Source organism: Desmodus rotundus, chromosome 12 (genome assembly GCF_022682495.2).
Source record: "Desmodus rotundus isolate HL8 chromosome 12, HLdesRot8A.1, whole genome shotgun sequence".
In the NCBI taxonomy this organism is placed as follows: Eukaryota; Metazoa; Chordata; class Mammalia; order Chiroptera; family Phyllostomidae; genus Desmodus; species Desmodus rotundus.
The window spans coordinates 12,788,619-13,076,976 of record NC_071398.1 but is presented as its reverse complement, the minus strand read 5'-3'; the positions used below and the strand labels follow the sequence as shown (position 1 = coordinate 13,076,976).

At 45.6% G+C, this 288,358-nt stretch overlaps 1 protein-coding gene and 1 pseudogene across 1 annotated transcript; both read left to right on the top strand.

Moving 5' to 3' along the window:
* The first annotated feature begins 77,980 nt into the window (after positions 1-77,980).
* On the top strand, positions 77,981-214,921 carry CDH11 (cadherin 11). The gene is made up of 13 exons (XM_045188344.2): positions 77,981-78,177; positions 131,551-131,675; positions 169,318-169,704; positions 173,314-173,608; positions 176,442-176,561; positions 178,755-178,922; positions 183,423-183,610; positions 189,235-189,488; positions 195,091-195,227; positions 196,013-196,146; positions 196,392-196,509; positions 211,006-211,257; positions 213,595-214,921. The coding sequence occupies exons 3-13, from the start codon at positions 169,477-169,479 to the stop codon at positions 214,089-214,091; spliced, it is 2,391 nt and encodes a 796-aa protein (XP_045044279.2). The 5' UTR covers positions 77,981-78,177; positions 131,551-131,675; positions 169,318-169,476; the 3' UTR covers positions 214,092-214,921.
* A 2,927-nt stretch (positions 214,922-217,848) lies between these two features.
* On the top strand, positions 217,849-218,335 carry LOC112296710 (large ribosomal subunit protein eL31-like; annotated as a pseudogene).
* The last annotated feature ends 70,023 nt before the right edge of the window (positions 218,336-288,358 follow it).

The following is a 288,358-nucleotide window of genomic DNA, read 5'->3' as shown; positions in this document are numbered from 1 at the left end:
GAGTGGAATTAGTTAATTATCTTAGAGAAATGATGCTTGGATTTTTCTTTTTTCAGGAAGGACATTTTTCTCCCCAATGGGGGTGATTTTGATGGGTGGCTGAACTTTCAGTGTGCACTAACTAAAGATTTAGTGTGCACTAAAATCTAATTTTATTTCCTGCTGTTGGGGTAACGTAAGCTCCATTTCCCTGCACTGAGGATAGAAGGCGTCAGCGTGGCGACCTGGCCAATTTCCCATTGATCCCATCCGCATCAATGGGACGGAATGGGGAGGGAGAACTGACCTATGGAAACCTTTGGCTCGGTGCCCTCAGAAGTCAGGGTGTAAGTTTTCAGACTCTGCCAGACACCATGGCCAAGGCCAAGGGTGCTCTGTCAAATCTATCCATTTCAGTTAAAGGCTAGAGAGTGGAGAAGTAAAATAATCAATTTTGCAAACTGAACTCAATCATCCTGTCGACACTCCGTCTTTGGTCCGGATATACTTGTGCAGGATGTGTTGAAAGTGACTCTCACGGCATTACTCACCAATGACACTTCTGGTTAGAAATTGATCAAGGCTACTTTGTAAAAGTTATCAAGCTAAGGGAAAGTGGCAAAGATTTTATATGCGTGTGTGTGTGTGTGTGTGTGTGTGTGGTGTATAAAACTTCTTTATGCCAAAGAACTATTTGTCATTGAAAGATCTCATGACCAAATGCCAAGCGCTATTGACAAATCAGCTAAATGGTTTCTTAATGCATATTCAATTAAATTTCTTGATTACCATCTCTTTCACATACCCCATAAATATATGACTTTTATGAATGCCCTGTCCTTCAGCAATGATGCTTTCAATAATTTACTACCTCTCAATGCAATGTTTTGGTCGCTTATTGAGTAACTATGGCATGGCAGGCTTGGAGGTGTCCATACATTATCTGGCTTGATCCTTAAATCTTTAGAATAGACATAAATTCCAATAGATAATTTTGCTCAACTTATTACCTATCTATCTAGATATCTGTCTATCGACCCTTCCCACTCTATTGTCATTACTTTTTATATGGTGCTCACTGAGAGGTGATCAATTCATTGAAGGCAAGAACTGGGTCTCTCTTTACTTTTCTCTCTTTAGTATCTAGTAGTGTGTGTGAGTGACCAGTCAATGTTTTGAGGAAATTCATGAATTAGAATAACATTATTACCCCATTATATGAGTCAATTACCTGATGTTTAATCAGTTCAAGTAATTTGACCACATGTCACACAACCTGTAAGTGTCAGAGCTCAGATTTGAATCTGGATGGTGTGACTCCTTCTCTCCTCTGTCTAAGACCATCACTGATTAAGATCTCCAGAATGAATCTATACGAATAGGATCCATACTTTAGATTAGAGTTGTTTTCTGCCCCTCTGAACATATGTCTTCAGATGATTCACTCTCAAGAAAAACTGAGGCTCTGCCAATCAGGAAGAATGGAGATAAAGAAAAATGGCCATGGATAGACCGTCCAAAGTGTTCACCACCAAAAAGGAATAAGGACGTAGTTTGTGGGAGCTACAGGGTGAGGGGTGTTATGTAGTGTATGGCCTCACCTACCACTGTAACACTAGGGACCCTGAAACCTTACTTCTAATTAATGCATTTCTCCCTCTCCATAAGTATCCAATGGATATTCCACACTAGAGTTTTCCACAGGCTGTTCAACTCAATAAGCCCCAAATTGAATTAATCATCTTCTCCACAATATTTGTTCCCTATCCTGTGGTCCCTCTTCTCTTGGCCCTGACATCACATCTATCAGTTCATCTATAGCTTAAACCTAAATGGGTTCTTATTAATTAATTAATTTCAGAGAGAGGGGAAGGGAGAGAGAAAGAGAGTAAGAGAAAGATCAGTGTGTGAGAGAAACATTGGTCAGTTGCCTCTTGCATTCCCCCAACTGGGGGCCTGGCCCATAACCCAGGCATGTGCCCTGATAGGGAATCGAACCAGCGACCTTTAAGTTTGTAGGATGACACCCAACCCACTGAGCCACACCAGCCAGGGCCTAAATGGCTTTCCTAAAACATTTCTCCACCCCAACTACTACCTGCCACTCAAACACATGTATTATGGCATGGATTATCATTCTGAGATTCAAATCTCTCTTACATTTGTCCACTCTATGGTTACCATCATTATCTAGGCTTCTATCCAGACAGCATTTTATCTGGACTATTTCTACAATATGTGAAGAAAGCCATACAACTGCCCAGTGTTTACTACCTGTAGGGTTTCCAGGCCACAGTGGGGGCAATGGGGGATTAAACAGAGCCTCAGCCTCCCTTAGTGCAGAGGACAGAATTAAGAGTTTGAGGAGTCCAAGACAGCTAGAACTCACAGGGTAGTACTCAAGAGCACTACAGAGATGAATGCAGAGAGGAGAAAGCTGCACAAAAAGAGCCCTGGAGACATGCAGAGAGTCCTCCTCAAGTCTCCATGTGGGTACTGATCAGTGCTGGCATGGAAGGAAACTGCCAGCGGCTGGTGAAAAAAATAACACATGAAAGAAACAGTTGGAACAATCACTGGAGTTCACACAAGGCCAGAAATAATCTGTGCTTCCACCAGCCAGAGTAAAAAAATAGAAAAGAAGTAAAACCATGAGAATATATGTGGTATCCGGTAAAGAACCCAGAAAAGGCACTGCCTCCATAGCGGGGTAAAGTTAGCCCCATGGTCTCAACACTGCTCTGAACCTACTTAACAAAGCAACCTTGAAAGTATAAAACTGTTTTTAAGTGAAGTATATCAGAAGAAAACTCAAATCTATTTAAAGGAATACAAAAATATCCAATAGCCACAAAGGTAAAATTCAGTGTCATCAAAAAAGTACTAGGTGTGCAAAGAAGCAAACAAATATTGCCCAATATAAAGAGCAAAATCAATTAATAAGAACAGACCTAGGAATTAAACAGATGGCAGAAATAACAGATAAGGTCATTAAAACAGGCATAATAAATGGACTTCATGTGCTTAAGAAGCTGGAAGAGAGTATGAACATGTTAAGGAAAGATGTTGTAAAAGGTACAAAAAGAAGACTCAAATCAAATTCCTAGCGGTAAAAATATTTATAGTAGTTGAGATTAAAGATACACTGAATGACATTAAGAGATTAGGCCCTGATTAAGAGAGTAGTGAACTTGAATACATAACAATAGCTACTGCAGACAACTGTAATTGAACAACAATAAAGTACTTAAAAAAAAAGAAAAAAAAAACCAAAATGAAATGGAAAGAGAAAAAAAAATGGCCATAACAGGAAAAATAACAGCACTGTAGGAGAACTTTAAATGGCACAGAACACATATAATTGGAGTCTCTGAAGAGGGAGGAAGGCTATACTTAAAGAAATAATAGCTAAAATTTTTCCAAATTTAAAAAATACCTTTAAACTACAGATTTAAAAATCTCAAAAGAACTACAAGTAAAAGAATCAGGAAGAACATTACACCAAAGCGCCTTATAATCAAATTGCTTAAAGATAAAGAAAAAAATCTTAAAGCATTCAGAGAGGGGAAAAGGGCACCATAACCAGGGAGCAACAAAGATAAGAGTGACGTTAGACGTTACACAGAGCGCAAGCTGGAAGACAGTGGCTCGACCTTGTTAAGTTACTTGCTAGGGGGCAGAGGATGTCAACCAAGAACACTATACCCAGTGACTGTGTCTTTCAACAATGGAGGAAAAATGAAGCCTTTTTTGGGGCAGACAAAATCTGAAATAATCCATCACCCATGGGTCTGCATTATGTGAAATGTTAAAAGAAATTCCTTTAAATTCAAGATACCAGATGGAAAAGGAAATCTACACAAAGGAATGAAAAAGCTCCTGAAATGATGACTTTATGAGTTAATATAGAAGATTGATTTCCTATTTCTAAAAATCACAAAAAACTTTTTGTTTTCTTTTTAAAAAATTTTCATCTTCACCCAAGGACATTTTTCATTGCTTTTGAGAGAGAGGAAAGGAGAAAAGAGAGAGAGAGAGAGAGAGAGAGAGAGAGAGAGAGAGAGAGAGAGACATCGATGTGAGAGAAACATTAATTGGCTGCCTTTTGTACACACACTGACTATGCCCCAACTGGGGATCAAACCCACAACCTGAGTAGGTGTCCTGACCAGGAATTGAACCCATGGGCACTTGGTCTATTCGACGATGCCCCAACCAACTAAGCCAAACTGCTCAGGGCTAGAACAAATTTTTAAAAAGTCATTATGTAGTTTTTAAATGTACAGAAGTATAATGTATGACAACAACAGCACAAAGGCCACAGAAGGGAAGATGAAAGAACTGTTTTATAAAGTAAAAGATAACTTTAACACACACCAAACCACTGAAAAGAAAATAAAAAGTACTATTACCAATAAGCAAATAAAAGAGATCATTTAAATTTTTTTTTAAAAATCCAAGAACACACGGTGTTCTCCCTGTTCTTCCTGTTTTCGTGCCTATTAATACACATTGCCTCTATTTCTACTCCAGCGTATCTGGTAAACATCTGCTCATCTCTCCAGAATCAGACCAACTAACACCCACTCTGGAGACCTCCTACAATGCTCACAGTCACGCGCACCTTTAGAAAACAATTATGTTATGACCTTATTACTGTTTGCTTCCATAGCTGACTCCTCACTAGATTTTAAGTTCTTAAGATCAGAAGTGAATATATCCTCATCTCTCTAAATTCAGCAAAATAGCGTAACCCTGCCCCATACATAGTAGGTCCTTAGTAAATATTTATTGAATGAATAAAGAGTCTATATTCAATGTTTTTATTAACTCTAATTACCCTTTGGGTCTTACCATCCAAAGCAAATTTGCCTAGCGAGTACCTGCTGACCTCCTTGATTCTAAAACAATCTGTTGGAAGACTAAAAACTCATCCTTATTGCTCCTGAGATCATCAAGACCAAATATTTCCATGAAAACAGTAAGACTAGCTCCAAGCAGAGTTCATGGTACGATCTTGCTCCAAGACGAATCCAGTGTATCTTTGAGAATTTCTATCCACTAACATACATGATCAATGACATCTGTTCCTGTCAATACACTGCCAGGTTCCCCTCAAATGGTTCCTTTTCATAAAGTCTTCCCAGTGTCCCCAAATAGAAATAATCTTTTACCTCTTCTGAACCCCCCAGTCCTTTCAATACCCAATTGGTTATTAGGTACAATATGTTTGGATATAAAGCGATTCTGTGTGCTCCTCTCTCTACCTAGAATATGAGCTCCCCTAACTGTACTCAGTGTTCATCCTTCCCTGGAGCATATTGCCAGATTTAGTATAAGTTCAATTACTGTCTTAAAAAATGAGTAAAGAACGCCAAATACAACATATGCAATTTTGATAAAGTTTGTTCCAACTATGTGGACCTGTGGGGAACCACTGAAGTAAGATTTACATGGGGAGAAACTGAGGCTTAGGAGATGCAGCAACAAAATGTCTTTGCAAACTGTGTTTTTTACCAATTGTCTGTAAATTCCCATAGACAGGGAATGTCTATGTTATAAAATTTTACAAGGATATGTTTTACTTGAGACTTTTCAATAATAAGAGGCCAAGATACTACTTTTACTTTTTATTTTCTTCTTGAAAAAACACTTTTTGAAATCTTATTAGATATCCATAACCTTTATCAACCTACAAGTAATTCCGTTATTCATTCATTCTTTTATTCTTTCAACGATTCATTGTGGGCTATCGATGGGCAAGGCCTGCTAATACCAAAGGATGATGATACTAATACAATGTCTTCCCTAATTAGGCTTCTAGTGATGACAAGGACTGACCTGAACAAATCGTTAGTGATTCATGATAACTGAAAGGTAAAGGAATGCACCAAAAAGGGGCATTTATGCAGAAAAAGTGATGGGGGCAGAAGGAGCATCCTGGATGACATACTACCTAAAATGAAACCTGCCAAATAGAACATGGAGGTCAAAGTCGGGGTGAGCGTGGAGGAGAGCAGAGTATAGAACAAGTCCAACAGGAGAGCCTCAAGACTTCTGCAAAAGGAAGTACAGGGAAAATACCAGAGACTCTTGTGTGCATAGCAACAAAATTCAACTTGATTCTGAAGACAGAAAATCACTGAAGTGTTTTAGGTGAGTGACATGTTTGTATTTGCATTAAAGAGAATTAGTGTGTTCCATGAAGAACATCTTGGAGGGAGTAGGATTCCAGTGCAAACGTCAAGGAGCTTGCACCGGGACCCACTTTCTTCATTCGGAGAGTGAGAGAAAAGCAATAGATGATCACCACCGCTAACACTCTCCTGCTTTCTAAACGAGGCCGCTCTTCTTGGACATTGTTGAAGGGATTTCAGGCATGGCACTTTCCTTCTCAGAGCCTCTAAATTTCATCATCTCTAAAACGAGAGATTTGGGCAAGGGGATCTCTGAGGTTTCCTTTCACGCAAGCCACCCCTGGTCCTAAGATCATTTTCTTTCTCTCAGGTAATAACAGAAGTGCCAGACTGTGTAAAACAATGTCCAATAGTTTTACAATGAAAAATTTACAGGAATATTGCACTCAGATGTGCAGTCATCTCTAGCAATGAGAAACTAATTATACTGCAAGATTTTACAAAGTTCCCCCCAAATTGATGGCTCAGCAAAAATTAATTGAAACTAAAAATAAACATGTAACCCTCTATGCGTTCCCCCCTCCTCCTATACCCTAGTGCGCTATCCCCAGTGAGCCCCTCCCCGCCGTAGCAAGTGAGAAAGTACGCAACGGCCCTTACATTATTGATTCTTTATTAGAATCATGCATCTTGTTTGAACAGAAGACTGCGGGTGACTGAGGGCTCCTAGTGCCCACTGGGTAATTAAGCTTGGGATGATGAAAGTGGGAATTGCTCATTCCTGCCCTTGAACTCCTGGAAGACCAGTGCAGCTGACCCTTAAATGCAAGTGGTATATACATCATTTGGCAATGAGAAAGAATACATAAATTGGAAATCTCCGAAGTCTAAGCTACCTGGGTTTGAGTCCAAATTCACAAGTACGATCATGGGAAAACTCACAGACCTGTATAAAACTTAAACCACTAGTCTAAAAAAATAGGAATAATTATAATGCCTATATCATTTGGTCTACAGAAAATAAAGCACTTACCTGCTTATTTAATACTACAACCTACCCCCTTCTGTAGTTCAGCACCTTATTCAGCTCATCTTTTTCTTTTTCCTGTGATACTCGTTACTTTTACTATACTATAGAGTGCACTCATTTGTTCTTTTTATGCTAATTTATTTCTCCACTACCACAAAGCATATGAAATCCATCAAAGCAAGGCACTTTGCTTTATCCCATGATTATTCCAAATGCCTAAAATGTTTCCTGGAAAATAGTAGGCACTCAATAAACAGTTGCTGAATAAATAGTGCATTTAAAATCGGCTATTAGGCTCTGGCCAGGAGGCTCAGTTGGTAGCTCAGTTGGCTAGAGCCTAATGGCCAATACACCAAGGTTGCAGGTCCAAGCCTCGATCAGGGTACCTACAAGACTCAACCAGTGGATGCATAAATAAATGGAACAACAAATCAATGTTTCTCTCTCCCTTCCTCTCTCTCTTTCTCTCTCAAATCAATTAATTAAAAAATAAAGTTTAAAAAACAAAATTGGCTATTAGCATTCAATAAATATTAAATTGTCATTGATATCAATATCATTGAATTCGATGTAATTTGGTGTTTTTTATATTTATATATTTATGCCTTATTGACTCGTATTTTATTTTTCTACCAGTGATAGCATCCGAGGTTACATTTGCAAGCGAGAGATAAGGAAGTCAGGTTTGGCTTAGTTTTGATTGGACACAGGCTGGTTGATTGCCTGCTCTGGCCTGCACTCTGCCGCATGGTGGGGAAACCCCAGCCTTAGAAGCTCACAAACAGGTACTGATTATTATCTTGCAATTAATGACCTGAATCGGAGGCCTCTAATGAATTTATTCCTTATCTAATTATATCGCCTGTGATCCTCTCACACTCAGAGATAAATGGTCGTTTGCTCTCTTGCTTCCATACCCCAACTCAGGAACTTCAAGCCCATGGCTTGGATAGCAGGAATAAACAAGGGCCATGCCAACCCCCTGGGGATCTTCTAAAATAGGGAAGGCCTTGGCCCAAGAAATTCTGGCTTGCTCGGTCTAAGGCAGTGCCCAGGAATATGCATTTTAACAAGTTCCCCATACCAGTTTAGAGGGTGCGTTCCATGTGAGAAACGGTTATGGGGCATGCGATGGCTTAGGGTTCTGTATACAGAGCTAGGAATCACGAGCAGTGCTTACCAAGGGACAACAGGCTGAAATAAGTCAGTGGGTTATCCTGTTTGTTTTTGGTGGATGCCATGGCTGACGGAATGACCAAGAGAAAAATAAGAGAGAAGCCTGGAAGATACAGCTCAGAACAAGTGAAGACAACCAAACAGACGCTACAGTGGTCAAGAGGCCAGATCGGAAATATTTATTTTACTTGGTCTGTTCCGTCTAACGACAAAACTAACTTAGGCCCCATTTTAAGCTCTGCTTTTCACTCTTTTTCTGTCACCCTTTAGATGGATGGCACGGTACAGCTCTGCCCTTTGCCTCTTCACTGCCATGCCCCACCTCATTCTTGCCACTTTAAAATTTCCTCACGGGGCTCTCTGCTCTCCTCACTTCTGCCGTCGTGCACGCCCACTAAGCTGGCAGAGGAGAGTGGGGTTCTCAGCACATGGGCAATCATCCTAAGTCAGCCAGCTTGCCCTGAGTACTGACTCTGGAGCAGTGGGCTCGCTGTAGAGAACCCCCAACTTCAAGGGCATGCAGCCCCTGCCCTCACTCAGGGCTTCCTAAGAGGCGGAGACGTGGAATGGGAAACACCAAGACACCAGCTGCTCGGTGGAATGGTTTTCCGTTTCTCTCATTTTGTTTTCAGTCTCTCTCATTTTCTCCTTTTTAAAAAATCTAACTGTTTGAGGAGCTGAGAGCAAAAGGGGGCTTTCAGAGATAGACACTGATGAGAATGAGGCAGACTTTCCTTCCCCCCAAAAACGATGTATGAAAATAATATAGATAGTATGTCCTGGAAGTCTTGGCCACGGAGGCCACAATGTACTAATGGGAAACAAGCCCAGGGGGTGGGGAGATAGCCCCTATTTCTAGCCGGTGGTCGTAGAGCCCTGTCTTCTAACGAGTCCCTTGGATTTTTTTCTTCCTCACAGATCACAAAGAAGAACATCCTAAAACAGCATTTTAGAACATGAAACTATCAGTGGCAGGCTAGCAAATGAACATTTCGATCCTTTCACATGTAAAAAAGATTCAGGTTTCAACGTGAACTTACAATTTTACAAAAACAAAACAAAACACAAGGCTGAAGAGAAGCTCAAGTAAAAATATCTACTTGTCAGAGCCTCTTTGGTCCACATCTAAAAGGAAATGCTCCCATTCCGACCAGCAGAAGGCAACTATTGACAGATTTATTTCCAATTGTCACAATTAATGATGTCATTTCCAAAATGCACAAATTAAAATACCAAATACATCATTAAATATGCATGGGCAGTGATAAAATACTTAAATTCTCAGTGTGGTGACAACACAAAAACGTTCATATCCAACCACTTATTTATGGGTTAAATGTTTATTGAGTGCCTACTATGAAGCACTCAGTGATAAGCTCTGAGGGTACAATCTTCAACCAGAAGATACACACTGTTTTCAAGGACCTTCGTTCCATTGAGGGCCGGGATAATACTGACTGGCTCCACGTGATGACGAGGGCAAGGAAGCAGCTAAGGTAAGGGAACTCGGGAGTGAACAGGTTCTACTCCGTGAAGAGGTGTGAGGAAGGACCCTTGGACGAGCTGGTGGCTATGAACAGAGTCAAATGCAGGGAGGCAAGAATGAGTGGGAGACTATTGAGGCAGATTTCACAGCAATCTATGCGAGTCCGTGGCAGCTTGGAATAAAGTGGTGGAAGGGAGGTGGTAAGAACCAGACAAAAAAGCGATGCACTTTGCAGGCAGAGCTCATCAGGGCTTGCTAATAAACTGAATGAGAGGGTGTGAAAGGGAGGATTCGTGAATGACCCACAGATTTCTGGGCAGAGCAATTGGGTAGATGGCAGTTCATTTACTGCACTGAGAAATGTGGGGAGGGAGATTTAAGAATTGTATTTTATATTGTTAATAATAATGTACACATAAGTACATTACATTTATTTTGCAGACTTATAGTCCAGACTGATTTAAAACTGATTAGATTCCACTTAGCTATTCACTTTTAAAGGATAAGTGTTATGGTATATTAATTATATCTTAATTTAAAAACTTGGTTAGAATCTCAGTATTCTCACCTAACTTTTTAAAAAGGAGAGAGGAGTGTGTGAGAGAGACTGATCCTTGTGATTATTAAAAAAGGTTAGTACCACAGGGGGCCAGGAATTCAGTGCTCACTGGGCAGAGAAGCAATGGGGACGGAGCTTGTTGAAACAGCACACGGCTCCCTCACGGGACACCAGGCAGGGGAACCCTGGGCCCAGAGCACTAAACCTGGAGTCTCAGAGTCCCGCTTCAAACCTATGTCTGCTGTTAGCACACTGCATGCTCCTGGGGACATCTGTCTTTCATCCTATCGAAGTCTTTCTCTGCTCCATCTTCGCAGGTCGAGTCCTGGAGGAGGCCATTGGGCTGTGCCCGTCTCATGTGATTACAGTGTTTTGCTAACATGAGGAAACACTGTGTAGGAGAGCTCTCTGTGTGACACAGAGAACAGAGACAACTCCAGGTGTTCACATGAAGTTCAGATGTTCCATTTCTGAAAAGCTGTCACACTCTCCACAGCCTGCCAGAATCCGGGCTTGCTCACAGCTGTACGATGGTTTCATTGACTGTTTCCCACTCTCTCCTCACCCTCCCCAACCCACCCCAGGCCATCAAGGAAGGCCTCTTGCCATAACTTCCCTTGTGCACAAATTTAAAACTTGATGGGTCAAATGCCATTTAGGGCCATGTCGCCTTTCTCAGGAAAGAGAAGGAAGTGCTGCTTCCATCTGCAATGATAACAGTTTTCGGCTGACCCGAATGTGGTAATTGTACAGGGAGCAGCCACTTTTGCAGCATTTCCCATGTGACATCCACCGCGGTTGGCAATTCTCATTTCTCACAACGACTCAGTGGCACAGTGATTTTTGTGGAGGTATTAAGGAGACGTTTTGTGAAATCGGTACAAACCACACTGGGCTCTTACCTCTGTGAGGCAAGGGCACAGGCTGACTTGTCCAGACAGGTATTTCCTCGTTCCACTGGCGCTCAGGTCAGATCAGGATCGGGTATAGCTGTTTCACTTCTACCACAGGTCATCACTGTTCTCTTTTGTCTTAAAATAGTTTGCCTTTCCCTTTCCTGTTTGATACGCAGAAGCTATCCAACTAAAATAATGGTGTGTTCAATTGATGCTGGCTAGCTGGAAGCCCGCGGAACAATAGGGAGTCAAGCACCATTGTCCGTGGGGTCAAGGTATCAGGTATGGCAGAATTCATCTGAAAGTGCTTCAGTGCCTGTGGGCCAGTGACTTGTATGTACTATCTGTCACGAGATCACTAAGGATTGCGATTTCCAGATTATACACGAAGGCTGCATTGTATCTCTCCTCATCTCAGGAATGGTCCAACTTCTTGGCACAAAACTGGGACTGGTATGTGTTGGAAGACAGCCAAAATCAGAGAAATGTTATACAAATTTTGCATTGGGGAAAAAAGGATTTTGGACCTTAGAAAAATGTGTTCTTTTGTTCCAGGGTTAGGGTCTCACGTGGCCTGCTTCTGTGTCATCAGTGGGCATTTGTATGACTAAGAACTATGTGTGAGATTCTATGAGCCAAAGACATCCCTGTTTCAGAACCAAAACTATGTTTATTATTCTTACTGGTGTCTTTAATGATGTCAGAAATACTATGGGTGACATAAAAAAATAAATCCACTAGAGTGATAAATGCTTGTACGATGCTAAATAACACACCTAATACACAAGAGGCTTATGATAAATCTGGATCTGAACATGCTCCGTAATGACACCGGAGACGGGCTACCGTGGGAAACAGCAACACAGCAATCTGGCTCAGCCTGTCCTCTCTCTCTGATGAATGGGGGGCTTATGGGAAAACTTCCGTTAATACTCAAAGAGGGCAGGTAACATCCATCATATCTGTCCCTCAGAGGAAATATTCAAATATAACAATTTCCAAGTAGAAATATTTGTATTTATAAAAACAATATTTTTTAAAATAATATGATACTTTGCTGGAGTGGCAGTGGCCAGTGTCAATTCTGAGTTGATTCTCTCAGTGTTGGACATGCAGAAACCCGAGAGAATCAAACTAATTTTATGTTGAATCAAGATGAATAAGCTATAGAAATGTAGGGGTTAGCTCAGTCATAGGCTAGTGTCTTGAGGTGGTGGCTGATTAAGGAATAAAAATGTTGCTGATGAGAAAATAGATAGCGTCTTTTATTTATGAAACAGCTCAGCTCTTCCCTCAGGACTCATGCTGCATCTGATTTGCCATTTTAGCTTTATGCAAACATGACGTAGCTATAGTGGCGTTTGGAGTAGTGGAGATAGCAGCAGCAGCAAGAGTGGTAGTAACAGCAATAATGGCCGCAGTGGCAGTCATGTTAGTCATAACAACAGGAGCGGTGGTAACAATACAAGTAGCAGCTTACGTTACAGAAACGGAGCTGAGAAGACCGGGCAGGTACCTTCCAGCTCTCCCCTCCCATGGTACAGATAGAAAGCTAAAGTGAAGGGAGAACAGAGGCTTCATATAATGTCTTGCAGTAAGTAAACAGAACACCCAGGAAGAGAATTCAAATCTATAAATAGAATACAAATCTGTAAATCTGCGATTCAACAAGCTGTTCAAGAGGTCGAAACTCTGGAACTCTTGGCAGCCTTTGTAGAACATCAAGACATATTACCGTGGTTTTGCCCTCATGTAAACCAAGAATAGTCCCAGAAACACACACACACACACACACACACACACACACACACACAATGGTGCTCTTTACCTACAAAGCATTCATTACAGGGGGAGCATGATAAAGTAAGCCTAATTAACAGCTTCTGAATCTTTATATTAACATTTGTTTCCTTAATGTGCACGTATTTGGATATTTTTAGGAACTCACAGGACGATGGGTTGTGGAATACATAAAGAAGAACATCTTGAGAGGCTGCGGTTGGAAGGGTTTTCTATGTGTCAAAAGAAATCTCATGTGTCCATACGTGTGTCCAATAGAAGACACATTTCAGCCTGGATCCAATTTTAAAATTACTTTTTACGTTGAAGTTTTGGCGCTGTCCCTGGAAGGACCCAGAGACCAGAGAATCCAGAGTTCTCCGATGGGAGAAAGACATCTTTAAGATTGAGAGAAGAGAGAACAGCCATTTCCCAAGATGAGTGGATGGCAACAACCTCGTCTGCAGAGGGAAGCAGAGTCCCCTCAGCAACGCGATGAATAAAGAGGGGTTTTAAATGAGCTCTGAAACTGGGCTTAAATATAACACTTGACTGAAGAAGTCAACCCCTGCAGCCCAACAGATGTGGGCTAAGATTTACCTGGAATATAAGGGAGGGAATCCTCAGAAGGTGAAAAGACTGAGATCAATCTTCAGACTTCCGTTTTAAGCAGTTCCACGGTAAAGAAGGGGTAGAAATTAGTGCTGGAAGCCCCCAGGGTACCACCTGTAACATGTTGCGTGCACTTATACTTCAGTTAACCGTGCGTTACATATTGTCTGGGTCTCATTCCAGAGTGTGCCTTGATTATTCTCAGCTAATCCTGTTGTCTCTAGGAAGTCTTGAATTAAAGAATTCCTCCAGAGATAATTATAGACAGGGAGTTAAGCCAAATGAACCCTAACTGACCATGAAGGTCAAGAGTCACATGCAGACTGTAAGCCCCATGCTGACAAAATCTTCAGCAGTTCCTTCCGAGATGTGTGATAACACAACACAGTACTTGCCAGTAGATAAGCAATGATAGATGCAAACATTTAAGGGGGAAAAAAGGAGAAAACAAGAAAATAAATTTACTATTTCCCCTTGTCATTTCTGCAGGGGGAAAAAAATCACTATGAGTCTCTCTATATTAATTCTCAGGTCCTGAATGTTATGTGACAATTGGAGACAACTCTCTAGATTATCCAAATGCCTCTCTCCTCCCCTCACACTGTGGCTCCCTCGCTCGCCCCTCCGATGCTCCCTTGCCCCCCACTCCTTTCCACTTCCTCACCTTCCACTCGCTGCGTGGTCTTCTGCTTCTAGCTTATGTTGCTCACCCGATCACCACGGCCCATTCCCCCAGCAAGAGTCAGGCTGCCCTAGAACAACAGTGTTGCTCTCCTGCTTTTGAAAAAAGCCCCAGTGTACCCATACCCTTTAAAGACAAGGCCTGCATTCAAGCGTATGCATAGAGATTCCATTTGGAGTATTGCCAAATGAGGAGCGGCCACTTTGCACCTTGTTTCCTTTCTTTTTTCTTTTTCATTTTTTTAGGTGATAGAACAATTTTTTTATTTTTTTCAACCTTTTTTTATTGTTGTTCAAGTACAGTTTTCTGCCACCCCTCCCCATCACCCCAGCCCTCTCCACCTCCCTCCCTTGTTTCCACACCCCCCTTGTTATTGTCCATGTGTCCTTTATAATTGTTTTAATGAGCAGAGCAGTTGGATAGAGGAGAGTGGCTGCCACTGCAAAGTGTGCTGGGGCCGTCCACAAAGGCTGGATCGGTCACCTTTCGTGGCCCGCAAACAATGATGTTGGAGCCAATTTGGGGACTGTAATTCTGCCCCCGGCGCTGTAGGAGACTGCGGTAGAAGCCTCATGCTCAGAGCAAAAGCCACTATTTGGCCTCAGGAAAAGTTTCTCCAGCCAAGCTTAACCCCCTGGAGACTCGGGGTGTATTATTTAAGCACTAATATAAGCTAAGGGGAAAGCGACAATACCAGTGCTCCCATAATGGAAAGATCATTATTTTTAGGTTTGTATAGAAAGCAGAGCTGGCAGCTGTGAGGGAAAATGTACCCTTTGAAAAGAACCTACCATTGTTATATTTAAACTGTTGGGATACAGCTTTTGACTCAGAGGCAATTGTCATAGGCACAGAATTACCCCATGAACAGTCATAGGCTTAATGATTTTGAAAGTAGCAATATACAAACAAAGAAAGGTGAGGGGCCAGAGCTGAGACATGTTCTATGACCCATTATTTCTTCTGCCTGCTAAAGAATTTGTAACCGTATTCAGAGCTGATGGAATATGATAATGCTGCCTTTTTAATTTAATTTAATTTTTTTGCTCATAAATATTTACCTGTGTTTCTTTAGGTAGGATAATGGAGGTCAAGTACTTGGTCAAACAGACTTCATTTAAAATACTAGGTCTGCTACTTACTGCGTAGCTCTGGGTAAGCTACTAACCTCTCTCAGTTTCCAGTTATTTACCCAATAGTTGTTAAGATGGAGATAAAAACAGCATCCGTGTCAGGGAGATGGTGAATAATGTTTCAGTCACTCTACACATACACACTGGCAGCTCTTCTGCATCTGGCAGTGGGTTAGGTGGTGCAGATACCACAGAGAACAAGACAGACACAAGATCCCTGCCCTGTTAGAACCTTAACATCAGGTGAACCAGGAAAGACGACACAATGTAGGGTGACAAGCAGGTAGTCAATGAACGTTAGCCTTGATTCGATGGTAACATCCCAGCGTATGCACCACTGGGCGTGGGTGAAGGGGAGCCAAACCTGTCATCCCCAAATACGTCTCTTGCTCATTAAGATTATACTGAACTGGTTGTTTTTAAGAAACAGCAGACATAGAAGCAGCTCTGAAAATGGAGCAGAAGTTACCCTTTTGTAAGAGACATCTCTATGTATATGGGAAATCTCCACTTGTACCGTATTCCAGTACCAGAAAAAGGAGGATAACTAAGTTCTGGAAGTTCTTATCAGTGGAGAAGGCAAGAACGTGGATCTGCAGACCACCACTATCACTGTTCACCAGGCTTTTCCTGGCGACCTCCCATAACTGGCCTCCCTCTCCTCCCAACATTTTTCTCTCATCTTTAGCTGATGAAGGCATTCAGTGTGGTGACTTGGCCCATTTCAGGGAGTTGCTCAGTTTCCCTGCGTATCTCCCATATATGCAGGAGGAATGCAACTTTTAAACTTCTGTTTATTTTCTCCTGTTAATCTGTCTTTTCATTATGGGGTCTCAGACAAGGACCTACAAGGGTAGAGGGGTAATTATTTTTCCTCCCCTTCAGGAGTTAGGTTGACTAGTCTTGATATCTGTTCCACCATGAATGAATGACCTAGACGGGGGTAAGGTGTTTTCAACATCTCAGAATTTGTTTCCTCACCTGCAAATCAGGGACAGTAATAACATTTCCCTCCCAGGGTTGGAGTAAAGATGAAATGAGATAATGTACAGTTCTTGGATTCAGGAGAAGAGTGTGAATCAGAAACCCATCAGACAAATTGCTAATGACCAGAGAGGACTGGAAAACTGAGTCTAGAAGCCAATGAAAACAGCTGTCCAATTCTGGCCTCAGTCTCATTTGATTATCCTTTATTAACACCTTCAATGTCAGGTGTCACACTGGGGGTTGTGGAGGGACAGAAGGGAAAAGCATAATTTCCCAGTCGAAGGGCTGGGGGCAGACGTAGTCTCACGAGAAAGACAGAGGTAAGATGCCAATTCGAAGGGTGGGAGAATTCAGTGAGTGCCGGGGGACAAGCGAAGAGCTGGGAGGGTGCTGTGGGAATGCAATCAGGGCCGATTCCCAGGGAGGGTAACCACCTTGGGGGTTGACCGGTCCCTGGGTACACTGTAAGCATAAGGCTTTGTCATTCCGCAATCATGGATGTCTACCTGGGAAGACACCTGGTAAACATGCCACATATTTACTGCTACACACTAAACAAGGGAGTGGACGAGAAAAATAACATCTAGGAAATCCACTAGGGACCAGGCACAGGGCCAGGTGCATTCAACATTATCTCCCTTGGGCCTTCCCAAGGATATGGAAAGGAGATGCCTTTGCATTCCATTCCAAAAGTGAGAAAACTAAGACTTAGAAGGTCTGATTAACTTAAGTGAGATCATACAGTCAGTAACAGACAACACAGTGTGTGAACCCCCAGGGCGCACTGGCTCGAATGTTCTGTTCCCCACTGTACCATGAGGCTTTTCACTAGTCAATGCAGATCACGGTTTTCCTTTGGCGGGTAGGGAGTAAGTTAAGGAGGGCAGAAGCAGGTCAATAAATGGATTCAAAGTGCCATCCAAGTCCAATGCATTATTATTGTCAAAGGACCAAAAGAAACACTGGATCTATCCAGGAAAAGTAATTTTCCAAAGAAAGCGAGGTCCATGTCAGGGCTGGTATTCAAGTTATTTTTGTCTGTTGATTTTTGCCTTATCCCTTCCTAGGACATAATCTACTGTGGCCATATGCAGTAGATTTCTAAAGGGCATGAGTGTACACCATGACACTGAGTGCGGACCCAGAACATGGTCTTGGAGTAATTATGGTGGTGAATGAGCCTATTAAAATGGTCATGTTTTCTAGAACTATCAGTGAGCTGAAATATACTTGGGTCAGTTGGTAGACATTATAAGGAAATATCGATTCAGGGAAAGATTCAAGGTAATTAAGCAAAGTGCAGTCAAGGGTCAGGGTCCTAGACGAGGGGGCTGCATTGTCCTTTGAGAGGTCAACCTACAAAACCCACGAGGTTAGTCACCTGGAGCAGTTTTCTTTATGGACCAGATTTAACCCATTTCAAAGGCAAGAATAGATGTGCTTAGCAATTCAGTCAACGCTTGGCAGCATGTTTAAAAACCTGGTAGCCTGGTCAATGGTGTTACTAAATCTAATAAAAGAGTATGTTTTTTTTAAAAGTGGGACTTCTGCATCCAAGGAAAATAATGGTAGAACAACACTTTACCAGTGTTGATCCCGAACTCCCCAGGGAAACAGATACTAAGTATAGCATGTAGCCATACTCTGGACACTACCCAGAGTTCGACAGGTATCTCCACTTCCAGAGCGTATACTTCTCAACATAACTCATTGCTTTTTTCTCTGATTCCTATTCACCACGGAATAATCAAAACGTCCTATGTGGGTTACTTAGAATTACATATGTATATATTCTGATCACTTGCAAGGTATAACTTGCAAATACATAATTGTAAATTAATATGCTGGCCTCTGAATTCTACACTGATCTCTTGTGATTTGGGTCATGGTGAGTCAGTCCCAGGTGGCCGCTTATTTCTGAGTGCTCTGACACTGTTTCTGAACTCATGCTGCTGAGTCAAGACCCTGAGCCATGAAGATTACATCAGGCCTAGAGCCCAGAGACACCTAGACTGAACACCTGGTCAGCACGGCTGGTATGAAGACTCTAGTTCAGCACCTGGTAAGTGTTGAAACGACACATTTTTTTAATGTAGAAAGTTATTCCCTGGGCCTTACACTGGAAGACAAGGGGTATAGCTCTTTGTTCGACCCTGTTTGAGTGACTCTTGCTATGTGACAAACAGCCATCACTGCCTTCAGCATGTTAGCAGGTGCAGAAGTGGGTACGACGGCAGCATTGCCCACCAGGTAGTAAACCAGGCGCGTTTGCCAAAACCAAGAGAACTTCGCAGCACAGAGTGAACCTTAATGTATGTACATGTTTAAACTATCATTTCGGAGTTGGGGGGATCCCAGAATGAAAAGCCTAGTGTGATAAAATAATCTAATCATTTTACAAATATGCAAAATAACCTCACTGAGAGGGGTGGAGGAGAAGGATGGTAACCTAACTTTGGAAATGAGTGGAGTCTGTAAGATGAAGGCAAAAAGGGATGCACATAAGCTCTGTACTCTCATCAGTGAAGCTGTTTCTCACGGGGGAGGGGTTATTAGTTCTCATACCGCTACACATGTGCCCTGGAAATAAACAATTAAGTACGTGGTGCTGAGGGTGGCGGCAAGGTTCTCATGTTGCATGAAGGTTACACAGGAGGAAGGGGAAGACGCTAGAATGATCAGCGTGGTAGCGGATTAGTAGTTAAAGGTAGTATAAATTCATGTTTAGTTTAATATAGATATAGATGGTAATATACAGACATATTTATAGATACATATGCATAAGCATATGAAGTCTGTCCAGAAGGTATCCAGCCATATACTATGAAAAATAGAGACATTTACTGAAGAAGATACGAGAAACATTGTACATAGGATAATGACACCTCGGTCCCCTTCAAAGTAGGCACCTTGGGACCTCACACAGTTCTCTCAGTTGCCATCAGCTGCCCCATCACATTTTCCTGAATCTCACTGACAGTCTGAAATCTCTTCCCTTTCAAAGGTGATTTTATTTTGGGGAAAAGCCAGAAGTCACAGGGAGCCAAATCAGGGATGTAGGGAATCTGAGTCACCTGGGTGATTTGATGTTTCACCCAAACACTCTGTATAAGGAACACTCTGAGACGTGATGCATGAGTGGGTGCACTGCCGTGATGAAGCTTCCCATCACCAGTGGCCCACAGCTGCAGCCTTCTGCCTCATCCGAATAGCTTCCATGGAGGAAGGTTCAAGCGTAACACAAAATCTGATGCAGATTCGTTGCTCTACTTGCTCAGTCATTTTGAATGCGACAGCCACACCAGACACATGCTCACTCACCAGCATCTCCCACCCCTACTGACTAATAGAGTGAAGTCATCATTGTTCACACATGCGCATGCCAGCCCACTCTCTTTGGATTCCAGGTTACATCAATGTCACACAAAATGTTCTCATTATATTAACAATAGCTGGACTTTTTCTGGACAGGCCTCATATATTCCCCTGCTCGCTCTGTCAGCTGAGAGGGCCTAGAAGCAATGCCACCCCGTGACAATGAGCATACCTAGCTCCCAGATCTTGGTGTCTAACACCATTCACCTATAAAAGGGGGAAAAAAGATTACCTGGCAAATGGATTATTCTAGGACTGGAGCAGAAAATACACGAGATGAGCGTGGGAAAATAATTGGGGTATGTCAAAGGGATACGGGAGCCGACTGAAAGAGCTTCCAATAACCAAAGCTGGAACAACTTGAGCAACAAAGTAATGGAGTATTGGATTAATATTCTTAGAAGAAAGCAAACAACAATGGGTGCATACGGATACAAATAAATCATTAAGTGGATACATCAGTGTGGGAGAACAGACAAATCTCCCATGCAAAAGTGTTACAATTAATTTGTGTAGATATTCCGCATACAGGAAGAGGAGCATCACACCCCCCTCCTTTAGAGTGGGCTGTGCACAGCGGCTTCCCTCCGAAGACTGCAGGATGCAAAGGAGGGCACAAAGGACAACCTCACAGCACAGAAAGCGGACAGACGCTATCTCAGCCAGGTGCCTAAGGGAAGAGCAACACTGACAAGTCACCCGGAGATCATGCAGCCCTGAGACCATGGGATGTGAAAATACTACTTTACTTCTCTAGTCTTCCTCCTCCAAATACATACCTGCTGTCTAATCACGAGAAAAACAGCATCTAATTTGCACCTGAGGGACATTGGACAAAGCATCTGAACAGTGCGTTTCAAAAGTGTTAAGATCATCAGAAACAAAGAAATTCTGAGAAACTGTCACAGCCAAGAGGAGCCTGAAGAGCAACAAAAACTAGCTATGTTTTGGTATCCTTAGTAACCCTGGGACACATAAAAGACACAAGGTGAAAAACAGGGACTCTGAATAAAATGTACAGTTTAGCTAATGGTAACATACCAATGTTGCTTTGTTAGTCGTCACAAATGTACTGGGCAGATGCAGGCATCCACGTTAAAGGAAAGTGGGTGAGGGCACACTGGAACTCCGAACACTGTCTTCACACATTTTGGGTGAGTTTAAAACTGTTCTAGAGTGAAAAGTTTATTTAAAAAAAAAAAAGACAATGCCTGAAATTATTTCACATTTCCCTAAAATGTTTTCCTATTTATTTCACATACACTTTGATTTATGTTATATGTACATATTATATAATGTTTTCTCAACTATTTTAGGTACATGTATTTCCACTTGTTCAAAACCTCTTATTTAACACATTGCAAAAGCAGCAAAAATTACAAACAAAGGTAACAATTTACTCACTCTCTATTACGGTACATTCAAAGTATTCTAAAAACATCTCTATTTATAAAGCTATTTCTTAAGGATGGGGTAAAGGTGGTGTTTCCCCCCCCTCACTTATTTTCAAGGACGAGTATCAGTGATGTGGTCATTTCAAGGGCAGGGCAGGGCGTAGGAAACAGTAGCATATGCCAAACACAATGCTTCTCATATTTTCACATGTGTGAGGCTGCCCAGTAAATCGGGGTAGTTCACAGGCAGACTCTGATTCAGCGGATGTGGAGTAGGGTCAGAGATTCTCATTTCCCACAACCGCCCAGGTGATGCAGCTGCGGCTGGACCACGGACCACACTTTGAACGCCCAGGCTGTAACGAGCACCGTGCCTGGGTTCAGGTGAGCTGCACTGTTCCACCGTTTCTCTCATGCGACCTTCAAAAACCACATGCCATGTGCATACATGTGCCCCCCCACGCTCTACCTCCCTGCCCTGGCTGTTGCGAATTAGATCCTGAAAGTGAAAGCTGTCTGTGAACTATGAAATGCCTCGTGCAAGTGTGAGCTCGCTCTTTCTCTCTCCCTCTTATTGGAAAGCTCACTGCAGTAAAGCCCTCGGTATTCCATCTTTTGCAAAAGTGTCTCAATCAAAAAAATGGCAACATTAGCAACTAAGACATGCATGAAATGGCTGCAGCACCATTAAGGGTCTTACGGTCCTCCTTGCCAGGAGTTAGACCGTTTAATCCTCATTAGGGCCGATATCATCAACGGGAAGGAGTTAGGAGATATAAGTGGCAATAAAACCAGAGCCTTGTTTTCAAGGAAATTGACATTCTTAGCAGAGCTGGGCAGGGTACGGGTCGTTAGGAATGGTGGACTCATCATTAAGCAAGAGCAAGTCAATCACACTGAGGACGCCAGGTGCAACTCATGCTTCCCCAGAAGCTGGACGCTCTCAGCAGCACATTCCCATCAGGAGCCCGGGCAACACACTTGGCAAAGTAAACCAGCACGTTGAGGTCCAAGGGACAGAGATTTTATGCCGATATGTCCATCATAATCTCACAATAAGGAAAACCCACTTTGTTTCATTTATTTAATTGACTGGAAATTAACTATGATTTTATCTTATTATGAAGGCTTTGCCGGCACTGATGGGTAGATGGAAGGATGGATGGATAAATGGGTTAATAAATAAGTGAAAAAATAACTGAATGAATAAGTAAGGCAGTGAGTGAATAAGGGTTTGACACACCAAATCACTCAGGACTTGGTGACTAATGTGATTACATTTTTAACATGGCAGAAACCCCATTAGACCTAAGGTGCTAACTAATACAGGAAGAACATTAAAGCTACTGGAAGGTAGGAAAGTCAAAGGCACTTACCTGCAAGTTGTGCAATTGGGGAAGGAGTGAGAGAAATGACAAAGGACTAGATTGAAAAAACCTGGGAGGGCAGGACTCACACCTATCTACCCATCACTACGTATATGTCCAGCACCAAGCACAGTTCCTAACACACAGTGAAGGCTTCATAAATCCCGTTGAATGGATGAAGGAGCAGGCGATCGCAGCAGTTGTGCAAAGAGCTTAAACTGTATGAAAATCAGTTGTGGAGCACACGCGAAGGCTCCATTCCCGGAAAGTTTGATTCTGTAGGTCTAGGGTAAGTCCAAGATATTTACTTCTTCTTCAATTTAGACGACTCGGGTCCAGGTAAGCCTCAGTATTTCCGGGTGGCCCCGATGAGGCACTAGACGTGCCACCTGATACCCTGATGTGGACAGTGTAATAGCTCAATACCGGAACCACGTCTTTGGTTTCAGGGCCCCACTTCTGGAAGCCTAATTTCCCAGGTCATGGGCTGAGCAGACAAATCTGTAAACTACAAGTTACATCTCCAAATAGACTGTATGTGCAAAGACTTCTGGGTCCTGTCCTTCCCCAAGATATCAGTCAGTAAGATGTTCTTAACCTTGGATCAGCACCAGAATCACCTGGCTGAGGGGCGTTAAGACGACCACTAAGATTGTATATTCACTGGCAAGGAAGCCGATTGTCCATAAATATGATAACCATCTCTGATCCTTAAGCTGGGGTGGAAGTTGAGAGTGACCCCAAATCCTGGTCCACCCAAACGAACAAAACATGCACTGATATCATCCCAAGTGCAAAACCAGGAATCAGGGTCTTGGGTCCTGCCCTTCTCTCAGTTCCCGGGTTGGCCCAGAGGAGCATGTCCAGAACATGGTGTGGTGGTGACGGGAGGACAGGTTGTGACGATCTGCAGGTGCACTGCTGATGGCCGACGGTTGGGCTGAACCCGGAGTGCATTGACAGCTCCCAGAGGAACTGATGGATTCTATATATGCCAGGCCATATTCCGAGAATACTGTTTTTCTCGGCCAAACCTTTGAAAAATATTGGACATCGTCAGTGTGTTTAAGGTCTTACTCCTTGGTGAGTCACTGGAGGGTAGTTTGGGTGGGTTCCATCTAAGAACGAAACCTTATGCTTTATAAGCCAGCCCAAATGAGAAAGCTGAGCCTCGGGTAAGCTGCCCGGGGCCTCCTGGGACAGCCAGGGTTACATCTACGATCATTTGAATTCTCACATTCTGATCTCCCCGATCTGCAAGCTGAAAGCTTTCAGACTCCCAATTTGTTATAGGAAACCATAATGGAAGCACAGAGATTGGTGTAGTCGGGGGATGAGGGTTGAGCCTGGGTCAGAGTGACCAGGGTTCAAACCCCGCCTGTGCCACCGGCCAGCTGCATGCCCTTGACTAAGCTATGCAAACCCTCTCTAACCACCAGTATCCTCAGCTGGGAAGGTTTAAATGCATTTTTTAAAAATCAGGGATACATAAGATAATGTATATAAAATGTTTAACTTATAAAGCACAATAAGCGCTACTTTTGTTGTCTTCGATGACTCATGAGTCTAATCAGCTATGACTTGAAGAAACGCGAAGCCTGACATACAAAGTAATGTCACAGGAATTTTCATTTGTGAAGCAAAGCAGATTTGAAGCCAGGCCAAGCCTGCCTACCAGCCTTTGTTCTTGTTCCCTCTAATGCCTTCAGAAAAACCCAACGGACACTTAAAAAAAAAAAAAAACCAAAAAAGCTAAAATAGAAAAAAGTGATCCCCCAGGGCCTAGTGGATGACAGGGCTTAAAAGAACTAGGCTGCCTACTGCTCTCCGTCAGGGGGCGGCTGGGCAGGCACCTAGTCCCACCTCAGAAACTTCTGTTCACAGCTGAGTCCTGCAAAGAAGGGTGCTCACGAACACCTTGGGGTGCAGGTGCTAACCTGGCTTGCTCAGCTCCCGGAGCCTCCCCCAGTGGTTTCTGCAAACAGTTTTAAGTTTGTCAGCTCATTTTTCACTTGCAGCATCTAACTCTGGAAATGGCAAATGGTCTTGGCTGCCCCCGACTCTGGTTAACACACACAGCGTTTTTACACAGACTCCCATTTTTAAGATTGCTTTGAGTGCCAGAGTCAAAAGTACTCAGTGAGCACCAACAGCCACTGTTTGGACCCGACTCTGCCTCTGAAGGGGAGGCGATGGCGTGTGCGTAGCTGCAGGGTGAACCAGAGGACCAGGGGTGTCGAAAGCATTTGGAAATTCACTGGAGCTGGAGCCTTGAGAGTTCAAGGGCTGGTGATGGAGAATACGGTCAGGCAAGTGTTGGAAAGAGGCATTAAAGGGCTTCTCTCGTTCCAGGGTTCTTCTGACTCTCAGAAGCCACAAGAGACTGGCACAGGATGGACGTGCTGGCAGTCAGATGATGTTTGTGAAACGCCACTCTCACCCTTGCTGGCTTTATGAAGGGTGGCGAGATGGGAACATAGACACGAGTAAACAAAACACCAGTTAAATTCCCTGAAGTAGTGTTTGAAGCAATCCAGATTTTAAATTTGTATATATGTAATATATAATAAATATGATATTATATATAATATATAAAATCTACATTTATAAGATAGCAAATGTAATATAATGACACATGATATACAAAATATAATTACAAATGATTGTACATAAGTATAATCTATAATTACATATATAATTAAAATTAGATATAAGTACATATTATCTGACAAATATAAACATTTTTGCCATATGTGAACATCTTAACCACTGCCTAGCCATGCATACACGTGTGTGTGTGCACACGGCTTAAACAGAGAAATCACAGTGAGGATGGAGAATGGTCCTTAAATTGAGGAGGCGAGACTAAGAAAAAATCAATGGGATGTGGGATGAAATGGGGAAAAGAGCAGGTTTTTCATTTACTGGCTTAGTATGTCTGAGTGGGTAAAGAAATTATCACAAAGGACGCTTTAAACAAATGCCCTTCCTGCAGCGTCTTCACTTTGCCGTTTGTAAGATTAGTGGATTGGAAAGCAGGACTGTACTGGGATAGAAGGAGAACGTGCGGCCTCTGTGGCAACCACAACAACCTCCGAGGTGGCCTTCTGGTCAGCAAGCAGCAGCGGCATTTTTGGAAGGAAGTTGGTGAATTCAATTTTCAGCACGAAGCTCTACGTGCAAATATTTAAAAGCCAGAGTTACTACTTCAGATCTTGTTGCATCTTTGAAGACTAGGATGAGACCATTTAATAACTCCGTAACCTGGAATGATAAGTCTGGCTTCTCAGTGTGCCTAGGCTATTTAAATGGAAATTCAACCAAAGACGCTATTTCCCAAGATGTTGAGTTCTCTGCAACATGAATCCATGAACTGATTCTATGTCCTTAGATAATTTACGTAAATTGTCTCAGCCTTCATTTCCTGAACTCTAAATGGGGTTATTAATACTAATCTCATCAGGCTTTAGCAAGGAGAGAATGACAAAGAGTGAGAAAAAATGACCGCCATACTGTTTAATAGAGAGAGAGACTGACTTGAAATTACCCCTTCCATTCTTCTGTTTAGATGCAGCCTCCTGCCATTAAATATATGATCATTTGGAGTCACAAAGGACTGGAGCTTATCTTATAAACTTGAGTATTTTAAGTTCCCTGACCCTCAATGTTCTCATCTGCAAAACAGAGCCAAGAGTAGCTACCTCACACGGTTGGTGAAGAATATGTAGGCAATAATCTGTTTTCATCTACCCTTGTTCAACACAGTCTCAGTAAATGGTGTCAGCTTCTACCCAATGCCCTTCAACAGGAAGCACAGCATGGTAATAGCTAATCCAGGAGAGGAAAAAAAAAAATACGAACATTCTCCTTTTAACCAAGTCAAATGGTGATGAATATGTGTGTGTATGAATGATGAATATGTAGGAAAGACAGAGGCCTAAGCTCTAAATCATTGGGAAAGAAAAGATATCCAAATATTTTTCTTGTGTAACAAAATTATAATAATTCCATTAACAGCACACGATTTATTGCAGCATTGATCAAATACTATGTGGCAGACACAGTACTAGGCTTTGAAAGAAATAGGAGAAGAAGAAAATACCAGCTTTTGCCTGCTTTCCCCAAAAAGTAACCTGCAAGCAAATAAGAACAGGGAGTGGAATCACTCTTCCAAGTGAGGGGAAGCACACGTGTGGCGATGCACAGAACTGATTTCTTAGCTTTCTTTTCCTTATGTGACTGATACTTGCCTTTGCAAGGAGTTAACTCCTCAGGTAGGAAGAGCCCAGTCGTCTTTACTGTTTCGAAGAAGAACTAAATCACAGAAGTAAGAAAAGACTGTGTTCTTCAGGAGAGGTTCACACAGAGACCCAAAAAGACCCTGAACATCTTTAAAACATGGGCCTCTATCGAGGGAAGCAAAACGCATTTTCCATTTCTACCCAAACTTTAATATTTTTCATCTGGAGTTATTTCTATACTGTCAGCAGAAAAAAATCTTTGCATGTGGCTGTGTATTTATGAGTGAGTTTTATCTCTAAACAGATTTGTAACTAAAAACAGAAATATCTTTTTATGGGAGACAGCTGGTTGGGAGATTAAAGATATACATTGGGGGAGGGGGGAGGGGGGCTCACATTAACAAACATTCCTAGACATAGAATGTCTGTGAGTATTAGGAATCTTTTAACTTCTGACCTAAAAAATATCTAACCCCCACCAGTTTCCCAGGGTATATTTCAGCCTATTTGACATTTAAAAGAGAAGGGGAAAAAAATCTTGGAAAGCCTAGTTACAGAGCTGTAACTCTTTAAAATCTTAAGGAATTATAGATAACCTATAAATACTACATGTGAACATAGAATTCCTAAATGCACAGTTCCATTTATGGCATTTAGAAAAAATAAATAAATAACCAGTCAAACCAGGCCAGTTCTGGGCTTACTTTCTCTCTCTGGACACACACAAAAGATGCGCTTCTGGAATTTTGGATTTGATCTCCAAGTTTCGAGCATCTGCCACATGTTTGCGCTGGGCATGTGCTGTCGTGGCAATGAGGCTGTTCTTGGGTTCACTTTCCAAAGGGCCCTGGCAAACCTGAACGTTCCAACCTGTTTATTGAGGCTGAGTGAAACCCTTCAGTTTGGTAAACCCGTCTCCAAACTGGACTTAGGGCCCCGGTGATCACACCATCCCCAGGTATTTTCTTCCTAGTCCCGGAATGGATTGTCAAATACAAGGTCAGAACTCAGGCTGGCTTCCTCTGAGGCTGCGGCCACTGCCAGCAGGACATGGGTGGGAGAGGGTTCGAGGACAATCACTTTTGTGTGGTAAGCTCCATGCCCCAACTCAGGAGTCACATGTGTTTTAAGCTGACTTCATTTTGGGACTCATCTGAATTAGACCAAGGCACAGAACTGGCTATACTCAATGATCTTAACAGCAAAACCAAAGTTGCAATCATCAGCGTTGGCAGATGCCAGGGAGATTGATGAATCATTGCGAAGTCCATTTCCCACACCTCCCCCCTTTTAGTTGGGTGTTCCCCAGAATCCTGTTATTAAAAAATGACTTACCTCTCTTAATTTGAAAAGAGAATGTATGTCTCTTTCAAATTCAGAAACCCAATTATTAATTGCCACAAGTAAAAGGTTATAAAAAATAAATACAATAAAAAATGGAACAAACAAAACTTCGCTGGATATTATTGCTCCCTGAAGACTCTCAGCCTTCTGCCTACTCTTTTGTGGTTGTCATTGTGTAAAGTGGGGCTGGCAAGTTTGAACAGATATTAGAGACAGACACGTTACCAATGAAGTCACTGAATGAACTGATCGATTGTGGAACTAGTTACACTTTTACACCTTGTAATATTCACTGCCGCTGTGCTCATACCACTGTGAACAAGCACCCCTCAGGAGTCTGCATTCTATGCTTTGGAAAATCCTGCTCCACTGGGTCGCTGCTGCTACTATGCAGAACCCACATCAGAAAGTCGATAGGGCACTTTCCAGAGCTCATCAGTCGTTAGCACCCAGGCAGGGAGGAAGCTTAGATTCGTCCATACCTCTTTTCTGCCTATCGACCCTGCCTGCCTCATCCTCTTTATTCTAGAATGAAAAGAGGACACAGGGACCTCCTTTGCCCTCGTTTCTCTCCACCCTTTTACAGACATTGCTTCTACAACCTAGAAAATTCTCCTCCTCGAGGAAGTTCTTACTCCCACAAACATGCCTTTGTCCACTTAGATGACTTCCACGGAGACTCAAGAACCTTTGCATTGTTGGTGGGAATGCAGACTGGTGCAGCCGCTGTGGAAAGCAGTATGGAGATATCTCAAAAAATTTAAAAATGGAGCTGCCTTTGACCCAGCGTTTCCACTTCTGGGAATTTAACCCTATGAATGATAATGCCTTAGAGAATCCTTTTAAATTTTAGGCTGCGTTGTAATTCTCAAAGAATGTACCTCAAATTGCCAACCTGATTTACCTTGGAAGGGCAGCGGATTCACAAGGGTTATCTGTGCACCCCCAACAGAGGACACGGGGCTTGTTCTCATTGCCTAGTTGGCTGATGCCAGTAAGCCCTATTTAGAGGGAGGAGATATGAGAGAGCACATTTCTATTAATGCTCTGGGTCCAGTTCTGGGCTCCTCATGTTACTCTGTGAGCCCCCATGTCCAGGGTAAAGACCTAGGGACTCAGCCCTGCAGGACTGGGTTTTCACAGCCACAGCCCTCAGATCTCACCTGGGCCAGCCAGCCGCCAGTCATGACTCCTCACCCCTTCCCACCTCCTTGACCTTCTCGGTCTGGCAGTTCTTGTACCTAGCTCGCCTAGCTGTGTTTCGTTTTTACCTCTTCTAAGTTTGGGGTTCTTCTTAAGGCTTCCTGAGTATCGGAGCTCCTTTTCATGGCGGGGACAATTTTATTTCTGGAGTAAGGCTGAGCATGAGGTGCAGCTACAGCACTCAAGGTAGCATGGGGAGGACTGAAGGTGAGCTCATGGTTTTCCTCTTTGGATCCCATCTGTTTCTTCAAAGTAAAGCACAGAGATGTACAGGGTCCAGCAGAAGTAACGCCATTGAATGTGGTTGGTAGGGTATGTGAACGTCTCGCACGAGATGGAGCAATTTGAAAATTTCGCCTAAAATGTCCTATGGTATGCTTGAGTGTGATGTTGTTACGCTACAGAATTACATGCTCATGATTTTGTAGTAAAAGACTTGGTATAGATTACCAGCTCATACAACAGGGGCGTTATTTGTGCCGGACACTGTATTCCGGGGAGCTGTTGAGGAAATCACTGAGGCAGGGGCTGGCTTATTTTTAAGTACATCATAATGACTGCTGGCAAATCTTTTTGATAATCTTTCTTTGAAAATGAAAGCCTTGGGTGGTATGACAAGTATCCTGAAGTAGCATCTTCCTACTGAAAACAACATAATTATTATTACAGTTGTTATTATTCCACAGAGTTTTATTTGCAAATTTAAATGGCATGTGTTTTTATCTGGTTTCCTGCCAGACACCAGGTGTCCCTTTCTCTGTCGAGGCTGATGAATATCAATTGGAAAGAAGCCTGCCCTCCTGTGTGCATCTCCACAGTACAAAATGGCAAAGGTGACTGAACACCGGGGGTGAGGAGGGGGGGTGAACTAGGGCAGCGGGACCAGCATTCCTGCTGGATCTGAGGATACGGGGCAGACACTATTATGTTCTTCATATGCAGACTCTCTCGTCTTCTCAGGAAAACATCAGGGGAAACATTTCCCATTTCAGGGACTGGGGTATTGAGACGCCATGTGATTTGACCAAGGTCATCAGTAAGAGGCAGAACCATGATTCATATGCACAGCCTTCCTGACCTAAACCCCCAACATGTTGTCTAATTCCAGCTTCCAAGGCCAAGCCACAGAGTTATTTGGTAACCTCCCATCTTTGAAAAGGGTTCCTTTAACAAATTAGAACACTGAGAAAATCCCTGGGTTGTGGCCACCATGAAGGGGTAGGGAGAGCCAATGGGTGGGAGCTGGCTTTTCTCCTTCCTAATGACAGCTATGCAGTCTGGATGCCCCCAAACCTCACCACTGTGCTGCATCAGCACACAGCTGCGGGATGTCCTCCAGAGATGTTCATTTTCACTGACCCTTCCTCTCCCACGCTTCAGTTTTATTATTATTATTTTTTATGGGCTTAAGTGTGAACAATCACCATCCACATGAAATCTTCCAGCTGCTTCTGGAGTTATTTGGAGACCACGGTCTGAAAGCCAGTCCTCCTTGAAAGCCAAACCTCCTGCACTACTGGAGGTGCTCTCTGAGGGAGGGGCCCTATGAGCAGAGGTGAGGCTGGGAGGGAGCAGATGGCAGGGCAAACCCACGCCACAGATGCCTCTGGATCCGCAGGGGCTGAGTAATGATCAGCAGACATACAGAGTACTTGTATCTCTGCCCCTGTTTATTTCCCTACTAGTCCTCTGTGGCGTTTAGGACTGACTTTCTATCAGGAGCTGCAACTTTTAACCTGATGAGAAGGTAAAGAGACCTATTAGGTACATTCCAACTGTGCTGTATTGAATACAATACTTAAATTTTTTTTTCTTTTGAGCTACAAGTCTTATAACGTGAACTTTGCCATTTTAACCATTTGAAAGCTTACAATACAGTGGTTTCGTTTTCAGAACACTCAACTATTGTGAAACCATCACCACTATCTAGTTTCAGAATATTTCCTTCACATCATCTCACTGAATCCCGTAAGTAACACACTTTAGAGAGGAGAAACTGGAGTCTCAAGGACCCGAAGTGACAACAGTCACAAAGGTGTGGAATGGCAGAACAGGGATTCACACGCCAGAGGACCTCACTTCAACACTCAGCTGAGCCTGTTGACCGGAGGGTTGCTCATCATAAGGTCTGCTGATACATGGGGATATTTAAGTGCCACTAAAAGCTGTGGTTTACTTCTCATTAGAAACCCAGAAATTAAGATGGAGAAGAAACAGGTTGGTGGCATTGAGCTTACAAATAAATCTATCAGGAAAAAATTAGAGAGGAACCCGGAGACTGCAATCTGTAACTTAGGATGGGGGTTAGGGGGTTTGACTTTGATATAAATGGAGCAGAGCGTATAAATCAAACACATGCACACACACACACAACAGTACAAGAATGAGTTCCCACCAGAAAGGCTACCACGTAGACTCTACATGCCTGTCAGATTGGTATCTCACTATCTGCATCTCACTCGTGTCTCTGCCGAACTCTTCAGTACGCTACCATGGTGGATGCGTGTAGTCTAGACTCTGAGCTAGGTATCGGTAGTTTAGCCAACAAACTAAGCAGCTTGTGCAGGGCAAAGGTCAGGTGAGTCTAGTTGGAAACTATTAGGAAGGATGGTACAAGAATAAGAAAAGCACCTGGGCCGGTATGGCTCAGCTGGTTGGAGCGTCATCCCATAACCAAAAGATCATGGGTTCGATTCCTGGTCAGGGCACATACCTAGGCTGAAGGTTGATTCTTGATCCCTGGTCCCCAGTCTGACACAGACAGGTATGGGAGGCAGCAATTGATGCTTCTTTCTCACATCAATGTTTCTCTCCCTTCCTCTCTGCCTACCTCTCTCTAAAAGCAATGAAAAAATTCCTCAAATGAGAATTAAAAAAAAAAATGAATGAGAAGTGGTCATGCCAGACATGTGATCACCAGTATTAGGGGAGATGAACTCAGACGGGAAAGACAGTAGGTTGAGACCCAAAGATGGAGGGTTCTGATCTCTTGAGGCAGAGAGGGCTAGGGGCAGGATTTCAGAAGAGAAGGAATATTGAGCAGCTTCTGAGGTGACACCCAAAGCTCTAACTCCTTGAGCAGGAACCGTCCCCGACACCTCCCCTTTCTCTCTGTAGAGTCTGGACCACAGGGGCCCCAGGTAAATCCCATGTCCTCTTCTCACTGGGTTGGAAGTGAGAACTGAATGTGGTCTTCCAGGTAGGGTTACATCTTCCTTTGAATCTAGAAAACTGGCTTCAATGTCAGAAGTATGGCTTCTTCCTTCTCACCATGGGTCAATTAATGCCCTGGGGGTCCCTTTCTCCCAGTTTATGTTGGTTTTAGGGTCTTGGGTTTGCAGTTAAGCCCTTCCATTTGAGCTCTCATCCTTGACTCTGTTTCCTCAATGGCCCTGCTTCAATTACATATACCCCTCTGTAATCCCTTATTTTCCTGAATCCTCCCATTCAAAAGAAAATATATAAACTCATTGCCTTGAAGAATCAACAGAGTAAAAATGTGAATTCTCCCCACATCGATCTATAGGTTTAATGCAATTCCTACCAAAATCTCAGCAAGATGCTTTTTTGAAGACATAGACAAACTTATTCTAAAATTTACAGGGAAAGACAAAAGGACTTAGAACAGGTAAACCAATTTTGAGAAAGAAGAATAAAGGAGTCACTCCACCTGATTTAAGGGTTAGTATAGCCACAGTAATCGAGGCTGTGCGGTATCTATTGGCAGAAAGGGACAGACACGGAATAATGGGATATAACAGAGACTCCAGATACAGGCTCATGGAAATATACCCAACTGAGAAAATGACAACCTTTCCAAAAGATGGTATTGGAGCAATTGGATGCCCACAGGCTACACACACACACACACACACACACACACACACACACACACACACACCACCTTGACCTAGAGCTCATAACTTGGACAAAAAATAACTAAAAGCATATCACAATTTTAAGTGAAAAGTATAAAACTATAAAACTTAAAAAAAAACAGAATAAAAACATCAGGATTTAGGGCTATACAAAAATACTTAGATTTGATGCTAAAAGCATGAACCATAAAAGGAAAATACTTTAAATTGGACCTCATAAGATTTTTAAATTTGCTCTGTGGAAGACCCTGATAAGAGGATAAAAAGACAAGCTTCAGGCTGGGAGAAAATATTTGCAAACCACATATCTGGCAAAGGATTAATTTCTAGAATATAAGGAGAACTCTTGAAACTCAAGAGGGAAAAAAATAACAAAACATTTCAATTAGAAAACGCACAAAAATCATGAAGAGCTATTTCACCGAAGAGAATATATTGATGCTGAATGAGTACATGAAAAGATACTCAATGTCATTAGCTATTAGGGAAATGCAAATTAAAACCACAATGAGATATCATTACAACCTATCAAAATGACTAAAATAAAAAATGGAAAAAATACCAAATTCTGGCAACAATGAAAAGCAGCAGAACCAGGCATGCATTGCTGGTGGGAATGTAAAACAGTACCACCCCTCTGAGAAACGGTTTGGCCATTTCTTCTAAAAGTAAGTACGCAGCTATTACCTAACTCAACAATCACACTTGGGCACTTAGCCGAGAGAAACGAACACTTGCGTTTGCACACAGACCTGTGCCTGAACGTTCACAGAAGCTTTTATTCACAATGGGCTAAACTTATAAGCAACCCAAACGGTCTTCAACAGGTGAATGATTAAGCAAACTGTAATACACGATGCCATTAAATACTATGTAGCAACGAAAAAGACGAACTATTAATGCACATAAAAGGTTGGATGGATCTTAGGGGAATTCCAGTGAGTGAAAAAAGCCAATCTCAAACCATGATATATAACATTCTTGCAGTAACACAATTACAGTGATGGAGGAGAGACTAGAGTTGACAGGCCTTAGGACTGGGGTGGGGGTGGGTGGGTGTGGCTATAAAGGGATAATGCCTGATGAGAACGGACAGTTCTGTACTTCGACTTAATTATGGTGGTGGTTACACAAAAGCTACACCTATGACAAAAGGGTATAGAACTATATGCACGCACAGAGGAGTATACATCAGACCTTCCCATATATTAAACTTCTTGTGAGTCCATGATTATTTCAAAATAAAAAGTTAAAAATAAAAATTCCCTTGAGCATAGTATCTCTACAAATGATCCCTTGTTTTCTTTCCGCCTATGAAAAAGAGCCTACATTTGCCTTCCAGGCTTCTCTCTCTTTCATTCTGTCACTTACAATCTCCTTTCCCTCCGACCAGTTCATTCTAATTATTTTCCTCCAGGTTTCTGGCAACGCTTTGGTCTCGTCTCAGTCTTCTCTGGATTTGATCATGTGATGAATGTTCTCCAAAGTCTGTCCTGAAGAACACTAATTACATTAAAGATATTTGCATAGGAAAGATGGTAGCTGAGTCTGATATCCAAATACATTTCTACAATGTCAAGGAAACAACTCACTTTGCAGCAAAATTTCTGAGAGCCCTACAGAAGGTGTTTTATCCTAAGTCTGTAAGAATCTATCATAACTTAGAGAAATCCCCTAAGTATCTTTCCACAGGAGCTTTCTCTCAGGGAGCTAATTCTCGGGACTGGTGTTCCACATGAGAGCACTTTTGGAAGTTTTGCTGTGTGGTATGTAGCCCCCACACCTCTATACACCCACACACACTTACACATCATTCTTTTTATGTCTTCCTTCTGACCTCCGAGTCTTTTCATGACTCATGTTATGTGTTCTATTAATGTCTCCCTAAAGACTCATTGCATGTCTTCCTTGCAACCTCCCATCCTGCCTCCAAAACTACAATCCTATTGTTTCACGAGATTCAGTATTCAGGACGCACCTCTTTTTATTCCACTTGCCCTCTCTTGATGTCGATTTTCATGGTTTCATCTGTCTCTATGGGGCATCTTCTAAATTTGTCTCAGTCAGATGCTGCCTCTCAAATTGGCATGTATCCAGCCAACAACTGGGAGTTTCCATTGGGTGTTGTGAAAGCCACTCCAAACCAACGTTTCCGAAGGTGAACTGAATTCAAAGATGAATTCTCCAATTCTCAATTCACCTTCTGGCCAGAACACAGTATTTTCACTCCCTTCTAAACTAGGGATCCTTTGTTCTTTTGGATACTTAAAATAGGTAGCTGTGTCTGACATCCAAACCCATTTCTAAATCACACCAGGTCAACTTAATGGGGAAACAGGTTGAGAAAATAAATGAGGACAACAGATGAATTTCTGAGTCAGTGGATGGGCGTATTTGATGGAAAACAGAACCCTCTATCTGGTAATCTTGAATCCTTCCCCCTGTTCCTTCTGTTGCAGTATCCAGGAGAAATAATGAGGTTTAAACTGTACCTTCGGTTGGAAAGAGGAAGGAAAGTAAAACAAAGTGCACCAGCGCAAAGGGGACCGACCTTGCTGATCACAGACGCACCAGGCTCAGGTGTATCTCTGTCCCGTGCAAGTGTAGCTCTCCCCGTCTGTGATTTCTTAGCGGCCAGTCTGGTTTCATCCAAATCCCATCCATCCCTCTTGATGCAAAAGAATTCCCCTAGATTACTCTGTCTTCGACAATCTATGTTGTTCTAAACCAATTTAAAACTCACTGATTGAATAACAGAACTCAAGGTAAGAAAAAGTCATTGTTCACATATTTTGTGTGGGGTGTGTTGTTACAACTTCAAGATTAAAGAAAAATGGCCCAAACTCAGTTCTTCTCTTAGGAATTTTGTTTTCCTTTTTAAGACACTTCACGGCAGTACCATATGGTAGTTATTACCACAGAAGATACAAGATGTGGTGAGAGCACTACATTTTTTAAAAAATAAACAAATAAGTAAATAAAGAGGTTTGCATTTTAGCAATCCGTTCAGGATGGACGGGTAATGTCCTGATGCAGGAAGCCCAGGTAGAGGTGGGTGCCTAACATGAGATCCTGAACTAGGGTAGTGGCAGGGAAGTCAGAGAGTTACCTGGACAGTCAAGGACACAGTGCCCCCCTTGGGGACACGCACAGCCCCTCTCAGGGGTCTGTCATCACAGCATGCTGGGCCGAAGAATGAACAATGGCAGGCCTGCACCCTGTCTCGTCCAAAGTAGTAAACCCACAAATTCAAGCAGAGTTTATTTTCTTTTCCTTATTATTTTAAATCTTCCTCTTGAATTTTCTTTCCCCCCAATTTGGAGCAAATGCATTTACACTTCTATTTAAGTAATGAAGCATTTTACATAGTGATAGTTTCACATTTACAATAATCACTCAATTGTTTTCCCCAGACACGTTTATAGTAAGACATTTGGGGAGCAAATTTTTCGTCTGCCAGATATCAACATATAGTAAAGCTTAATCTGAGCAGTTTACCAATGAAATAAAAGAGACTGAAATCTGAGTTGTCAGCGAGCATTTTTGGTTCAGGAACGACCAAATGAGGAAGCAAAGGCTTTCTGTTAAGCTCAGTGCTGTAGTGTTAAGCATCTCATTTATTGCTGATTTAAGATATGTCTCCTGCCCATCCCCCAGCCACACATGCACACTCTCACTGGGCTCAAGATATAAAAGACAACCCATTTTGTCCCTAAACACTGTGTTTTTTCATTCTTTGTGCTTTGGTTCATGGGTTTCTTCATGGTAGATGTTTTCTGTAACACTTCTTTCCCTGTTCCTTAACTCCCAGATTTCCACTGTAAGAATCAGCCACTGTCTTCTCTGTCTAGCATACATCATATTAATGTGTTATTAATGTCCGGCACAAAGGGTGTGTTTGGTAAACCTCTAAGTATGCAGGGGCCCCAGGAGAAAATAAAAGGCCAGCAAAGAAATGCATATGCAAAATCCCCATAGATACATACTTCAGATTTTCATATATAAATTCTCACATGGAAGATAAATAGTGTGAATACATATTAAGCTCTGGCTAACAGTACATGCTGAGGTAGTTGGGGGAGTGGCACAGGTGTGTACCATTTACTTGGAAATATGTAGAAAACAGATGGGCCGGTGACAGAGGGATGGATAAATGGATAGATATGCAATGACCAAAACAAGTAAAACGTTTGTGGTGGAAACTAGGTGGTAGGTATGCGGGTACCGACTGTAAAAGTCCTTCATCTTGGCTGTGTATCTGAAAAACTCTATAAGAAAATGTTGGGGAGAAAATACAAGGTGGAAGGGAAAGATTAACCGAAGAATGTATAAATGCAAACAAAGCAATCAGTATAATCCCTCCTGACTCTGATATCGGGATTAACTCAATTTTTTCCATTACCTTATTTTTAAGTATCCACTATGCTTCACATAACAATGTTTTGCTACAAGAGAGGTAGAAAAGAACCTTTGTAAAATATTTCCATGTGAGAAAGAAAGCAGTAAAGGTCAACCACGTGGTCTCTCTCTTTATGTACACTTACCCAAATATTTATGCATCAAGCTGAGATAATACCACAACTCATAAATTGAGAGATTAATGATGGTTTATGTGTGTTTTTTGAGGAATGGGCAGGGACGTTTCATGGAAACAACCAACTCAAGATTTGTGGCAGGATTACAGGGAGCTCTGGCCTGAAGCCGTGACATCATTCAAATACAGTATTTTATTTATTTGGATTTCAAGGAAATAAATTAAGGACACATTTTAGGGGTGAGAGTGAAGTGTTGGAAATCACATATATCCGTCTTCAGACGTTAGAGTTTAGAGCATACTCATAAATAAAGGGCTGGGTTGGTCAGATTTAAGGGAGGTGGAGAAAGCAGACAGGAGGACCCAGGTTTAAGGCCAGAGTCAGCTAGTCCCTTGGGGAAAAGCACCTAACTTACAAGCTGATTCACATTCTGTATGACCTACGTCTACTATAAACGCTCCGTAAATTAATCTCCCCGTCTGTAAAATGGATCGATGGGCTCTACCTGGAACTGCTGTGAGAGACTTCCTGCTGGACGTGACCATGGCAGGTTGGACACACCAGTTTGTCTCTGATCCCTCCCAGTGGCCCATTACAGTGCCGGCAGAAGGCTGAAAGAGGCACAAGCCTAAAAGGGAAAGAAGAACAAAGGATGAAATCAAAGAAGAAATGTAAACACAGGTTTGGAAGCCAGAAAGCAGATGGAAGAGTGAAAACTGACTCGGTGGAGAGGAAATAGCTGGGGAACCAGCAAAAGCCAGCCACCCCGTCTGCGGACTAGCGAAAGGCTCTGCAACTGGGCACTCCAGCTGTCTCAGAAGGCAGAGTGAGCTGCAAGAATGGCCTCAGGAGGTTCCTTCCATGTCTTTATGAGGTTGCTCCTATCTCCTGTCACATCCTCCAGACTGTGGGGCCAGGGAAGCACCACTTCCCCACTTCAGCGGACTGGGAATTTAATACCTAGAGAAAGTGAACCCAAAACTCCCGGCCTTGAGGCCAGAAGGCACATATGAGGGTTTAAGTAAGTAAACGCATAAAAAAGAAAGAGGTTAAGTGAGTGTCTACAGACTGAAAGGTGACACTCCACCTCAAACCCCCTTTCCTTGTTTGGCTCCTGTAGTTGTGGTAAGACAGACGTCTTAGAAGTACAGGAAATGGGAGGGTTCTTTACCAAGGAAACTGACCAGCTGGACAGAAAGGGAAACAATAGATTCATAGATTAATGGAATGCTGGAGAGACAGAGACAGTCAGAGAGAGAAACAGACAGAGAGACACACACAGAGGGAAAGAAACACTGTGTGAAGCTTTTCGGGAACGTGGGGAGAGGGAGAGGGAGATGAAATGTTTGACAAGGGGAAGTGGCCATAAAAAGTACTGAATCTCATCCTCATGCCAGGAAGTCAATAGAGGGCATCTAAAAATGAAAAAATACAATGTGAGTATGAGCACGTATTTAGAAATACGAAGGTATATATAGTCGGTGAAAACAGCCAAGAGATTTGACAGTAGTTGTTAGAAACATGAGGGGAGGGGAGGGTTTGAGCTTGGAACTGTTGATTTTGTTGCCTACATTACAGAATGATGTGTTTTTTAAAAAAATTAGGCACGAATTTTGCTTTTACATATGCAGCAGGGCTTATGAATACCATGGGTTCCTGCGCTGGAGCAGTGAGTGCTGGTGGGTAAGGCGTCAGCTCTGAGCTGGGGCGTCTGGGTTCTTAGTCTGGCTCAGCCTCTTACCAGCTCTGTGGCTCTGGGCCACTTATTTACACTCATTGTGGTAATCCTCCCATTTGTAAAGTGAAGACAATTTCAAAATAAAACAAAGGACTTATTTCATAGCTTTGTTGTGGAGATTAAAGAATTAGTAAATTTCAGGGGCTTAGGACAGTTTCCAGCAAGTAGGACGTGTTCCTTATGTGCAGAATCATTACTATGCAGAGCCACTGAAGAATGATGTTCATATGCAAACATACATAGTAAATAATAACAGGATACTAAGGTCTATATTGAGAAGCCAGCTACATATATATATGCACGTATATATACACACACATTTTTTAATAGGAAAATCCTGGAAATACAGCAAAATAAAAGAGTTTTTCTCTTAGTTGTGAAGTTTTCTGTACTTTACATTTTTCTATAATGAACATATCTCACTTTTAAAATCAGAAATAAAATCATAATTTTTAAATGCAAATGAACGCTGGAAGATAAATCTGGCTGTCATCGGGAGACATTATATGAAGGCTAAATGAGAAATGGTAACATCTGGCCCATCCCGACAAGATATTGGCTTTGTGCAAAGGTAGTGTTCTGAAAGCGAGGTGACTTAACTAGTTTTGTCCAGTCTGGGCTCCAGCTGTGACCTGGGGTCCTGGCAACACAAATATCTATCTTCACCAGCATTTTAACGAATTCCTTGACTCGTATGCATATACAACAAGGATAAGTCGTTTAGCCAGAAGTGACTTGTACCATTAGTCCTGTGATTTTCGACGGTTTTCATCTCACGACACACATAAACTAATGAACGGAAAGTCTGCAGCACACCAAAAGTGTGTTTTCTGCTGATCTGACCCCAAAAGTAGGTATTATTTTGATTCGTTCACAACAGACGGCTATTGTTGTGTTGGTTGTTGTCATTTTTTTACTGGACAGTCTAAGGGAAAGGAGGTCAGTGCCCCCGACTAAACAGCCAGGTACTGTGTGTTTTACAGGCTCCTGCCACTCGCCAGCTGGAAGTCCCTGCGTCAGTCCCGAGCACTGCCACATACCGGGGTCTGGTGGGTAGTGCACGATGTAAAACTATCGACTGATGGAGCTGATAGAGAAACTGGGCTGAGAAGTACACACAATTTACTATACCATTATCTCAAGTGTATCCACATAAGACAACCCACATGAGCTACTGATGGTGCTTCTCATAGAAGCTTTCAATTCCTCATTCCTTAGGGAACTATTCAACACCACCAACCACCACTATCATGGGGCAACTGTATCTGTTTTGCAGTTTCTTTTGGGCTTCTTTCCTTGTGCAGCCCGAGGCCTGCGGACTCGCTTCTGTTTACTCCTCTCTGTGCCTTTTCACACTGCGCACACATCGCTCTTTCTCGGAGTCTTTGATGGGCTCCGCGTAGTCCCTAGCTTTTGCCATTGTTCTCATTAGTGTTCACTTACGTAACTTGTAATGTCTTATTTAATGTTGTAACACTGCCTCTCACGTAGCGGGTGTTCCATGACTATCGGCCGAGGAGATAAATTACTGTAGATGGTAGCCACTGTTCATCATCTTTCAAAAGGAAGGGCTGGGCGAGGTGGTTACCAAGCCCCCATGTGGCTCAGACGTGCTCTCGTTACGTGTCTCGTGGACTTTTTCATAAGAATGTTGGCCTCTCTGGGCTTTCCTTGAATGCGCTTTTAACTATTTCAAAGAAAATATATCAAACAATAAATCAATGGCCTTAAAATCAAATACTATGGACCAAAGGTGTGAAAGAATGAGCACAGGCCCTGGCGTCAGACAAGGGGGGTGCTGCCAGTTACTGTTAGTGAAATGGGGACAAAACAGACCCATTCTCGGGGCCACAACTTTTATCATCTCCAAAAGACAAAGAGCAGCGTGCACATACCATACAGATGGCATTTAATACGCATTTTTGAAGGAACTCTACAGAAAATGAAATAACACAACCCGTCTATATGTTGCCTGACAGAACTGTTCAGGTATTCACTTTCTTCTTCCACACATGCTACAATGAAATACAAGTAAACAGAATGATAGCCGAATGATGATTCCTTCCACTAAAAAAAATGCGTTACATCATGTTTTACAGGAATAAAACTGCACGACTTTTCTACTTTCTACCAAATTTAAAGAGAAAAGAACAAGTGAGATGATACAAGCAATTCAGTAATTCATTTCACAATGGGCTCCTGTTACATTATCCTTAAGGTCTTTTAACAAACAAAATTAATTTCTAGGCACATAAGTGGTTGGCACATTGATAGACTCCTTAATTACAGGGTCTTTGGTTTAGAAAATAATGATTGATTATTTTAGACTGTATTTCACTTAGTTATGGATGAGACCCTGAATATTTGCACAGAGGAATTATTTTGAAGTTATTATGATTAATAAGTGTTATAGACAGGGTGTCTGAGTTACTGCAAAATCTGAGACAATGAAAAGGGTTGTTCTGAGGAAACTGGGAAAATAAATTGTGCTTCTGTTTATTTAATCCACCAATATTTACTCGATGCTTTCCCAATGCCAAGCCCTGTGTTAGACATTAGAGATATAAAGTTGGATGAGGCACGATTCCGGCCCCAAGAAAATCACGATGTAATGGAGGAAACCCAATGTTACACAGACGATGCAATGTGGTGGCAGAGGTGCCGCGACAGAGTTCAGAGGGGTCTCCAATGTGCAGTCTCAGCTGACGTGCCGCACACACACACACACACACACACACACACACACGCTACCTCACAGATGAGAGGACACGAGCCGAAGTTAGAGCGATAAGGAGAGGCCTCCTGGGTGGGCAAGGGCAGGGAAGACACGCCAGACTGCTGACATAAGAGGAGCAAGGGCGGCCTTAGGGTTAGAGGCCCCTTCCCCAGGGCTTGGCTGTGGGATGGAGGGTACCAATGGGTGAATGACAAGGATGAGGGACAACCTCCAGGTTTCCACTGGAGGATGGCAAACAGGCAAGGAAAGAAATAGTCATGTTTTAAAGAGGCCATTCTGGTGTCCACAGAGAGGCCTAAGATGACCCCAGGAGGCTCTTTGAGAAATTATGTGGGTGAAGAGGAAGGGTCAATGCTGGGGTCCACAGTGGCAGTGGGAGGCAGTAAAGGTAAGCTGACCCTCGGGTTTCTGACGAGGGCACTGCTACGCGGCACGGAGCGAGGTCATTCACCGAGGCATGGAACTTGGGTGAAGATATAGCTTTGGTGGCTTGGAGAGATTTCAAAGAAAGAAACAAACAAACAGAAAGAACACACAGATCTAAACTTATAAACTTTTGTTCACTAGAGATATGGTTTTAACCAGATGTGATAAAGTATTTGACAGAGACAAAACTTGGTTTTTAAAGTAGGGTGCCAGGCTTTTTCCACCTTCATGCCATACACCATGGCCATGCTGATGGAATATATGGGGAAATCGATTCCCAGTAATTGCTGTGGTGGCTGTTTCCGCTTTGGGAGTCATCACATGTTGTACAAAGGGACAGAGACTCCTACTCTGGGTGAGGATTTAGAAGACGGTCTGCCCAAAGGTTGAGAGAAGTATAGAAACACATAGCTTCTCTTAAGGCGGGTTCCCAGTTCGTGTGTGTGTGTTTAATTACGTAGGAATAAAAAGCATAGGAGAGTGAAATCTAATCTCAGGGCGAAGTGATGTGACTTCCATCTTCTCCTCATACGTAATCCTTGCTGTGTGGTTGTGCACACATTTTGTCTGTCCCTTCTTTGTTCCACCCGCATCAAATGCCTCGGCAGGAGAGTTCAAGGGGGCAGCAGTGATAACCGAGATGTCCCTGGATGGCCAGGTAGGGTGCACCAGGAACGACAAACTGAAAACAAGTTTAACCTCAATGTGCACAGACAGTGTGAAATGGGATTGTTTCGGGAATGGTCAAAAAGCACATTTTCAGAGAAGGGGATGGAAAGCCCTGGATAGGCAGCCTTGTGTACTGGGACCCCACCAAAATGGGCCGGAACTCTGGCTCAGCCACTTGCTACCTACATGACCTGGGGACAAATGCTCAATTTCTCTGATGTCTATTCACTTACACACTCGTTCACTCATGAAGGCAGGGTGACACAATCGTCACGCATTGGGCGGTGGTTAAATGAAAGTGTGAATTCACATTTTACAGGTGAGAAAACCAATGTGCAAAGAAGTTAAAGGGGGTACACAGTCAAGCCTACAGCTGACCCCAAGTCTCCCGATAGCGACCATAAGAACTTTCTATAGGAGACGGTAAAGGAGGACATTCTTCTGCTTCAGAGAAGAATGGGACTATCAACTTGATTTGGGTTCTCTGGAATCACATCAGCATTTTCCCTCTGTCCTCAGATCTATTTAGGGTTGTGGGGCTTCAAGGGCAACTTGGGCAAGAATATTTGAGTAATTTATCAACCCTCTACTTTGCTTAGGCTGCTCAGCTCTGGCCTGAGGGAGTCAAACCAGGAGCCTTGCTCACCAATGAAGCCCATCAATCATTCAATCCATCCTTGTCCCCAGCCCACAGAGAAGAAGAGCTGGAGTAGCTAAAGGGACATGTGCTATTATTTAGGGAGCAGCCAGTACATAAATATGGCCGTTTAAGACGCATGCCTTTTTAAAAAGAAATTGTTTTGCAATAAAGAGGAGTAATGATTATCAGGGCAAGAACCATGAAATAGCAGGTTGAAAATAAAATATGCTTTTATTAAGTCTCCATTTCTATGTGGCAAAAAGGGAAATAAATAACAGAATGCAGAGCTAGTGGCTGAGAAAATATTGCTAAGGGTGGAGTCTAATGACTTGACTTTGAAACAAAGACCCGGCTTTGGGGAGAGTTAAATACACTGGTGAGATGGGAACAAGTTTTCAAGTTCTCCTCTGACTCTACATGCAATGCTTCTTTATTTCCTGAAGTTTGAGCTCAAGATGGACCCTTTAATTTTTTTTTCTTGTGTCTTACTCCTCTTGATTTCATTTTAAGAAGTACTTAGCCATTGTTAAGTTCAAATAAATCCTCTGCTTCATTAGGATTCATTGAAATGTTATAATACGGTGTTTAAAATAATACCATAATTAACATTCTTTATACTCTGTGTTTTTATTCTCTGATAATCTCTCTTTTGTCTCACCTCTGTGTGCTGCCTTGAAGCTATTGCGTGTGTGTGTGTGTGTGTGTGCGTGTGTAGCATGTATGGAATTTTGCTGGCAGGCTGTCTAGGCTGGATTCTGACTGCTTCTACTGCGTAGGTCACTGCAATGTCATATTCCTATTCAGTCAACTGTGCTTTGTGCCAAGAAAAAAGTAGAAACATGTTAATTTTCCTCCTTTCCAATCCTTACAAAAATTCTCATTTTTAGTATCTTGATGAATTTATAAATCAGGCTTTAAGGTTTTATTAAGTTTCAGGTAAGGGTAAATTAAAATCTCATTCACAAATGCTTCATTTATTTCGTTTGTTACCAATAAATGCATCTGCATTCCTCAATACATTTGAATGTGTCCTATACATATATAGTAATGATGAATTCCCAGCAAGAAATGTGACACATTGTTGTGCAAAGCATATTATAATGACAAGTATTTTTAAAGTATGTTTTTAATACATAATTCAAATTATCAAAATGTGGGAGTACAAAACACAGCAGAGTTTAGAAAGGAACTTTTCAAATTTGTATATGTAAATTTCTAGCAAGAACCTTTCTATTTTTCTTATGAATGTGTGGGTTGGGACAATTACTTGATAGGCACCCACACCTATTAATGGTTTCCGAGCATGTCACAATTAATCTGTCCCCCTAAATGTAACGCAAAGGTGCTTTTTCTTTAAATTACTTCCCCTGTTCCAGTAAATGTGCCACAGCTTGTGTTTACCTTAGAGAAGATCCTAATTCTGTATCTGGTTTTCCTCTTGGTTCAATGAGCAGTTCAAATACTGGATAGGTGGGGTCGTTATTTTTGTTTTTTTGTGACTCAGACTGAGAGCTAAAGAATGTGGAATTTAGACTAAAGAATAAAAGAACCAGGAACATCCAAGCCCATCTTCTCTCCCTGGATGCTGCAGCCTCAAATATTTATCCTGAGTGTGTCAAAAATAAGGAGTGGGGCTGACACTGCCTCTCATATCAGTAGATGGTATTAACTTGGTCTGGTCACAGATTCAACGTGAACCTGTGAGTAAGTAGGTGCAACCAGCCCAACTTTACAAAGAATGCCTGACCACTGACCAACCCAAGGTGTCCTACCATGAAGGAGGCAGCCTGAGAGGCAGTGAGTTCCCCGTTACTGAAACTATTCATGCAAAGGCAAGAAAACCCCTTGACAGGGAAGGCAGTTTCCCCTCAATGACCATCAGTGATTCCTTCAGCTCGTCATTTTATGATGTCCTCCCTAGGCCAAAGCTTCCTGAGGGAGAACAGTAGCTCTTGTGGGTTCTCCACGCAGCAGGCCAAGTATTTTTTGGTCACCCAGGTTGGTTTAATTCTCTGTGAAATTAATTTAGAGTCTGGTATCCATTTAGATCTTAGAGTCTTGAAGCTCAGGGTGATTCTACACATTTTCTGACAAAACAGCAAGTTAAAGAAATGGGTGTTGTAGGACAGAGAGTAAATATAATTTAATTTTAGTTAGACAGTAAATTAAGTTAGGCCTTGTAATGGGTTGGGTGCCTTGTATCCCCAGAAATTCGTATGTTGAAGTCCTCACCATCAGTACATCAGAATGTGACCTTATTTGGAAATAGGGCCCTTGTAGGTATAATTAGTTAAGATGCAGTCATCAGGGTGAGCCCTAATCCAACATGATGGATGTGCTTATAAACAAAAAAGGCAGGGGATTTCAGACACAGACACAGAGGTGCACCCTGGGAGAATTCCACGTGAAGACGGCATGCTGCCACGACCCAGGGAACTACCAGGAGCCAGGAGAGGGGCCCGGAGCAGCTTCTTCCCTGGAACCTTCAGCGAGATCATGACCTCGCCAACACCTTGATTTCAGACTAGTGGCGAGACCACTCTTTAGAACATGCCCAATTCACCCCCAAGTCTGAAGACTGATCGTGGAAGGTCAGACTTCCTTTACATCTAAAATGATATTGTCTTTTAAACATTGGGACATCTCCTCGAAAGCAATCCTGTAAATTAAAACTCTTCCAAGATACCAAGGATGAAGCAAATCTTTACTTCCTGTCTTGCTCCGTGTCGCAGACATTGCCAGGGTACAGCACGGTGGGTCTTCCTGTCTAGAACCACCCCTGATCCGCGAGGCGAGTAGACAGGGGCGTCTGACGCCTGGATCCCACTGGGCTTTTGTTTACGGGGTTTTGTTTGATTTGCAAAACACTTTCACACTTTCATGCCTAATCCCTTCCTATTATCAATTCCAGAAGGTAGGCAAAGAGTCTAGTATTTCTATTATAAATAAAATATCGCCTCATTTGTAGAAAGATGAAGTAGACTGCTTAAGATCACACAGAAAATTAACGACAGAGTAGGGACCAGTGTGTTGGTATTTGGTGCCAAGCGGTTTTGTCTAGTAGGTGTCTGGATGTGCTTTAATTCTCTCCTCTAATGCTTGCGTTGACATGGGACCCTTAAATACCCTCTGTGTGTGTCTTGGCAAGGGTTAGCTCTTTTGGCTCCATCGTCTTTTGGGTTGGGTATGTGACTTGCATAGTGGATAAAATGTGAGTGGAGATGACATATTTATGTTTATATCCAAGTCACGGTGTGGCCCCAAATGCACAATCCCTCTGGCGTAAGACTGGCTATATTCCCAACAGAAATCCTCTCTCAGCGCGAGTTCTGACATACAAGTGGCGCGGTGCACACTACATCCAACACATCACGGTCATGTAGCGTGCATGGGAATAACACCTGGCTGGAAACTACTGAGGTCTGAGGGCCCTTCCTTAGTACAGAATGAGGTAAGGTACCTAATGCAGACTGCAAGGAAGTTATCTTCTCTATCCTGCCTCTGGAGGGACTGTTTTAGTGTTATTAAAAAATCAATATAGTGGAAAGAGATATTGAATGTATTATGCAGACTTTTAGTTTATTATGTACTCTATTATTTTATTACAGATAAATACTTATGTGTGATACCTACGTGTGATAAGACCTAAAACTTATTGAATATCTACAGTGGGTTTTTTGGGGCACTTTATACCTCATTTTCTCTAACTCTCTCATATCAACCCTGACATGTGGTGTGGTGGATTACAGAAACGTGACAAATTCTTCCCCTTCCCACACCGTGACTTGACAATGTAACACAGCAGGTCCTCCATGTAATGTAAGAGCTAGGAGATATTTTTTAAAAACATGTTTCCTTCTTTTTAAAATGTGAACACTAAACCTCAAAGAAAGCAAGAGGCATATTGAGTATTTCTTAGCTGAGGTTTTTGGAAGAGGCGGTCAGGAACCCAGTATTCTGTGTATCAGAGCTGGTGTAACTGCCTGCCCGAGAAGAAAGCGTTCTGGAGGGAAGTGCTAGGCTTGGGTTACTTCCTCTCATGTGCAACTGCATTCACCTGAGTTTCTCCTGGTCTAGAATGTTGCATTGCTTCTACTTTGCACAAAAAGTTTTACAGAAATTTAACTTTGAGCCATTTTCATGCCTGGGATCATCAGGGCTTAAATTACAGACCTATTTTATGACATGAAGACAAGAAGGGACCTGGTATCTTAAAGCAACATTTCCTAGATAATTGTTGTTAAGTGAAATAACATGTGTAGTTTTCTTCCTTTGACACAAGTTGCATGTTATCTGAAAAAACAAATTACCATGGCAGCTCATAGCTTTGAACACCAATGTTCTTTGTGCACCTACTCTGTGCGAATCAAAGTCTAATAATCTACATATTGCACATGTACAGTTAAGCAGAAGAACTCACTGTATTTTCTACTTTGAAAGCAAAGAAAACATTAAGATGATACAGAAATATTGATATTATAGAAATTGCCTACATAATGTCATTACATAGGCAAATTCCTTATATTTGATTACATAATATTATACTTAATTTGCACTATAACTCTTGACCTTCATTGTTTTTGCACACTTGCGTGTGAAACAAGCGGAAAATTGTTGTGAAAAACAAATCAAAATGTATTTCATTGGGTACACCCCCACTTACTAGTGTTTAAGCACCTGGGAAGTGATTCTATTCCTAAATCAGTCACTCCAATGTTAACATGAATTGATTATCAGAGACAAAGAAGAATAATGGTGTGTCTCTCTATGCTAAAAAGTTTGAAGGAACTAAAAACTTAACAGTCACCCTTTTTAAAATGATGAATGAACTTGTACAAAGAACTCAGTGTTTAGGCTCATCTCCTCTTTGCTTTTCTGAACTTCCCAGGCAGAGTTCATCGGTACCCTCACTGAATCTAGTTCTTTTTATTTGTAATAAAATTGTATGTGTGTCGAACATACAATTTTGTCAGGTGCAACGTAAAGTGTTTTATAGAGATTATCTAACTCCTCAAATATCCACTCACTGAGGGAGGGACTGAGGGTTAGAGAGCGTAAGAAACTTTCCTAAACATACCAGGCTGAACTGGTGGAGCTGGAGCTGGATCTCAGCCAGCTTAACTCTGCGCAGCGTTCTTACGTCTCACGCTGAGAGTACAGCAGGACCCATTTGGTGGGTGGCTGCATTACTGCTGGGCTGGTCAGCTGGTTGGTTAGTTGGTTGGTTGGTGGGTTGATTAATTGGTTTACATGCCTTTTTCAATAGATTAGGAGCCTCTTAGAAGCAAAGATTATAATTTATTCACTTTTTATGGAAGCAATGACTATCTATTAAACACTACACACTGTTCTGAGTAATTGGGGTATAATAAGGAATACAATAGGAAAAAAAACCCCATCAAAACCTACTGGAACTTACTTTCTGCAGTGAGAAGAAAGACAAATACAACTTTACAAATAAGTAGATGGTGTCCCTGGTGCTATACACTGCTATACACTATAGCTATACACCGTAGCTATACACTGTAGCTATACACTGCTTGGAGAAAACAACCCAGGAAACAGAATAGAGAATGCTAGTGGTTGGAAGGAGGGGGAACTGCTTTACAAATGGTGGTCAAGGAAGGCTTTATAATAAGGTGATATAATTCCAGGCAGAGGATCGGTTATCGCACAGGCCAGGAAGCATGACTATATGAAGTATGTAAAAGGAAAACCAGGTGGCAGCAGGTGAGGTCAGAGGAGCAGCAAGACGAGGGAGATGCCCATCAGATAGAGCCTGAAGGCTACATTAAAACCTTTGGTTTATGTATACTTCCCATTCAGTAGGTTTTATTTTTTTCCAAAAAAAAAAAAAAACTTGACTTAGATAGGTCGCCCCTCGTCTCACTGACACAGACTCATTATCGGGTAAACAATGGGGCCGGTAAGGGACTCCTTGAGCTCTGCAACCTGTATGTGCGTTTCTTATGCAGACTCAGGCTAGTGTAAAAATCTATTCTTTAATGACTTGATAAAATAATTAATTTTCAACCAAGATCAATAAAGTCCTAAGAGAGAGGTAACCTGAGACTAGCCCTAGACGGACTATACTATGCTCAGCACTATGGTTTATGGGGTAATTTAAGATGTTTTATGAGGCATTGTTTAACTAATTGGCATGGGCTACTAGAACACTCAGCAAAAGTGTGTGTGTGTGTGTGTGTGAGAGACAGAGAGAGGAGAGAGAGAAAAAAGAGAAGAGAGAGGAGAGAGAAAAAAGAGAGAAGGAAAAAAGGAGAAAAAAAGAGAGAGGGAAGAGGAGAAGGAGGAGGAGGAGATATCAAGTATCTGGGTTCAAATCCCAGCCCCTCCACTTAGATACGAGATGACTGGCTGCCTACTTGCAGACACTCCTGTTTCCCTTCTTTGCTCCTCTTGATGTTGTCTTCAACATTCTCTCAATGGCCATGTCCCCAAGAGAGACTGAATCCACCGCAACTTCCTGATCCAAATTGTTATCTAAGACCACACTGCGGTAGTCTCACTTATCTTGCCAATCGAACGGCTGAGGTGTGTGTAGGTACAAAATCCAGGTGCATCTACAATCAGGATCTGGGAGAGCTTCTAGGAAAACTTTCCTTGATCTTAAACACAAGTCAGTAACATTCCCTAGGACCAGCCTCTAGGTCAGAGAGCCAGCTGCATGTGCCAGGCTGACCTATTTGGATAAGTTGCAAGTGAAGGGTGGCAAAGTGTGAAGCTGGCAGGAACCTGGTCCCCTGGGATGCCTTTGAGTCACTGAATTAAACTCTCTTGGACTTGGAAGGGCATTCATATCATTTAAACCACTTTCAGATGGGTTTTCTGTTTATTGCAACTGAAAGCTAACTAAGTAATGAAAGACACAAGATAAGTAAGTGACCTCTTTTCACCCACAAAATACTTAGTGAACCCTATCAGCTCTGCTAGAAGTGCAGGGTACAATGGTGATACAGTTTCTTAATTCTGCTTTAACTTAAGAATTTGCAAAGTGGCGCTACTACCACTGACCTCAAAATCCTGCTATGGAGATTAGGTTATTATTATTATTATTAATCTTCAGCTTTGGAAACTTTAGGAAATCAGTGAAGAGATTACTGTTGGGTAAGTAGGCAAGTTCAGTGGATGCCTCTGGCCAGGAAAAGTGGTTCCAATTCAAGCTTTGGTAATTGAATGATGACCCCCCTTCGGAATATTAACAATATTAACAGTATTCTGAAGAGAATAGGTGAGAACGTCTAAAATGTAGATAGGTTTTCATTTTCACCCTGAAGAAGGTTAGGCTACCGTTGTGGTGTCAGGAAGAGAACATAGTTTGGGATCTGGAATCTAGACAGCTCTGTGATTTATTGCTGTGTGACTTGGGAAAAGAACATCATTTCTCTTGATTTGCTGAGAAAATAGAAGCTATATCAGAAGAGAAATCCCACCTGTGTCCATCACCAAATATACCAAAGTCCCTGCATCTATAGCCACAAGGGTGTGTCTTTGTTCTTATTATGACGTGTGAACTCAGCTTCCTTCACAGGCCAACTTCTCTTCTCAGCCTGCCCTGGGCCCGCTCTCACCTCGCCGAGGACACCTCTTTTGCTGTGATCTTCTTTCTCCCTCGCAATAATGAGTTTCCCTTATTTACTCTATCACTCCCATCATGGCACAAAAACACTGTAACATTCTCCTTCTCACCAAAAGCTCTCCCTTTATCCCATAACCTCCCTAAACCTCTCTGTCCACTGTCTCGGTTTCCCTTCACAGTGAACTCCCTGAACGAGAGGTACATTCAATGTCTTGACTGGTCCTCATCCCATTTCCCCTGGTACCAACTCCAGTGCGGCTTTGAATCTCACCCCTCCCCTGGAACCACTCCCATCAATTATTTCTGTTTGCCAAATACTGCGGTCATTTATTGGTCTTCATCGCTCGAATCAAATCAGCAACAATTGACACAAACCCCCTTCATCTTTCAAAACTCCCTTGGCTTCTAGGAAAACACCCCCAGTTCCCATCCTGTGTCACAGGCCATCACTTGTCCATTTCCTTTTCCTTATTTTCCCTCTCATTCTCCAGATCTAAATAAGGGGACTGGTTCTTGGAACTCTTACTTCCCTATACTTAATCCCCATGTTATCTCATTCAGCCCTTTGAATGTTGAACTCTTGTGTTCATCTGCCTCTCTGACTGAACATCTCAAAATAAATCCATGCCAAACCAAACTCCCGATTCCCTCCACCCTACCTTCCAGCTGGCTCCACCTACAATCTTCCCTCAGCATCTAACAGTTTCTCACAGTTCCTCCGTGCACCAGCCTGGCCAAACATCCCTCACGTTCCCGCTGGTACTGCTATCTCCAACTCCAACCCACTGATTTCTCACCTGATTCTGTCTTGCCTACCCTGCCCGCAATCTACTCCCTTCAGAGTAGCCAGGATGGCCCTTTTAAGAGAGATCATGCCACACCTGAGTTCAGAGTCCTGCAAGAGTTTTTATCTCTTTCACGAAAAATAAATAAATAGAAAGTCAGATAGGAAGGAAGGACGGGAGGAAGGAAGGAAGGAAGCCAGAGAACTGAAAATTGTCTCCAAGGCTCACATGAGTCGCCCTGCCACCAACCTCCACCCTCCACCCTCCTCTCCCTTTACTTTCCATCCCTCACATCCTTCAAGTCACACTTGCCTCCTTTCTTCTAGAGGATGCCAAATACTCCCAGGGCCTTTGCCTCTGGTGTTCTCTTTGCCTGAATGTTTGTCTCTAGTTACCTACCCGGATACCTGCCCCACTTCGCCAGGCCTCTACCGAATATCTTTCTTTTCTAATACATATAAAAGAATCCCTCACCAATAGCACTCTCTTCCCTTACCCAATTTAACTGTTTCCAAAGGCATTTCATCAACTAATGTACTACAGGGGTGAGCAAAAGGAGGTGTACAGTTGTTCTTAAGGAAAAACACATAATACAAGAATAAATAATAGCCCTGGCTGGTGTAGCTCAGTGGATTGAGCATGGGCCTGTGACCCAAAAGGTTACCAGTTCGACTCCCAGTCAGGGCACATGCCTGGTTCCCCAGTAGGGGGCACGTAAGAGGCAACCACGCGTTGGTGTTTCTCTCCCCCTCTTTCTCCTTCCCTTCCCCTCTCTCTAAAAATAAATAAAATCCTTAAACAATGAATAAATAATTATACAAGAACAAAGTCTGTGTTTCACATATACATAACTGTAAACCTACTTTTGCCCGCCCCTATATATATGATTATTTGTTTCCTTTGGGTATTTGTTTCTCAGATGCCCTCCCCCCATTATACTGTAAGCAGCACAAGATAGCAGTGTGGTTGGTTTTATTCGCGGCCCTGCCTAGAACTCTGCCAACAGTGGTGACACCTCTCCATACATGCCTATTGGAAGAAGAAATGAGTGTAATCATCATCTCCGCTCGCGAAGACTATGCACACCAGTGCCAACACCACATACGAGTACATTCAGCATCTGTGTACATTTCCTTCTTACCTTTTCCTCCGTATGCACATACCTCTGTTTGCTTTTCTATTCATTTATCTTAGACAGGGAGGATCTTATATACTATTTTATATTCTAATTGTTTCACTTAACATGAAAGCCAAGTCATCTTCACACATTATTCTGAACTGAGTCAAAAATGAGTCTCTCAACAGTAGGGTGACCTTTCTCCAGCAGAGGATTCGGAGTTTTACTTGCCCACCTGTCCACTCCCAGACATCTAGGCTACTTCCATTTTTCATTCTCATTTGAACAACATTAAGCATTTGTACCAAACTTTTTTTGTACTAAATAATGTCCTTAGAACTGCGTAAAAACAGAAGGGGGAGGTGAGTTCTCTGCGTGAGATTTTAAAGCTGGTTTATGCGGCCTTCCAGAAAGGTTAAACCTGCCTGTGCTCTGGCACGGGGTCCCTGGGAGGGCCTCTGACTTCACACTGCATGCCTCGGTCAACGCTTTTCCTGTCTTGTTAGTGAATTTATTCTTCTTAATGCTCCACTTCTGGTCATTTCTAACAATACGTGTTTTAAGTCCTATTTCCAACGCTCCAGAAACATGGTGATTTTTAAGAAACATTTTTCTTGAAGGACCCTGATCACCTTATTTTGACGGCCAGTAAGGCTCATGGTTTTTTGTTGTTTTGTTTTTTTCATGTGGCAAATGCATGATGTGAAGTAACCTTGCTATTTTCAGCACCTTTCTGCTTCTAGAACTTACCCATTTCCTTCCATGTTTATTATGCTGTGCTTTCCCTCTGCCTACTCCATTCATCTGAGGGCTGCATTATTGAAAAGCGGTTTTCACAATAGGGTTGTGAGCTTCACTTTGTCCACCCGTGAGCGTGGGGGGCACTGTGTTGTCTCGGGAAGAGCATGGACTTGGCGTCTGTCGGGCATTGGCTCATTCCCCAGCTCTAACACCTACTGACTCTGTGACCTTAGGCGGGTTGCCGAGTGAGCCCACACTCAGCTTCCTCACCTATAAGAAAAGTAAAAGGAACAGTATGTATTTCATCAGCTTGGGGTCAAGACTGAATGACAACCGGATGAGAACAGTTTATAAAGTTCTTTGAAAACTGTAGAGATGTTTGCTCTCTTTCCCTTTGTTCAACCACTGGTGGGTTATTCCACTTGGCCAGTTACTCCAGTTAGCTGTCGTTGTTGCAGGGGCCACCCCTAAAAGAACAGCAAACCTGCCCTGTTGAACCCTGAGGACCACGTGAACCGCTTTTGCCAATAAAATGTGAACAGAGTGACGACTCACTTCCAAGCAGAAGCAGCTGGGTCAATCATGCCTTGTTGCACTCTGGGTCAGGACCACCAAAGGAAGACTTCTCCACAGTGTGGGTCCCAGAGTGAAGACGACAGAGGACAGAGCCGCAGACGACCGTCCGTGGACATGCAGTAAATGAGAGAGCAATAAACCCCCATTTTTGAGTCACTAGAATCAGGGGACACATTATTATAGTTTAATCTAGCCTGCCCTGAGTACCCAATCCCCCCAAAAGAAACACCTAGAGTGTGTCTAGGGGAAAAATGCAAACCATACAAACAAAAACACCAAGCTTAATTACAATCTAAGTATGACCATGGCTCTTTGTGAGTTATTAAAATTATTTATAGATGCTATTTGCCCTCAAAGAGATCACAGTCCGTTATTTCAGCATTTGTTGTTATAAACGATCTCTTTTCCACGCACACTAGGGAAGGTGGTCTCTCACCTGGAAACATTAAAGAGATACCAAAAAATGTCCTTCTGCCAAGAGGGTGTGGAGCGAAGAGAGATCGTTCGCATTGTAGCCACATCATGTTCTGCACATACCCCATAGTGACTAGCTTACCGCAGGCTCTGATATTGTAGAAAGACAAAAAGCAATCCCACAAGCTATTTTAGTTTTCCTAATGGAAAAACTAGATGCTGCAGATGAAAGAGTTATTAGAAAAATAAGTCTTAGCTTTTCTGTGAAAGCATCCAAAATGCGCTGTACATTTTGGCTCGTCCATCAGCACTGTGAAGGTATATGTTAACAGACAGGATTTCTAATAAAAAATATATTTTATATGTGTGTGTATAGATATATATCTCTCTATATAAATATAAATATTTTTTCCCCTAGAAAGTAAGCAAAGAAGAGCCAGAAAAGACACCTGAGGTTGAATAACTGCGTTTCAGACCCACTGCTGACATATCGTGCTTCCAATGACAGACAGAAGCACTGGTATTTACCCACGCCACTCACCAACCCGTTTTCTCTCCTCCCTTTGTTGGCACTATGGTTCCTTATCACCGCTCTCAATTCCTGCTTTTGATGGTGTGCTTCTCTGTCCCTGGTCCTTGCCTTTTCTTCTTCTTGTATTTAAAGTTTTAATTGTGATAAGCTACACGCAATATAAAATTTACCATATCAACCGTTCCTAAGTGTACAGTTCAGTAGTGTTAAGTATGATTGTGCATTCATGTTGTATAACCAATCTCCAGGACTTTTTTATCTTGACAAACTGAAACTCTGAGCCCATTAAATAGCAACTTCCCACTTCCCTCGCCCCATCCCTGGCAATCTCCATTCCTACTTTCCCTTTCTACGAGTTTGACTGCTCTTGATGATAAGCTATGGATCAGACCAAGCAATGGCTCCTGTATTATTACCTTTCTAAACCTGAGAAGCAGGCCAAATTCCATAGCTTAAGTTATCATCAGCCCTGCCTATACTCCCGCCAAATATATCATTGTTTGAAACAATCTTTCTTGTGAAAATAAATTTTGCATGGCCAAACCAGTTTTGCAAGTCATCAATTGATCACAGCTAAGCAGATACTATTTGAGAATGTCTAGGAACACAGGCTGGACATGCTAATGTATGTCGATGTGTCAATACGTATTATGAATCTCCGCGGGAGGCAGAGCCCACAGCACCTTCATACCTAAACAAGAAAGCACCTTCTCAAGGACAGTCTAACTCGGACACCCAGGGAAATGCCTAGATAACCTGAGGGCACACATCTCAACAGACTCTCTTGTGGAAAAGTAGTAACAGGCATGCCGACACAACCTACAAAATAGCGTCACGACAGAGAATAGGAAATAGCTCACTTGCCAGTCTGGGGGAAAGTAAGTGTATGGCCCACGATTGAACACACACCTGGTGTTAGATAACATGGAGCTCCACGTAGGCTAGAGTAGGAGAGCTGGGAGTTATGGTTCACGGCCCTTTCGTAGCTGGTGGACTTTCAGTGACAGAGAAGCACCATTCTGCTCATTTCGTTCTAACTTTCGTAAAATCATCGTTTAGCCCGGGCTGGTGTGGCGCGGTGGACTGGGTGCTGGCCTGCAGATGGGAAGGTCACTGGTTCAGTTCCTCGTCTGGGCATGTGCCTGGCTTGCAGGCCAGGTCCCCAGCTGTGGGGGTTCAAGAGGCTATCGATTGAAGTTTCTCTCACATGTTGATGTTTCTCTCCCCGTATTTCTCCCTCCCTTCCCCTCTCTCTAAAAAATAAAATCTTTTAAAAAATAAAATCATCATTTAGAGTTGGAAAATAGGGTCGAAGCTGGCTTTATAAGAAGGTGGGGGAATGAATTGAAATTGATTAACATGAAAGCATGAGAAAAGGGTTTTCTGTCAGCATTAGATGGTGAAACCCTTTTCTGTGGGTGAGGCAATAAAGAGGACTTTCTTCATACTCTGTCTCGGCAGATTAGCTATCGTAAAGACATCCTGTCATAAAGAATAGACAAAGTTTATTGGCTACTCTCCATATGCCAGACCCCGTGCTAAGCTCTTATGTGAATTATCATTGTTAATATAATGTGACGGTCCCATGAGGAGGAAACTATAATTACCCCCATTTTGCTCAGGAGGAAATCAGGTTCAGAGAGGTTAACTCACTTAGCAAACTCACCTGCCCAGTAAATAATGGAGCTCGGGTGAGCAGTTGGACTCGAGTTGGCTCATAATCACTTGAGGCCAGACACTTGAAACCTCTGCCTTGTTCCTATCAGCAGGCATGAAGCTGGCGCCCGGCTGGAAGCAAGTTCAGGTGGGAACGCAAACGGGGCAGGCGAGCACCAGCTTTAACAATGCCGTCTCCACGGAATCAGAGCACCGCCGACAGAATGGTGGCAGGACCATCAGCATGGATGGGAGAGAGCTGTGCTTTTTGTGCGTGTGACAGCCACAGGAGGAGGGAAGACAAGGAAAAGCACCCTGTGACACAGCGCAGCCCTCCCTGCGAGTGCTTTACTTCCCAGGACAACAGAAGATTAAATCTATCCACACCACAGCATGTCCACAAACTCCCAAAGAAGGAAAGGCACTTAGAGGTGAACGATGCTCGCAACCTGCCTGCAGCAAAGACACTCGCTCTACTTCCAAAACCCAGGTCCCGCTCCATGTGGCTCAGCTGCCTTCCAAGAGGGCCATGTGGGAAGTTCCGACCATTTAAAGGCGAGTATATGACCCATTAGCTACGCTCTTTTTGTCCTGCAAGGACTTAAACATTTCAAGGGTAGATTTGAAGACAGAGTATCTTGAGTTGTTACTGCAAAGAGGACATCTTCTGAATAATATCCCATTGTATGTATACACTGTATCTTCTTTATCCACTCGTCTACTGATGGACACTTAGTTTGTTTCCATATCCTGACTATTGTGAATTATGCTGCAGCGAATGTGGGCGTGCAGGCACATCTTCAAGGTCCTGTTCTAATCTCCTTTGGATCTACACTCAGAAGTGGGGTTGTTGGATCACATGGTAGGTATTTAGTTTTTACTTATTTTTTTAAGGAACCGCCACACTGTTTTTTATAGTGGCCACAGCAAGTTACATTCCCAGCAACAGTGCACTAGGGTTCCCTTTTCTCCACATCCTTGTGGAATCTAGCCAGCCAGCCTCACAGGAGCAGAGGGTAGGATGGTGGCTGGCAGGGGTTGTGGGCGGGGTGAATGGGGAGATGCTGGTCAAAGCCTACCAACTCCCAGTTATAAGGTGAATAAATTCTGGAGCTGTATTGTACATGGTGATTATACTTAATACTACTGTATTAGGCACTCAAGAGTTGCCAAGAGAGTAGCTCTTACATGTTCTCTCTCCACACAAAAAAAGAAATGGTAATTATATGAAGTGATGGGGGTGCTCGCTAACCTATGGTGAGCACACAATATAATTGCATCACAATATATAAGTGCTTCAAATCAACATGTCGCACGCCTTGAACTGACACAATGTTACACGTCAATTATATTTCCATAACGCTGGGGAAAAAAAAGACGTCTTCCTTATAGAGTCACCCATGCAGTGTACTTGTAAGAATAAACTCTAATGCGACAAGTTTCTGAAATTCATGGCTAATTTGTTACCACTGCATTGCACAGTCTATCCTGATAAGTACCTGGTACCAGGGTCACCTAGGAAGCCTACAAAAAATACAGAGTATATGCCCACACCTTAGTCTACTACATCAAACTTCTAAAAATGGAGCACGAATCTCTCTGTCCTTACAAAGCTAAGATATTCTAATAACCAGCAGTTCTGAAAAACGCTGTTAGACACTGTTAGCTAGTCTCACTCAGCCTTGTTTCCTCTCCAAACCCTATCATTATAGACATAAAAAAAAAAAGAAAGAAAATCCACAAGTGTTGAAGCTAAACCTTGGGTGCCCTACATAGCATGCCAAGAACATGGGCTGGACTACCAGCTTTGTTATTTACCCTGTATGGAACTAGGAACATTATTTACCTCTTCTGAGCCTACTTTTCTTCATCTGGAAATCAGAGCTAAAAAAATAGCATCTACTTCTAGGGTGATGGAAATGTTATCTTTTTTTTTTAAGATTTTATTAAATATTTTTTTTTAGACAGAGGGGAAGGGAGGGAGAGAAACATCGATGTGAGAGAGAAACATCAATTGGTTGCTTCTCATACGCTCCAGACCAGGGACCAAACCTGCAACCCAAGCATGTGCCCTGACCAGGCATCAAACTGGCGACCTTTTACTTTGCAGGAGGGCGCCCAACCGAGCCACACTGGTCAGAGGGGAAATGTTATCTTCTTTAGTGGAGTGCCAGGGCAAATGTATACATTTACCAAAACTTAGGAAATGATATAGCTAAGATACGTGCATCTCATTGAATGTAAGTTTTACAGTGATAATAATAATAACAATAATGGAAATAGTACCTACTTGGCAGAGGTGTTGTGAATATAAAACCAGAGAGAATACTTAGCATGGAATCTGGCATCTTTTGGATGTCTGCCTACTATTAGAAAACAGTAACTATTATTATGTTTCCATTATGTGTTATGTATTACTTACTATGTATCATTATCAGGATATCTTCCAAAGTTAAACATACCTAAAGCCATGGTAGATTTGGAAGCTGGGGTGAGAACTCCGACTATTTTGGACTGGGAATTGTGTTCTCAATGTGTATTTCTTCATGTTTTAAGTGCATAAATTCTCTTTACCAAAAAGACATCAAAAAGCAAATTTCATACTTACTCTGCAAGTTTCTTTCAGAATGTTTTGCATTCATACCTCAGCTTATCCATGACTTACAATTTTGCAAATGGTGCGTGCTCCAACACACAATATATATTTTGTTATGCCTCTGTTATAATTAATCAAGCAAAAAATGAGTATTATATTTCCTAATGACAACTTTGTGCCTGCAAAGAAAAACGCTGCCACAGTGTTAATATATCTATATGGTTGCCTACATCAAAATTCACAATCCTTAATTCTAATTTCAAGCTTTAATTGCTATAGGCCACAATAATAATGAGTTTCTTAAAAAAGAAAAAAAAAACTTTCCATAGGTATTCTCTTTAAGAAATGCAACATAGTATAATGATATATGACACACAGAGAATGACAGGATAAAGAAAACCCAGCATTACAAATGTGTTTTCAGAGAGCCAGATTAATTTGTTACAAATTTTAATTTACCAAAACCCTAGAAAATGCACTTAACAATAACAGATTTTAGACTTCTGGCCTCAATGGAGGTGTAGGGAGATACACTTTGCCTACTCGCACAACCAAAAGAAGGACAACAGATTTAAAAACAAAAAATAACCAGAACTGCCAGAAAATCGAACTGGATGGAAGTCCGACAACCAAGGAGTTAAAGAAGAAACCTTCATCCAAACTGGCAGGAGGGGCGGAGATGGGCAGCCAGGGTGGAGAGGACTCACAAAGCAGTAGCTGGAGGACCAGGGCAGGCAAGGTGGAGGCTTGCAAGCAGGCAGTCCCACATTTGCATGAAGATAAACAGGGAAGATGAACTGGGATGCAAGACAGACCGCACAACCCAGGGTTCCAGGGCAGGGAAATAAAGCCTCAAAACCTCTTGACTCAAAAAACCTGTGGGGGTTGGGGCAGCAGCGGGAGAAACTCCCAGCCTCACAGGAGAGTTTGTTAGAGAGACCCACAGGGTCCTAGAATGTACACAAGCTCACCCACCCAGGAATCAGCCCAGAAGGGCCCAATTTGCTTGTGGGTAGCAGAGGATGTGACTGAAAGCCGGTGGAGAGCTGAGCAAGCAGCACTGTTCCCTCTTGCACCCCTCCCCCATATAATGGTTGCCCACCCTGGCGAATACCTAAGGCTCCACCCCTTACTACATAACAGGCATGCTGAGACAAAGAAATACTACCCAAATGAACGAACAGATCAAAGCTCCAGAAAAACTACAACTAAGTGATGAAGGGATAGCCAACATATCAGATGCAGAGTTCAAACCACTGGTAATCAGGGTGCTCACAGAAATGGTTGACTATGGTCACAAAATACAGGAAAAAGTGAAGGCTCTGCTAAGTGAAATAAAGGAAAATGTACAGGGAACCAATAGTGAAGGGAAGCAAACGGGGACTCAAATAAATGGTTTGGACCAGAAGGAAGAAATAAACATTCAACAGGAACAGAATGAACAAACAAGAATTCAAAAAAATGAGGAGAGGCTTAGGAACCTCTGGGACAACTTTAAACGTTCCAACATCTGAATCATAGGAGTGCCAGAAGGAGAAGAAGAAGAGCAAGAAATTGAAAATTTATTTGAAAACATAATGAGGGAGAACTTCCCTAATCTGGCAAAGGAAATAGACTTCCAGGAAGTCCAGGAAACTCAGAGAGTCCCAAAGAAGCTGGACTCAAGGAGGAACACACCAAGGCACATCATAATTACACTACCCAAGATTAAAGATAAGGAGAGAATCTTAGAAGTAGCAAGAGAAAAGGAAACAGTTACATACAAAGTCTTATGAGTTCTCATAAGACTCAGTTGACTTCTCAAAAGAGACCTTACAGGCAAGAAGGGGCTGGAGAGAAGTATTCAAAGTCATGAAAGGCAAGGACCTACATCCAAGATTGCTCTATCCAGGAAAGCTTTCATTTAGAATGGAAGGGCAGATAAAGTGCTTCTCAGATAAGGTCAAGTTATAGGAGTTCATCATCACCAAGCCCTTATTATATGAAATGTTAAAGGGACTTACCTAAGAAAAAGAAGGTGATCAAAAATATGAACAGTAAAATAACAACAAACTCACTATCAACAACCAAACCTAAAAAAACCAAAACCAAAAACAAACTAAGTGAATGACTAGAACAGGAACAGAATCACGGAAATGGAGATCACATGGAGGGATATTAGTGGGGAAGGGGATTGGAGAGAATGGGGGAAAAGGTACAGGGAATAAGTAGCATAAATGGTAGGTACAAATTAGACAGGGGGAGGGTAAGAATAGTATGGGAAATGGAGAAGCCAAACAACTTATATGTATGACCCATAGACATGAACTAAGGTGGGGGAATGCTGGTGGGAGGAGGGTATGGGGAAGAGGGGAATAAAGGGGAAAAAAATGGGACAACTGTAACAGCATAATCAATAAAATATATTTTAAAAAAACAACAGACTTTATAAATAAGGCAGAAGTTTTTGTTGTAAGAAGTGTGTGAAGTGTAACACTGTAGACTCTTCCATCGAGAGGATCCCGGGACATATCTATGGAGCTTCTATCCCGTGCCGTGTTCTGTGCTAGAGACTCTGGGGATGCAGACAACGGGAAGAGCAAGGCTCCCTTCCTCAGGAATGCACGCTTCACACTGGGGATGTTGCCTGTAGTAGTCGGGCTTTGATAAACTGCCAGTCTCCCGTCTCCAGAACTCAGAACAACAGCAACAGTAACAACAAGCTCTGAGGCTAAAAACCTTAAAATAAAATGATAGATATGATCATCACAAAGAGATAAATGACTCCTGGTGACGGAAAGATCTGGCTGTAGCAAAACCGCTTACATTAACATAGTTGAAGAAAAGCGTGGCTATCAAAAGGAGGAGGAGCAGGAGATGAAGGAGATTCACGATGTGTCCCAGCGAGGCACAGGGGGACAGAGAGGCCAGACGCGCCCCTGCGGCCTCTCTCCCCTCTGACAGGGCTGCTCCTTTTGCAGGGATGGCACCCAGGCTGTAGGTCTGCGGCCACTAATGACTTGGATCATTCCTGAGCTCTCCGTCTTCATGAGTGAGGCTCCCCCAAATCTGTCATTGTCACAGGTCTGTTCCGACAGTTCCCCGCACATGCTCATGTACTTAGACTAATCATTGTTACCAGCTTCATTAACATGTTTGGTTTCGTATACGAAGTTCACAGAAGCTGGCTTTCTCATAAGAAGGCGGTAAATGTGAAGTATCAGCTATTTCCATACAGTTTATATTTTCTGTTTAATCTTTTAAAAAAGATATCTTTATTGATTTTACGAAGAGAGGAAGGGAGAGAGAGAGTGAGGAAACATTGATGTGAGAAACATTGACTAGTTGCCTCCCATATGCGCCCCAAACCAGAACCGAACCCCCAACCTTTTGGTGTACAGGACAATGCCCTAACCAATGGAGCCACTGTGGCCAGAGCTGTTTAATCTTAACAGCCCCCAAAGCAGGATATCCTTATCCCATACTTACGTGCAACCCAAACATCCTTTCCCCCTTGAGTTTATAAGCTGCGGAGAAAGAACTGTTTCACCAATGGCAACCCAGATTCTTAACTCACCCCCCCGCCAAAAAAAAACAATCCAGTGTCATAAAAGCATTATCGAATAGGATAAAACTGACTGAACATATTTGACAGGAAAAACAGAGGACTTACATAGTGTCTTTATGAAAAAAATACCCATTAGACATTGCTCTTCCCCACAGTCACCTCCTCAATTTGATGCCAGTGGTACCACCTGAAGTTGTGTGACGTCACAGCCTTGTGTAATGTAGACTTATAAAATAAATAAGTCATGGGAATATAACATACAGCACAGAGAATACCATCAATAATATCATAAAAACTTTATATGGTGAAAGATGGTTACTGGATCTATTGTGGTGATCACAGGATAAGGTCTGTAAATGTAGAATTGCTGTGTTGTACTTCGGAAGCTACAGTAATATCACATGCCAACTGTATTTTGATTTGAAAATAAAGTGAAGAAAAAAATCTACCTTGACTCTGACTGCCAATGTTTCATTCATCAACCAATCAAGGTGCTCCGTCACATGAAAAACCCTCCTGGAGCTCTCCAGTCCCCGAAAAGGCAACCTGAGAGCCATTTTTGTCCGCTCGAGTGTTTCCTTGCTGCTCACCATCCATCCCGCATATTATTTATTTCTTCAAAACACACACGGGGCTTCTCTTAGGAGAAATTCTGGTGAATGAAGTTGTCTACATTGTCTTACAAGTAGTTGGATTGCATGTTTCTGTTTTGCCCAGATTTCCTCCACTTAACATTAAGATACCTCAAGTGTTAGGGAAGTAGGATTGACGCTCTCATCACTCATCCTTTCTGGGACTCAGACAAGACTGAATTCTTGGACTTGCAAAGCTGAGGGTTCAGGGTATTCTCCCAAGGTAGATTAGCCTGTAAAGTTACCTGAAGGCCTACAGTGGGCATTTCTACTGATGAGGCAACTGGCCATGTACAGTTTTTCCACTTGCGTGGGAAAAGAGCAGATACGAAAGAAAAAAAAATCCACTAATAATGCAAGACAGCATATGATTCTGTATCTAATTTTGCGATGCAGGAGATAACTTCTACAGGACCTTGAGAGAGAACCCAGGAATCAGAGAAGTGAAGGAAGACTTCAGAGCGTTAGGTCTTGAAAGATGGCTGGAGAATGTATGAACGACACATGAAAAGGACACTGTATGTGAAAAACCAGGCACAGGCGCGATTTATATGCCTTCCATGCACTTACTCCAGTGAGGCTGGCTTGGTGGTCAGAAGCAGCTCGGGCGTGAAGATGCCATCCCCAAATCTTCCTGCTCCCCTTGGTCTCCCAGTGCCTACTCAAGCTATTCTACTTATCATGCCTAAGTCCCCCTCGATCTTTTTGAGATGTTCTGTATTTTGCTGTGTATAATGCACAAGTTTTTGCCCAAATTTTTGAGGGAAAAATAAGCATGCACATTACACATGGGTAGTACTAATTCCATACCGATACAAATGTTTTTAATTCTTTTATTTATGCTTATGTGTTAAAAGTGTAACTCTAGAAAGCAAGAACAATATCCGTATGCAAAATAATGCCCTGGAATATGATACTCAGTTTTATATATAAATAAAAAATTGAATTAAAAAATTAAAACAAAAGATTTTTTCCCAAAAAGTTTGGGCCCAAAATGTGGGTGAGCATTATACACAGTGAAATACGGTACATGAACCATACACATACACTGATCTGTTCCCATGCAACCATGAGGTGGTCTAACTGTGAGGTGGTCTTCCCGTGAAGGGTGCGGTAACCACAGAATTAAATGGATTAATCAGAGAAAGAATGAACCAAATGACTGTGTCATTGATAATTTCACTCTATACAACAAGCAATGTATACGCTTGTGTTATGTTATGCTTCTCCTTCGATTTCCTCTCCTCTCTTTCTTTCCTCTTTTCTTGTCCCCCACCGTCTCTGTAAAACAGAGAGAACTGATTTGTAATCAGGCACAGACAGGCTTGAGTTACTATCTGGATGACAATGAGCAGATTACTTCACCTACGAGAGTCTCAGTTCCCTAAAACGGGGAAACAGAGTGGATAACATCAACCACTCAGGATTGCCAGTGCAGGTTAAATAACATAATGTATGCAAAAGGCAAAATGCCTACCAGAGGGAATAGTATCTTTTAGACAGTAGCTCCCCTGCAAATGGTACCTATTACATGACTATTAATGATAGTTGTTTCTGTAGTGGTAGGAGTGATAGTAGCTTTAACATTAGTAGAAAGAACATTAGCTGTCCAACACATGTGCTATTCCAACCAGACTGGTTACAATTTCCATTACAATTTCTACTTCGAGGAGATCATGGTGGTCCTGTAATACACTGTCCTACCCACAGCAGAAGTCCCCTGTGAAACTGGACAAAACCTGTGTGATGGACATACAGTCTGAATTCCTACGCCGGAAGTGACCCCAAACTGTTCATTGTGCGGAGCACAGGGGAAACGGCAGAGACCTTTCTGGCCAGATAGCCTACTGACCTAGCAGCACTCTCTCCCCTCCCTTGATTCCACCCATTAGTCCTAGTCCTGTGCCCACTGGGGCCAAGCAAAATGAATCGAATCACCCTTCTTCGGGACAGCCCTTCAGATATTTGAAGAAAGTGACCATGACCTACCCCTGCCGCCCAGAGCATTCTCAAAACTATGCACCCTCAAATCACTTCTCTAGGTGGCTCCCACTCCAAGCCCTTCCATGTCCTGAAGGCCCAGGACGGAAAACTCTGGCACAGTCCGTGGCAGAACACAGAGCAAAAATAAATAAATAAATAAAAATAAAAATAATTAAAAAAATCAAAAAAGAAAGAACACAGGGCAGAGAGCCACCTATGACCTGCACTGGGCGTGTCAACGCAGCTAAACAAGTTCCCAGTCTCTTTGTGTTGGAACTTCTCAAGTGTATCTATCATTAAGTAAAACATCCAGATCTATGGTGTGTGTGTGTGTGTGTGTGTGTGTTTGCACAGGTAACCGGTACATACATTTGTGCACACACTTCCCCTTCTCCCTCCCACCTCCCCTCCCTCTCTCCTGCTAGAAAAGATCCTTGTGAACAGCTTCAATCTCTCGTGTATATTATGAGAATTAAACGAATCTACACACGAAGTCTTAGGATGGTGCCCGACCCATGCGAGCATTAAATGAATGCTGGTTATTATTATGTTCCCCTCACACGCATTGGTACAGCCCATTTGCTGTACCAAGGGCCGTGTGATAGGTTCTGGGGATACACATAATGTATAAAATATGGCCCTTACCCTTAAAGCAATAAGTGCCCTGGAAGAAAAAAAAAAGCTTTTAAATAACAGGTCAGGTACCATATTAGAATCAGGCGCATGGCGAGGTGCACATAATGCAAAGGAAGGAGGTTAAGTTCATACGGGCTGCAGAGAGTCAGGAGGGCAAGGATATATCGGGAAAATATTTCCGGAGGATAGGACATCTGAGCGTAGAATTTTCAAAGAATAAATTGGAATTAGCCAGAGCATGAAGGGGAGAGCTTATTCTTAGCAGGGAAAAGTGTATGCAAAGATAATGAGGCTAAGGGCATTTGGAGGCGGACGGAGTTTGATAGGCTCCCATGGATTTGGCTTCAGGATACAGATGCATTATAAGATGTTAAATGTACAGTGTACAGGAAGTCATCATCCCATCACACTGAACGCCTGTCAGTGTGCATCTGAGCAATACCAGGCATGCGTGTAGACACCCAAGCTCCCTGAGGCCTGAGCAGAAGGAGCCCGGGCACACAGCTTATCCCCCAGCACTGTTGTGTCTTCACAGCCAAATGGATGTAACCATACTGAGCAGAGATGCAGGCAAGGCAGCTCCCTTCCAGTTACTGGTTAGGACGCTGCTGCAGCTCCTGCTGCTGATTTCCATAAGTAACGGGATATTTAAGGCAGACGTTGGCCAAACAAAACATATAAGTATTCTGGAAGGCACGTTGTTAACAAAAAGAAAGTAAAAGATGTTTATCATGGAAAAGCAATTACTGGCTGCTAGGCATGCGGGTGAGAAATAGGGTTAGGAGAAAGGGGATGGAAAGGACTGGCTGCTATTTTTGGCTGCCTTTGAAACCCTACCTCCATTTAAGTGATGGCCTGGCTAAAGCTCTCTACTTTTTCTACCAGAATCTTTTGTAAATATACCAACTTTTGGCTGAAAAAAAAAATGGTCTTACTTTATTTTATCCATCTGCCCCATCCAAAACAGTTTTATCAGATGATTGATTATTTTGTAGAACATCCTCCTATGTTTGCTTCTCTGCTTCATCTGACTTAAAGAAATTAAGACTGTCTGGCTGCATTTTCCCTCTTCCATTGATGTAAGCAAAGCTGTAGGAAGAGAGCACTTCAGACTGTAAACACGTGGTAAATTTTGCCTCTTTTGATAAACATTTCTTAGTCAATCAAGAATCGCTTGTGCTAAAGACTAAATGATGACTATATGTCACATAGCAGAGAGCTGTTAATGCAGTTTGGGCTACCTAATGGATTCTGATTTTACTCCATTTTTCCTTCAGATTCTATACCAAAATCTTTCTTCAGGATCTGACATAGCACACGAGATTTCTTTTCCTTCTCTTCTGCCCTGATTACCTCTTTCAGAATTCCTTCTCCCAACCTCCTCATTGGCAATAAAGGGTGGCACATATTTATTAAACACCTATTGTATGCCTGTACACTTGAGATACAGTGATGAGGTATCAATAATTATTGGTCTCTAGATATCTCTTGCAGAGTCACAGAGGTGAGACAGAGAAGCACATGGAATGACGTACACTGTGATGAGATGAAATTATGAACAAGACTCTCTGTGGGAAGGGAAAGGTCAGGGGAATATTTTGAAGAAGTTTGATCCCTTAGTTCTGAAATGATAATGAAGAGTGGTGGGGAGGAGAGAGACGAGCAGAGGAACAAAAACATTTACTGATTATTTATTATATTCTGGGCACTGTGAATTGCCACCTTTCTAACTTACAATAATTCTCTCAAGTAGCACAAACGCTGTTACCATTTTACAGATGTGGAAACTGAGGCTCACAGAACTAAAGGGTTTGCCCACAGCAAATGAGGGCCACAACCAGAATTGCACCTTGAGCAGCTCCATTTCCAAGCCCATTCCCTGTGTCATGGAGTTCTGCTCCCTCCCCTGACAGGAGCCGAGGAGAAAATGGGGATGACCAATGGTGTGGACGTGGTAGGTAGGAATGAGAACAGGAGAAAATCCTAGCATGCCATGTACAGCAACAAATTGTTGACAAATGGTCCTGAACGGCAGACCTAGGGGACCTGGCTGACCTTTGCCCTGAACTCTGCAGTGACCATCACCACTGCCCCATGTCCTATTTCACCTGTGTCTCAGGACAGGACCCCAACTGACACAGGATCAACATAAGTGACGTGGTTTTGGAAAAGCGTGTCTGCAGTGATGGAAATCCACAGTCAGGGCTTTTAGAGGGAACCGGGAACATAGAACTCCTCATTTTAGAGAAGAAGAAGTGGCTCAGGGGCAAGTGAGTATTTGTCCTAAGTCAGAATCCGGAACCCAGACCTCTTGCTCAGAGTGAAGTGATTTCTATTTTTAATTAATTAGACATGAGACAAAACCGCCTTCCAGACCCACGGGGATATTTGTGAACACAGGAAAGCAAAGTAGCCTGTGAAAATGGCTCAAAATAAAACTGCAGGTTAGGAACTTTAGCTCCCATACCTGGTCATTTCCCAGCCTTGTCCTGGTTAATAATAAGCACCCACATCCACCCCGTTGCTGGAGTTCTTGACATTGAGAATGATCCTTGACATCTTTCTCCCTCTCACCTGCCATCACCAATTTAACATAAAATCCTGCTTATGTTTCCAAAACACACCTGGAACATGCCCCTGCTGCTTGCTGCCACTGCCTTAGTCCATGGCAGCAGCCCGTCTCCCGGTCTTCAGGCATCCATCCTGCTCTCCTTAGCTCAGGGCCATAATGCGTTTTGTCAACAAACGCAATCACACCACTCCTTTGAAAAACAAGAAGTCCACCACTGCCTCCTGCATTTGAGGTGCCATTCAGGATTGCTTTCTTGTCCTGCGACACAAAGCCCCAGATTACTTGTCTCTGTACCTCCGGGAACTCAATGAGCATCCGCCTTCTGGATCTTTGTTGGGTTCTCAAATACTCCAAACCCCATCCTGCCTCAATGCCCTTACAGACTCTGTTCCTTCTATGGAGCGTTCTCTCCCTACACCTATCCTAGCTAACTCTTTTGCATATTTTAAATCTCAGCTTAAAAAGCATACCTTTAATGGGGCTTCCACTTACCTCTTATTACCACCTCTCCCATATAAATTAGCCTCCCAGTTACAGTCCCTTGTAGACTCTGAGCAATTAAATCACATTTAATAATTTAATTAGTAGTAAGCTGTTCAATGCTCTGAGCTGTCCCAACTTCAACCTATAAAGTGGGCATAAGAATATTTGCTCTGTAGGAGAGTTGTAAGGTTTAGAATTAAAGCACTTAACAGTCATTCCATGAAAACATTAAAAGTGTTATTCTTTAATTCTATCCATGCCCAGAACAATTCTCTGTGCAAGGAGGAACCAATCATGGCTTAGGACCAGAACTAAGGTCAATCTGTCCATCAGAATAGAGAGCCTGTTCTGGAATATTGTTTCCCAGACCAAAGCTCTTGAGCTACCTGTGCACAGTATGGCATTCCGTTTTGCCCGACCTGTGCTCTGGGGAAACATCACTGTTAGTTCTTAGCCACTGAGAAGGCAACCGAACAGGGAGCAGAAACACACAACAAGGAGACAAACCACTGAATTACTCACAGCTGTGTAAACTCATCTATCTAAAGCTGAGGACACCAAAGGGAGATTTTTTTAAAAACCTTCCTTCTTCGGGTAAGGATGACTTCCACCTTCCCACTCTCAGCACTAAGAGTCAACGTTTCAACGTTTATGAAACCTGGAACTCAGAGCTCTCTTTAGTCCTGTGGTTCCAATCGCAGACTATTTGCAAAGCAAGCCACTACCCATCTTAAACAACATCCCCAATGGTTCTCCGGGAGTGCAAACACATTTAAATGTGTCTATTCACAAGTTTAAAAAAGAATGTAAATATATGCACATACGAATATTGAAATAGCCTTCTGTGAAGCGTTTTAATAAGTGGACCCCTCAGTCCAGACAACAAACAAACTAGAATCAGAAATCAGAAGCACAGCAGTCATTAGGCATACCTGTAATTCATTTTAGGAAATGGGTATGTTCTAGAAAAGTTGTTTGCATACCACAATTTTGTAAATTGGATTGTATTTTTAAAAGGATGATAGAAGATGTCTATTTTAACTAGCTTTCAAATGAAATATTTGGAAGGTGAACAATCATTTTTTGATGTGAATAAGTGGCATCATTAAATTCACTTTGTAAACAAGGGACACTGTACCATGTTTGGATTCAAGCAGATGATCCATCTGCTTTTGGTTTTAGGATTCATTCATTCAGTTCGCATTTTTTGTGCATTTACTATTCATGTATTCACTACACAAATATTTACTGAGTACTTACCATATGCCTGGCTCTGTATTAGATGCTCAAGATCCAGCAGTGAACAGAAGAGATGATGTACTTTGCTCTCGCTCTCCTGAAACTGGTACCCTAGTGGAGCAAGATGACCAGTAAAAATAGGGAAGTGAAAATATGCAATACAACTTCAAGTAGATATTCAGGGGTGGGCAAATGGGGGTTAATAATATGAATAAGTAACACAATAATTAATAAAAATAATACAAGAAAAAACTGCTTTGCATACTCACAACTGTAAACCTGCTTTTGTCCACCCGTGTGTGTCTTAGGAACCTGAATGTAGACGTCTAAGGGGATAGAAAGTGACGGGAGAAGGAGGAAGTCCTGGTTAGATAAGCAAAAGGAGGGAACAAGCCTTAAGAAAGACTAGGGGCAGGCTGCTTCAGGCAGAGGAAAAAGCCAAATGCAAAGGCTTTGAAGCTGAGGCACCCTTGTGTTTGAACAATAGCAAGAAGGTAAGTGTGGCGTGGAGGCCTACCCGGGCCAACTGCTCTTAGCACCAGGAGGGGCAGGGAATGCACGACCCTCAGAATCCAGAGATCTCTGCTCAGCACAGAAAGGGATGGTTTATCCAAGGAGATCAACATTGCTTATATGTTCTCTATTATATTGTCCTTCCTTTCTTACCTTCTCTGCTTCCAGTGACCTTCTCTCCCTCTCTCCCTTCCTTCCTTCCTTCCTTTCACCCTTTCATCTTTTACCCTTCCACAAGTATACATTGTGTACCTATTGCTTTCCGGGCACTGTGCCTAGAGATCTGATAGATGCCCTGTCTTGGGTGCAGAGAAAAGCATTCTTCCTTTCTCATGCTCCCACCCAGCCCCCATTATATCAAGATTAGAATGTGTTGTGTGAGCTTCTCCACTGAAAAGCAGGCTAGTGGGGCAACTTGTGAAATAGGTTGGAATCCCAGCTCTAACACTCACCAATTGAATTATATTGCAGAGTGCACGCAATTTGCTTGTTGTCTCAATGTTCTCATCTGTAAAACAGAAACAATAATACGTACTTTGAAGGCATGTTTTGATAATCCCTAGCTTTATATATAAGCTGGTGATTGACATTATTACTTCATTATTTCTTCCTGCTTTCCTCCTTTCCAACTGGAGCCTCGAAGTAAAGGAAGGGCATACTCATACTGGTCTAGTATGAGACTGAGACTGCCTGCTGGTTCTCTGTCTCCTCTAATGTTCCAGAACATTGTATCCATGATTATAGGACATAACCCGTAGGGCCTGACAGCCCAAGGCGACCCAGAGAACGGAGGCATGACGGAAAACTTTCTGCCTGTGGAGAGTGCATTAATGGCGGCAATTCTTTACTCTTCTTCCCTGTATTCACACCCTTTCCCATGCAACTCTAAAGTATTTTTCACCAAACAAGCAAAAAGAAAACCCGATTATATTTCTCTACTCCTTAACTTTCAATCTGGCCAATTGGTGTGCTTAGGCCAACAAAATAAGTTAAGAAGCTTCCAGTTCTAAACCTACACCTCGAGAGGCTGTGTTTATTTCTGCCTGATATCATGTGCAGTTAACACTGTCGTGAGAATATGCCCAAGGTGGTCCCAGGAAGAGGATGAGGCATTCAGGAAGGTGAGCTGAGTTGGCCCGGCCCAGCCCCATCTAGACCAGGCAGCCTCAGCAACCCACAGATATACGAGAGTAAATAATTGCTATTTTAAGCCACTTAGTGCTGGGGTCATTCCTAACCTAATATTATTGTGGTGATATTTGACTGATATACTGACCTTAACTTAATCAAAACATTTATTACTTAACATTATCAATTAAATATACTTATTGGCCTTCTGTGTTTAGCACACCAGGTACTGGGGGGCCAGATGTACGTAAACCAGATGGGTATCACTGTTGTCCTTGGGGAACTGACAGTCTAGGTGAAAGGGCAAGACAAAGAACTGCTACAGATGGAGTTGAAAAGCATGTATTTCACAGACTGGATGCAGGGAGTCGGGGCCGGGCTTGAGATGATTGACTGACTGCTCCAAGTGGCGGAAAGGAGAATTGCATCTATGTGATGCTTTCGTTTCAATGAAGAGTAGCACATAAAAACTCCAGAATTTAGGCTCTGGAAGGATCCTCCCCAGAACTTATCTTAGGTAAACTTTCACTTACAGCGAGGACACCTGAAGCTCAGAGAAAGAAATCAAGTTATCCAAGGTGACTCTATAGGCCCCCATTTGACCTTGAACAGGCCTTACACTTTGAACTGCTATAATACTCCTGACCATAGGTTTTACTACTAACACCAGTTAAGATAAGATTAATCTCCATCATTATTATCATTCATAATTGTAACATGACTCCTTTCTTGCTGAGATCATTCAAGGTGTGATAATAATCAGACCTCATAATTAACGACAGCAATTAATAAATTTCACTTACTGAGCCACCACTCGAAGCACTGGGCGTATTGCTTTAGGTATGTGAGCACATTTATTCCTTGCAACAGTGCAGGCACATATACTAATCCCCATTTTCCAGAACTGGAAACTGAATTTCCTGGAGATAAAGCCTTTGCCCAAGTCACACAGCTACGAAGTGGCAGAGCCAGGAATGGGACACAGATCAAAGGCCTGTGATCCTCCCACTTTTCTCTACAGACCCAGCGGTGGGAAGCTCTATCTCGAATGTCTGGTTCAAAAATGACATCCCCGTCCTGTCATTCTCAACGTTCTCTGCATTGTGATACAACCATCTCCCGGCTTGGATCCTGCCTCTCTTTTTACGCCAACTACCAAAGGAGGCCCCCAGAGCCGGGCGCTTTCAGAAGAAGGCCTGAAGGATCCTGGAGCTTCTAAGTGGCAACAAGGAACTGACTCAGCAGGCTCTGGCTATCTTCAGGGTCTGGGGACAGGCCCTTCAAAGGGTTGAGAGCCTGATACCTTTGATGAAGGAACCAACAGGAAATTATCAGCTTAGTGCCGACAAGGACAACAACAAGAAAAAGCCCATTTTGGCCTCATCTCTGTCTGCGTTGGAACCAGCAGGAAGCAGAAGGGACTGTTTAATCCTGACTCCAGAGCAACCTTGAGCCCAGGCTTCCTCCTCCTGGGAAGAAGAAGGTGAAGGAAAGGTGAGGCAAGTTAAGAGAAACACCCAAACTTTTGGCTGCCTGGATGAACTGAATCTTTTAATTGAAGCTGTCAGTGGGTTCTTTTTTTTTTCTCCTCTTTTCCTTTTTTAATCTAAACTATAATCACACAATACTCCACCCAAGTGCTTGATATGGATTTCTAAGACAGATCCTAACATAGTCATAAAAAAATCCCCTCTGACATGTGCACTTTGTACTGTGTCGATGTGTAGGTGTGTTTGAAATGTCACGAACTGGAACACCTAAGTCTAGTTCCCAGGAATTAATCAGTTAGAAGACTGAAAGGGGGAAATTAACTTGCTTTAACACTTGCGAGACTCTCCAAAACAGTCATCAAGATAGAACTTGCTGAATAGAAGTAGAGTTATCTTTCCAAAAGAACTAGAACTCTTTTTTTTTTTTTTAATATTTTTCTCCCTCTAAAACTGCCTTGCAAGAAGTTTTCCCCCTGTGGCTCAGCTATAGGTCACAGATAACCTGGGAATAAAGGTGTAAAAGGATATTCTTTCTGCCTTTTTTTTTTTGCTATTTCATAAATTTTAGTACATGTATAGATTTGTCAACTGTCACCCTTTTAAAATATTTTAGAACATTTTCATCACCCAACAAAGTTCCTACATGCCTCTTTGTAATCAATTCCTGTTCATACCCATAGCCAGGACAACCAGTGATCTGCTTTATGTCTCTATAATCTTGCCTTTTCTGGACATTTTAAATAAGTGGAATCATGCAACATGTGGTTTTGCACCTGGTGTTTTAACATATTATTTTAAGGTTCATTCATTATTACCACACATAAGCATCTTCCTTTTTAATGCTGAATACTATTCCATTACATGGATGTACCACATTCTGTTTCTCCATTCACTGGTTGATAGACATTTGGCTTGTTTCCAGATTTTGGCTATTATAAATAATGATGCTATGAACATTTACCGTATTTTTCAGACTACAAGACACACTCCACCTCTCAATTTGGGAGGAAAATGGGGGTGCGTCTTAGAGTCCGAATGTAGCTTGCATTTACATTGGTGAAATATTATGTTATTTATGTTCTTAAATACTTTGCCACATTTTTTGCTTCAAAAATTTTTTCCCTACTTTCCTCTAAAACCTAGGTGTGTCTTATGGTCCGAAAAATACGGTAGGTACCTGTCTTGGCGTGGATACACGTTTTCAGTTTTCTTGAGTAGAACCCTAGGCTCCGAATTGCTGGGCTGTGCAAAGGAACGCTGACTACTGCTGTTCACTGGGGTCCATCTGATTCCCACGTGCAATGTCAATGGAAACCTACCCAGCAATCAAAACAAAACAAAACGAAAACCCAACCAACAAAAACAACTGCTGTCATTGGATGAACTCTGAAAAGATAACCATATAATAAAGAACAAATTGCAGCCAGTGTCAGATTACACAGGCTCATCCTGGAACCAGCTTCCGGAACGGAATTCCCGAAACTTCCTTACGGGCTGTGAGCAAAGTCCTAACCTTCACAGATCCCGCACACCTGTGCGCATGTGCAACTAGATTGACCACGGCTGCACGTTCCCTTTACGCCCACGTGGAAAGGATGAGAAAATCCACACAACAGTTAGTAGCCAAACAAGGGCAAAAATCCACATATCTCTGGGAGAACGTGGGGCCCTCCCTCCGGTGTCACTTCATTTCGAAGGGGAGATGGCGGTCACAGCTCCCCAGTCCCACCGCTAGGCTCCGTCAGAGTGGGCGTGGAGACTTTTGGCGGTGGCCCAGGACAGCTTGAGGTTTAGAGCTTGGAGTAGACGGGCACGGCAGATGAAAAGATAATGCCAAAGAGGTAGAGGGGCAGCTCGGGGCAGCTCGGGAGGGGTCAGGTCAGGGACCAACCTGCGGGGGTAGAAGGGGCAGGCGCCGCTCCCCACTCACCGCGCTCTCGGGAAAAGGGCGCGGCCTCGTCCGCCTGGACAGTCCCTCGCACCCGTGTGTGCTGCGGAGGTGCGAGGTACGTGGACCTGGTGCCCAGGGGCCTGTCACCTTGAGGCCTTTGCTTGTGGGGACAGCAGCACAGGAGCAAGAGAACTGGGACGCCGGAAACGTAGCGGCCCCTCCCCAGCCGCCGAACGCGTTGTTTAAAGACCGCGGCCCCGCGGAGGGCGTGGGGCGCGTCCGCTCGGCGTAGGACGCAGGCTCCGCAGCGCTCGCGGCGCCCCCGGGATCCCGGCGGGGCGGGGAAGCGCGGGCGCGCCGCGGGGGCGGGGTTGGGCGGGGTGCGGTACCCGGATAGCCCCGCCCCCCGCGGGCACCGGCCGCGCCGCTTGCAAACCCGGGAAGCCCCGGGGGCACGCGGACTCGCGGGGCGTGGCCCCCCAGCCAGACGCTTGCGCTCGGACACCCCCTGCTTTCCCCGCGCGCAGTCCGAGGCTTTCTCTTCCTTCTTCGCCTTTTCCGTTAACTCCTCGGTTCCTCTCCCTTCTCCGCTCATCCCTGCACGCCCTCCTACCCGTTCTTCGCGGGCCGGCAACTCCTTCCCCTCCTTGCCCATCCTCATCCCAGAGCCCCTAGCCCTCGAGATTCCATTTTCGCTGTTACCACTTGCTTTTCACCTTCGCCCCTCCTCTTTTTTTCCTCCACCCCACCCTAGAAACTTGTTCGAACCTGGGGTTCCCCACCAGGTCGCGGTCGTTGCTCTCCATGACCGCGGAATGTGCCCTCCCAACTCCGCTCCCTGAACATCGAGCGCCCCGCCCAAACCCCCGCGGGATTCTGAAGCCCCGGCCCCGCCAGCCTTTCTTCCCTGCGCCTCCGCTAAGGCAGGAAGCGGGCCCTGGGCGCCCACCCTCCAGAGGTCCTTCTGGAGGGGTAAAGAGGAGGATGGAGGGAGAATACGGGAACGGCGCCCTCAGGCCCGCTCTCCTGCAGAACCTCACTCTCCAGCCCTGGCGAGTGTGCAACTGGGGGGCCTGAGGCAACAAGTGACTCCACTGGTGGGGGGGGCCAAGGCACCCTTTTGGGGCGCAGTGGTGGCAAGCCCCAGGCCGACCAGACCAAACGATTGCCCACACCCAGATTCGCACGCGAGGCAGTGGAGGCGGGGGTAGCGGGGGCGGAGAACAGAGAGAACAGAGACGTGGCTCTTCCTAAATCCAAAATCTTCCTCCCCAGGTTTCACCGCCCGCGCCCCAAGCACAATTTGCCGGGGATAGGGGACGGAGGCTGGGCAAAAGCGGCCGACGTGGAGGGGTTGACCAAAGGTGGGGTGGCACAATTCCCGATTGCCTCCCCCACTTGGTCGATGCTTTCCCCCAACCCACCATCCAGGCCTCCCGGGCAAGAGCCCAGCCTGGCCAGCTGGAGCGGATTTGGGCAAAGGAGGAAAAGGGGCTCCCACCCCCTCCCCAGCTTCTCTCTGCCGCCCTCCCTGATTGGCTGTGCGTCCCTGGAGCCCAACTTCAGTCGCTCCAGACTCTGTCTGAGCCCCAAAGGAGCCGGAGTGCAACGACACCGGGCGGGAGGGGCGGCCACGAATCCAGGGGTTGGCATCTCTGGGGCCCCTAGGGGGAGGGGCGCGGACCGGGGCTGGCCCCTGCAGCCTCCGCGAGGCCCAGCTCTCCGCGTCTCCCGGCCTCGGCTCCTCTCCGCCCCCCGCCCTTTCCTTTCCTCTGAGCAGCGGCCTCCCTCCTCCTCCGTCCCCCCACCCCCACCCCGCCCGCCACCTCCCCTTGGTTTCTCATTCCTGCCACTAGCGCGCTCCGCGGCTCATTCCGCGGCCGCCGCCAGCCGAAGGGAGAGTCGCTCACAGACGCCGCGGGGGCCGCTCGCAGCAGCCGCCGACTTGTGAATGGGACCCGGACTAGGACCGGGGCTGACACCGCTGCGCTCGCCCTGCGCTAGGGACTGACGGCTCGAGCTCGCGCCCACCCTCCAGGGCCCCAGGTGAGGCGCGCCGCTGTGCCTTCCTCTTGCTTCTTGCAGGAGGGGTGTGTGTGTGTGGAGAGGGGGTGCTCTGGCTGAGAATGTGATAAGGATCAGGTCTGACCAGAGAAGGTTTCACTAATGCCAAGGAAATGGGGGGGGGGGAGCAGAGATAAGTGAAGATTTGTTTAAAAATAAAAAAGGGAGAAGGGAGCCAGCTGTGGGCGCGGGCAGCGCAGGGGGCACAGGCACCAGATGTGCGCTCCAACCTCCCTCCCCTGCTCCGGCCTCCTCCGAACTCTGCGCCGAGGCCGCGGGAGAGAGGGTTTATCCCCAGCTGGGGCAAGGAGCTGCAGAGCTGTGCCCCGGGCCCGCCGACTGCCCCCGGTCGGGTCCCTGGGGAAAGTCACCCACGGGCAGTGCCCTCCGGTCCGCCCGCCCGCGCTGCGCCTCTTTCCGAAAGCGGCGACGAGCCCCTGCTCTGCAGGGTTCCTACCCCTTTCCCCGGATCCCCGCTGAACGCTCCCGAAGGCTCAGCCCTCCATTCTAGACTGCCCGGGAGGCCCCAGAAAACCGAAGGAACCCAGCTCGCGCCGGCGATTCCCCCGCACTTTAATAGCTTGGGTTTGGGTCCGCTGACTGCGGCTCCGGCTGCCGATGCGGCGCGCGCTCTAGCCCTCAAGCCGGACTCTCTTGGGGAGCCCCAGGGGCCGTTCATCAGCTCCCGACAGCCCAAGAGGCGATCCGTGAGCGGTTCAGACTCGGACTCTGGCTTGGGGTTGGCGAATCCTGCCAGGGTCAACGTTAACTTTGCAAACCAAGCCTTCCCCGAAGCCTGCGCCTCCTTCCGGAGCGCGCCAAGCCCCTCCAGCCCGCTCGGCCTCCCTCAGCTTTGTCGGGTAACTGGGGGCTGAGGGTGGGAAGCGCGCCGTGGCCGGTAGGATGGGCAGGGCGGCTAGGAGAGCACCCCTTCACCCCTCCACCCGGCAGAGCTGGAGGAGAGCTCGCCTCGCGTTATAAAGAAGAGAGTCCCCAGGGAAAGTGGGGTCCGGGAGGCCCCTGAGTCGCTTTTCCTTATCCCTTTCTTGCCCAGGCCCTGCTTTCACCGGGGCATGGGGGGCGCCGCACGCCTCCCTTTCCCGGGTGAAAGGTTTTCTAGATGCTAGAAAAAGCCCTGTTGCTTTTGCTGATAATGCAGCAGGAATTTCACGGGCCGTTGCACTGCTATTAAGAAATTGCATCTTTTAATTATTTAATAATGCCATCCCTACTCGATGACGGGGCGTCCCTAAGGGGTGGGGGGTGGAGGGCGGTTCTGAAACCTTGCGGCAGGAGGGAATGCTGATCTGCCTGGCGTCTGCCCTCCCGTTTCCCCCCCAAGGAAATCTTGTTCGGGTGGCTCTGAAATCTTCCCTTGTTTTCCTTTTCTGATCATTCCTATTGGTTTCAAATGAGGCAGGGAGTAAGTTTCCAGTTTAATCACAGAGAAGCCAGGATAATTAATCTGGCAAGAGGCTGGATCAATTGCTTTATCACTTAACGCTTGCAGCAGACTGTCGATGGTGTTGTGGGGTGTCTGGATTTTCCGGGGATGAGGATGAGGACTGTTCCTAGGAAGGAGGGCCCCCCCAGCATCGTGTCAGCACCTGGGCCGGGCTGGGTTTTGAGTGCTAGGAGAGGAGAAGAGAATGGGGCTGACCTTCATTTCATTAGTCCTGGGATTATTTTTTCTACAAATACCACAGAGACATCAGAAGCCAGAAGTAGCCAATGCCCAACCCCAGCTGCAGGGGGCCTGGTCTTCCCTCAGTAGAACAAAGGAATAAAAGTTGGGAAACAAAGGGACCCCAAGCTCTGGGTCACTGAAGTTGGTTAATGGTGAGATCCGATCCGAAGTTTTAGAGTTGGCCGGTGGGCCCTGGAACCCAGACCTCTGAAACCCTGCCTCGTACAAAGGAATGTGAGGAGCTTTCGACTGTAGACCAGGGAAAGGCATCTGGCTGGCAGGGGAACTTCGCTGGAGTGAGAATTATCTTACATCTTGCTTTGGAAGCATTGCAAATGAATGCATTGAACACGTCTGGCAGCCACACTTCATTATTAATAATTATTTCTATTACTATTTACATTGTTATTTTAGAGCCTGCATAAGCTGGCCATTTTCTTACATTGCTGGAAAAAAGAAATCACCCCTTCCCTCCCCATCCATTGGAAGGACAGTCGACAGAAGAATCTGTTGAGGCCCAGACATGGAGATTTACTCAAACTGGGCTTCTTGCGGACTAGAAAAATAGGCTTCTGAAACAGTTTGAATTGAAGCAGTGGACCATCCAGATAGCACTTCAGAACTTCCCTTATGTTCAACATTCTTATCAGAACGCCAGGCAGCAAAATTACTAGAAACCTAAATTGTATTTTCAATTAAGATGCAATCTTGTGTTAAAAAAAAAAAAAGTTATGGCTCCTTTTTTTTTCTATGACCCAGAATTCATATTTTCTCTGTGTGGTGGTGGCGATGGACGTGTACGCTTAATTGTTTATTTGCGGGAGGAGGAAGGGCAGGGTTGGGGAGATGCTCCATGATTTGGGGGAATACAGATCGAGTTCATGCTCCTTTAATGCTCTTGTTTTCATAATTCATGATGTTTTTCCCACTCGGAATAGAATGACATGGCTGCTCTGTAAAGATTCTGGTTTGGGGACCCTCGGATGGGGACCTCAGGGATGAATTTACAGTGCCAGCTCGTAGCGTGTCTCCAATCCGTGCCCGTGACCGTCTGTGACTTAGGACGTTGCCAGTTGACGTAAACTTTGACCTGTGATACTCAGATCTGTTTTCAGAACCATCTAAACAGACGTGCAGATCTGACTTCAGTCTTCCCTCACTTTCAATCCTTGGGCAGGGGTGGGCGACAGTAGGTTTACAGTCGTTCGCCTGGAAAAGAGATGTGTAGGTTATGATTGTTAAGGTAGCTTTATTAACGGCGTTTTGCATATTCGTGGCTGTCTACCTACTTTTGCCCACCCCTGTATGTAGACAGATGCTCAGGAAGCATAATCATTTCATTTATTGTCAATATTGATTTTTTCACTTTGATCGGAGGCATACTTAATAAATAATAATGATAATGATAATAATAATAATAATAGAAGAACAGGGGCTGATAGAGTTTAAAGTAGGTAGCAAACCTTTTTTTTTAGTTGTCGAGTTTGCAGAATGACTGGATTCATAGGTTTTTCTCCCTAGAAAATCTGAGCAGTGTGTAAATGCCACAAGCCAGTGGTTGGAGAGATTGAAATGTGTTTGGGATGTTTTTCCTCCTTATGAAATTGGTGGTCGTTTCACAGAAAGTTACCTAATTTGTCAAGAAGCCTCATTCTAGATTTACCAAGCGGTGTGAGTTGTCGGCCTTTCCAAGGCGAAGTTATTGCCCCTGAAATACGTACAGATCGCTGGTCTCTATAAATGTGTCGTTTAATTGACTGGAGGGAGAACATCAACAGGTCTGTTAAAAAGAGAAAAAAACAAAACAAAACAGCTGGAGAAAGTTGGACGAGTTCTGGTGCTCCAGTCGGAGCAGGAATCAGCTATTCCGTCCGGATTACTGTGATAGCCATCCACAGCCTCCTCAATGGGCAGGAAGGACTAAAGAGAACACTCAAGCAGCATAATTAGACATCTTTCTGCTATAATTTTACCCTGACATTGAGAGCCTTGTGCGGCTCTGGAAATGCGCTCCTGCGCGGAAGATTGCACTTCTGGCCACTAGAGGGCAATGGCGCCCTTCTCCAACCTTCTGCATGGGGCCCATCTGCTTTTGAGGGCACCATGAAAAGCCGCTTTGTTACCACCAGCCTTGCCGGGCCCTCTCAGGAGAGACCGAATTCAATCTAGTGGTGGTTCAGGCTACTGCTCGAGCAGTTCGTCAGGATTAACGTCTTTCTAGTCGGTGGGTCCCGTTACCTTCAGCAGCTTCTTCCCACCTTGGAGTTTACCAGAAAGTTGGAAAATCTTGTTAACTTGAGATTGAGCAGAAGATGGGTGGGGGCTGGGCTGTATGATAAACAAGGTCAGCTCTCACTGAGGCAGGGATCTGGGAGGATTTTCTGGCTGCTGGTTTTTGTTTTTTTGTTTGTGTGTGTGTGTGTGTGTGTGTGCTAGAAAGAGCATCATTTCAGACTCCAAGGGGAAGAAAATGGATAAGGAGGAGACACATTAGTGACATGGCTGTGATATCATTGCCTATATTTTCAAGAGGTTTTGAAGACATCTGAAAGCCATTTCTAATTTGCAAAGAAGAGTAAGAGTTTGATCTTTGGTAAACAGTTTGGGGCAAGGTGTTTTAATGTAACAGTAAATGATTTCCTATTATTTTTAAACCATTCTTGACACTGGAGTACAAAACCTAACTTGAGCAGAGAATAAAATTTAATTCAAGAGTGGTCCTCATGCACTGGAGTTTCATCATTTGACTTTTTTTTTCCCCTCCTCAGTGATATGGAAATTACTGCTTATGATTAAATTGCATAGTTCAGGCTGCACAAATTTATATTTGTTACTGTTTGATAGTGTCATTATAAAAGTTCAGAAGAGGCATGAAAAAAAAGCTGTATTATAATTAAGGGGGAAGCTCTATTTTAAAAATAAGTACTGTTGTAAGTGGATTCTTTTTTTTTTTTTTCTTTCCCAACTGAGAGCAGCTGCCTCCCCCATGAATCAGCAGAGGAGTCCTTTGCAGCTCGGAGTGTGCTGGAATGCCCAGGTGGTTGATAAAGCAGGAATCAATGCAAATGGATTGAGGGAGGGAGTATTCAGGAACTCAGGGGGAAGTAAGACAGTGTTTCCTAAACCAGTGCTCACTTACCACCAGAGAGTCCGTTTCACTTTAAATCTTCTCATTGTTATATGGTTTAATTGGGTGCCGGCTGCAGAGCTGTAAAGTTTGGGATTCTTATGGAGATGAAGCACTGTTCTCAGAGCCTCTGTGGCCAGGGCTTCTGCTCAGGCAGAACGTCTGGCACCCTGGGACGTTCTGTGAGATAGGTGTACAAGAGAGAAGAAGAGAGGGGAGGAGGAAGGGAAGGGGAAAAAGAGTGAGACCTAATGATGATGCTGTTTCCCATGGCAGGTCAAATACTGGTCTCTCCTGCTCTGTCTGTCTGTCTGTCTCTCTCATTTAGACCATGCGAGGCGCTGGATCCAGAAAGTTTGCGTAAGCAGCTTCGCAGGCCCCCGTCAGTGGTGGCCAGGGTCTTATTCTATTGCCTTCTGGCACAATATCCTCAAAGGATGCTGTGAATAAACACTGCCTTTTTCTCCATTTTTCCTGGCTGTTGCAGGTGGAGAAAAGTCTTCATTCACTTGGTCCACGATCTCCCTTATTTGTCAAAAACCCTCCGGGCGTGGTCCTTTGCCCTGGCGTGATAGCGCAAGTTAAGGTTACCTCTGTCCTTGCCTTAAAGGAGATGGCTTCAGGCTCAGCTTCTTCCCTGACGTGATGATCACCTAACACCGCAGCAGCAGTGGTGGCAGCTCCTGCTTGATTTCAGTTTAAGATGCATGGAGATCCCTCTCCAGCCTTCACTAGGCTCCGTCAGTGAGAGCACACAGAGAATGCAGAGTAGCGTGCCTGTCATCGATGCATGGATGAAGCACAGACACACCAGACCTAATTCCTGCGCGCCAGCCCGCCATAGGCCTCTGGGGACGGGATTCCCATGATCCTATCATCCCTGAGGCCTGGACCAGCTATTTAGACCTGGAGGCAGCATTGCCAACTGGCAGAGCCAGGATTAGGGTGAGGAGAGTGAGACCAGCAAGTACAAGTGTAGAGTTAGATCCTGTCTTTCTTTAAAATGTTGATATTTTACCCCCCTTGGATTTTCTTCCATTCAGCATGATTTTCAAAATGGGGCATGACAATATTATTCATCTTGATTACTGAGGTTTGTTTCTTTTTTCTTTCTTCTTCTTCTTCTTCTTCCTCTTCTTCTTTTTTTTTTTGGTATTTCCTTATATTTTGTGCTTACCTGACTCCCCCGGTTCCAGTCCAGTCCAGTTCCATTTTGAACCTTCTCAATTCCAGCCCACTACATAGTGTATGATCAAGAATAAGCAGCATAACTTCTCTCAGATTCCGTGCCTCACCTGAAAAAATGGAGCTGATAATAATACCTATGTGCTAGGATTGTTGTAAAGGTAGAATGAGAAGTGAGCGTGATGCCTGGTCCATGATAAGCACCCAACACATGCTCTGGCCTCTGGGATTCCGTTTTATAGCCCAGTGCTGGCAGGTAGCAGTTCTTCCTCAGAATTACTAGGCTGAAATCCGGCACGAGTATTTGCTTTTAGATCGCGGCTTCTCCCAATTAGGATGAATGGTTTATTAGTGCCTGCCCTTTTAAAAATTATTTTATAAGTGTGAGTGATCTATCCCTCTTCCATTTAAAATATTCAAGAGGCAGTTGAGATTTTAGAGATAATTACGGCTTTTGAAAAGGGTCTGGTTCCTACCTTTGCATTTCCTCCCTGTTCAGCTTTACATATGGGTTTCTGTGACGCGTCGCCTGGAAGTACGGTCTTACTGGGAAAGTGGGCTGAGCAAGTGATGTTGAGATATTCATCACAAGGTTTGCTTTCGTTGAAAAGGGACTCATCACTATTCCAGACCAGCTTAAATGATAATTAGTCTCTCGATAAATCATCACCATTTCAAGTCTCTACCTGTTTGTTTTTCAGGTAAATGTAGTTTGAGACTATAAGGGGGTTGAGCGATGAGTTTTGGCTCCTGAAGATACTTGAGTGGAAGAAGTAAGGGCTTGCCGTGTCTGTGGTCTTCCTCAGGCCCCTGCAGAGCGACACTGCGACTTGGCAGTGTTGAAAATAACAGCAACCCGCAGCCCCACGCAGCCCTCCGCGGCCTTCCACCTGTTTTCACACCCTCATAATCGCAGTCAGGCCGGGCTGTCTAAGGCTCCTGGACCTTCCAGGTTGTCCTGCTGTGTCCCATCTGCAGACGCCCTGTGTCATCTGAGCACACGTTGCAGTGACAGGAAGTTATCTGCCTGTGTTTGTCTGGAACAAGGGAGAGGAGAGAGCCAACTTTCTGAGGTGCTGCGCTGTGCTGGTTGCTGTACTTGACACCTCATTTATCCTGTGCAGTCACCTGGTGATGAAGGGGCTGTCATCTCCGTTTTACAAGTGGGGAAACTGACACTGCTCTAAGCTCATAGGAGGTTGGAGGAGGCCAGGCCTGTGACTCCACCCATTTTCTCCTAAGTGTCATGCCCTTCGCAAGCCCAGGCTTCCCCAGCTTTCCAGAGAAGAGCAGCCAGTCAGAGCTGAGCGACTGCTCCACCTCGTGCCCCTGCGAGATCTCAGATCTCATCCACATAAGGAGCTTCCGGGATCTCTGGTCTGACTCTCCCCTCAACAGGTTTCCTGTTTTCGGGTCATCCTTCTGCATCTTAAATGTCCTGAGGGCAGCCTGGGCACTGCTGCCCCTCAGGGAACCCAGGACACTGGAGGGTACAGTGAACTCCATTCACTGAACTCCCCATTGAAGCAGGAGCTGACAGACCCCTTTTGTAACGTTCTCCTACTAGTTGCACTTTGTCACTGCTCCCCATCACTTTTTCAGACATACACGTATTTGAAAACTGGTGTCAGATTAGAGTGAAAACCCAGCATTTGTGGAGCACTGAGCTAGTCTCAGGCACTGTGCTGAGAACATTCTGTGTCACATGAGATTTATTCACAGTGACCCTGTGAGCTGTAAGATTATGGCTAGCATCATACAGAAGAAAGAAAAGAAAAACAACAACAAAAACCAAACATTCCCAGGTTCCACAGCAAAAGTGGGATTCCAGGTCAGGCATCTGGAACCAAACTTAACCATGGTCTCAGGATGCCCTGGCATTCAGTGCTTTGGCGAAGCTGGTGGCTACCGTTCCAGACCTCTCGCCATCCTCATCTCTCCTGTCTGCTTCCACTCCCTTTTGTCATTGTCCCCTCTAACGTGCGGCTTCTTAAATCAGGCCCCCTGTTGCAGACAGTGACCGCTGCATGGCAGTTGCACATACTGCTTCCCGTAACGAGGGCTGGGCGCTCTACGTGGCCAGGTAGCATTCTTAGGAGTCAGAGGTCTGAAGTCGTTAACTGGAATGATGAGCTATTCCAATCAGCCTTCGTTTAGAGATGAGGTTCCAGGGACACAGGAACCACGACTTGCCTACAATCACGTGACAATTTAGGGGCAGATGGAATAAGAACGGGACAGTCTTGGCTCTTAACTCAGTCTCCAGCCAACCACTATGTACATGCAACAGGTGTCTGCATATGCCTGTGGACTGCTTTTTACTGGAACATATTAGCTCAAGTGTGCGTGTATGTGCATGTGGGTAAAGGTGTGCCCTGTGTGTCACTGAGCAGTTACATCGTGAGACCTGAATGTGGGATTTTGCATGAGTCTCTCTTTGGAACTAATGGTCAGCAAATCCAGTGTCGTTTGATACACCATTTGATAACATTTTGCAGAGGGTACCATTGAACCCTGGTCTTCAGCTCTGTCCTCCTTAACAGTCACCTACCCTTTGACTTCTCCATTCCTGGTTCCATTGATAATGGTGTAAGAATTGTGTCCTCACCTGGCCACACCCGAGTGTTGACAGGGTCTTGGGGTAGCTTTGGGTGGAACTCACTTTCAGGCCCCTTTCTCTGTCATCTGCTTGAATGAAGGGCCCTGTGCCGGGCACACGGGATGGTCAGGTTACAGGGCTTTCCCTCAGGAAGCTGGCAGTATCAACAGCACAGAACATACCAGGTCTGTCTGTATCCAGGCTGCCCCAAGAAGTGAGCCAAGAGAGGTGTAAACAAATGGGGCCACAGGAAGGACAAGTCCCATCCAGTCCAGTGGCCAAGGAGGCTTTGGGGAAGGGATGACAGAATAGCACTCCTGCATGGTAAGTAGGGTCCCTAGAGGCCACGCAGACCCATGCATTCTGCATCCTGGTGCTCCAGTTGTGGCTGCCGCGTGCTGGGGATGGCTGCAGCATCGCTAACCGTCGAGGCATTGGGCGCTTCAACTATTAGAAATGCTTGCTTAGACTGAGCCGAAGCCTGTCTCCCCAAAGGTCGTATTCTTTGATACAAGCCTCTGATGTCGTGCAGAATAGAGGTAATTCTTCCTCCACAGTGCCATTACTCAGTGTTTAAGCTTTCTGGTCTTACCACCTCCAGAATGAACACCCCATTTATTTTCTGCTCCAGCCCTCCTCGGAAGGACTGCAGACAGAAATCTAGTCAGCTAGACTAGACTATCAACTCCATTCTACACACTTCTTTTATTGCAGCCCCAGGCTACATTACATTAGCTTTTATTGCCAGCCATATCACCCAGAGGACTTATGCTCCACATTTTATTTGTTTATTTGTTTTTCCTCATGTGCTGCTGCTAAGTCACATTTCCCCACCTGTCCCTGTGCACATAGGGCATGATGAGGCACCTTCAGTGGCCCCGAAGCCTGGCCTGCCCCTGTCCAGCTGCACAGCCCATTTCATCTCTCTCTCTCTCTCTCTCTCTCTCTCTCTCTGTTTCCCTGTACCACTGCACCTGCCTTGCAAGGTGGCTCTGATACTAAACAACGCTGATATATACAAATGCTTAAAAGTGCACAAAATGGGCTGGTTGTTACTATCATCCCCGTTGTATATCATATCGCTAGCTTCGGTCCATGGGCCCAGTCTCCCAAAGCATTTGGAGGTGTGAACCTTTGGTCTGTTATCTGGAATACCTGCCGTAACTCCCATTCTCGTGCTACGGGTCGGTGTGCTCGGTCACCAACCTTGCGTGGTGAAAACAAACGAAAGCGACAGCCGGAACCAGAATATCTGCGTAGAATCAGGGGCAGAAGCTGGTTCGACCACACCGGACACTCCTTTCTGTGTGACTCCACACTCTGGAACACAGTGTCCTACGTGGTACTGGTGGTGCTTATTTGTCATTCTGTTGTTGTTGTTTGTTTGGCTGCATAGCATGGGGACCCTCTTCCCGTGTTGGGCGAATCCCCCACCATAAGATTCTCTATAGAAAGAAGAGCCTGCCTTCTCCTCGAGAGGCCGGAAGGGCGAGAAAACCGCTTCTGCCCTCTCCTGGGAGCTAGAACACCAGCTCAGCGCCCTGTTCCAGGGGGTTTCACTTGGATTAGTTCCTAACACGCATGGGAACACCCGCAGTCATGGGCCCGTGGGACCCCCCTGGCTCTGTGGCAGGGCCTGGTGTGTGGTTCCGATGGCCCAGGTGTCTCACTTTCCTGCTTCTCTAGTCTTCCTGCGAGAACTGTGCTACCCACCGTCTGTTTCTGTTGCTTTGAACTAGGAAACCCAAAAGACTTCAGTCCCCAGCATATCCGTGCAAGGCTGTGGTGAGAAACCTCACTCACTGTGATACCGTGTGGCTGTGTCCCTTCGAGCTCCTCTCAAGTGCTGAACAGAATGATGACAGACAGATAGATGTTGGGGTGTGAGTTAAAGCAGAGGGGAGCCTTCAGGAAACATTGACTAGTCCACTTGGGGCTGAGCAGGAATTGGGCAGGATGTAGGACCCAGGCCAAAGCCTAGGGCTCCAGCTCAGTACATGAGGTGGGGTTTCCATGGTCAACTATGGCAGATGACATAGCAGCTAGGTGAGTGATGGGCAAAGGGTTTCTTGGAAGGCACAGGGCAGGTTGTGTGGGAAAGGGGCCCATGGATACTGGCTGCGAAGCCAATGCAAAATTCCAAAAAATGTCCAGAGGAAGCTAAGGCCAGATGCAGGGACCAGAGTCCAAATTGGATCCTGGTCCAAGGGTAACCAACTAGAAAGGAGTATTCTGAGCCAAACATCTTGGAGAAGCCAGGTTGGCACGCACAGGAGCTCTCCAGGCATTGATGAAAGATGCCTCCCTAGGAATGGGCAGATGGCCCCCAGTCACATCCCAGTGTTTGGACGGGACAGCTCCAGTCCCTGGCAGCGTGGCCTCTCTGGGTTGGCCCAGGGACAGGATGATCAGGTGAGAGCTGGCAGTGCTGACAGCTGGGCGAGCTGGGGCGGCAAGGACAGATAGGGACCTCCGCAGCAGGTCCCGTACAGTCCCAGGACAGCTTTACTGACCACCTTTGAAAGGAAGCAGCCCCACCCTTCCAGTGAGTGAAGCCTTGGGGGAAGCTCGGGGTTTCAGAACTTCTGAGACTCAGTGGTCTGTGTAAGAGGCCAGGTAGTGGAACCGTAGAATGGCTTTGATTTTGTGGTCGATGGAGCCTCTTACGCAGACCCGACCCAGTCATCGTCCAGGGGCCCGGAACTCTCGAAGCTGTGCGTTCTAATGTCTAAGTGATGTTCTCCGGTGGGTCACAGTGGACACAAATCCGGACCACAAGCCAAGGATGACCACCCAAACATGGGTGAGGCGGGCTGAGCGGCTGGATTGGTAGTTACCTACTTTCCATTGTCTGCTTATTAAAGCATGCATATTTAAAGGTTTTAAATATTTAACAACATATTTAAAGGTTTTATAAAATATTTCATCAACGGTATCAGCAAAACTGTATTTAAATTCCAAACCCAAATTGAAAATCAGGGTTCATTTATGCAAACAATTGCAGGCCACAGCACTTTGCCCTAAAATATCTCAGTAGTCACAGAGGTCACTCTTGAACTGCCTCTCTCTGGTCTGTGCTTTATCCATAGACATAGCTGTAGTATAATATCTACATTTTCCCTTTTACTATTATTCTTGGAACCTAAGAAGCACTACATCAATGGACTGTCACTATTAGTATTATTATCTCAGAGGAAAAAATTGCAATTTAGCAGTTAGAGCCGGGCACACGGGCCTTCAAAGTAATGCATTGGTGATTCTTGTATTTTATTCATCACCGTTCCCACTGCAAACATCGCAGAGAATCTTCAACTTCAGCAAATCCCGGCAGTGCATTTGGGAGCATTCGTTAGGAGACTAATGCAGCCAGCGGGACGGGTCTGGGGAAATCATTTCAGCTGCCTGCTCCCCGTCAACCCCATTCCTACCGTGCCCTGCATGGTGAGCCAGAGAGAGGCTTGCCTTGTGTTCTTGCCTTAGGAGGTGCCTAACTTCCGTCTCATTGCTCACGCAAGGAGAAGGATCACCTGTCAGCAAGTCTGTGGCCAACTGCTGACAAATTTTCCTTAATAGGCCGCCCTGTGTTTCCCTCCCTCTAGGCAGACCAGCCTGACACTGCTGATAAATAGCCGAGTGGCCTTGGGCACACCAATTAACCTCAGTTTCCTCATCTGTAAAGTGGCCTTTTGGGTCCTTTCCAGCTCTGAAATGGTCTGGCTCTCAGGTCTGCTTCCACAAATCACTTGGCTTGGTCCTTTCTGACCATCCCATCTCAGCACTCTAGAGAGGAATGCAGACAAAATCCTCGGTCAGTGAATGTACAGATTTGGTTTCCCCAAACAGAATGTGCCTGTCTGTGATACTGAGCAAAATATGCCTGCAGGGTGGTAAGTTTGTGCCTCTGTGGAGTATGCCGAATGCCAAATCCAGGGCTTTGAACTTCATTCCCTAGGTCCTAGGCAGCCTTTGCGGAGCCTGGACAGGGGATTGATGTGTTTAGTACTTAATGGAATGATTTCTGGGTCGGCGTGGAGAAAAACCGATAGAAAGGGGCGGAGACTTTGAACAGGGAAATCAGCAGGGAGGGTAGAGATGCTGAAGCTGGGACGAGGGTGGTATCATTATTATAATAGCTTATGTATACTGAGCATTTATTGTACAATGCGCACACACTGAGCTCAGCACTTTCCACAAATTATCTCAATTCATCCCTACAACCTCAATGAGGTAGAAGCTGCATAATTATCCCCATTCATGAAACACGCAAACCAAGATTCAGGGTAGTTACACAGCCTTCCCTGGTGTTACGCAGTGAACAAAGGGACCAGCGGGGATTTGAACAGAGGGATTCCCTGTTCTTCACGGCTGTGCATGGGGAGACAGATTATAGAGGCATCGAAGGGGAGGTTCGTGAAACACACTACTGACCGTGGAAGAGGAAATGAGGATGGATGTGTTGTGAAGTGTTTATGGAATGCCCAGGATAGAGCTTTCCAGAGACCATCTCCTTGCCCAGAAAGAGGGGCTCCAAAACCACATGGTTGGACAGTTGCAAAGGATTTGAACTCAGGCCCTGAAAGACCCAGAAAGCTTTGCATCCAAGATTCATGGGGTTTAGCTTTCTCTTCACCTAAGAGGATGTAAAGATGACATCGAGTCTTATGTTTTCTCTAGTGTGCAGCCACGACTTCAACTTTACAAAGACGTGTTAGGCAGAAAAGCAGTTGTGTTTCCAAGATCGGTGTTCTTCCTTGAAATTTTGGTTCCTATCTGGTCCTGGCATAGATGAATTGAAGATGTCACCAAGAGTGTCACATCAGAATGTTTATTTTGCACCCTGGGTTTATGGTGTATTCCTAGGGCGTGTTGAGAGAAGATCTTTGTCTATCAGTGGGTGCTGTCTACCTGTACGGCCCCACGGCCTTGTACAACGTATGGAAAAGGTGGAAGGAGAGTCACCCTGCAGCTCTGGTGCATATTAATAAGGACCCAGGCTTCTGAGATATAAGAGAGCCATCTACATTGGATTTTAAGAGGACCTTAGGAGGATCAGATTCGTCACTTGAAGCTAGGACTTCCAGACAAATATAACTGCGAACACCAGCTTGGCAAGGTCTCGTTCAAAGAGACAAAGGCCACAAGGCCTGTGTGCTTTGTATTTCTCTGCTCTAATATTCTTGGAGCATTTTCATCTGCGCATCACTTGATCCATCCTTCTGCCCATCCCTTTGTTGTGAACTGGCCCACTGGGGGACGAGGGGGAACTTGCGTCTCTCTGGGTTCAAGTTTCTTCTTTTGTAGAAGAAGGTTAGAATGGAAACTTGCTTCCCCACAGGAGGGCTCTGGGAGAGCAGCTGAGCTCTGTTTAAAAAGTCCAAAAAGAAGTTCTGATCACCCTGCTTGACCCGGAGAATACATGTATTATTCTCCTCTCAACATCTCCCCCGGGGTTCAGATTTTTATTTGGACGATAAAAACAAAGTTGACGGTAGTCTCTCAGGAACTCAGAACTTAAGTCGCAGTTCTGGCAAAGAGCCTCCCTAACCTGTCTCCTGGCTCATTTAAATTACCAGTTGTAAAAACAAAGCAAGCGAGAAAAGCTTTGTGGGTAAGAACGTGAATTGATTAAATTCACGGAAATAGCATCACCCTTCAAGGATTGCTTACCTTTGCTTACTGTTGAAAATACTGATGCTATCTCTAGTATTGTTTCCCTTGTTTCCACATTTGCATGGGAAACTATTCAATTAGCATCTTCCCCGCCCCCCCCCCCAAATGGTTTCCTTCTGTGGAGTCTACTGGCTTGGCACATCAAGCGTGCCTTCCCGTGCGGGGCTGACTGGGATGAACAACGGAGCTAGTGGGGAAACGGTACCTTTCCCTGCACTCTTGTTCCTCCTGGTCAGGCTCAGCAGGGTTTGCTGTGGGAGAGCATGGAGGAGGCCACTCCACTGGGCGGAACTGCGCCAATACAACTTTAATTTTCATACTGAAATGAACAAGAAATGAGTTTGTGGGAAACAATCATGTCTAGTGCTGAGGTGCTGGATTGGATCATTACTGAGATGGGACTGCTGCTCTGTGAGGTGACCTTGTGTTGTGGGGATGTGCAGATGGAGGTCATCCAGGCTGCTGGACCCAGTGCCACCCCCTGGGGAGCTCCCAGGGGCCGTTCCTGGCAGCAGCTCACCCCGGCTGGGCATATTCCCTCCTCTCCTGCTGTAGCTGGCTCAGCCTCTGCCTCATTCTCTGTGCCCTACTGGAACCCTTTCAAAGCCAAACCAAATTAAAAAAAAAGCTTTATGTATAGTTCATTCTCTATGAAATTTACACTTACATTAAATAAAAAAATATAGTGTCTGCAAAGCTGGGTCTGGAAATCCAACGTGGTTTGGGAAAGAACTGAGAAGACCGTAGTCACTGATTACGGTGAATGTGTACACAGTGATCTGAACCTGTTATCTGTGAGGCCAGAATTCTTTTGGCCTCATATTTCATAGGTTAACTTTGGAATACATTTCCCCCAAACACTCAACAATTCTTACAAGATCCGGAATACCACTAATACATTGAGTTTCCAAAGTCATCTTAGGTGTCTCCTCATCTTTCAGGGCCTTTTTTTTTTTTTTTTTTTTAAGGTAATGGGAAACAAAGTGATTTAAACCCTGTCTTTCCCCAATGCTCTGTTGTGCTTTTGCAACAATGCTAAACATACGTGCCCTTCCTCACTGACCTTGGCATGTGCCTCAAGTTCATTGCCTCCTTCAGTTCTCCTGATGACAGGGAAATGCTGACGGGAGTGTGGAGCAGAGACTGACAGCTCAAGTGATACAGGGGTTCAGACTGCAAGGGTTCAGATCCCACTGCCACCCCGTTTCAGCTGGGTGGCCAGCTTTTGTGTTTCAGTTTCTTCATCTGCCCACGGGGACCTACAAAGATCCAAGCGAGTACTTGGCGAGTTGGAGGTATATTATCAATATTATTTCAGTTCTGCACTGAGGAAATAGAGGTGCAGTGAACTTGTACATCTTACTCTGGGTTACACAGCTAGTGAGTGACAGCGTGGAATTCGTATCCAAGTTCAAGGACTCCAACACCATTTGTTCCTTTTCATTCCCCCTGCTAAAATTTACTAAGCCGTTGTTTCTTTCTTCCACACCAAAGCCTCACCTGGATGTGATGGGGACTAGCTTTCCATTGCTCATGAAGCTTTCCTGCTTCACTTTTAAAGAAGCTGACATACTTAATGCTTCCGTGCTCAGCATGAGTTATATTTGCATAGCTCTGAGGATGTTAAGAACTCAATTTTCCCCACCAAATCCTTTGTTTTTGAGCTTCTGTATGGTTCTAATTGAAATTGCAGCACGATAGCTCTCTAAGCCAGTGCTGTTCAGTAGACACATTATATAACACGGGCCACACATGTGAGCTGCGCATGTGATTTAAAATATTCCAGTACAATTAGAAAATGAAAAAGGAATCCGGGGACATTACTTGTGATAATGCAGCTTCCATTAAAACTGGGTTTTCTCCCTTGAGAGGACGTGTTTGCTCTAGTGGAAGGGGGTGGAATTGTTTCCTTCAAGGGCATTAAACACAGCGACTGCCCATCCACCTTGCGTATCACTAGGAAGTGCCTTTCCCAGGCGAGAGTCCCCTGGTTGCCCTCTCCCTCCAACTTCCTTAAAGTCGCTGTCTCTTAGTTGTTCCGAAGATACTTTTCTTTCTCAGAAGAGAGAAACTGTTTCTTAGTTTCCTTCGTTGGCCACTTATCTCAGCTTGTTCTCTTAAATATTGGAGAGTTTTCATGCCTTCTTCCAGGCATCTCTCCTCCTGTTACACTTGTTCCCGAGGATGATTCAGAAACTTAATAGCATCATCTACCATCTTAATTAACACTGCTACCTCTCGGCCTGCATTCCAAACTTACCTTAGCAAACCTTGAAATATGATCCTTCTCCTGCATCCCATAGTTCAGTGATGTCATCACTGTCCACCAAGTTATCCAGAGGCAAATGAGCCAAGAAACGCACACCCCGGGGGCCCCGTCTTTGAACCCTCATATCTAGTCCACTGCCTGTTACTGTGGGTTTTATTTCTGACTTTGCCTTCACAGTATGTCCATTTTCCTAATTTTGCTTTTGTCTCAGTTTTGTCACTTGTCATTTCTCTTCTGAGATTGAAGATTCATCCTTATTCTCCTAATTTCTCTTCCTGCTCCCTTCCTTGGATCACAGCCCTCTGATCATCAGCTCCAGCACTGGTTATCAGAAAGTATCATGAGCCCTATCTGGTGTGGCTCAGTTTGTTGGAGCATCGTCCCATAAACCAGAGGGTGGCAGGTTCAATTCCCAGTCAGGGCACATGCCTAGGCTGTGGGTTTGGTCCCTGGTCCAGGCACATACGAGAAGCAACGGATCGATGTTTCTCACATTGATGTTTCCTTCCCTCTCTCTCTCCCTGCTCCCTTCCTCTCTCTCTAAAATCAAGAAGCATATGCTCAGGTAAGGATAAAAAATGTACGAGTATTAGGTAACGTAGAACCCACTATTTCTCTTCAAAGTGTAAGAATATGCTTGGCCATACCCAGCTCTCCAGATCATGTCAGTTCTCTGTGTTTGGGGACATTCTGTACACAACTAGCAATTGTGACTCTGCACTGAGACTCGCTGTGAGGCCACACTGAGCAGCAGTCCGGCGGGCGGGAGAGAGCCAGGGCTGGGGGCTGACCTGTACGCGAAGCCTGACTCTGCCCTGTGACGCCGTGTGACTGGGCCTCCGACGCACCTGCGCTGGAGATGGTAACTCACGGACGGCCTCCTGGGTTTGGTGGGGTTCTCTTGAGAGACCTCTGTGCAGTGAACAGCAGTACAGATACATGCATACACAGATATATGTGTTTATATGTCACAAACACGCATGCATACAGTAGTTATTTTAGCGAGCACCCACGTATCCAACAAACTCCTATTTCCTGTGCCGCAGTGCTAGGTACGAGGCATGCAGACATAAAACTGTCATCGTCCTTACCCTCCAGGTGCTAACAGTCAGTCTGGGGGAGGAGAATACAATTAAACAGACGGTTTCCCTTATGTTCTGATAGGTGCTGTGATGCCCGCATCCATTTAGAACCCTGCAGCCTCTTCAATGTTGAATAACTGAAAGCAAAGATAGTTACCTAGACATCTCGTTCTGCGGATACACGCTGCGTGGATGGACAGTGGGACAAACTCTGCCTTCACAAAGAATTTACTGTGTGTTAGGGTTCGGCTGGAGCTCCGGGCAGGCTGCCAGGAGAAAGGTGATTGGGTTCGCAGTGGTCGGCCATGGAAAGGGTTCCCACAGTGTGGCCTATTTACTTGTCCATTTATTTATTGGCCTTTCCTGTCCTTAAGAGGAGTTGAAGTGGCCTTCAGAAATACCAGCAGTGCGCTAAGATTTCAACAAAGGAAGTGTTAAAGAAATTAGGGTGATGGACGGTAAGAGGAAAGCTGAAAGACGTAGGAAAGGGCTTCCCTGAAAAGTGCACTGTAATTTATGACATAGAGCATCACTTCCTAGTGACCCGGGCACCTGGAGAAACTCCAGGAGCTGTGCGACCACCACCGAATGGAACCATGTCTGTGTCCAGGTGAGACAGAACATCCCCGGCACTGAGGCCAGTAGAATGTCTCCCAAAGAACCTGATAAAGAGACAAGAGCCTTCAGCAGTTACCTGAACGTGAACAGAAAACTAGACGCGGTATATCTGTATTTCTGTACAGATACATGGATGTGGTCTCTCTATAGATGCAGCTCTAGGGTTGCGGGACTCAAGTAAAGGCCCAAGCGTGTCAGTCCAGCTCAGTAATCAAGATTCTTAGATTGTGACGTTCCTGGAATTGAGAGGGTCCTGTCTCAGCCCAGCCCCTCTCCTGCCGACTTCTCTGTGTCCCTTTGACACGGGAGCCAAGATGACATGAATGAGGGATAGAGGGATGTTATCAGGTGAACCAGAGCTGCTGGTTGGGCTCACAGCCACCGAAGGCCCTGAGTGCCCAGCACCTCTGTCATTCCTCGCCTTTAGTAACTACAGACAGGGTGTTTCCCTTTGTGCCCGTGGTGTCTGCCTTCATGGCAGGGGGCCACTTGTCTTTGGGTCTCAGAAATAAATGGTGAACAGGTAGAGAACATCCGAGGTGAGATTTTGGCCTTTGGCCTCCCGGGAATGCCTGAGAAAATGGGAGCGTTTTGCTTTTGTCATTGCTGGAAGTTTGAAGAGTCTCTTACAAAGTCATGACCTCATTTCACATACGACATTGCTTTACTTCTTTCTTTTCCTCTAAGGAGAAGCCTCACAACGGGACACCACAGTGTCCATGGTCAACGGGTCAGCACGTGAAGGGACAAGAGCCTGTGATTTGAGCTGAGTTACAAGAAAACTCAGGAGACACGTGTGGACTAGGTGAGTGGACACCTGGCACTGGGTCTGGGCTTGGTCCTGTAGCTGTGGCCGAGTGTTCCAGGTGTCCCTCCTAGTAATAACAGCTGCCCCATCAATATTGAGGCTGATGTGCAAATAGCTGTATAAGGATGGTATTGTACTTAGGCAGGGCTTGGGTAGCGCCAAAGACAGCCAAAACAACAGGTACCATCAGTTTGCCCAAAGCATCTCTATCTCCCTGGGCTCCCTATCTCTCTGTGCCAGGCTCAGAGGTGGGTGTCATTGGGCAACTGGGAAGGAACACTGGCCTGGGAGACAGACATTCTGATTCTCATCCAGATTCTGTCATTAGTAGTTAAACACTGGGCATTTACGTATTTTTGAAATAGTGGAGCTCCACTTGGTGACTTCTAAGAACCTTTCCAATTGTGAAGGGCTACAATATTTTTCACAAAAATATAGTGTTACACAATAGAGATTTCTAAGTGAACGGGACAGACCCCGCCTCCCATCGAGAGCTCTGGTGGAAGACGCAGAGCATCCAGGATAGGACAGTCTCAGGTTGGGGTCATTGTCATAAAGGACATAAACGAAGTTGCATAATAGAGAGATGACCCAGGAAGACTTCTCTGAGGAGGTGACGTTATTTGATCTTTCTCTTCATCCTTGCAAACTAAACAGTTAAAGTGACATCTGAAAGAATAGCTTTGGCCTTTGCAAGTCCACCCCAGTAATAGCAGTAGGAGACAGAATTGATTTAAGAGAGGCCTCCTGCCCTAAATTCTTTGTGAAATGTGCCAGGGTATAAAGAAAGGAAAATACAGAAAGATTTTTGTACCTTGAGCAAAAGTTGCATTTATAGCTCTGGGGCTTGATAGAGAATTTTTTTTAGCAGACTCTCTTTTTTAAAATTTTTATTTTAAAAAATTTATAAGAGTTTGTAAGAGTTCTGATTGATAGAGAATTAAAATGCATCAGGCATTTCAGTGAATGCTTATTGAGCACCTACTATGCGCCTGAGCTTAAGCAGGGAACTGAGGGAAGGGTGTTTAATTATCTACAATCTTCCTGAAGAAAAGCCTGGTCTGGAGGGAGAAGAGGAAAACAGAAATAAATATCTCTATTAGATAATGAAATAGAAAGATAATGAAGTACCTTTCATTAGAACAACGGTGGCCGGAAGGGACATGGAGTATGTGAGGGGACCTTAGTAATGCTGCTGATTTGCTGAAATATGATCAAAACAGTTCACGGAAAACACAAAAGATGAGTATTTAGGTGAAAATAAACCACCAAGATCTAAAAGCATTGATGTTGTTGCTGCTGAGATTTTACAATTTTCATCTCACATCGTTTGGAATTAATACTAAAGAAATAACTAGAAATGTTAAAAAGTAGATGCATAAACTATAGAAGCTTCACTGTCTCATGGAGATTGGTGGAATAAATAACAGCATGTTCTTACGAGGGACTCTGTCGCTGGAAGTTAACTCAGGAGCTGTAGCTACACAGACATATGCTTACAGTTAAATGTTACGAGGTAGAAAGTGAGCCATTGAATAATCTATTCAGTGTGACTTTGACTTTGCACATGCACACACTGGGAGAACCACTCTGAAATACCAGCAGCGATTATGAAGGGATGGCATGATTCATTATTGTATCTTAAATATTATTCACTTTCAATTTTTTATTACTGCACATTAGCACCTGAGACGGAAACACATGGAAAATAAGTTCAACCCTGGGTATTTGGAGAAGAGTGGAAATAGTGGTTCCTTTCCTTTAGTTCCATCTCTTTCTGATGAATTATTCGTCTGAGACAGACGCTCAATCTTGAATTTAAAAATAAACTTTACATTTTGCTTTTAATTCTAAGCTTTTGCTAATTGCAATTTATTTTTACTGTCCACATTTTTTTTTCCTCTCCAAACCTAAACGAAGCAAGAATAAGAGAGCATACATAAATGTAGGAAACCTGGTTTTATTGTATGTTTCTATTGGCACAAGGGAAGAGCTGGGGCGAAAGGATGGCAGATGTATTGGACATGAAAAGGACCTTAGCATAACCGTCTCAGAGCTCAGAGCTCTGAGGGTTAAAGATCCTGGTCATGCGGCTGCTTTATTGGGACACAGGCATCATCATGGTGGAGATCGGAACAATAAGGCTAAAAAGTGTTGGGTCCAATGTCCATTGTTCTCTTGGTGGTGGAGATGGTGGTGTTGGTGATGGTGGGGGCTGTAGTGGTTCGGGCTGGAATGAGGAGTGCAGGCCCTACGCGGATGCTCCAGTGTGGTCACTGTAAGAGCGTAGAGCCTCCAGGATACATTCTTTCAGAAGAGGAAATGCAGGGTCAGAAAGGGAGTTGCCAGCCCAGCAGGAAAACAGGTGGGGCTTAAGGTCTGCAGTTACGCTTTGCTATGAATGCCATGCAAACTAAGAACGTGCCAGTTTTCAGAATAGAAATGTTTATTTCCATATCTAAATTTTAAAATTCATTGTGCATATGTTCCGCGATTAAAATGTAACAGGCGTTTCCATTTCTCTCATTCTCTGACAGATTGCAATCTTACCATGTCATCAAAAAGTTACTGAGTGACAACTTATGGGGAACCAGGAAGTTTCCCATAATTTTCATATATATTCCATATTTGGCATGTTAGCGATTAAGTTTTTTTGTGTGTTCATTTAAAATAATATATTATTACTGAAAATAGATGGAATAATAAATGCAAAATGTTGGCTCTTACTGCGTATGCTAAACATTTTCACAGCATACGCTCAGTTCTTCATTAAGAGATTTTAAAATAACTTGTATTTAGCAAGAATACATTATCTTTTATGCAGAATTAATTATATGCTGTTGTGTGTACAATAATTTAAAGTACTACCCACTTCTAATATGTCATACGCAAAGGAAACTATGGTTACAATTCATTAGAATTGGCTTCTTTCCTTTGCAACTTAGTGCCATAATGAATACATAGAACTGAAATACTATTTGTTACTTGAAGCAAAAGTTACATGGAATCCTGATAACTAAGAGTTACAAATCCTTCTTTCCTTAAAACACACACACACACACACACACACACACACAGAGTATGCCTCAGTAGAATGGAGTAAGTCATGACAATAACTCATGCATAATTATTTTACCATTCTTTGTTAGTTTTAAGAAAAAGTTTTTTAGGAGGGCTTTCAGAACTAGAGGGCAGAGGAGCATTTCGGCATCTCTTTTGTATGATTCAGAGTGTTTTGAATTGTTGGGTTTGCCCAGACAAATACTTCTTTGAAAGCAAACTATGGCTGTGTGGAGAATTTGAATCTGGGTGTCTATTATATGAATGTAGCATGAAACCCCCCGCCTCAAAGACTGGAGATACATTAGTTGTCTGGTTAAGTTTCTGCTGCATCCTTCATATTATCATCTTCTATTTCAACTATTACTTTCTTTATTTTTTTAGCAATGAGGAAAATGATGCCCAGAGAGGTTAAATCCTTAGCTGGGGTAACGTATCTCATGACTGCGAACCCAGAGCTGGAGTCCGGGCGGCTCGGTTTGGGCATGGCTGTTATGTGGGCCACCAGCAAGTTGCTCAAAGTCTCCCTTCCATCCTTAATTATTAACAAGATGTTCTCTAAGGGAGGTCCACGTGAATCACACGTTACCTTCAGCAAGAATGAAAGGACGAACGCAGTTACAGGGCGCTGGAAGGGAAGTGAGAACTCTAAAATGCTATCTTCATTTTTGAACTATATGATGACATCTTGACTTTTTCAATAAAAGTGACAGGGCCTTAAATGCTACTCGTGCCGACCAGGGAGGAGTGCGAGGAGCTCTCTACCACTGTGCTGATGGGGGTCAGTACTGATGGATGTGTCCCGGAGCACATGGGGCAGAGCCTTTCTGCAGCCCAGACATCGACAGACCCCGTGGCCTCAGTCCTTTCCCTTCTGGATGGCTAGCTGTGGGAAACACCCTGAAACACCCAGCTGGAGTTCTGGCACAATACTCTTCCAGGTGATTTCTTGTGGTGCCTAAATTGTACCTCAATAAAGCTGTTGAAGATTGCTCATCACCTTTCTGTTTATTGGAATCAAAAGTGAGAACGTAGTAAATGACTACCCGCTTGCAGGAAATCTTCAGTTATGTTCATTCCTACCGCGTAACTTTGAGGAGTCATCCTTTAGATTTGTGAAGTTTTCTTTTAATCCTCACCCAAGAATATGCTTATTGATTTTTAAAGAGAGAGGAAAGGGGAGAGGGAGAGAGAGAACATTGAAACATCGACGTGAGAGGGAAATATTGATGAGTTGCCTCCTGTATGCGTTGCAACCAGGGATTGAACCACAACTCAAGTATGCGCCCTGACCGGGAATCGAACCCACGACCTTTTGGTGTATGGGATGACGCTCCAACCAACTGAGCAACCTGGCCGGGACAAAAATATTTTTAATAATATGGAAAAATATTTCCATATATGGAAATATACTATTTATCAGCAGATGCACAATAAAAATTGTATAAGCCACAGTCTACTTTGAAAAACAAACAAATGATGAAGATAATGAGAAATAAATCAATGTGGTAACTAATGATAGTTATCATAGTGTCATAAGATTATCCATCTGTTCACTGCGCAATCATTTTGTTTATTTAGTAAATTTTAATTTGTTTTAAACCCCTGCATTTTCAAAATGCTCTTCCATGAAGATTAATTACTATTAAAAGTCAGTGAAAAGCTTGCATAAAGGTCAAGGTGAGGCGTCCTCATACACAGGCATCATGGTTACACCAGAGGATTACCACGTACGGCACACTCTTTAGTAGATTCTTAGACTCTAGTCCAAGGGTAGTCCTTTCCTGGGAAGCGGACCCAATGAAATAGGATTGACAAAATTCACCAGCATGTCACTTTGTCCATCATAGTGAGAATATCCCGTGGAAGAGGCTGCATCCCAGTCTACCTAATGCAATCAATTGACAAAACCTCCCCCTCTTTACATGTATCCAACAGTGGGGTTTTAATTTCCATCGTTTGTGTGGATGGTAATCAAAGTGCTAAGAGCATGGAGTTTGTAATCTGCTCACAACGGCGGCATGTGGTGAGTGATTGGCATTAACAAGCCAGTCCTTGCTGCTTGCTGCCTTCTCACGGCTAAGCCTTGGGTTTCAGGCCAGGACGCAAACGTGTTTCCCGCAACTTGTTAACTCAATTGCACAATCTGCTGAGTTGCAGAAAACAGTTCTAATACAAAGAAGCCACTTGCGGAGTCCCTATGGTAGCGGACACTTCCTAATTCCTAAGGGAGGGCATAAAGAAGTAGACTAAATTCCCTGGGTTCTGAAAGAAAGGGAAAGTGACTAAGACATTGTAATTATGTGGCTGTCCTGGATGGAGGAAGTGACACTGTGTCAGGTACAGAATGTAACAGCTCTGATTCCTGGGACCTATCTTCTGGGACATTTCCAATTCTCACCTAACTATGCAGCCTGCTTTAAATCTGAAAGATTCCAGAGTACACTGGTCTAGGGTTTTCTTTCATCTCAAATGATACATTTGTTCCTCATTTAAAATTCACTCTGAAGGTCCTAAAGTCAAATATCTGACTTAGATGTTTCCATGAAAACAAAATTTTTAATGCACGTTCTCTCTCTTCCTCTCTGTTGTGGAACATCTAAGAGTGTAAGATTATGTGGGGTGCCCAATCTCTAGACCAAACCCTGGTCGTGAGGAGTATTTCTTCAGTGCTCTGGGACTTGTCTTTGTTTTTCCGGGGTTTTATGGGAGGTGGTCTGCACATTCTCTGCTTCCAGGTTCACCGGGGGAACCTTGTTTCAAAGGAAGTTGTCAGGGCCCTCGCCCAGGCCTGGGGCAGCAGGGGGCGGGCTCCCAGAAGCCCCTTTTATAACAAGCCTCCAGGTCATCTGAACCTCTCTAAAGTCTGAGAAGTGTTACATTAACTCTTTGCCATTTTCAGAAAGCTTTCACCCCAGCTATTCTGTTCTTTACCTCATAACCGCTTTCTTTACAGAGGCACATGAATATTTGAAAGGGTAAATAAACATTCTAATATCACAGAGCCAACAGAGATGCATCTAGACTTGACTTTCAGAATGTGCTCCCTGGACCAGCAGCGTCCATATGACCTAGGGACGTCAGAAATGCATTTTGTGGGGGACCTACCCTGGGACTTCGTGAATCTGAAATACCGTGGGTGGCTTTAAGAAGCCATCCCAGGGATGTGGATGGTATATGTATGAAGTTTGAGAATCACTGTATAAAGTATAGTTTTCAGTCTCCCAAAGCTAGCTGCCTGCCGCTGTGTATTCAAGTTGTTCGCCTCACCAGCTTTTGTAAAGGATAAGACATTTTTTTTTTCTTCCATCAGACTCCAGTTCTTTTTAGAGAATCTCACAGACTTAAAAGATCGAGAAGAGATTTTAGAATCAATGTCACAGGCACACCGTGCCTGCACAACAGGTAATGGTCCTGCCAGCAAGGTAATGGTTAGGTCTCTTAAAAGCAGCATCAAAATAGCATGACAAGACCCACCGGCTTTTAAATTAGGTGACAGGCCCCTCAGTTAAAGCTGGTTCAGTTGAGCCTTGGTTTTGACATTTACCAGCTTTTGAGAAAGCTGGAGATGATCTGGGAGCCTTACTTTTCATACCTGCAAAAAGAGTATAATGATAGCATCCTCCTTGCACAGGGCAGTGTTGAGCATTAAATGAGGCAATGAATGGAAAGTTTGCCGAGGACTCGGTAATCAGTCAATGCCCAAAGGATGTTATAAGGCTTGTAACCACGGATATGCATCCCGGTTTTCGGACCTTTAGTTCCTTCGTTTTAAATTGGGAGTAAGTGTGGTGCCCAAGAGCGATGCCTTTCAGTAATAAAACAGAAGGGAGGGGATTCACAGACTCTGAGGTCTTCCTCTGAAAGACGAAAGGACGGACACTGGACCTGTCTGTGTCCCCGGCCTCCAGGGACTGGCTGCAGCATAGGTTTAGCACTCGATGAACAGACACCGATCAATAGCTACATTTTACAAAGAGAGCTATTTCACAATCAAGCTATATTCATTGTTTGGCTCATACTCCCAACAACCCTAATTAGGAGGGCATAGTAGCTCATCTCATTGTACGGAGGAGCAACCACAGGCTCGGAGAGCAGGAGTGATTGACAAAGGAGGAAGGGGGCGCCAGCTCAGGGGATCTGCCTGGGGGCTCCTGCGCTGCATTATCCCGCTAGGCTGCTTTAACCTCTGCTCAACTTTGGTCATCTCTAGCACAAAGCGACAGGGATGGGCAAGGTTGGAAATAACTCTGTATGCACCTGGGGACAATACTGGGAAAAAAAAAGAAATTATGCACTTGGATAAATCAGTAATACTTTTAAAATTTTAATGCAATAGCTATAAGCTAATGAACTCCTAGCCAAAGTAAGGAGAGCCTTTTAATTTTGTTAATGTTATTTTAAACTGTATTCTTGGTAGATATAATACAGAAAGTACATAAAAACAATTGTGCCACTGAACTTACTACTTTGAGGTGTGAGCCCTTCAACCCACCACCCCTGTGAGGGGGCAGAACCTCCCTGGCCACACAGCATGTTCTCCTTTTCTTTTGCTCTTCAGGTAGAACTTTCAAGTTTATTTTGAGCTCTAAGTGCTCCCATCACCTCCTCTCATTGAAAAAAAAAATAATTATTTATTTTAACATAGGGTTTTCCAACCTCAGCCGTATTGACATCTCGAGCAGGATAACTTTGTGTTGCGGGGGGCTGTCCTCTGCACTTCAGGATATTTAGCTGCAACCCCAGTCTGTACCCACCACATGCCAGCAGCATCTCCTCTCTAGCGTGACAACCAACACCGACTGCAGACACTGCCCAGTGTCCCCTCAGGGGCTGAAGTCGCTTCCGACCAAGAACCATTGCTACAGGGTTTCCCCCTGTCCTCTTAACTGAATGAAATTGGATCTTGAATGAGTGTGTTAGTCCCGTTCAGATTCTACGTTTGCATTCATCTTATTCATTGCTTAGACGACTTCCTAGGGGGTGGTGTGTGATTGCTTCTGGAGGCACGTCTGTTGGCAATTTCTCTTTTTGTGAAGTTAGCCACCCTTGCTGCCCAGTGCCTACATCCTTTAAAAGGGGTTGCAGAAGATTGGCTTGCCAGTTCTCTCTCCCCTTCGTCATTGGTCAGAGTGTCTGTGAGAAGAGAAGTCTGCCCCAGCTGTGATGTGGTTGCCAATATGGTTTGAACGGGAAAGGAAGGGTACAAGGTTCCTGTTTTCCAGCCGTGACTTTCACCTCCCCGCCAGCCAGGCTGAGGGGCCTGTCCGAAATTTCCACGCTCATGTGGGTTGATTCTATTCTGCCTTTAATTGGGTGTTAAGCTTTGAATGAGCTCATGAATGAATGACTCCTTGAATGGATATAAGAGGAAGATGCTAGAAGTTTGTCGGGAATGACTCTTTCCTTCCAGAGGGCCCCTTTTCCTGGAAGTCGGTTGCTCTGGCCTTTGCGTTTCCTGTGTGGGGTGAGGCAGGGGCGAGCAGAGCCATGACTTCGGGGGGAAGTGGGATGGCAGCCATCCAGCCTGGCTTCTGTGACTGCCCCATGGTGTGGTCCGCCTGTTCCTCACCCGTGCCCAGACGTTGCTTGGACATTCTACCCAGCTGGTCCCCCTCCTGTGAGGAGGGGCTCGTGAGTCTACCCAGCCCTATGGGCAGCTCAGCGAGGCCTGGGGCCCTGCCTTTTTCTCTCTACGTGGCTCTTACCTATTAAAAGTGTGAGCTTTTGCCTTGGCACCTTGGCAGACAGAGCTCAGCTGAGTCCTGCACCTGGCCAGGTGTCAGGGTGACACTGGGAGGCATTTAACCTGTCCCAGCTCAGGCAGGTGAACACTCTTGAAAAGGATGTGAGTGGGGAGCTCCTGTCCGGGGCCGCTGGATGGGACTTCATCCAGGTGGGAAGGGGAGAGGCCCTTAGGCCAACTGCAGCCAGAATGGGGGGCAGCGGCACTTGGTTTCGTGCCCTGGACTGGAGTGGGTGGTCAGCACCTTCTCTCCCCTTCGACTCCCTTCTCGGGCATCCTACATAGACTGTGTGACACTTCCTGGACTTCGCTCTCCGTGTGCACCACAAGTCCCACCTAGGTTTTCCACACAGACTGACTTCAGAATGAAACAATATAGCTCTTTGAAGTCATACGATTTATTTCAGAATACGTTCGGAGCAAAGATTTCTGAGTGATACGATGTCTTTATGGTTTGTAGAATACAAAACTCAGGCTTCCTTTGGGGTTCTGGACACTGACAGTAACACACAGGGTGACAGACACCCAGGGTGACAGACACCCAGGGCGATCCAGCGTTCCGACAGGCTCCACTGCATTGTGGCCAGTAGCAGATAACCCCGCCTCTCTTGCGTGAGCTAGCCCATCATCACCATTACGTGGAACGGCTTGCTCTTGGAATGTCAAGATTTTATAGCAGTTTTCAGAATGTGTGGTTTGATAGACCAATTTAAATATTTAAGAGAAATATTAAAATACTGACTATAGAGAAGCATATATATGAAGTATTATCAACATGAAATACATTCCGTAGGTATAAATTACCAATTCGTGCACTTTAACATATAAAAGCACATCACTTAGGACACGGCTTTTACTAAGAAAATATAACACCATACAGTGGGTGTTTACTGAGTGGTGATTATATTCTGAGCACTGCCATTAGGTAAGAGGCTGGAGACACGAAGGTGAATGAAGTGCACACTCCTACACCAGGGAGCCAGGCATGTGAAGAAACAGCCCTAAAGGGGCAATGCCACAGAGAGAAGGAGGGACAAATGCAGCCGCCACCCTCTGTCCCTCAGAAACACCATAAGCGACATTAGGACGAAAGAGCGAACCTGAGAAATACTCAGAAAGAACTCTGACGAACAAGAATAATATTGCCACCCCAGTGGAGAAGAAGGCAAGGACCTAAGAGACAGCACCCAGAATGGCACGTGACCATACACACAGTCCTCTCTACACACACTCACAGGACAGAAAACTACAGAGAAATTCAAGCAAAATGCATGGGTCCTTTCTAAGAGAAATCTGGGGGGGAAGGGATGGTTAGCAGGATGGGTTGGGGGAGTGTAATGGACATTCCATTATAATGCTGGTGGGCATGTTAATTAAAACATCACTGGTGGAAAATAATCTGCAATACATACATAGATGTTTAAAATCTCACCTGTTTTGACCCAGTAATTTCACTTCTCAGCATCCATTCTAAGAGAATGAACAGATATGTGGACAGAGACTAATGCACAATTAAGTTCGGGGCATTGTTACTTCTAACAGGAAAGACTTTAAACTACCCAGTAGCTCAACAGTAATGGGCTGGATGGTTACATAGTTCACTGTGCATCCTGACAGGCACTAGTCTTCGGGCAGGGTTCCCAACCCTGCTTAGAGGCGGTGCGTGCTCAGGGCATGTATTAAGTTAGGGATGACAGAAGAAAGAAGGATCTCTATTGTTTTAAAATGGTGGTGGGGGGCAAAGAATGGCCGGAAATGTTTATTTTCTCATCTATATATTTCATTTTCCAAAATGTTTACAGTGACTAGTGACTATGTGTCATCTGGTAATCAGAAAAACATCAAGAAGTAGAACCTAAGAAGTGTATTGGCCATCAGAATGCAATGGAGGGTGAGCATTATACCAAAGGAAGGAGAGGTTTCCAGGAGACTGATGGGCGAATTTCACTTGATGAGCCAGGCAGACAAAGCTAGAGAAGAGGGATGGATTTCCAGGCCTGAGGCATGGTTTGCCCAGGTGAATAAGGGAAAGGAGGTCGTTCTGGGACCTGCGCATGACAGAAGCGTGAACGTACCGGGCACATTGAGGGGATGAGATCCGTCCTGTATGACCCGACCACGCACTCTGCCGGGCAGAGGGCTCCGCTGCATCAGAAAAGACGAGAGACGCCGGGGAGCGAAAGGCCTTCCATTCTGAGGCCACAGGAAGGAGTTGAAGTGTCAGAACTCAATCACAGAATCTGGGAGACTCCCAGCTGAGAACACACATGGAAAACACGTGCGTCCCCACGTGTGTGTGCACACGGACAAAGTGCGTTACAAGAATCAGAGTAAAAGCAAACATAAAAAATACTTGTAAATACTTTTCAGAAAACATCTGGGGGGTGAAATTAATGTTTTCTCTGTGATAAAATTCAAAGCAAACCCTTAGGGGAAAACAAGTGGACATACTTAAAAATACTGTTTTCTCTTCTCATGACTGACTCCTGTCCTTCAAGACTTGCCACCCTTCAGTGCAGCTGTTGGGGAGGCTTTTCCTGAAAGCTGTCCTGTAGCAGGAGTTCCTTCTCACCTTCTGTCTGCAGTGACCCCTAAGTAGACTTGTAAAGTTCGTGCCGACAGGGTCTAGAGTATATGCCATCGTGTGTGTACACAACATAGCCCGTGCTCGTTCCGAGTTCCCACCTGGGCGAATTTCACAAAGTCCCCGCATGGGAAAGGCTGTGTCCATGACCTCTCTACCTGCTCGGGACTCAGACCACGCCTAGGCTAGCACCCAGCACAGGCACACCAGACTGGGGTGGTGAGACTTTTCACCTAAAAGTTGCTCATTTTGAACATGTTGCGAAGCCTGGAGGCAAAGAACAGCTGGGAGATCCATTGCTTAAGATCAGGCAGGCAGTGGCCCTGGGTTCTAGTCTAGCCCTCGCCATACATTGTTCCCTAAATGATACTTAGTTCCGTTTTGTCGCTTCAGCTTTCTCCTCTTCTCTATGGGGATCTGCAGTCAGTCTGAGCTGCTGATTTCCAGGATCCCAACACAGGAATCCTTCCTTTCCCATCTGCCCCATCTCATGATTTCTGGTGCAAAGCTCAGCAGAAAGCAGCGCCTGATACATGCTTGATGACTCGATCAAAATGTCTGTCAGATTAGAATTCTTTATATTGTGAGATTGCTAACAGCATCCTATGGAGCTTCTGGAAAAAAATATTGGTTTCTCTCAGGGTGCTGGAGGTGTTTTTCAGCTGTATTTTAGCGCAGGAGTCCATGGTTCCCCGTGAAGACTCTCCACGCCTCTTCAGGGGTCACTGCATGATACAAAATCGCATTTTCCCTGATGCTAATGCTGAAGATACGCTGTGGTCACTGATATGTTAAATGCGCCTGCTGCCACCAGGAACACTAATGCATCGCGTGTCGCGAGCAGAAGGCAGAAGGTTTTGAGCTCAATAAATAGATGCATATTTACTCACAAGTAAGGATCTGCAAACTATTTTTCTACACATGGGAAGAGCAGAGCTAGGGCAAGAAACTGTAAAGTCTTGTAGACAAACACCCTCCCAGATTTAGCACCTAGATTTCACTATCAGTGTCAGGAAGATTCCTTTGACTTTTATATATTGTCAGAATATTTATCCATGAAAGAAATTTTCCACAAGCGCGCACAGACGATGCTATAATTTGCTTTTGCTGATAATGCCTCTCCATGGGGTGAGGTGGCGGCGGCGAGAGCCAGCAATTAGAGTCCGAGAAGCCGAGGATCAACATAATTGCCACCTTCTGCGCCAGAAACAAACCAAACATCTCCATGTTTCCGTGTCTGCGATCGGAGTCAGCGCGGGTGTTAAGCACACACACGACACGCAGAGAGATGCGTTTCTAACATAAATAGAAGCAAAAATAACTTGAGAAGAGTCAGCTCTATCCTTGAGAGGAAGAGAGGCGGATGCTACAAAGTCTTGATGATGAACAGAATAGCGAACTGTAGGATGTTAAAGCTGTCTCAATGTATCCGGTCAGATATTTGTGAAACTTGGTATCACTGGGTTCTGGGAATGTATAATGACAATGTTTAATCCAAAAGGACCTCCTCCTTTAAACATCTTCCGTTGACTGTAAAACCTGTACAGTTCCTTTTAATGTACCTTGCACTTCACGTTTTCCTTGTCTCGACTACAGGAAGCATGTTGGGGGTACTGTGTGGGCGATGGGTAACGTCTGCTAATTTTATGTTTCCTTTTTTCTTTGCTCAGTTGCCATTGAGTTTTTAGAGTGGTACTTGTATAATAGACTATGCAGTATGCTCATTTCTATTGCTATTCATTTTTCTCTTTACATTAAATTTACACCTCTCTGCCGCGTGAGCCTTGTAATAAATGTTTTGTTTCCTGGAGCCAAGAAAGGAAGCTATACACGTGTGATGATGAGCTTTCCCATTGGGCCAGGCTCTTTGCTCCATCATCTGGTCTTGTCCCTGTTAATCATCAGTGAAGATGCTTTCACCCACTTTTTTTCCCTTCAGAGAAGAAAACGGACATTTAGAGATTAGGTGATTTTCAGGTGTTCATGTGTGAGAATGGGAGAGTCGGAAGAAGTTCCACCTGGTGGCGTTTTTACGTCTCTGTGCGCTTTGCATGGATGTTTGCTAAGGAATGCGAGCCCCCGGGCTTTTTGGGAACGACGTGTGCCGTGGACAGCTTACTGAATGTGCGGTCAAGCAGGCCTGGGTTCCATCTCTGCCCCTGACACTCCCTGGGTGACTTTCGGGGAGTTGCTGAGGTTCTCTCGAGTCTTAGTTGCCTCTTGAACAAGGGGGTTGACCAGAATTTTTTTTTCCCTAGTGTTTTTAGGATTAGAAATAGCTCAGTCTCCCAGGATGGGCTGGATCAGCAGGAGCTATTCTTGTCCCCCCCACTTCCTCGGATTGCTCAGGCTGCCAGCCACTCATGGAGGTTATTGATGGCTTTTCCAGGTGGAGAGGCAGCTCAGTGAACCTCCGACACGGAGGGTGTTCTCTTCCGTCTGCGAAAGAGAAAAGAACAGGCCCAGACAGCCCTGCCTTTCAAGCTGGGATGCAGGAGTTGGAAGAGGGGTTTGCAGGAGATAAATCAAAGAAAATTGTCTAGAATTGGTACAAACAAAATTTGAGCCTAACAAGTGCTGGAGTGGCGAGGAAGGATTTGTGCTCTTCTAGCTGGAACACAATTACTGCCGCTCGAGGGGGAAGGCAGCTTGCTGGCCAACTCCCGGTGGCACGGGCTTGCTCAGCCCATTCTGCCTGGGGCCTGCGCCCACCCCCCACCCCCAAGAGAGAGCACTAGGCCGTCATTCAGTGCCACTTCTTCCTTATCATACCTGCCTCGCCAAAGATACCCGTGGCTGTGTGTTATGCCCCACCCACACACCAGGTGTGGGTTTATTCCAGGTACCCGATTACACCAGGGGAAGATTACAAGCACAGGTACATCCATGGAACTTCTTACTACCATGCACCTTCTTGGGTGCCAGTTTTGGACTTCGGGGAAAGGAATGTTTGTGTTTATGTGCCAAACGTACATATACGTGTACTATCTCACAGCAAGATTTAGGCTTCGTGACAGCTCCAAGAGGAAGACCTCGTTGCTTCCATTTTACAGAAGAGGCAGCTTGTTCAGAGATCTCAAACAACTGCTTCAAGGTCCCACAGCTGTTTGGCGTAGAGCCGGTCCGTGTGATGCCAGGTTGTCCACGCTGGCTTTGCAGCTGCGCCTTGTCTAGGGACAGAGTTCCGGGAGCATCGGGCCGTGCCCCTTTCATCAAAACACACAAGTCTTCAAGGATGTGTTGCTTGTGAGAGGTGGACTCTCCTGGAATAGTTTTGGCTATACTGTGAAAACCAGGGACTCGAAGGTCCTTGCCGAGGGATCGCCACAAACCCTATTTAGACAGAGAAATCTCTAAAGGAAGAAGGGTTCTTTGCAGTGGCCCGCAGCCTGGAGCAACTGTGTCCCGAAGAGGAAAAATTGCCAGAATGCTTGAACGAGAGCAGAGGGGCTGGTGTACGTGGGCAGGGGCCCAGATGGTAGGATTTGATGGAGCCCCTGTATCCCCACACAGAGAGAGGGGAAAGGGCTTCTGGACAGTGCCTGAGGGGCCGCCATTGTACATGGTGCACTGGAATCCTCTGCCGAGTCTTTCTCAGGGACAAGCATGCTGGTCTGCGATCCTGTCCCACACTATGGCGCGAATCAGCGGTGTGGCTCCTGGCCAGGTCTCTCCACCCCCTTTTCCTTGTCCCTGTAGTCGAGTCTGGCTGGCAGACCAGCCTGGCAGTGCACACCCCCAAATGGTGGCGAGATGAGCAGAATACCGGCCGAACCAGCTTTTCGTTTGGTGGAGTAAGTCTGCTCCTATCTGCCAGGGCCCACCCTGTGCGTGCGGGTCACAGCGAGTGGTGCTGGACTGGGGGCGGGGGTTCGAGGAGGAGGAGAACAGGAAACTGGGTGTGTGTGTGTGTTTAGGGAAGCCTTCTTCCCTTCACAAGGGTATCCCCAGGTACACGCAATCTAATAAAAATATTAATTATTCCTTCTACCCAAGAATGGAAGATGATTTAATATTTCCCTAATTAATTTTGTACTGTTCTGCACAATAACTGGGAAGGCGTTATAAGAAAAATGCTGTTTTGAACAGGTACACACACACTCTGAGAAAGGCTCAGACTTGGAACGAGAAGGCAAAGTCCCAAACACAGGTGCATCCATGGGAACTTGTTCTTAGTCTGCCACGTCTCGGGCGCTTTTTTTAGACTGTGGAAAATTAGTGCCATTTCTCATGTATCTTAGATAAGTATAGATGAGTTACCTCAAACCATCCTATACAGCAGACACCACTGGGGTCACGTCCCTGACCGAGAACTAAGGCAGAGAGGTGAAGTCGCTTGCCTGTGGCCACACAGCGGGTAAATGACGGGACCTTCATCTGAACCCTGGGTCCCTGTGTCCAAAGCTCTGCACTCTTGCTCCTCCCTGGATTTTTACTGAAGGGCCGTGAAAGAGTTAATTCAAGTATATTGACCTGGCCCTGTTTTATTACCTTCCTCAGCCATTTGCTCCCTTGGGAGCCTGAGTGTTTTGGGGCAGCTTACCACTGACCATGCAGCCCTGTCCTCTGTGACTTGCCTGCCCCTGCTTCCACACCAGGCAAAGGAAAGAGGGGAATAGAAAGTTAAATGACCTCCCCAAAGGGCAGTCACCAGGAGTCGATGGGTATTTGCTTTTTTCCTATTCGTTTGATTTAGAACAAAACAGAACAACAAATGTTCCCTGCCTCTGGGTCCAAGGACTTAGCGTCAGGTTTAACAACAGCGGTTCCCATGAATAATGAAAGAGTCTCCAGTTGTCTGAAAACAACCGTGACATCAAAGAGACACACCAAAATGAAATTCAGGTGTTTACTTCCTCTCCCCAGTGTTCCCTCCTGGGCACTCACTTGATATGCTGGGCCTCAGCCCCCAGCTCTGGAACTGCGGGACTAGAACCTGCATTTTAATGAGGTCCCCAGGTAACTTGCACACCTAGGAATGCTGGGAAAGAGGAGGACTTCCCTCCCAGCCAGGGCCAGGGGTGGGATGGGGTATGTGAGTCACTTACTCTGTGTCCAAAATTTAAGAGTGCCAAAAAATGCAGTTGTCAACGTAAGCAATATTTTTAAAGATTTTATTTATTTATTTTTAGAGAGAGGGCAAGGGAGGGAGAAAAAGGAGAGATACATCGACGTGAGAGAAACATCAATGGGTTGCCTCTTGCACACATCCCCACCAGGGACCAAACTTGCAACCTAGCCAAGTGCCTGACTAGGACTTGAACCTGTGACCTTTCACTTTCCCAACTCCTGCCCAACCAACCAAGCCCCACTGATCAGAGCAACATAAGCGATACTTAATGCAATACAAATGTATTAAAAACCCCTTTTTATCATTCAAAGGTTTGCGCATCAGCCATCTTCTCTTTTCTGGATCCTTTGGAAAGGACGGGAAATTGCTAGGGAAGGCCTGAGAGGTTTTGTTTCTTATTTTCTCCAAATGTTCTAAATTTTCTGCAAGTGAAATTGCGTTGAGTCAGTTCCAGTTTGCTCTGCATGCCTCTATAACATTGGATTTTCAAACACCGTTATTACATATCAAGGATCTAGCGTTACAACCTGAACCTTTCAGCTCCAAGTTCAGTTCGACTGCTGAACACAGGTCAGACCAGTGCTGAGGATGAGGATCAGGGTACCTCACATTTATCAAGGGCTTGCTCTGGGCCGAGTGCATCACATGAACTAACTCATTTAATTTTTACAAGAACCTGGGGAGGGAGGTGCCATTTTAATCTTCCTCTTAGAGATGAGGAGGTAGAAGCGCACAGAAGTTAGGTAACTTGTATGAGGAAGGCGATCCCACTAGTAACTAGAGGAGGTAGCGTTCAGACCCGGCAACTTGCCCCAGACTCCACGCTCTTTCTGACTTCACAAATCTACAGTTAATATAGTATCGAATGAATTTACATGGGATCCAACGTTCCAAAGCAAATTTATGCATGCTTTTTCTCCCCCTTTAATGTGTAAGCATTAGGTTGCCAAGCTTTTTATTCTGAAAATCTGTCCCTTTTTACACTTTCTATGTTAAAATGCTCTTGAAAACAATGAGAGTAATAGATGATGGTAGTTACGTCTTAGAAATGTACATTGAATTTTGGCTGCATTTTCTTGTTAATTGGGCCAGAGGGAGAGGGAGAAGATGCTTTTGGTTCTAGGGGAAACACATATTTCAGGGCCCTCCCCGGGGTGCTGGGAGCACCTGTGGGCCCAGTTAGGCTGACGGGGCTCTGCTGTGTCTCGACCCCTCTTCTGCATGCTTGGCAGCAGCCCCCCCACTCGCCCCTTTGGCCTGTGTCTGTGTGGGACTCATTAGCAGTGGGTGTGTGTCTTGGCACAGCAGCTCATTCACAGGGCTGCCCTCAGTGCCAGGGTGCGGGGCCACCGCTCTGAGCTGTCCAGAACAGAGCTGGGCCGAATCCCTTCCTGGTCCTGTAGCCATCAGTGTGCCCACAGGAGGTGCCCTAAGATCAGAGTAGGATGGTGGCTCTCGGAGATGGCATTGCCAAGGCTGTGTCCTGCCTCTCGGGGAAGACTCCAGGCGGCCAACTGCTGCGTGGTGACCTTCGTGACGGTGGAGTGAGTAGGCACGGGATTTAACAAGCTTGGCCTCTCCATCTGTCAGTCTGCGTGCAGGTGGCAGTGACACTGCCCAGCCTGGACAAGAGACGGGAATGGTGGTGCAGAGATCCTGGCAAAGGGGACTGGCTTTCGTGGACACAAGCTTTAGGTCAGGTGTGCTGTTTTACTTACGCCCCGCCTGGTGCTGTAGCCGTGGTCCGCGCCGTACTTCTGTGCTTGTTGGCTGGCTCTGAACTTTATATGCGGGTTGCAATCTCCATCTGACTCAGGGTTTGTTTCTAATTCCGGCATGGTTGCTGCCGCTGGCCCTAACTGTGGCTCCCATGTGGAGTGAGAGTGTCTGAGTGTGTGTTTGAGAGAGATGGCAGGGGCTGGGCCCCACCGCCAGATTGTGGTGTCTGGGGACACACGCTTGGGCACCCTTTCCACCTTCTGTCTCTGCCGGTCTCCTCCTCATTAAATCTTCCTGGGTCTGTGGACTTGACTACCAATTGGTGCCTGACCTAGTTTCACAGAGCTGCCGCGCTACCCCCCACCCCCGCTCATCTAACGAACGGATCCTAACAGCCTGTTCCCTGTGGTTCAAAGTGGGCTCTGTTGTTGTGGGGTCACTTCCAGCTCCTCGGAGTGCGTGCATGTGCGTGTGGATGCATGTAGGCATGTGTGTGTACCCGTGTCTGTATGCATGTGTCTGCATGTGTGCCTGTGTGCGTGTGTATATCTCTGGGTGTATTTGTGTGTGTGTGTAGGATGCGGCTGCCATTTTCCGTTGCTGTGTTTTGGGACTTTGCTTTTGGGCACCGGTCCTGTGGCTTTAGCATCTAGTAGTCGATGGGCTTTGCTGGGTTCCCTGCATTGATCTCCTTTCGTTTTCCGCTTGGAGCCCTTCCCCTGGAGCACGGGTTCTCACGTGCTCTGCTCTTGGTGTCGACTCCGTTTGCCTCTCTTCTGCCAAAGGGCACTGCAGAGTCACTCAGAGGACCTTTGGACTGTTGGTTCAGTGAATGAAGAGCTCAGTGGGGACAGTTACTGGGATAGACATGCTTCCAGCGGTCCCTGCTGCAGCACTGCTGGGCCACACCCCACGCACTTGGCTTTCGTCTCTGCTGATGTCGGAAGCCACGTGTGAGGCTGGTGACCTTTCCAGCCCTGTTTTACCTTGCATTTTGAAAGATAGTCTCCCCCAAACAAACTATATTTATAGAGTAATAACTAATCTGTGTTCTCATGTTTAATTAATCATATGTACATAATTGCCAATCAGAGCTTCTAATCAGTAGGAGTTAATCAGAGTTAACATTTATTTATTTACTGAATATCTCCTATGTGACTGACCCGGGCCAGGTGTTGGGAATAGAAAAGTGAGCGAGATAATGTCTGAGCAGGAGTTTCCAAAGCATTATACTCTCGTTAACTCATCATTTAAATTTTGGGAAGCGGTAGCGGGCACCCCACGTGTGTTCGTGCGGGTGCCCTATTGCATCCTTTCATCTGCTGAGCAGCCGTGTGAGTCAGGCAACAGAGACACCACTTTCACACCAGGAAGCTGACACTGGCTGAATTGGGTCACCCACTCCAAGGCACACATGTAACCACAAAGCAGAGGCTGGAATTGAACTCCAGACTGTGAGACTCTTGCATGGAGATCATAGTCCCCAGCTCCCTGCATCCTTTCCTCTCCCTCCTGCTACACAGGTTTTTGCTTTGGGGGACAAGAGACTGCCCTGTGCTCTCATTGTGATCTGTGGTTTCTGGCTTCTTCCCAGTGTTACTGAGATACAAGATTGTATCAGTCCAGCATGTACAACACCATGATTTGACGTATGTATATATTGCAGAATGATATCCATGATTAGTTAACATCCATCACCTCACATATTAGACCATTTTTTCTTGTGAGGATAATTTTTTTTTAGAGAGGAGGGGAAAGAGAGACAGAAACATTGATGTGAGAGAGAAGCATCCATCAGTTGCCTCCTATACAAACCCTGACCGGGAACCAAACTTGCAACCAAGGTATGTGCCCTGACCTGGGATAGAACCTGCGACCTGTCCCTTTGAGGGACAACACCCATCCAACTAAGCCACACTGTCAGGGCGGTGGATGAGAACTTGTTAGATCGATTCTCTTAGCAACTTTCAAATATACAACACAGCACAGATGGCAGACACAAGGCCCATGGGCCGAATCTGGCCCTCCACCTTGTTTCTACCTGGCGCCAGTGCCAAGCTCTGGCTTAACTGTTACAGAGTAGTTACATTTATACAGTCCTAAAATTACATTTGGCTCTTGGAAGGCAACCACGGGGCTGATGTGGCCCCCGGCGAAAATGAGTTTGACACCCCTATGACACAGGATTGTTTGAAGTCTCTGTTTGTAGGTTAGTTTGAAGAGTCTGTACCAGTGAGTACCGAGTACCAGTGAGCCCGTTGCCCCGTAGAATAATGGAGCTTCCAGCTTTCTAACCATTCAGCTGACTCTCCTCCTGACTATTCGATGAGGAAACTGATGCTCTCAGCTGCAGAGGGATTTGCCAGTGATCACACAGAGTCCCTCTGGGCTTGAACTCAGATCCCCTGACGAGCAGACCAGCTGTGCTGGTCATAGCACATTCATTTGTTACTGGCTGATGTATTCTGGGTGAGGTAGCAAAGCTCAAAGATCTTCACAGTAACTCTATCCAGGTTAGAGCAGCCAGAGGTGGACTGTGATGGGCAAGCTCATTAAGGGCAGGGGTCTAATTTAGTGCATCGCTGGCTTTCTAGGCTCCAGCACAGCCTCAGGTTCCCTGTAGGTGGGCGGCAGGTCTGTGCTGGAAGAAGGAGCTGGAGGCAATGAAGGGGCCTCCCGGGATGATCTCCTGCCACGTGTTCAGTGGTTGCTGACCTCCCTCCCCTCCTGGATTTGTCCACACCAGAGGGTATTTGACACCAAATTGACGGCATCATTATTTAATTTGGCACTTCGATGACTCAGTCATTTAGAATCATAAACTATCTTCCTGTTTCTACTTTGGAGTGAGTTGGGTGGTTCTTTTGGCATCTCGAGGGAGAGTAGGGTGTTTTGTGGCCGCATGGGAAAGTGAAGGGAGGCCCTTGCTTGTCAGACCACTGGTTCGCTCTGCGTGCGTGGCTGGCCCACATGTCCACCGTGCTGCAGAGACACTTCCGGGGCAGGATGATACTTCATGCAATTATGAATATGGGTCTAGGACAGATAGTATTTTTTTAATTATATGAGAAATGAGGAAAAAGAGAGGGAAGAATTCACCTGCAGTTCATTCACGGTGACTCATAAATTGTCCTTATTTTTCTACTCCCTTACGTGACTCAATTTAGGAATATTTTTACATTATCGTAATTGGAGTTACATCCAATGTAAACTCTTTACATTTCATTTCACAGCGAACCACTTTGAAATATCCCAATAGTTTCCACACTGCTTCACAGTTCACATAACTGCAACTTAGGGAAAGGCCTGCTGTGCCAGGCAGGCTGCGCTCTGGGTCTCATTTAAATGCTCTCCTACTACAGCTAGGTAATTCTGACTCTCGGTGAATAAAAGGATATAATTCTTACTGGGAATCTGGGTGGATAGAATGGGATTATGAAAGAGTTGCGAGACCTAGAGGGTTCTGGACGTCACGTCAGTTATTCCACGTGAGTCACCTCGCTGGAGCTTAAATGCTCTATTTCCCTATCGAAAAACCAATGCTTGAAACAGGCCTAGAAAAACCTAGGCCTAGTCAACATCAGAATTTGGGCGGGGGGGGGGAGGGCGGAGCTTTCTTTAGTTTTAAAAAATTTGAAACATTAAGATGACATTCAAAGCAAGCCCCTTGTCTAAACACTAGGCACGTTTTTCTCAATTCTGAAAAGGGGTGGCATTTCACGGGCAGACGAAACAAGGGTAATAAAAGTTCAAGACTAACTGCTTCAGGAAGCTAACCTGGTCCTTGAACGTCAGGAAAAACTACTAGAAAGGCAGAAAACTGCTGAAGTGAACCCTGTTGCATTAGTCCTTTCTTGAGGTTACAGGGTTTTAGGGGATGTGACCGCAGAAACAGTCTTGGGAGGAGCTGACTAGGGAGAGGAGGCTGAGCGAGCCTCATGCACTCTGCTTGCATTGTGATTTGGCAAGGTCACGAAAGAGACTCTTCTTTAGGATGCTAAAAATAGGCAGTCTCATAGACCCAACGATGCTATCATCTCTCCCTTCGTTTTCTTCAGTCATGTCTTATTTTGGGAGCTGTCTTCATTCTCCTCACCCACCTGCTTCTTCTGTGATGCTGCATTTGCTTTGGATAAACCATGGTCCTCTACGTGCTCGGGAAGATAGGGAAGGCAAAAAATTTCAAGACCCCCACTCAACTGACAGCTTTGCCTTGAAATTACCATACCCTGGCTTCCTACAATCCTTTTCTCCCCCTCCCTCCCTCTCTTTCTCCTTCTGTCTTACTTTAACATGGCCCCCAATTCTCTGTGTTTACTGCAAAGAGACTGGCACATAGAAATGCTCAATACATAATTACTGAACAAGTGAGAGGAAGGATGAATGAATGGTCAGAGCTGTAGAGAAGGCAAACTTCTGCATCGGAAGGGCTAGGCAGACCTCTGCCCCCCTTGAAGGCGTACCCCATTTGTGTTTTAATGCCCCTCCTTCCCACGCTCTGGTATCTCCGCCTCCTAATATGGAATGTGTTCCCTTCGTGCATGTGCTCTGTGCTGTCTAGTCATCTGTCTGTGGTTGTGTACATCTGTCCACACCTTACGCATGCACAGCTGTTCAGGATGAGGTTCCACAAAAACTCAAAGGAATCACTTAACTCCTGGATTCATTATTTCTTTCCTCTTGATGCCATGAATTTTATGCAGATTTTTATAAATAAAATCTTACCCTAAACCCTCATATGTATAAATCAAATAAAACTGAGTTCACGTGGGTGAAATACAAGAAAGTAGGAAAGGTGGGGATCCCAGAACCACCTCCCCACGCTGGCCTTCACCCACCACAGCCCCTGATCGCAGCCACTGGGGTGTCTGGAATACCCCGCCTCTGCCCAGCACCGTTAGTAAAATCACTGGATTAGATCACCAGTGAGTTTCCATTTCCGTTCGGCACTTACATCCTGTGATGTGTGATGTCCCTCCACCGTCAAGTCTGGGTCCCTGTGTTTACAATTTGCAGCAAATGCAGATACTGGGCGGTAGGCGCTGTAGGAGCTATATGTGATACAGAGGACGGAGCTCCTGCCCTTCAGAAGCTTGCGGGGATTAGGGGTGGTGGGCAAACAGTTGGGAAAATGATTCCCTAAAGCCTCACAGTGTCCCAGGACTTGAGGCCGAAGTGACCGACAAAGCGTTCGTAAGCAGTAGGTAGAGTCTCTCCTCCCAGCAAGTACTGATTGGGCATCAGCTCTGTGCTGAGCATGTGTGTGCTGCTTTAAGGACATCCTAAGAAAAGATGCTACTGTGTGCTGTTCACGTTTCTGTTCACTGTGTAATGCTACCCTCTACCCCGGGAGGAAAGCTCGGCATGAACAGCGGCCCTGTCTGTTGGATACTCTGGTGTCTGACCAGTGTCCAGCACATGGTAGACACTCCAGGAACAGTGGTTGACAGGACACGTGGATGAGAGAGATGACCATGGTGAGGGGTGTGTGTGTGAAAGAGAGAAGTTGGGAAAGGAAGGCGGGTCATCAGGAGGTACCAATTTGGCCAGGGCCTTAAAGGACAAGGAGATTGTATAAAGGAGAAAATAGGAACATGAATTCTGTGCAAAGGCAAACATAAGAGCAAAGGTAGGGAAGAGAGAGACAATATGGGGAGTCGAGCAAAAATGGTTGGTTTCTGAAGGAGCTGCCCCAAGTGAAGCGGAAAGTCAGCTGAGCTCCCTAACAAAGCCCCCCCTCACCCCCCCCAAGGAGCAGGGCTGGTTAGGGTCCGAAGCTTTGGAGTCAACTGCCTGGATTTGAGTCCCTACCAATCCTCTGTCTTGGAGTTCTCCACTTTCAAATGGACGTGATGATCCATTTAAGCACAGGACCTAGAACAGCGGGGGCTCGGTTATTGTTAAAAACAGAAGAGGCCAACCCAAGGAGACTGTTGCAGCTTTGACACCAGGAGTAGCAGGAGCAGCCCAGTGGTCCAGACTGAGCACATAGCACCGTGTGGAGGACGGGCTCTGGCCCTCACATCCTCCTGGGAGAGACACTGCCTAGCTGCCTGCACCGTCCCCAGCCCACTAGTCACCTGCTAGAGAGACTCTGAGAGTCCTCCCTGTGCCCCCAAGGCGTTCTCCTTCTGTCCTGTTCACCCTGAGGAAGCTGCTTGTGGCCTAAGGCATTTCTCCCTTCTCACTTTTATTATGTAAAGCAGGATGATCTGTGTCCGTACAGTATGCATCTTTGCAGGCGGCCTTTGGAATAAAACAGGGTACGCGTACAGTACACGTAACATGCACGGGCACAGTGCACGACATGGCTTGCTGGGAGAAGCACCAGGTGGATTCTGTGCCCAGTGAGTTTCCAACCTAGTTCCTTCTCCATGAAAACTGAGCTCCCGCCTGCATCACCACATGGGGACTGACTGACAGTGGGCTCCCCCTGTAGTTCTGGCTCTGCCCTTGGAAGAGAACAGAGGCCCTTCCTCACGGTCCCCTCACTCACCAGCCCCGACACGTGATACTAATGTGGGCGTCTCAGAGAGACTGTGAGATACTAGAGCCAGGGGCTCCATGGGCTCCACTCCTCACCCACTTCCTCTTGGGCCCTCTGTTCTCCATTGGATGGGTCTGTGCTCCCACCCTTCAGTCCTTCGAGTTTGGCTTCACCAGACCTGGGCACCACCTGTACTGTTATTTACGTACTATTTTTCTGTTGACTCGTTCTGCTTTTCTTAAATATTCTGAAGAAAACTGTATCATTGATAGGAAAGTAGTACTTCTTGTCTAACCCCGAAATAGGTACAATTAAAAGGAAACAGTACAGTTGAATTTACTTTGAGCCTGAGACTGTCTCCTCTGTTCAGAGAGAGATTCGTTCAGGAATCCCTGCGGACAGAGACTTTGTCTTTGCGGAAATCGGGATCGAAAGAGAATTGACAAGGCCCTTCCTGATTCGCTGTCACTTAAGGCCGATAATAAAAACAGTAATAGTAATGTTTGATTTCCTATTGTATCAGGCATTGCATGGACTGCTTTACATTGAATCCTTATAACAGAAAACTGGTATTTTTTATAATATTATTTTTAATCCCCCCCGAGGACGTGTTTATTGATTTTAGAGAGATTGGAAGGAAATGAGGGGGAAGGAGAGAGAGAGACATCTATAGGTTGCCTCCTGTATGTGCCCTGACCGGGGATCAAATCCTCACCCTTTTGGTGTTCGGGACAATGCTCCCATCAACCCAGCCATGTGGTCAGGGCGAAAACTGATACATTGTTGATGATGATGACATCGACTAGTCATTGGTGAACAGTAAATTTGTGCCAGAAACAACAGCGTAGGCAATTTGCACACATTATCTCATTAGCCCTCACCCCTCCCAGCCCTGTGAGGTACCACGGTGCCCGTCACATAGGCAGAGAGCCCTACCTCACAGAGCTGGTGAGTAGCGATGCCCCCATGGGCGTGCACCCCGCAGGGGCTGCACTCCCCCAAGGGGGCCTCCTTCCACAGTGTGCCCCCTGCTCTCTCCCTGCTTGCTCGGGGACATGCACACTCAGTTTGGCTCCTCAACAGGATCCTCTGGCTTTCCCCAGGTCACCAGGCCATCTTGGCAGGGGCCGGGCGACCTCGCCATGTCTGCACTTCACCCTGAGAGCTAACGAGACACCTCTGCCAGGCAATGGCCTCTTACGGGTCGTCTTCGTCACGGCACCAGCGTTAGCCCATGGAATCACAGATTCCTGTTGGACACTGGAGAGGGAAAGGCTCCTAGGGGTCCTCCAGCTCGCTGTCTCCCCAAGTGTGCACAGAACTCTGCCGAGGGCAGGTGGGCTGCTGTTGGCTGGGGACCCAATTACTTCAATTACAGAGTTCTATGGATAAGAACAGGAAAGACCCTCACTGACCACCCGATCCACCCCCATGCCCAGGGTCAAATGCTGGACAAGGAAAGTGCTTTAAATAGTTCTAGAGGTGAGTGAGCAACAGGGCAATTGTGTATGTGTGTGTGTCTTACACTCTTACAATATTGGACAGCTACAGATAGCAAAGCCAAGAAGGCATAAAGAAAGCCTGTCTCAAATCCCACCTGGTCTTCTTGGCTGAAGCCCTAAGATGCAGATGTGATAAGTGGGCATTGCAGGGGAAGACCTTACAGAGCCTCTGATTGGAGCACAGATAAGGCCATCTGTCTGTCACCTCTACTCCCATGGTCCAAGCCCAGGCTAGTAGGGTGACGAACCAACTCTATACAGCTGTTGACAGTGTTGTTTTTCTCTCCAGTCTCAGTTTATATCAGTGGAACTGGTAAAAGCAGACTTCACTTTTAACCACTGGAGAATATATATATATTTTTTAAGATGGAAAGGAAAGAAAGAAATGCACCTGAATGAGTGTGTGCCTGCATGTCCCTGGGAGGTGAGGCCTGGGGGGAACAGCCTCAATAAATCTTCCTACCGAAAATTACGATCTTGCTTTTGGTACTTGGTTTCTCTCCAGATCTTCAAGAATTTCAAAATCTGTGTGTACGAGAGAAAAGTAGTATTCTACCAACAAAGAGCAGCAAACCGTAACCAAAAGGTTTTACTGACCCACTTCCCCTGCCGACCTTGAACAAGTCCAGTGGAGGTAATGAGGTGTGATGGGGACGTAGCGTGCCCCCCCCGCCAGGCTCCCCCACTGGCTCTGGCTCCCGTCAGCCCCTCCGTGGCCAAACTCACACCTGTGCCCGAAGAAAACTGCACGTCACCACTCATTGCTGGCCTTCCAAAGGACTCACTTGGTACCAGCTCATTTGGACAAAAGCTATTTGGGTGCATTAGTTTGTGCCTTTGTCCACCTGGTACCCAACAGGCAGGAAAACATTCATGCCTCTTGCCCTGGCGGAGCTTTACAGGCAATTTGAATTCAGTGTAGCCTGTGAGGAATAAGTGTCTAAGAAGAGGTAAATAAGAAAATAGCTTTTTTTTTCCCGTAACTTAATTTTACATTGCCCGTGGACAGTCCCACTTAGTGCTGAGAGACCTGGCTTTGCTCCTTCCTGAGCAGAGTGCTCCCAGAGAGAACTGTCTCCTATTATATCATAAATAAGCTGGGCTGCTGGGGACAGTGCAGCTTCCTCTTCTTGCTGTGAGAAGAAATGAGCAGGCGGTGCCTATTGGTAGCTTACCGCAAACACCACGTGTGTGTGCAAATACTTCTCTGACTGGGTGAACATGGAGATTTGGAAACAGGTCGATGCCTTGGTTGTATGGACATTGCCAGATTTGGTGAAATGTTCAATACTGTCTTAGGTCCTGGGTTGTGGTCAGAGGTCTTTGCTGTTCTTCATGTCCTTTGGGGCTGCCTCTCTCTCTCTCTCTCTCTCTCTCTCTCTCTCTCTCTCTCTCTCTCTCTCTCTCTCTCTCTCTCGATGGTTCAGAGCCTGGTAAAGTGATGCCATCCTTCATCTTTTTTTTAAATCACTGGACTACTTCCCTAAATTAGTGCCCCAGTTTATGTCTGCGGGAAGCAGCGGAGAGTAGCTATCGGAGGAACTGCCGCAGGTTCAAGCTGCTGTACGCGCATCCTGGCTTCACTGTGCATGGCTCTGCCAGTGAGGGCGACTCTACTGCCCCTGCCTGTGCCTCAGTTTCCTAATTACGAGATAAACAAAGTCGCGCCACCTGACACAGAGGGCTGTTAGAAGATCACGTTATACATCATAGGGAAGTACGTAACCCAGGACCTGGCACGTGGCGAACTCAGAAATGTTAGCAGTTGGTCCTGCCTGTTTGGATCAACCCCTAGCTCCTGGAGGTGGAGAGGAGCTGGAGGAGTGAGCCTCGTGTGCACATGACAAATGTCGTGCCCATAAGTCCCCGAAGACGGTTAAATGCCTCCCCCGGCATCTGAAGTATTTGAAAATATCATTCACCTTTTTTGAGACTCAGCACTTGTGCAAACACATGTCAATCAAGAAGTACCGACAAGTTACCCAGCCTTGTTAATAGCCAGTGGTTTGCAAAACGAGAGCCTGTTGTACTGATTTTCACTAACTTTAGGAAACAAACCAAACTGCTCGCCCTTGCTTTTGTTGAGGCTGAAACATTTGGGCCAAGTGAGTATGTCCTTACAGTCCTTAAAAACGTTACAAGTTAAACAATGACAAAATTACAGATTTTCCATTTGTCCTTTGATATCAGGTAGATAAAAAGGCAGTGGGTTTCCAATGTGTTAAAATTTGAAAAAATACAGATTTGTGGTGGTTGTCTGTCTAACTACCATCATTCATCTGTTTCTCTAATAAGCCAAGCCCTAGAGAGGGTTAGCCGTGTACTGACCCAGACGAGTGAAAAATGAGTCTGGAATGTGATTTCTGTCTTCCAGGAGCTCAGCGCTTCCTTGGATGCAGCACTGGAAGGGGCTGACAGCAAAACTAACAAAGAGCTGTCCCCACGGGGGGATGTGCTACCCTAAGGGGAATCCGGAAGTCCTCCGAGTCCACACCTGGGAGTGAGGGAAGGTCCCCCACAGGGAGACTAACAGTGAATGGGAGGGAGCAGTACCTGCAGAGGGAGGCACCGAGGTGTGGAACCTGCATGCCTGGCTCAGGGAACAGCAGGCCTCGCCCACCTGGGCAGGAGGGGAGGCTGGGGCAGACCAGGGAGAGGTGCACGAGTGATGCTAAGGTGTGTGGACATCTCCTGACCTGACATGGAACCATTTAGAGTTTTAATATTGTCACTTTTTTTTTAATGTAAAGATAGCCATCCTTCTAGTAGCTGGCTTCCACTAGGAAGGCATTTCTGTTTGCCCATCTGCACTGTGGCCAAAGGTTGAGGTATGTGTTTGTAGAGAGCAGGTAAAATAGAATAAACCACAGAAGAGGAGGTCAGCGGTGCCGGGCTAGTGTGGTTGTGTGTGCCTGCTTGCACTGGTTACCCCAGTGATTCTTTCTCGAACCCGAGCAAGTGACAGTGGACATCCCTGAGACTCCCCTGAAGCTTGGTTACATTTATTTTTGTTTGCTTGCCACCTAACCCCCCTTCCAAAAAAAATTTATTAAGTAAAATTTTTGGCATATCAGGATAAAAATAAAATATCCTCTCTTGGAGAAAGGCTTTCTGTTTTCCTTCTATTCTAAGAGTTGTCAGGTTCTGTTAAGAACATAAATAGACTCAATCTATTTTTGTGACTTTTATAATGGTTAGCCTTTTTCCCCTTAATCTGACATTTTATCCTTTTTTTTATTATTTAGTAGAGAAATCGTCATGACAAAGGGAACAGGCAGAGCCTTTGGAGCAAGGGAAATCTAGATGGGAATTCCCACTCTGCGGCCAATTAACTTTGTTATCTTGGGCAAGTTATTTAACTTCTCCGAGGTTCAATTCCCTTCTTTTGGGAGGTAGGAACAGCATAGAACAAGCCCCTCCCAGTGCTGAGAGGAAGACTCATTTTTAAAAACTGCACGTAGAAGCACCAAGGCCATGTAGATTGGGGTGGGGGTAGGTCGTAGGTGGCAAATAAAACCACAGCCTCCGAGTACTGTGATCGTCGATGTGTTTAATGGGAGGACGTGGAAGGACATCGTGTGGGTGAGGAATGGGGGTAAAATGTAGAGTGGAGGGAGGCTTGCTCTCATGCTACATCGCTGTTTGTTTATTCATTTCCCAAAGATATTACAAAGGCTGTGAATATTTATTTAGTTCTGCTCCCAATAGCTCTTCTAATAGGGAATTATTTGGGGACAACGAGAGACATTTGTAAATGTGGCCGATAAGACTGGCACTGGACAAGGAGTGTGTTGTTGCACACAGGAATTCTGTTGTCCCGGCTTCAGTTGTCAAGTGCCCGGGGAACCCAGAATTTATGGTGGCAGGACAATGGGCCTTTCAGGGCCCGGCCACAGGGCTGTGAGACCCCGCTCCCTGGCTTTTCAGGGCTTCTGATCTTTTTATCGGGCCCGGACAATGCCGGATTCAGCTGCTGCCTGAGCCTCCCGACTGTCCATTGGCTGTCAGGTATTGTGCCGTAATTACCATGGCGACAATGGACTCCCTCTCGGCCGTCCTCCGTCCTTCGGTGCTTTGCAAACTGGCGAAGGTTGTCACTTTGTATTAGGTGCCTCTAAAGGTATGGCTTACTTAGAAAAACTACTAAAGAGAAATAAAGAATATCGTGTTAAGAGTTTGATTTAAAGGGCTTCTCTGTCAAATCCATTTGGAGCCCAGAAGCTCTTTATGGATGTTTTCTTGTAATTACAGTCAGGCATCAGGCATCCTCCCGCACAGTGAGTAGCTGGCCTTGGAGGTTTTGCAGGGAGGCGTGAGCTCTGGGCAACTTCCTAGCGGGGTCACAGATCTAAGCTGAGCTAGTGAACTTGGAGGCTCAGTTTCCTCATCGGAAAAAAGAATGGTGTGGAGAATACTTTCACATTGAGATTAATTATATGGTTACACATTAGTACAGGCAAATATGTGAATATTAACTCTATGTAAATGTTTATCCATCAAATATACAGTGAAAGGTAGAACTAAGGCGGTAAGCATCGCAAATGAGAAAAAGCACAGTCTGTGTCTTTCTACAATCGCAGCTCCTGATTCTGGAGGGCCTCCTCTGAGTGAGGGGTTGCGATTTATTCTCCCTACTCCTCCCAGTAATGCTACAAAACAATCATTATGCCCTTTTCCGAGTGGGGAGACTGAAGCACCAAGGGTCCTTGCTTGCCCAACGCCAAACTGCTTGGACAAGGCAAAGCATGGAATTTAAGTCCTGTTCCTTCACATTCAAAGCTTACTGCTTCCCCCATTAAAAAACAAAAAACACATTATAATCTATAAACCTATCTTACAAAATATGCTTCACCATATGGCTTTTGATAACTGGGAAGAAAAACATGCAGTGCTGATTATTAATTGGGCTTATTCATCCCTTTGACAATATCGGCAACATGGGACCCCCACAGAAGCACCAGCGCCCGCCTGCAGGGCAGCCGGGGTCTGCGGCCCATGTGCTGCCTGCTAAGCAAGGCAAACTCAGCCACACAGCAGGACGACCCGCTATTTTTCAGCCGACAGAGACGTGTGGGCCACGGCTAGCCTAACAGAAGTTTAAAAACTTGGTGTTTCATTTATTTTTTTAATAGTAACATATTTAATGATACGTTTTAGTCAACTCCACACCCAAATGCCTGAAATTCCCTGTTGTGTTGTCAGACCGAAGAGTAGAAATGATCTGTGGACGCAAACCAGAGGACAAGGTGTGATTTCCCCGGGCAGGTGGGTCTTGTGGTGGGTTCTGAAAGCTGGCGGGAAAGGGGGCGGGGACTAGGTAGTGATTCAGTCCAGCTGCGATGCTTCCTTTCTCCACACTGGGGCATTTAGCACATAGCCTCAGTTTCTCCACCTGTGAAATAAAGCCCTCATTGTCTCCTTGGGCTACCCAGCTCCCCTCGGGGGTGATTCTTTCCTTTTGAACCCGTCACCTGTGTCATACCTATGCCAGCAGTGTGCAACACAGTGCGTGGCCTGAGGGCCCTGAACCACGCCTGGAGGGAGTCGTGGGGTGGGGCGCTTTCTAAATCCAGCTCACATATGCTTCCAGCCCTGAGTGTGCCAAGCCTTTCATAGCATCAGAACTCAGCGAAAGAAACCTGCCACAGTCACACACCCAGAAGGCCACACACGACTCCAGGTCTTAGGAAGTCATGAGATACAGGGAGAAGAGGGAAGACGAACATTCCAACCAGAAACGCCTATTTAGAAAGAGAAGGACTGCAGACACCCGATGACCTCTTTCCCCCATCAATTCTGCTAACAGCGCAAAAATAACTTCGATTTCTTATGCTTTTTTTCCTAAGAAGCACAGTGGCGTTGTACACCACTGTTTTCCCCAGAATCCACAGCTCCTCTCTCTCCAGTGTTTGCAGAGCTCCTAGACAACTCCCCCACCTAGTTTTGCCTTCCTTCCAAAGCTCTTAATTGTCTTTGCAGGCTTTTGGTGAAAGGAATTCTATAGGAAACAGTCTGCAGGGAGGGAAAGAATGCAAGGCAAAGTGGGAGTTCAGTTAGGTTTCATAGATTTGAGAAGCAAATTTTTTAAAACACACTGCCTACAGATACGGCTATATTACTAACTGGCTGGAGAAGGAGAACAGAGGAAACACAGACTATGATGTCTGCGCTGCGGAGCTCTGATTGGCTGTCACGGACTGTACACCTTGGGCAAGAGTCCTACCCCGTGGAGCGCAGCGGTGAGAAGGAGTTCCTGACACAGAGTGGCTGTGTGTATCTAAAGAGCACAAAATGTTTCACTTCACTCTGTAGTGTTTTAGTTATTTACTTCTGAGTAACGTGCCACCCGAAAATGCTTATCCAAGAATAATTTATTATCTCTTACAGTTGACTTGTGTGAACTCGTTGTGGGGGGATTTGGGGAGGGTCTGTCATGCTGTGTGGTCAGATGGCTGCAGTCACGTGGAGGTTTGATGGGGTCGGGTGTCCAAGACGGCATCTTCACTCCCCACCTGGCACCCCAGCTGGGATGCCCTGGAATGGCCAGAGGTGACTAGGTGTCTGTCTGTGCAGCTTCTCGACGTGGCTAGCTGAACTTCCTCGTAGCACGGAGGGGGAGAGGATTCAGACTTCTGACACGGCAGCTGACTTCTCCCGGAGCAGGTTTTCCGAGAGCACCAGACAGGCTACAGAGTTTAAGACTCAGCCTCTGAAATCATATTGTGTCCCTTCTGTCACGTCGCACTGGTTACCTGGGACAGCTCAGATTCCCCCGGAAGGGGACTACAAGGGCACGAATAGCTGGGGGTGTGGATCACGGGGGACAGAAGCATTTTTAGAGACTGGCTACAGCACGTCACACGATTGTGAAGTAGGGCCCTTCCTCATTAGTTCTGTGCTGGGTGAACTGCCCCACACGGCTTCTTCTCTGTGACTCTGTGCGTCTGGAAATACGCTCTGTGCTACTCGGTCCTTGACACGCTGGGGATAGCACGCGATAGAACAGTTGTAGTGTTCTTGCTTCAGTCACAGCATCATGGTGTTACAAACACATTTTGGACTTCACAATTCATCTTCAGCCCTTCATCAAGAAGGGCTTTTGCTTGGTGCTGCTGCCGTGTTGTTTTTGTTGTCACCGTTCTGGAGAAGGTATGTAATGTGAGGCGCTGTTAGGTGCAACCAAGACGAGACAAGGCAAAGTGGATTTTGAAAAAATATTATGATAAATAAAGTGAAAGCGAGAAGCTGTTTAAGCCCGTAATGCAGGTGGAGCTGATCCTAGAAGGTAGATGCTCCAGAGATGAAGGACATTCAAGAAATCCTTAATGCTTCTGTTAGGGAAACTACGACAGCTGCCACCTCCCATGGTTCAGTGCCTCAGTTTTCAAAGACAACAGCTGTTCCGACACTCCATATTCTTCTCTTCATTCATTTAACAAATATACATTGAGCAGCTGCTCTGGGCTAGGAAATGTGTTAGACACACAGGGAGACACGAAGATGACTCAGACCCGAATCCAGGCAGCACACGGCCCCCACACGGGCTCCAGAGTAAGGGTTAGCGCAGGGCGCGGGGGTGCGGTCTTGACAAAGAATTGCAGCTCTGTCAGCCCAGTGCTCTGGTCTGCTAGCCTGGGCATCGCATCTCCTGTCACCGCTGCCACCACTGTCATCATTCCTTGCCCTTGAGCCTGTCATTCCACAAGGATTGGCAGTAGCAGAAGAGCCCTTCTCACTGCAGGAAGGAAGGTACTTCATCTGGATTCCAATAACACGGGGGTTCTGTCAGAGACTGGCTCCAAGACTTTATCTCCCCTCTCCAGGCGTGTTGCTAGTTCTCTAGCAAATGCATGTGAAGTGCATAGCATATTATAGGGAGTTGGATGTGTGACTGCTTTTATTGTTGTAATTCAAGTACCAAGTGCACATATGGCTAGTCATCCCATCCTGTGGGACCTTCAAATTCACGGCCAGTTTTACCCACTTTGCACACAGTTGGGACGATTTGTTTACATCCCTCTCCCCGCACTTGGGCTGCTGTCCTCTAAGAGAAAACTCTGTCGTATGCACCTGTGTCTCGTAGTGTAGCACTTTATCAGTGTTAAATCTAGGTTCCTAATGATCCTTTCACTTTTTTGCAGAAATTACTATATTTTCGGCAAAGTGGCCCTGTGATGATCATTCCTGTTGCCATTTGTTGAGTGACCAATCAGATGGGCGGAGTGCGTTACAGGAATTGGCAGCAAGTGTCCAATGGGTGAAGAAGGTAAGATGAACCGATGTTACCGAATGATTAGAATGTCGCAAAGTACATGGAGGTAGGGTGGATACCTACCCAGTCCATCCTTCAAACCTGCCTTGGTTCGAACCTTCACCAAATCCAAAACAGAATCTGAGCGAGAAGCAGGCCTGCTTTCTTGGGCTTTGAGGAATGTGATTATTTACTCTTGTTTTGGGTTCTCCTTGTCGAACACCTATTATGTGCCATTAGAAAGCCTACTATAGAAGATTCAGAGAAGAAGGAAGTAAAAGGGATTAGAATTCTTTAGTTGGAGAGACTGATTAAGAGGACTACCCTCTTGATATTTACCTCTTTTGAAAGGAATTCTTTAAAAAGTGAACAAGGTAGCTTACATCCCAAAAGGAAAAGAGATGCTAGCAGGCTGAACCTATTAGACCTCAAAAGACAAAACGCTAGACCAAGAGCCACAAGGCCCAGCTCTGCCGTTCCCTGCCGTTCCCTTCGGTGAATGAACTCTTTCCTGGGCCACTGGGGGTTGGACTAGGCTTTCTAACAGTTCTTATATTTTGGGGATCTATGAATCCATTTACTTCTTCTTCTGCGTGGCGCTAACAAGCTATTTTTATAGAACGTCCAAACGTCCAGATAAAAAGTTAAGAATTAGGCACACCAGCGTGACTTTCCAGGGGTTAGGGTTCGCAACCTATGTATCGAAACATCTGCAGCTCATTTCCACGTGGATGTCCAACAAGTGCCTGAAGTGCAGATTTGAAATACAAGTTATGATTCTCTCCTCCAACCGTCACCGTGTCCTGTGGCACCCAGATCAGAGACAGGGAAGGAGTCCCACGCGCCCCTCAAGCCCTTGCCTCAAACAGCAATCCCCTCACGTTGATTCCTTTTGACTCCACTTTCTGATGGTCTCTGAAATGTTCTTACTTCTCTCTCTCCCCACAATCACCATTCAAACATAAACCAAACCCACTTCCTCCTCCCAGATGACTCTGGTGGCCGCCTACCAGCTCTGCCTCAGGGGTTACAGCCGCCTCCTCTGCTCCAGCACGAGCCACCTTCCATGGGTGACCCAACAGTGTCCCTAAATCCCGATGTTATGTTACTTCCTCACTGAATCCCTCTCCGCGATAGAGGTCCCCATCCTCAACCGGCTTCTAGGACCCTGCAAGGGTGGGGCCACGTTTTGCGGTCCAGGCCTATCTGCCAGGCACTCTGCACACCCAGCCCTCACTGTGCGCGTGGCTGTAGCATCTACCGCATGTCACACCCGTCACTGCCCAGTACCCCGTACCCCATACCCCGTACGCCTCTCTCCTCACAGGCTAAGTCTTACCCTTTTATTTTATTTTTTTATTTTTACCACCCCATGGACCTCATGATCTCTAAGAAGTTCTTTCTGATCCCTAAGGCTGAACCCTGGGTGTCTGCTAGACAACACATCAGGAGTCAGAGATTAGACCATCATCGCGATTTCCACATTGGGCTGTAATTGTCTGTTTAGTTGTCTGTCTTTCCAGCTAGATCTGGAGGGTGTTGAGGGAGGAACTGACTTTGGGACCATCATGTTTCCAGCTGGAAGCTGGGAACTGTATCTCGCCCAGAATAAGCTCTCAATAAATATCTATTAAACATATGAATAGAGACTTTAAGTATATTTTGCTCACAAAATGAGGAAGGCGGACTAATGTTACCACAGAGGAAAAGTCACAATAATGGCAGCTAGCAGGTATTAAGTGCTTACTGTATGCCAGGCACAGAAGGTCTTAAAAGGTATCACCTCCCTTAATCCTTGCAAAAGCCTAACATGACAGGCACTACCAATATCCAAGATTTTATCCACGAGGACACTGAGCTTTGGAGAAGATGAGGAACTTGCCTATGGCCACATTTTTTCTGCAAGACATTTTTATTCTTGGGAAGTCTGACTCAAGCTTATATCTTTTACCGCTCGCCTCTCTTGCCTTCTCCCTGAATGAATTGGCTACATTATTGACAAAAACCATTTCCTCTGCATGAGGCCTGAGGCTTTTGCTACAGCTCACACACGTCGATGGTCATCCCCTGTGACTGGGACCCCAACTCCTCAGTGATGTCCCAGGTGTTTTACACTCTTATTTTTAATGTGGGTCTGTTTGGGGACAAAAGTTCAGTTTGGGGGGTTCTCCCCCAAACCCTGGTCTTTCTTCCGTGCCCTGCTCAGTGTGTGTAATGGGAATAAACCAATGAATGAAAATGCTCTTCACGGGAGCAGAGCTACACTTCCCTGCAAATGCGCCAATTTGATGTGGAGGCCGTGTGAGTGACTCCTCTTGCATTAGCATGTTTTGCACTCGTTTGCTCTGAAGCCTGGCTCAGCAGCTGAAATGAGTCCCTTCTGTGGCAGTGCCTGTGAATGGTGAGCATCTCATTTCTGCCAAGCCAAATGGGTCTCTTCATTTCATCAGTCCTTTCAATTCCTCAATACAACATGCGGCTGACATTTCCTATTTTTCTAGATAATAGGGACAATTAGAGTGAGGTATCAATGAAACAGAGTCAGACGGGAACCAGAAAGTACTTGAATGTGATTTCTCTTCTAGGAAATCTGCTAGGTTTATTTTCTACTTAGACATTAAGCCTGTTTTGAAGAGTTCTGCATAGCTTTCATTTCAAGGAGAGGAAGGTAAACCATCGTAATGCTTTGTAGGACCCTTAAAGAAAAGCAAGAAACAAAAGAGAAAACCGCAGCATGGTATGAATGGAATGGCCTTTGGATCTTTCAGGGTAAGACTCTTATTTTACAGAGAGGGACTTTTTTCCCCCTAGAAGGAGGAAAGGACTTGTTTTTTAGCATATGGTAAGGTTTTTGGAAAAAACACAAAACTAACCAACATCTTTGGCTCGTGACCCAGACCCTGGATCCCCAGTTACCACACTGGGGTTTCTTGAGCGGGTCCCTGTGACGTGCCGCACACAGACGGAGAAGAAAGAACCTTCCTGAAGGAGCTTCCAGTCAAATCGCTTTGTGCAAAGCTCTCAAAATCCAAGTAGGAAGGGAGAGAGAGCAATGTGGGGAGAGAAAGAGGACTTCTAACAGATAGCGGTGAAGTGGTTTGGGCTTATAGGATAGCACGCTCTCTGGCTGATTTCGGGGTGATGGTTCACTTGAGCCTCCATTCCTGGCACAGTTTTCTTACTTGGGTAGCTCCTTGGAGGGAGGAATGAGCTGTGTAGCCACAGGATAGGGCCTCTGCTATCTGCTGTCTTGCTGGGCTTTCCATGGGGCACTGGAGCACAGATATGAATGGCCTGAAGTCCAAAGTGTTTGTCCTGATGCTCACGAAAAGCATACACACACTGAGTCCCTCCTGAGTGATAATCTGCAGGGGCTTCAGGTCACAAGTTACCCAATTATCTTTCATTTGCATAAAAGTCGACTCTGAAGAGCCGCCAGGTGACGGCTCACCTGGCTCTGCATTGTCCCTGACAGTTCGGAGCGCTGGCAGCCTGCCTCCTAACCCCTGGGCCTGCTGGGTCTGTCTGTGCGTGCACACTTCCTATTTTCGGATGTAGGCCACTGTGGAGAAAGAGGCCAAGTATCTGTCTGTAGCTTTTGTCACCGGAATCGTGAACAGACACTCAGTTCACTTGCTGACTCCTTGGCAGCTCTTCTGTGTGCATGATGTGACTGTCACTGCTGCAGTCGCCGAAGGATTATGGGACGCTCTCACAGGCCAGGCACTCTGCTCTGTGCTTTGCGCTCAGGATCTTGTTCCATGTCTCCAGAACTTCGACTGGTATGCACAGTCCTCGTGATTCTTTGGTGGACGAGGGCCCTGAGGACCAGAGAGGTTAATAAACTTGCCCAGGGCCACATGATACACAAGGGGCACAGCCAAGGTTGCCGTTCCTGAGCACTCTCTTCCGATGCTTTTTTATCTTGCCTTCCAGTCTCTACCAAATCGGAGGGCAATTATATTACAGTTCTCCTGGCGTGGCCATGACCTAAATCTCCACTGGAGTGTTTATATGGAGTCCTGGCCACTTCCGGTTACTGCACGGTGCGCAGCCGAATGTCTACACTGAGAGGGAACGCATGGGGAGAGGAAAAGCGAACCCTGGATATGTTCACTCGTCAACTGTCTCTTGAGAACCATCCCTGTTTTAGCCCTTGGAGTAGGGACCGGAGCTACAACAAGGCACCAAACGCATGGGCATCTGGGGATACAACAATAAACCTGAAGCCCCGCCTTCAAAGACCTGCCCCCTTCCTGGGATGGAGCCAGGCCAGCAGACAAGTAACCACAGCACAGGCACTGGTTTTCTTCTAGATACCTTCAGGGGTCCGTAGGAGCACAGAGGGGCCAACTCTGAGACAGGAGATCAGGGTAAGCTTCAGGGAGGAGGTGACCTTTGGGTTTGGACATGGAGCATGAGTAGGAGTTTACCAGAAGATTAGGAAGGCTTTTTCAGGCAAGAGAACTGTATAGAAGTTCTTGAGCCAGTGTTTGTCCTGACGAGGAGGTTGGTTTGTTTTTGTTTCTATTATCTTTAACTAGATTAGACAGCTGAAGAGATGAAGACAGTTTGATGTGCAAAAGGCGCAGAGAATTAAGTCTGCTTCATTCTCCATTCGCTCTCCCAGTCATTTGCAACTGCTGAAAAAGGGGCACTGACCTCTTTCCCCTTAGATTGTTAAATTAAAAAAACTGACAACAGCCAACACTACAGTAGCTGTTGGATGTGAATGAATCAAAATTATGCCTATTTTCTTTGTAAGATCAAGAAAAAATATATCTTTTGGTGTGCTGCAGCCTTTTAGTAATTAGTTTGTGTGTGCCGTGCCATGAGATGAATAAAGGTGAGAATCGCTGATCTAGTCCATGAATTTCCTCCCATTTTTGGCTAGGAAGACCCTCAGGAGATTCTGTGGGCAGTTACAGCCACACACATGCGCATAACCGCTCCCAGCACATCCGTCCATGTAAATGGTACCCAGCTGTATACACTGCTGTACACACTGTTCTGTGCCTTGAGTTTAAAAACAAAACTTCATTCCCCCCCTGGTTGGTTTTGCTTCTTCTCTTGATTTTAAACTTAAAAAATACTTTAAAACATTTTGAGCATACAGAAAAATTACAGAAATAACACAATAAATTTGAACCCTTCATCTAGAGTCATTATTTTTATCAATCATCTTGGCATGTCCCACGCAATGATCTGCGTGAATTCAGCCCCTCATCAAGGTACAGCTTGGCTGTCAGTCACCCAGCGACCTGGAGGAGCTTCCTCTCCCCGGTGCTGACTTAGTGAGATAACTCAGGTGGACTTGCAACTGAGAACACCATCCTGTCCGTGACAGTTTCCCTGAGATGCCATGAGCAGCACACCCACCCCTAGGACAGCAATGGCAGGAGGGACCCCTTAAGGGGCCACTTCATCGCCACTTTGTGCTCCTCTTCCAGGGTAAGGGGCTTTCCCCTGTCTAAGTGCTGGCTCAGCAAGAAGCAGGTGTCTTCACTGAGGTGAGCAGGCTCCCTGCACTTGCCTTCTGGGCCCCATGGTCTGGGTGGGAACAGACAGTCCTACTGAAATCTAATCACTTCCTTCCTGACAACAACCGGTCATTTAAATAGTGTGACTCTTGTGTTCTGCTTGTCAGTCAACACGGCACCTCAAAGGCTGGTGTAGGGTTCCCTCCTTTTAAAGATCAAAGCACCTGAGCACCACTCAAGTTCTCAGCGCACTTCCTGCCTGCCTTACACACAAGGAATAGTCCCCAGTCAACGCCAGAGGAACTGGGAGTCCTGTGACAGGCAGGAAGTAACCCGAGAAGGCAGCGTGGACACGGTTTTCCAGCCCGGTGCGTCTGGGCCCACGAGGATTGGTTTCAGGTTTTCACTCATTCACTCACCCACCAGATAATTCCTGGAAGTCTTGGTGGCCCTCGCTCATGCTTTGTGCCAAGACAGGCGCATGCTCTTTGCAGGCCGGAGCACAAGGTCTGTGGGTGACAGACATGGAGACGGCTCTCGGCTGAGTAAGGCAGTTGGACCTGAGAGTGGTGGGGTGAAATCTCCAAGGAGTGACTTCCTGGCCATTCGTCCACCCACTCATCACACATCGGACACGCTCATTAGCTGCCTGCTCTGTCCTGAAGCCACATGTGTGCCTGTGAATAAGACCACTGGAGTCCCCATGTTCATGGAACTCACATGCCAGTGAGGGGCTCTCCCTGGACGCCTACCAAGTCTACCTGTTTCCTTGAGTCGGTTCCAGCTGGGAGGTTCAGCAGCTGCCATGGATTTCAGGACAAAATCAGGCCATTGCCCGCCAGCCCTCCCTGGCGCCACCGTGTGATTCCTAAGCTTCAGAATCACCATTTCCTCTGGAGGCTCCTAACCCAAATTACCCCGTGCCCTGTGGGGGACTCGGAGCTCAAGGCAGTTTGAGCGGGCAGAGAAGGAAAGGCAACAAGACATACTAAAATTAATTGTGTCTGCCGAAGGCTCTAGAAGGCTGCAGCCAGACTCCTGGCAGGGGCCTCCATTCGGAAGCTTTAGAAAAAAGTGTGGAGGGGCCAATAAGTTCACCTTTTTACAAGGCTCTGAATTTTAGAATCTAAGCACCATTCCTCCACATGCCCGTTAGGTTGCCATAGCAACAATTCTTAGACCTCCTTTCCTAAGGAAACGATCTCTTAAAAAATCGTCTGCATACTTGCAAGGGCTAGTGAGAAGGTACCTCTCTAAATGAATGTCTCGCGAGTTTCCTGCGGTCCCATATTTCTGTCCGTGACAGATACTATTTTGGACATCTCAACAGTCCCAATTTCTCTTCAGAATTTCTGCTTCACACATGGACCCAGGAGGATTGTTATTCACGGCCCCTAAACCGTTCACATCATGCTATGGGCCAAGAAAGAACAAGCCTTTGCCACTGGTTTATTTCACTTTCGTCAAGGGTTTGAGCTGGACCCCACCGCCGTGGTGGCCGGCAGCCTGTGCTCACAGGGGAGTGGGAGCGGCTGGGCGTCTGGGGCTCAGGGTTGTGGGAGCACGGCCAGCAGGGTCCATGCCCTCTTCCCCAGGCCATCTGCACCGCCCACAGCGTGATGCCTCTCAACTCCGAGTGCCATCGCCTTGCTTTGGTCTAAACCCCAAGCTTGGTGGTGAGTGGTCCCTCACAAGAGAAATTGCAGGGTCCTCTGCCTGGCTTCTAACACTGATGTGACCTAGCCCCCACTGCCTGTCATCTCCGGGAGCTCCTGTCCCAGGGCACACGGTGAGACTCCACTCTCGCTTCCCCTGCATGAGGTTCCCTGATCCATCCCCCTCTGTCTGGGGGAGCCAGGGAGGATTCTCTCCTCCAGGTGGGGTGCCCTGGCTCTGTCACTTCTTCCCCCCTAGTGCCTTGGGCCCCTATGTCTTCATGGGCCCTGGGTACTTCACCTTCACAAGCTCACACTTCCATAAAAAAATTAAATGCTATATTTTATGACTGCTTTGGTATGAAGATGAATATAATTTTCTACCCTAAAAGGTTGATGTTCCTTCTGACTTGAAAGGAAATTCAAACATTCCTGTGTGAGGCTGTGGGGAAAAGGGGACCCTTGTGCACTGTTGGTGGGAATGCAAATTGGTGCAGCCCCTGCGGAAAACAGAATGGAGGGTCCTTAAAAAATTCAAACTAGAACTACCGTAGGATCCAGCACTTCTACTTCTGGGTATTTATCCAAAGAAGAGAAGAACACTGACTTGAAAAGATATTGGTGCCCTCATGTTAATAGGAGTATCATTTACAATATCCAATCATGGAAGCAACCTAAGTGCCCACAGAGGACGGGCGGATAAAGACAATGTGATAGCTTATATGACAACGGAACGTTACTCAGCCATAAAAAAGAAGGGCCTCAGTAAATTTCGTCATTTGCAACCACATGGATGGACCTCAAGGGCATTGAGCTAAGTGAAATAAGTTGGAATAAGTCAGAGGAAGACAAATACCATATGCTATCATTTCTATGTGGAATCTTAAAAAAAAAAAACAGAAATAGCCATGAATGCAAATTTATATGTAGACACAGAGAACAGACTGGTGGTTGCCAGAGATAGGGGCGTGGAGGTGGGCAAAAAGGTGGGCAAAAGCTCCAAATTTCCAGTCATGAAATAAGTTCTAGGTGTGTAATGGGCAACATGGTGACGATAGTTAATAAACACTATTGTACATTTGGAAGTTGCTAAGAGAGTAGATCTTAAAAGTTCTTATCATAAAAAGTTATGCATGGTGATGGATGTTCACTAGGTGTATTATGGTGATCATTTTGCAATATGTACAAATATTGAATTATTATAGTGTATGCAGGGGGACCCCCAAAACGGAATTTATTTATAAAAACTTGTGTATTTACGCTTACATGTTTAAACTTCAGTCACCTTCAAAGGACTCTCCATTTAGGGCAATAGACCTCTCTAGACTTTTTCCCAGTGCTCAAAACAGTTACTGAACTTGTAGATTTTGATGCCTTCTGGTGCTTCTGTCCTTTTTTGTTTCCCCTCTTCCACACTGGCAAAATGTTTCCCTTTGAGGACTTTTTTCATCAAGGGAAAGGAAAAAACGTTGCACAGGGCGAGATCAGGTGAATAGGGAGGGCGGGGCATGGGAGTCACGCTGATTTTGGTCAAACACTGCTGAACACTCAGCGCACTGTGGGCAGGTGAGCTTGTAAGTAAATCACCCATCATGAAAGGGACAAACAAACACGTTGAAAGAGTCTTCAAAATTTTCACTGAAGCCAAACACAGCCTCTCACAACAATGCCAGCTGGTTCACTGATACAGATGGGTTCCTAGAACACTCACCTTGAGGGGGGAACCTGTACTAGAAGGGGCCTGCCCTCCAGGTGATAATTACTGGGTTTTTGGGCACCCCCCTTGTATAACTGAAATACAATGCTATATGTTAATTCTACCTTAACAAAAAAGCAAGCCCCTAAAAGTGCTGTGGGCCCTGGGCCCTTTGCCAATGACCTCATTGCCATTTATTTGTCTACAGTCTGCAAAATTCTTACAAATAGAATTTGGATGTTTAATGTTGTGTCCTGGGGCACAGTGTGTGGGGCACACTGTGTGCACGCTTTGTAAGCAGGGGGTGCAGGAAGATGGCTCGGTCTCCATCCACCTGGCCTCCGGCTGCCCGAGCTTTAGCAGGCTCTGTGATGAGCCAGTGTGTACCGTGCTGAGTCTACTTTCAAAAGGGGTGACATCCTGCCTTCCCACTCTCTACACAGCCCTTTAAAGTTCCCACAGAGCCACCCTGTGCAGTATCTACTTGGATCCCTTCCGGTGGTCATTCCCCACCTCAGTCTATGGGAGGATGAACTGAGGCTCCAAAAGGTGAAGCAGAATCTAGAAAACAGGGTGGTCTCCTGCTTAGGTCACATGTGATTCTAATCCTCCCCCCCACCCCATGAAGACCAATGCCAATGTTCTTTTTATCAAACCACAGAGCTGCCAACCCAAATGAAGTCCAGCTTACTTCATTTTCCTTTAACGTTTCTTGCACGGAGGGACTGGTGGTCCTAGCTACTGGGGGGTGCTCTCGGCAGAGAACCTCCAGCTCTCAGACCCCTCAGGGTTTGCCTCACCTGCAGCTATGCACCTCAGCCAAGGTCACGCCCCTGCCTGGGGCAGCCCACCTCTGCTGACTGAGCAGTAAAGCTCTGGCTGCCTCAGCTCTACATGAGATGGTTCTGAAGGGCCATCCTTAGCCCAAAGCACCGTGCAGGGCGGCCTGAGGCTGGTGTCGGGCCTGCGTCACCTCTCACCTCCTGTGTGTGTCCTCTCTGCTTCCCCTCCTTGCCTTCCCACGTGTTGTTCTCAAGGGCACCTCCTAATAACATGCCCATGTGAAACTCCATTCCGGAGTTGGCCTCCCAGAGAGCCCAACCTGCCACAAACGCTGTTGAATATTGTGTAACAAGTCTGCTTGTGTCTGTGCATGAAGACAGCAGATTCCTGTGTTCCTTCATTGTTTTCTCTGAATGCCTATTCACTGGGAGCTTAGCGCTGTGCTAGGTACCAAGACACTGAGGGGAACGAGATGGAGAAGGACCTCTGGACACATAGAACTTAAACCTCTCCTGCTCTGGAGACAGATTCAGTCCCGTGTCTGCATTCACATTGTGCGTCCTCTCCCAGAGCATCTGGCCCCTGCACTCGGGTGCAGGACAAGAGAAGTCTCTCACGGAGCCCTGCTGGTTGCTTTGCAGACTAAGGGATGCTTCCAAGAGGTCGGATACCATGTCTGAATGGCCTTGCCCTCCTCCATCGTGGGGCTCCCTTGTTAGCCTGGCTTGGCCCCCTCAGAGGGCCCAGAGTGATGTCTGGGTCTGGAGGGCTGTGGGCTGCCGCGGGAGAACCAGGGTTGGAAGGGCTGAGTATCGAGGGGGAGGAGTGAGGTGCAGGTGGGGGAGCCAGTGGGAATCAGAGTCTGGGTCAGAGTGGCACTGAAAAGATAACATGGCAGGGAGACAGGTCTAGATTTAATCTGCAGCAGAACGGAATAAGAGATCAGAGACCTCAGTCTCTTGAAATGGAGGTTTATTTGCAGTTGCCCATAGTCCTTACTTAAAACTGCTTAACAGCATCTCATCTTACTCAGAATAAAGCCCAGACCCTACGCATGTCGCCAGTGCCCTCCCTGTGTGGTCACTGCCTACCTCTCTGCCCTCGTCCAGTCTGGCTCTTTCTGTCCCTGGAGCGCCCCAACCTTTGCTGGTTTCGGGGGCTTGGCACTTGGTGTTCCCTCAGGCTCAGCCTCCTCCTGCCCAGCTCCTTCTCATCCTTTAGGGCTCAGCTTAAACACTACTCCCTAAGAGGCCATTCTTGATGCCCCAACATCTAAAGCCACACCTCCTGCCATCACCCCAGTTACACGACATCTTATCATTTGTCTCATCCTTTACGTCAGTCATCACAAGTTGTGAATATCATGTCTATTGCCTTCCTGTTGTTTTTTTTTGTATCTTCTGTTTCCCTGATGAGAGTCTAAGCCCCCCAAGGTTCAGAGACACAGTCTGCCTTGCCCACCCCTGCATCCTCGGTGTCAACAGCAATGCCGTCCACACTAGTCATAGCCCAGAAAATCCTGAGTGAATGGCTAAGCCATACCTGACTCTCGAATGTTTCCCTTATGGTTTCCCTATGGCCTGCCTTAGAAAGTAGCGTGGGGCGCAGGGCTGGAGCGCGGGCTCCTCTAGGCAACTGCGTTGAGCATAGTCCTTGAACGTCTCGCTCTCCATTCCTCATCCTCCCCTCACTCTCTCTGCACTCCTCCTGGGCCATCCTTTAGATCGGAGCAGCGTCGGTGTCCGGGGCACTGCACTTTCGGGATGCCTGCGGCTGCCTCTGTGCGTGAACACGGGCCCTTTGGCCTGCTCCAGCTTCCCTGACCCGCCTCCCGCCAGGAAAGAACATGCATCTGTAACACTCTGGAAGATTGGGGCTGGCATGCAGCTTGGTGCCCCAAGGGGTCTCACCCAAGCAAACACAGAGAACAGCCGCCCTGCACTTAACTGCCTGAGGAGGTGTCAATTGGAGGAATGTTCCAATAATCCACGTTCGCAAAGCCCGTTCGTATGAATGTTTGAAATTGCTCTCACCCCACTTTATTCTGGACACATGGTGTTTGGAACCATTGAGATATTTGATTTCAATTATGTGCCAGGGTTGCAGGGAGAAGGTTTCTGACAAGAGCAAGGCATGAGCCATGATTGCTGCACTTCTATCACCGTTCCCGTCGCTAAACTCGACTGGACAGTTCATTAGGATGAAAAATTAACAGCGCATGCTTGGGGGAGAACAGCCATGGAACATGGCAGCTTGTGGAGGCATCGGCATTCAAAGACGCCCTCAGATGACAAACACGCTGGGCTTCAGGAGAAGTGGCGATTGACCAGTCAGAAGCCACGCCTCTACCAGGCGCCTCCTTGTGTGTTCAGCCCTGAGCTGAGGTGCTGAGGGAAAGAAGAGGCAAGACACAAGGGCTTCTCCCTCCAAGAACACACCCCCCATTTAGGAAGGCCGGGGAGATTTCAGCTGTCAATCTGAGGGCCACAGGGGGTTGTTCATCAAAAGTTTGACACTTGGCATTGACTATAGGGTCAGGAGTGATTCGGTGTGGACTTCAGAGATTTCTTCGCCCGTGCAGACTAGCAGGATGGTGATTAGTAGACCTTTCTAAATATAGTAGCTGCTAATGGTTAGGAGTTTGCTTTCTGAGGGGGTAAGGAAAATGTTCTGGAATGAGATAGTGGTGATTGATATACAACTTTGCAAATATACTAAAAAAACACTGAGTTGTACACTTTAATGTTTTTTTAATCCTCACCTGAGGACTTTTTTTTTCATTGCTTTTAGAGAGAGAGAAAAGAGAAAAACATTGATGTACGAGAGAACATAGATTGATTGCCTCCCATACACACCTGGACTGAGGATCCTATGCACCCGGATCGGGGATCAAACCTGCTACCTAGTTATGTGCCCTGACTGGGAATTGAACCCACAATCCTTTGGTTACAGATGATGCTCCAACCAACTGAGCCACACTGGCTGAGACCTGAATTGTACACTTTAAAAGGGTGGAATTTATGATATATGAATTTTATCTCAAACCTCTTCTTTATTTAAGTACTTTACAAACTCTACATGGCTAAATTATAGTAAGTTTTATTATGGGCTCAGAGAATCAGGCTTAGTTGGAATAAAGAAAAGGGCAGGCAGACTAACATCGGTAGGAAGGAAACACACCCATTTTGCAGATGAGGAAATGGAGAGTCAGATGTTCACGGCTTGCTGAAGAAGCCACAGAGCTGGTAACCGTTGGGCTGGGACTTCATCTCTAGTCTTGCTGACCCCAGTGCTCAGATGCACCCACACCACCCGACTGGTGCCCAGAAAAAAACAGACCCTGCAAAGCCGTAATAACTACTGACAAGAGTAACAATGATTTGTCTGTGCGGAGTGCCCCCCCCCTTCTCTCATCTGTTCTCCAGCCTCCCTGGGAGGGGTGATCAGCTGGGTGTGTGTGCAGCTGCAGAGGCGGGTGTGTCTCAGGAGAGAAGGGACCTAGAGAAAGGCGGCTGAGTCTGCTCTTGCAGGCTGCATTCCCTTTTCCAGGTATGTAGGGTGTTTCCACCTCCATCCGGGGCTCCGTCTCTCCCCATCTGGGGCTCCGTCTCTATCCTCTTCCCCCAGTGCAAGCGGAGTGTCCAAGTGAAGTCCAGGGACGTGGGGTCCAGGGATATTTAGGAACAAGGTGCACGGTCTGTTCAGTATAGAAGTAAACGTTGATTCTCTGCCCCTCTGTAGAAGCAGATACTTAATTTCTATTGTGAAGCGCATGCCTTAATGAAAGCCCCTGTGGTTAATAAGAAAGGGCTTTTGATGTCATTCTCAGCTTGCTGTGTAAACAGTGGGTCAAATTCTCATCCTGTTGGACAGGATGGAAATCTGACTCAGGGTTTGTAAATACTGCTGCATTTACTTTATGGTTACAGGGACGTGCTCTCCCCCAGCAGACAGGGGAATGGCAGCACCCTGGGAAACGGCCAGTGGAGCCATCGGGACACGCCAACCTGAGTGCTGGAGTGGAGACGAAAGCTGTTTGCCATCTCCCGCCAGAGCCCCTATCCGGGCAGGCCCTGCTGGTTGGCTGTGCCCGTGTTCAGGAAGCGTAAATAAAATTAGATCTTCGAGGAGTAAAAAGGCACCGGGATTCATGAAATGGAAATCTTTCTCAAGCCGCAGACATCCTCTTTCCCATCTCATGACAGTTTTGTTAGCTTTAAAGGACAGTTTTTAAAAATGAGTGCTTTCAGATTAGTAGACTACACCCGATACAGGGTCTACCCTGTAAGGATTTTGTGACAACGAAGGAGGTATTATCGCCTTTAAGGCATTTACACAGTGCCCATCCTCTGAAGAGGGCTCCCTGAACAGGACGCAGGGTGGAGGTGGTGATGGCGGTGCACTGGTCTCCAAGTGTCAGGTCTGCTGGTGTCTCCGACGTGGGGCTGTGCAGACAGAGGCCACAGTGGTTGATGGAATCCGGGCACAGCCAGGTTCTGGCAGCACACGCGTGCAGCCTCACGCCCCAGAGCCCACTTCCTGTGGAGCTCGCCTGCGTACCAGCTGGTGAGGGTGGCAATAGGCACAGCCTCCGCCCAGTCCTGCCGGGGCTCTGCTGGCCCCCGATCTGGTTCCCACAGGCAGGGCGCTCCTCTTTGCAGAAGGGGGCCGCCTGTGAAAATGCCCCTCGCAGTGCAGAAGCAGCACAGTGCATGGGGCAGCGCCGGCATCACGGGCAGGGCCAGCTGACCTGGGTTGGCGTTTTGGTTTTGCCTCTTTCCGTGTGGCTTTGAACAGAACCCTCTCGTGCTGACGTTTTGTTTGTCTTTCTAATATAACCACTTCTGCAAAGTCCTGTGTGCTACACATGTTGAAACATTCACAGGTTCGGGGAGTTCATGTGAGCACATCCTTAGGGAGGGGCGTTACTCTTACTCATAGGATTGCTGCAAGGATCACCTGAGCTGATGCATGTGGAATACCTAGCGCAGTTCCCAGCACATAGTAATCACTCAATAAACGTTTTTTCTCTTCCTTACAACTGCGGGTAATCACATTGGCTTGCATGCCTCCGGGACAGAGCCGGGGATTGCCACCGGTGTCATTGCACAGCTCTGCACTCCGGCCAGACCAGTGTCCCTCTTTGGCAGTGGCAGGAGACTTCCAGTCATCTGAGCCCTGGAAGGAAGCCAGCCTGCAGAGATAGTCTTGTCTGAATAGCGTTCCCTCCAACAGTGCTAGGTTGGCCAAGGCCTGCCTCTTTCCTATGCCTGGGCTTTCTTATTTGTGAGCAGGGTAAGGGGGCGGAGCTGGACTCTGGGGTTCTCCTTTCCGTTGAAAATCTAGGGATTACAATTGCACTGATCGCAGATGAATCAACAAATGTGCCTGTTGGTGTGAAGGTATATTTATTTACTGGCTTCTCAGGGAAAACTGCCCTCTGCAGAGTGCCAACAGCGGTGGGAACACCTCTCACCCTCTCCAGCCACCGTGAGCCTACACAAGGGATCCCAACCTTGCGAGCTCCTGGCTCAGGGCAGGTTGCAAAATGGCATGTGCGGGAGGCTGGCCCTGGGCACTTTCTGTAAGGGAGGCTCAGCAGACAGGTGCGGATGTGAGCTCAGGCTTCCAAGCTTAAGGTAGGGCCTAGATTGTTCTGGTTTGAAGACAACATTATTCATGGATCCGGGATTGAAGAGAGAAAAGTGAGAGGGAGAAAAAGCCTACTATGTGTCAGACATGTGCCGGCTGCTGCCTTTACAATAATTTAATTCCCACCACTTTGTCCTGTGCAGGCGAGCATTTTATTTCTGTTTTAAAAATGAGAAAACAGAGCCTGGGAAAAATTGAGTAATTTGCCTGATGCCTCACAGCTGGTAAATGGCACAAGGAGAGGGAAATTGAATTAATACTTCAGATCCAAAACGCAGCTTCTTAGCCGGAACAGCAGGCCCTGCCTCAGCCCGAGCTCTCAGGCTTTCTGTCTACGCGACGGCACTCGCCACTGCCTCTCTCCATCAGTGCCCCTGAATGTCCCCACTTGCTCCCCAATGGGCAGAAACCCAAGGCCTCAGTTGATTCTGTTTCAGCGTTTTCCCTTTCACCCAAAGTTCTTGCAAATATCATCTCCACCCGGCCTGCCTTCTTCCTTTCAGCCCTCTGTCTTCTCTTGGATTCCCTCATTTCCAAATTATTTCGGACGGAGAGACGAGCAATGGGTGATTGCAAACAGTATGAGACTTCAGCTTCCCAAGTGATCCCTCTTCCCCCAGGAGTTCCCCTGCCCCCCACCCCACACAGGCAGACCGCGCCTGTGCCCCCCGTCTTCACTGGAGCTATCTTGGGGGGGTGGCGTGTTGAATCATTTTTAAAATTGCAAGCACACAGCCTTGGGAGACCATTGGAAACTCGTCAACACTATCCAGAGACAGGGTGCATGAAGGCCGTGAGGAGGCGACGCGGTTGAACGTGGGTGGTGGTGAGCAGTGACTCGCAGCTCTGACGAGATGAGTCTGCCTTTCTTTGGTGACTCGGACACTTCTCCATCAGGACGTCTGGATGCCTGGGTTCGGGAGTTTACACAGAATCAATCGCTTCAATTGCAAAATACGATCCGTGAGGAGGAGGAACAGAGAAGGCACCTAAGGAGCAGGTGCGGTGTCAGATTCAGTGCCTCCAGGTCCTGAGCGGAGTGACGTCAAGCCGTGAGTGAGGCTACGTCGCATTTCTGACCTGGCACACGCCACAGTGAAGGTCGAGAGGCCCTGGGGGTGGCGGGGAAAACATACAAACACCATAGAATTTTCGGCTGTGTGAAAAAGGCTGAATGAATTGGGCAGTCCGCCTCAGCATGGAGATGTTAAAAGTGAAATCTCTACAATCAGATGGTCAGAGTCCCTAGTTGTGTGACCTTGGGCAAGTTAACCTCTCAGAGCTTCCACTTATCTTCATCTATAAAGTGGGGATAATGTGTAAAACCCCACAGGGCTGCGTGCGGATTAACAAAGTTCAGACAATGTTCAGCGTGGAAGAAACACCAGTGATGGTGAGGCATCCTCGTCGCCAGCTACTGTCCATTAACCCACTAGGTCCTGGGAGTGCCGAGCTGCGCTGACGGAGCACCCGGTTGGGGCTGATGTGCGAGATGTCCGCTCTCAAATGGAAACTGTGTTCCCCCTCGAGGAAGGTTTTTCTGTTCTGGGGGCAGGCTTCCCAGCCTTCCTCTTCACAAATACCTCTGACCAAAAAGTGGAAGGCTGACTCCTTTGTTCTCCATCCATAGAACAGGGATGGCGATAACTCTCACCTTTGGCGGCTGAAGTGCACAACAAGCTGATGTTTGTGCAAGTCCTTTGTAAATTACAGAGTGCTATAAAGTGTGAATTATTATCCTTGCTCTCCTCCGGGCATCTCATTACCAATGCTGGAAATTAGGGACACATACTACGGGTTTTCAAAAGGCATTTACGCCTTTTTAAATATATAGCTATAAACTCTCAGCAGATGGGTTTGATACCACTGTCTTCACTCTGACTTAGATATTCGCAGCCCCCAGTGAGAGCGACTTCCCGGCAGGGGCAGCTCAGCTCCGAGGCCAGCAGGCAGTGAGGCAGAATAGTTGGCTGTGACACCGCTGTGGCTCCGCCAGGTGTGTGGCATTGCCCTGAATTCTCCAAGGTCTTCGGAGCCTCATTTTTCTCAATTGTAAAATGAAGATAGTCATACCTACCTCACTGAGTCATGAGGAGTAAAGAAGAGAACGGTCACAAAGCCCTGGGATCATGGCCTAATTCGGGGGGCCTGGAAACCTCCTAATGCTGCCCTGCCCACCCCTCTGATTGATAGGTGTTTTCTCTTTCACCTGAGGCCCCTCACGGAAACCATCATTAGGGGTAGAGCCCCCCTCGTCAGCTGGGCTCCCACTAGCCTCACCAAGGTCACTGCCACCCCAGCTCAGAAGTCCCCCTCCCTGTGCTGCATTCACTGTGGACCTTCAGGCCTCCCAGTCAGTTCCAGTGCGGCCAGGACTTTGCAGACTCCTCCATCTCTCCGTAAATCTCTGTGGGAGGTGGTGGTTGGGGCCGGGGGTGGACTAGAAGACAGCCTGTTAGAGCCAGTGTGATCACCCCGAATTCCTGGTCACATCCCTCACATGGTGAGGGCCTGCCTGGACTCCAGGACCCTATGTGACCAGCCAGCTCCACTGGGACAGTCCCGATAAAGCCATGTCCACACTGCTTTGATGACAAAGCAGAGAAATGTGACGTTGACCTCAACACTATTATGTTTAAGGGCCAATCATAACAGGTGGTATTTATGGAGCACGTACTACAGCTTCAAAGAGGTGTCCTGCACTTCCCAAGTATGATCTCACTCAATCTTCACAGCCACCCAAGGGGAAATGATATACTATTACCCTCGTTTTTCAGATGAGGCCACATGACAAGGAAGGGCAGAGCTTGGCTTTGAACCCTGTACCGAGGGCCAGAGCAGAATGCCCCAGCTCCCAGGGCACAAAAGGCCTGGGGGAGGGTGACTAGGAAGAACTGACCTATCACTGTGGGCTGTTCTCCAGCCTGGCTCAGCCTGCACTTGGCCTTCCCCATGTGTTAGTGCCCTGGGGCTGCCATTGTAACAAAGCGCCACAGACTGGGCGGCTTCAACAGCAGAAAGGTATTGTCCCACAGTTCTGGAGGACAGAAGTTCAAAATCAAGGCATCAGCAGAGTTGGTTTCCTGAGGTCTTCAGGACAGTGTCTGTGCCTTGCCTCCCTGCTAGCTTCTGGGAGCCTCCACGTTCCTTGGCTTATAGGTACCATTCCTCCTGGGTCCTAATTTCCCCTTTTTGTGACAATAGTCCATGTTGGATTAAAGTCCACCTTCATGACTTCATCTTCACTTGCTCATCTGCAAAGATCCTATTGTCAAATAAGGTCAGCTTCACAGGTACTGGGTGGGGGATTAAGACTTCAACATTTCAGAGGGGAGACGCACAATTAAACCCCTAACACCATCCCAGCTCATCTCTACACGACCACTTTAGACATGAATGCGGCCCATGGCTTTTCCCCACACACTCCTTCGTCTGGGATTCACCCCCTGCTTCCTCCGTGCTCCCCGTGGCTCTACCAGCTGCAGACAAGAGGATGAACAACACATGCGATCCCATTGTCATGGGGCGTTGATGGTTTTGCACTTGGGGAATTCCAGTCCCTATGCCCGAATTCCAGTCCCTACGCCCTCAAGTACCGCAGTGAAACCTTTTATCAGCAGTTCCAGCGCCTCATCTATGGGATACGTGAACGTGCAGCTTTATCATTCTGAGTAAATCTGAAGGGAGGATAACTGGAAACACCTTAACATTTGATTAACTGGATTCGCTTGTGCACATCTCCACTTCATCCACTGCTTTGCAAAGGGGCCTGTGATTTCTTAAAGTCTGTGTGTGTGTTTTTCCCCCTAATTTACTGGTGTTGGACCTCCCAGACCAGTCCCTGACAGGAGGGTGATTTATCCAGGGTGCATCACTTATTAGCTGGAAGAACTGTTAGCCTGTGCTCTGTTTAATTAAGCTTCAGTTAATGGGAAAACTTTTTTTTTTTTTAACGGGTTTACTGTCACCTCATCAGTTATTTAAGGCAGTTCATTTCACAGCAAGAGGAAAAAAAAGAAAGGCAAAAAAATTTTCACTTGCTTTAACTCGATTGGTCTGAGCAAAAGCGTGCCTGTCTGGAAGATGCCTAATTGCCACGGTGATAGTGCGTTTATTCTCCATTTAGTCCCGAGCTTCTTATTGAAACGCTAATCACCGTGAGGTCTCACCTCCTGATGAATGATTTTGTGAAAACTTGATATTCCTCAGCTTAGCTGGGAATGTCTGCATGCAAGTATAATGCCACTCCGACTGAATGGGAAGATAACTAATACCCTTAATTTTGCAAAGAGGGCTGTAATTTGGTACATACAGTACAGATCAGGGGAAATCAGGAGAAGTTAATTTCCTTCTTTGCATAGACACCACTTCTGTTACACCACGAGCCGCTCTTGTTTAGCTGTTTTTGCTGGGGATTTAGAGGACTCTTAGCACCTGTATTTGGGCTTATTTCTTGTCGCTGGGGTCATATTTAGGTTATCCCATTTTATCTGATGTCAGAAGTTGGGGAACTAAAGTTCTCTGATTCTGGTTTCATTTGTCTGCCTCACAAGACTAAGGAGTAAGTATCGTTCATGCTCTAGTTCAAAGAGTAACATTGTAGATGTGCAGTACAAGATTCTTCCCCTTTGTTCCCTGCCCCGGCCCCCATCCACCAGCCTTGGAAGGTGGGACAGAGGGGGTGGTTTTTGTTTGGTTTTTCCTCACAGCAGCCTTAGGCACTCTGCAGCTTCTAAAAGTTCTAAGGGCCTAATGCGTCTGGATGGAAAGTGAGTATCTGAAGCTGAGTCCATTTATTTTGCCTGACAGACACCCAGATTATGGAAACTTGGCTATTTCTACACGGTCAGCCGACTTGCTAATAATGACTTCCCATCTTTGCATGCAGCAGTGTAGGTAGGAATACAAGCATTTTCTTCACCTGCATTGGCCAAGGAGTAAAAGTTATGATTATGAAGACTATTATTTATTAGTGTGTGGGGTCTACTAGCTGCCTACATTACCTGCCACACCCCCTTCATCACTCTTGAGCAGCCCGAGTTTTCAGTCTTAAATTCCTACGGTTACCTGGACACGGGATCTGATTTCCTGTCCTAGATGTTTGCTCCTGCTGTTTCCTCTGCCTGGATTGCAGTTCCTACCCGTGAACATCTGAGTCACTCATTACTGCAAGATCTCATTCAGGTTTATCGTGTCCGTCTTCCCCGAGACACCCGAGACACCCTCACACCCTGGTTGACTCGAGTCCGCTCTGAACTCTCGTAGCACCTGGATGCTGCCAGCCAAGCACATTTTATTTACAATTTTCTGGGCTGCCTCCCAGCCTGCTGACAACACTCCTAGACTCTCAGTGACTTGAGGACCCCGACAGCCCCCTCGTTAGTGCCCCTGCTCAGCTCAGCACCAGGTTCCCAGCTCCGGCCTAGGGCATGTTTGGTGAATGCACTTTATTAATGTGTGTGTGTGCACGTGTGTGTGAGCAAACACCCATTGAGTTCTGCATTCTGAAGAGAACTTGCAAGGTGCCTACTAATCTGGCACGGTACAGGCCCCTAATACAAATGACCCCCGACTGTGAGATGTCAGTCTTGGTGGTTTCCCGAGAGCCGGTGTCAACTCCGAGGATGAGAGAGAACATTATTCCTAATTCCTCAATCAATTAGCACTGCAGATAAGCCTTTCATCCGTAGGCCTTGTACATTGTAGGTCACCTGTCAATATTCCGGGGCCTAGCCTACCTTCTCCAGGGAAATCAAACATCTTTCCTTGGTTTTCTCTGAACTTAGCTCCATTGATGTTAAAAGTTCTCAAATTGTCAACATTTCCCCAAATGTGATCTCTCCTGCCCAGTGATGTTTCTGTGGGGACTAGGAGAAGTTCACAGAAAAGATATTTGGGGATTTAGGGTGGAATTAACTGGCAGCTGGGAGCTGAAGTCCGGTTCTCTAATTTTACAGATGAGTTTCTACTTAGTGGACATACAGGACTTCGGCTGGGTTTGAATTTCAGATAAAACATCATTTTCTTAGTATAAGTATGTCAGCCAACATGGTATGGGACATAGTTATACCAAAAACACTTGCTTAGCTGAAATTCAAATTTATTTCCTATATTTTTATTTGCTGAATCTAGCACCCCTACTTCCTACTAATGTCAATAACTTGCTCATTATGATTCCATAGCCATGATAGGGTTTAAAACATCAGGCATGCTTCCGGAGCCCCCAACCAGTGTTCCTTCTTCCCCCATATGACTAGGAGCGGGAATTTTCCTACTCTAACACAAAGAGCTTTTGACAAGTTTGTGATGATGATTCGTAGAAACCTGTGCTCTCTTAGCAAAGGAAGAGTTGGTTTAACAAGGAACACAACTCAAGAGAAATGAGCCTTGGTCAGGCAGTTTACCAAAGGTAATTGTGACATAGTTTCTGTCAGTTCAGTGTGGCTGATTGTGAACGCCAGGTGAGGCCAGGTCCTCTCTAAAGAACAAACAGACAAAAATGCTGCAGGTTTTTGTCCTGCAGGCCACTGAGAACGTAACAAAGGAACTGTTTGGGGGATAACCAAAGCCACAAAGTAGAATAAGGAAAACAATTCACTCTGAAACTATCTGTTTAGACAGTAAATATGACGTCTGCTGCTCTCCCATATAAACTTTCCATTCTCCATGTTTACTAAGGAACTGGCTTAAAATTCTTCAGACAGTTGTGAGTGAAAGAATTCTCACTATTAGGCTATAATCCCAATTTCTCCCCTTTATCATGCTTTCTTATTCCAAGATGGCTTCACTGGAAAAAAAATTCACATCTTTGTATTAAGGTCTTTATTACTCTTTCCATAAAAAAGGATTTTTTCTCATCTACCTGCCTTAAGTTCAATCTCAGCACCAAGTTTGTGATTCGTAATTCATTGAAGGAGACATTGCTTCTGTTTAAATACGTTCAACAAAACATCCCCTTGTTTTGTTTTATTTTGCTTTTTTAATGACCCCGGGGGCATTTTCTCTGCCTTCTGCTCTGGGTACCATCAGCGCTTCACTCTTGTCAGAGTGAAACCTCAATCCCCTCCTCCTGTCCAGAAACACATACACAAACGTACTCAGGACGCAACCTCAAAAGGTGCTCCCTCTTTCGTGTAGAAACAGTGTTACCAGAACACACCCTACGTAACACTTAAACCGTTGCTCCCCAGCAGGAGGATCGTACTGGTTACCCAAGCACCCTGAGGGTTGGGCATCTGTTGAAGGGGATGCACAAGCTACTGAAATACTGATACAAGAAAAGCATTTAAATCATGTAGCAGCAAAGGGCTCAGTTCACTCCCAGCAGGCCAAAGGGCAAAGTGGTATTCAGCAGAACGTGGCGGAGACTCAGCCATGGCACCTGCAGGACTCTCTCAGCTGCAGGATGGGGAAGGGGGGGAAGGGGAGGCACAGGCACGGGTGTGTATGTTTGTGTGGGTTGAGGGGAGATGGCTGGAATAACTTTTAAGGCAGAAGGAACTATTAAGGTTTTAGAGTCCTTGATGTGAGTTGGTACAAAGAGTGTCCAATAGCAGAGTCATCGCAGAGACAGCATCCTTATGGTCTCCTCGGCCCAGATACAATTTGGACCTCCAACAAGAGGTAAAAATGCCAGAGGCAGGGGCCAGACCGCAGGAAGAAAAAGCCAGCTTGGCCCAGGTGGAACTGCAAAGCCCTAGGCTGTCCAGCTGGGCATCTGAAACAGCAGCACCCCTGGGGGTGGGGAGGACCAGACAGGCGGGTTCCCAGGAAACAGGCTGTAAACTTGGGGTGTGCAGAGCATGGCTCCAGAGGAGAGTTGAGGCAGCTGCTGTGCCATCCTCTCATCTTTGCCTTTCAAATTGTTCCCATCTTCTTCCCGATCTAGGTCCTATCCCACCTCTTCGTGACGTGGCCAGGCCATCCTGAGTGTATCGTGACCCCCCTTAGTGTTCATATTTATCATTGATTTTAGTGAGCTGACTCGGTCTGGAGCTATCAGCTACTTTCTGCGCGTGTACATTTGTCTAATCAACTAGCTTTCAAATTCGAATCTCCTCTACCCCACTCCCACCTTGTCGCTTCTTGGTGGGCTTGATGAGGCTGCTGGAGTGTTTTTTTAAATTTAAAAAAAAATTAGTTTCCGTTCAGTACTACTCTGTCAGCTTCAGATGCACCGCAAAGTGGTTAGAAAATCAGGTACTTTACAGAGTGGCCCCCGTTGCTCAGGCACCCACACGGCCCCACACGTAGCTCTCACAGTGCCATCGGCTGTGTCCCCGGTGCTGTGATCTACATCTCTGGGACCATTCTGTAACTAGTAGATTGTACCTCCTCATCCCCGTTTCTGGCGTTTAGAATTTTTTTTTAAATCCTCACCTGAGGATAAACCTTTTTTCCATTGCTTTTTAAAGAGAGAGGAAGGGGTAGGGGAGAGAAACAAGAGACAGAGACATTGATGTGAGAGAAATATCGGTTGGTTGCCTTCTCCTATGGACCCTGACTGGGAATTGAACCTGCGACCTTTCGGTGTATGGGATGATGCTCCAACCAACTGAGCCACACTGGTCAGGGCTGGAATTTAGATCTTAAAATGTCTAGGTTTGGAAGAGGTGGATGGTGGAAACTTAGACCTTGGGGAGGGGGGACTCGAGCCTAGGGTAGCCAGTGTTGTGGTTGGATTGAGAAACAGAGAGATTCTGAACCAGGAGACTAAGCCACATTTCTGTGGCTTTGTGGGCAGACATTCTTGTGATGTGAGAGTGTGCATTTCTGCTGCAGACATCTTGCCGGGAAGCCAGTGAGTCCTGGATGGGCAAGTTCATGACTTACAGTAACCTCCCTGCTCCGTCTTTGTCTGCTCCATCCTTGCCTGGGGCAGTTGTGGTCCAAAGGGACTTCTCCTTACAGAGGGATGCTGGAGAGTGCTTTCTCCCTTACCGGTGGTAACCTGGATTGCAAATTGGCCCTCCCAGTAAAATCGTTTTGGAAAAGAGATACTTGGTCCATGGATGTAAGATCCCTGAGAGCAAGAGCAAAGCCCATCCGCAGCTGTACTGTGCTTCCTAAGGAGACGTGATGCATGCCCGGGGACCATCCAGCTGGACTTTGTCACACTGGCACTCCATGCACGGACATTAAAGTTTCATATTATTTTGTTTGTTTATGGAATTCTGTAACAAACAGATGAGCAAGCTAGAGGTACCTCCTTTTCGTTTGCCGTTGCAAACAGCACTGGACCTCTGCAGTGTGGGTTTTGAGGGACTGCCTGCCAGTGTGAGCAGCCGTGGGTAGGAGCCGCGCTTCCTGTCGGAGAGTAATTCTGGGCCTCAACCTCCGTGCCCTTGGAGGGATATTGATTTGTGGGACTTGCCCCGACCACTACGTCACTGTTCCTCTCGTGAGTGGCATAGCTCATCTGTTCTCCACTCATCAGCTCATGCCATCTCAGGGCTGTCTCTCCCGGTGGGCTGGTTCCATTTGTTAGAAGATGTTTATTGTCTCGCTGCCTTCCTACAGTTCCCTGCGCCATTTGCGTTTTATTACTCATTAGCACCTTTGGAGGCTGAGGCCTTGAAGGATGTAGAGCCAAATCTCGTTCTAATGTGGAAAACGTTCTGAGGGCGAAGGCTTGAGAATCATGAATCATTCACTCAAGGACTGTCTGGAAGAGCTGGGCAGGCGCGAGAACACCTGTGGAAGGGTGGGGGCTATTCCTGTAAGGGAACATTAAAGGAACTGGGGGTGTTTGAAGTGCTGAACGCAAGACCCTTGGGTGAAATACCCACTTTCTAAAAATTCCAGGAACTGTGAGTTCCTTGAGGCAAAGAACATGTTTTGCTAAATTCATAGCATTTAACTATTGCAGAAATCCTAGTCTCCACAAATACTTCTTCAGTGCTTGCTATGTGGAATAAAATCTAGCTGTGTTCTGTGCATCCCCAAAAAGAAAAATTAAAACCTTCACAGGAGAATTTCACGGGGAAGTTCAATGGAAAGGCAAGAGCTTCCGAATGGGCTCAAATCCCATTTCCGGCGCTAACAGAACACATGAACTAAACTGAATACTCTGAAAGTGAAGTGCCCCTGTTTCCTTATCGGGACAGTGGAGACAACAGTACAAACGTCCCCAGGATGCTGCAGGGAAAGGGGTTCTGAAGAATGCATGTGTATCACCTAGCCGCGTGCCTGAGATAGCGGGCACCCAGGTTCCCGCCCCCAGCACGGAGCTGTATCAGCAGAGGCTGAATGGAGAACGAGAGACTGGCCTCCTGGAACGTGCCTGGTCAGGAAAGCCCAGGCCGTCTCATGTGACAAGTACCTGGCAGCTTTGTCCACCCTCCCTGTGAGCGCTCCATTCCTGTCCCACGTCATGGCCTCTGCAGAGGGGCTCTGGTCTGCACCCTTACTGAGCCTGGGCCCTCGTCTACTCTCACCGCTTTCCTTGGATGGAAGCAGCCATGCCCTCTTCTCCCCAGCACACCACTCCCCAGGCAAGGAGCTGCCCCGGAGGCCGGTGTCCGCACAGGTCAACACTACAGAATCCCTTTGCGTCCGTGGGCCAGCGAGAGGATGCCCATGTACCTGAAAGGAACTTATTTGCAGCATCTGGTGAATTTTATATCCCTATCAGAGAAAAAGAGTGAAATTGCATCTCCTTTCTGTAATAATAACACGTCATTGGCATTTACGTATAGCCCACTAAAGGTTAAAAGTCAAAATTTTAATAATTACCCAGAGAAATGCCTGTTGCCACTGCTGCCAGCATTTCATCATCCTTCTCCTCACACCTGCGAAGCCCACCTGATGCTTGTATGAAGGGCTTCCCGATCCATTATCTCACTGGACCCTCAAATTAACTTGGGAGCCAGGGAGCTCCGGCATCATTCATTCTTTCTATCAGGGGAGAGAACAGATGCAGAGGGGAAGTGAGTTGTCTGTTGTCAGTGAGCTGGGGCCTCCGTCCTAAACCAGGAGATTACGGGTGCTCAAGCAGGAATTTCCTAATCCAGCTCTGGCCTGAGACAGCAGGTCTGTTAGGTATCAAGATCTCAAAAATGGTTGCTTTTCCCTTTATTTATTTACTTTTTGAGTAGAGCCAAACTGCTTTTTAAAAAACTGTTTTCCCAAATCTATTTGCCGTGGGCTGTGGGCCCAGTCAGGGCAGCCGTCCCCAGGCATTACAGCCCTGCATCCCTTTATTTTTTCAGGTCTCTGCTGCTCCCATTTGGAGAGCCTCTCCCCTGATTCAGCCCTTCATTTCACAGCTAGGGAAACGGAGATCCGGAGTCCTGGACCTTGTACGATGGGTTCACAGCAGTTCTCTGAGTGCCTCGGACGATGCTCTTTGTACACCTGCATTAACTGAACAGACACGTTATGCTTCCAGTGAGGATGTTTTAGGGCCTAAGAGCAACACTGACTAATGAAACCTTTTCCACGGTGATTGAAGTAGCCATTGAAATGGGACTGGCGCATGGAGGAGGTGAATTTCCCATGCTATTTAATGTTAATTAAATTTAAAAAGCTGCATATGTCTAGGTTGCTACCGTATTGGAGAGCGTGGCTCTAGAACAGTGGTTCTCAAGCGTGAAGGTAGAACCACCTGGAGAATTTTAAAGACACTGACTACTGGTTTTCATTGGTTTAGAGCAAAGCCTGGGCAATGGAGTTTTAAGACTCCCCAGTTAATTGTAGCGTGCGGTCAAGTTCCAGAGGCCCTGGTCTAAATTGTGAGCTCCATGAGGGACAGAGGCCACGGCAGCTGCATGTATGATTGTATTCACTGGTGAGGAATTCAGAGAAGAGTTAGCCGTGTTCCCAAGTCTTAGAGAACTTCAGATATCCTGGGGGAAAGGAAAGGCCTGTATTTAGTATTTTAAAAGGATGATGAGATCCAAAGGAGTGCAACCGGTCATTTCTGTCTGGGGGAGGGAGAAGGAGAGAGTCTCCTTATGGCGATAATTCTGGTCATGACTTATCAGTAAGGTATATTTTTATTCCAGAAATGCATTTGTTGCAATAGATGTTTCTGCCAGGCAAGTCAAGGCTCACATCTGCAATGCACAATAGGATTAACCTGGGATTACGGGAAATCTAATTAAGTGAACCATATTATCTAAGACCCACAAAGACGGTCTGAGAGCCTTCAGCACACGCTTCAGAAGATGCTTTGCCTAAGCACGCGGCACTTGACCAGTTTGCTGTATCCCATTACTTTTCTTTTGTTCTTCACTTTTTAAAAAAATCCTATTCCTTTTGATAAATGACATTAATGCCTTAGAAAAGAAAGAATCAGGCTTCAAAGATGGGATTATTTGAAACCACAGCAAGATCATCACGAAGCTATTGTTGGTACATTCCTTCTAAAACAAGGTGGGGACTTCTGTGGTATAGGAGAGATGCGAACAAAAAAGGTCATTTAAAAATGTGACAGAGTTTAGTTTACTCTCAGCGTGATGAGGTGGTTTTGGGGAGACAGACATTAGGAAGAAATCTCCAGAACAGTCTCCCCCCTCCACCCACAGCCTGGTAGAAATCAAGCTTCCAATTAATTGGAAGCAGCTTGACTTCTTGCATTCGCTCCTGTTCGTTGGCTGAGGAAGCTGGACGGCTGCGTGTGGACCTCACAGGCGTGGGGTCACGGGCTAGACTTCTCAGAATTCTAAAGGCACCCGGCAGTGGTGATTTGAGGCACTCTCTGCCCTCGCTTCAGTAATTATTTCAAAAAACAAAGCAAAAAACACATCAAGCCCTTGTCAGCTATTAAGGCCACGTTGGTTGGGATAATGCCTCTTTTTATGTTTACACTTTAAAAAAGAGACTTTGTGGAAAGTGATTCTCTGCAGGATGTCAGGTTAACTTCCCTCTTCCAGTCTGCCCCTGACAGTCTTTAAAGAGAGAGAGCTCTCAGGTCCTTACTTAGGGACGTCTTTTCCCTTGTAGCACCTGAACTGGTTTCCATAGAAATAGTTTGAAAGGGGGGGGCTGCTTTAAAGCAGGGGTTTGTTTTTTCTTTTCGGGGGTGGGGGGTGGTAGATGCTATATTCAGTATCTTTCACTACTGGTGCTTTTCCCTTCCCCTCCTTTTTTCCCTCTATAAAATGAGTTTAGGTTTTGTTCACTCTGTCCGTTATTTTGTACAAGCTATTGATCATCTCTGTATCTCGGTTTTCCCATTTGTCTCCTGAAGAGGGACTAACTGTGGAAGGACGTTAGGTTTTTAGTCCAGCGCTGAGAGGCTAGCATGGAATAATGCCACAACACGTCCAGACTTGAAATGGAAATAGGATACCCACTCCTGGCAGAACGTGGGAACCTAACTCTGGGCCAAACTTTCCACTTGAGTGTTAGTCCATTGGCTTCACAAGCTTAACATGTTTAAACCAAACTCATGCTCTTAATCCCCAAACCAGCCCCTTCTCCTTTCAAGGCCCAGAGCAACACCGCTGTGTTCACGGCCTCCTGTGACTGCAGCCTCATCCTCCGTCCCTCCAACACGTCCAGTTCCCAAGGCCCTCCACACCTGCCTGGTTCCTGGGACAACCCCTGCTTCTCCCCCGAGGCTCATTTTTCTAGTTCAGAACCCATGTTCCCTCTCACCTGAGCAACTGCAACACCTCCAGAGATCTCCCTTGACCATGCTCTCAAAGATACTCTAGAGTCCTCTACTTCTGTGCTTCTGTTGCCCATGGTAGCCACTAGCCCTCCTGTGGCTATTGAGTGAGCTCCTGAAATGTGGCTGGTCCAAACCGAGATGTGCCCTAAGTTTAAAATATGTGCCAGTTTCTCAGGACTTAAGACAAAGTATCTCATAATTTATAGATTGATTACATAGGGAAATGATACGATTTGGAGCATAATGGGCTAACTACAAATATATATTTAAAAACCTCTTAAAAATGTAGTATCTAGAAAAATTTAAAATATACATGTGACTCATACATCTATTGGGTAACACTGGTCTACTTTGTCTTATCTCCCGCCCCCCCCGATATTTATATCATTGCATTTAGCAATTCCTGTTACAGTATTATTTTGTGTATCTCCTCTTAACAGACAGCCTCCTGGAGTCCTTGGGAAGGCTCGTACCTTACTTCACATTGCATGTTGCATTGCTTATTGCATGTTATATCATTGTATCCAGGGCCCGTAGGACATATTTTTGTATTCTTGTGGAAGGAGCAAAACTCCTCATTTATCCTCCGGATCACCCGCTGTGTGTAAGGTCAGTCCAAGGCTATCCTAAGTCTTCTCCTCGCATCCTCTCCTTTCATGGCAGCCCCCCTTCTGGAAGACTGGTCCCAGTGTTTTTCCCGTTTGTAACGTGGCAGCCTGGAGACTCAGGGAGGTTGACTCATACACCTAGTGAGTAGTCACCCTTGAGCTCTAACCCTCTAAGTCCATCTGACTCCTGAGCCTTGCTCTCGATCATTTTGTCGGAACTGTCATTTCTTACGCCAGTTTCTCCCGTATGCCTCTGATAGCTCGGACTCCACTGATCTCCTGGCCAGAGTCCTCAGTGGATTCCCGTTGTCCATCAGAGGAAGTCCTGGATCCTGAGGCTGGGATTCAGGACCTGTCACATCAGCAGAGCTCCTCACTGCCTAGACGTATAGGACGCCATGGCCATTACATGTGATGTGCGTGGGCCTCCTGGAGCTGTGCACAGAGCCAGCTGGACCCAGACCTTCCATCAATAAATGAGGTGAAAACCTTCATCCGGGGAAGGCTGCTCTTCTTCAGCACAGCACACACTCACAGGCTCCTGTGGACGTGGAAGACCTTTAAAGAGCTATGGCCAGCCTCCTCTTTTATAGAAAGAGAAACATAGGCCAAGAGGGAGATGTCTTTTTTCTGAGGCTACGCAGCTATTTAGGGGCAGAACCTTTGCCAGAACATAAGGGTTTTGACTTCTGTTGTAAAGATCTCCCTGTTGCCCCAGCATCCCTTGGAAAGGCAGAGAAGAAAAAGGCATTTTCTACATCTGAACAAATGATCTCCGTAGCTACAGTACTTCACCCTTGGCCAAAAGAACCACCTAACTTTTTTCCTCTTGATTATTGTAGTCCACCAGTTTTGCTCTTTGACGATGAAAGGAAGCAATCAAGGTGACTCCTGTGCAGGAGGGTTATTGTCATTCGGTGCACAGCACATTGCAAATGGCATAGAAATTTAGGAACAGAAGATCAGTGGGGCTGGGCCCCACGGTGACAGCCACTGGGGGGCAGTCCTTGATTGCCAGGATCTTCAGAGAGCAGGCCATGCCTTCTTCCACTTAACATGGCTCGTGGGCCAGAGGCCGTATTTGTTTCTGTCTGGTTTCTAACTGGCTTGTTCGTACCTTTGATTTCACTGAAATGTTGGCTGTAGGATGTAGCTTTGTGGCTACTCCATTCCCCTGGGTACCTCATAACCTTCCCTCATGAACTGGCAAATGCTTCTTGATTTTTTTCATTCAAGTGCTTTTTTAATTTTAGTTTTATTTTTTGAACTGTATTATTTTCCATTACCATTTAGTCTCCTTATACTCCCCTCCCCACCCTGCAGTCACCACCCCGTTGTCCATGTCCATGAGTCCTTTTTACCTTTTGCCCGATTCTTCTACCCCCAAGTTCTCCATCGGCTCACCCAGGTTATCAAGTGGCACCAGGTTACACAGGTCGAAACAAAACAGTTGTCAATTTAAAGCTTGGTTATCATTGGACGAGGTGCTGGAGATTGTGGACACAGCTGTTCCCTTGGAAATGGCTGGAGTGAGCAAGTGCTGGACACCTGGAGTTGGAGGAGGATGCAAATTCACCTGCAGAGACGTGGCCACTGATTCCTCTGTGGTCTGTACACAGTCCTTTCTGCACCAGTCACATCCTCCTGCCATTCATCTGCTGAGACAGCTGTCTCATCGTTGCTTGAGCGGAGTCTACCTACCAATCAGAGATTCATGGTGGCAGAGCACCCCAAACCCAACCCAGGCTCTGGGCCTGGCTCTGTGGGAGGTTATTGCTGGATAAAGAGACAGGTGGATAAAGAGCGCATCATGGACATTCACTGCTCTGAGACAAAGGGAAATTTACATCTAGGATTTGATACTACGGATGGCCATTCACTGTGCTGAGCACCTGTTTATCATTTCCATTTTTGCCCTGGCTTTGCCTCAGGTATTTTAGCTCATGCAGAAGAAAAACTGAAAATCAAACGTCTCTTTCCACACATTTAGAGAGTGTCTATTTGTAGTCTGAGATGGCGCTGCTGACAACATTGCTTGCTGTATGTGTTGGTATATGTCATTCATCTTAATGATTAACATTGAAAAATATCACAGTGAGAAAAATCTACTTAAGGGTTCAGTAAAGCACAAATAATAAATTCTTTGTTGCGCACATTGTATTAACCATCTTATCATTGGAAGAATGGTTTAACTGCCTGAAGAGATAAATAAATAACCACGGAATGATTTCGTACGTTTGGGGTCTGCAGACTTCAGTGGGATTCCTGTGATACTTTGTGGCCATGAGAGCCTGAGAATGACAGTCACACCCTAACAGAGTGATACTCAGTACCCAAGACAGTTCAGGGGCCGAGAGGATCCTTGGAGATCGTGGAGTCTCTTTGTACGGAAGACGAGGAATACGGATCCCAGAGTTTGGGAGCCAGGCAAAGCCAATGCATGGGGTTTACAGCCACATAAACTTGAATGTGAATGGCATCTTTTACCATGAGTCAGGGTGAATCGACGGGTGATTTACGTTTCCTCCTCCATAAAACAGGTGATGCTTACCTGGGGTGGTGGTGAAAATACAACAAAACGGTGTGTGCCGAGCCCTGAGCAAACTGCCTGGCACCCAAAACATCAAGCACCTGGTCGGGGATAATTCTTGCTACCGTGGCCTAATTTATGTGGCTCGTAAGTGACAGGACCAGGATTTGGCCCCAGGGGTGCCCCACACCAGGCGTGAGTGAAGTCTGTGCCGTCAGTGCTGACCCCTGGTGGCTCTCCTTTTCTCCAGAAGCAGAGAGTCACGCTTAGAGGGGAGCAGTTTTAAAATTTCCACCCTCCCCAGGAGGATGTCGTGGTCATCGATCAGGGGCCCTATTTGCTGTGTGCTTTCACATTTGAATTTGATATTAGAGCACACAGCATGTATGCTGTGACCCTTCTGGTGTCTCTGCTGTGTATTTGGCACCTGAGCAGAAGTGATGATTATCCTAAACTTATGCTTTGTTCCAAGTGTAGAAATCGGAGAATAAGAAATGTGATTCAGGAGGTCTTTCAATACTTCCTCTCCCATTCTCTGTGATTTCCACAGACATGGCATAATTCCTGTGATTTGATTTGAAACTAGAGACCAGCTCAGTGCTGAGTGATGAGATCTGAACGGGGAATAAAATATGCTTGAATTAATTTGCATAATAGAATCCAATTGGTCACAAAGCTGTGTTTGTTGAAGTGGAGACCAGAGCCCCTTAGCTCCCCCAGCAAGGGGACGCTGCACATGCAGAATGGATTTTCGAGTTCTGGTGTGGGCCTCCGTAATATTCGTAATGTAATGGTAACGTGTCTTAAACTGTAAATTAGCTCCCTGGAAATGAAAAGAACAGGTCAGCCTGTCTGATCCTTCCAGCTCTGTGGGGAGGAGAAAGCTATAGAACCAAAGCCGCTTGCTTTCTGCTAAGCACTTTCGTCTTTCTTTCTGTTCCGGGTAACAATTTCCAGCAGGAGTCCAAATATACTTAAACACCCGTGTATGTCACTTTCTTTTACGGAGACAAAAGCAGGCACAGCAAGAGTTTTATGCTCAAGGCACAGTAGCTTATGACGGGCTATCTCCTCTCAAGATAGAAGGGCCAGCCTTCCACTTAGAGCTGGTGGTTTTGCAAATCCATTTTTCCATCGTGTTATTACTGCTGTGACTTTCAGCAACATTCATTTTTCCTTCCAAGCAATGTGCTCCAATCATAAAATAAAGGCCTATATGTTTTAGTGGAACCCCAATGCTTAGGCATCCTGGCATACTGTTAGAAAGGACTTTAATGGAAGGGTTATTCAAGAACTACCCGGGGCGTCTTTAATAAAACCAGTTAGAATGTTGATATATTTCCCTAATTATTACCAACGTCAAGGTCTTCTTAGGAGGGCGGTGTCCTATTAATTTTTATGTGTGATTCCTGCAAACTCTCTACCACTGAACACATCAGTCAGATCTCTAGATTTTAGAAGCATTCCTAATATTAAAAATCTCCCTGAACACATTGTTTTTAACCTATGTATTTAGAAATTCTGAAATGGGTTTAAAAATAAATAACGAAGATCAGCTTTGGGGGAATGGTGCCGTTTAAGGAGTTGGTCATACGATGATGGTGTTGTGATGGGCTGGCCTGAGTGCCTTCCATTCGTCTTCAGTTTGATCATTGCCGTGAAATACTTTATCTCCCTATTTCTGGTTTGCTTTTGATATTTTAGTCACAGCATTACTCCTGCCCTCTCACCCCGCACCCATCGCCAGTGTCACCAAAACTTCAATTGTTTTCATCTTGAGACGGTTGTATGTGTATCGAGATGCGTGCCTGTGTTTGAGATGCAGCATTCTCTCAGACGGGCATTATTACAATAGCATTGCAAGGGGTAAGAATGCAGGTCTCGGAGCCAACCGTGCTGGGCTCATATCCCAGCCTTTTCACCTGCCAACTCTGTAACCACATGGCAAGTTCCTCAATGTCACTGTGCCTTAGACTACTTCCCTAGAAAATGGGGATCCTACTACTTTGTAGGGTTATTGTGAAAATGTAATGACTCCACTCACTGAAAGCACTTAGAAGACTCAGGTAGATAATACTGAACAAATGTGAATTATTTTTTATTATTATTATTATTTCATCATAGTCATATTGTTTATGGGCATCAGGTCCTACTATTGGTTTACTTCAGGTGGCTTCTAGGTTACTGTTTTCATCACAGTATCCATATCATTTCCTCGTGAACCTCAAACAAATGGCAAGAGCTGGTGCTGCCCACTTGTTAAGAATGCAGACTCCAGAGCCAGCTGTCATGGGTTCAAGCTCTAGCTCTGCTCTTTATCAGAGACATAACCTTGCGCAAGTTGCTTAATTTATCTGGACTTCAGTTTTCTCACCCTTTAAGATAAGAATATTCATAGTACCTCTTCTAGGTGAATTACCATTTGTAGTTTTTAGAACAATGACCATAACAAGCTTTTACTAAGTAAATTTTTCATTCTGAAGTTGAATAAATTTTAAAAATCATGTCTTGAAGTTAATCTTACGCATATGAGATTGATCATTATAAAATAACTTTATGTATCACATAGTCATATAAGCACTTACAAATAATGGGCCTGATGAATTGCTTTTAAAAAAGCAAGTTGGTTTTGCTGGTATTTCCAACAGAGGAAAATAACAGAGGACAATTTCACGTTTTCAACAAAGGGTTTATTATTTATTGGTCATGTGGAAGCTCTTAAGTTCATTAGTATCAAGCTAGAGTGTTTTCTACAAAGGAAAAGAAAAAATGTTGTCATCTGGTTGCAACACTTTAGTGTCAGAAATAATTGTGCTTTACAGCAAAATGGCAGCCAGAAGAAAGAGGTGCAGAAATATCAACTCTAATTAAACCCTTTCTTTCAAAGACCCTTCACAGTTTATATGCCAGAATGCTTTCTCGCCATGTGAATGAACACTTAATACGTGGTATGGTATGAAATGGGCAGCGATCGTGCTGTACCATATGTTCTTTTCTCTCTGTTTCTTCTTGAGATTCTAAGGAGGCAGAATCGAGTTTAAACTTGATGTGGTTCAAATCATACTTCATCCTTTTATGAATGGCCTGCTTTGAAGAGCTCGCTCACTGGACATAAAATCATGAATAAGAGAAAATCTCGCCACTAAGATGCACTCAGTCTCGGAAGGAGACAGCGTATGAATCAGAAGAAACGTCCCACAGTCTCTTACCAGAGCTCCAACCATGAATGTGAAACTGGAAGCCACTTGGAGAACATGGTACACAATGGCCTCATTTTAGAGAGAATGAGGCAGAGCCACCAAAAGGGGCATGAATGGGGCCTTGTGACAAGCTGGTGGCAGATTCTCCACTCCACCTCCAGCTTCCAGACTTAACCCCGGGGAGCTTCCTGTTGCTTGACGTTGCTTCGTTTTTAGCATGTAACCTCTCCTGGGCCCCTCTCTGTGCTCTTTTCACACAGCCAGTCTGGCTTGCAAGGAACAGCATTTGACACAAGGAATAGCAGCTGATATATCACTAAATGCCTGAGAATTAAAGTCCCCATACCTCGAAAAGAGGTTAACAGAACCCATTGTAGAGTGGTACTGGGGATGGTGATGGGCACCAGAAATTAAATTAGAAAGCAGCAGAAAGGCTTGGGTTGGTGAAGTTAAAGGCCATTAGAAGGAAAGGCACCAACAAGTTAGAAGTCCACCAACTCCCTTGTTTCTAGACTACCTAGGCCAGATGGCTGTGGTATCTCCACGTAATTTATTCCTCCGCTCCTCTCCTAATGAAAGCACCTCATCACCTTCTTCTGGGCCTCTTCATCTGCAAGTTAAGAGTCCCTCCTTCTTCTGAGGGAGGCTGGCTGTCTAGGAAGAGAGGAAGAGACCCTGTGTGTGCCCAGCTCCCACGCAGTGTCCACCCCATATGGGTGCGGGAATGCTCGTCAGGCCGACTTTCAGACGAAAGCATGCAGGCTCAGAGCGCCAGGTGACTTGCCTAAGCTCACCCAGATGGTGAGACAGAGAAATGGTATTCCAGTTCAGTTTATCTGCTTTCCAAATGTTCCACCATGCCAAGATCCACACTCCCTCTCCTGCCCTCCCCCCCCACTTCATCTAACCTAGACAGCAACGAATTGGATGATGGTTTCTATTTGTACAATGCTCAGGGATCGCGCCACTTTCATTTAACCACCCCTGCCCCCTTCCCCCCCGCCCCCGTGCTGAAATGAAGTGCCATCCTCCATGCTCAGCCATTTTCCAAGAGTCCCTCACGGTGGTGGTGGGGCTGGTAGTGGGGACTGTCCAACTAGAGTCTGAGTGTCACTTTCCTGGGGGAGAAGATGATTGTCCAGAAGAAAGAGCAGGGTGCCAAGACAGGAACACAAGCAATGGAAGTTCCTTGGGAGAGAATTAAGTTTCCAGCACCAGAAAGACTAAGCCCAGGGAAGAAGCCCAGGAACCTGAAGCAGAAGTTAGCAACTAGCCAGTAGTGCCAGAGGGCCAGGGAGAGGACTGGAGTGACCACAGATCAGAAACCTACAAGGCTCACAGGAAGGTGTTAGCGGCTCACCCTTCCTATTGATAAGTTGCCGAATCACAGCTGGGTGCCAGGAACAAGCCTTTTGGATCAGTTGCTAGGGCGTGCTGTCTCATTTTGCTTCTGGTTGGAGAGAGCTTATAAAGTATCTTTGACACCTGCCATGTTAAGGTGGGATCTTCAGCGTCTTGGGTGGACCTTTGACCAACAAGAGCAAATCTTGTCTATTGAATTGACACAATAGCCTTTAATGACCCATCATGGAGCCCCGGGCCCCTGATCTTACTGACAAACGTTTTCGTGATCTTGTAGGACCTTCCCCGACCTCCCCACTCTAGCAGGGCTCATTGTTGCCTCCCTCCTTCCTTATACTCTCCAGTGGTGCCGGGTGTCTCGGGGCCTGCTGCGCTGTGACCAGCTCGGGGCTTCAGGACATGCTGCTCCTTCTGCAGGGACATCCCACCCCCTCCCTTCTTTCCTTATTATGGAAACTCTCACTTCAGGTTGAGCCCAGCTGACCCATCCTCTAGGAAGTCTCTCTTCATTGTCCCTACCGCCTGCTATCTCCATTCCCAGTCCCCATCAATCACATATTCCTCTCCTGGACTCCCGTGAAGCCCTATGCTTTTCCGTTCCGAACACATGCCCAAGCACAAGTAGGATCAACAACAATATAAACACGGATGCTTCCTGTGTACCAGGCTCTGTGCTGAGACCTAGGGCCTTGACTCACTGAATCCCCTTGCCCACCTTGCAGTGAGTAGGACAAGTCTCATCCCCATTTCACAAATGAGCAAGCTCAGCTCTAAGAAGCTTACCCCAAACCCAAAGCCAGCAAGTGGTAAAACTGTCACTCAGACCCAGGCTGCTGGCTTCCACAGCACCCACGTTTTATCCTCATGCAGACCTGAGGGATTCTGTGTGTGTGTGTTCTTCTCACCCACCACATGGGAAGCTGTGAGAGAGGAGGGACTATCTCTGATGTCTGCCTCCTCAGCACCCAGAGTGAAGTGTTCACATGGTCCACCGTGGGTAAAAACTAGCGATGGAGTTGAGATAAGGTGGGTTTGGAGCCTGCAGCTAATGAGACCTTTCTCTCTGCTTGCAGAAGTGGACAGCCCTGACGTGATGTGCTTGGCGAGCAGAGACAGTCCATTCCAAGAGAGGTCTGCGTGACGCGTCTGGGAGGCCACCATCGGCCAGGCCACCGCACGGTTGGTGGAAGGGGTGACAGCCGCATTCTCCTGTGCCTACCACGTAACCAAAAATGAAGGAGAACTACTGTTTACAAGCCGCCCTGGTGTGCCTGGGCATGCTGTGCCATAGCCAGGCCTTCAGCACTGAGCGGAGGAACCACCTGCGACCCTCGTTCCATGGGCACCACGAGAAGGGCAAGGAGGGGCAGGTGCTGCAGCGCTCCAAGAGAGGCTGGGTCTGGAACCAGTTCTTTGTGATAGAGGAGTACACCGGGCCGGACCCCGTGCTCGTGGGCAGGGTAAGGCTGCCGTATGCTGTAGAGGTTTCTCTCCCTCCATCCCAGTGGTAGAGAAGCACTGAGAACAGCCTAGGAGGGGAGACACTAATGGTCTGGCCACCCACTGGGAACCATGCCACCGTTGTACATACATGCTTCCAGCCTTTCCTTTTCACACTCACAGACTTATCCATGTTGAGAACACTTCTGTGTTCCACGTGATCTCACACCATCATGGCTACAGTTTTAAATGGCTGCACAACAGTCACTGAATGATACGATGATTACTTGTTTAACGATTCTCCAGCTGGGCGCATTTCCCCGACCACACCCCACCCCCAACTTGGATGCCGTTTCCCAGAACCCCTCTACCCCTTTTATCCCAGCCTTCCTTGCTGCATTACACGTGTCTACTTATTTGTCTCTCCCCCTCACCGGAGCCTAAGCTACCTGCCACAGGAACAGTGTCAGCCTTGGGTCCCCAGCTCCTGGTACTAAAGCCCAGCTTTGGGGAGGCCTCTGTAAATATCTGATGAGATTAATGGATGAACAAGAAGGGGTCAGGTTCTATCCACTTTGGCTTGGGCACGGCAACACTCAGATGGGGTGGCTGGCGAGTCCCAGCACTAGTCAGATGCCTCATCTCTGTGTACCGAAATAGCGCAAGGGAAGGGAGTCCAAAGCATGTTTGAGAGACTGACTGCCTGTGTCAGTTACGGCAAAACGTGCAGCTGTCGTTCAGAGAACAGGGACATCGACCACAAGGAGAAAGGGGCTCACATACCTAAGAACGGAAAGCCTGTTTACTGTGTGCAGGTGTGGAGTGGGGCAAATGGCCCATGAGGGTCAAGGGCCCCTGACCTCAAAGGGGTCTTACCTAAGCCATCCCCAAAATAAAAACTAAACTGAGGAGTAGGGTAATGACAAAAGTCAACACAGGCGATTATGAATTTGCATGGTAACCTTTGGGAGATGGGAAGGGAGGTTTCATGGAGACCGTGATAATAACTTGTGACCTGAAAGAGGAGCAGGAGGGCAAAGGCACAAGGACAAATCAGAGGATGCTCATTTCTGAGCCTCGAACATTCCACCAGAGTTATCTTAGCTGTTCCTCAACATCAGAATCCAGCGTTCCCTATTTATAAAATGGACATAACTGGAGGAGGTCCATATTATTGTTTTAATAATATTGTCCAGGTTTGGGAAAGAGTTTTTTAAAAAGATGCACTAAAGAATTTCATTCATTTATACCAAACATGGAAAGATTATACCCAAAATAGAAGCTGGCGTGGGAAATGGGAACCCAGGGAAATCGTTGGCACGTAGAATTCCCCGCGTGGAGGAGATGGGCTCGGTGCCCGGAGAGGAAGAGGGACGGCGGCTGTGGCGGGGGCTGTGTGGACTGAGCGACATGGAGAGCTGTGCGTGAGCCGTTCCGAGAAAAGGGGACCTCTGCCACGTCACAGCAGTGCATGTGTTTGGGGGCAGAGCTGCTGAGGGAGAGACGGGACCTGAGAGCCGTTCCAGCATCTCTGGGACAAGCAGCTCTCAAGCCCACTGAATGGAAGCTCAGGGAAGAGGGAGGGAAAGTGAAGCAGTGAGTGGTGTCTAAAATCTAGGCACCCAGGAATGAGTCTGATATCGGGCTGGATGGGGGAAGAGATAAAGGGGTCGGGTCCTGTGGATCTTCCTTTCGACGCGTTGCCGATCCATAGTTTCCAACAAGTAGGGGCAAGGGACTAGGTGACTGCTTCCCTAATAACTTTGATCTGACGACATTCGAGGTTGAGTGATGGGAGATGCTCTGAGAAAGCGGCATTTGGCAAAGTGTGGGCTTTCGGACTTCTTGCAGGAAGCACACAAGAAGTCACGCTGTGCCGCATGGAGGGGAAGCCGTGAGGCTTCAGAGCCGGAATCGGCTGTGTCAGCCTCAGCTGCCGGGCCCCCCAATAGCACTAAGTGGTTTCCCAACCTGCTTTTTTGTGTCGAACCTAATAAATATCACTGTTGATTGTATGGGTCATCTTTGTTGGCAAGAAAAGAAAGATGGAATTTATTTGTGGTTTTGAAATTGGAAAACAAGAAAAGCTATGAGCAATATATTTAAAACTTTTTAGCTTGTTGATCATGAAATAATGTATATTTCATTCCCAAGGGTCTTGCCAAACTCAAATGCACCTACAGGCATCCCCCTGAGCTGAAATGGTCGATGCTTCACTGAGGCATGAGATACATATATATATATTTTTTTAACTGAATCGATAGAGAAAATTTTAAAAAGCGCTGTGTTCAATCTTGCTTTGTGACTCTGGACAAGCTCTCAAGGCCTTGGTTTCATAATAAAAATTAAAATGGCATTGATGATAAGTGTAATTTAATGTAATATGATGATACATTATTATATAATAATGAGCTAAAGCCTTTTCACTTATACTGGGTCCTCCATGTGTTTCTCGTGTAGTAGGTGGAACCCGGCACTTTTACCCTGTCCGCTACTCTTGAAACCTATGAGTAGGGTGACAACGCTGCTTCTTTTTCCCCACCAGGGGCATGGGGAGGGCAGATGAATTCAGATTAAGATGAGAGCTGCAGAGATTGAGGTTGGACAAGAAGGGGGGTGAGTCTGTTGTTACAGGAAAATCAGACGTGCTGTTGGCGGGGCTTCCTGTCTCCCGAAACCCGGAGCAGAGCCACGGGGGTGGGGGAGGTGGTTTCCTGGACTTGGCAAGTGTGTATTTAGGCAGGTACCATAATTCCTCTGGGCTTTGTCGACGGATGTGGGGGGCGGGGAACCGAGGAAATGGAAGGTTCTTCCTGTGGTCTGAGAGGCTGCCTGTGTCCAGGGCTGTCCCACCTGCCTTTTCCTCATTCCCCGGGTACCACACAGCGGGTCTTCTGGAAAGGTCTGATCAGTGAGTTGTTTGGAGAGACAAGGTCCCAGAAGCGGTGGTAGGGTTTCGGGACGAACACGGCTAAAAGAAGTGATAGCAGAATCCGTACAGGTGAGGTCAATCTGTGTGTTCTGATGTGGAAGGGTCCCCCAAATGGGACCTCCTTCGAGAGATGTGTGCATTGTGGCACGTTATTGCGTACAAATAAACAAAGCACGTGCGTGTCTGTGGAGATACCGGTGCACACGCAGAGGACACGCCGTGGCGGGCTTGCGGGAGACGGGTGAGGCAGCTGTGTGGAGTGAGGACAAGGAAGGCGCGGGAGTCCGAGCCGAGACAGCTTGTTACTACAGAAGTGTTTGTTGTTTTTTTTATTATTTGTAACAGGCACGTATTTTTTCAAAATAACTCCATTAATGCTATGCCTGTGTATGTATTTTGTATGTGTGCCTATGTGGGGAGGAGGGAGAGAGAGCGCGAGACCTAGAATTTAAAAATGAATCAGAACTGAGGCTGGAGCCCCGGCTTCGCAGCTGCCAGGCGCGGGACCTGGGTCAAGGCAGCTGTCTCTTCTAATACTCCGTTTCCCCACGTGTAAAACAGAGTGGGCACGTCTCCCTCTCGTCATGCGTGCGTGTGTGTGTGCACACAGCGTGTTGTGGCAAACAGCGTGTAAGTGGCTCTCTGTCTCCCCACGCAGCCTTCATGGAATTACAAATCTCAATTTCTCCTTTTCTAGCTTCATTCCGATATTGACTCTGGTGATGGGAACATTAAATACATTCTCTCAGGTGAAGGAGCCGGAACCATTTTTGTGATTGATGACAAATCAGGGAACATTCATGCCACCAAGACATTGGACCGAGAGGAGAGAGCCCAGTACACGCTGATGGCCCAGGCGGTGGACAGGGACACCAACCGGCCACTGGAGCCGCCCTCAGAGTTCATCGTCAAGGTCCAGGACATTAACGACAACCCCCCCGAGTTCCTGCACGAGACCTACCATGCCAACGTGCCCGAGAGGTCCAACGTGGGTGCGTACGGTGTGGGGGGGGCCACTCTGCCTGCCAGGCGGGCGTCCCTGCGGCCGGGTGGGCCGGCGCCCACGCTCCCAGATCGGGAAGTGGAACTTGCGCTGTAGTCTCAATGGCAGAATGACAGATAAAAGGTTTATCTGTGTAGTCTCCGATATTTAAGGTGGACATGAGATTTGAAACTCTAAACTTAGAAAATATGGAGGAGTGGGAAGAAGGGACCGAATCCAGGTCACCCTGGCTGTGGCACTTAGTAGCTGTGTGACTGGCTGTTCTCTTGGCCTGGGTTTCCACCTGTGTAAAACGGGAACAACAATTTCTAGTCTTGCAGGACTGGAGATAATATGCTTTAGTCACGAGTGCATGCTGGTGTTCAGTCAGCATTAGCTACACAATAGTAATATTGTGTAGACATTGCGCTAATTAATGATACACATGGACTACTGCATTTAATTTTTGCAACAGTTCCTCTTTGCAATGAGGTCGGTCCTATTTGACATATTTTGCAGAAATACGAGAAACCCAAGCTAGTAGAAGGTTAATTCATCCAAGGTCACCTGACCTAGTAAGTGAACCCAGAATACATTCTCAACCATGACACTGTCACCATCCATTAGAGTAATGCAGAAGTAGGCACGTCTTGTCATCACGCATCAAGGCATTGCATTGTTCCAGCCTGGTTCCCTGAAGGGCTCCTCAGCCAGCCACCTTCTCCTGGCAGTAACTTTCATTTGACTCTGTAGAAGGCATGTGATTGTGGTCTCTTGAGAATCTTGTCTCCTATTAAGAACGGTTTCCCTTTCAGACAGCGAGCAGGGCTGTTCCGATCAGGGAGTGAGTCTGGTTCCATGAAGCAGAGATTAAGAGCTCGAATGAGTTTAGGGGGGTCATCAGGGTCAAGCCACCCTTTTTACAGATGAGAAGGACCCAGCCCCAAGAAGGGGAATCTTTCTGCTCAAGAAAGCTCTTAGATGCAGAAATCACCCAAGAACACTAAGCACCTTCTACTCTGCTGATAGAGATGATGCTAAAAAAATGAAATAGTCTCCCTTTCCTCCTGCAGGTAAAGTCAAGCCCTCCTCATACTTTAGGAGGGCCAGGCTGAGCCACTTCTTGCCACCTTCTCTTCCCTTCCTGCCCTGCCCAGTCCCTTAGCCTTGCGGTAGTCACCTGGGGATTTTAATGAGAAGCAGCAGACACAAACATTAAATCATAAAAGAGGAGACAGCAGTGTCAGCGGCTGAGCTGGGGGGAAAGGCGAGTCACCAAAAAGGATTCTCCAGGGGAATTTTCATGTGTGCACCTGTGGGGGCTCTTCGACGCTAAGGAGTAACAGCCAGCTTCCCATCAAGGCCCGTGAGAGTAGTCTGCTGCCAGACAGGGCTGGGTGGGTACGCACCTCGGGCAGGCGTCTGGCCAGCCAGGTGAACCCGGAACGTTTCTGATGTCTTTCTGAGCTTTCATTTCACCATTTATAAAATCGGGATAACGTAAACCATGGTGAGGGTTAAATAACACAGACGTAAAACACAGAGAGTTGTAATGGATTTAGTGGAGTTTTCGATTCCAATAAAGCATAAACATTAATAATTTTCCTAGCTGTACCATGATGGCAGAAGATAGAGCCCATTCTCCTTTGTAAGTCTCAGCTACCCAGAATAGTAGCTAGAATAGTGGCTGGTTATGTGGGAAGAGCTCAGGAAAGTTGTCTGCGCGGAAACTGAACTACAGAAGAGGACTCAGAAGACAGTGAGCTTTCCTTTCCCGCCAGGTGGGAGTCACTGGCCACGCTGTGTGTTACAGGGCTGTCAGAGGCTGGCCCATGGGCCCCAGCCTCCCCCTTGCCCCTCTGCTGAAAATGCCACGGAAAGAACTGGGGTTTGGTTGTTTGCCGGACAGGGCGTAGACCCTCGACTCCAGCAACAACCCAGTTTTCAAAATAGGTTGCAAAACTTCATACGTCCCACACCCAGCATCTCACCAGTGCAGTGGATGCAAAACGGTGCTGAGCGGGGGACCCTGGCAGCACATGTGGGGTGTGCCCCAAACAGCGCCTGGCACCGAGGAATTTGAGGATCGCTGGTTCTGTCCGGCCGGCATCTCTACCCCCGTCTGAAGCCCAGCACTTCTTGCCCTCAGATTCTTGTGACCATCAAGGAACAGAAGTTTTTTCTAGAAAAAACACAATCTCGTCTTCCTTCAGTTGCCTGGTTTCCTTCCATTCTGACCCACAAACGCTCACCTTACACCCCACCAGATCTCTGCGGGGGTTGTGCTGTGTGACTGCCAGACTGTTAGCGGTGGGAAGATGCAGCTGTCGTGCCAGGAGGGAACAGCATTCTGTATGATATTTATAGCCATAAATTAATTAAGACGTAGTATTAGCAGCCATTTTATTACATGCAAAGTAACAATAAAATGATGTATTTATTGCTCTGCTACAGATGGAAGACTGTATTTTGTCTTTTCATTTAAAGTAATTCATCATTAATTACCCTTTATTATACTCTGGGGAGATTTTTATTTAATTATTTGATAGGTTGAACATTTTAATTGCAGGGGTCTTAGAATGTTTTCACAATAATGATCATAGTATTATTTTAACTACCAAGCATAACAGGATGTATGAATATAAAAAGTTCATTTTTAAGGTACAGGAATTAAGAGGGAAGGAAGGGAGGGAGGGAGATTACTTTGCATTTCAAACCCAGGAAAATGAAGGCATGCTAAATAATCTTTCCTCGGTTTCTCGTTTTAAGATGAAACTGTGTACACTAGAATAGAATGAGAAAAGCCGAGGAACTGCTGCTAATGAATTCATTTCCCTTTCAAGGAACGTCAGTAATCCAGGTGACAGCGTCAGATGCAGATGACCCCACCTACGGAAACAGTGCCAAGCTGGTGTACAGTATCCTCGAAGGACAGCCCTACTTCTCCGTGGAAGCACAGACAGGTACCGGGAAATATCCCTGTGGCTTGTGAGACACCGTGAATAAGGAGCCCAGACCTGCTCACTCAACCTAGTTGGTTCCCTGCTTTGTCAAATGTGAAAAGGGCCACCTCACAGGGCGGGTGCGAATACTGGACGCTATACAGGTGCCCAGCATCCGATGAGCCATATTTATTATTGTCTCCGTCTGTACTTCACCATGTCCCAATAATAAATGTAATCTGAAAACACAACTTTTATCTTAAAAAGTGTTATCACAGAAGTCAACTTCAGTTTAAGAGTCTATCTTAAAGTAGTTAAATTGTGTCATAAAATTTAACTGCGGATCTAAATAAAGAGACCAGAGAACCTGAGGACTTACACAAAAACTGGCACCCCCAATGGCCTCGGTGCAGAGCGGAGGGCGGGGTGTTGATGCTCAAGGACCTTTGGGAGGCAGCGAATTCCCATTCTCACTGTGGACCCGAGAGATGCCCAGAGGGCCTTAGCATCCAGAAGCAACTTCTGCTCACTTCTTACAGACACCAAGTAGCAAGCCAAGAGAATGAACAAATGTAACAACCCAAACCAAAGTGCTTCACTTCATTTATACCAATTTTTGATTTGAAGATCCTTTTATTAGAATATACACTAAAATCCTGTGAAACAGCTTGTCCACAATATTACCCCCTCAGCCCCTTTTTCTCCAGTATGCCCCCTGTATTTGAAAGATGTTTACAAATAATTCACATTTATCGTTACAGTTAAAATATATCAAATACATCTCTGCTTATATGTATACACATAGACTACCGATCAGCTGTTTTGCTCATTTACTTGATATTGTTTCCACTTACCCGCATCATCATTTATTTGTAGCCACTTTGCTCCAGGTCACGATTTACGGGGCTACTTGCTTTGCTTCCATAAAAAGCATCGGATTGAGCCTTTGTGTTTAGATGTTCAGACCTAGTCGGGGGACTCGACTTGCAACCGTCTTTGTTTCAGGGACTCAAAATATGAACCTACCGAATTATTTACAGGTCAGGGAAAGGAGGCCCAGTGAGTTAAAGGCTGTTTCTGAGAAACACGTAAACATCGGGGGGTAAAAGGGGGATAAGGGTTTAAGGCTTCCGCCGTGCTCTTTACATTTCCATTGTAAATACGGCCATATGTACGGAAAGAAAAAGCTTGCACATGTTCCCAAGAGATTTAAGTGAGCCTGGTTTTTATACAAATCATGGATCGTGCCAAATTAAATAATCTATCATTGTTATTGTGTATATTTTTAACCCATCTGGTACACTCTTCTAAATTTTAATTTTAACATTTTAATGTACTGCATGAACTATATGCCTTCTGCTTTTAACCCAATACGGAGCATAGAAATGTTTCTAAGAATTGCATGCAGGGATCGACTTTTTTTTTAAATTTTTTTGATGAGTTTTTTAAAAGATTTTATTTATTTTTAGAGAGAGGAGAGAAGGAGAAAGAGAGGGAGAGAAACATCAGTGTGTGGTTGCCTCTCACATGCCCCCTAGTGGGGACCTGGCCTGCCACCCAGATAAGTGCCCTGACTGGGAATCGAACTGATGATTCCTTTGGTTTGCAGGCCAATCCTCAATCCACTGAGCCACACTGGCCAGGTCTAAATTTAATTTAATTTATTTTTTAGAGAGAGGGGAAAGGAGGGAGAAAACAAGAGGGAGAAACATCAATGTGAGAGAAACATTGATCGGTTGCCTCTCGCACGCACCCCAGCCAGGGATGGCCCACAACCCAGGCATGTGCCCTGACCAGGAATCAAACCACCAACCTTTCACTTTGCTGGATGACGCCCAGCCAACGTAGCCATGCCAGTCAGGGCCAGGGGTAGACTTTTACACGTGCAAAAGCATGGTTTCAGGCATGGACACCCTTGCAGTGGTCTCTCTTCAGTATTTAGGATCTATAAGTGTTGTATTTGCGTTAAAAATGTAACATATAAACCATATACAAATTTAATGCTACATCAATAATCATGCCAGTTTGCTGGAAAATTCATCTCGATGATGCTGTGGGTGTAGCTGCCTTGGGTGCTCATGACTGTGTTGAAGTAACTGTTCTGTGAGGGGAGGTGCTGTTTCATTCATCTCTGTGTTCCCTGGGCCTGGAACTTTTATTGCTAAACTGTTGTTGGAAATAAGTATCTGTGATATTTCCTATTTCCCTGGCCAGGTATCATCAGAACGGCCCTTCCCAACATGGACAGGGAAGCCAAGGAGGAGTACCATGTGGTGATCCAGGCCAAGGACATGGGCGGACACATGGGTGGACTCTCAGGAACAACCAAAGTGACGATCACCCTGACTGATGTCAATGATAACCCCCCCAAGTTTCCGCAGAGTAAGTAGGTGGGCTTGGCTTTCCCTTTTCAGGGGCACCCCAGCCAGCGCCTTCTCTGACCCTTCCCTGCTCTACTCAACTTTGAAGAAAAAAATCTAGGGAAATGGAGGTTCTATGTCATTCTTGCAAAAAAAGCAAAAAGAAGACAGCACAAGCCACAACAACAAAACAAAACAAAAACAAGTTGAAACAGAATAGATGCAGCAGGGGAAACAGGCGAAGTAAAACGTCCCACAATCCCGGAAACAGAAGACCTGTTTTCTGGGTACCGTACCAGATGCTAGTGAGGCCGTCAGCACTGAATGAACCTGTCTCGGACGCAGCTTCTCCTTTCTGACCTGGGTGTGGCAGGGCCTGGGTTCGCCATCCGTTGCACCGCAGCAGGCCACCCAGAACTTCTGTGGCTTAAAACAGTGCGAGTTTATTTTTGCCACGAGTCTGCAACATGGGCAAAACGTGGAGGGGACGGCTTGTTTCCGTTCCCGCAGTGTCAACGGGGGACAGCTCGCTGGGCCTGGTGGGTCTGCTTGCCATGCCTGTGGCTTGCTCACACGGCTGGCGGGTGCAGGGCGGTGGCTGTCGGTTCCTCCCCACCGGGACCTCTCTCCATGGAGTGGCTGGGGTAGGCTCTGAAAGTGAGACCCCGGGGACGCCAGGCGGAAACCGTGCTGCCTGCCGTGACCCACTGCATCGCTCTCACTGTAGTGTTCAGACCGCCGAAATTTCAGCGGGGTTCTCATAGGCCCCGTCTTTCAACAGTAGGACTGGCAAAGTCAAGTTACAGAAAAAGCCCGGGGGACGGGAGATGTTGTTTCGGCTGTTTTGGGAGAAAACAGTCTTTCCTAAGACCTAATTAGTAGGATGTTGTTAGAACTGAAAGAGCTAGTGATATTAAATCTTACAGTGCTATCTGGCATAGGTTGTCAACAAATGTTAGCCATGATTAGTATGTAATGGAGGGATTATGGTCTGTCCTTCTACAAAGTTTATAGGCTTGCTGAGGGAAATAAAAGAAATAAAGGTTTGGATAGGTTGCTGTTAATAACCATAACTACAACTACCATCATTAGTGAGCAGTCACTACTACTGCAAATCTCTCTAAGAGCTGGCATTTGACAGGTAAAACTAGGTTCCACGCAAGGTTCAGAAGTTGCCCAAAGAATGTAGCAAAGGCAGCATTTGAACACAGATCCACTTCCGTACGGCTAAGTGTAGATGGAGCTACAGTGTGATTGTTACAGAGCAAGGAGGGGGGTGGTTCACGATAAATTATTACAGAAAGGATTCCCCCTTTCTGTCTCTGGAGGTTCCTTCCCCCACGCCCACCTGCTAGGTTCGCAATGCCCGCCGCCAGAGGAAAGACGTCTCTCAATGCCAGAGACTGGTGAAAAGGAAAGGAATTGTTTATTTAAAAGTTACACAGACTTAGAGTAATGGCTTAATGTCTTCAATAAGATACTAAAGTCCTCTAGAATACCCACAGATGCACAGTCCTTCCCTCTCCCTGTGCCCAGTCCGGGGTACCGTGTCTCAGGAAAGGAAGTAGAAGTTCATGATTCAGGCTCCCGGCACCATCAGCTGTGTGGCCGCTGCAATCTCCAGTTAATCCAAAGCCATGTGGCACCTTCTCATGGCCCACCAGCAAGAACCCTTTCTCCCCTTTTCTTCCTGGCAAAGTCTCTCCTGCTGCCTAAGCTGCGTGGCAAGAAGAAGCACTCCAAAACCTCGTGGTCCTCTCTACTCTCCTTCAGAACCGAGTGGTCCTTTTCCCCACTTCAGAACCACATGGACCTCTATCTATCTACTTGCTTCAGAGCCTCGTGGTTCTCCTTCCTTCAGAGCCGCATGGTCTACTCCCTATTTACTTTGGAGCCGCGTGGTATCCTCCTTTCTCCCCCAAAACCTTGTGGTCCTCCCCTTCTATGGCTGCCGGGCCTAGGTTTAAATCCCAGCACCCATCTTCCTTTGCAGCCCCATTTCCGACTCCTCCTACAGTCAGCTACACCTGCCAGTATCCCCGTATTCTTCCAGCTTTACTGAGCTGCCATAGTAAGTCTGGGCAGGTGTGGCCCCATGGCATGGAGCCAATCATCTCCACGCTCTCACGCAGGCCCTGTAACCAGGGGGAGTTTCTTCCCAGTCTCACCTTGGGTGGAAGTCACTCCCATCTCCCTGGCTCAAAGCAGGGCCACAGCTATTTAACATATCCATGAAACCAGTTAAAGGTTATAGATATGTTAAATGACTGTGCCAGGGGTTAGCTGCAAAGCTCTTGCTACCCAAAACAGCTCTGAATGGCCCTGTTCCATGGGTCCCATCCCCACTGGCTCAGGCTTGTGGGGGTGAGGACATCCTACATACATTTTTCTAATATTGCCTGGACACCCCGAGTCCTGGACCCCATTACAAATCCCTTCCTGGGGCCCTCCTCTTGGCTGCACCCTGCTTCATGATCACGCCGATGCTGGTGCTGCCAGAACGTGTCTCCCGCACAGGTTCAGAGAGCAGCCGGTGGAGCCTGGGAGTTTATGTCCAGAAAGGTGACATTTTTCACAAATGAGCGAACAAGAAAGGCAACCAAATATGGCCCTGTTGCCTTCCAAGACAACCATCTAGACAAGGGAGACAGTGAGGTGGAGGACTACAGGAACAACCACTTGTCCTGGAATCCCAGGAGAGATGGGAAGAGACTGCTTAGCCCGACCAGACACAGGGTTGGGCATCTCCAACAAGCTTAATGCTCACGCAGCAGTCCACACGCTGCACACCCCACCATCCACACTGTGCAGGTCTGGTGCACTAGAAGGAGAGCCAGGCAGGACTATCAGCAGGCGGCCCGTGCTCCCATCCCGTCGCACAGGAAAGGCTCCTCTGGGCTGTGCAGTTCCCAGTTTCATAGCCATGAATGCCAGTGAGATTTGGAGAAAATCAGCTAACAGCAGGAGTTTCTAAACCTTCACCTATGGAAGTTGGGAATCGTCCTCAGACTCCCACTTCCCCTTTGTCTTTTAATGTGGAGGGTGTGGCTTGATGAGCTTGAATATGGGTCCAAACTGAACGTATTCAAAGGCAAATGATGTACATGAACAGGGACAGAGTCCCGGGACTGAAAAACTCAATGTGAGGGGAACAAATACTTACAGAGGTTGAGAAACTTGCCCCCAACCATTCAGCTTCCAATCCTTGCTTCTCCATACTGTTTCATGTAGATTATTTTTTGAAACGTGGAAATGCTGGTAAGATCATCTCCTGCCTCACTTCCCTACTGAAAACCTCCCAGCGGCGTCCCAACACGTTTAAACAAAACTTGGAGGCTGTCTCCTACAATGCCCCCCTTTTTATTAACACAACCGGGCCCCCATCTACCTACATACCCTCCTCTCTTCACCGAAGGCTCCAGTCACCTGTCTTCTTGCTACTCTGTGTGTATTCAGTGTGTTCCCACCCCAGGGTCTCTGCCATTTGCTGTTCCCTGTTTTTAATCAGGTCCTTCCGGGGAGTTCAGGTGCCTCCTTCTGAGGGATGTCCTCCCAGCCCATCCCAGCCAAAGTCAATCTGTCTCTCTCTCTCCTTCTCTCCAGCTTTCTCCTTCTCACCCACACTTATGGAATGCAAGGGTACATGGTCGCACGCACAGACACATGTGCTCACACACACATTCACACCCCACTGTCTCACAGTTACACACACAGCACACCCCACTGTCTCATCACCCTTTGCCCCGTATCCTAGCATGTTCTTCCTTCTCTTAGCAATGACGTCAGAGTGTGTGTGCACATCATGCTTTCAGGGAGCAGTCTTGACGATTTCATTTACTGCCGAGTCTCCAGGGACTAGCACAGTGACTGGCACACATTAAGCTCCCAATAAAACATCAAATGCAAATACCTGAAAGGGTCCCACTCTGGGAAAACTTCCCAGGTAAGCTAGTGTTTGACCAGACGCTGAAGGAAGTGAAGTAAGAGGAAAGTCAGATGTAGAGCTAGAGTTAGAAGGGTCGTGATCTTGAACGATAAAATTTGCATTTGATTTTAAAGTAAATATGGAGTTGCAGCAGGCTTTTGGACAGAAGGGTTTTTTAGTCTCGCCCCCCCCCCCCCCCCCCCCCGCCCGGAATCTGGCTGTGCCATACTCCTGGGCCATCCCAAAGACATGAAGAGAAGTCCTGGCTGTTTGAATGTGTAGAGATGACGTGGCCCTCCATCACTTGCTGATGGGAAATGTAACCGAGCACTGTTTTCCTCCCTCATATGAGGCAGGTGACCCCGCCACACCAGCTCGGACCCTGGTACTGTTCCATCATTCTTTGGTAGAACACATTTCTTTGACAAGCCAGCCGTGCAGGATCTTCCTCCCATCCATTCACTTCTTTTCATGTTTTCAATCAATAGAAAGTTCCCTTTCAAACCCTTTGAGAAATTTATTGGAATTCAGTGGAATCTAAAGCCTCACAGCTGACAAATAAAAGGGGAAATAAACATAGATGTCATCTTCTTTTAGGTGTGTACCAGATGTCTGTGTCAGAAGCAGCTGTCCCCGGGGAGGAAGTGGGAAGAGTGAAGGCTAAAGACCCGGACATCGGAGAAAACGGCCTAGTCACGTACAACATTGTGGACGGGGACGGTATGGAACTGTTTGAAATCACAACGGACTATGAAACACAGGAGGGCGTGGTGAAGCTGAAAAAGGTGAGTTAGGCTGAGGAATCAGAGGCATCACTGGTACCCTGCTCTGGCAGCCAGCTTTGCAAGAAGCAGGGAACCGAAGGTTAAAACATGCAAATATGTGCATCTGGGGGCTGACCCCACTTCGCAATTGAGCTCGGAGCTCTGGGGAAAGAGCAGGACTGTGTTCCAGAGAGGCAGCTAGCAAAAGAGACTCGTGATGCCTGCCTGAGGTTGCTAGTTAGTTCTTGGCACAGATTTGCCGTGGCCAGACAGACAGCTGGAAAAATCTAGATTTTGGAGAAGCAGCCCTGAGCAGGCATGGGGATCCCCCCCCACTCCCGTGCCTTGGCCACACTGAGTCGGTTAACAGAGGCTGCTTGGCACTCTTCCTATCTCCAACATCCAAGTTCCACTACGTTGCTGCGATTGTTTCTCAAAACTGAACCCAAGAAACAACCATAATGGTCCCTCTCCCATCATCAGCTAAACTGCCACTAGCCATGGGTCCTTGGGATTAATCCCCTGCAATGGGAAGTTTATTGGGGTTTTTTCTTGCTTTGTGTCTAAAGTCTAACATTTTCCCAATACTAAATGTTGGCCAGAGAAAGCCCGAGCCTCTTCCAAACCTTCTTTCGCTTACTTTTCACAAAAAGCATAAAAGGTAGATTGCGTGATCCCTGTGGACATTATGAGGAGATTGGGACTTGGACAGATTAAATAAATTGACCCTGTTACAGGCATGCAGCTAGCAAATCACAGGCAGGGAATCCAAACCTAGAGTATTCTGGAACAACTTCCCCCTCAAGACATCTGAGAAATGCTGGGCCAGAAAGGGCTTGAAAAGGGGCGCCAGATGGAATTCACTGAAGTGAAGAAACAGCCATAGTGTATTCTAAAACAACCCCCCGCCCCCCGCCTTACCACTTGAGAAATCAACATCTCTCCATCATCAAAGCGTATGGAGCATTAAATCTGAATTGGATCATGGGATTACCTTGGTTTTAATCAAGCGTTCATTTTCAGCTTGGTTTTGTAGCATGAATATTAAGCTCTTCCATGTGATGGAAAAGATAGGACTGCAACACTGCTAAAAAATTAATTTGAAGAATCAATAGAGGCCAGGAGCTGGGGAGAAAGCACGGGTCAGGTGGGGGCAATTGCAGGGGGGGGTCTTTCTGTGAGGGGGGGCAGGGAGAGATGTGCTCGAGGAAGCTGACTTGCCCCAACACTTGAAGGCTTTGTTGGGTTTGGGAGAAATATGACAGGACACAGAACAGAGAGAAGATGGGGTTACTGCTGTAAAAGGACATGGAACTGGGGTGAGCTTCGGACATTTGGGAAAGTCAACATTAGAGACTGTGCGCGGTGTGGCCATGGAGCCCTGACCACCGCCACAGGGGCTGGGTTTCTCCTCCGGAAGGTTGCTGTGCGGACTGTGTGTATGTTGCTGCCGGCGCGGCAGCCTCATTAACGCTACTGTCACTCATGCCTGGCATTGGGCACATGATCCATGAGCATTGGGAGCAGCGGTCCTGCCTCCCATCCGTGCTGTTCACGTCACTGGGCGGCTGGCCATGCTAAGGTTGTCACCTGCTTTCAGGTATTCAGGGCATAAACACGCTGTGTCTCTAAAACCCTGAAACATTTAAATCAGCCCGTGGGACTCACACTCGGCAAATGAGCTCTCTGGTAAGATTAATTTGCACGTTTTCCGCCAGTCAGTGTGTTTATTCTGAGCAAAAGGATCATATTGCATAAAGTACTGCTGTTCAGGTTTAAAACAGAGTAAGATGTAATGTCATTTCTAAAACTGATAACAGCACAAAGTTCCAAATGTGCATTAGGAAAGAAAAAAAATTGAGAGGTGACTTTGACAGAATAAAAAGATGGGTCCTTGTGGAAGTCATTATATATGATGTAACAATATTAAAGGGCATGGAGAAATAATGGAAATATTTGTGTCTTTTAAAAATATTCTTTAATATAGTTTTTTTTTTTACTCTTTTTTTGATTTATTAACCCAATTTCTCTACCAAGAGTTACTGAGTGATTATTTGTCAGGCAAGCCTATCGTGAGAGGCTGGACGTGGAAAGTTGAAGAGACAGTCCGGCCACAGGTAGATCACACTGTAACAGGACAGCGAAGTGAAATGACAATTAAGCAGAGCAGTGTTCTCAGCCCCAGCACTAAGGACACTTCAGGACAGACCGCTTTTCTCGCAGGGGGCTGCTCTGTGCGTTGGACGATGTGTAGCAGATTGCCCGCTCGCTCCTCAGTAGATGCCAGTTACACACAGCCCACCCCGCCCCACCAGTCATGCTAATAAACAATAGCTTGACACGTTGCCTAATTAAACGCGAGGTAAGTTAGAGTGAAATCACTCCCCAGCTGAGAACCGACTATAATGAAGTGCGATGGGATCTGCGAACAGGGACATGAGTGACTTCTTACAGGGGCCATTCTTGAGTCTCGATAGATGGGCAGGTCTTTACCAGACAGCCAAGGAGAGGAAGGGCAGAAAGAAAGAGCCCCCGAAGGACTCCTTGGAATCAGGTATCACTGGAAACAGGACAACTTTAAGAAACTTGAGGAAGGTCAGTCTCGAGGGTTCTGACGTGGAGGCAGTGGGACCAGCTGGAAAACTGCTATTGCGATTCAAGGAAGAAATCACAAAGAACCGAAGGAGGCAGAAGAGGGGAGGATGAAGAATTCAGGAGATACGGAGCGGGTAGAGCCATTCGTTTACAGAAGCGCCGAGGAAGCAACCGGTATTGGCGTGCGGACTCTGTGAGAGGCCCCGGAGTGCCAGGCATGCGTCTGGCGGTGCACGAGCGAGAGAACTGCCCCCCAGCATTCAGACCACCTCTGTGTGGTCGGCTGAAGAAGAACCAACGAGCGATAAAGACGAGACCCATGTCGCTGGCTTGGTCGACTCCTGGAGGGCAGTCCGGCCTGTTCACTGCCAACACCCTTGACCAAGCGGGCCTCTTCCTTATCGTAGAGAGAGCCTGGCGCCATTTCTGAGTTATTTACTTCCAGCCCAGTAGACTCCTTGTAAAACAGCGTGAGAGCAGCATCAGAAAACATTTTAAATATTCTCTATTTTAATAAAGTCATTTTTATGTCTAATTATTTCTTTCCACTCCTTGCCCACATGTATATCGATGAGGATGTATCACATTTAACACAGCTGCAGTCGGGGGGTGATCTGATTTGTTAACTTAATGTCACGTCATAAACATTTTACACGCTGTTACATAATACACATCATCATTTTTAATGGTTGCATAACGCCCCATCCTCTTGATGGGCCATTATTTCCTTAATAAAATCGCACAGCTGGGTTTGGTGCGTGTGCGTACATTCCCCTGATTGGAGATAGCCTTCTACAGTACGCAACAGCCATCATGTGTTTTTGAATATTGTTCGTTTTGGTATTCTCCCTGAATTCGTCCCTCCGGGAGACTTGTCGGAGGTGGGGCTAGTTACCAAGGGGGTATTACGATTTTTATGGCTTATGTTGTGTTGCCTCATTTAGTTTTTATTTCAAGTACTCATAACACGGCTATAAATGTTTACCTGGGAGACAACCTGAAATCTGCTTTTTGGAAGGAGGCAGGGAATGTGGTTTAGGTCCATGTTTCAATGTTACCCGTCGGCCCTGCTCCCCACCTAGTCAGTACGGTCACTTGGAACAGGCATTGCTGGGCGTCGGGGAGGCAAAGGTCAGCGAGAATCAACAAGACTCAGGAGAGTTCTTTGGGATGCTCCCCACCTCCCGGGGCGGGAGATGAGGGGCTGTGGAGCGGCAGCTACTGGACCACAATGATTGTCGGGGGGAGTTGAGGAGGACTTTCCGAGGCAGTGAGGCTTGAGTAGCCACAAGAAAATTTAGAAAAACCTCCCCAAAGTAGGAAAGGGCATTTCAGACAGATGTTGGCCAAGATCTGGGGTCTTTTGCTTGGGATCTGACAAGCACTGCACTAGCGTTAATATCAACAGGGCTTCCCCCTGGAAACATGGCTCTGGGCAAAGGCCTCAGCCAAGGTCAGAGAAGGCTGTGCTCTAGGAAGGCTCAGACTACCTGAAGTTAGAAATTTTCCACTTACCGGGTCTCCGAATGATCACAGTCCAGTTTTAGTTTTTAACTTTATCTAATGATGAAAGATTTTTGAGAAACTTCAGCAATTTCATACCTATAAGTATCATCCCTTTCTGCTGCTTCATAACACAGCAAAGGATGAGACTTCTGCTGAGTTCTAGAATGGAGGAGCAACCTGGGGGCAGATTTTGCTCCAGGGAGTGGAAGCGTTCCCTGACTCTGGGGAGCGTGAAGGCGGGAAGATGATGGAAAAACGGGTCAAGGGCGTTGAATGTGTTTAACCTTCCTGAAACTGGCATCGCCCTGCCTTTGGAGTTTTGTAGAGTTCCAGCAAGATGCAACCCTAGGGTGGCATGCCCGTTCGAACCAAGCGCTCGCCAGGCAGACGAGCACGGCGTGGCAGGCAGATGCTTGCCTTGAAAGACCGAGTCTTTCCAAACATCTGGTAGTTGGGCACCATCCGGAGTGCTAATTAGAAAGTTCTGTTTCCTGGGCACGAGGGCTTGTTTCTCTGCTACAGTTTTACTTTTCACCCCTTGCCCATCGATTCTCCTCTCGTTCAGAATTAGGGGCATTTGCCATCCATTTCCCAGGAACTGCAACCATTCAACAGCCACTTCCCTTTTTTTTCATACCTGTGTAAAATCTATGTAGTTTATAATGGTTTCTCTTTAAGTGGGCCTTTTTTACATATGATAGATTCTTATAACAAGGAAGCATTATTCTTATTTCCCTATCACTTGCTGTAAATAGAGGGTATCCTAAAAATGAACACAATCAAAAGAAAATAACATTCTTCTAATCTGACTAGTGAGCTGTAACAGCACAGTCTCTCAAAAGGGAGGTTAAGAAGCGGAACAGATAGGTTAAAAAACCAGCACCACACTAAGATACTCTTGATGTGTTCAGAAGTGGACGAATTGGAGAAGGAATAATTGGGTCAATAAGTAAGTTAATGTGACTCAACAAACCCACCCACCCAAATTATTCACGAACCACCGTAAGTTATCTTACTGGGCCGCTGCTGGTCAGGGTCCCGGACTTTGGAAAAGCCAACACGCTCAGACACTTTAAAAATGAGGCCGGCAGATGACGAAGCCAGGTGTGTGTACGTGTGGAGGGGAGCAGTCATCTGATAAGACGCCTCTGGCGGAAATTCGGGGGCTACTTTTCTTACCAAGATAACTCAGTACTTCACGGAACAGTCTATGGCTTTTGTTTTTGTAGCATTGTAATTCCTTCTCCTCCTCGGGAGATTTGTGGGGGCTCTGGGCAGCCTTAGCGCGGTGGTACCCAGTGAGGTCCGTTTCAGGTCCTGAGGTCCTTCTCCGCTGTGCTCCTAGAATTACCCGCCAAGCCTCTCCCAAGTGTCAGCAATCGATTTGTCTGATTTTCTTACCAAATGGCTCAGGTAATTGGATATTGAATAGACACTGATTGTCTCGCTTTGAGGAACTATACACTCTGCCCTGTAAAACAGGTCTTTCTCTTTCATTTTTCCTTCGAGGAATTGGTTGTCAATCTTCTCTTCCTTCTTGTCAGCCCGTAGATTTCGAAACCAAAAGAGCGTACAGCTTGAAGGTAGAGGCAGCCAACGTGCACATCGACCCCAAGTTCATCAGCAATGGGCCTTTCAAGGACACTGTGACGGTCAAGATCGCAGTAGAAGACGCTGACGAGCCCCCCATGTTCTTGGCCCCGAGTTACGTCCATGAAGTGCAAGAAAATGCAGCCGCTGGCACCGTGGTCGGGAGAGTCCATGCCAAAGACCCTGATGCTGCCAACAGCCCGATAAGGTACCGGGAGATTTATTTTAAAAGCCTGGATGAGGAATTATAGAGGCAGGAGGTTTTCCAAAAGCCTTGCAGAAACCAGAAACCACATCCTTCAGTTTCAAAAGGGCCCAAGATAATCAGGTCCAATGCGGTGTAAACAAGATTAAGGTTTAGAAGACGCAAGGCTGCTTCACCTCTGCTGCTCACTTTTCATACATACAGGCTTGTTAAAGCTACATAGTGTCTCCCTGGAGCGGATTTCCCAGCCGTGTAACCCTTTGCTGGGCCTGCGTGCCTCGGGGAACTGTGGCGAAGTGTAAATACTAATTGTGAAATAAGTACAGTAATTATAACTTATTGAACACCTTCCTATGCTGCAGTTACTCTACTGGGTGTGCAGACACACAGTCTAATTTGTTTCCTTCGCTGTATCTTTTTCATGGGAATTGCTCTCTTTAAAGGGAGAGGAAATTGGGGCGCTGTACAGCAGGGCGGCTTGCCTAGCACGGCTTGGCCGGTCAGCAGGAGGCTACAAAGCAAGCTGTCTGTGTAGCTGCTGCTGAGCACTTGTAAGAGGTAACAAAGTGCCAAACACATATAGGGTGCTTTGTTTATTATTAACGTTTTTTGTGACTTAGAAGAGCAAGCCAGAAAGTTGACTTAGGACACACCCTCCCCCAAGCCCCGTCTGGACCTGAGTTAATGAGCGATGGGGCTGCTGGTGAAGCAGCTAAGGAGACCTGAGTCACAGATTCAGGACAGAGTCTGCATGTGGGACAGAAACTCCCAGGTGCTGAAGCCTGTCCCGGACTGCATTCTGCATTCTAGCAGATGTTGCTGTTTCCAAGGCCCTGTCCCTAATTCCCTTCTTGCCCGATTCCTTTCTCTGCCTCCTCTTTGGGTCCTTGCCTCCAGTCTCCCCCGACCTTTCTTTCGGAAGTCAATCCTATAGTCCGAGTGGTCGGTTTAAAACAGCCAAACATCGCCTCCTTTTGTTGCTCTTAAACAGCAACAAGATAACCAATGACTGAATTGTTCCCGATTGCCCCCTCCCCCTAAGGCAACCGCAGCACTCTTAGCCTGAGGCTGTTGCTCCAGCCCCTCCCCCCAGCTGCTCTGCGCCCTGCTGATCTCTGACTTCCCCTTGTCTGTCTTAGCCTCCCTTCTCAGTTGCAGTGCGACTGGGCTACCTCCCCTCCTCTGAAGTACAACTGGCTGCCTCCTAGTTCCAGATCTTTACATGTCCTTCCTCCTGGTTCGTTGTCCCCCTTTCTTTCCACCTTGCTTACATGGCACTTAGATGTCACCTCCCACCTCACAGCTCTCACCATGTACATCACCGTGACACTCCAGATTCTGTGTTGTCCTCGGCACACTTCAGAAGGGCCAGGGACAGGTCTGTGTACCTCAGAGGTTGAAAAGGCACAGCCCACCGAGAGCTTCGGCTGCCATCTGCGTTTTGAGGCACCTCTGTGCTGTTTTCCAGGACAGCTGCACCCGCATGCTCCCTGCAGCATTGTTCACAGCAGCCCCGACATGGAGACCACCCCAGTGCCCGTCAGTGGGTGAGTGGACAAGCAGAAGGTGGTACCTACATACAGTGGAGTGTGACTCAGCCTCAAAAAGGAAACCCTGCCACATGTGCTAATGTGGATGAGTTTGGAGAAAAGCATGCTAAGTGAAAGAAGCGAGACACAGAAAGACAAATACAGCATGATATCACTTACTTGCATAATCTTCAAAAAATCAAATGCCGAAACTGAATAGGACAGGGGCTGGCGGGTGGGGCTAGTGGGGAGTAAAGACTTTGGTCATAGGGTGCAACTTTCAGCTGTGAGATCAGTAAGTTCCAGAGGTCTAATGTACAGCAGGATGACTATAGGTAATAATGGATTTTGTCCTTGAAAGTTGCTAAGAGAGTAGATCTTACGTGTTCTCACCACACACACACCTCCCCCCGAAGATGGTACCCCTGTGAGGTGATGAATTTGTTAATTAGCCTGATCGTGGTCATTGTTACACAAGATATATCAAAACATCATGTTGTCCACATTAAATATATGCAAGTATTTATTTGTCAATTATACCTCGGTAAGGCTGGAAAGAAGAAGTAAATGGACCTGAGTATGAAAAAGAAATTGTCATGGACAATAGAATTGTTCTATTTATACCAAAGAACGTGCTGAGAGAGCAGAAGGAAGTTCTACATGAAAACATTGTTTCATTGCCTTTGACTCCTTGAACACTGTTCCTTCCAGGAGGAAGGAAGAGAATTACTCTTTACTGAGCATCTTCTTGGTCCCGACATGCTGCGCTCAGTTGAAGTTAATACTCAGACACCTTTTGAGGCTGTAACTGCTTTAGAATTTGATAGATGGAAATACTGAGGCTCAGTGGGATGATGCAAATCCCTCAAAGTCACACGGCCAGTCGGTACTAGAGACGGGATTTTAGTCCGCATCTACCTGGAGACCATTTTGAGCTTTGTACTCTAGCCCAGCTGCCGCTAATGAAAAGGTTTCCCGGCAGGATCGGGTGCTGAGTTCTCCCTGTGCAGGAGATGCATCACGTGCCGCCTGGGCGCCACTGTGACACCTGTAAACGACTCAAAAATCTGCATGGCGTGAATTTTAAATGACTTAGCTTTGGTCTGGAACATCGAGCTACACTGGTGACGTTTTAGAAGCGCGATGATGAACAATACAAGGAGCGACTGCTGATTTCCTCTGCACCTCAGTCTCCGAGGATCCACTTCAGCGATGGTTTCTGGGGTCACGTTTTCCACAGCAGCTGTTGCGTGCACGCAGACAATTTCCACGTCCTTAATTATCCAAAGATACCCCGTGAACCAGCCCCTGCAAACTGAACCCCATCACCCAGCTGATCTCTTTATTCACTGGGTCTCCTGTCCTCACTGCTGATGTTTACCTCTAAAGGAGTTTGTGTTCTAGGACCTGTGGGTAAGACCTTATAGTGTCGCCTCACCTCTTAGCTGCACGAACGTTTGCATATCTTTTCCCCCCAGACTCTGCAGCATTAGATGCACTTTTGTCCACCACCGCCTTCCTGAAATGTTCTCTCTCAGCGTTGCCGGCAGGAACGTCGCACATCGCAGACAGCACACCCCTGGTGTTGTCACTAGTCACTGTCCCTGTCCCTCGCTGAGACTCAGCCTTTGACTTTGGCCTCTCTCTCTCTGACCACTCACCTATGGAGACCGCCCCCAGGCATCACTGAACTGCGTCCGTGCACCCGATTCTCTGGCTCCTGGCTGATCTTCTCCCCGATGGAACTCGGTACTTCCTCTGCGGTGTGCTGTGTGCGTGTCACTCACTTGCGTTCCTTCTACACTGGCTCCCTCACTCATTCAGAACAAACTTGGAGCTTACATGGACTGTGACATGCCTGCAGAAGAGCCCAGGTCCTCCTCAGACTCTGAAACCCGGCACGGAGGTGACTCTTTGCTCCCTCTGCATGGCGAGACACCCCTTGTGTTTCAGCCTCTTCTCCCTGCTAAGTCAACTTTGTTTTGTGTCTCCCAACGTCTCCTTCCTCTCTGACACTGAAGCTAGAAACTCTCTGGGACTCTCCCAGCCTCCCCCAGATATCAAATACCATCTGAGTTCTCGTGGTTCTTTCTCCATCGCGTCAGCTTTGGTTCCCTCTGTCACTCCCACATCTAACTCTCTTCTCGCCTCATTCTTTAAATACCGGGTCACATCCTTAAGTGTCCTCTACGCTGTCTTGCTCAGGCTGTCTTGCCCACCCTCCCTTAATCCTCTGCCTGATAACGTGATTCTGTCTTACTTATTCCTCTGATCAAAAGCCTTCCATGATTTTCACTGGCCGTAGGAAGAAGGCCGCGCTCTGTGGATTGGCCTGAGAGGCCCCGTGATCTAGCCACAGCGTGTAACAGCAGTACAACAGCATGCAGTGGACTGCTGGCCACGTGCGAGGCACTAGGTTGTATATTTTAAACATGTCTTATGTCAGGTGATTCCCACAAAGAACCCAAAAGTTAGGTGCTATTCATATTCCAGTTCAAAATGATAAATAAGCTGAGATTCAAAGAACATGAATTGACACCTAAGACTTTACAAAACCAATTCACTTCTATAGAATAACATTTTGAATTATTATACTTCTTCCTATGAGTGCGTCTTGTCATGTTAACTAGATGGTAAACTTCCTGGGGACAAGACAAAAGGTCTTCAACTATCTTTGCTGTCTTTTCATGTGGGGCCACCTGCTGAGGGCTCGGCGACTGGCCCTCCACTGCTGTTTATGAGATGTGTCATCGTGTATCTCCAGTCCCCCTGGGGAAGGGATGGGTCATTCCACGCCACGGGGGCTGTGAAGTCAGACGATAGCCTGAGCGAGCTCGCGGTCTGCATGCTGTGAGGTGCTGCTTGATGCGCACGGCCCCTCTTTCCCGCAAAGAACTGGATCTGGAACTGGGAGATCCAGCTTCTCATAGTGGCTCCCCCAGAGACTGGCAGATCGGCCACCCAACATTTGTAAATTGAGGACGTTAAACCCCGCGACATCCATGGTCTCTGCTACCTCTCACGTTCGGTTTTAGGACCTCCAGGAAAGCCTTCAGCATATGTATTCTGCAAACTTCAGGAAAACGGAGAATGGGAAAAAAGCTGATTATGAAGCCCAGCCTGCTCCCCGTGTTAACTTAAGCATCCTTGCTCCTCTCCATTTGGACTCAGTGAGGGGGGTGAGAGGCAAGGGGCTTTAGAGTTCGACAGACTCCTGAAAGCCAGGACTCCGCCACTCACCACTCTGCATGTCCTGGACAAGTCACTTCACCTTGCACCTCAGTAGGGGCCATTCCTCTCACCCCATCCCTACCTCACCTTGCCCTAAATAGACTCCAGTAACATTTTGGAAATTATTTTGTCATTTCTTTGAGGAAGGCAATTTTCTAGTGGACGGAAGTAGCTAAAACCTCGTAGCTATGCTGTTCGGCACAGCCTGGAGTCACTGAAGCTTGGGGAGAATGCGCTTCCCTGGAACGGCCAAGCCTGCTTCGCTCACTTCATCCTGGAACTCACAGCCGAGCCGCCGTGAGAGACCCTAAAATTAAGTTCATAAACTAAATAAATTCACTCAAAATGTAGTTAGCATTTTTCTCTAAACAAGGAGAAAACTGATTCTTTAGAACCATAAATGATCCTTGATGATAAACTTAGATAAACTTGAAACTATTTAATATCTCATATGCAAAAGTCTGGCAAAGGTTTGATACAGTTATGACGTTCTGAATAGTCTGGGAGGAAGGCAAACCAACTTCCCAAGTGCAATTTCATAAATATTCAGATGGCGGGTGATTATAGTAAGTATGGGGAAATAGGCAACGTGTTATTACGCTTCTCAATCAAATATGCTAAACAGCCCTTTCATTCATTGTACTGAATAAAGAATTCCAATGTGGCAAAACGATTTCTATAAAAGATTCATGTACAAAGTTTGAAAAGTAAATTTGATTAAAAAAAAAACCCTCGCTCAAGCAACTCATTGAAAAAGTTGCTTTTAAATATAGCATGGAGAAAATATTCAAATATTAAGCTGCTCGGAGTGTCTCCTCTGATCGCCTCGTTTGCATCCCACTTAGGTATTCAATTGATCGGCACACTGACCTGGACAGGTTTTTCACTATTAACCCAGAGGATGGTTTCATTAAAACTACAAAGCCTTTGGATAGAGAGGAAACAGCCTGGCTCAACATATCCGTTTTTGCGTCAGAAATCCGTAAGTGTCCTAAGGGTTTTGATTCTGCTTTACGAAAGATTATTCTTCCAGAATCTATATATTGTGGAAAGTTGACAGACAGCTGAGAGAGAATAAATTTTTTAGTCTGAACCATGTTTTTCAATCTTTAAAAATGCATTTTTGGTTGTCTGTCTAGGAAGTCATATGTGTAAAAACAGAGATGTTTTTGTTTTCTCTGGCAGAACTGGGCACAGACTTGGCAAGTAAGCTGAGAGCCCTCAGCAGCTTGAAGCCCATACCCATCGCCGAAGGATTTCCCGCTGTATTCTGTCACTCAGTTCTGTTTAGACCCAGAGCCAAGATTTGCTGGCTCTTGTTTACCTGGAGACCAGTGGTTCTCAAACTTGATCATGCATTGGAATACCATGGAGGGCTCAGTATAACAAGGATTTCTGGATCTCATTCCCAGAGCCTGTGATTCAGAGCATCCGGGGCGGGGCTGAGCATTTTCATTTCCAACAAGTTCCCAGGTGGTTTTGCTGCTGCTCTGGGGAAGCCTAGTTTGAGAACCACTGCTATGGACTTCACTCAGGGGTGCCAGGCTCTATCATCAGCATTTGGAATGTAACCTCAGCATCTAAGTTGGCAGAAATGGAGAAGTAGTTTAGTTCTCACTGGTCTAATGTTGCCATCTGCATACTTCAGTTCTTTTGTGCCGACTGTGCTTTTCCCTACCCTCCCTGAAGGAGTGGCTGGAGCTTACTGTTTCCTGAGACCCATGTGGATCCCCCCCACCTGGCACTGACTGAAGTCTCTCTTTCCAGACAACCGGCATCAGGAAGCCAAAGTCCCAGTGTCCATCAGGGTCCTTGATGTCAATGACAATGCCCCTAAGTTTGCTGCCACGTATGAAGGCTTCATCTGTGAGAGCGACCAGACCAAGCCGCTTTCTAACCAGGTAACGACGCTTTCCCCGTCTCCGGCCCCGGCTGTGAGCAAGGAAAGGCATTTGGAGATGAGTTTCATTTTGAGAGCATCCCCTGGAGATACCTCCCACTGCCCAGGAAAAGCTTCAGAACCCTAGTTTAGCTCTGGAACTATGTCCTCTAATTCAAGTCAGGTTTCTTAGCCAGCCAGGAAATTTTAAACAAATGATGTGCCAATGTCAGCATGATTTATTTATGGGCCACCTTTCTCTTTCAGCCAATTGTTACAATTAGTGCAGATGACAAGGATGACACAGCCAATGGACCAAGATTTATCTTCAGTCTACCCCCTGAAATCATTCACAATCCAAATTTCACCGTCCGAGACAACAGAGGTTCGTATCACGATGCCTACGCATTCAGGGGAGTAGAGATGGGAAGGAGAAATGGGGAGTACATGGTTTTTATATTGCAGAGCACAAGTATTTTCCCTAATCTTAATACTGCCTTTCTGTTGACGAGCCGACGAGAAGTAATCATGCGATCTTTATTTTGAGACAGGGCGCACATGAGTAAGTGAGTCTCGTTTTATTTTACCTTTCCTTGTTGGCTTTGATATTCATGAAGCAGTGGGAAACCAAGTGGGGAAGCCTACAGGGTCAATATGCAAACAACTTCATTTATCTTTTTTTTAAGAGGTTGATGAATGCTCGGGGGAAAGCGAGGCTTTATGAATATTGATGTCAAGTAGAGCATTAGGAGAGATTAGTTCAACTTTGTAAGGCAAGACAGTTTTTCAGCTGGACTCTTCCTCCATTGCACAGTTTGCATGCACCGTGGCTGGGGACAGAGCGGGGCACCCGAGTGCGGCTGCAGGCTGTTTGCCCGGAGGGCGTGAACAAAGCATCCTGTGGCCGCTGGAACACGGGAGAATGAAGCGCTTTCTGAGTCCCCTGCAGATTCTGCACATTGTCTGCGTTGCACGGATCCAAACTGGCGCGGCCCCTTGACAAAGTTGGTGGTGGGGCCAGGATCAAAAACTAAGTTTCTTGACGCCAGGGAGGACTGTTTTGGTCTGCAGTTCTTCCTATGAACCTATGACCCTACAGGTCTGTAAGAAGAGGCTGACAATGCCATCATCTGACATAGCAGTAAAAGGTGACCCTCCTGGGCGCATATGTTTGCATCAGCCCAGTGGCAACCCTGTCTTTCTCGGTGACTCGGAGCAGGCTTACGGGGTCTTACGTTAATCTATTAAGTGGTATTGCTTCCCTCACCAGCACTATCACTGTGGCCAGTATCACGAGTGCCAGCAGCTGTTTCAGACACCATGCCAACAGCCTCCCCATACTCTATCCACTCAGTTCCCTCAACACACCCTGGCTAAGGGTTGGTACCATTCCCACTTTGAAGACGAGGAAGATAAGGCACAGAATTATCAAGTAATTTGTTGGAAGTCAGTCAACTACACAAGGGGAAGAGGTTAAGAAGTACAAATTGGTAGTTACAGAGTGGTCCCAGGGATGTAAAACAAAGCACAGGGAACAGAGGCAACAATGGCATAATCACCATGTATGCAGCCAGGGGGGTTTGGGAATGGGGGGGGGAACGCTTCGTGAAGTATAGGATTTCTAACCACTGTGCTGTGTGTACACTTGAACCTAATACAAAGTAATACTGAATGTCGACTGCCATTGAAAAGTACAAATTAAAAAAAGTCAATCAGCTACATAACAGTTAGACCTAGATTTTAAACCTAGGCACTCAGACATTAGAGGTTATAGCCTTAACCACCGCGTTGATTTTTAAAAAGTTTTTACTGTTACTGCATTAGGTTCATCCCCATTTTGCCCCCTTTGCCCTCCTCCACCCAGCCCACCCCATGGCGCCCTGCGCTCCCACAGTCAGTCCTCACACCTTTGTCCGTGTCCGTAGGTCATTCATACATGTTCTCTGTGTAGCTCCTTCCCCTTCTTCCCACCATTATCCTCCCCCCGCTTTTGGTCACTGTCAGTCTGGGTTGGTTATGAAAGCAGAGAGGTGTTCCCCACACCACTTGGATTTGAAGGGATACGCCCTGCCCTGCTTTATTATCACTTCTGGTACTGATTTCAGCATGTAATTACGACCCTTTTAAATAAGGCACATGTTAAATGAGTCTGCGGGGCCCAGTGTCCCGGGCGCTACGACAGAGGTCTTCTCTCCTGGGGCCCTGCTTTCGGCGGTGGACAATGTCTGGAAAGCCTGGGTGCGAAGCAAGTTACGGGGAGAGAAATGTATTTTAAAGCAACCCTACGAAACACCCTCTGATTCACTCAGTGAATGATTTCGATCATTTCTAAATGGAAGCATTACTTGGAGCTCTGTAATTTTACATGTAATCTAGGATTTTTCTTGTACTCGTGGGCTTTGGTTCCTGTACATGTGTGAGCACCTTAAGCCCCTTAAAGAGAATTCTGCACAGCCCTGAGATAGGGGACCGGTTCTCAGCCTCAGCGGTGCACAAGTGCACTGCAGGCATTTCCTTCTGTAGAGGCAGACTTCTCCACAGCAGGGAGACCCTGGCTGGCAGGGAGTGGACACTGGTGTTTACTGCACGGAACCGAACGAGAGCGCATAAACAGCGCTTTTATAATACTTTCCAAGACACATGCGCATCTGTGAGTTTATGAGAATCCCGGCTTCCACTCTTGGAATTTTCTTAATTCCCAAATTATCTTCTATCTACCATGGGTTGGTAGGTGGCTACATTGTTTCAGCCTGGGCTTATGTCAATTTTATAATGAAAAAAAATACAACCAAAAATTTCAGCATACAGTTAGTTTTATCAATAGTGAGGGGATCTACTTGGTTGTCCAGAAGACGCTGGTGTTCTCACATACCTCTTCCACTACCACCTCTTTTATTATCTGTCCTCTCAAATGCTTGTGGTCCAGCGTTTATCTGTGTGTTCGTATTAATCGACAACTTAGATGTGAGACCTAATGCTGGATGCCTCCCCTGCGTCCCCCGTTCCTCACTGTGCCAGCATCACCTCTCCCGCCTGCCTTGTCTTCTTTATTTTTATGTGTGCAATAATATTTAGTCGCTGTTAACCCTCTGAAACACTATACCAAGACAGACTGTTCCCTAGGGAGTTATAAGTACGCCACGTTGTCACCACACTGCAGAGGACGCCATCTCTGTTTTCAAGGAGATGCTGTTGCCGTAGAGGAGCCGACCTACCGCACGCTTTGTGCCCCTGCCCTTTCCTGGGAGAGGCTAATCCTACACTGGAGCTACCATTTTTGCAGGAAATTGCTACTTTTTAAGAAGAATGACTTTATTAACTATGGCAAACAGTTAATGAAAACTCCCGTGTTTAGAGCTATTACAGAACCTTAAAGCAAATATGGTCCTATAATTATCATTTAATAGCGTTTCTTTCTACGAGCTCCTAAAAGTAATTACATATTGAAGTAATCCAAAAGGAGTAATCACTTTCCACGTCCTATTAATAGCCTACTGAGTTATCAGATTTCTCGGCCGACGCTGTTTTCCATAGGAAATACGAGAGAATGGCGTATGGAGCGCTGAGTAAAGGCACGGGGTCTCTCTCTCTCTGTGTTCACTTCCTTTATACCACGTACCTAATCAGGATTGTGTTTGCCTTGACGCGGCACAAACACCGGGCATCTTTCTTTTGTTATTTTATTGCACGTATTGGGGTGACCTTGGTAAATGAAATTATATAGGTGTCAGGTGTACAGTTCTATAATACATCATATGTATGTTGTATCGTGTGTTCGCCACCCCAAGTCAAGTCTCCTTCCATCAGCATTTATGCCCCCTTTCCCCTCTTCTGCTTCCCACCCCCTTTCCCTCTGGTAATCACCCTACTATTGTCTGTCTGTGAGGTTTTTTTCTTCGCTTAATCCCTTCCCCTAGGCTCCCCAAATCCCCTCCTCTGACATCTGTCAGTCTGTTCTCTGTATCGACAAGTTTGTTTCTATTTCGCGTGTTAGTGTATTTTGTTCATGAGATTCCACATGTAAGTGAAATCATATGGCACTTGTCTTTCTGTAGAAGTATAAGGGAGGAAGCCATCTTCATACAGATGGATCTTTTAGTTCATTTTATCTGATTCCATCCCACAACCCGAGCTTCAAAGATGCGTCTGCAGGCAGCAGGAAAGGAGAGTGCTCGATGGCTTTCCGACATTTAAGCCCATCTTAGACTATTAATATTGAGGAGGTAGCTGTTTGGCAGGTGAAGAGCTAATCCGCCCAGGTTTTGAGATGCCTTTACTTTGAAAACATCAGCCTTCATGGCATCTCTGAACACACAAGAAACATGTGATGGAGAAGCAGCGAGCCAAGAAAAAAAAGAAACGCTGAGACGAGCCGCTCTCACCTGGCTAGTTCTTAATTAACTTATAAAACCTTCGCACGGCCATTGTTTCATTTAATTTCACAAACAGCCCTAGGAGGTAGGCGCGTTGAATGTTTTTATCCCCATTTTCTAGACGAGGAAGGAATAGGAGGCGTCAGATGCTTCAGAGACCTGCTCAAGGTCACGCTGCCAATAAGTGAAAACAACTGCGAAGTTTGAGTGTTGGGAGGGTCCTGTCTCGTGTGCATAAAACACTGTATCGTACATACAAAGCTCATGTCTATTCTAGTTGATTCTTTTTGCAAAAACTTTGTTTATCCTGTCGTCAAATAATAACCGTCTTCGGAAGAGGAAAAATCTGAAATTCAATCCTCTTCATCACCCGAGGTTTCTAGGGAAAGCGTGGGCAGAGCAGGACAAATTGTACTTTGATTCCAACTTTAATCACAGCCAATCGTAATTGTGGTAAAATATATTTGAAAAGAATTTTATGATTTTCTTCTACTGCATGATTGATACATATTCCTTAAGGGAAAAGCAGAAAGTGCAAATAAGCTGAAATAAAATTTAAAACACTAAGATGACTTAATGACAATACACTGTCCAGAAACAATCACCGCTATTTTGTATGCTCATCCAGACTCGTTCTTGGCACATACTTTGCGTCAGAAAGAACATGTCCAGGTTTCCTCATACACTTTTCTCAACATTTTCTTCTAAAGAGCTTCCTAATTTCTACACTAAGACTGTCTGATACCATTGGCTACTGTTGCGTAAGTTCATTTTCCCATACCTTTGCCGAATATCTAATTATTATTTGAGGCTAAATTTCTACAGTGGTATTCCTGGATCAGAAGCTTTTGATATTAATTGACAAATTGGCATTAGAAGTATTTAGAATACCAGAAATATTTATAATGACCATTAGTTACATAGATTAGATCCCATTTCCTCACCTTCTAGCCAACGCTGGAACAAGAGGCACGATTTTGTCTAATTGGATACACTGGCACTTTTAGAGTATGTATTAAATAACACCAATGGTCGTGCATATTCTCACTTCACTTGTCCTGGAGTTTCACCGTTTAAAATTAAGATTTGTGTTGTGGAACGGATGGGTTTGTGTGTGTGTCTAGGGAATTTCCTTTGCATTCTTTTATTAAAACATGGATGTCCAATTTTTGTTATAATTTTTGGATTCTAACAATAAGATCACATGATTTTGTCTTTTAACCTAATGATTTGATGAAGTAATTAAATTGAAACATCTTAATATTGAACATGATATTTTTAATTTCCAAACCTTTTCCTCTAAACAGTGATCATTGATAAAGTAGAGAGGAAGGGTTAGGGTTAGAGATTAAATACTTGTCTTCATTCTTCATCCTAGAAGGGTTAAGTCTTAATACATGGATATGTGGCATATAATTAATGCTAGTACTGTCTCATTTTTAAAATTGTCAGTTATTACCTCACTTCTAATTCATGGGCGGAGCTGCTATTTTGAGAGGTAAAGCAGAACTGGAACACGTCCCTAGTTCCCAGAACCCCAGGACTACACGCTGCCCGAAACCAAATAAACATATTTCCCCTGAAGCTGGAGGCCCATCACACCATGGCGTTACTTGGCTATTAGAACATTGTTTATTAATTTGAGCAGCAGAGGGCAATTTTTGGAGGTTGCAATAAGTTTCTATTATAAATACTCTTAGGATTTTTAAGTCCACAAATCAAAAGTGTAACTGGCCCTTCAGACATCTTGAAACACCCTCCCTATTTCATGTGACCTTCTCCGCCCTTGACGTGTCTCCCACAGGTAGTGCCAGTGCGAGCTCATTATAAGCTTGGTATTTCCTAGTTCTTCCATTGCAATCAATGTCTTCCTTCCATCCTTCCACAATCGTGGACAAACGAGCTATTGGCATGTCCTGTGTGCCAGGAAGTGTCCTCAGAGTGGGGCTTTTGCAGTGACTAAGACAGAGTCCCTGATGGCAGGGAGTTCCCAAAAGCACACGGGCCAAGTTACAGTAATGCTATTGTGAAAGCACAGCTGATTTGGGTTATGCCTGTTAATGACCTACGCACAGAGGAGCTGTGACTCCCATGGCGGCCCTCAGACAGGCCTGTCTGACCCCAGCCTCGCCACCACTGAAATCAGTCCTTACTGATAAACATACCTGAAGATGTCTCTCTTCTCAAAATTCTTCTCTGGCTCTCCGTCTCCTATGGATTAAACTGATGCTTCATAGCAAGGAATTGTAGACCTCCCGACCCCTGCCCCAACCCCTGTAAACTTTGTCTTTATCTCCTTTCTCTTGCTCCCTTGAACCTTAAGCTCCAGAATCTTCAAACCACCTCTACTCCCCCCAATATGCCATGCTTGCCCATGTCCAGGCTCCGGCTCGGGTGGGAAAGTGCCCTCTGCCTGTTCCTCCTCGTCCAAGTCTCACCGTCAATAACACCTCCCAGGTGAGGCCTGGCCAGGCAGCCCCAGCCCCAGCCCATCTTAGACGCGCCCTCCTCTGTGCTCCGGGAATGCTGCGCTAACCTTCGGTACTTTTCTCTTCACTCTGCACTCTAAGCAATTATTTCCCTGTCTGTTCCCCATGAGAACGGAGCTCCGTGGGGACATTATCCCAACATGAAGAACAGTGGGTTGACCAAACACATGAATTGAAATAAAGAGTGGCTGGAAAAAGCATGCAGTGTGCTTCAGAAATGTCAGGGATTAGTTATTTTTATGGGGGAAAAATGATGATATTGTGACATAAGCCTCAGGCTGAAAAAGACAACCCGTCTCTTGTTGTTGGGCTGTTCTGAAGGAGCCTTTGTCATATCACCCACCCCTGCCGTCCATGTATTATTCACCATCCCGCAGAGTTATCCGGGTAGCTAGGGTCTGGGTGCCGGAGAGGATGACTGTCACAGGTATCCACTTTGCAAGTATATTCTCTGAGATGGGCAGTTGCAAATAGGTCAGAGGAGCTCTGATATGGGACCCATTCAACGTTGCTTTTGAACTGCTAAGAGGCCCACACACACAAGACAAAACAAAAAGTAAAAGTTTGTGTGAAAAGCAGATTTAGCTGCGTAAGGAAGAAAACCAAGCCAGTTTCACCCCAACTGAAACAACTGGAAAACATAATTTTTTTGCTTTCCCTTTTTCTTTGTCTTTTTGTCTAAACTAAGTACCTTTTTTTTTGTTTTTTTTATGAGCAGCACCAAATGACATTCAAATCTGCTTCTGGTTTTTTACTTTTATAATTTAAAGATACCCAAACAGATTTCTCTAGAACTATTTTTCCCCTTTAATTGCTTTTGGCAGATCAAAATGGCAGATGTCTTTTAATGCCCTGCCATTTTCGCTGTGTAAATAATTATGTTCCTTTTCTGCCTGGAATTCATTGCTGCGGTTTGTCCAACACGGAGCACGGTTTATCTGGGAACCCGCCCCCTCCCCCAACCAACGAAGGATCAGACACGTTATTCCCCCAACGCTTCCTGCCCACACTAACTTAACCAACTCCTGGGGTTTCTCAACTCACTTAAAAGACCCTAAATGTTTATATCCCACTGAATTCTTTAGAGGTTCCAAAGCAAGAAATAGTTAGGCAGTATGTTTCTTTCTCCTTCCCTATCTCCAAGGAGAAATTTATCCCAAACAAAAGTGGAGGGAGAGTTGATTCCAAGGGATGTAATAGATTATAACAATGAAAAATCTATTATGCCAACAAACAGGGCACAACACTTAGATAATTATCTGCAAACATGTGAGCAGTTATTCCTACGGTGTTGTTGATTACATTTCATATGCTGCCCATCCCTCAGTATCAAAGGTGTTCATTAAAAGGTCATGATCACCCCTCCCCGGTAGCGTGCAGATCCTTGATGCAGGGGGGCGACACTCCAGCCTTCAGAGTCTCAGGTCAAACACGTTTCCTCATGATACATGAAAAATACTAGCCTCTTCTAAAATTTCCCTCATTGCAGCATTTCCTTCATTGCAAAATATTGGGAAAATAGTGGCTTTCTTTTTGGCTCTTGCCTACTAGTTTGTTTTTGAGGGGGTGTGCCTGTGCTTTACGAAATGCAGTGGAAAGAGGTCTAAAATGTAGGTCTCTCTGCCATACAATTCTTAAGTTTCTTAGAGCAGCGCTTTATCAGGGACCTGAGTCTACCTGGATCTTCCTGTAGGGTCCAAATAATTATATAACTGTAGTGGGGGAGTTTGGTAAAAAAAAAAAAAGAACCAATGTAACTAGCGTGCTGTAATATCAGGATTCCATGGTCAGATGCATGCTAACAAAAATGCAGTGAAACCTGGGGACTCTGATGCCTAGTTTTGTTTTTTCCATATTATTGTGAGTAACTGCCTTCCTCCGTGTTTCTCAATTTCCAGTCCTATAAAATAGGGGTAATTGTATTTTGTACACACAGTTTCAAGAAGTCTTTGGGATACAAGGACTAAGACTTGCACATATTAGCAGCTCAAAAATGTTGCTTAGCTGAATCTGACTCAAACTAAGTAACAGAAAAGAATAAGGAGATAAACAGATGCACAAATGTAACAGGAACACAGTCCACAGTGTAGGCCTGTACCCTGTTGATCAGTCTGGGTTCAGAGTGAGAAGCGGGAGGGGACGGACCTGGAAGGTGACTGCGAGCTCGGGCATTGGTGAGAGCTGACTGTGGAACAGCCAGACTGATGCTGAGCTGTAGCGGAAGGCCTGTCATTCAGCTGTTCCTTCCGTTCGTTCGCACAAAACACTGCTAAATGCACCACGACCAGCAAGATACGGTCCCTGCCCTCCAGGGGATGACTGTCTGGTGACGGCGACAGGCACTCGGACAGTGGCCACAGACTGAAATGTGCGGTTTTGTGCAGTGACTACCGGAGGCTAGGGAGGTCGTGTGTTGTCCAGAAAGGCAAGAAGATAAAGGCATCTACCCAAGCCATCATGTTCATCTTTAACCATTCGTGATGTCAAGTATAAATAACGCAAACTTAAAACGTAGTATTTGAAACCCATTCTTTCAGTCCCTCAGGTTGAAGATGGCAAATATTGGCATCAAAAATTAAAATTGATTTTTCAAACATCACAACTCTGAGTATAAAAAAGTCTAAATAATTAAACTTTCCAACAATGTCCGATGTCATTGTTTAGTATGTATATTGTTGACATTATTAAAGCTTAAAACTCTACTAAGACTTTTGGGGCAGACACACTATTTATATATTTTCGCATTTGTGCTTATGTGTATGTTTTTTCCATTATCCTGATAGTGAGTTGCCATATTTCTAGGGAAAGTAGAGAGGCCCCAGGGGAAAGTAATCGAATAAGGGTTGTTCTGCCGGTGATGGCATAACTAACTGTCCTCAAGGGTGTGGGGGCTCTTATGCGGTAGGTAGGTCTACTTTGTCTTGAGGTCTGAGCAGAAAGGGTCAAGTCGGTCGATTAGGTGAGAAGTGAACAAGGAAAGAGCAAGGCTTGGCCTAGACCCTTCAGATCTCTCTGCGCCTCAAACAAGGGCCCAGCCAGGTGCTCCCAGAGCCTTTCTCCACAGGCTCAAGTGTCAGATCAGGTCTAGCACTGGGGGAGCTTGAGCCCCAGCAGAGAAGGATGGAGGAGAAGAGGTGGTGAGGAAGCGCATTTGAAGAGCTTTGTGGAAGCTTTCCGCCCTGAGTCAAGCGTCCGTCCTGACACCAGAGCAGAGCAGAGCATGCAATCCTCTTTGCCACGTGTCTGTGCAAAGGGGTTGTGCACACACACCATACACAGTCCATTTCACTCTGCTCCGCCCTCCCTTTTTTTTTTTTTTTTTTTTTTGCTAACAGAATGTGGTACCCAGTTGAGGACTATTTTCCCCACTGTAATTTCCCTTTTAATTAATCAATTTATTATTTTTTTAATCTGCTGAATAACTGATGACTTTTAATAACCAATGACATTAACAAAAATTGAAGATATTGCCTTAAAAACCTTTGTGGATTATGGAGACCAACTTGGCAGTTAATATCAAGGGTCATATCCTAGAAACCAGTAATTATAATAAAAGGTCATATTCAATGAGCCAGTAATCATAAAACAATTATCTCAGAAAAGTCTGAAATCTGAAGCCATTCAGTAAGAAAAACATTATGTCAACATTATATATGCGTTGAAAACAATTGCAAGCAATGCAAGAACCCAAGAGTGGAATGTTATGTTACAGAGAAATCGATGATTTTTTGGTAAAATTTAATAACGTTGGGAAATTCTGAAGACAGAGGGGAAGAACCATGATGCTAATGTCCTGATTTTCTTTCCTTTTCTTTTTTAAACTTAATCATTACATCACAAAAATGCCCCAGGGTACTCAAACAGTTTCCCTTTTTAAGTCAGTCGTATGCATCCTTCTGTTTGGCCACATCATTATCGTAATCCTTATATTTTATCCCCAAACTGGCACCATGGCACCATCATTACCAGGAACATTTATGTCTTGCCAGTATAGTGACCAAGTGCACAGGTAAAAACAGCACGTGGTAGGGGTCCAGGTTGGAGGCATAACATTTGGAATCTTGAATTTATTTTCCATGAGTAAAACACTATAATTTGTGCATGACGTATACCAGTCATTCATGGCCCTGTTGGCACGTTTTCGCCTAAGTGGGGGGGACACTTACAAGTGGGTACCTGCCTGTAGCCAAGGATGCGAGCATTGGGTGTCAAGACGAAAAACCGAGGCGCTTGAGACGCATTCTCTTACCTTGGGAGGTGCGGGCTGTTTTCTTACCTCTGGACGGGGAGCCCATCTGTGGGGGCAGCTCGCTGCTTTCCCAGCTGTGATGACATTTCCAGGAATTCACTTTCCGCTCTTTGCCAATAAGCTTCTCTTCTTCATTCGCCTGCTGCTCTAAAAGGAGAGATTCCAGAAAAGAATTGAAATTTACTGCACATCTCCAACAGTCGGGCACTGTGCTAAGTACCTTTATGGATATGATCAAATTTAACCCTAAAATGATTACTTTCTTAGATGAGAATATAGAAACTCGAGGCATTTACTTAATGTGTCTGAAGTAAGACAGTTAATTTAGATGATTCATGCCTCAAACCCAGGCCTGCCTGACCCTAAATACTAAGAGATTTGCCCTTTGGAAGCTTTATAAAGAGAAGGATCTAAGAAATCTCTTGATGGAAATGTAAAACTCGATACATTTTTCTTTCTCTGCCTCATCTTCTTAACCATGAAGCCAGTTTGCATGTCCCTAAAAATGTGCCACCGTGGAACCTCCTTTTTCCCTTCGGCTACCCATAAACCTTAGGAATGTATATGTCCCAAGTAAAGGGACTCTTTTCAATAAAGAGAGAGAATGACTGGCTGATTAAAACAATGTAGATGAACGGGACTCTGTAGACAAACTTAAAATGCAAAGTTGACCTCCAGAACAGAGGTCTTGTTATTATTGTTAGTTTGTTTCTCTCTCCATTTGGTTTTCATGACGTGCCTGCCCATAGTGACCGTTTTGGTTTGTGAAAGGTCAGTGGTCAGAGTGGACTGCAAGAAAGACTATCCCAGGCCACAGCCTTGAATCCTCTGCGGTGTCCCTCCTGAAAGAAAACTCTCCTCCCATGGGTGCTGGGGCCACTTGGCTCTAGAGGGAACACATTGTATCAACTCAAACAGCTGAAGCGCTAGTGCCAAGCCAGGCTGGTTCCCACGTTTCCCGTTCCACATGCACCCTTCACCGATTCTCCAGTCCTGGAGGGTCTCAATTCTGGTACTAATTTTTCCAGGAGGATTCCTGAGCCCTCTGGAAGCACAGCACAGAGGACAGCCACTGGCTTTTATTCCATTTTTTGGTGCCAACAACAATCCCATTAGGAGGCACGCTTGATCTCAACCAGGGTCCTCATTTTTAAAATGAACAAGGGAGGCTCTAGAGGGGACCAATGACTCATTGTGAAGCATATAATTAGTGTCTGCCCAAGAATAGACCCTCAGTCCATTTATTCCCCACCTCTTTTAGCTTATCTTAAAATCCATATGTAAGACATCTTGGACTAGAAGACATTAAAAGAATTCTCGAGAAGTTACTGCTCCAGCCCTCAGACATTATAAATGCTCCCGTTAGCTGGGCACTTTCATGAGCCTTCATGTGAGAGTTTCAGCGTTTCGGAGAGAACTCAGCTGCTCAGAGCATGGAGTGTCATGAGTCCCCAGGCTGGTGTCCTGCTCACATCCGTGACTTCCATTGGCGCCCGATTGTCACGTGCTCCCATGTGGAAGCCAGCCCGCTGTGAGGCGAAGGCAGAGTCTCGTGTGCACGGCACACGGAAGAACAGAGTTTAAATTGCGGCTTCTACATTCCACTTACCTTTCCTCCAAACCATCCCCCTGGGTACTGCGGTGGGACCCACAGACAAATGGGGGAATGTCATCCGAATCAGAGACAGATATTTAACCAAGCAATTTTACTAATTTGCTTTCCTTCTTAAAATGTTCTTTTTCATTTTTATTCATGATGTTGTTAGTGGCATTTGAGATCATTAAAATGGGGGTAGATGTAACTTCTAATTTGTGGAAGTCTTACTGAACTCCAAAGGATTTATGAGAAAAAAATAACATATTTGGAAATGATTTATTATAGATAAGTAGATTATTTTCTAATTGTTAAGCATAGAAGAGTGGTATAGCCTAGAACACATAAAAAAATAGGGAACTGAATTTACAGTTACCATTTTACTTGGCCCATTTATTTTTATTTTCTCATGACTTCCCCTAGTATATATATAACTTTTCTCCAGGGATAAGAGCAGTAGATGTCAATCACACAAAAATTCAGAAAATACAGAAACAAGGGCTGGCCCTTCTGTCTTGTTTTGACTGAGATGTTGCAGCAAAGTCAGAGAATCTGCCATTCGAAGGCTGGCAAAAGGCAGTGCACATATACCTTACCCTGTGTGCCACTCAGCGTATCCGCTCACACGCAGAGGAGACTGAATCTGACTTTTACATATGTATCTTCTCTCACAGAGAACATATTACATTGCCTTTCATCTGAAATATATCAATGTAATGCTTGAGAGATTCCAAGATACTTTTTCCTACTCATAGCAAGATCCCGAGAGCTTGCTAGCTGTTGGGCCGCCGTGTTGGCGGTAACAGTGCTATAAATTACTGATCCTTCACTCACAACGGAGTCAGGCCACAGCGAGGATCTGGGGAGGGGGCGGTATTGTAAGTTGATGGGGCACATTGAAAACTTCAACTGTTTCACAATACCAATGTTTCCCTCCGGAGCATGCAGCCTGGGAAAAATATATTTGGTGTGTAGAGATATGCAGAAAGCATGAGCAGGAAGCATTTGGGGGCACAGGTTACAAAAGACGGAGAAATGCGTAAAGCCAACACCTGGAATTATAGTTAAGCCTTTCCCAGAACAGTGACAAAATCTGTTCGACAAATATTGATAGAACGTCTGCTGTGTGTCCAGCACGGAGAGCCTGAGATGAGTCAGAGAAAATCACCTTGTTCTCCCAGAAGTTCACAGTGTAGGAGACATCAAATAATGACAGAACAGCAGGATACCAATTTCTGCAGGAATATACGGTGTTCTGTGGGTCACCAAGGAGGTGATGGGAGAGGTCTAGAGGCGCTTCCCTGAAGAGATGACTTTTGGATTCAATTTTGCGGCTTGAGGAGTTCATCTGCCGTGACAGAAGAAGGGCTTTGGAGGCACTGGAGCAGTGAGGGAAAAGGCAGGGCCTAGGAAAGGGTGCTGTGCTTGGGAACAGGAGTGACTGCACGCCAGGCGGATCTGGGATCTGGGACGTGTGGGAAGGGGCTGGGCGTGGGCAGCAGAGCAAACTTGGAATCGGTTTAAGCAGGAAGGGTGGTGTGTTCAACTGGGTGCCTGATGGTGCTTGAATTTCAAAGAAACTAGAAATCTGCTGCTGGGTTTTATGAAACATTTCCTCTTAAAGAAGATATTTTCCTTCAGGACTCATGACTGGATTCGTAGTTTGGGCAAGGTTGGAGGGTGGACAGGAAATCTCTGCAGAAAACAAACAAAACCTGGCCCACGGCTTGTGGTGAAGTAGGGAAAGTGCAAAGGAGGAAAAGGAGGGTCTGTTGTTATTGTTCGCACTATCCTATGTGTTTATTCACATCCAGTACTAAGTAGAGCATGTGATCGAAGCCCACGCCTGCTTGTATTTGGCGAAAAGGACAACACCCAAATGGAAAATGATGTGGTTATCTTGCCAAGGCGGGTGTTCTGTGTCCACCAGATAAAAAAGAGCCAGTTTCTGAGTTTTGTTCCAAACTGCAGAGAGGTGATCCTGTGACCCTATCACACGCAATGACTACAGTGTCTAGAGACACCTGGACTAAAGAACAAGTGGGGAAGATCCCGGTTGCTCACCTGGCGGGGACAAGGGCACCCTCAGATCCACCAGGCCGAATGCAAACATGTCCAGGCTGTGATTCGAACGGTCCCATTCTGAGAGCACTCCCTGTCTCCCCTCTCCCCACAGATAACACCGCAGGGGTGTACGCCCGGCGCGGGGGGTTCAGCCGGCAGAAGCAGGATTTATACCTCCTGCCCATCGTGATCAGCGATGGTGGCATCCCACCCATGAGTAGCACCAACACCCTCACCATCAAGGTGTGTGGCTGCGACGTGAACGGGGCGCTGCTGTCCTGCAACGCCGAGGCCTACATCCTGAACGCCGGCCTGAGCACGGGGGCGCTGATTGCCATCCTGGCCTGCATCGTCATTCTCCTGGGTAAGGGACCCTCCGCGGGCACCTGCAGGACGGGCCTTCCTAGATGCCCATTTTAGAGACACATGTGTTTCTCACGGGCAGGCTGGTTAGCAGAACTATGCTAGGTGCTGTGGGTAAAATGCGAGAGACGGAGACACTTCCCGCTCTCATGCATTTTAGGTACTGGGGGCGGTTGCGGGGGGCAGGCAACTTAAGGAGCAGTTAGAGCAGAGTTGGGGAAAGGTTGACGAGCAGGTTGCCAGGCTTCACAGGGCTGCCCAGCAGAAGCCACCTGGGGAAGGTTCTGCAGAAGAGGAGCCTAGGCAGAGACCTCACATATGAGCTAGGGTTTGCCTTACGAGAGGAAGGAGAAGGATTAGAGGCAGAAAGAACGATGATGAGGCAGAAGGCTGTGTGAAGGCCTCAAGGGACTGGGGAAGGCCTCCTGGCTAAAACTGGATCATCGAGGCTCCTGTAATTATCACATGTCCTATCTGGGTACATGCCTCAGCTTATGGGGTCCCCCAAGAAGCCCCTTGTGCTCTTGCAGACTGAGTGAGGTGCCCCTCTTCTGCACTTTCCCCCGTCTTTACTCTGTAATAATGGGAATGGACTGAGGCTAACAACGTCGACCGTGGTTGGGCCTCAGGAAGACGAAATCAGTTTTCCCAGCATCTGAGAACTTGTGACAAAGATCGATTCAAATCCAAGTGTGTCTGACACCCAAGTTATGTTTTTTCCATGATGCTTAGTTCTGCCCTGAGTGAATTAATGGGGTTCAGTTGTATAGGGAAGAGGTGGTGAGTTCAGCTCCGTAGTTCCTGACTGTTGCCTGGGTAACCAGGCCCCAGTTTGGCTCTGGGGGATGAAGAGAAGACGTATACAAGATCTCAGTGCTCCATCAGTTCATCATCTATCGAGGAAAATATGCCGACACAGACAAACTACAGAGGCACGTGGTGACCGTCAGGATAGGGACGCAAGCCAAAGATGTTGGGGGCGCAAGAGTAGAAAGTGCCTGACCCTGACTGCGGAGGTCAGAGACATCTTCCTAGAGGATGTGACATACCGGTCAGGTTCTGAGTCTCCCAGCTGGTGAAAGAGGCTGGGATGGACAGACACTGCAACCAGAGGGAACAGAATACAAAAGAGCTGTAAGAAATTCATAGTCCGGCTGGGGAGCCAGGTGTGCAAACCAGGTGATACGGGTTATGATGATGGTAAGAATCCGGTTGGGTTGGTACATGCAGCAGGTGCTAACAGCTCTGCCTGGTGTCAGAATGGGATGGCAAGAAAGGCTTCCATGATGAAGGATAAGGAAGAGTCAGCCAAGCAAGGAAAGTGAGAGGCAGTGGTCCAGGCAAGCGTGTCATCGAGAGCAAGGCAGAGGAGAGGCAGGACCCTGCTTGGTGAGCAGTGGGGGCCAGCTCCATTCGGGGCAGGTGCAAGCATGCATCCCTGCATCTCAGTGCTGGTGGCCCAGAGGGGCTCTCAAACCACTTGCCAAATTCAGCTGCCCAAGTTTTGTCCAGTGTTCCTGAGCGTGTGGGGAGTGTTCTCATAGAACACTGTAGAAGCCCCTTGTGAGGAGGCGAGAGAGAAAGAAGTAAGCCTTGTCTGAAATTTCCTTATAAGTAGCTCTGCTCACTCATCCCAGATTGCCTGCGCTTAGTGTGGGATCCCTTCCAGGAGAGGGGGGGAGACAGAACTGCTTCATCTGGAGTTCCAGCTGATGCTGTTTTCTCTATACTCAAACAGAAAAGAGAAGATTTGTCTCTTGGGGTCTCTGTAAATGTTCCCCCTTCTATATGGTGGTTTGAAGAGGATCCAGACAAGCTCATGGTGACATTTCTTATTAAGATAGAGGAGGTCAAGGCTGACCCCACCCCCAGGGCTCTGGGCAGGAGCTGGGGGGCGTCCCCTCCTATAGAAAGGTAGGGACTGGGGTCACTGAGCATGCTCATTGGTGACCTCGGGGAGGCAGCTGTCTCCCTCTGCACAAAGAAACGGCCGTCAACCATTTTTAAGAGGGTGCAGACCACATTTTTAGAATCTTCCTAATCCTCAGGAAGATGACTTCCAAATAGTGTCAGCTTCATTTGTAAAACGCTCAACATAGCCCCAAGGTGCCAGTTTGTGTGGATGTAATATTGTCCTGGCAGCGTTCTGCAGAGGAGGCGGCAGGTGGGGGCCATTTCACGCCTCTGTGGGGATTCCAGGTAAAGCTCTCATTTCCTAGACCCGTTCCCGTTCTGACGCGTGCACACCCTATGCCTGATGTAAGCAGGGTTCCCCTGGGAAGAGAGTCCGGGAATCCTGGGTTTAACCTATTCTCACTTTCCTTTTCTGTCCTTGTAGTCATCGTAGTCTTGTTTGTGACCCTGAGGAGGCAAAAGAAAGAGCCACTCATCGTCTTTGAAGAAGAAGACGTCCGAGAGAACATCATTACCTATGATGATGAAGGGGGCGGGGAGGAAGACACAGAAGCCTTTGATATCGCCACCCTCCAGAATCCAGACGGCATCAACGGATTTATCCCTCGCAAAGACATAAAGCCTGAGTATCAGTACATGCCTAGGCCTGGGCTCCGGCCAGCGCCCAACAGTGTGGATGTCGATGACTTCATCAACACAAGAATACAAGAGGCAGATAACGACCCAACTGCCCCTCCTTATGACTCCATCCAAATCTATGGGTACGAAGGCAGGGGCTCAGTGGCCGGGTCCCTGAGCTCCTTAGAGTCTGCCACCACAGATTCAGACTTGGACTACGACTACCTACAGAACTGGGGACCTCGTTTTAAGAAACTGGCAGACTTGTACGGTTCCAAAGACACTTTTGATGATGACTCTTAACAATAACGATACAAATTTGGCCTTAAGAACTGTGTCTGGTGTTCTGAAGAATCTAGAAGATATGTAAACAGGTATTTTTTTAAATGAAGGAGAGGCTCATTTCGAACAAGCAAAGTTTTACAGAGAGGATACATTTACTAAACCTGCAAGGACATCAAAGTGGTAAATACTGTGAAGTACCTTTTCTCACAAAAAGGCAAATATTGAAGTTTATCAGCTTCACTGGAGGAAAACCACTTGGCATACAAAATATTTAAGTGAAGGAAAAGTCTAATGGTGAACTGAAAATGAAGGGAAATCGTTTCTGTGTTATGAACATCTAAATCCTTCTTTCTTTCTTCTTTTTTTTTAATTTGTCAAAGAAGCTTCCACAAAATTAGAAAGGACAACAGTTCTGAGCTGTAATTTCGCCTTAAACTATGGACACTCTATACGTAGTGCATTTTTAAACTTGAAATATATAATATTCAGCCAGCTTAAACCCATACGATGTATGTACAATACAATGTACAATTATGTCTCTTGAGCATCAATCTTGTTACTGCTGATTCTTGTAAATCTTTTTGCTTCTACTTTCATCTTAAACTAATACGTGCCAGATATAACTGTCTTGTTTCAGTGAGAGGCGCCCTATTTCTATGTCATTTTTAATGTATCTATTTGTACAATTTTAAAGTTCTTATTTTAGTATACATACAAATATCAGTATTCTGACATGTAAGAAATGTTACGGCATCACACTTATATTTTATGAACATTGTACTGTTGCTTTAATATGAGCTTCAATATAAGAAGCAACCTTTGAAATAAAAAAAAAGATTCTTTTTTAATTCTGGGCTTGGTTCTTAACATTGGAAAAATTAAGTGTTTCTTATGACCCATTTATATTTCTAATTCAAGATATTGTGGTCTTTTAGTAACCCTATTTATGAACTGTTATAGTCTGCTGCTTTTATTGTTTATTTAAAATCAAATCTGTTTTGCCAATGTGTTTTCAGATATGATTCTGTAACATTGTGTAAAGCTCTTTTGTACATTCTCAGTGTTGGCTTCCCGGCTCCTCTTGGCAAACATCTTCTGAAAAAGTAGGATGCTGAAGATCTAGCCCAGTCTATGACTTTGCAATACTTGTTATATAATGTGCATTTATCTTGTCTATCAGTAATTGGATGGTTATGAGAGATGAATCCATGAGGGAATGAATTCATCAGATCCTTAAAGTTCAAGATGTAGATTTTATGCCCCATACCAAGCATTTGGGGGTTGGGAGTTTGAAGAGTCAAAAATATAAATTGGCCATGGGTAGGTATCAGACCTCCAATGGTATCCTATTCTTCCTCATAGTGACTGACAGGTAAAACTGCTTGCTTTTTCTCTGGAATTTAACTTCCCTTAAAATAAGACAGAGTTTAAAATTTTGATAAAAGAAAGAGCAATTCATTTCCACACCTTTGTTTTCAAATATGCTTTGGGCCATAAGCCCAGAATGAGGGCAGGGACGGTGGTGGACGCTGGGGGTCAGTACCATTTGATGCTTTTGACGTGTGAGTACGCCTGCAGTCTCCTGCAGTCCCCTCCAGCTGCCCCGGGGGACCGGGAGTTTCTGGGAAAGGACATTTCCCCTGCTCAGCTGGGTCAAAGGTCAAAATGTAGCAATACTGGGGAAAGACCACACCAAGTCACGCAGCAAGTATTTCCCCTGGACACAGGGCACATGCCTTCTCTTGGATTGCAGACAATTTTTAGACGGATGTTTTTTCTTTATGGTGAAAATTTCTTTTAAGCATTTCTTGATATCTTGCTACATACTATTTTTATGACTGAGTCAAAATGCATACAAGGAAAAACGTTTCTATGGAAGCACTCACTTCCATTTTACTCTGCATTGAAATCAAATTGTCTGAACACGCCAGTGGGGTGAATTCTGTGGACAGTGTCACTTCGGAATCTTTCATTTCCGTGAAGGATTGCACATTCTCGATGCTTCCGTAATTGCAGGTTTCGTTCATTTTTTATATAGGTTTTGTAATCCAAAGAATATTTTGCTAGATTTGCACAGCTCTCCAGTTGAATTTGAAATGAAGAAATAACTCAAAAGGAGTATGAATAGCACTTAAACAAGTATACAGCTATAAGTAACCCTGCTACCATGGATGATCCTTTTTCTATAAATGTATTTGGATTAGATTTGACAAATATGTTTTCACATTTTTATGTTTAAATTTTTTTTAAAAGGCTGTCTACTTTCAATAGTCAAAAATACTTGTTTTTCTTTCTATCTTCTCTCTCTTTTTTATTTTAAGCCTCTATTGTTCATAGAACCCTCTTAGAAGCTTGGAAATAAAATGTCTTTTCTGACTAGTGGAGTCCTTTTTCATTTGGAACATATTGCCTTAAAAACAATCTTAGTTTAAGTGGTCCTTCCTCATTTCAGTACAAAGTAATCACTGCTTTATGACATCAATTCAACTGAAAGAAGGAACACTGCTCTGTTCTTGTCCTTGAGTAGTGGCGATTGCTTTCATTCATTCATTCATTCATTCATCAAAATCTTATTTCACAGACCCTGTGCTAATTACTTAAGGATGAAGAACGAGTCCTGCAACCTTCCTTGAGATCTTTCAATCTTCTAAAACCTGTCCCAAAATATCTATACTGTTGTCTTATAATCACCTATTTACCTCTATGCTTACCTGCCTCCCTAGACAATATAACAGGTGTTTCCTCTTCAGGATTGAAGGAACAAAAGAAAAGATGTAACCGCAGATGGAGAGATGTTGACTGTGAGTGCAGGGCAGGCCAATTGCCGCAGTTCCTGCAGAGATCTTGCATTTCAGTGAATCATACCCCCCGGGCCATCACTACTGGAAATGGTGGGAAGATGGGAGAGCAGCTTATCCACATCACTTGGAGAAACTTATTAAAAATACGCATGATGCCCAGAGAGTATCACTCTGGTTGTCAGGGGAAATCCGGTCAGGAGTATTTGAAACTGCTCCCGGGTAAGTGTGCAGCACCCTTCACCTCCCTGAGAGCCTCTGTAGGACAATGAGGAATGAGTTGGGATCTCTGAGCAGAAGAGTGGTCAAGTCTACCTGGCAGGCAGTGTGGAGGACAGATTACGAGCATATGAACCTAGAGGCATGCCGTGGGGGTTTAATGAAAGTGAAAATGCAATACCAGGGGAGCTTAACGTAGTTCAGTAAATTGAGGATGGAAAAGAGGCAAAGCGTCTCTGTGCCTACACCTCCATCAGTCTGGTCTAGACCTTTGTCATCTCTGACCTGGAAGACCAAAGCAGACTCGTAGCGGCTGCCGACCTCCCAACCTCTTCTCCCAGAGAAGCCAGAGGGATAGGAACACCCACCTAAGATCCCATGGCTCCATAACTGCACCCCACAACTCCGCATAAATTCCAGTTCCCTTTCTTTATTGCTGTGCGTGACCAGGGCCCTGCAAACCTCTCCAGTGTCATCTTATTCCTGTCTCCCCTCCGAGCCCTGTGCCCAAGGCACACTGGCCACCTGTCAGGTCCTCGTACAGACAAAATGTGCCCCCTTTTCCATCCCAAGTAGGTTGCCCTTGGTTGGTTTCTTCTGTATCAGTCACAACACTTTAAACTTACTTTGCTTTTTGGATTTTCCTGTGTCTGTGGGTCTGACAACCTCACTAGAATGTAAGCTTTAAGAGGCCGGGATCAGCTTTCGCTCTCCCACAATACCTTTTGCTCTTGCTTTCCCAAGGTGGGCCCAGCAGAATGGCTCCCACAAACAAGTGCGGCGAGAAGAAGAGCCGTTCTGCCATCAATGAGGAAGTGACCAGAGAATAATACACTGTCGACATCTACAAGCGCACCCATGGAGTGGGTTTCAAGAAGCGTGCCCCTGGGGCACTCAGAGAGACCCAGAAATTTGCCGTGAAGGAGACAGGAATCCAGATGTTGGCACCGAAACCAGGCTCAACACAGCTGTCAGGGCCAAGGGAATAAAGAATGTCCCTACCACATCCAGGTGTGGTTGCCCAGAAAAGGGAATGAGGGTGAAGATTTACCTAACGAGCTCCAAACACTGGCCACCTATGTACCTGTTACCACTTTGAAAAATGTACAGACAGTTTATGTGGATGAGAACTGCTCATTGCTGAATGGAGTTATAAAATGGCAAAAAAAAAAAAAAAAAAAAAAAGGCACAAGAGGCAGGGATCTTGTCGTCTTGTTGTACACCAGTTCTTTACATGGTGCCTGAACCCTACCAGGTGCACAGTTGACACTCCTTGACCGAATGATGGCAGATTTATCAGGATTTGATGACCGATCAGAGAATTCCAGTGTGGTTTTTAGGCTTCCTGAGCTGAGAAATTGAGTGCATTGTGATCTGGGTGCCTGGGATTGTGAATTTGAAAGGAGAAGTGGCTTTGGTGGAAGGAAGGTGCATTAAGTTTGGATGTGGGTGTAAATTGGAGGTGCTTGTGTGGCAGCTAGTTGGAGCTGCCGAGTAGCTCAGCAGAAATAGGGGCTTGCTGCTAGCTCACTACAGAAGCAGGGTGGGGCCTGTGGAGTAGGAGTCGTCAGACGGGAGTTGGTGTCTCAGGAGTGACTGTGTTTCTACTTGGGTTCCGCTGCTCACCCCTCAACCGTAAGGGAGTGTTTCAGTGGGGAAGTAAGTGCCTCTGGGATTGAAGAGTAACACTGACTTTAGCTTTATTAATAAGGATAATTAGTAAGCATAAACCTTATCCTTGTATGTCAAATGCATTGAAAAATAAGGAGGGAATATTAATTAATGCACTAATACTTTTCTTCAGCTAGTGAGACTTCTTTGAGCTCCTACTGTGTAGGAAAGAACATGCTGTGTACAAAACACTGACCTCATTCCTCTGATAAGGCAGAGTGTTTGTTACACTCCCCGTGCTACCCTGAAGGACACTGTGGACCAGCGAGGCTAAGCATCTCTCCGAAGCATCCACAGAATCCCATTTCCCCAAACGTGGTCAAGGGCCTTATGCTTTAAACTTAGATTAAAGAGCCAAAAGCAATGAGTATCCTTCACGGTCAGTGATTTAGCTGAGGTGCTGGCAGTAAGAACTTGGGATGGACGTTTCCCAGCCTCCATGGGTTCAGTTTATTTTTTGAGCAGCCATTCACCACAGAGCTGGACAACAAGATCTAATCGGACGTCTGAGTGCCCAGCCTGCCTTCCGCATCCACAGCAACACACAGGACAGGCTGTGACTTGCTTCTGCTGGGGTTTGCATCTTCCCACAACATGAATATTGAAAATCAAATACAAAAGAAACTGATTAGGCATTTTATAGCTCTTTGTATTATGCTTTATGGAGAAAAAGTTTGATGTTTAATTTTCTTTACGGGATTTAAATTGTGTTTTTTAAAACAAGATATGGTCAATGGTGGGAGCCTCTGTCAGGTCCCAATGGCTGGGGAGTCAGAACTCATTTTGCATCCTGCAGGCTTACTTATCTAGTCATTTTTTACGATGAGAGGCTACCATCTTCTTAAAAGGGCCTTCTTCACTCCAGGAGTTGTTACACATTTTAAACATGACTTCATAGTTGTGTGTCACTTTAATCAAGTGACTGCCACTTCTCGGTCATCTCTCACAGGCTCACATACAAAGCACTAGTCTAAGGCCCGTCCTGTGAGGAGCTCAAATCTTCAGCTCCAGAGTGAGAGCAATTTACCCTTGTTGGGTATCACATTCAGTACATCCCTATGTATAAAGCCTGGCTCTGGGACTTAGTTGCTGTGTGACTGTGGACCGGTATCTTGATCACTCTGAACTTCATTTTCCGCAAATGTGCAATGCAAATAGCGGTTCCTATGCTGCTAGTCGTGGTAAGGAATGAATGAGCTCCTGTTTCTGGAGCCACTGACAGTTCCTAGGACGGGTGAACCACTTAACATAAGACAGCAATTATATCGCTAGTGCCTACATGCTGTTCCCAACCCCCAGTTGCAGAACAAACGTAAGGGACGAATTGACTCCTTCCTGACTTCCTTTGCCTCTTCCAAATCAGTTCACTGTCTCGTTTCTCTCTCCTGAGCCAACAACAGAAGACAGCACCTGGCAGTTTAGTTCAGGGAACTGTCGATGGCCAGTTGCCTACAACCAAAACATTTTTCTTTTTAAATAAAACCAATGCTCTAATCAATGAATTCACTGACATGGACTATGATATATAGCATAATATTGGCAAGGCAACAGGTGAACATAATTTTTAAATGTCTTACTGAACAAAATAAACTCACAAAATTATGAACTCTATTCAGTTAGGGAAAAACTATGTAACAAATGGTGTTTGAAATTTGGATAAGCTCTGCGGCCTCCTGAGAAGAAAGATGTGAACTCTGAGCAGGGGCCAGTCTGATGGGATGGACTCCCCATGGTGAATGACTATGTCCTGCTCCTTTACACCCTGTGAGTCAACCACCTCAGGAGAACCCTGGTTTCATCTACCAACAGAATGAGCCCCGTTCTCCCTAATCAGTTCTGAGACACAGGTTGCATCCTCATTTGCATCTACTCCAGCCAATCAGAACTGGATTTAGATACCTCATTTACATAAAATGGACCTAATGGGGAGCCTGGACAGGAACTTTCACTACAAAAGGCAGCTCCCCTTGGTCTCCATGGAACAGAGTTCAGGTTGCTGCTACCTGAGTCTGTCTCCTGGTCTGCAGCTCCCCTTGCTCAAATAAGCGCTTTTTATTCTTTATTGCAGCCTGAAATTAATTTTGATTTACACTTTGTCAAGAACTGCATAGATGCTGACATTTCTAATATAAGGAATATTAGATTTGATATATTTTGTTGAATATATTTGTTCATTTGTTGAAATAATGGTGCTCCTTTTATAAACATAATTCTTTGAAAATATTTAGATTTGAAGACAGACATAATTTCATTAGAATACTTTTTAAATAACATTTCTGATGAGTATAATTTAACCACGTTTTTTCTTCATTTAGCACTTAGGAATTGGAAATTATTTTATGCTATGATAATTTTCTTTCTTTTTTTTTCCCAAGCTCTAACTGGGATGTGAAAGAAATAGTAGTGCTTGGAAATATAATTTTCAAATTTCTTTCTCTTATGAATTAGTAAAGGGGTCTGTGTGATGGTGCCGACCTCGCAGACCTGATCAGCCCCCCTGGGCAGCACCCCCCTCTCCTTATTTTCTCTATGGGTTCCCAACACTGAATCAGAGCAGAGAAAATATCAGGGGCGGGAATATAGGGATGGATAGATAAAAGATAAATATATTCTTCATTTCATATTCTATGTTGTAGAGTATTCCAAACTACTAGAAATGCATGAGAATGCCTCTGGCTACCTTCCCTCACTCCCCAGCCCCAGGCTGTGACAGCATCTTTATAATGCTTTGGATTGAGATTTGATGGGACTGGATATTCCTCCCTGGATGTTCCCCTAATACACACTCGGATCAAACTGGACCCCGATGCACTAAGCAGACTGAAGTGCCATCAGATGACCTGACTGGCCAGCTCTGAACAGTTTGCTTAATTTCTGTGAGTGTCCTTTTCTTTACCTATCCAGCGGCACATGCAATTTGTCTGGCACACCTCCAAGAATTCTAGAAAAGATGGATCTAGTATAGGAAAACAACTAAATCTATAACTTGCCGCACAAATGAATGATTTTATTGTTGTTTTTGCCGTTCTCTGGACTTTTTCCTGCTGTAAACTGGATCTTTCTAGCATCTGCAAATAATTCTAAAGAAGAACCTCAGATCCAAAGCAAATTTAAGGAAATCTCTGGCTCCTTCACCTCTTGGAGGACTTTGCTCCAGTAGCTCCCAGGCAGGCTTTAAGCTGCCTCCCTGGGGTGGGTCCTGCAGCGTGCTGTGTAAGGGCAGCAGCCCGAGCGGTCCCCGCAGCCTAGCCTCTCAACTCACCGCAGGCTCATCGCCAGCACGGAAACTTCTAGGCCTAGGCTAGGAGGAGTCTTCATCCAGGAGAATAGTGTTTTTCAAGTGTGAAAAGTGTATTTCTGCCTCTCTGGTGGTTGGAAGAAATGGTTTTAAGTGACACTGAATAACAACACATTTTCCAGGGCAAAAGTTTGTCCCTCTTCAATTACTAAGCAGGTAATCTGCACCCAATTCTTCCTCTCTCTGGAATCCACTTACCCCCTAAGGTGGCTCCTAGTCCCTGCCCGCCCACCATGTTGTTCTGTCATTCTTCATGGATAGACGAAGTCTGTCTAGTGGGACCATACTGTAACCAGGCTCCTCTGAGCCCCCCGTTCCAGTAGGCTCCAACTCAGCCTTCCCTCTCGGTCTGTGCGAAGCCAGTTTGAGCAAGAATTCTGCCAAGTCAGTTTACTGAAAATCCCCACCCTTGGCATCTCTGTACCCTCCTGTCTTAATCACCCTGGCCTGCCTTCCGCAAGCATTCTGTCAGGACGATGTAGCAAGAATCCCCTGACCACTGACATTTCCTCATAGTAATTCTGCGTCCTCTTACCCCCACCTGCTCCTTGGATGGAGATCCCCACTGCTCCATTGGGGTTGGAGGTGAGCCCCATCTCTCTCCCCAGCTAGAACACCCCAGTGTAGGAGCACCACGCGAATAAAGCTCGCCTTGCCCACCATCTTTAACAAGCGCCGTGAATGACATTTTCTTTAACAAGAGCACCTATCACGTTCTGATTCTTTTCTCTTTTCAATGCTGGCTCTGTTTATTTTCAGTAAATCTATTTACTCTCTGGAATGTAAGCCCTAGGGGGTGCAAAGCCTTCTGATTTTTCACTATGTATTCCAGAGCCTGGTATACCTGCTGTAGACGTCCGATAAGTAAATTTTGAACAATTAGGGGTGTTGGCAAAGTTTTTATTGCTCTTTCTGATCGGGTAAGGCCTAGTGGGAGACTGTACGTCTAGCCAGTATAAACTCCCATTTCGGAATAGAAAATAAGGCCTCAAAATGAAAGTCTTCAGCAGCAAATGTCTAGTTAGAATTTAATACAATGGTTTTCTTCCCAGGTATTTGTGCAGTCTCCTTCCCTACCATGGAGAGTTTTCCACTTGTATCAATAACTTAATGATTCCTTTTAAAATGGTGATATTGCAATTTATAATAAGAAATAAATATTAGGTCTTCTTCCCCTTTCTGGCTGAGTTCTTAAAACTCTTGGAATTTCCCAAGAGACGGGAGGGATGAAGGTGTCTTGCTGTGTTAATATGCTGACTGCTGACTGCAGGGGCCACGTGTGTGGATGGGGCTGGTTGCCGACCTACGCAGAGGGGGCAGGGCTGGAGATTGACTGCCTCACCAGCAGCCAGTGATTTATCAATCATGTCTGTGTAACGAAGCCTCCACAGAAACCCCAAGGGCGGCGTGCTCTAGCTTCTGGGCTGGTGGACGCTTGCAGATGTGGGGAGAGTGAGTGGCTCCCAAGGACAGAGCATGGCATCCACACATTTTCCCTGTCTGCAACTCTTCCATCTGCCTGTTCCTGAGTTACATCCTTTTATAATAAACCAGACATTAGTAAACAAGATGTTTCTGAGTTCTGTGAGGTGTTGTAGCACGGGAATCAAACCCCAGAAGGGCACTGACACCCCGATCTACTATTCCCAGGGAGTGAGAAGCACAGGTGACAAGCGGGGTTTGCGACTGGCATCTGGAGGGCGGGGGCAGGTTTGTAGAACTGAGCCTTTAACCTGTGGGCTATGATGTCACCTTCAGGTCAGAATCCTGTCAGAACTGAGCAACACACCCAGCTGGTGTCCTGGAATCATTTGTCAGTAGGGAAATCCCCGCCCCTCCCCCACATTGGAATTGGGAATAGAAACCTTTAAAAATACATCTGTTTAGATTTTTAAAAAAGGATCTATTTAAAGATAAGTTAGTAATATATGAATAGTCCATCTGTCAATCAAATACGTTGATTTGGCTGAAGGTGGGGGAGAGGGGGTTGGTGCTGAATTCAGTGGTACCCTCAGGGTTTGGGCAGCATGGGTGGTGCCCAAAGAGCCCATTTAGGGGTGAGAGAATGGAGGTCCCAGAAGACCAGTTAACTTGCTTCAAGAACCAGGGGACCAAGAAGAGGCTCTAGAGAGAAAATACAAATCTCGTACTTGTGACCTAAGTCTCAGTTCCAGGACACTTGAACTCCAGAGAGTCCAAGAACAGCCAACGAGTCAGTTCTCACTTTAACAGGTGTTACTCTTCCCTGCCTGGATCAGATACAGGGACACCCTTCCCGTGCTGTACACCATCGCTCTATTTAAATGCCGCCTCCTCGGACAGGCCTTTGTGGCCACGTTATGTAAAACAACACCGCTTCTCTCTGAGTCTCCACCTAGTCCCTTAACTCATTTTTTTCTTTTCCTGCACCTACCACTACCTGACATTATAATTGACACTATGTATTTAATTTTTGTTTATGCTCCCCTTGTGGATGAAAAAGCGGCCACCTACTAAACCTGACAAGCTCAGGGGAGGCCTGCATGTGGAGTCTTACAAACTCAGAGACTGAAAGTAGCCACACAGGAAGGTCTGCTATTAAAACTTTCTAACTAAAAGCAGTTCATGAAGGTCAATCTTTACGGTACCTGAGTCTGTCTATTGTCTTTTTGCATCTTCGATAAATACTTTGGAATGTCAGGGCAATTTCCTTTTTCCAGAGCCCTCAGGGCACAATCTCCCACCAGAACACAGACCACAGGGCCCCTCACTGTCATTGCTATTGTGTTAACTGTTGACTGTTAACCAGCCTGTACCCACCAAGATAAAAGAAGTAGGTGTCTGTTTTACTTTTTATCCAGTCTCGGAGTTTTCCCCCTTTGGTTTCTCCTGCCTTCCTAATGTGTCTCCGATGGATTTCACGTAGTCCCTTTACATCTTCCCTTTTGATTCTGATGCATAGAATGAGTGGTTAAACTGTCATTTTCTGGACCATCTTTTCAACCTGTTGAGACTTTGCTTCCCGGCGATTGTCGTCAGTGTGGCTCAAATAAACTCATAAATTCTCTCTGGATTTGGACGTTTCTTATGTCAGCACCCTGTCCCGCTTTAATGAAAATCCCACGAGGACAGGGGCTTTGCATTGTTCACTCCTGTACAACCAGAATCTTGAAGAGTGCCTGGCAGATGGGGCTCAACAAATCGCTGTTGAACGAATAAAAGAATGAATAATAATTAGCCCGATCCACCTAGGTACGGTGGCCTAGCCCAGCTGACACATAAAATTAGCCATCAGAGCTTGCAGGAGCTCCAGGTTTACATACTGTATTAAGTTCCTAAGGTCAGAGAACAAGAAATGTAACACCCCTTCCCGGATGGTTGCAGCAAAATCCAGGAGAAGGCTGGGCTGCCTCGGAGTACAAGGCGACCCTCAGCCAAGCCCAGGGGCAGGGGCAGGCGGTGACAGCGGAACAAGTCTGGGCCGCACGGTGGGTGTGAAAAGAGCCCCGACTGTGCCATGCAGAATGGGTTTATCAGAGAAAAGAGATCAAAGAAGAGGGAGGACAAGACAGGCATGTTGAGCAGGAAGAAGCTCTGGCTGGTGTGCACTGCAGACATTGTCCTAGCCGACCTACAGAGCTGTCAGTCCGATCTTCTCTTTATAGTCTTTTTAATTTTCAAGTACCGTCCTTTATTTGTTCAAGAATAAGGGGAAAGATAAGAGAGTTGTCTGCCCTGGTCGCATCACAACTATAGAATTCTTTCAAGATATGAAAACCCATGGATAAACTGTGGTGCATTCAATAAAAAGATTGAACTATCGATACACTTAACAACGTAAGTGAGTTTCAGACGCATTTATGTGCAGCGAAAGAGGCCAGGCTCCAAGGGCTACGCGTGCTTGCTTCCAGTTCTGTGACCTTCCTGCATATACGAAACACTGAGACACACTCAGACCAGTGTTAGCTAAGGGCTGGGGGTGAGGGCAAGAAGTTGCCTCCACAGGGGGATGGAGGGATTTTCCTCTATACCTTAATTATGGTGGCAGTCACATGACTGTCTCTGTGTGTCACAACGAGCGGAAATAAATGACACTGAAAGAAAAAGCATCAAAAGCAAAAATAAACAAGTGGGACTACAGGGAACTTCTGCACAGCAAAGGAAACCAACAACAAAATGAAAAGCCAATCCTCCTGAGTGGGAGAAAATAATGTAAAACATGTATCTGGTACTGGACTAATATCCAAAATGTCAAAGGACTCGTACAACTCAACAGAGGAAAAAAGTCATTAAAAAAATAGGCAGAGGATTTGAATAGACATTGTCCCAAAGAAATCCAAATCAACACCACAAAGAGGTATCGCCTCGCGTCTTTCCAACGGCTGCCACCAAAACAAACAAACAAAAACAAGAAGTTAACAAGTGTGTGTGAAGGTGTGGAGAAAGGGGCCCCTGCGCACTATAGGCGGGGTGGTAAGTCGGTGCAGCCGCTGTAAAAACGACACAGAGGGTCCTCCAGAAATGAAAAATAGAACTGCACACAATCCACCAATTCACTTCTGGGTATTTATCCAAAGACAATGAAAACATGACCCCCAAAAGATACATGCACCCCCATGTTCATTACAGCGTTATTCACAATAGCCAAGTGTTTCTATACGGAAACAGCCCAAAGCCCTTTGCTGCATGAATGGATAAAGAAGTTGTGGTATATATATTGTGATATATATATATTTTTTCATATATACAATGAATAATATTTCAATGAGCAATATATTTGGCCATAAAAAATGAAATCTTGCCATTTGTGACAACACGGATGGACCTCGAGGGTGCTTTGCTAAGGATAATAGGTCAGAGAAAGACAAATATCGTATGATCTCCCTCATATGTGGAATCTAAAAACTACAAAAACAAGAATAAACAAATACACACACACACACACACACACACACCAAGCTCATAGATATGAGAACAGACTAGTGGTTTGCTAGAGGCAAGGGTTGGGGGGAGAGAGATAAATGGGTGAACTTTTTCTAGTTTGAAAAATTGAAGACACATTTAAAAATTAATAAATAAAAATAAATTGATCATATTACCCATCTGCTTAGAACCTCCTGTGGCTTCCAACATCATTCAGAGTGAAAACCAATGACCTTAAAATAATAACTTACAATCAGCTTATGGTCCAAACTGAGACCACTTTAAACATGAAAGGAGATGCTAGAAATACTTAAAAAAAAAAAAAAAAACCCTACCAGAATTGTACACTTAAAAGTGTGAATTTTACTGTATATAACCTACAGCTTGATAAAATAAAGGGTAAAGTAAGTATTAGGTTACAGAACTTTTTGGCCTTAATGAACAAGAGCACCTCCTTCCCACGCCATCGTCCCAGGAGGCTTCCCAGTCCAGGTCTGAAACCCTACCAGGTGGGGACTTAGCCGCCAGGTGTACCTGTGCACCTGACACAGGGCGGGCCTCCTGCCAATGCCAGCTTCTCAAGCTGTTAGGATAGAGTCCTCAACTCCCATTAATCCCATTAAGAACAAGCCAATGACTTTAATTTGGATTCCTGACTGAACTATAAACGGCACTCCATCTGCTTTGTAGTCCAAGCAACAGCGAGGCCAACACTTCCTGCAGAGGAATGAACCACTCAAATTGGGGAAATGGACAGTTGAGGACGGCGCCAACCCTCTGGTGACTAGGGAGGTCTCCTTCAGTCTCAGTATGAGACAGGACATTTCCTGGGTGTGTCCATTCACAACTCTTGGGTGCCCCTGGCATTTGTGCGGGTGCAGAAAGGTGGCTGCCTCTATTCACACAGCTGATAAAAGCATCTTCCCATCACCCGTTTGGGCAGTGTCCCCGTAGTGCTGCTTGTCCCTAATGTGGGCGGAAAGGGGTGTTACCCAACTGGTGCCTTTGCTCGCACATCTTAGTTGATACTTTCTTAAACTGATTTTGGGACTTTGCTCTGTGACCAGCCCAGGAGGTCTTTCAGAGCCTTAGGAGTGCGAACTAGGTCCAGGGAGGTGGGGTACAGCTGGGTGACGGAACCTGTGTGATGAAAAGAGATTGGTGCGGTGATTATGTCAGTCAGTAGGTTCTGTCTTTGTTTGCTTACTTTTTTAATTTTTTGCTTACTTTTACCTTGGCTATGCTCCAAGGCAGCGCTTGCATGGCCAAGCTTGATCTCTGGAGGCTTTTGAGGTACAGAGCAAGGGGAAGAATGGGAGAGTGAAAAGAAGCGGGACTCTTTGGGTGGACCTGGGGTGGGGGTGTGGAATTCAGTAGTGTTGAAGAGAGAGGTGAGGGAGACGTGAAGAGAGAGAGACAAAGTACTGTGTGAAGTTTCGTTGCCGTGTTCTATTCAAGACATGTCAGAAAAAAAAAAAAAACCCTCGGTTAGTTTGCAATTAACTTGAGTCACTCGAGTTTTGCTGCTTGTAATACTTTTTCTTATTCTGCTCTCACTTTTATCATCCATCAGATCTTGGGTCCCAGCTCTGAGGAACTCTCACCTTTGACCTGGGAGATCCCGTGCCTTTTCCCTATTTCTCCCTCCCGTACATAACTGGTCACCAAAATATTGGTCTTACTGTAGAAACATGTCTCACCTCTCCCCCATACAGTGGCTGATCATGTTCTTATGGGAAGCCACTGTTGAACCAGCCTCCCGAACTCTCTCTACCTCTAGTCTGTCCTCGTCAATCCCTCCTCCACCGTATTGCGAGAAGGCTTTCTAGATTGCAAGCCTGACTGTGGTTGCCCCTCACTTAGAATGCAAAGACTCCGCTCCGCTTGCAGGATGAGACACATCCCAACGTCTAACAAGATATCTGAGGCCTTGCGTGGCTTTGAGCCAACCCCCTCCATGCCCATCTCTCTCCGGGCACCAAGAAACGCTGGCCCATGAGAAGTCGGCACATCAGTCCAGGCTCCGTTTATTGCACCTCGGTGTCTTTGGACCTACAGATCGCTTTGCTCGGGGTGTTCTCCCCAAGTCTCTCCCTGGTCCCCAAACTTCTGCTCCGTCTTTAGTTCTCACTCCAAAGCCTCATCTCTTTTCTGGAATCTCTTCTGTACTCTTTGAGATCCTAAGTTTCAGACCCTCCTCTCTTCTACTGCATAGGTACGAGAGGACATCAAACTAAATTAATATTAGAAAAGTATTTCTCCTAAGATGAACATTATTTTTTAAAAGATTTTATTTATTTATTTTTAGAGAGGGGAAGAGAGGGAAAAGGACAGGGAAACTTCAATGTGTGGCTGCCTCTCATGTATCTCCTACTGGGGACCTGGCCCATAACCCAGGCATGTGCCCTGACTGGGAATCGAACTGGCGACCCTTTGGTTTGCAGGCTGACATGCAATCCACTGACCACACCAGCCAGGGCAAGATGGACGTTATTTTTTATATGGAATACATTAGTGTTTCTTCATCTCAGCCCCCTGATTTCAGAATAAAATTTTGCTGCTAACAAATAGTCTTTAAAGGGTTGTGCTTGATTTTATTTTCCTAATCACCTCTCCCCCAAAACAGTCAGTCTCCACCATTGGCCCAGTGAATTATGAGGCCACCTTATAATGCAACCACCACAAATTACAGTCTGCTTCACAAAAGCAACTGTATTGATATATAATTCACACAATTTATGTCTTTAGAGTGTACACACAACTCGATGTTTTTTGGGGTATTAACAGGGTTAGGTGCGGGCTCCGATACCCTGCTCAAACATTTCCCCTGGTACTTAATCTTGAGCCTGGCTGCTTGTGCTCACCTCCGGATCCACATAAGCCTCTTATTGGTCAGAGTTGAGCTTAAGCCCCCTGGCCCGCTTATATTTTCACCCTTGACCACTGGATGTGTATAGTTTGGAGGCGGCTGTCACAGTGTTAGGAGTTCACGGTGTTGCCCTGCATTCAGCCTGGGACTAGCAGATGGGAGTTTCCCTGTCTGGCCTCTCCTGGGAAGGCACAGCCAGGGGTGTGCAGTCGTCCGGACTGACAGGGATGGATACGGTTTCCTTGGGAAACCTGGGCTTTCTAGGAGCGGTCCCCGAGTCAGTGTTAGGTCAGAGGTTGTACTTAAGCTTCATGTGCTCAAGAGGTTTCTGCTCTGTGTTGACAGGTCTGTGTGCGGTTTGGAAAACACGGTCAGGTCCAGCCCAGGACATGTGCGCAGCCTTCCTGCCTCCCTGCCTCCCGCAGTCGACTGCGATCTTCTCACGTATCTTTGGTTCTCTCTGGGAAACTCTGTGGGTGCTGCCAATTTGTTCCTATCGTGGAGCTACCAGCCTCCTCTTAATCGCTCTCCACCAAGACCTCCTTTTCTTTCACAACACCCAGTGTCTTAGTCTTTTTGAGCCCAGACTGGATAGCTTATGAACTACACACGTTTATTTCTCACAGTTCTGGAGGCTGGACATCTGAGATCAGGGTGCCAGCATAGTTTGGAGAGGACTCTGTCCCCTGTTCATAAATGGCATTTCTTGTTGTGTCCTCAGTGGTGGAAGGGGCTAGGCTTCTCTCTCAAGCCTATTCTTTAAAGAACTACTCCCCTTCTGCCCTCCTGACTGAAGCACCTCCCCAAGGTCCTGCCTGTTCAACCTGTATCTTTGAGGGTCAGGATTTCAACATATGAATTGGGGTAGGGGGGCACAAGTTATTTAGACCATAGCACCCATAGGCCAGGAATCAGAGCTTGAAGCTCTTGTCCTTATTGTCAGCTGTTGCCCTGGGCATCACACAGGAACTGGGTGCCCATGGTCTTCCCACTGACCTCTCCCAGCATGGCGCCTCTTCCCTATGAAGGGGCTGGGACAGTGAGGAGGAGTTAATGAGAGGCAGGGTGAGAAGCATTCTTGACCTGTTCCCCCTAAAATTAAGTCTTCCCCCAGGCTTGAGAGATGGGTGGGCGCGTGGACAGTCTTGCACCTCTCAGCCACTGTTGGAATAGGGCGCAGGGCTTCCGTGACGTGGGGCTGTGGGATAGAAGCTGATGGCAGCCTGCCCCTGCAGGCGGCTGCTAACCCCACAGTGTGAGCTGCAGCAGGGGCGCCTCCACCTTCTTGGGCGCACCGGCCAGGAGAAGTAGAGTGCCCAGGACAGGGCTGCTGGAACGCGGGGCCGGGGCTACCACGCCACAGACTGAAATGTAGTAAATTTTCGCGAATACATATTTCCTCACCTGAGAATGTCCTTGGGACAATTTCCGAACACTTTAAATAACTGCTTTTTGTTTTGCTCTGTTTTATAACTTCACCAGCTACATTGTTCTTTTGCTGGGGAAAGAGTCCACCGAGCTCCTTACTCCATCACCCCCGAAGTCCTGGAACGACTGTCTCCCCGTTGCAAGCGCGTGGTCTGTTGCATCCGGCGGCGGTGGACGCTGTGTCCACACTCATCTCAATTTGCTTACCTTCCCACTTGGATTTATCTACGCACATGTCTCTCTCTTAACTTCGGATTTTTGCAGCTCTGCTCCAAATTCACCCCTCCCCCCACAGACTCAGTTTTCATTCAGCTTCCTGTTCTTTATATGAAAGTGTTTATTGCGTTCTTGCAAACTCTTGGCTTTATTTATCTGTAGCAGATGTCTATGTGCTTAGCATACGAAAGGCACATAATAGATCTTAGCCTGCCTTCCTTCCTGACTCCTTTCCTTCCTTCTTCCTTCTTCCTTCCTTCCCCTGCAGCACTGACCTGCTGTGCCTTAGGTTTAGGTGCTAACCAAACCCTTCTTATCTCCCTTGCTAGAGGGTAAGGGCACCCATTTTTCTTTCCCTGAGTTCCCCACCGAGCTGGCACTATTCTTTTCATGTGGCAGGCAGTCAATACATATCTGTTTACTGATTAATTACACACAGTGACATTGTCCTTGCCGGAGTTCTTCCAGAAGAAGAAAAGGCAGAGAGGAAGTGGCAAGAAAGACACCAGCCTCAGGTCACGTCTCTAGGCATGCTTAGGCAGTAGAGCAAACTGTGGCGGCGGCCGTTGGGCAATCTCAGTTCCTCGGACTCTGTCTCGTGCTGGGGGGTCAGGGTACATGAGAGCTGTAGAGGGTGGGAGACCTGGGCAACGACAAGCATTCCATCACCAAAGGTAAGAAAGAGGCCATTGAACGCGAGAAGAACGCACTGTCACTGCTGAACACAGACTGCAGGTGTTTACAGAAGTCCTAATGCAAAAACTTTCCTGGGATGGCAGAAGGCTTGCCGTGGAAAGCACCACAAATTCCAAAACGAGCTAGCATTGCCTCTTGTGGGAAACCAAACCATGGGGTGTGCCAGAGAGTGGCAGATAGGAGTGCCAGCTGGATTAGAACAAAGTTCATATTGAACAAATTGGAATTTTCTCTTTAGCCCAATGCAGGGCTCGAGAGCACCAGGCAAGTTACAGAAATAAGTATGTTTACTGTACATTAAAATAGCCAGACTCTGTATTCTGTGGGTGGGCTGGATGGAAATGACCCTGACCAGGGAGGGAACGAGTTGGCCTCTATGTCTGATGTTGCTCGTGTGGTCTGGGAAGCCTCAAACGTATGTGACATTTATGAGGATCCAGTCTGATAATGAAGGGAGGCGAATGGTAACATCTGACTGGCTATCCATGTACAAAGCATTACCCTGGCAGGGAGGAAGAGAAACTTTTGATTAAAAGATGTCTTTTAAAAATGTACTGCTGTACTGCAGCCCTGGCCTGTGTGGCTCGATGTATTGAGCACCAGCCTGAGAACCAAAGGGTTGCTGGTTCGATTCCCAGTTGGGGCACATGCCTGGGTTGCGAGCCAGGCCAGGTCCCCAGTGGGGGGCATGCGAGAGGCAACCACGCATGGATGTTTCTCTCCCTCCCTTCCCTTCTGTCTGAAATAAGTAAATAAAATCTTTTTAAAAAAGTACTGTAAACATCATATTTAAAAAAAATAATAATGCCTTTCCATTTCAAGAGTTCCCAGACTATTCAGGAAGGCAGACACAAAGGGGAAAACAACTCGCAGTGAGTCTGTCTGCGTTTCTGCCCCTTTCCCCTCCATCACTTCTTTTTGCCCCTGGCCTGTATCAAGCACAAGTTTTACACGTCGTGAGCAGAATCTATGCATTTTTCTGCCCTTGCGTCTTTCTCCCAGCACTATATCGTATGTGTTTTTTATGTTGCCAGGTTTCCAGAGGCACAACAGTCCATCCAATGGATGGTATCATTTAATAATTTCTTTCATTATCTATTTAGTTTTTTATTATATCAATGGGATAGGAAACTACACTGTGATAAACATACTTCTGCAAATATATGATGTGCATTTATTTTCCCTTATGTCCTAGGTTATTTCGTTTAAAAGGATTCCCGGAAGTGGAGCTATTTAGTTTTTTTTTTATTTTTTAATATATCAATAGAATGGGGAACTACAGAGTGATGAACATACTTCTGCAAATATATGATGTGTATTTATTTTCCCACTTGTCCGAGGTTATTTCATTTAAGTGGATTTCCGGAAGTGAAATGGCTGGCTCATCAGAACCCTGTATGAACATTTTTAAACGCTTGATCCATTAATGCCAAATTGCTTTGCAAGAAGACTTCCTCATCCACTTACTTCCCTCAGCAGCGTATGGGAATTCTTAGAAAAAATAAGTATTAAGGCACAGAGAGAGTATGCCAGAGTCTTTAGGTAGGAACTGATGGGATCAGATGACAGGAAATAAAATATCAATAATGTACAAGTAGAGACTATTCCTGGTGTATACCTAATTAATAAGATAATCACCTTTATTCCAGAGCCAACTGCTGTGATACCACCTTCACGCCACCCTCCCACATTACTCCAGTCAAAACAGGCTACCCTTTTCCTTGCGGGTATTCCTTCCTTTGACCTCTGTTATTAAAGTTAGTTCCACCAGTGGCGCCTTCCCCAGTTCAGGTTCATCACAGGTATGCATGCAGTGTTTGTTAATTTCACTTGTATGCCCAAGGTCTATGGGCATACGGACAGAGAGGAAGTAGGAAGAGAGATAAGCTGTGGGTAATTCTAGGGAGACAGATCGAAGTAAGCAAATCAGTTTGCAAAGTTGGCTTTCTCTTCAATGACGATGAGGAAAATGTTGGCGTCGAGATCTTCTGAAGCCGTTAGCGGGGAGAGACTAGAGAACCGGTGTGGGCTGAGGTCATCTCACGTGTGGGTATAAGGCTGAGTGCCCATACTTGGAGAAATGTGCCTGCCAACGTCTGTGTATTGTGGTGAGACCCCCGGGAGTCACAGCCAGATCATACTCGTGTCGTCTGTGCTGAAGACGGAGGTGGGGAGTGTGTTTCCTAAACCGGCATGTGTACCCGAGCTAGCAATCACCTTGAGAAGAAGACATCTTCAGGAGGAAAAAACCGGGCTGAAGAAATCTCCTGACTTCTGTAACGGCAATCAGTGTGGCCCCGGTCCCACACGGGGAAAAGGTGTGGGAAAGTACAGTGTACTTCCTTTCACTGTAGTAAAATTTTCAGGGCAGCCTTCCCACGCCTTGCTTCCATGTCTCTGCAGCCTCGTGTGGTTGTCAGGGAAGGGGCTTGCCCCAGGGCTGGAGGAAAGAAAGCCAGGGGAGTGTGGGGTCGGGGAGGGGCATGTACAGAGTCACCACCAAGACACAGCTTTGCCCAGGAAAATGGGGACTTCCCCAGAGTCACTGCCAGACAGTGAGCTAAGGTCAGATAAGTGATGAGATGCAGAAAAGGCCAGAGGACCTGAGCACACCTGGAGCATCACCTTGGGGAGCAGTCAAGACCAGCTCCTGACTGCACTAGGCATGCCCAGGGTCCCGACAGGAAGGGTAGGAGGAGCGGCTGCCGCCGTGACCCCCGGCAGTGCGGCAGGGACCAGAGCAGTTACTCTGCTCAGGTTCTCCTCCTCCTCCTGCTCCGTGACCCTCACCTACGTACACCTAGTGATCTCTCACACTTACCCTACATGTTCACTGGCTGCTCACACATTGTTTTTAAGGGAAAAGATGGCATATTTAACTTATATTAAACACAGATATTAAATCTTGAATCAGCAGAGTCAAAATCTGGTCATCTTTAGAGAAAAGTTCAGAAAGGAAGAAGAAGAAGGAAACAGAAGTCGGTTCTTCTCTCTTTACAAAAAATAAAACAAACAAACAAACTTGAAACCTACGCCATCAATTAACCAAGATGCTGGAGATGCAAATGTGCCGCAGAGCTGGACATGTGTACGAAGGAAAGGGAAGGCGTTTATTAAAAGGCTTATAAATGGCCTTTCAGCCAGGGTGATTTGACCGTAGGTGATTGAATCAATTTTTAATGTTACATTGATACATTCACTGCTAATTAAGTACGTCTAAAAATAAAGCAAGTTTTCTCGGAATGGAAAGACATAGGAAAACATGGAGAACAGACTTTCTAAGACATCAGAAAAGCTGACACCTTTTGGGTGCATGTTTTATGTCTAGTGGGTGCGATCCATGAAGAAGCCCAAACACGCCTTACGAAGATCAGAAAGGGAAAACTTGAAGAAAAGACAAAGTTCTAAAAATATGGGATTCATAAAAAAATTGATAAACAACATCGATCCTATAACTTAAGCTGTAGAATGAAGACACTTCCCTAATACAAAAATGGCCTTTTTAAATAAAAATTTATCAGGATGCAATGACGTGCCATGAAAGGTTACAAAAAGCATGCCATTAACTTGGGAAGTTGCTGCCATTATTAGTGTAACTTAGGTAAACCAGTAACAGACGGACGGTTCTTTCTGCCAGGAGAAGACCCTCCATCTCTGTGTGTGCAAGGGCTGCTAGTCTGTGTTATGTCCCGAACCAAAGACCCCTCTGCCCTGATGGACAGTGCTATATAGTCCTACATCACTTCTTCACAACAGTTTCTGTTAGACAGAATCTGTCATCTCTACTGTAGCGCTTTCACGGTTAGTGGGCGTTGGGCAAACGTGGACCAAATGCATGCAGGAAAAAAATACCTGGTCATTTCAAAGTGCTCTTCCTGAATTTTAGCTTCAGTAATGTATCAGCTGTGAAAGTCGAGTCTCATTTGCAAATTGATAGTGAAGTGGAATTACCTCAGTCCCCTTCAACTTCAATATTTGATAGCCCTGTGAATCAAATGGAAAATAAATCGCCCCACTGGTGAGCTTCCATTGACCTATTCTGGGCAAAGTTCTGTGCGCAGCATGAGGATGGCTGAATCAATAGAACTCTAAAGCCTCAAACCCATCTTGGAGATGTTTGAATGCCTGAATGGAAATGTTGACCTTTTCTTGTTGGAAACTCACTCCCCTGTTTAATGAAGTTGCAGCCGCAAAGAAAAGTGCATGGTCAGCTGGAGCCAGAAAGTAATTTCATACTGATTGGATGTTGATTGTTCCTGATATCAAACCCCCTACCCTGGGTCTTATCACTGCAGACCCTCATTAGGGGGCATAACCTTGAATGGCTGGGTCTCTAACTCTTCTCTGAAGCACAGCCAAGAGAAATGAGATTTCAGGAAGACCAGCTAAGGGATACGTCACCCATCCATTCTCCAAGGGACTCAAAAATGCATCAAACAAGACACTGAAATGCTGTCACCTGGGAGGTTGCAAAGGTGATAAAAAAAAACAGTGATTTGAAATTCTGGCGTCTCTCCAGTTTCTAGAAACAGGAAAGATGACATGTTCGTGGAACACACAGATCTTAGAATTAGATGTTGAGAGCACAGCTTCCCCCTGGGCTCAGGGTGAGGCCTGGGGGGTTTTAGTGAACACCGTGACAGCTGGGGGAAAGCCAGATTTCCCCAATCCCCACCCACCATGGGAAGGATGCAGCCCTTTGAAAAAGACATAGGGCACTCTGAGTTCCTAACTGTGTGGGCACCAGAGCAGACGCCACCTTCCCCATCTCACAAAATGCCGAGACTGTCACTCAGTGACAGGGATCAGTCCCTTTGATCCGCAGAGATGTACCTCAGCAGAGAGATTCGAACTTTCTCTTTCCCGACTTAAGAAGATTTAAGCAGAGCCTCCAATCAGAACACTAAGGAAACTGGGTCTCTTCTGCCAGAGAGGGGGCTGTTCTTGTTTGTTTTTAAATGGTCAGATCAGAGTCCTCCCACAGCCGACTGAACCACCTTTCAGAAAAGAGGCGTGAGCTTCTCCTTCAGAGGTGTCCAGGCCTGTTCAGAAAGACTTCTTTGCAATGTTATCAAGCTATTAAAGATGGCAGTGAGCAAGCAACGGGCAAGGCAGTGGCTTGGGTGTCCTCTAAGGCCCATGTCAATCACCCAAATTGAAAGCTTAATTTCATCACCCGTAAAGTGGGAATTGAGAAGCATCCCTCCCTCACAGAGCGTTCAAGAGAACTGAATGTGGCAAGGTGCATGCCATGCCTGCCACGGGGCCACACCTGTGGGAGCCCCTTAATTACCGTGAGTTCTCTTCTTACCGAGTATTCGGCTCAAACCACAGTTTCACTGTCCTGGGAGTTGTGATTAAAATTTAAATACGTATCGCTCCCTGAGATGTCCACCTGAAACGTTTCAGGGAAGAGAAGTTTTAATAAGTACACATGCCTGCAGGGGTGATATGCTGACATTTAAAAGCAATAATGTTTGCGCGGAGCAAAGATAAAGGCTGGCCCCTCACGTGACTGCGCTGCATAATCACCTCGGCCCTTTCCTGTTCCGGAGGCAAGTTTACGCACCGAAGCTCAGCACCGCGCTGCTTGCTTTGTTTGCAGGTGAAATCTAAATCCGGTGTCGGCCATGGACTTGTTACTGCTCTGTGTGTTTAATGTTGCAGCCAGAAAGTGTAAACAACAGTCTCCTGATTTTTCTCCGTAACACGCACACTCAGACCGCTAGCTGGCGAGACACTCAGTCCTAAGGGAGCACTATCGACGTGACGTCCTGAGTGAGACCCGGGGCGATCACCCTCTCCTGTGAGCCCTGAGGGGCGGCTGTGAGTATTATGGAATTTCACAAAAGCCAATCTGCTCAATGTATCTTTGGTCTACCAGTGAATTTATATATTCATCGAATCCTAAAGAGAACATCAAAAGGCAATGCCCTGTAACAGAGTAAAGTTAGTATGAAACACATTTGGACATATCCATGCCAATCAATGATTTAAAGAACTAGGAGACGCCAGCTCCTTCGGATATAACACTGTTATTATACATCCTGTAGAAAATCAGACAAATGGATCAATGAGACGGGAAAACCTACGAGCCTTGACCCATATGACTTCGACATGTCATTGTGTAGTTGAAGGGAAGAGACCGTTTTATAAATGGCATTTGTAAAATTCACTAATTTTTGAGGGAATAAAATTTTCAGTAAGTACTTTGCTCCTACTATGTACTAATGTAAGTTCCTGATGGATAAAGGGCTTCTGTCCATCATCTGTAACATCATCTATGCACATAACATTGAAATAAAAACAACACTTTATGAGATCTTTTGAGGGGAAAATACTTGCAAATTTTGAAATGATAAAAAAAATCTTAAGGGAATAAAATCCAACCGTTTTATCTTCCACAAAATGAAATTTTCTCTACAGTAATATAAAACAAAATAACTTAAGATTCAGAAAACAATTCTGGAAATCTCAGTAAAGGTGATGATATCTAACATAACTGTAGGATTTATATATATTTATAATAAAAACTCTCCTAGTTTATAATGGGTAGGTTAGTAAAGAAAAATTCACAATAAATTCTAATCAGAAATGAGAAAAAAGAGGATGTTTCCATCTGTTAAATAACCAAGTACAGCACAATGAAGGAATTTGGCACTTGAGGTTTGCAGCGAACCGGCTATGCTAAGGGAGACAGCGAAAACCTACAGAAACCTTTTACAAGTTAACACACAAAAGTCAAGAGTCATAAAAATGTTCAAGCTCTTTGAAGCACCAACCAAAGAATTAATACTAAGGAAGTTATTTGATGGCAAACTACGTATCTTATCAAGAGTTAATATCCACAATATTTAAGAATTCATACAATAGCAAAAATATAAACAATCCAATTTAAAAATGAACAGAGGAACTGAATAACAATTTTTTAAAGGATATATATAAATGGTGAACAGGTACATGAAAACATGCTCAACATTACTAGTCATCAGGGATACGCAAGACCAAACCCCAATGAGTACCACCTCTCCCCGGTTGGAAAGGGTATCCTCAAGAAGACAAGAGATAAATGCTGGCAAGGGTGGGCAGAAAAAGGGACCCTTGGGCATTAGTGGTGAGAGTGTAAACCAGCTCAGACACTATGGCAACAGTATGGAGGTTCCCAGTGGATTAAAAGTAGAACTACTATATGACCCAGCAATCCCACTTTGGGGTATGGATCCAAAGGAAATAAAAACAGAATTTTGAAAAGGTATCTGCTCTCCCATGTTTATTACAGTATTATTCATGCTAGCCAAAATATGGAAACAACGTGTTTGCCAATGGATGAGTGGATAAACAGACGTGTTATATGGATATACCATGGAATATTATTCAGCCACCAGCCAGAAGGGAGTCCTGCCATTTAGTTGAACATGGGTGCTTTGTGTGAGCTAGCAGCTGTCTTCCCACCCACACTTTCACCCCGTGGGGGTGGGAGCCGGGAGTTCTTCTCCAGCCAAGGCAGCAAGATCGCAGCAGGGCTTGGGGGCTGTGTCCTGTAGGATGCATGAGAAGTGGCCTTACCTCCCCACGCAGTGGCTGCCGGTGGCACAGTAAACAATCACACGCTTGCTCTCTTTTAATACCACCCCCTGCCGCTCCCTACCCCCGCCTTGTGTGCTCTCTACAGGTTTTCCTACCACCTGTGGGCCTCTGAACGGGGAGCTCAGGACACTTGAAGGGCAGCTACTTTGCCACCTTCACAGGTTTATCTCCAACTGAGAGAGGCTCAGCTGGGACAGTGACCACTCAGCTAAAAGAAAAGAATTATTCCAAAGCAAGTTCAAGAGACATTCAGTAGTTTGGTTTAAACTGTCTGCTGCTAAAATTTACTTTTAAGTGCCTGTTTTCTTTGAACAAAGCTGCTTCCTAGAATCCGTCTCTGCTTTCCCATATCCCATGGGGCATATACAAGTGGGTATGTTCTGTGTTGCGGGGATGATACATATCCTGAGTGACCCCCACTACAAAACTTGCCCCACTGCATTGCAATCGGCCCATCTATTTGCCCGTGTCTTCTGTGAGCCTCTCGGATAGACACTAAATTGTCTTGATCGTTGTAACGCGAGCGTCTCACGCAGCACCGAATCTGTGAATACGTTTTTATTGAATGACGAATGAATGCATGCATAATGAGACCTTGCTCATAGTTCCAGTCCTCCGACAGTGAAGGTGAAGGTCAACATTTCCTCCCTCTGACAAATATGTAATCTCAAACGGACAACGAGTCTGAGCAGTTTATAGCTAGGACCGGCTTTTCAGAAATCCTATGCTCAGGGCCTTTCTTTTTACAGTTGTCTAAGAATGATGGCGAGAAGCATCTGAAGTCACAGGGCACACTGGAGCGACAGCCAGGTAGCTAGCTAGCTACTGTCCCTCTATATCTAATCCACACACACACGTCTACAGATATAAACATACACATGTGCTTCTGTGCCCCACGGGCGCATGCGTATATTGCATATATGCATACTTTATATATACATACGTACACATTTATTTAAACTGGATCGCATTTAAAGAATGCTCACTGCATGCTGACCTTCCTTTCCCCACCCTGGCCCTTCCCCGCCCCACACACCCTCTGCGAACCTCTGAGGATCCCTGGTTGCAGACACTGGCTCTGAGGATGCTAGGACATCTATCAGGAAGCAGCCAGAGGCCCAGCGTGTTGATCCAGGCTGTGAGTGACCAGACCCTAGGCCAATGTGGCATGGAGAGAAGAGGTCAGATGGGGAAGGGGGTGGGGGAGCATTCAGGGGATGGAGTCAAGAAGACACGTCCATGTTTCTCCTCCCCTGGGAGTTGGTTTTGCCTTGAGATGGTCAGTGACAGCCCTGTTTCTGGCTTGAGATGTACACTTGATGCAGAGACCAGAGGGGCCTTCCTGGGTGAGGACACACACACACGCTGTGGAGAAATGCTTCCCAGCTCTTGAAAACTCAGAGCTGCGATGTATCAAAAAGTCCTGTAATTTGAGGTGTTCCTGCATTTAACAGATTACCTCCCTTCCAAGTGAGCAGACCCACAGGCTGGTGACACAAGACAGTCCCTCCTCTGATAAATGCTATCCTGCATTCCAGAACAAATCCCCTGGCGCCTCAGCCTCACTTATCTGCGAGTTCTTCCTCTCGTCTCCGGATTCCCTTTAAAACCATCTGTCTTGTCTCTTTTCTGGCTTTGAGGACTACCAATGGTCTTTTGTTCTCTCCCTGGCCTTTTCAGGCCAACACGTGCCCCGGAAGAAACTTTGAGCCCTGTATTTTGCAGTGGACTTCCTGATGTTTTTGACATTGGCCTCACTCCTCTAAACAGGGCTTTCTGGCAGCCCTGGCCAGGTTCTTATCTCTCCCATCCATGCAGGGGTGTCAGAGTGTCCCAGGGAACCATTAATCCAGGGCCCCATCCTGACATCAGCTCTTTAGAATCTCCCCAGTGCCTGAGTGCCTCAGGAGGTCCAGGCAGACCGCACTGGGTGGCTTTTATCCACAGACCCTTCCCAGAGCAGCGAGCTGATGGATGGCAAAATGGAGAATTAAACATTTATGGATGGAAGACCAGAAAGGCCCAGGAAGAAGGGAGTTTAAGTGCATGGGCTTGCTGCAGAAACATTATCCACATCAGCACTGTGGTTCCTGGGAGCAACGCCCATTCCTCTCATTATCGTTTGCCTCCCAGGAGCATCACCTCCAGGCACTGCTGTCCAGCTTCGACCAATCAGGTTAGCTAATTGAGCTGCTTCTCCATCCAAGCAATGGCAAAAGACTTGGAATCTCTTTTTCTTTAAGATGTGTTGAAGGACAATACTATCCTTTGCAGTTGGTTCCCCAAATAGTTGACAGCCAGCCACTGATGTCACAGAACACTCCGGGGTGAGGGGAGGGAGGCTGATGCCCACCTTCTCCTGCTGAATATGCGTCACGAGAAAGAAGGTCCTGCCACTTGTAGGCGAGCTTGGAATGGGAGGCAAAGTTCATCTGAACAGAGGCAAGAACTTTCTAACAAAGCTGTTGCCAACCAAGTCAAGTGCCCTGTCCTGGCAGGTAATGGGAATTCGTATATCTGGAGGTTTTCAAGTGTATGATCGACAACTGTCTTAGAAACAACAGAGGATTCTCGTCTTTGGTATGGACCCACTTGATTTTTAAGGATTCTTCAAATTCCAAGATTCTAGGAGTTTCTTACGCCTTTTGGACCCTCCCCATTGTTCCACACATAATTGTTTTAGGAGCAATAATCTGCACTTTAGGCTTGAATCTCTTACAATGATAGCAGATGTTTCCTTCTTGGAATCTCAACCAAGGGTCCCACTGAGGGACAAGATTCTTCTACAGTGTCGAACACTTTCATGCTTCCATCCCCCAAAAGGTCTAAAAGTGGGGCCTGAGGGGTGCAGATGCCTAATTCCTCAGGTTTCTACTTTGGTTCAGCAAAGTCACCTGCAAACTTAAGTAGCTGCATAGTTCTAAGTAGAGAGGCAAACTGCCTACTTTTTACAATGATTGGATACTTTCTAAGTGTGAAAAGAACTTTTTTAAATGAAATGACAGCACTCTTGGTGTGCAGGTGAGAGGGAGGGCACCTTCAGATTTTGTGGTCCCACCGACCCTGCCACCTGTCTCACCGCCCCTGTTTCTGTCTCTCTCTCCTTTTCTATCTCTCTGTTAAATTGGAGCATCTCCCTAAATCTGCAACACAGGTGCAGATGTCAGGGGTGCCATACATAACACAGGACGCTATGGGAGGAGCTGACCAGAGGACAGGCAAGCTATTGGGAGAGCCTTTGGGATTTAGAGCCGCAAGAGGCAACACAATGTTTGAGCATGGGACTTAGAGTCTGTTGGAAAGAAATTTGAATTCTAGTTTGACCTCCTCCCTCTGAATTTGGTACTTCATCAATAAAATGGGAGTGATAATACCTATTGCTTCCAACAAGTCGGCACTGATAGGTCCCAACAGAGCCTACAGTAATTCCAATAGGTCCTTGAGACAGGGTCGATTAAGTATTGATTCATTATTAATTATTAAGATCATAACTATGATAAAAAGAAAACCACCGATAATATTTTTAAGCTAAAAACATCAGTTTTGCATATTTGTCTGTCCATTTACAAATCTGACAATGAGATGAGCCATTTCATAGGAAATGCACATCCGGAACCAATGTGTAGAGAAGTAGCAAGGCTTGCATTTCAGGAACAGCAGCCTTTGGAGCTCAGCAAGTCTCCATGGTGGACATGGTGAGCTGGGGACAGACTTACGTGTAGACTACAAGGTTGCAAAGGATTTCTTGTTGACAGAATTTGAGTTTTACAGATTTGGAATGTTGGAGGGTGCAAAGACACTAAAGAGCTCAGCTCTCTTTGGATAAAGATCCGTTCTGATAGGTTAGGTTACACCCTGTGGTCAAATGGCATCGCAGGGTGAGGACGGTGCAGGACGGTGAAGAACATCGCATTGGCTGCACACCACACCTTAGGTCTCTGCTTCGGTTGGGTGCATGCTTCCCTGTATCTTTTCCCTGTATCCTTATGTGCTGTTTCGTGGATTTTATTTTTTTCTTTTCAGGAAGCATCCCATTGTAGAGGGAAAGCATGTTCTCAGAAATTGCTAAATGCTTTGTGACATGTGCCTTCCTTTCACGTGTCCTAAAATATATTGATTGAGCATCCCTGTCTTGATGCTCTGAAGTTTGGTTCATCCTAGCCCAAACCTCAGTGACTCCAACGTCTATTGCCTTTTATCCTTTGCATTTTAAGTAAACTTTATCATTTCTATAAGATATGTGCATACACACACACACACACACACACTATAGAAGTAATCACATCGCATCATGACTCGATTTATGGGTCTTTCTACTTCTTGAGAGCATGAACAAGGTCTTAATCATCTTTGTATCCCCAGCTCCTAGCACAGTTGTTACCTGAGGATGTATTCAAACTGCTGAATTAATTTATAAAGAAGTTTTAACTTCTGTCTCTGAATTTTCTCGGCAATGATAACTTTTAGTGTCAGGCAGAGACGATGCCAGGTAAGGAGTAATAGGGTTACAAGGCCCATCATTCCACACCAATGTTAAAATCATCTTTTTTTTTTTTTAAAGAATCTTCTTTTAAGAAAGCATTTTCAGATGAATGGAATGCTTTTCTGCTGACGATGTCCTTCATAAGAGAAACTGGTATAATTTATAAAATTTTCATCCTAGCTCTGACCAATGATTTTAAGCACAATCAACCATGAAGGCATTTTTTTTTTTGATGAGAATGAGCGTGGGTGGCGTGGGAAGCTGCGTTTCTGTACCTCAGGTGCTCTCCTGGATAAGGGAGTACCGCTCTTCTCGGAAACTACATCAGCACCATTTCCACGGGGGCCCCCTGGAGACGCTTACCCCTACTCACGCACGTGCATTAGGGAGCGCTGGCCCATCCTGCTGTCAGATGGGCTCATGGTTGGCCATTCCGGCCTCAGCGAAAACACCACTTTGCTGTGTGATCTCATATACAAATGGCTACTTGTGCTGGGCTTTCCTCAACCCCAACCCATCAGTCCACCCTCCTTAGAGATTCCTCACTGGGTTTTAATGTATTATCAAAGCAGATGTTATCACGTGGCAAGGGAATTTTCCTTCACACGCAGCTGTCTGTTTTAATAGATAGTCCTTCCCTTACTGCCTATCAAGCTATTCACATACATGTGACTGCACTGTATCGCCACTTGTGCTTCTTGAAGAGTTTGGGAACAAATGGTCTATTTGAAAAATTTTTTTCTTTTTCTTTCTTTTTTTTAAAGTCTATGAATTCAAATGTGAATACAAACAATAACCAGGAGTTTGGTTTCTTTTCTTCTCTTGCTATAACTTCTAATCAAAGAGACTTGAGTGGATATTTTCATTTTAGAATCACAAATGTGGTCCCACTCGCGTAGAGATAATTCAGAAGGTCGGTAAGCTTTGCAATCCTGCCCAGTCCTGGGAGGCTATCTTGACCCTAACTCTAACAGTGGCTGGCATATAATATGTTCAATGAATAACAACTAACATCATCACTGCTGTCAGGCCAGTGCAAGGCTGGAGGGCATGACCTTGAGCCTCAGCCGTTCCATACTGCACCTGACTTACATACCAGCCCTTCCTGGATGGTTTCTTCTGCCCGAATCCCATTATCTGCTCTTGTCCTGGAGCTGAGTTCTCCGAACCCACGTTTTATGCTGCAACGCCAAGCGTGCTTCCTGTTAGATGGCTCTGGCCTATCTCTTCAGCCTCAGCTATGACTTTTCCCACCTACCGCTCTGCACACCACCAGAGAGGACTACCTACAGGCAGAGTGATCTCAGGTAATTTATCTGGTGTCTCTGAGCCCCCCCTTACCAACAGGACCTATTGGTACCTGTTGGTAGGACCCACCTAAGGGGCTGTGGGAGGACTAGTTGAATGCATGCATGCAAAGTGCTCATGAGCATTTCAAGCTCTCTATAGTGAGAAGAGGCTCACTGGGCAAAGAGGGAAGTCCAGACAGGAGCAAACTGTAACAGGGATGAGGAGGGTCCACATGGGAGCAGTAGAAATTGCTAATGTGGGTTGGCCATTTGCACGTCAAGGGTAGGACCAAGCATTTTACCTGAATGGACACCTTTAGTCCCTGGGAGGACCCTGAGATGTAAGTATCTTTATTTTGAATTGAAAAAAAAAAGATTTTTGATGGAGATACAAACTAAACAAAGAAATGCCTTTTGATTGGTAGAGCCAGGATTTGATCAAGGTTTATGTGAAGCAAAAAGTATCAGTCTTTTTTTCTTTTTGAAATAGAAAAGAAACAGAACAATAAGAACTCACAGTATGTTCATAGCTTATAAAATGTTCTCAAACATTTTGTTGATCGGGCATCCAAATCACACAGTAAAATCACAAAGAACCATATATGACGTCTGCTGTAAACAGGGGTATTATGGTTTAAAGATAAAGAACTGAAAGCCAGGAGAAACGGTTCATCCATGCAATGAGGTACCATGCGGACATTTAAAAAATGATGGCAAAGCCTATTTTGATGTTGGAAAATGTGCTCTGCGTGTTGTTGAGTGACAGGAGAGGTTCGAGAGCCGTGTGCGTGGTATGACGCCATGTTTAAGAATTGAGCACGCACCGCTTCCACAATCAGAAAAAGTGACTATGCCATGCAAATTTTGAAAACACAAATACACACAGGCCCAGGCTGAACCAAGCCCCCACTGTATGGTCATCTAGCGACTCTCTCCTTTACCAACCTGCAGGCTCCAGAGGCCTCGTCTTTCTATCACTCTGTCCCAGCGCCTGGTGCAGGGACTGGCATAGACAGAAACTTTTAAAGAAAAAAGTTTTGTTTCTTTGTTTGTGTTAATAATGAGTGTGGGCTTATCCAACATGACGTATAATTGAGACCTCATCATTCAGCCTCAAATGTCCTTAGTTTTCCCAGCTATAAAGTGCCAGGTATGAGTTTTTATTCACTAGTCTGTAGTCCGTGGAGAACTTTTGCTCACCTGGTAAATTTTACTTGAAGTTTCTTTTTAAATAAATAAACAACAGAAGTTACCCATGGTTCTGAGGTCCCAGCTCTGCCCCAGACAGAGAATAAAGCTGCAGTTACTACGCCAATGCAGGTGAGCGTCCCAGCACTCTGCAGCTACAGGTGCCACGTTCTCCCTTTGAGAGGGTCCCCAGAGGCCCCCCCTCCAGTCATTAGCTTTCAGGGCTTATAACTGTCTTGTCAACCGAACCTTTTCCTAGTTGTGGGCTAAGCCCGTCTTTCTTTTTTTTTTATTTTTTTTAATTTTTTTTAATTTTTTATTTTTTATTTCTTTTTTTTTTAATATATTTATTGATTATGCTATTACAGTTGTCCCATTTCCCCCCCCACTCCACTCCATCCTGCCCACCCCCCTCCCTCCCACATTCCCCCCCCATAGTTCATGTCCATGGGTCATACTTATAAGTTCTTTGGCTTCTACATTTCCTACACTATTTTTACCCTCCCCCTGTCTATTTTCCACCTATCATCTATGCTACTTATTCTCTGTACCTTTACCCCCCTCTCCCCCTCCCACTCCCTTATTGACAACCCTCATGTTCTAGTTGTTTGCCTAGTTTGCTCTCGTTTTTGTTTTATGTGTGGTCGTTAATAACTGTGAGTTTGCTGTCATTTTTACTGTTCCTATTTTTGATCTTTTTCTTAGGTAACTCCCTTTAACATTTCATATAATAAGGGCTTGGTGATGATGAGCCTCTTCAACTTGACCTTATCTGAGAAGCACTTTATCCTCCCTTCCATTCTAAATGATAGCTTTGCTGGATATAGTAATCTTGGACGTAGGTCCTTGCGTTTAATCTTGGGTAATGTAATTATGATGTGTCTTGTTGTGTTCCTCCTTGGGTCCAGCTTCTTTGGGACTCTCTGAGCTTCCTGGACTTCCCGGAAGTCTATTTCCTTTGCCAGATCGGGGAAGTTCTCCATTATTTGTTCAAATAAGTTTTCAATTTTTTGTTCTTCCTCTTCTCCTTCTGGCACCCCTATAATTCAGATGTTGGAACGTTTCAAGGTGTCCTGGAGGTTCCTAAGCCTCTCCTCATTTTTCCAAGTTCTTGTTTCTTCATTCTTTTCTGGTTGAATGTTTGTTTCTTCCTTCTGGTCCATACCATTGATTTGAGTCCCAGTTTCCTTCTCATCACTATTGGTTCCCTGTACATTTTCCTTTGTTTCTGTTAGCATAGGCTTCATTTTTTCATCTGTTTTTCGAATAGATTCAACCAAGTCTGTGAGCATATTGATAACCAGTGCTTTGAACTGTGCATCCGATAGGTTGGCTATCTCTTCGTCGCTTAGTTGTATTTTTTCTGGAGCTTTGAAGTGTTCTGTCATTTGGGCCATTTTTTTTGTTTGTTTGTCTTGGCGCGTCTGTTACTTTAAGGGGCGGAGCCTTAGGTGTTCACCGGGGCGGGGTAATGCTGGTCGCTGAGCTGTGATGCTGTACGTGGGGGCGGGGCCGAGAGGGAGCAATGGCGCCTGCTTCACTCTCCTCCGGATTTCAGTCTTTCACTCCGCTACCCACAATCAAACTGGGCCCCTCTGGTGCTGGTTCCCGAGTAAGTGGGCCTGTGCACACTCTAGGCCCCTGTGGGTCTCTCCAACAACCTCTCCTGTGAGGCTGGGAGTCTCTCCTGCTGCTGCCCCAACCCCCAGGGGCGCTTTCAATCAGAGGTTTGAGGCTTTATTTCCCCGAGCTGGAGCCCTGGGTTGCACGGTCTGCTTCTCTGCCCGCCATTCGTCCGGTTTATCTGTGGGCGAATGTGGTGCCGCAATGTGCTATCCGCCACTCTGCCTGCCCCACTCTCCGCCACTCTGAGTCCGGCCCTCTGGGTTTATCTGTGCAAATGTGGGACCGCAGGGTCTGCTAGTGCTCGGACTGCCTGCGCCATTTGTCCCACACTCCGCCAGTCTCAGTCCCGCCACAGCCACGCGAGTCCTCTCCACCCCAGTGCCGTCTCCGCCCCTCCTACCAGTCTGGATGAATGATTATTTTCTGTTTCCTTGGTGTTGGTCCCCCTTGCTGTTCGATTCTCTGTCAGTTCTGGTTGTGCGAGGAGGCGCAGTGTGTCTACCTACGCCGCCATCTTGGTTCTCTTAAGCCCGTCTTTCTTACCCACACTTTTGACCTACCTCCCCTTCACTCTCCAAGAGGATGCGACTGGCTTTATTTTCACTAGTCCTCGTGCAACTTTATCCTCTCATTAACCAACCACAAGAAGTCCCTTCAAGGGGATGTGCAAAGGTAAGAGGAAAACTAGAGCAGAGCTGTTTATCCAGGGCAGCTACAGGCAGTGGAATTCGGTGGAATTCTAGTCTTAGTGCAGAAATGAAGTGGGGGGGGGTGTTGTAGCAGAATATAGCGACGTTAAGAAGAAAATTGTTATTGAGAGCATGCACACCTACATGTGTGCAAACATGCGCGCACACACACACAGACCATCGGATGGCAGAAAGGGTTTGGAAATCCCATGCAGGTTAAGCCAAAAGATATCACTTCATACAAAAATGTGGGCAGCTTGTGTATGTGTTTGCTCTTGAAGTTTCTTCTTAAAACAAATAAACAACAGGTATCGCCCACAGTCCTGAGTTCCCATCTGCCCCCATCACGGAGAATAAACCTTGCCTTGACTAGGCTAGTGCAAATGACAGAGCACAATGTCCCCGCGCTCTGGGGTAACAGGGGTCACAGGGTCAGAGGAGGTCTTTTATTTGATGATGTGGGAACAGACTCCATAACATAAGGGATTCTGAATAAACAAAAACAATAAAGAGCAGGTAAAGCCTTTTGGGGGGCAAATGCTATGGAAAAGCCCTCTCCCCAAAGTCTATTTCCAATCTGCCAAGCTTCCTAATGGAGAGACTTAAATATCAGGATTCCAACCTTCTCCCGATTTTGAAGGGAAAAAGAAGTCTATGGCAGGAAAATTCTGGACTAGCATTCTTCTAAGACACTTTTTCCATAGGTTTATCTTTTCAATTCACCATCTTTAAAAACCACATCAGTTCTGCACTTGAGTTCAAAGTCTGGCAGGAGAGGCCCACTGGTATGCTGGGTTTGCCAGGCTTCCACGTGTTCAACTCAGTGGAATTCGCAGATGCCTGGCTGGAGACGTGCAGAGGGAGTGCACACGGCACCAGGACTTTTATTGATCAGGAGGAACGTGTGTAGACCATCCTCAATAGATCCGCCAATGGGAGAACTCCGCACATTCGAATCTCATTCTGTGAGCGTTTCCGTCTCTTCAATCGCCTGCTCGCTCCTTCATTATGCTGACGGTCTCCATCGACGTTTAAATGCCACAGCTGTTTCTTCCTGGTGTTGGTCTCTTTTAGAGTAAGCCATTAACTTGCCATTTCAATCTTCTGAAAAATGCTTATGATTGACAAAACTTTATGCAACAGTGGCAAATTGGAGGAAAATTGGTGCCACTAACAAGGAACAGCTAGGCGGTATTCTGGGAGAAATTTGTCATTGTGGGCTAACAGTCTAATTGGCTGGTTAAAGATGTTATAAACAGGTCCGGCTTTCCACCCCCCCCCCCCCTTTCCCCTTCCTTCAGTTTTGTGTTGCCCAGGCTTAAAGTTGTGCAATTTCATGCCATTTGGCTGGGCAAGAGTTTTCCAATTATGTCTCACCCAAATTTAAGACCTTTTTGTTTGGTTCATTTTAAAGCGAATGCCGTGAGTATTGAAGGTATGATATATAATAATGATCCTTTTTAAACATAAAGTGGCAAAGTTGCTGTGTCCTCACCAGCAATCAGTGGCTCTCTTCCTCAGCAGATACCACATTAAAATCGTCAAGCAGGCCAGGCACCTACGTAAACTGAAGTTCTTCTCTCCAATATGTGTTTATTACTAGTTGAGATACAATTTGCACAGGGTAAGCACCCACATTTTAAGGTAGAGTTGAGACTTCCGACACAGGTGTACACCGCTGTAATTGTCACCCCAATTGAAAGAAACTGGAATTTTTTAAACGTAGAGTTTGAAGCATTATTTTTATAGTTTTTCAGCTCCCCCAACCCCCATGACATAGGAAAATCCTTTGTGAAGCGTGCTCCGTTAAATCTCTGTAAAGAAGCCACGATTCCGAATCTAAAATAAGCCTTGTCCAGAAGACCGTATTTTTGAAACAGCAGCTGGGTAAATTCAATGGGGTGTGATGACTAGGGTGAGAAATCACTTCTTCCTGGACGAAATTTAAGTCCTGTAAGAGGCATCTTTTTAGTTTTCGGTAAGTCCCCCTCGAGCCCCAGTTCACGACTCTGTGTTCTGAAATAGAATCTGGCCTCAGACAGAGTGGGCAAGTCACTTATACACTTATTTATCCATTTGTTTATTTATTTTTATTGTATCTGCTGCAGCTTAGCTGCTGGATGCCTGTATAAGGGCTCATTTAAATTGCTTTTAGACATTATATTTTTCAATTAAGATGCAATTCACTGCGCCAATCAATGATAAGTTATTAGAAAATGTCAAAGGTGCCTTAAATTCAGTGGCACATTTAGAAATCATCGTTTGCTCAGAAGGACCACCCATCTTGATTTTGAAGCGTCAACCAGAGAACTGTGTAAAAGTGTGATGATTATGTCCACTCCCTTCCCGTGTCTGACCCTATGAGTTATATTAAAGTAAATTAAAAGGGCGATAGAGAAATATGCCTCTGAAGATGCCCCCATATTATTGATTCAGGGACAAAGAACCATATTCCTGATGCCAACATGCCATAATTTATATTGCCCTTGACAAAAACACAGATTGGGAATAGCTAACATCAGTGTTTGTCAAAGAAGCACGGGTCGTCATAAAGGCTTGTCTCTCTTTCGGATGGGCTAATACACCCCTGTATGCACCCAGACGGAGACACAGACGTTATTCTGGTGCGTTCTGCTCCTGACGGAAGCTCATAGCGGGGAAATTTTCATCAGGCGGGAGCTGTTGGGTGTTATTAAAATAGAATAAGGTTAGTATTGACCGTGGCAAGCAAAGGTCAGAGAGGGGCCTGTCTTTCCCATTACTGCTCTTTTCCATATGTATCTAATCATTTCAGGTCCCAGTGAGTCCTTTGTGCGCGGAATGCCTGCTTCAAATGTTCTAATACATCAAGCCAAGGGTCATCTCAAAAAGTGTGGTCTGGAGGCTGTTCCAATTTTGCTGCTGTCAATTTATTATTTAAAGGAAATGCTGTGACACACAATATTTTAGTATCTTAAAAATGCAGGAGGGCTAACACAGGGGGCAACGACGGGAAGGGGGGATGCGCAATAACCTTCATCAGTTGTTATTGGAGCTGGACTTCCCAGCATGGCCAGAGATCAGAAGTGGTGGAGGCTCCAGAAATAACAGAGAGGATCAGAGGAGAAGGCCTTTTATCTGCACCGCCCTGCTTCCAGGACGAGGTCTGCAGCGGAGGGCCCAGGAGGCAGGTGCGGCAGTACAAGGCCTGATCAGGAGACCTGTTCTCCTCTCCCACTGCTGGCAATGATGACAGGAGCCTCCAGCTGCACCACCTCTTCCAGGCTCCCAGCCTAGAAATGCACACCCACCTCTCATCTTACCAGCCTAACAGAGTGTGGCTGGTTATTGTCTCTGGTCACTTCCCAAATCCCCAAGGAATTTTAAAAATGAGTATAGTCTGCTCGGGCCAAGGCCTGGAGTGCAAGGGCATGCTTGCCCTGAGAAGGCACGTGCAGACTCCAAGGTGTACATATGTGATGTCAAACAGCCTGGGTTCCCATCTCCCCAGTCATTCACTTGGGAAAATCCTCCTCTTTCTGTGCTTCAGGGCCCTTGTCTGCAAAAACACAGCCCCTGCCCGTGATGACTGCACAGGTCAACGATGCAATGCGTGCAGCGTGCTTGGCACAGGCCTCCACAGAGCGAGGACTCGGTGTTCCAGCTCCTTCTTCTCCTCTTCCTCCAGTGCACCTCCCGGTACTCCCCTTTCTTCCATCTCCTTCCTGACCTTTAGCCCCATTTACTGGTGCATCAAAACACCTTTAGGGACAGAGATTGGTTTCTTTTGCCTAAAATTTAAGGGTCCTGGCCTACGAAGAACACAGCTCTGTTCCTTTGTCTAGGATTCTGTCTCTGACGCTCCCAGGTTCCTACTGGCCTCCCCTTGCAAGGTGGATCCTCCTCTTGTTCCCTGAAGCCACCATAATGGAACACCTGGAATGGCACTGTGACAGCCTAAGCACTGTCCCTTGGCTGCAATCAGTTGTTTGTCAATGTGTTAATTTCATTTTCATTTACTTAACAAGTATTTATTAAAGCTTCCTCTGTGCCCTCAGGCTGGGCTTGGGCAGCATCTCTTGCTGTCCAGTTAAGATGGAGAGATATTTTCCTCCCATTTCCCCATATTCCTTTTAACTCCAGAAACTTCCTTCTCTCGCAGACTTAGTTTCTCTTTTACGTGTAACATGCTTTACGGTGGTGCTGATCCTGATGCAGACTGATTATCACAAGCCATGTTTCTCCTGAGGACACAGACTACATTTCCCTAAATACGGATGTGGCATTTGATGCATCCCTCCAAGTCTGCCTGTGAAGAGCTGTGTGTCCTTGGCAAGCTGCTTGGCCTCTCTGAGCAGTACTTTTTTCCAACAAAATTTAAATCCGAGCTAATAACATCTCCTCCCAGGATTTCCTGGAATAATCACAAAGGCAGTATCTAGCATATGGAAGCTCAGTGTGAGAATATCATCAATGTGGGTGTGCTCCCCTGCAATCGCGGATTCCCATTTCCCTTTCATTTTAAAAATTATGGTAAAGGATGTAACACAAAACATACCACCTTAACAAGTTTAAGTGCGTAGTTCAGTGGCATTAAGTACATTCACACTGCTGTGCAGCCATCACCCAGAACCGTTTTCCTCTACCCACCGTAGTTCTGCACGCCTCCCTTTCCCCAGACCGTGGCAATCACCATTCTACGTTCTGTTTTAACAAGCTTGACTACTCCAGGGACCTCACATGAGGGGAATCGCACTGTATTTGCTTTGCCTCCCTGCTCCCCCGGTTTATTTCACTTAGCATCATTTCCTCAAGAGTCACCCGTGCTATAGCACAGGTGAGAATATACTTTCTCTTTAAGGCTGACCGACATCCCATTGTATGTGTACACTGCACTTTGCCTGTGCATTCCTCCATTCATGGACTTGGACTGCTTTGTGATTAATGCTTCTATGAACACAGGTACGCGGTCTCTCTTTTGGACCCTCCTTTCGACACTTTTGAGTAGGTACTAAGAGTGGAATTTCTGGATCATATGGTAACTCTGTGTTTCTTTTTTGAGAAATCCTCTACTGGGGCTGTACCATTTTACATTGGTGCTGATGATGCGCAAGGGTTTCAATTATCCCAAGACAACATTTGTCCTCTGTTTCTGTGTTGTTTGCTAGTAGCCATTCTAGGGGGTGTGACGTGGTATGTCATTGTACTTTTGATTTGCATTTCCTAATGATTAGTGATGCTGAACATCTTGCCATGTGCCTATTGGCCACTTACATATTCTCTCTGGAGCAGCCATTTATTTGGAAAGTTTATTATCCTCAATCCACAGGTTGGTGGAGTACCTGATGTCACAGATATTAGGCGCAGCTGAGTTTGACCCTGCTCCTGCCACTCCCCAGCTACGTGAGCTGGTGGGGTGTGCGGGGCCTCTGTGAGAGTCAGTTTTCTTTTCTGTGAAATAGGGATAAAATCAGTATTTCCCACAGAAGAATGTTGTGAGCTAGTGAGCATGCAGCACTCGTCTGCCAATAAGAACAGCAGATGAGCAGGGCAGTTGTTATTATCATCAATTCCCTCTCCACTGTCATCGTGGGGAAGGCAAGCTCCTCAATGACTTCAGTTCCCGACAGTTAGCTGGAGTGAGGCCGTGCCCTTCCCACCAAAGGAGGGAGCGCTAGACACCTACGTAAAGAAGAGTATTGGCAGAAAGACTGGGATGATTTGCAATACAATTTTCACACTTATAGGCTTCTTTTCTCTACCTCTGTTCCCCTTCCCTCTTCCCTAAAACCCCCAGCACCCAGGAAAGCACACGATAGCACCTCTCCCTAACACCCCACGGTGTGTGCTGGTGGCGTGAATGAGCCTTCTGGTCCGCTGTCTTGGTAGTGGTTAATTTAGATGAAGCCAGAGTCTGTATGGAACAGAACCTTCTGGAAGGCTCCCAAAGATGTATCATCCAGGTGTGTTTCCTGTGTACACCCAGAGAGACTAACACCTATGAACCAGTCCGAGCCACGTAGGAACTACTAACCGTGTCATGCCTATGTGCTAGAGAGCAGGAACTATACACATATCCTCCCTTTTAAACTTGGGATTAACTTCTGAATCAGACAGTGTCCCCATTTGGGAGATCAGGAGGCTGAGCCTCATCAAGTGAGTTAACTTGAAGATTTCAGCTCACACTGCTTTCATAGCAGATTGGGATTTGAGTGTAGCTCTATGTGAGTCTCCCTTGCTCATCTTCCTCTAGGACAGCTCGGACACTATTGTGGTGGTGGGGGAGGGGGTTGTCTGCTGCTTTCCTGTATACTTCATGGTGAGTGGAGGTAAGGGACTCTCTAAGCATGGGTTTTGGGGGGAACTAAGAATCCAAAACTAACTCTGCTGTTTCCATGAGAGGACGGAAGTGTTAAATCCCAGTCTAGTGTTAAAGTTAATGAGCTGGGTCATAAATGAATTAGATAGATGAATAACAATTTTTTCTAAAGAGCTCTCTCCAATATGTGGCATTATCCTTATTTTCACAGTAAAAAATATCCCCCTATTTGAAAGCGTAAGTAAAATGCTCTGACATTTGAAAGCGTGATATGCCGAAGCTTCAAGAATCCTCCAGTGTTTAAATACCTTTCTAACACATCTTTGTAGATGAGGGAACCAAGGCTGACAGCACAAAGTCGGCCAGCAGGGAAGTGGTGGATCCAGTTGGGGACGGAGACGGTCTCTCTTGGACTCAGCGTGTGCAACAATCAATGGCTCTCCTCAGGGGTCCACGCATCATTTGGCTTAGTGGTAAGACTATGGGCCCCAGAATTAATTCAACGCTGGTTCTGATCCCAGCTCCCCCTTATCTATAGGACCTCCCTAAGCCCTGCCACCCCCGGGGACTTCAGTTTTTTCCATCTGGAAAGCAGAAATGATATTGCTTGCCCCATGAGGCTTTTGTGGCTATGAGATGTGATAGCATTTGTGAAAGTGTGCTTTGCCAAGTTGGGCGCGTGCTTCATGCTTCTAACAAATGCGTTTGCTTCTTTCCCTTCGGATAGTACTCTTAACAAATAAAGTGAGCCTCACTCCATTTCTCAGGGTAGGATGCCCCGGCCACAGCAGCTGACAGCTTGCACGGCTTTATGTGCAATGGAGAGACACCCGGGAGATTTATCAGCCAGACGTGACAAATGGGCCCTTTCCCTTTCATTAGCCGGTGGCAGCCCATATATTGAAATTACAGCCTGTCATCTCTCGATGACCTTTGGGCTATCCATCCTGGTAATTTTCTTAAATGAATATTCTATCTATTAAGCATGTACCTGCCAATTTCAGAGATCAATACCATCCTTTTCAGTGGTCATTACAGGAACTTGTAATGTTATCCCTCAGACAGATGCTTGAGTCAGAGGAAAGCAATTTGTTCTGTCCAGTGTGAACAGACCTCAGCATTTCTGTTGGAAAATTCAACCGTCTCAGAGAACCAACTTTCCCTAATGAAGACTTCTTAGTGGAAAGGATTCTGTGCTCAAAAGGGAGTTTGAGTCAGTCATTTGTATGGTCATTAAATATTATATTTTTATTTTTTAAACACCTATAATGTGTCAGACTTAGTACTAAGCACAGGCCCGATAGTTAGCACTACCTAGGATATACACACAAATTCACATAAACACACATTATATATATGTACATATATATACACATACATGTGTATATGATATACATGCATGCATATATGTGCATATATGTATAGAATCACTGCTTTTCAGAGATGGCATGCAGATTAAAAAAAACTATTATGTCAAAAGAGAAAGATAACTACTGTGCTAGGAGAATTTAGAAGAAAAGAAAATACCATTTCCACATTGGATATTTGACTTCATAGATTGTGATGTTCGGGAAGGATTGGGACAAATAAATGTGTGTGAGGAGTCAAAGCGTATCAAAGAGAAGACGTATAAGCACCAAATGTGACTTTGAAATAGTAGGCTGACTGTGCGCAGTGTTAATTAAGATCAAGGACTTGGGTGATTAATCTTAGTTGTCCTATGCCTTGTGTTAGCTAACAGTAGGTGATCATGAACGGTTGTTCGATGATGGTAGCCGTGGAAGACTGGACAAGGCTTGAGGATCATTAATTTTCTATAAGCCCGCAAGAGTTACAGATCTGATCCCTGGGAAACTTAAAACAAGAAGGGGAGAGATGGGGGTGGCTGTGAATGTGGATATGGGTATCAATCGTGTACGCTTCACACCTGTGCTAAACGTGGGCCTGTCACAGATCATAAATACTGCACTTACGGCTGACCTTAGAAATATAAAGTATTTGAATAACAAAGATTACTTTGTTTCATTTACAATATGGTGCAAAATTCATTGATCGTAGAGGGGGATCTGCCAAAAAGTCTACCTGTTTCCGGAGGAAGGAGCCCATTCCTGCGCTGGAATTCTGACTGTGGAGCCCCGTGATTTGGATGAGGCTACTTTTACTGCTGGGTAATTTTGAGTTTGTAAAGGCCTCAGGGCTTAGAGATGCTGAGATTCTCTAAGGCTGACCCCGGAAGAATTCAGCAGGGAGCACGCAGCAAAACCTGAAACAGCACCCCATCTGATGTCTGTGGCCGGAGGCAGGGGAGAGGGGTAGAACTACTCAAGGCCACTCAGCATTTGACCTAGTTCACAGAGAAGAAGACCGCTCGCTCGTACAAAGTCAGACAGTGACCGGGGGAAAACCTGTTGTTGCTACAGTGCCACACAAGGACACACCCAAGCCAGGAGCAGTGTCTCACAGGGCCGTGACACGTCCTTCCAGGGCAGTTAGTCTGATCAGAAGAAGATGACAGCACGTTTTAGGAACGCAAAAGAGCGAGCAAAACACACTACTGGTTTTGAAGGCTATACGATGTTAGCTGGAATGAGCAGCAGAAAAGGAAAGCAGCACTTTGGGAATGACCTTGCAAAGACAGAGGGCTCTAAACGGTCAGCTACTTCCACGGTGAGCACCTGGCCCCAAAGGTGCTTGAGAAATGCAGATTAAAGGAGTAAATGGATGATAAATGTATGAATGAATGGATGTATATTCATTCAGCATTTTTTTTACTTATAAGCCTTCATTATTAATTCAAATGGTATATTATGTCTGCTTGAGTCTTTGAGGAGTTGAACCAATCAATACGTTCCTCATCTAATTTCCGCAAGAATGAAGTTGAGAGGGAGTAGGGGGGCTTCCCTGCCTTTTCCCCACTCATCCTCAGCCCCAGAGATCTCTTCCTAGGGGGACTGTGAGGCTTGCCTATCACTGAAATCTTGGTGTCTGACAAAGAAAAACTTCCTGTGAATTATAATTTAGGTTTTTAAAAAATATATAGGGCAGCCGGAATGAAGCTTTGCGGTGGCTGCTGAATTTGGAGGCCATTATTTTTAGCCCTGCAAAGGACCAGTGGTACGAAAACAATTAGGGTCTTTTGTCAAGTTAATTAAATTTTACTAAGTGTAGTAATCTCAGTGGGCTTCGTACAGCAGAGGTAAAACTAATTAAAACGCAAATTCTTCCTAGTCTAATAAGGAGCTCTAACTTGGGTAGCCGAGGAATGTTGTGCATACTGAGAGATATTCAAAACTAATTTATAAGGAGATGAGGGCAGAACCTTAAATGGCTCAGTTTTGTGGAAGGCTCACTTGAGAACGCCAATAAGTATGCTAAATTGGAGGCGCCACTTGAAGAAAGGAGAGCAGACCGGCAAAACTTGCTGGGCTGAGGAGAAAAATGGTTCCAGTTGAGACAAATGAGGGTGGGGAAGCCGGTGAAAATGAGGGATCCAGATTTTATTTGAAAAGCGTTATTTTCCCTCCAGGTTCCTTCTCTTCATTAAATTCTCCCAGGGCAGGCAATTGCTCTTCCTGCAGCAGTCTTTTCTTGGAAAGCTGCGTGGAGCGACAATGTTTAGTTCACAAGGATTCACATCAGTAGTTAGTCCACACCAAGTCTTTGACGGCCAGCACCGCCCTTTTTTTTTCTTGTCTTTGGAGATGAGGCCATTGAAAGGTTAAAAAAATGCAGTTTGTTCTTGGAATGAGCAGAGCATTAAGATGGCGATCCAAAATGGCTCACTCTTAGCCCTTTCTTTGGAACCCACAGACACCAGTTTCTACCTCTTGTCCAATGAGTATGAATATTTGCAGTTGAGAAATCCCAAATGATTTTTGGATCACAATGGGCAACCTTCGTGTAAACTTGGGTGCACTTCAGTTGACATGCTATTACTCTCCCGTTGATTGAAAGAGGCAAATACCTGCTGACATTTTCCTCATTTCTGTCTCATTTCACACCCTGTGGTCTGGCTCCGGACCAGACAGCCCACGGATTTTGGCACATGCTGCCAAGACCCTTCTAATCACCAAATCTAATGGCTTTTCTTTGTTGCTGTTACCTTCAAGCAGATTGGATCATTTGTCACAGTGACCACCCGTCCCCCTGGCACACTGCTTTGTTCAGTTCTGTGAGGCTGTTGCAAACCCACCACCAGGACCCGCTGGGAGCTGGCAGTGGTAAAGCCCCCCTCTGAGAAGGGGGCTCCCTGCAGTAGACACACCAAGGATTCTGCTTGAAAATGACAGGTGGGTGTCATCAAATGTGAATAGCTATCATATAACTGGACTATTTCCTTGTTCTATAATAATATTTGCATTATGTAAGCAATAGGTATATATTACAGAGCCTTTAGGAAGGGCAAACAAATAAAAGGAAAATAAAAGTTACATTCATTCAAGTCACTTCATCATTTTCTTCTCCTCCTCTTCCTTCTTTCTATTTTTCCTTCGTGGTCTCAATGCTCTACGAGTGTCTATGATGGTCTCTGTCATGTGACACTGCAGCCGCACACTTTCCCATGTCACTTACAGAGTTATCATAAGCAGTTCACTCAAGTGGGAAGAATATAAACTTCTCTATTTTGTACATCTGGTTTTCAGTCCTAGTTTCACCTAGCTATGTAAGGTTAGGCAAGACCTTCCATGTTTTTCTTTTTGTACATTTTGTTTTGTCTGTTTTTTTCTTTTAGTCTGGGTTCCTTCTCTGTAAAATAGGAATGATAATGGCTATATCATCAACTTGACAATAGGCTGGAACAGGCTAATGTTTTAAACTTGGCTAGCTGTTGTTTTTTGTTGCTGGTGGAGAAAACTATGGGACATTTACACAACAGAATGCTACTTGGCCATAAAAAATAAAAATAAATGTTAAAAAAGGTATTATATTATTTTGAGTTAAAAAATACATTGCAGCATTATTTATAATAGCCAAGAAATGGAAACAACCTAAGTCTCCATCAATTCATGAATGGATGAAGATATTGTGATATATACATACAACAGAATATTATCCACCCATAAAAAAATGAAATTTCGCCATTTGTGACAACATGGATGGACCTTGAGGATATTATCCTAAATGAAATAGGTCACACCGAGAAAGAAGACAAGTAGCATATGGTCTCACTCACATGCAGAATCTTGAAAAACCAACAACGGTAACCAAAAAGCCTTGCTCACAGATACAGAACACAGACTGTTGGTTGCCAGAGGTGGCGGGTGGCGGAAGAAGCTGAGTGGAAAGGGTGAAGAGGGTCAAAAGGTGCGAACTTCCAGCTGTAAAATAAATACGTCGTGAAGCTGCCATGTACAACGTGGTGACGATAGCTAGAATACTGTTACACATTTGAAAGTTGCTAACAGAGAAAACCTGAAAAGTTCTCATCACAAGAAAAAAACCCTGTAACTACGTGTGATGACCAGTGTGAACTAGACGTATTATAGTCATCATTTCACAACACATGCAGCTATGGAATCATTATGCTGTACTCCTGAAACTAATGGGATGCTACATGTCAATTACACCTCAATGAGCTATAAATAAATAAGTAAGTAACAAGGCTTTTCCTACTGCCAAAAAAAATCTAGAGTGTGTAATGGTTCACAATATTTCATCATGTAGATGTCCTATAATTACTTAAATTAACCCCTGTTAGTAAACATCTAGTTTCTGCCTGTTTCCTAATATAATATTTCTAGAATGAGTATCTTTGTAGCTTTATTACTATAATTTTCTGCACATGGATGTACAAGGTACTCCCTGGAAACTCTGTAGCAGTAGCTACTCTTGCCAGCCAAGCGCGACAGGCTTAGTCTGCTCTTGGTTCCCCTGTTGGCCTTGCTGCCTGTGGCAGAAAGGGGCAGGGCCGCTCCAGCCCCAGATCCCCTGGTGGAGCACCAGTGGCCTCACCGGGAGGCTTGCACTCAAGGCTTCTGCCCAAGACTCACAAACCTTCACCCCAACCAGGGCTGACCTACCAGCCTGGCCTTTTGGGGAACACTCTACTTTCTGTAAGATTCTACAAGCAACTGTGACCCACTGCTCCCATTTCTTCCGTATCGATTCTCTCTCCTCACTCTAAGTGCTGAATCCATAAAAAAGATACTCATCTGTGTAAAACCAAGCCTAGAATTATGTGCAGATGAATAAAGAGATTTCCATTCATTCATGGTGTATTTGAGAAGACCTGGACCTTGTCCTGGAAGGATGAGAAGGCTCAACATGAAAGGGGGCAGCCAAAATGAGAAAATGCTCCCACCACTGTAGAAAATATAAGGAGGTCAGAGCTTGTGTACTCATCAGTCCTTCCGGTCACTGAACATCGCTAAGGTGCCATGTCCCAAGTACGATCCTCCTCTCTGGGAACACAAGATAAATATCACAAGCAATTCCTTTGAGAAACCCACCATGGGATTGGCTGCGGACCCACAAAAACAGGCTCCCTAATGACACTGTAGGGCAATAAGAGGTTTGGTGGGGAGACATCGGAACATGAAGGGCTGAGGTTAGAAAAGTGATGAAATAGGAACACTTTTCACTTGAGCTGGCTCTTTGATATTGCGTGTAAATTCATGACGGAGACTGGGAAACCCAGCATTGGGAAGAGTTTGGATGGCAGGCTGTGATGGGGATGCATGATGGGGATGGATCACCTACTGTTTGTGGGCTGGGCTGGCAATGGTCCGGAGGAGATGGGGTGGGAAACGAAGCGGAACAAGTGGAGAAATCGTATCCTAGGGCAGGGCTCAAAGGCTGTGCTAAAAATCTGCATTTTCTCATCTCTGTGTTGAAGGAGTATTAGAGATTTTGGCGGAATTTGCTGTGTCAATCAATGGCTTTATTTGCCGAGGTATTTCTCTGAGCCACAGTGACTCTGGCGAAGGTAAGGGACTCTGTGCACTCACCTACAGTTAAGGGGAGGGGTGCTGCTGCCTGCCCTGACTCATCATTTGGTGACTTACTATGAAATAAGTGACAGCAAAGCTAACAACAGGCAATGTTTCCTTCCAAGAGTGTTGCATGAGGGGAGAGTCCCATGGGGACAGCCATCAGAGGCTTTTAATTATTGCAGGGCAATAAGCTAATTACTGTGTTTTATCTTCTTCCTCCATAGAACTCCAAACCGAACAAGTAAACTCGAAAAGTTAATTTAGGGCCATGAGCAAACAAAACCACTAGCCCCCGGAAGAAAACCAGTAAGAGAGACATGTCAGAGTCCTCACACTCTGCAGGTTAACTCTGCTTTCCTTCCCCACACCCAGCGCCCGTTTACTTGTGCTCAGGCGTGCTGGGATGGCAGTGGGAACCAGTGTGGTGAAACCCTATTCAGAGTCAGAGTTCTCATGCGCTATTCCTTTCTACACAGCCAAAGCTCTAGGTCACTGACCTTAGACTCAGTTTCTCCATTTGGATTTGATGGATTAGACTCCATTTATAGTGCCCAATATTGACTTATTAGCCTCTGGTAGCCCTTCTAACCCTGGGGGCACTAATGAGTGTAGTTATTTGGATTCCGATTGCTCTAATGCCTCTTTTTTTACAACAAATATTTTATCATAGTCCTTTTATTATCCTGAAATGAAATTCATAGATAATATAGACTCTCTACACACATAATTTAAAAAAATCAATGCAATGCCCTAATTGTAATACATAAAAGAAATTAAAGACAGTAGATTATAATAAAGTAATAACTACTTGCCACGAGTTAAATATTAATGTTATAATACTAGCGGCTGTTTTCTGTAAGTTGTCATGATGTCTAACACGACATTATAAGGACATATAATGAAGTAGTAAGACCCTCATAGCCCCACACGGAATCACCACGGCTGAAAACATGGACTAAAGTAGGTGTATCATATAGGCAGTGGCTATACCGAGAGGAGTATTTTTGTAACTGTAAACAATTCTTGATAAGATTTTAAAAAATCCCTCTTTCCCTATTTACACAGAAACTGTATTCCTGAAGAATTTAGTGCCTTTTAAAGCAGTGAGATAAATCCCACAGACACACATGTACAATGGACTTGACCCTCGGCACACATGAGTACGAAGAGTTTTCAATCTCCCTGAACACTGGGGGGCTTTCGAAAGTCTTAGAGTTTGTGAGATAATTTTCACCTACATAGACCTGTTCTTGCATTGCACTTCGGACTTCCACCCATTCAAAGACCGATATCCTCTCGCCTCACCATCAGCAAACACACTCTCTGCAGTACTGCATTCCCCTCTCACCCATGGGGGCACGTCCAAGACCCCCAGTGAAACCTAAACCCGCAGACAGGACCGAACCCTATCACATACCTTGTTTCTTCCTTCACACACATACCTATGATAAAGTTTAATTTGTGAATTAGGGATAGTAAGAGATGAACAATAATAATGAAATAGGACAGTTTATAATAATATACAGTAATAAAACTTCTGTGAATGTGGTCTCTCTCTCTCTCTCGATACTTTACTGTGCTGTGCTTGCCTTTTTGCTTAAAGGAAGCACTTCAGCGCATTTCTCTAACACACCCAAAGTGCCAGCGTCACTACTTTGGAACTTTGGGGTCATTACTAAGAAAAATAAGGGTGACTTGAACACAAGTACTGCGATACTGTGACAGTTGATGTGATAACTCTAGGACAGCTTCTAAGTGACTCCGGCAGGGAGCGTATAGAGCCTGGAGACGCTGGACAATCGGGAGATGCTCGTCGGGCCAGGACGGAGTGGACGGCATGAGATTTCATCATGCTATTGTACACAGAGTGGCATGGGGTTAACACTTAGGGACTGTTCATTTCTGGAATTTCCATTTAATATTTCTGGACCACCACTGGCCATGGGTGACTGAGACTTCAGAAAGCCAAGCCTCAGGTGAGGGGGGCCTGCACTCTCTCGGGTGAGTACCACAGTTCTTGCTGGAATCATTTCTTAGGTTATTACTTCTGAGGTTGAGCATCTTCAATTCCACAATGGCGAGCATTCTGAAGGGTTTCTGACCCATGGGAAATTTCCCCTTTAGTGTCCCCCAGAACTTATATGCTACAGTTCTAACCCCCGGGACCTCAGACTGTATTGGGAGCCGGAGTCCTTGAAGAGGGCATTCCGTGATAATGAGGTCACTAGGGTGGGCCCTCATCCAGTATGGCTGGTGCCCCTGTAAGAAGCAGAGATTGGGCACAGACACACGCCGAAGGAAGACCATGTGAAGACACAGGGAGAAGACGGCCATCTGTCTGCAAGCCCAAAAGGGAGGTCTCAGAAGCAGCCAGCCCTGCTGGCACCTTGGTCTCAGACATCCATAGTCTCCAGAATTGTGAGAAAATAAGTTTCTGCTATAAAAGACACCCATCGATGGCATTTTGTTATGCAGGCCTACCAAACGAATATAACTTCTGCTGCTGGGGTACTATTGCAACTCTAAGTATTACTACTACTGTCACAATCACTACTACGACCCCCTCCACCCAAATAGGATTATTTGTTGAACTTTGTGTTACTTTTCTGGTGCATCTTACTCCCCACGATCAGCAGATAATCGAGCTCAGCCTCTGCACCAGCTACTCAGCTACTAGGTGGCAAAATAGGTTCCAGACCCAAATATAGCCTGACTCCAAAGCCCATGATTTCTACTCATATGCTGAATTTTTCCTCTTTCTCAGGTAAATCACGCTTGAGGTAAATCAAGTGTTTGTATCGCAAGTCCAGAACCATGGTTAGGGGTCACACCTATATGTACTCTGACTGTGGGGAACTTGTTAGGAGAACTTGGCCAACTGCTGTCATCCTGAGATGGCGGGCATTTATAAATCACTTACGAGGTCTGTATGGAAAAAGTCCAGCCGTTGTTAATATAACAAGAATGGTTTGCATGACATCAATGTACCTGGCAGCCAAGGAAAACGGACTGGAATGCACATGTGTGAACGATGATGACTTCACTGTACTAGTCAGTGGGGGTGGTAGACACCGTTGAGTGAGCATATGTACTGTGTGGCTGGCGCATTCACAATGACGGAGCAAATAGAGCAATGAATCTGCATCAAATTTCACGTTAAGCTTGAACATTCCTCTGCAGAAACTATTCAGATGATTCAGAAGGCCGCACCTGGGTAACTGGTGATTGGCAGCTTCATCACGACAATGCACCTGCTCATGCATCACATCTCACGCAGTTTTTTGACAAAACATCAAATCACCCAGGTGACTGAGCCCTCCTATAGCCCAGATTTGGCACCCTGAGACTTCTGGCTTTTCCCCAAACTAAACTCACCTTTGAAAGAAAAGAGATTTCAGACCATTGATGAGATTCAGGAAAATATGACAGGGCAGTTGATGGTGATTGCGAGAACTGTGTGAGGCCCCAAAGTGCCTACTTTGAAGGGAACTGAGGTGTCATTGCCCTCTTTATAATGTTTCTTGTATCTTTTATTTTTCTTCAGTAGATGTCTCTATGTTTCATAGTACATGGCTGGATACCTTCTGAATAGACCTTGTATATGTTAGAGGTGGTGTTACATAGTGGATAAGCGCATTAATTCCAGAATCCGTTTGCCTGGGATCAAATCCCAGCTCTGTCACTTACAAGCCAAGTATCTTCACTTCTCCGTATCTCAGATTCCTCATCTGTGAAGGGACTGTTCCTATCTCATAGGGGTATGCTGTAGGTGAAGTGAGTTAATTCACATAAAGAGCTTAGAACAATGTCCCAAAATGCCATCTCGCCAGTCCTTAACAGCAAGCCAGAGCATTTTAGGCTCTGACACTCAAATCAAAGCCCAGGGAGGTTTTGTGATTTTCTCAAGGTCACACAACTAAGAAACGGAAGATCATGTGACTCCTAGTCCTTGTTCTTCCCAAATGTTCTATTCCTTTTCTCAACTATTTCCAAAGTTCTTCTACATTAAAAAAACAAAACAAAACACTGTCCTTTATTCACTCTGCAAACAAGCTCTATTCTTGCTGACAAATAATACACCTATCTTTTTCATGGCAAGTGGGCCATAACATCAAGCCCTGAGATTTTGTGCCTTGTGGCTGTTTTCCATTCTGCTCAAGAAAACAGCAAAATGCTCATGGGTTAGTTTATTTATTCAAACCAGAAATAGATTCCTGCAACATACCATTTGATATGCCCTATAAAATGTGTAGATCTAAAAGGAAAAATGTAATCTATCACTTAGGTTTTTCTTTTGCTATTTGGTGCCAAATACTGGAAGATAATTAGAACATCTAGATACTCAACAGGGAGAAAATATCTGGGAAGCTCTTTTTTTTTTTTTTTTTTAACTTTCTACTCAGATGCTACAGCAGCGTGTGGACATATTCAGGTCTTTAAAGAAGTTAAAGCCTTTACCTTAACCTGAAGGTCATGTTGCAGATGGCACCTGGCTACCTCCATACCAGAGCCTGGGGAGTCACTGCATGTTGATTACATGAAGAAACTGTCTCAACCCATGGCCCCCACCCCTAAAATACCACCAGATTAAACCCAGCACCAGCCTGCATTTTTGCTCTACTTCACTCCACGTTCTGTGAATATTGATGGAAACTTCTTTGTTGGACGGCTGGCTGCTTAAACTCATCTGCCACCCTTCACATGGAGTCATTCAGGCAATTAATGTTGAGCATGTGCCCACTCAAGTAGGGGCCAGGTGAAGGTCATGGGCATGCAGGCAGGGAATGTGTCTCAAGGTCAAACTTGTGAAATCCAGGAAATGTGGTCAAGTACCACCCAGGTCAATAATTGTGAATATATTTTAGGTGACACAGGAGCGGCTGATATTTTCATTCTTATTTGATAAGCTCCGAGTCCTAGGTCTAACAACCACCTGCTGGTGGGGCTGACCTATGGCTGGTGGATCCCATGGGTTTCATGACAGCATCCGCAGTGGGAGGTCAGGTGTTACCAGGACGCCACTGGAGCAGGTACAGCTACAAAGATCTGGGTGAGGAACTCAACCACCCCAGGCAGACACTGTGCAGCTGTAGACTGCCTTGTTAACCACCCTGGGCCTCTGCTTCCTCATTCGTAAGATGAGAGCAATAACGGCACTTACCTAGTAGTGATGTCTGAGGTTTAAATGACTTCCTAGAAGTCAAAGTCTTAGAAAAGTACCTGGACCAGCACCAACACTGAGTTCCCGATTATAATTTCCAGAGGGAGCTGGGCCAATGAAACCACTTCACGGAGAATATTAAGGATTAAAAAAGTGATTTCAAAACAAGGGCAAGGTCAGAAGTATTAAAACTATGTACTTTCTAAGTACAACTGTCCTCATTAGTTTGCCTGGTGCCAACATACATTTTGAGACAAAGATTTTGATCAGAGGGTCAGGCTGGTTTTGAATCCAAGCTTGGCCATTTGCTAGGTGATTACTTTTGGAGAAAATTGCTCAACTTCTCTGAACCTGTTTTCTCATCTAACATGAGAATAACAACACTTGCTCATGGTATAATACTTCCATAAGAATTAGTGAAGTAAAATGCATGTGTTTAATAAACAGTAATTGAAGAACTTGGATCAAACTTTTCAACCACTTCTCTCATCACTCCTTGAGATGCAGATTGTATGTTTTTCCATAGGTAACTGACTCCAAGAAAGCTGTCTTTTTTCCCAGCTGTGGCCTCTACGTAAGGTCACCTTTAGTACTGTTTCCTATGCAGTTTGCTTTTGAGAGAAGAATCCAGCTGTGAAGAACACCTGCTTTTCAGTCAGACGCAGGGGATTACAGCCTTGGAAACAGAACAGGTAGGGACCAGGAAAACAGAGTGGTGGATGGGGAAAAAGCCATCCTAGGCCTGAGAAGATCTGTCTGCGGCTAAACCGCTTAATGTCCAATGGGTGCCCTCGATCACCTACTATGGTACAGTGTAAATGCCCACTTGTAACACACACACACACACACACACTCACTGCCTCTCCAGCTGTGGGTCATGTCAGTTGGTACAGCTTTCCTGGAAAGACTTCTGCCAACATGCATCGGAAGCCTTCCTAATATGAGTTCACGACACCGGATGCATAATGCCATTGATAAATATGAACAAATAAACAAATGTGGGTTGATACATGAGGACAAGATAATCATCCAAATAGTATGCACTACAGACCCAAATTCAAAATCCGACAATGTAAAGTTGGTGACGTTACATCTGTGAAATGGCCTACGTTTCTGCCACCAAAGGTTCCAGTGCGAGAGCATGTAGTGACATGGGGCCATGGTCGTGGTGCCACCCAGGTTGTGTGAGAGTGTGCATCACAGAAGAGACAGGACCTCGGGAATTAACAGCAACTCTGTTGTGGAATGTTGGTTTCAGTTTTGGTCTTGGTTTTATTAGATTGGTTTCCTACAGGTAACCCCAATGGGCCAGAAGAGCACTGCAAACGTCCTTTGGGAACACCTCTGCTTCGATTCGGAGGCTCTCAGCGGGGTGTGGGTGGACCGGGCTCCTGGGGTTTCCCCAGAAGCCCCACATGCTGCTGTTTAATGTGAGCCTCAGCACCCCTGCTCTGTCTTCAGGGGCTGCTTCCTAATGGACCCCTGGAGATCAGGGACACCCACGCCTCCCAGAAGGGAGCCAGAGTAACATCTGCATGTGGCCCTGGCTGCGGGAGCCACACTTGTGTCCGTGGGTGTGAAAACCTCTAGTGAAGGTCATCCTTTAGCAGGTGTCTGTGCTCTGTAGTGTGGTAGGTGCTGTAAATGTCTCGACTCACAAGCTTCTGAGGTTCAGAGGTGGGGTCCGCAGGAAGGTGAGGCAAGCAAGATGCCTGAGTGAAAAGTTTAAGGGAAACCTCAAGGTTGTGCTTGTTTCCTTAAACGTTACACCTGAGCTGCCTCCCCTTCTCTGAGCAGGATGAGGACTGAGCTGACCACCCTAGTCCTCATCCTGCTCAGAGAAGAGACATGATTTGCTCAACGTCATGGCCCTGGCAAGGGGTCAAGTTTAGGATTCACTTCAAATCCAACTGGTTCTGAACCTCATGTCTTTTCCATTGTATTAGCCTGTAGATTTTTTAAAAACCTAGTGTATTATAAGAACAAAGGGCACTTACTATATTTGTGGATGTGCGCACCATAATGCAGAATTCTTCATATTTAAAAGCATAAAGAGATCATCTATTTCATAAAACAGCAGGCACCACAATCAAACATGAGCCATCTTCCCCATTTCAAAGGTGGGCACGGTCAGGCACGTCCCAGGCTCCAACCAGACACTGACCCATGGGAAACAGCCACGTGGTCAAGGAAACACGAGACACGAGTGGTTCTCCCAGCAGTTCGCGGGGTCTGTCGTCTGTCATCGGCACTCAAGAGTGGGGCAATCAGCCACGCGGCTTCCCCAGCTGAGCTGAGTTCTGGGTCCACAGACCTGTGCAGGCCACTGGGTGCCAGTTAGCTGTTCCCTCGTGGGCCAAACCACAGTGTGGCAGGAGCGAATTAAAAAAGGCTTCTAGTCAAATTGACTTTACGGTGGAAATATAGTCAGTCTAGCAGAATCTCTCCGTGCTTAAAAGAGAAGTGTTTTCTCTTCCCTGTTCAGGGTGGTGTTCCAACAGCTGGCAAAGACAGCCCACCCTTTCCATTCTACTTTATATTCTCCGAGGCAATTTTACACTAATGGTTTCATTTTCTTGCACCCAAGGAATAGAGGGGTTCTATTGTACAAGGGTCTCCAAATAGAGAAATACCCAAAGCATCTGTGCAGAAACACAGGGGGGAAAAAACCTCCACCTTCAAGAGTGCTTTAGAAAAAAAGTCACTCATGCACTTAGGGAACATTTATTAAGCACTTAGGTGCCAGGTGCTGGGTGCGGGCAGCATGACTTCATTTACTCCTTCCCATGCACGGTGAGGTCATTGTTTATCTCCCTCCTTTCACTGATGAGGAAACTGAGACTTAGGGAGGTTGTATGTTTCACCTACCATTACAGTCAGAAAGCACTGAAACCATGATTCACAACTGCACCTGTGTTCTTTTCTCTTGCTGCCTTCCAAATACTAGTCCGAGTAAGTGGAGTTTAATTGAATTATGGTGCTGTACAGGCAAGTGATTAATACATGCTGGCTGAATGAATGGTTAGTGACTATATTTATACCTTGTATCCATAAACTTAATATATTTTATGCGGAGGGAGATGCCTCAATGGGAAGATGACAGTTACCAAGGTCATTTTCTGATATGGAAAGTACGTAAATGCGTATGTGCCTCCTGCGTTTCATTTCCCCGCTGCTTCTGGAAACGGAGGGTTGCCAGTCGACTGAGAGCCGCCGCTCTTTGTTATCAGAAGGTCCCAGACCATCTGGGTTGCATGGGGTGCGGGAGGAAGAGGCGAGATTAATCCCCTTGGAAATTTGCTCACACCTCCTGAGCAATGGAAAAGGCCGAGGCAGCCAGCGAAACCGTCCCCCCCGCCCCACTCTCCCCTGCTCTGTGAATTCTGATAAATCATTCCTGACCCTTGGTTTCCTTGCCTGTGAGGTAAAGGGCCAGGATTCAAGCTTGTCTCAGATTATCTCCACTCCTGAAGTCACATGCCATCCTTTATATCCTTAATATTTAAGGACTGATAAAGAGCATTGTGGCCATACCCCAACTTTTTTTTACCATGAGACCAGGCCCTTGGGGAAAAAAATGAGTTTGATTTTTCACCAGGCATTACTTAATTTTACGGTGCAAATTTTATTTGAGACTGTGGGGGAGATATTAGCAGATACTCTGAGAGGATCCCCACTCAGCAGAGTCTTCTCGAGATTGTGCGAGAAGACCGTGTGGTCAGATTACCCTTTCTCTGCACAAGCTGCTCTAACCCTTCAGGTGCTTCCTGCTGATCAGACACGACAGATACATCCTGATGGTCCAAGGGACCTATTATGGTCCAACCCCACCGACTGCTTTGTCCTCAGCTCATATCCCTCGGATCACAGAGCCTTTGCATATTCTGCCTCTTCGGCCAGAACATCTTCATCCATACACACTATGGAGGCACTGCCTGCTTAAAGCTTATTCATTCTTCAGACATCCGTGAAATTGCTCCTGCTTATTCTTAGCCATTCTTATTTGCTTCTTAGACGTGTCTTTTCTGAACCTTTGGTCAGCTTCTCACTCGACCATCTTTCTACAAGCAGGCTTTTTTTTTCCACTTACATTTTGGGGATAGTGTTACATAATACTCATCTGCCCCTTTACACTGTGGTAGTGTTTGTTCAATATACCATTCCCAGCGTCCAGCGCTGTCAGAGTGGACACTTACACATTCACTTAGGAAGTGAACATGCAAACCACAGAACGATGGTCCAGCATGAGGCGAAGTGTTCAGACTGTTGGAGCGTCTTGCTGGGCAGCCATGGTATGAAGTTGTGGCACTGGATTTGGTGTCAGAAGAACATGTTACAGGTGAAGCATTTCCCCTGATGACTGGAGTCCAACTGGACAGTCAGTGTCAGTCTCTGTCCCTCTGTTTTGTTCTCTGGAGAGGGACCACTGTCACCCCTCCTAGGGTTTTTCTGGGGACTAATGAAAAAGGGCACTCTTAAAAATATGAAGCCTTATTGTAATCGCAGCCACTGCTACCTTTAAAAAAATTTTTTTCCTAAGGATAATTGTGATCCTGATTGGCTTATGAGAGCAATTCACACAGAGGACCCTCTGGGGGTAGAGACAACGATGAGCTTACTAAAACGTTAACTGTTTGCCAGGTTACAGAATGCTCTAAACCACTACACTCACAGAATTATGCAATCCTTCCTCTTCAGTCCCAGAAGGATTTTGATTTCTTTGGGAATTTCATGTATATGTTTCTAGAATGCTACGCGGTTCGGCTCCAGAGAAAAATAATTTCCCTTATGAATGACGACTGGCTGCCAAATATTAGAAACCGAAAGTGGCATCCATAGTAATGTGAAGTGTCTTTGCACTGTGAAAGAAGAGTCAGATTTAATTCTATGTCAAATCCAGAGAATTTACCAAAGTTACCTTGCTAATGGATAACACCACTATTGAACTAAAGGAATGTTGGCATGAAGGCATGGATTTGTTACTTTATAACCCGGCCCCGCCATGGCTAATCTCAGCGAGCACTGAAGAGGGAGCCTGTGAAGCCCTCTCGCTTTGGAAGCAACCATTATACACTCACATCTGCATTTGTGCTCAAAAACCATAAATTGACTGTCAAAAAGGTATGTATCGGCGACCAGGAAAATAGGAACTATATCAACCCAGTGGGTCCTAGTGTTCTATTTAAGAAGAGAGGTGGGGCAGATGGTTTGTTTCATGGGCAATTGTTTAGAAAACTGAATGTCTTTCAGATTCTGGGCGTACATGTTACTAAGTGTCTGTGTTGTGGGGGGATTTTTCCCCCCCCCAAGTACTTTTGTTTGTTCCTTCACTGACAAGGATTATGCCTGAGAAAGTGAGCATTCGATTCCCAAACTTGAGGTTTCACCTGGGTCTCGCCCTTCCTAGGTCTACAACCAGGGGTACATTACTTACCACAACTGGTATTTAGTTCTCTCACCTGAAAATGAGGATAAAATTAGGATCAAACCTCCTGGGCGTCTTGAGATACTAACAAATGATTAAACGCATGTGATGTGTGGCCCAGTATTTGGGACACAGCAGGCACTTGACAAATGTTGATTCTTTCAACTGAACATGTGTGGCCCTCTGTCAAAGTACTGTAGGAAAATTACATAAGAATTGAAACATTTTCTGCTCTCATTCTCTTGGGTCCACTTAAAAATCATGATTTTTGTGTGTGTGTGTGTGGCTGACCTTTCCCTAAAGTATTTTATCATTGGTAAGAAACAATTTAATTAAAAATTAAAGTCAGAAAAGTTTCCCCTGGGATTCACAGTGCTCTGCCCTCCTCAGCATAAAATCCTGGCTTTGAGACAAGAGTATTGACGAAAATACTGCTCTTCCTGCGAGAACAACCCAGTCAGGGCGATTCTTCAAGGGGTGAGCCGTAGCCTTTTATCCGTGATTAGATATTTTGGTTTCAAAGTTCCCCCTTTGAAATGTACAGCACAGACTTGAGAGATAAAAAAAAAAAAAGGAAAAGAAAAGAAAAAAGAAAGAAAAGAAAATCATTTAGGGATTTAGGAACATGTCCATTTCCTTGTAAGATGTTATCGGAATGTATTTTAAGAAGGTCACTGAGCTCTAGAATTACTGTCCTGACCCTGAAAATCTTAAAAGAGCCGTGGTCCAATGAGACTTCTCTTCTAGACATCTCCGCAGGTGCTGCCAACGTGGGTCTCTGGGACTGTCATTTTCTAGGTCTCCATGGCAGACCACTTCCTCCCACCTCTTTGGGCGGGCGCAGTTTGCCTTTCAGCCAGGTTACAGTCAAGTCGTGGTGTCCAGGCAGCTAGAGTTCTGAGTCACTGCGAGGTTTCTGTGGGGCTCCTGCCCTGCTCCCCTCTCAGAATACCAGCTCACTGAGTGCCCCCATGGTTTGCGGAGCCTGTCGGCCCCCCACCATCTCTGCTGCGTGCAGAGACCAGATGAGGGCATGATGCTGCTTCTCCTGGTCTTCCAGTGGGTGGTGGGGACTATGTGACAAGCAGCAGGATCAGAGATGGGTCATCAACGTCCATCTCCTGGCCCATTAACACGCTTGACTACCGGCTTCCTTTTCTGCTGGAACACCCACTGTCTAGGTAACATTACTATTAATTCCCCACTCTATAAAAAGATCCTCAGCCTCTGAATGAGATTTTCTCAGCAGAGAATTTTCTCAGGTCTTTATCTTCTAACAGTGTCAGGACAAAGGGTGTTGAGGTATTTATATCTACACAGACAACTGCCGAAAACACTCCTTTTCCCCCGAGCACTTCTTCATGGCGTGGCATAAGTGTTCCCCTTAAAATCTGCAGAAACACTCACAGTGTCGGGTCTACATAAGGGGAGATACCTTATATTTCATGTTCAACCAGATACATATTGTATCCTGTGGATGGCAAGTAAGTTTCATCTTACGAAGCAACTGGGCTTTGTCAGTAATGGCTGCTAAAGCCCTGGGTTGAGAAGGATCCCTGGGCTCCATTTGGGTTCAGCCAAACACAGCACCATGTATCAGCGAGGTGGTGTGAAATGAATGTTGATGTGCTGGGGGGTAGGGAAGGGGGGGTGTGGTTCACAAACGACCAATCGGTGCGAGTGGACACACTTTCATTAAATCATAGAATCTTTAAAACGTTTTAAAGAATATTTTGTGTAATTTCTTAATTTCCCTTAACAGGAACCCAAGGTCCCAAATTCTTGAGTCTTCGAGAATTTTCAAACTGGCAGTGTGGAGCAGAAATAAAACTGACACTCACCTTTCCTCACTTTCCACCCTCTCTACTGTCATGTGTCCTGAGGTTAGCAAACTCACTTTTAGCCACACCCGAAGCCTGAGTTCACCACGGTGAATTATTCCTCGACGAGTGATTTTTTTCAATGCAAGATGTGAAATTAGTTGGTTTTATATATACTAATAATGCTAATAATAGAATCTACCTCATAGAATTGTTTCGAGAATTAAACATGCAAACCCATGTAAAGTCCTGTAACAGTTCTGCCACACAGAATTTTGGCTATATTATTACTACTGCTTATGAAATTACTAAATTAAGTTCTGGCTTTTTGACTATGAGTGTAATAAAGAGATACCTTCCAACCCCCCCCCCCCCAATCTGATTTGGCAGTTCTGTTTGGGCCAATAATCAACATTAAGGCAAAAGCTTCCCTCCCTTTTCTTTTCCCATTTATTTAACCTGTAGTCAGGTCCCATCTCTTGCCATTAACAAGAATGAGGCGGCCTGGTTTCCCGGGCACACGGCAGTTTCAGTGGGCCTCTCTTTAATTCCACATGACCAGATTTCTCAGGGGTCACATAACCTTTAGGAGTTCCTGGCAGGAAGTAGGGAGGTGCTGTAGGAGGCACTCCGGGCTCTGCCTCTCCGGCTGCTATGTGGGCGCCCTTGCATCCCCCAGCCCCACAGTCAGTTGTCTCCCAAGTCCAAGAGTACTTGCCTGTGTGATAAATTTCAAATCCTCCATCTACGCTCGGTATACATCTATACACGCTATTCATCTACACTCGGGTCTGGGCTTTCGCAAAATATCTCCCTCCTGATCTTCCTACACTCATTCTTCCTGCACTCCTAAGTCATCCTGTCCACAGGCTAATCACGAGAGTGGTATTTCTAAACACACATTGATCATGTCAGTGCTTAGCACCCTCTAGTGTGTGCCCACTGCTGACTTTATGAAATGATGTGAAAAGCCCCGAACGCCAGCTGCCGCCCATCATTCATGCCTCAGATCTCCCCACATCCATCCACGGGATAGACGTAGAGACTACTCAGGATTCTTCAAACACTTCAGACGAGACGCAGGGTTGCTTTCAGATCTTCCACGTATTAGTGGCTCAGAAAGCTTACCTACCAGGAAAATTGGCGTGAATAACATACACCGCAGGTGCGTGATCCTGGGGATTGCAATAACAAGCACTAATCCACGTTTACTGGAAAAAAAACTTTTTAAAGTTGGTTGTAGTAAATAATGTTTGATTAGGTGTGAGAGTTCTCTCCAGCTTGCCTTGTTTCTTTGACCATTTACAATCCGTAGAACTTGTTATTTTTCAGAAGGTCAGTTACATTGTTGTTTAAAGAAAGTAGGAAGGAGCAAGAAAGAAGCTACTTGTCCCTGCAGGTCAGCACAAAAGTAGCAATGTGTTTGACCGTTCTAGGTGAGGGGTTTAATGGGTTATCTGAAGCACTGTTCCAGAATTGGTTGTCTGCCGAGTGATTAAGTTTCGCATGGAGCGTTAATTTGAGTGGATGTTTGTTAGTGTACCTCCCCAAAGGGTTTCTGTATAAATGTGAGCCTTTATAAAACCAACATGTATACACACAAAACAAGCACTTCAGAAAATTTCATAATCTGCTTTACAGTCGACTTCACAAAAATTGTGTCTTCCCAACAAAACAAGAAGTCCCGCAATTTCATCTCTGTACTCCCTACATCCCCCCCCCACCACCCCGGCACCTTCGCTTGTTCACTGGGGGCCTCCTGAAAATGCCAGGTGAATCGATTCATTCACTGATCACTCCCAACCACAGCACTAGGGACGGTGGAAACAGAACGGGGGTGGATTCCTGCAGTCACCCCCTGTACAGAGGACGTGGGATTATGCCAGGAATTCCGAAGTGCACGTTCCCGAGCTATCATCACCTGGCTGGAAAAAGATGTCCTTTGCATCATCCTAGTGGTAAATTGTTCCACTACCTCAGCCCTCCTCACAGGCTCACAACAAGGCATCGCTTCCCATTTTCCTCTCAAAGGTAGAAGTGTATGTTAATGACAGAAACAATTATAGAAAGTAAATTAACACCGCCATTATTAAACATTTATTAAGGCCCCACTGTGTGGGAGCCACGGATGCATTTTAAAAATAACATTCTCACCATAACACTTGCCCTATATTCTAACTTACTTTGCATTTAAGTTTTAAACGTACATAGGAAATTATAATAGTTAAGTTTCTACAATTCCCATGGTGGCCATGGCAGAGGGATATGGAAAAAAAACAAAGTGAGGGCTTATGCTGATGATCAAGTGGCAGCCGAAGGTGCACCCCATGCTCCTCCTAGCCTGGGGTTCCTCAAGTCCTGAGGTACGCAGGGAGCCGGAGCGGGAAGCTCATATTAACCAGTGCGGGAGAGGTGGGCAGTTGCTGATCCAAAGACACTGAGGATCAGAGGGAGCACGCTATAGTGACGGCCACCACAGACGGTAGGTGCCTTCAGGGGACAGGTGTTGTGCCTGTCCTGTTTCAGGAAGACCTGCATCTGACCATGCCATCTGTCCACACAGATGCGGATGGTGACGGGTGTCTGGCTCTTCCATCAAACAAGGCACCTCCATGGGGTTACCAGGGTTTCTTTTCCTTCTGCCTCACAAATTTGAGGATGGGGAGTTACTGCTGGCAACAACCATTTTTCCAGTTCTTGGAAGAAACCATATCTGAAGCAGGAGAGAGTCAGGTTGGCAGGTAAACTGAAGGAGAGATACAGTGAAAAAAAAAAAAAAAAAGCAACCGAGGAAGGAACTGGGAGGAGAGAGAGGAAGGGAGAGAGAGGGAAAACCTGGCAGGAGAATGAGGAGCTTCACTTGACTGGCAGGCGGACCTGCCCCTGCATCTAAAGACTAGGCTATGGGGTCAGCAGAGCCTGGCCTGTTGCCGGACTCTTACCTGGCTCGTAGTCAACTTGGCACAGTGTCCACGTGGCCTGGTCCACGTTACATCATCTGTGCTGACCTCAGCATCACCTTGAACGCCTTTAAAAAATACCAGTTCTTGGGCCCAGCAATGGAAGAATTAGGAAGGATCACCGAGAGCAAAGATGTGTCATGAAAGACCAAGACCAAGATCGGCCAGATCCTCCTATTTCCAATGACTGTGCACAGATGTGAATGCCGGACAGGGAAGAAGGCTGACGGGGAACACAGTGCTTTGTTTGAGATATGGCACTGGAAGAGAGCGCCACAGGTATCTTGGACACTGCCAGCAAGATAACGAGTGGGCCCTAGAGCAAATTCAGCCTGAAACATCACTGGAGGCAAAAAAGACAAAACTGAAGCTGTCCTTCTCTGGGCATCTCATGAGAAGGCAGGATTCTTTGGAAAAGACAATAATGCTGGGAAAAGCAGAAGGCAGCAGGGAAAGAGGAATGAGACAGAATGAGACAGATTCCTTCCATGAAAGAAGCCATGGGCATGAGTCTACAGGAGCTGGGCAGGGCTGTGAGGACAGGGCGTTGTGGGGGTCACTCACCAGAAGGTCACCAGGAGCCAGCCCCTCTGTGGTCCAGCCGTCAACTCAATGGCACATCACACACACACGCGTACACACACACAGACCTTTTAAACTTTTGATATGGGGAAAGTAGGGTGTGTATGTGGGTGGATGACCTCACGGCTGTGTCTGGGTATGTGGAAACATAGATTGGTTGGGGCTGGTCAGTCTATCACGATTATTGTTAGAAAAACCAAATAAACACCCCCCTCCAAGTACTTTGCTTTCAGATTTCTGTCTGGTCATTCTATGATTTATTCTTTCATATCAATTATCTCCCTGAAACTTACGGGATTCACTTGCTTGCATTCTTTTCATTTTATAGCCAAACACCCAAGGCTCGGAGAAACCCCGAGTCTAATGTAAAGTGCCATAGTCACGGATGGATCAGGTGGGTGAGTCCTGCTTTCACTAAGAACGCGCCTCCAATCCTGTGCTACAAATCACGTCTCCTTCACGAATTCTGGTGACAGAAGTGTCACGTTCGACGTTTTATTCTCTTTCATTCTCTCCTTCTCATCCTTTATTTTCCCTCCAATTTTCTCTATTAAGAAAACCTCTCATCTTTTATTTCCTCCCTGTCTATCTAACTTCAGATGAGTCACTTCTTTCTAGGCTACTTCGCGACAGTTCAAGGGCCACAGGTAAGGCAGAGAAGAGAGAACGTTGTGGTTTTATTTTGTTTGTTTGTTGTTTTTAAAATAAGCTATGTAGAAACCAAAGAATATCTCCCAGGGATTTGACTGGACTTTAATTCCACCCCATTTCATATTTGCATTATTTGTTCAGAGTCACTGCTTCTCTCCACAAGGCCCAGCCCTGTAAGATGCTTTCCTAGGCCCCTTTCCTGGGAGGTGAGTCTACTTTCCCACGCACCTGAGGTTAGCTGTTGCTAACATGCTTGCTTTGGCCAACAAACTGCAAGCACACAGCACATTTGAGCAGAAGGTCCGAGAACCATCATGGGGTTCGCTTTCCCCTCCAACACCAGAAAACAATATTCTAGACAGAGGAGCACCCTAGACCCTGGAACAAAGCAGACACTTGGAACAGGGTGGCAAGAAATCCACAGGTAACAGGCATCATGTGTGAGAGGTTAGACTGTGTTTGAAACCCATTGAGATTTGAAGGTTTTTGTTACTCCAGCAAAACCCAGCCCATTCATACAAATAGCAAGATCACTTCTCAGGTTCCTATGAGCTTTCTCATCCTGTACGTCACATGAATCCTATATCAATATGAGAAGCAAGTCAGATTTGCTATTATCCCCAATGTAGAGATGGAGATGTTCAGACTTTGATGGCATGTGAAAAAGAAAGATAATAATCCTCTTCCAGGAAGTGAAACATTTGTCTTAGTGAGGTTCTCCCGATTCCTTTTTTATCTCTCTGCCCTTAATCACATCCTGCCTCACAAGTGAGCTCAGCTCCTGGACTCTCTGGAAGCTGCATTAAGCCATTCAGGATACTAAGTGCACTTACTGTGAGAAGGACATGAATTATTAAGCATTATCCTATGACCTGGAAAGTTCGCGCAGAGGGCTTTCCTTAGGCCACGCTGAGGTTTATTCACTCAGGAGACTTGTCTTGGGGACAAGCTGGACCCAGACTTAACACAGTGCACCTGGCGTTACAGAAATGGGCATGGTCCCTTTCGGCTGTCAGCTCAGCCACAAAAGGGACCAGCCTCATCAGATGCTGGGGACAGTGAGGGGAGGTGAGCAAATCTCTGTTTCTACAGAAACAGCAGGTCAGAGAAGTGACAGTAGTGAGCCCTGAATTGAGTCAGGTGCGGTGTGCCCACATTTAGGCAGAGGGACACTTGAGAATCAGGGTGCTGGGAATTTGAAGAACTGGGCTTGGGGTAGGACAGGGGACCCACTACCAAGGATGTGAACAGGCGTCCATTCCAAACCTGGAGGAAAGTGGCCGTGAGTGTAATCTCTGACCCCCGGGGCAATCTGATGACTCTTTAAGATTCAATTATCTGCTAAGAAAATTGGACTGTGTATTTACATTTTAGATGTTTCAGTTAAGTTATCATTCTGCTCTTGGCTTTTTATAATTTTTCTTTTTTGCATTCTGTTAACGTTACCTCAAGAGCAACCACTTCTCTTTCTCTCTGTCAAATGAGATGCTAGGAATACTTGCCAGAAACATCAAGTTAATGCCCCAGCCAGCTCTGTGTTCTGATTTCCCTTCCACGTTGACTCCACGTAACAGAGCCATACATTAAGGAACAAAGCTCGCTGCCGGGGTATTTATAACCTTGTCTTTTAAAACACTTGGCAGACATTCAGACCCTCCATATGTTCACAGTATTAAACTTTACCATAAAAGGAACTAAAGAGTTACATTGGAAGAAAGCTGGTATTGTATGGTCTGCAAGTCTGGCGGTTTCAAAAAAAAATACCAAGTCCAACTTGAATAACAGATGTTCTAGGATCCTGCTGAAAGTTTAAATGCCACGCGGCAAAGTCCTGCTCTCCCTAGCACTGCAGATGTCGTATTTCAGGAGCATGCTCAGTGACTCAGAGCAGACGCATCAAGCTGCTAAGCCTGGCTGAGTACGGGTGCGTTCCTGAGAGGTGAGGACTAGAAGGGGGCACCCGGAGGTGGGCCTCCATCAGGGCAGTCCCAACAGCGCTACTTCCTCCCAGCATCCTGAAAGCCTGCAGGGAGCCAGAGAGCCTCCTATGGGGGCAGAAGCCCCCCTGTGGGTCAGGCAAATCTACAGAGGTATGGGAAAAAAACACTGGAATCTCCTTTTGTATTCATGTATCTAAGTTGAACTTATGTCCATTTATCTAAAATATAAGAAAATATCTTTTATGGTACTTACACATTGAATGAAGTTGATGCCGCTGGTCTCTCCGTCTTGCGGCGGGTCCAGACCCTGCACGCTGATTGGTGTATCCTGTGAAGGGGGGAGAGTTCCATAGCTTGAGAAGGCTGACAATTCCTCCACTGCCATTGTGCTGTGAAGCCCTGGAGCTCAGGGTGGCTCAGTTAAGTATTAAGTAGGGTTGTGAACTATTTTTTTAAAAGATTTTATTTATTTATTTTAGAGAGGGGGGAAGGGAGGGAGGGAGGGAGAGAGAAACATCCATGTGTGGTTGCCTCTCGCTCGTCCCCTGCTGGGGGCCTGGCCCTCAAACACAGGCATGTGCCCTGATGACTGGGAATCGAACCGGCAACCCTTTGGTTCACAGGCTGGTGCTCAATCCACTGAGCCACACCAGCCAGGGCAGGTTTATGAATTATTTAATGGGGGGTTCACTAAATTGACTCATTTGAAAAAAGTGGAATTTTCCCATTTCTAAAAAGAGAATATTGATTGAAGATAATACTAATAAGGCAGGTAGCAGTGGACCACAGGCCAAGAGAACAACCTGACGATCCCGGGATAAGCCTCCATCAGCCACACCTCAAATTAGCGTAGTAACATTCTAGCCAGGTCTGTGAGGGATCAGATAAAGCAAAAAACAGACTACATGCAATGTCATGTTTGGATTCTGTAGTAATTAGACTCTGGAACAGAGAACAGAAATTGGTGGAAAAACTGATAAAATCCTTATTTGGTCTGTAGTGTGTAGTTAATGGTATGATATCAATGCTAATTTCTTAGTGTTGGTAAATGGTTGTATATATAATTAACACAAAGATAAACTAGGGGAAGACTACATATAACAGAAACAGCCTGATCTATCTCTGCGACTTTTCTGTAAATTTAAAATCATTTCAAAATGGAAACCTTACTAAAAGGAGGACTGAGGATGAGTGGTTACAAAAAAGTGAGGAATCCTGGCAATGACACAAGGTACCAGTTGATCTAAAACCATTTGAAATTCTAGCCACAAAAACCAAATTTAATGTATGTATGTATTTTTACTAGCTTTATTTTTCTATTAAAGATCGTAATGCTATATTCGCAGATATCTTTGATAAAATATTTTAGACCCTTTACTTTTTCCAGGTGTAATGAGTTACAACTTACAAATAAAACTGTAAGGTATTTAAAGTGTACAACCTGATGACTTGATATATGTGGACACGGTGAGAGGATTTCTCCATCAAATTGATTAACACGCCTGTCACCTTAGGTATTTACCCTGTTTTCCCTCTTTGGTGAGAACATTTAAGTTTGCTCTCTTAGCAAATTTCAATTATGCAAAACAGTGTTATCAACTAGTCATCTTGTTATATACATTAGATCCTCAGGCCTTATGCATCACAAAACTGTAAGTTTGGACCCTTTTACCAACCTCTTTGATTTCCCCCACCCCCCAGCATCTGGCAACCACTTTTCTGTTCTAAGTTTGGCTTTATAACAAAATGATTTTCAAGACAAATCAGCATCCCTTACATCTATGAGAAACCTCATGCTAAGTCATTATTTTCAATTCGTGAAGAAATAGGGATTTTTTTTTTGCTAAAAATGATTTACCTTAACTAAAAATCTATGAAATATTTACAGTTAATATGTGTATTGTCAATAAGTAGATTAAAATAAACAGGGAGTCACAGTTTATTTTTAAAGGAGTTAGTGATACATCTGTGATAACATTTAATGGCTTGGGACTGCTTATGGAGAGGATTCACTTGTCAGAGGCTGCATTATGAGTAGGTGATGGTGGGAAGAAAAATCCAATTAAATTGGTAAGAACTGTGATGGAAGTATTACCAGTTCTTCCTCCAGGAACCAAGCAATTCTTCCTCCAGCCATGTTTCAAAACTATGATAATCCGTAATATCACTATGGTGCAACATTATTTCTAGGAAACCTTTCCAAAATTTGGAAAGAGATGTTATGACTAAGACATGTTCTTACTGGTAAATCTATTTCTAGGAATTTATTGCAGAGCATAACCAGAGCTCCGTTCTCTTGTAAATAAGGATGTTTATCACAGCATTATTTATAATGCCACAGAAATGGGAGCAACTTAAATGCTTTCAGAATAAATAGTGTTATATCCATTTGACTGAGTCTTAGTCAATCCTTATAATGCTGTCCCAAATGTTATATAAGGGTGTGGAAGCATTCAGAATCTTTTTTCCCTATGCATCTAATGTATGTCTGCAAGAGGATTTAAGTAGAAGGAAGTAAACACAACAGAATGTGAACTTATACTAAGCTTTATTTTCCCCACTTGGATAATGGAGAAAATAATGCCGCCAACCTTATAGGGCAGTTACGAGAGTTGCATGAGTAATACATGAGAAATGCTTAAGAGGCTCACCTGTACCTTGTACTTAAATGCTTATTGACAGAGAATGATGTGCATTGCCTTCTGAAAACCTCAGTGCCGCCTGGCTGCAGAGGGTCTCTGGGTATGTTATTTCCCTGTAAGAATTGTAGCGGACCAGTGCTTGCAGGAAAGACTTCTGCTTAAGGTGGAAGCAGGACCTCAAAGATGTAGGTGAGTCATCCTATGAATTATTACAAAAACAATGTCTGGCACTGAAGTGTCAGTCACATAGAGGTATCTGGGTCGAGTTCACCCAGAATCCCTGCACTTTCGGCACATTGGTCTACATAGGTAATGATTGTTCAGAAGGTAAAATTATTCCCTCCCTAGTCTTTCATCAGCATTCTGTTATCCTTTCTCTTACCCCCTCTTCTTCCTTACCTTACCCCTTTCTTTCTTCATCTCATCTCAATTACAGTTGCCTTAGGTTTGCCTTATGATCTCTCTCTTAAGTCTACTATGGCAATGCTTCTGTTTGTATCACTGCCTCTACTCCATGTCTGCCCCACTCAATGCCAGATCTCCCCTTTTACTACTGGATGCATCGTGTAAAGTCTAAATCCGAGCAATTCAGTTCTAATTTTAAAGAACTCATGTGGCTTCCTATTTTTCACAGGGTAAAACTGATTGGTGCAGCATAAATACTTCCTCACCATTGAATCTCCATACGCTTCTCAGATGCATTTCAAACCAATCTTGCGGGACCATGCTGTGTTCTTCTAGTACAGAAAAACCTCCTGTTCCTTGCACAGACTATTTTTATGCCCATGTGTGAAAAGCTCTAACCCGATTTGTGTGTCTTAGGAACACTTGCTTCATCTTCCATGGTCAGAGATGCGGTCTCCTCCAAGAGGCTTTCCAGAAAGATTATTTCTCCCTCTCTGTTGCCACTCCTTAAGTCCATGGTATCATGCCAAGTGGCATTCTAATGGATTGCTTCATGCCTGTCTCTACCAGTGGGCTTCTTCAAGGACTCCCTGTTATTTATCTACATGCTGAGGTCAGTATTTCATACACAGCAGGCCCCCAGCTGCTGGTTGGTGCTTTGATTGACAAATGCTTCTAGAATAGAATGCCTACTGTGAGGAGAGAGTCCCACCATCACTCTGTGTTAGAAGGCACACCCAGATAAAATGCAAATATGTTGCTGAAGTAGCATTCATCATGTTAGTATGTCTATCGGGCTTCAATTTTATGGGTGGATTTTCCTTCTATGGAACATAGACGTGTTACTGGCTCCAGGCACAGAGAGATACTTCCAAAGTCATCACAACTCTTCCTCTTTTGCATCTGCTCCAATTGTCCCCGTGTGGTATAGCACAGCCGAGCAATGGCCCTCGTAGACTCCATCCTTCCAGATGACAAGCCCTGAGAAAGTCCTTAATTTCTGACAACTAAATGGGTGCAAAGTATGGGTGTGACTCTTACTTTGTCAAACTTAGGTCATGCCTGGATCCCGGCAGTGCTGTTGGAGTAGAAGCGTGTCTCAAGGAATCTTAAGTTGCCAAAGCTCTGAATTCCTCAGGTGCCATGATGTAACCACCCCAGGTAAAGTTACCTCATGAAGGACACTGAGCTTTGCATTGGTTAGTGGACATGTGCCGAGTACATGTCTGCAGCCCCCTTATGTGCGCTGTGGGATTCTGACTGAGCGGTGTACCATGCCTGCACATCTGGACCCTCGGCCCAGGCCTGCTCACTCACGGTGCTCCGTTCCTTCCTTCCGTAGGCACAGAGACTGGCCCAGGCAGACAGACATTGACCTGAGCAGGGGTGACCCATAGAGCATCTTCCAGAAGACTTAATGAAGAAAACTGAGAGAAGAAGACTGAGAGGTAAGGAGGAGGCAGGGACTGTGTGTGTGTGTGGGGGGGGGGGGCAGGGCATAAATAGGGGAAAGAAGAACAGAAAAGAACGAGAGGAAAAAAAGGAACAAGGTACTCTCATTCTGAGATAAAAATCTGAAAGAATATGGAAAGCAAGGAGTGAATAGATTCTTTTTTTGGCCCAAACTGCCTGAATGAGAAGAAAGCTAATAAAAATAGACAAAAGATAGAGAGGAACTGAGAAGAGAAGAGAGGCGCTGAGAATTATAGGAGAAAGAGGTCAGGCAAATTCATCACTCTGAATTTTAAATTATATTAGCTAATATACCTTCTCTTGTCTATTAGTCCTTCAGACTTGGGATTCTGTCATATGAAGTAATCCTACCAACACAGTGGGCGGTGCTTGATTCCCTGGGACCATTGCTGCCAAGCCCTTCCCACAGCTGAGGCCCCTGCACAGGCTGGGGCCTGACGTCATCCCAGAATGCTGCAGCCACAACACGCACCGACTTCTGTTTCCAGCCAAGTGGAAGAAATGTGTTCATTATACCTACTGGGGAGACGTGTGCGGAAGAAATCTTAGCACACACAGGTTGAACAGGTGAAAGAACACTGCTACCACGTAGGAAAGGAATCTCAAGGGTCGTGAAAAAGTCCAACCAGAGAACTCAGAGCGATGTCAGGAAGCAGCAGCCTGGCTGAGAGAACGAGCGCCTGGAAGTGGGGTTTGCCCAGGGCGGGGCTCACAGGACGGCTGAGGCTTTTTTCTTCTATAATCTTATAAATGCTTATTTAAAAACTTTTTTTTAATTAATAGACTTTATTTTTAAGAACAGTTGTAGGTTCACAGGAAAATTCAGAGTAAAATACAGATCATTTCCATATGCCACCTCGGGCCCTCCCAATTAGATGCCGTCTGCCTTATGATTAACCTCTAGCATCGGTGTGGTCCATTTGCTATGAGACGAACTGATATCGATACAATGTTGTTACTTAAAGTCCATAGTTTACAACAGGGCTTATTCCTTCTGCTGTACATTCTGTGGGTTGTGACAGATATATAATGACATGTGTGTACCTGCAAAGTACTCTGTGATCTAAAGATCCCCTATGCTTCCTATTTCATCCTTCTCTCCCTTCCTGAAAGCCCCTGGCAACAACTGGTTTCCTTACTGTCGCTCAAGTCTCGCCTTTTCCAAAAATGTCCTGTAGTTGGAATTGTGCTCTTTTGAGCCTTTTCAGACTGGCTTCTTTCACTCAGCCATGGGCATTTAAGGTCCCTCCACATCTTTTTTGTGGCTTGATAGCTCATTTCTTCTTATGGCTGGTAAGAGTCCACCGTCTGGATGGACCTCTGTCTGGATGGACCACAGTTTCGTTCATCCATTCACCTACTAGAGGACATCTTGGTTGCTTACATGTGTTTTTGGTGATTAAGACTAAAGTTGTTGAAAACATTCCTGTGCAGGTTTCTGTGTTAACACACATCTTCAATTTATTGGGAAAAAATACCTGGGAGCATGCTTGTTAGATTGCATAGTAGGCTATTTTAGTTTGGAAGAAACCGCCAAATGTCTTCCAAAGTGGCTGTACCATTTTACACTCTCACCAGCGATGGATGAGAGTTCCTTTCGCGCCATGTTCTTCTAACACTTGGTGGTGTCAGCATGCCGGATTTTGCCGTATTCATAGGTATGTGGCAGTCAGCATAGCTGGTTTATTCAGTTATCTCTGGTGTCTTCCCCTGTGATCCTGAATGACCATTTTATTAGTTTCTTCAATGAGCCACAGTTATGGCTGCACGCCTTCTACATCGTCACCCTAAACAGTACATCTTACATCATAATTATGCGGAACCAGGGCCTTCTCGCATTCCTACTACCTCAAGTATCCTGAGAGGAGCCTCGAATTTGCCTAGTTCACAAGCTCCCCCGATTCTTGGGGCCATAAAAGTTTGAAGACGAGTGTTGCGATTCTTGTTTTAAACCCACTAGCCTCCTCTCCTGCCTCGGGGCTTCCCTGGAAGAGCTCCCATCCCTGTCACCATGGTGCGAGTCGGGATCAGTCTCACCTGACGCAGTAACGTCAGGATCCTGCGCTTCTGGCTCCTCACTTGTGCAAGAGCACTAGCGCTACCTACCGCAGAGAGCCCCTGGGAGGACCGAGTCAAACAGCTGCTGTGACGTTCCTTGGGACAGGGACCAGCAGAAGCAGCTGCTCGATAGGCTGCTTCCTTCCTTCTCGTGACTTGGCATCCACACAGGTCTGTCTGTGCAGCAGACCACATCCCTGCCTGGTTCTAATACACCACCCAGGCCTGGCCCACCCGAGTCCTTACTCCTTACCTTCCACTTCCGAGATTAACCAAGTAAAATCTCTCAGGTGAAAGAGTAAGAACTAATTACAGCTGGGTCTATGGTAAACCTGCCCATTTTTCTGCATTTCTGTTTGCTTCACAAAGAGAAATTAAGGGAACTGAAGGGTAAAAACCAAGTGGAGAGCTATTACTTCTATCACTAAGGAGGCTGTTACATACTTGTATTAACAATGGTTGTGTGGCATGCATATCTGAGACTCAGCTTATGAAAGAGAGACGTAAACTTTGAATTCGCAGGATGTTCCCAGCTGGAAGAAGCCAGGAAGACAGTCGACCCCAGTCTTACCATTTGGGTGATAACAACTAAAGTCCAGAGAGAAGCAGCAAGTTCACACTGCCATTTAAGTGCAGAGCCTGGGGCTAAAATTCCCTGACTTGAAGAAGTCACTAGAAAAATAGAATAAAACAAAGTCTGCTATGACTTCCTTGTATGGCTTTAGCTCTAGGAGACCTCTGCACCTGAGGTCTCCTGTTTCCACGCGACTATGTGCTTTCTTGGTGTCCCTGTTGTCCGGTGCTTTGCTTGAAGGATCAGTCATTTGACACTTCAAGTTTCCATCTCCCTTTATTCCTGCAAGGACTGACAGTGGGCAATGCTCTCTCCCCAGTGGTGTGACCCTAACTCGCTTCTCTCTCCATCAAGGAAACACTCTTTCTCCCCAACCATGTGGCTTTAGGACAAAGTACTCTGTCC

What these genes read in the sequence shown, in the direction of transcription:
- CDH11 (XM_045188344.2), top strand. Translation starts at nt 169,477, where the DNA reads ATGAAGGAGAACTACTGTTTACAAGCCGCCCTGGTGTGCCTGGGCATG. An exon ending in ACCCCGTGCTCGTGGGCAGG is followed by an intron (nt 169,705 to 173,313) that starts GTAAGGCTGCCG and finishes CTCCTTTTCTAG; the next exon opens with CTTCATTCCGATATTGACTC. An exon ending in CGTTTTTGCGTCAGAAATCC is followed by an intron (nt 195,228 to 196,012) that starts GTAAGTGTCCTA and finishes CTCTCTTTCCAG; the next exon opens with ACAACCGGCATCAGGAAGCC.